At 41.0% G+C, this 261,628-nt stretch overlaps 3 protein-coding genes across 10 annotated transcripts in view; 2 read left to right on the top strand and 1 right to left on the bottom strand.

Moving 5' to 3' along the window:
* Window positions 1-37,577: 37,577 nt before the first annotated feature.
* pdgfc (platelet derived growth factor c) lies at window positions 37,578-115,130 on the bottom strand. 2 transcript variants are annotated; one of them, XM_049585144.1, is made up of 6 exons: window positions 114,303-115,130; window positions 67,779-67,971; window positions 57,734-57,914; window positions 40,776-40,983; window positions 40,408-40,628; window positions 37,578-38,715 (listed from the first exon to the last, which is right to left on the bottom strand). In XM_049585144.1, exons 1-6 carry the CDS (start codon window positions 114,478-114,480, stop codon window positions 38,602-38,604), a joined length of 1,095 nt encoding a protein of 364 aa, XP_049441101.1. In that variant the 5' UTR covers window positions 114,481-115,130; the 3' UTR covers window positions 37,578-38,601. The 2 variants fall into 2 exon arrangements, with proteins under 2 accessions (XP_049441101.1, XP_049441102.1); XM_049585145.1 differs by having other exon boundaries at window positions 40,408-40,625.
* Window positions 115,131-130,489: 15,359 nt separating this feature from the next.
* Window positions 130,490-176,927, top strand: glrbb (glycine receptor, beta b). Of its 2 annotated transcripts, none has more exons than XM_049585130.1 (10): window positions 130,490-130,915; window positions 136,429-136,567; window positions 142,029-142,135; window positions 145,121-145,188; window positions 152,958-153,184; window positions 156,369-156,451; window positions 157,006-157,146; window positions 163,737-163,889; window positions 168,380-168,464; window positions 169,570-169,682. In XM_049585130.1, the coding sequence occupies exons 2-9, from the start codon at window positions 136,446-136,448 to the stop codon at window positions 168,436-168,438; spliced, it is 960 nt and encodes a 319-aa protein (XP_049441087.1). In that variant the 5' UTR covers window positions 130,490-130,915; window positions 136,429-136,445; the 3' UTR covers window positions 168,439-168,464; window positions 169,570-169,682. The 2 variants fall into 2 exon arrangements, with proteins under 2 accessions (XP_049441087.1, XP_049441086.1); XM_049585129.1 differs by lacking the exon at window positions 168,380-168,464 and adding an exon at window positions 175,471-176,927 and having other exon boundaries at window positions 130,492-130,915; window positions 169,570-169,862.
* Window positions 176,928-194,943: 18,016 nt separating this feature from the next.
* The window catches only part of gria2b (glutamate receptor, ionotropic, AMPA 2b), an 85,208-nt gene continuing 18,523 nt past the window's right edge, over window positions 194,944-261,628 (top strand). For 2 of the 6 annotated variants that reach the window (XM_049585108.1, XM_049585112.1), the window contains exons 1-6: window positions 194,949-195,372; window positions 195,525-195,665; window positions 236,568-236,807; window positions 251,277-251,473; window positions 256,190-256,243; window positions 256,351-256,509. In XM_049585108.1, coding sequence (XP_049441065.1) covers window positions 195,288-195,372; window positions 195,525-195,665; window positions 236,568-236,807; window positions 251,277-251,473; window positions 256,190-256,243; window positions 256,351-256,509 — 876 coding nt within the window. In that variant the 5' untranslated portion in view covers window positions 194,949-195,287. Of the gene's footprint in view, window positions 195,373-195,524; window positions 195,666-236,567; window positions 236,808-251,276; window positions 251,474-256,189; window positions 256,244-256,350; window positions 256,510-261,628 lie in introns of all 6 variants that reach the window. The other 4 variants (XM_049585110.1, XM_049585109.1, XR_007449981.1 and 1 more) reach the window with 4 other exon arrangements.

Genomic DNA, 261,628 nt, shown 5'->3' with positions numbered 1-261,628 from the left:
GGAAAAATATTTATTCTATAGTAGTTTCCAGGCTCAGAGTTACGATGATATATTGGCTTTGTGTTCAAGTCCATCTGAGATTCAACATCACACGGCAGACTCTCAGCTGTCACTCAAAACCACATGAGTCACCAGCTGAACAACCTCCTACCTGATGATATCCTTATACATTTTTCATGCCATCTTATTTGTCTGTTTAGCACAAGGATGACTCAGTGCAGCCTGTTCCTTGGCAAGCCCACCGAAGGCATGAAACCTGTGAGGTCAAAAAACTCCCACTTAAGTGGAAACCTAAGCCTCAAAACGGCTATATTCTGACAAAGTAGAAATGGGCTGAAGGAAAGTCAGTGGCTGCAGGTAACCTGTCTGCCCTACTGTTTCTGTCTTCTTCCCGTGGTCTTCTCTTCAAATACAAGTTGAAAACATACCCTTAGCCACTGAGTTTAGAAAAAGGATGGAAAGCTAGTGTACGTCTGCAGATCACAGAAAAACAGTGACAAATGAATTATTTTCCATTTAGTTGATTGATGACACATTGACTTAAAGGTCCAGTGTGTAGGATTTAGGGGTATATATTGGCAGAAATTGTACATAATATAATACGTATGCTTTCTTTAGTGTGTATTCACCTGAAAATAAGAATCGTGTTTCAGTCACCTTAGAATGAGCTATTTATATTTACATGGGGAGCAGGTCCTTGTCTGTGGAGATTGCCATGTTGCTTTGCCATGTTTCTACAGTAGCCCAGAACGGACAAATCAAACACTAGCTCTCGATAGGAACATTCATGTTTTTGTTTTTTAGCATTGGTCACCACAGTTAGCAGCCCCCCTGTGACCCCTGTAACAAAAACACTGATTTTATAACTGCTTGATTAAGTGTTTTTACCAGATTTATTCACCTGGTCCATTTGTTTTGGACAGTAAGAGACCTCTGTGGATAATTCAGCTCCCGTTAAAAACTTCCTGAACACTGAAGGAATTCTAACTGGGAAGAGTTTCAGCTGGTTGCAATCTTCAATCCTCACTGCTAGACTCCACTTTATCACCCCAAATCTTACACACTGTCCCTTTAAAGCAATCCAAAACCCATTTTTCACCCAAATTAGTGCGTGTATGTGGGCTTTTTAAACTCAGTTAAGTCGTTCAAAATAAGCAATCGACTCTTTTCCCATTGCCAGTAAAGCAGAACTGTGTAGACGGCTCTGCAGCAGATGAGTATCCCTTTCTGTGTGTGAGTGTGTGTGTGTGTGTGGTTTTTTTTAATGTGTCACATTTGACATCACAGACAGGCCGGAAAGCAGGTACACAGGCGAGAGGAGCATGGAGACCGATGAAAACTTTATGGTGGTTTCTTCTTCTTTGGATCAATGTGAGCGCTGCTTGGGTGGAGATAGAGGGTATTTTGTGGCTGCGTGTCACTGCATCTCCCTGGTAAAGGAGCTAAAATTAGCGGGTTCACCCGGGCTCACCCATCAATGCTGATTGGAGCCGAAGGCGATAAATACCTGCGCCTACTGCGGAGTCATTTGACCAGGGTGTGAAAGTTGATTGAAACCTTTCCCACTGCATTAAAAAGCCAGATGTTAGTGGTTGTTAGTGGTTTTTTTGTGCAGTGGAAAAGGGGCTCAAGAAACACTTTGAACTTAACAAATGTAAGTAATATTTTACCATTTTATGTTTGACAATTGTGTTTGCCTCACAGTCCTCTGCGTCTCAATGTGGATACAAGAACTGCCACAGCTTACTAATGTATAATAACCTTGATCTGTTTCATTATCTATTTTTATGAAATGATGTTTGTTCTATAGGATGAAATGTTGGTATGCTGCCCGGGCTTAGTAGGGTGGTCAACTGGTAAGTGGATGGACGTCTCACCACCACTCAAAACACCACACACCACATTTACCCATTCTCACGCACACAGTTTGATGGCAGAGGCCTCCAATCAAGGTGCAAATTTGCCCATCAGGATCTAATTTTGGCCCTGACAAGTGGACTAGAGAAGCTGGTTATCAAACTGCAGATCTTCTGATAAGTGGAAGCCTTATCTATCTCCCGAGCCACAGCTATCAGTCAATTGAGTGGTGGCATCTTTTGGTGCCAATACTGATTCCCAGCATCCAAGGCTTACTCCTTAGATGCATCTGCTCACTCGGGGGCCCAAGTGGAGATCACAGACTGCCCTTTCCTGCTCTGTGAGCCTTGCTCCAAACTCACATTTCTTGAAGTAGCCTTGATGTTAAAGTGGCCATGAACCCTCTGCAGCCTACCTCAACTGAACAGACCTTTGCTTTCCAGCTATATTGCTGAGTGTTGGCTGCAAACCCAATGTACCTCAGTTTCTTACACTTTTAAGACCTCCTCCACTGCGTCCTCTCAGGGCACTAAAAGCTTGATAAACAAGATATGAGCCCGAGCAAAGCACAAGGTCTCGTCTGAGATCTATTTTTCTTTCTCTTTCTGACTCTTTTCTATATTAAGCATTTGACACCAGGCAATAAAAGAAATACAATCTTTTTCATAAGGACCAGGTGTCCAGAAAATATAAGATACACATCAACAAGAGGGCTTGAAGGAGAAAAAAAAGAGTAAAGGTTAGGATTAATAATCCTTCAACAGTATTCCCCCGCCATTACCACCACACTCACACACACAAACCCCACCCTCCGAGCACACGGATGACAGTCATGCATGAACATTATCATCCTGAATCTTGTTTAAGTGAAATATGATTACAGGCTGACAACGACAACACAATGAAATCAGTCGTGACTCAATCAGTGTGACAACTACACCTACCATTTGCCATTTTAATCTCTCTCCCTCCCTCTCTCTGTCTCTACTCTTTCTGTCTCTCGTTCATACAGTTCTGAGATAATCACACACCCACACATACAGACAGCCGAAGCGCACGGTCATTACTTTGCCCGGTGCATAGATTTCCACAGCTAATCCTTTGATCTGAGGCCTTGATTTTTTGGGGAGCTGCTGTGTTCTCGGCTGCCTCGGGCTGCATTTGAGTTCTATTATTTATCGCTGAGTGTCATGGGGCCCAGAAGGGAAGAGAAGACGAGGGAAAACAAGTCTCGTCTTCTATTATTCTTTGATACACCTCCTCACACAACACACAGGGAGGCTTGTCAGTGTGAGTTTTAATTGGTCTGTTTCTGTGAGCATCATCGCTTTGACAGCATCTCTCTGTTTGTTGTTTTAACAACAATAATAAATATTAAGTTTGTGTAAAGAAGTTTGCCTGTCAGCTTCAACATGGGCTAATCATTCTTGGTCAAAGTGTAGGTGTAATTAATGATGCGTTGTGTTACCTTAAAGCGACTATTATCTGTGTTTTTATATTGGCGATGAATCAAATTACAACGTGAAAGGCGTTGCCTGCAGTGATCAACCTACATAGAGTTATCAGGCCGACTCTGCAGCTGCCCTCGACCTTATGGAGCTTCAAGCTTCAAGTCATTTTAACCTTACCTTTAGGGTTTACTCTCACCACTCTCATAGTGTTGTTTTCAGTGAAAAAGCTATAAAACCCACTGTACACTAGCTGCTCAGCAACAAACAGCAGACAGACACAGTGGTGACCTGCTGGAGAACAAAGAGGAACATTTCGCAGCTAGAGAGCCACAAGTTTCCCTCAGGAGTTGGTCAAAAACTGAAAGATAGCGGAGCTAAAACAGAGGAAAATTTGAGCTAACATTCAATGGGTGGTCTGAAGCTCGACTCCAAATGAATGATAATGTTGCTCGGTAACTTCTGGATGTGCAAATAAGCAACTGTTTGCTTTTTATCAACTTAAAAGGTGATGGTTTAGAGCAGTGGTTCCCAACTGATCCAGACAAGGGAGTCCAGATTTCTCCTTAGTCGTTAGTTCGAGGTCCACACAGGTTAACATATTCAGTGTCATACTTGCATTCTGTCATCAAGCTAATTTGCTGTCTCTGTCAAGTAGCTGTCCGTTAGTCACTCACTCTACAGCAAGAAACTGCCCTTCAAAATAAAAGCTCTGTGCCAGAAATGTACTGTACTTAAAAATAAAGTGTGTTTTTTACAAACTTGAATTTGCTTCTTTGCACTCCTGGTTCCCTTGTCTAAAAGTCAAAGTTTTTTTAACAGGTTTTGGTGAGATACCTGAAATGGGGTCTGTGGTTAATACACGCTTAAGAGGCATTCATGTTTTGTTCTATGACATAAATTGCATCAATAAATACCCCACTGTGAATTCTGAAGCCTTTTGGTGTCTTAAAAAAGGTGGTTGCTAAAAAGTGGCTAAATGAGACTTGAGCCTTGTTGTGTTGGCAACATTAGTCATGTGACCAAGCTGTAGTTTGTTTATAGCCTAACATTAGCTTTTTACAAATGGTGATTGCATTTGCTCTTCAAAAATCATAAAATCATAAAAGAACAATACCTGTAAGTATAATAAAGTTTTGTTTCCCACAGAGCTTATTTTCCACAAAAATCCAAACTCCTTTGGAAAAATCCCACAGGCTTTTTGTCGAGGGAACCAGTGCACAGCTAATTCCTCATTGGCTTGCATAGAAATGTCATCCCTGCAGCACTTTATATCAGTGTTGTGTTTGCAACTTGTTTCTGCTGTCCCCAAGTGCCCCCACAAAATCAGCTACTGCAGGTTTAAATAAGACTTTTAAAAAAAAAACATTTCCAAGGATATTTTGAGGTGCATTTTTGCCTTTATTTAGCAGTATATTTTTTTTTACAGGGAAGAGAGTAACATGCAACAAAAGTCCACTGCCAGACTCAAATCAGGGATGTATAAGTTTAGCCCAATAATTACCAGCTGCAGCAACATTGCGAGGGCTGGTATTGTTTGGTATTGTGAGTGTGTGTGTGTGTGTGTGTGTGTGTGTGTGTGTCTGTCATTGTGACAAAATGTAATCCTGGTGGCACCTTTTGTATTGGGAAATACCAAAGTGGCAACTCCCGAGGCTGAGAAATAAAGCCAATGCGGAAGTGCCAAAAACTGCAGTTCACTGAATGGCCACTTGAGGCTGGCTCCAAAATAGAGTAAATCCCCATAGCCACTCATGTTAAAATGCCAAACTTTACAGCAGAAATAAATATGTTTGCAGCCTGGTAAAAACACATTTTGGTCTCTCTAGCTAATTTCAACATGTATGATGACTGTACAGAGCATGAATTTTTATACTGACTCACCTGTTTACATTTTATTGAAGCTTGAAGTTATGCAAAATTAGGGCCTGGTCGTCTTGAGTGACAGGTTGTCTGCGAAGCTTCACTGCAGTCCATGAGACAGATCCACCCCTCGCTTATCCAAAGCTCCACCCTCTCATCAAAATATCGTCACTTTACAAAAACAAAACAAGATGGTGACAGGTGAAGTGTCAAACTTGAGGCTTCAAAATGTGAACACACAAACCAGTGGGTGATGTCATGGGAACTACATTGATTATTTTATACAGTCTATGGAACTACCACAAAAGACAATATTTTGCCAGGTGTTTATATGTTTGTCTGAAAATTTGTGGAGAGATAGTCACTATGATAGCATCACAACCATGCAAGATGCAGTTACGGAAAGTTACAGGTGTGTAGTTGAGATCAAAATGAAGGCCAAGTTTGAAGATGGGTGTGGTCCAAGCAAAGGGGAAGAAAGTAGGAGGATAGGAATTAGGAGAGGGACTTTTGCCCCTCCACTTTACATCCCTGGCACACATTCCACAGTTATGGATCACTGTAACCCAGCATGATCCCATTGCAATATGGTCTCTGCTTTATTTTTAATCAGTACTCTGATTCAGGACTAACTTGAGCCAGCTGTTGCCATTCAGTTTGTTCCAGTGTGGCTATGTCCCATTAAGCCTTCTATCAGTGATAATTAGTGCTGCAGTCTGGATGGGAGCACAATTCAGATCAGCACTGTGTAATTAATATTTATTTCAAGTTTTCTTTCTTGAAATCACTGGTGGATTTTTCTGATTGTACAGAGAGATTTACACAGTCATATGTTTCATATGCAAATTGTCTAGGTCTCATATAAAGTGTTATATTGATGCAATTTAACTTCAGCTGAGTCAGCCAGCAAAAATACATTTGTTTAACATACTATCTTTGGTATCTTATAAAACTTAAATCAAAACATTTTGGGATATGCACTTATTTGCTTTCTGGCTGAGCATCAGTTGGGAAGACTGATACCATGTTTAATATGAAGCTACAGCCTACAGCCAATGCCTCCAGCGTTGCCAGATCTCGCGAGACAAATAAGCAACCAGGCCTGTGAAAACAAGCCCAAAACTAGACTCCTAGGTGGCGCTACAGAGGCTATTTTGGCACTTTTTGGATTCATTTTTTCATTAACTAAAATTTTTCACCAGTCCTCTGACATGCATGCCAATTTTGGGGAGTTTTGGAGCATGTTTAGGGGGTCAAATTCCAGTTTAAAGGTGCGGGAGAAAGAATAATAATAATAATAATAATAATAATAATAATAATAAACATACCAAAAACAAGAGGGACTTTGTCCTTCGGCCGAGGTCCCTAACAAGCGACTTTGAGAGACCCATCAGGGTCAGAGCCAATTAGAAGCAGGATGCAGGTGGGAAAAAACTCTGCTGTCTCCTGTGTGTATGGGGAAAGGGGAGGGACAGAGGGAACAGGCAAGACAAACTATCCTACGTTTGAATAACATATCGAAAATACCTGCTTGACAACTTATTATGGAGCAAGCCCAAATAAGCAACTACGCTTTAGAAACAAGCCCAAAAAAAAACGCGACCCGCCTACCAATATTTGTAAGCGACTTTACAGAAAAACAAGCCCAAAGTCGCTTATAATAAGCGGACTTGGCAACACTGAATGCCTCTAAGGCTCACTGACTATAGCAGGATTTATACTTCTGTGTCAAATCAACACTGTTCCTACGGCACTGCATCGATGTAAAGCCTACACCATACCCTACTTTAGCCTAAAATGCCATAGGCTTGTGCTAATGACGTTAGCATGTTGTATTTGTTTGGAAAACATGTTTAGTATAAGACAGTTGTTTTATCGGTGAATCTTGTGAGTTGTAATGGAGCTGAATTATGTAACGTTACCTTTGTTAAATGTTGCTGTTGTCACTGGCTTCATATGAGTAGAGGAAATGTCTGCTGGCCGCTAGGCTAATTTATATAATGTAAAATGCCATAGACTTGTGCTAATAATGTTAGCATGTTGTATTTGTGGGGAAAATGTGTCCAGATAAAAGACAAGTGCTTTGTGTACTTGTGTTTGAAACTATTGATATTAAGCCATGTATAATGTGTGTTTAATGTGTGTTTTAAGTGTGTTTTGAATCCATTGAACTTTACGGCATTTCACAGAAACCTCCACTGCCGACTAGTGTTTTGGAGGTGTAACTGCAGAGTGACACAGACACACCACCGCACAAGTATAAATGCTCACAAAGGCGTAGGCTACAAGTACAAATCTGCTCCAAGACATATTATATTTGTTTAATCAGTGTAAAAGTGTAAAAATTACAATGTGTTGTTATATGGTGGGACCCTTTCCTGGCCACAGTCTAAGAAACATACTGACCTCTTCAGTGTGCACTTTGCCTTTTGCCCACAACCCAGCTGTCAGAATCAAATGTTGGCATGTCACATTTCTGCAAACCACTGATGTACCAACAAACCACCATGTAACATTAATACATTAATATATATCATATGAGCATTTTTAAAGTGACTTAGTATATGAGCTGATTTTGTCATCCAGAGAAGAAGGGTATGGTGGATGGCGTGGGTGAGACAGCAGACCACTGTTCGAGACAAACACGTTTGTTAACAAGAGGTCCATGAGGTCGGGACATTTCCAGTCGTGGTTGTGGCAACAATTTTAAGCCAAAACATATTTCCCTCACCATAGCCAAGTGTTGTTTTATTTGCCTAAACCTAACCACACGTTAACCACAGCATTGTCACAACATAAAATTAAAAATTGAAACGCAAAGTTTTAACATGTTCACTACATATGAAATGCACAAATGTAATATATCTGTGGTTTGCAGAAATGCACAATGCCAACTTTTATTCTCGCAGTTTGTTGCAGAGCAAGTGCTGGGATAGGCTCCAGCTCCCCAGGACTCTGCACACATGGGTTTATGGATAAATGCAAACTACAACTTTCATTGCTAAATGAGACCAACTCTGACTTTTAGTTATGGAGAGAAGTTACAGTGTTGAACTCAAACGCTCTCCAAACTCCACCCTGACCACCACACCCAGGTCATACTTTTTTCTCCTTTGGCACTGAATCTAAACATACTGTAAACAAACTGTAAAAGATGTAGTACGTCTCAATAAAAACAAACACTAAAATAAATAGGAAAGAGGCTATTCTGGAAATTAAGAGAAAAGTGTAATTTAGTTCCAGAAAAGGCCAGTTTTTAGTGCATGCTACAATCCAGATGCGTCCAGGCATAATTATTCTCCACAGTCTGCAGTAGTAATGACTTGGGTTAAGAGAGTAAACAAGTCCTGTGGTGTGCTGACAAAGACAAATGACACACTCCTTCTCCCACCCTTAACCCTCATTTTTTCCTGTGCGCCCAGCTGGGTCTACAGCGGAGACGGCTACAAGTTTCATGTTCCACCTTCAGAAATTCCTGTTCGGAGCTGGAGGTAGAGATAGAAAAAGAGAAGCAGAGGCGAAGACATGGTGAAAAAGGATGCTCTAATTATCTAATTGGCCACTTGTGGTCTTGCCTCTGTGGAAATGGCCTTGTAACGGCTCTATAATGGGCTCTGTCTCACACAGGTGCATTCCCAGCGCGACTCCAGCCACCAACACAGATGGAGGAACTTCATCTTAGTCTTTCTCCCACAGTCATTTACAACTTTTATTTAAAAATCTTTATAATTTAACTATTAACATTGCCTTCTTTCTGCATGATCACACTTTCCTTTCCTCTCCTCTCACTTAAATTGAATAATACAATATTTCATATGTGTAAAGGTTGAATTTTTTTCCCTTTATATATTGACACAAAATTGTTCTTCCACTTTAATATAGTCCTATGGAAAAAGTTCTTGGTAATTTTAAACTCAAGATTAGTGTTTCTGTGTAGTAATTGTAGAACAGTTTGTACTTGGAAGGCTATAGATGACCTTTGACCTTGATGTCTCAGGTTAAAAAGTTTAATTATAATCAAAAAAACAAAAAGAAAAAATATGTGCTGTGAGGTCCTTGAATAAATGACTAAGGCCAAATCTGGACCCCATGGCAGGACCAGTTGGGATCACTGGGTTTGGCTTACGTACCTTAAAATAACTCACTTGGTTTCACATGGTTCTAAACACCGGTCTCCTGGGTCCTTTGTTGGAAAGTCCTGTATTCTGTGACCCATCCACTAGCCTAACCTGCTTCCTTATATGGACTACCTCCTTTCTTACTCCTATCAGTGTATTGGTCACACAGGATCACAGCCTTCCCAAATCTGTTGGTTATACTTGAATTATTGACTCATGCTTACATGGGATATATGAACTGTGGTGCGAAATCAGAGACGAAGACACACTATGCACTTTGTAGGGTCTGTATAAGATGCACCAGCCTTTCAGCTAACTCCATTGTAAACCCGTGTGCGTCATTATTACACATTTAGAGCAACGGACGTAGTGTAAAGAGCGAGAAAGTCAGGTGGGAGGGAAGGTGGATGGGTCCAACAAGACCAGGACTTAGACCCAGGAGACCAGTGTTCGTGTCCCTTGTGAAACAAAAGTCAATGTTGAGTTATTGAGTCATGTGAGTTGAATCGTCCACCACCTATCCTACCCGTAACCAAGTGGTTTTGTGGCCTTAAACATAATCACGACCCCATGTTTTAAGGTGCAAAGCAAAAGGCTGCACTCAGCATTACTAAGCATCAAAGTATGATGAGTAGGGATGAGGTCATGTTGCTGGAAGCCTCAGGCAAGTAACACAAGGGCCACACAATAAGGCATGTTTAACCACTATAACCATTAAACATCTCACTTATTTGCAAGTAAAAACAGTGGTAAACACACCCAAAATACCTGATGTGGCTATTACAAAGAGTCTACAATAATAAAAACAAGCTGCAAGTAAGGAACAAGTGTTTGACATACTGGCATGTCTCTTCAGCTTTGATCTGCCTTTATTGCTGTCCTCACTTCACTTCAATATGTAACGAAAATGCAAAGTCTACCACTTCAATTTGGTCCTTTCAAAGAGAAAAGAGAAGCAGAAAGCGGGTGAGATAAATGAAATTAAGACAGATATGGACAGAAACAAGACGGGCTGTAGAATCTCAAACACAAGGCAACACCGTGGAGTCACAGCGAATTGATGTTGCATCCTGAGACCCTTCCAACCATCAATCCACTTTAACGTTGAAACTTTTGAGGGAGCATGATTACAAAGAGAGAAAGAAGAGGAAAACACAGAGAAGAGGAAGGTGTGGGTGGCATTCATCTCCTGACCAGACAGCAGATCTTTAACGAGGCCTGAAGTAATCTCCAGGCATTTTAATGGGCAGATTTTCCAGGTCTCAACACTCACCCACAGGCACAACAGTGTATAATGTCAGAGCCAGGTGCAGAAGAGAAAAAAACCCTCACACTGCAAACTAAATTTGAAGCATGATGTCATTATCTCTGCGCAATGGCCTCGTATCAAAAGAGAAAGTACTTTGATGAATTAAAGGAAAATTGCAAGTCAGAGAGAGGGACCAAATTAATTTGGGGTCGTCTGTCATTGTAAAAGGTTTGAAATAGACTGTTTTGTGTGACTAGTCAATGACAGAGAGGAGTCTGAAGCAGGAATATATGCACAGCAGATGTATTGCTGTTATGAGGACACTGAACTGGGATTATAACATGTATCTTGCCTGTGATTATCTTGAGACTGTTTTTGACCCAGTAATATGTACTAATATTGTATATAGCAGATATAATATGTATTGCTTGATACTACTATTCCGATAACTTTTCATACAACTACTGCCCAGCCAGAGCTTGTTGCAGACAATCAGAGAATTCATCCTTTTTCTTAAGACTCTCTAATCAAAACACAATCTGTCTCTTAGATGCTCGAGTAAGAATTTACATTTCTCAAAGGAACAAAGCTGAAACTATAACGAAACTAAACTCTGAACATGTTGCGATTGAAGTGGGCTGAGAGAAAACTAGACTTCTGCACCTTCTCTGTTTTCACACTCTAAAATATAACCTACTAGTTCAACTTTAAAAAATAAGGTAACAATTTGCATGCGTCTTTATAAATAGTTCCAACTGAGTTCCAACTCAATCCAATTCTATTACTCAATTATATTAGTATGACCAACATGATTTGCTTTGACCTAAAAAAAAATGTAATTAAGTTGAACTAAATTAATATTTATCTAAAAGCTGTGATGATTTTAGGGGCCAAATTATTTTGTTCATGATATTGTAACTTATTTATTTTGATTCCATTCTACTCAAAATTTCAAAAATGTTTTTGATTTTGACCAACAATAAGCTGTCAACTGATTGAAACACTTAAATGTAATAAATATATTTTTTATGCTGAAGAACCTTCTTTATTTTAAACGTTATCCACAAATCACAGAAACCTCTACCACCTACTAGTGTTTTGGAGGTGTAACTGCAGAGTAGGGATGTCACGATTACTTTATTTCACTATTAACTGCGATTTTAAACGCCACGGTTAATTATTCGTAAAGATTCCTCAACACTGTCACTCTCCAAAGATTATGCCACGACACGGAACCATATACAGTAGGTCAGCGCAACTCACACGAAAGGAAAACAAAGTTACACAAGCGGCGTCTCCGAGTGATCCCCAAAAAACGGATAAAGTCAGCCGTGTGGTATCATTTTGGCTATCGTAAAATGACCAGGGGGTCATTGTTGACGACGGCTTTCCAGTTTGTAAAACGTGCCGTAAAAAAGTCGCGGCGAAAGGATCTGCGGGACAACCACCCGGCTTTACATGCACAAGTAAAGGTAAATGCACAATGACTGGATTAATATATGCGTCAATCTCAATTCATCTAATGTAACACTGAATTAAAAAATTATATGTTAGCGCGTCATTTGCAATTAATGGCGTAGTGGTATGATACGAGCTGGGCTTACAGTGCAACGTGACAAGCTAAGGCTCGTCTCAATGGATAGTTTTGCAGTTTGTGTGCACACAGCGTGAGGTTGTAATGGTTTTGGGTCTGTGTAGCTCTTTGGAGTGAGATGACAGGCAGAAACTCACGTCCACACGAGTGCGGGATTTCACAAATGTTCGCCGTTTATTTTTACATCAATTTAAAAACACTTTACCAAGCTGGTTGTATGGCTACTATATTTTCATACATGAACAAAATAGTCGCCACACGTACTTAAAACCATCACTGTTGTGTTGAGAGATAAAAGAAAAAGCAGGAGCACATGGAAATAAATGAAACTTAAAGATCTATAAGGAGTGTTCATGTGATTTTACACATTTATAGTGTGAAATTAATTAATGCATAATAATCGTAAAACCGTGATTATTTCTCTGACAATAATCGTGCCAAGAAAATCTATAATCGTGACATCCCTACTGCAGAGTGACACAGACACACCACCGCACAAGTGGTGCTCACAACAGCGTAGGCCCTGAATAGAGCTGACGCACAAGTATAAATCGCGCTTAAGTCAGTCGGAGGCAGAGTAAGGCAGAGTAGGGCGGGTCTTGCCTTTCCTATCCTAGGAAACAAAAATTCAAGGACTGGAATGCCAAGGCCTAGGAAAGAGAGGGGAGCTGCAGGATTATGGTGCATTTTTAAATTCTGCCTTTGTTTCCAGATTTCTACCAACACCAATATTCTTATTTACAGTACTTTAGTAAAATATGTTTGTGTGATGTACAGAACAGTTGATCCCTATTTGGTTTGGGACACTAATGAATTGCTTTGCAAGGCCTCATGGGATTCCAGGCAAAGCAGGTTTGACCAGCAACAAGAAAAGAGGAGAAGTAGAAAGTTAGACATGTTTCACTTTATGAAAATTGGAGCAAAATTGGCCTGGAGGCATTGCACTACACACATAAACATGATGCAGCTGAGGGACAGGAGCCTCTGTCTTTACCTTCTGTATATGAATGCATGTGGATGAGGCCTGTGGCCTGAGTGTGGACCTAAATTACAGTATGATTCAACAAGTACACTACTTAGTAAAATCACATATCTAGGTCTTTACCATTATTTGAAAAAATTTGATTTAACTGTTGTTGCATTTTTCCCCTGCTGAACCTATGAGACACTGCAGCAGCACCATATTCCAGTGTGAGTCTGTGTGTTTGTCTCTTCTTAATTGCCTTTTAAAAATCCAGACTGACACCGTGTTCATCTAAGTTGTTTAAATGAAATGTCTGACTTGTGTTTGGAAGGCTTCCTGATGAAACCCACTGTGCACGAAGGTTCAGCTCGAGAGACTTCAGTTCCAGGAGCTGGCAGAGCGGTTGCCAGGCAACCAGTTGTGTAGTCTCAGACCAGAGCTGCAGCCTGAAAAATATAAACCCACTCTTTTTCTAAATTACTGAGCGAGTTTCCTCTCAGCCAAACTGGCATTCAAGTGTCCCTGTTGTCGTATTTTATTTGACTTGTTTCCATGCAGATTTTAAGCGACATGTGAAATCCATAAACAAATTCTGTCGCCAGCTGTAACACCTATGTCTTTTTGCTCTTTTATGGCTTTCTGGCACTTTCAGACCCTTCACTCATTCATGCAGTTACCGAGACACTTCTCATTTCATTTGTTGTTAACATGTGTTTTGTACTTTCTCACATTGCTTCAGCTTTTTTATGCTTTTCACAGTTTCCTGTCACAGTCAAGCCCAGTTCAGACCAAAGATTCGCAATCTTGAGCTTGACTCAAGCCGGCTGATGGTGTCACCTGCAACTCCCCGGTGGTTGGTTTTAGAACATAAAGCACATTGCCTGTTTCAGCAGCCAATGGACTTGTGGAGAAGTCTGCTAGTCAAGTCAAAATGACCACAGACAACATGCAGCAGGTGCTCGTCTCTACAGAGGCCTCTGTTTCCATCCTCACCGTGTGCCGGTGTCGGGCTGCTGCTTGCTGTATGCTCTTATCTGTTTACAACATCACATGGCATTTGCATGTTATTATGTAGCAGATAGCCTTTCACAATGGGTGCCTCAGACAAATATGCCACATCTTCTGGCCAAACACAATCTCCAACCTTCAGCTGTACAAGAAAACAGGTAGCCGGAGCATCACCAAAGATATCACACACACAGACATTTGAGATGGCTAGGCCATGTGCTAAGAATGGAGCAGGGCCAGAGATGGACACCACCAGGCAAAAGAAAACCAGGAAGGCCCAAAACCACTTGGCACAGAACTGTGACACTGGAGTTGGAAAAGATGAACTTGTCATGCGGAGAGGCACAACATGCTTGCAAGTATCAAATGCAATGAAAAGAGCTCATTGAAGCCTTATGTCCCATAGGGGGTGAAAAGGAGGAAGTAAGTATGTGGCTGATAATTTTATTTTTTTTTTATTTTTTTTTTTTTAATTAATTTTATGTCTCAAGAATGCTGTTGTTAACATGTGTTTAGGTTTAGGCACAAAAACCACTTGGTTATGGTTAGAAAAAGAGGATGTTTTGGCTAAAAATTTTGCGAAGAAAGCAGTAATGTCTCAGTAAAAAAACATCTGGTGTCCGTGCCTAAAAAGCCACTGGAAAAACAGCAATGACTTGCCAAATCACAACTGTTTTTTTGTTGCTGTTGTTGGTCTGTGGTGGTCTGCAGCTTGGCAGGCATCTCCTTTGAGTCTCCCCCAAGGTGAAACACCGTCCATAATCCCCTCCACCCTCTGATAACAAATACAGCTTATATAGTTCATCACTTTAGAAACGTGATGCATGTAAAACACATACATGTAACGTATTCATAGTTTGCAGAAATGCCAACACGGCGACTGGGCTGTAATGTGCATTCTCTAGTTTTCTTTGCTAATGACTGATGGATCTGTCTCCTGCTTGTCGTCCTGCATTTAGAGATTTGTTGCACTAGTATGCTTTTGCACTTTCTTCACAGAATCTGTTTTGTGCGTGTTTGAGAGAGAAAGCAGGAGACAGATGAAATCATTTCCTATTCAGTTTTCCTCAGCATATAAACCATTCACAAGTATGTTGTAAATGCTGCCATATATGATGCCATTATGACCCCGTTTTCAACTACAATGTCCTCAGGCAGCTTTTCAGTCTCATTTCTGTGCTGCCCGGGGGAGATGTTTGCATACAATAACTCTGCTTATAGAGGCAGTCTCTACTGTGTGCCAGTCAGGATGCCTATTTCCATAGCAACGCTATCTCCAAGAAAGCCAGAGAGGGGCTTTTACCAGACGAGCAGGCTGTTGTACCATCCCCGCCGGTTGTTTGTAATGCATATCAGATCAAAGACGAGGAAGAGTCTTTTATTAATTAGAAACACACTTACATGAGGGCATGGCATATACTGTCTGACAATAGTGTGTTCCGTGCGCAGATTTGTTTAGATGCAAAAAACTAAAAGGAGCTGAAGTGTTGCTGATGTGTTTAGATGATTTCTCTATTAACAGGTGTGTGGGTCATGGGATTTTACAAACAGAGGTCAAAAGGTGAATTAAAAATGATTTAGTCTCGTATTCAGTGATTCAGTCGTCTTTTCGTGAACATATGAAAAGGAATCTGCCTGCAGGATGAGATAATTGCAGATGTTTTGTGTGCAAATTTTGCGGTTTTGGATGTCTGGTTCATATTTTTGACACATGGTAGCACAGCATATATCATCCTGCAAGTATGTAAAAAATGGCAGTTGATATGCATGAGAAACAAGTGTCTGTAATGCTTACTGGAAGAAATGACTTTCCCCATCCTGCCATTGCTGTAAACATGTCAACAAGCTGCAGTATTTTATCTACTGTATTTCAGATAGAGTGAGCTCAAAAGAAACACAAGACTCAAAATCTCTGTGCTCATTTTCTCACGATTAAGAAGGTCATTCTCTGTTATTTTCCCCTCAAACCAGCACAGATGTGGACACAGAGTGGTCAGAGCTCCAGTGGTCAGGGGTGGGGCCGACAGCATGGAAGAGTTTGTTTTAATATGTCCACTTGGAAAATCCTCAGGGGAAATATCATGGATTCTGCTGCAGATGTTTCACTGTGTTTGCATGCTTGGAATTGGGGTTGGGCCCTTTGATCTAAATGAAAACGCACCGCAGAGGTTTGCAGCGCGGGCGAGTCGAAGCTCTGCTCAGAGAGCAAATCAGGGACCGTTCCCACCTCCGGATTTTCCCAGGTTCCCCTGCAGAGTCTACCTTCTGTGATCAGAGACATGGGAATACCACGGCCCGTCGCCTTGATCCATCTCTCTGTTGGCACGGCTTGCATTTGGCACCTCCAGTGGAAACACTCTGAGTCGGTGCCAGCAGTGGCAGACCACCAATGCCTGCATGCTTCCTCCCACAGAGTTCATTTTTATATCAACTCTGCCCTATCATCAGTGTGCAGTTTCACCACATCCAGGATTTCCTTTTCAATGCAAAATAGTCAAACAATAAAGCAAACAACAGCAGATTTACAACAGGGAAAAGGGGAACATCACCCTGATCTTGTTGGCTATGACAAAATAAAATGTAATAATCTATAATCACAGTTTGGCGTCACCTTAGATTTAAACAGCATTAATAATTGCAAGGCTTTTACACATTACAGATTTCCACATATGACTCACAGTCTCTGACTTAAGATTAATCTAGGATTAGCTAATTGCTAACAGTGCAGTGCTGCCAAACAAAACACAGAGACTAAGCATGTGTAGGTGTGGTTATGATTACAGTTTCCTTTAAGTCCCCTGTGGTGCATTTATAAGCTGGAGATAAAAATTATACAAACAGCTTCTAACACACCATAATGTGTGTGTGCAGCTATAAGAACATGTGTAATTGTTTATTAATGTATAGTATTTGTCTTCTCCTGTGAAGACATATTTAATATTTTTGCATATTTTTTTTTACCTTGTCATCCAACCAAGTGGCAACCACCAGGCCTCAAATGGCCACTTGAGGCTGGCTCTGAGAGCAAGTCAGTGTTCCTTATGGACCCCCATATATAAATGCCCAACTTTACAGCAGAAATAAACAAGTTTACAGCCTGGAACAAAAAACAGTTTGGTCTTTATGGCTAATTTTCCCATTCGTGACAACTGTAAATGTTAGTAAGGCTTAAAATGCATAATGAATGTGGCCCCCCCCCCGGGTATTTTGTTAGTTCAGATCATGTCCAGAACTATTTCTTTATTAGTTCTTGTAAATAAATTGGACCCCACACCATTATTTTCTCATTAATAGAGTTTAAAACGCTTCGTGTCACTATTAAAACACTGATGGGCGATACCTGTTTTCGCCACAAGGTGTCAGTATTGGCTTTGTAATGTGACTGATTGGTGCTATAATTCTAGCGTAGCAGGAAGCAAGCAAAGTGGTAAAACACAAAGCGGTCAAGATAGCATAACAGAGAGGGTCAGTACTCATCCAAGACTGTTCCTTTTCTATTTGCAGTATTTGCTGTACAGTTAAATCACTGGCACCTGCATGAAAGTTGTCGCCATTGTACCATTGTAACATTAAGGATGTGGCTGCTTTGAGCAACAGGTTGGGTGCAGTCTGTTGACAAGTCGCTAATATGGCAACAACTTGGTTAGGTAAAATGACCATGGTGTAACCACAGATTTAGAATGTAAGTGTGGCCATAACCTAGCTGATGCTATTATTTTTAGTTAATGAAAGTTACCTGTAAAGTTTAGGTCAACCAAGAGAGTCTTGTTGAGCATTTGGTTGTGCTAAAAGACGTTATAAGGAGTCGGATGTGAAGTTTTTCCAGTTTGTTTTGATGGTTGTTAGCCTGTTTGTCGCTAGCGAAAATTAACGTTAGCATTAGTGTTATCACCGTTAACTTTAGCCTAGCTGTAACTCCACTGTGCTAACCAAGCTAGCAGCTAAGAGTTAGGATAAACTCTACCCTCTCGTCCAAATATGATCACTTTTAGCCAGCACATTCTCACTCTGACTTTGTCACATATCAACATTTGGTCATGGACTTTTCACGTCCACATATGACGTGCAAGGTACCCTGGGTGCGTTGGTTGTTGCACTACGTTGGTACAACACTGCTAATTAACACATTTTTTTTTCCTTCAACAACAAATGCACATAGTCATGTTTTGGCTAACTCCCACACATGGTTGGCTGGGTTTAGGAAAAAATAACAGAGTTTGCAATCACACAGAAAGAGAACACTGGCCTCCCAGGTGAAGGTCGTTGGTTGTTGGACCCATCCACCACCCCTCTTGCCCACCCTGCTTGGCATTCCACTGCCTTCATGCATGGAGGTCACTACAGTGTACGGCTGTTTAAAAGTGTTTTTTTCTCTATATATACCAGCAATTTTGGGCACTGCTGCATATAGTCCACTCTAGTGGAAGCTATTGCATCATCCCATGCAAGACATCCCATTGGCAGGTCATTGTAATGGGAAAAAGTAGTCAGTGAAACCAAGATGGCCGACAGACAGGGAGAAAGACCAGCCACCTCAGCTATTTCGGTTTCTACCTTCTATGAAAAGATGCCATTGCAGGTAAAAAAAAAAATATAATTACATCAAGTAACATCTAAGGTGACATATTATGTAAAGATTTTCCAAGTTTTGATTTTATATTTGGAGGAAATACCGATTAATCATCTGTCCACTCAATTGTACATCATGCATCACAAGCTATGTTTCAACTTCAATGCAATGTCAATTACTACCAATGTTGTTCTTGAAAATAATTCATATCCTGTAATGTTTTGGCTGTAAATCAGCTGCTTTATGTTTTTAGAATGTAATTTGAGTTTTTTTTATATATCCATATTTTTTGTAGGGCTCAAAAAGACAGGCATACAGGGTAATAGAGGAGTTTCCAGACTCAAGTGAGGAAGAGTGTGCTTCTGGTAGCTGGGCTCTAGTTTCCCGGTGCAGCGCAGGTGGCGCAGGGTGGCGAACCCCGTGCAGAGCTAGTTTCGAGCAGTGCAACCCGAGGCGCACTCAGTTTGGTAGTTTGGCAGACCGAGGTGCGCCGAGATGGGTGTGGCAGCGCAGCAGGGGGAGGTGTCGACCAATCCAGCTTGGCGCAGTAACAGTTTCGTGCCAAAAGGCTTCGCTGAAGGTGCACTGAAAGCTCGCCAGCTGAAACCAGGTCTACTGTCAGCGCAGGGGGAGCGCAGCCGATGTAAGCCGAAGTTTGGCTGATCAGTGGACAGTGCGCACACGTCACCAAAACCTCACAGGCAGGTTTCCAGAATATCAGGCACATTAACAATGCAATAAATACCCACAAAACCACTATTTAATGAAACTATCTGCAATCAGCACCTAAATGTATCTCTATATCGACTGTCCCGTCACATCTGATGTCAGATCAAAGGGGATTGGCACCGTTTGGCACGCATAATGGAAACCGAACCTGATTTGATTAACACAGCTGCAAATTAATGAGTTCACATCCCTCTCAGCCAGCCACAAACAGCCACAGCATCAGATAGGGAGTATATATTCAGCATCTGTCATCTTAGAAAAGTCAAAAGAGAAGAAACAGAGTGAGACTGCGAGAGAGAAAGAGAGAGCGCACGCGCACGAGAGAAACCCAACATTGATTTACAGTTGTGGTGACCCCCTCCCAGGCCACCTTTGCATCATCAGCCCGTGGAGGTCTGCTCGTAGTTCCGTATATTCAGACACTGCAAACAGACCTTCCGGACCAAAACATCAGTTTCCTCCTGGGAGAAGTTTGGCCGTCTGACGCTGCTGCTCTCTTCTGCCATGGCGAATTGAGTAAACTTTCATTACGCCTTCGCGCAGCGCATTTAAGGGTGAGGATGGGCGCTCATTTGATTGGTGTGATGTGTGTAAAACCCACTCCACGCCTTCTCTCCTCCCTCTTTCCGACTTGCGCAGGTAGGAGGGACGAAGGAGGGATAGAGGAGTAGCTGCGCCAGGGCGCACAGTGTGCCAAACTTACAAAATCCGCCTGGCCGCACCCAGTTGGCGAAGCGCAGGTGCGCTGCACCTCCGCCGCGCCCGGTCTGCGAAACTAGAGCCCTATGTCTTTATTTTGTAACCTTGTTTTACATCCCTAAAGATAAATAAAAACGCTTAGTGAAAAAAAAGACTGAGTCAATCAATAGAGCTCAAATAGAGAGGCCTACAGGGTAGTGGAGGAACCACTATTCCAACATAATACCATATTACAACTGTATAACTAAATTACAACTATACCTACATAACTACCATGTTATTACATTGATGTTTTTTACAGTACAAAATGCATGAAGTACACTTGAGTGGACAGATAAATATATCTTTATAGAATAAAGATAGAAAAAAAATGTTTTTCAAACCTTGTTTTACATCCCTAAGGATGTATAAAAACACTTAGTAAAAAAATCCTGACTGAGCTTATCATAATTCATGCATGAGAGGGTTTTAACTTTCGTTGTTGACCCGTTGTGTTGTTTTCTGATGCCTGCATTTAATAGCGACAGGCCACGCATCATGCCAGCATGAAAGGAGGACTTGTTTTGTTGGTGTCAGTTGCCGGACGTCACTGACCAAGCAGCAGTTTTGCAAGGACTTCGGTTGTTTTAGCTCCAACAAACCAAGATGGCGATGGCCAAAATGCCAGACTCTAGGCTTCAAAACAGAAGTCCACAAACCAATGGGTGATGTCATGGTGACTATGTGCATTATTGCATTCAGTATATGTCAATGAAGACTTAGCTTACAACTATATCATAATGTGTTATAAATCATTTATTGAATGTACTCAATAGGAGCACTCAAAAGTAGAGTGTTTTGTGGTCATTTGAGTCCACACAGATCCTCACTGTGCTTGACTGACTTGAGTGATGCTTCAAAAAAGACTGGTCCCTTGGCAGGTGACTGTGGCCTGTCTGGCTTTGCTCTCTGCTCTACCTGACTGTTCACACACAACGCTGCCCCCTCTCTGTCTCCACTGGGATTGTAAGACACTCTTTTTTATTAGGTTTTCTTAGAAAACCATTACCTGCAACACTTTCCAGGTTCATTTTTTAACACCACAGTTGGAAACTTCTTTTTCCCCCAGAAGGCAGAAAATGGTCCCACAGTTTTTTGGAGCATCTTGATCTCACAATTTTTCTTAACTTTCTGTCTCAGTGTTAAAAACTGAAATCAGGCCCTATGGAAGAGGACAGTGATTTTCTGTCTGGGCAATATTGGCTGGTTTATTTTTGTTGGTTGACACAGTGGTCAGTATTGTGTTTTCCTACCATGCTACTAACAGTCAGAGAAAGAGGTTAGCATGGTGCATTTACAGTCTTTGGTTAACTCTGATAATGATACTAGTAAAAAACTGGCTTTACATTAAATATACTTACTGGAAAAACTGAATATCCAACTTCTTAGAGGCTCTTTTTTGTACAACCAAATGCTGAACAAGACTTTTTTTAGGTGACTTTTAGGTGACAGTTAACTTTAATGAACTGAAAGCAACAGCCACAGCTTATACTTTGTAAATCTGTGATAACGCCATAGTTACGATACTTAACCGTGCCCCGCCCCAGCCCCATTCAAACAGGTATCATGAAGCAGGAAATGAGATTAACTGTCCAAAAACATGTATTTCTGCTGTAGGTGTTTTAACAAGGGGTCTAAGGTGGGTCCTGACTGGTGGGTCTTGGTCCGAAAGTGGGTCCTGGGTTCATTCCTAATGGACCGCAAGTGATAAGCAAATGTGTCACATTTATAAACAGCGCTTTTTATTTTTAAGTGCAATGAATTTCCAGCACAGAGCTTTTATTTTGAAGTGCCGTTTCCTGCTGTGGAGTGAGTGACTACTATTGTCTTCTCTGTCAGCCTATCATGTTACTGCTCCTCATTTTAAATGCGGTTCTTTCTCGGCCGTAGTTCTTTCTTGCTGCCGTTGTGCACACCCTTCACCTCCCCATCACCACCTAGTCTTTACAGACTCATCAGCCTCATCTGCCTCAGCAGTCAGCAGCCTCAGAGTCATCAGCCACCACCTTCACCAGTGTCTGGATTTATCCTGCTGCCGCTCAGACGTCCCTCGATTGCAAACAGTCTCCCTCTGGTGTCCAAGCGCCAAAGACTTCTGTTAATAAATCATCTGTTAATCTGTACACTTATATTCTGTATTAAATGGTATCTTTACTTCACTCTCCTGTCTCTCCTGAGTGAAATTCCTCTGGAGACTCCTCTCCCCTAACACAGCTCCTCCAAAATGACGCATGTAGCACGGCACAGTCTTCTTGTTCACATAAATAATGATGGGATATGATAAAATTAATGGTAAATAATACAGACAGCAAAGCCTGCACTCAGCATTCAGTCATCATTTTTTGGTCCTAGGAAGTGCCTTCCAGAATATATTTAATATTTTAGGTCCAACATAATCAAGGATTGAAATCCATATTTGATGAAACATACCAATTTTACCTTTGGACCAGTGAGTCAGATATTCCACTGTAAAAGGTTAGATATTACCTGATGGCATCCTGAGAGCACTGTCTGCTTATTTGAAATCCATTTCAGTAATAAGCTTCTACGTACAGGAGCTTTTCTATAGAGCTCTCTGTACCGTAAGTGCTGTGGGAGGAAAGTGCAGCATGGTAAATGCACTGTTCACATCTTTTACACATAAAGCAACAGCATCTGACTTACACTACCCTGAAGTTATTTTCTCATTAAATCCAGGCTCCCACCACAGATGCATTAAGCTGTAAATGAGGTAGCTGAGTCTGGGTCTTCTTAAATGAAAAGTCCCATCACATTAGCCACAGTAATATTCAGCGGATCTGTTACGAGGGTTCAGTGGTATGAGCTAGTAGCACCTTGTGCATCACGAAGTGTCGTAAAAAACCCAAACACATGTGGAGGTGAAGCTTTTATCAATGAGATGGAATGTAAATAATTGTTTCGCGGTTAAAATAATTACAAAGCGACTCACTCACTGGCGAGGTTGAAAGCAAAGTCAGGACCTCACAAGCTATTTAAGACACTGCGGGCTGTGCCTGCTCAAGCTAAACTCTCCATGAGCCAAGCACTAAGGAGCCAATAAAAACAGCCTCATTTAAGCTGCACACTGTGCCTTCGGATGAAAACAGCCTCTACGCCCCGTCAACTTCATGTAGTGCTGTGCATGTACAGTGTGCAAGCTGGGCAAAAATCATAGTTAGATGCAAAGTGAAGTCAGGGCTTATTCTTTGAACAGTCAATATAAATTAAAGAAGGCCAAGACTCTGTTTAAAGAACCTGCCACTGCCAAAATACTAATTTTACCACTATTAAGAATCTATTTAACAACCAGAAAAGGGAAATACAGACTCCTATGTTGCTAGAAAATCCATTTTTTATTTGCCATGCCACTTTAACAGAGCTTGATGACAATGTTGATCCCTTGATGAATGTTTCTATGGATGCTGCGTGGCTCAGCACATACAAAATGTTGTGTTGCTACAGAAACAAAAGCACAAAAGCCTTTTTTTTTTTAGGAGATTGCCTGTTTGTTTGTGTGGCATTCATTAACCTCAAGCTCTTCAATCCTGCTGAATAATTTCAAAATCAATGCTGTTACTCAGAAACGCTTTCTGTTTGTAAAAAGTTCGCTTGTCGGAGGTAAGTGGCTTTTGTTAGACAGCACATTACTAATGCACAAGTCCTATCATGATACTTTAACCTATTCGAGCCAATACCTGGGGGAGTCAGGAGGCTTTGATGCCTTTTCAGACAAAGAGCTGATGGATACATTTTTGGATATGTTCTGTATTTAATAATTCTGTAACAGTTTTATATTGGAATGTTTGATCTTATCTGAGTCAGACTTCAAAGACATTTTTATTAGAAAAACTGCAGCAGTTGATCCGGTATAAAAGCCATGCAGCGCATTAAATGCCAGATAGTCTCAAGGGAGAAGGGAAGCAGAAAACCAAGGCAAACTTTTATATTTAGGGGGGATGATTTTTGTCATTCTGACATCAAAGGTTGCTCTTTTATAACACATGTTGAAATCCTGATTGGAAATCTCTCAACAGATTGTGACAACTGTCTTTATTGGAAAAATGGACAATCACCTGCAACAAAGGACAGCATCAAATTACTGAAATTATCCTCTCCACTGGATAACCACCACAGCTGCACCACATTACAGACTAAAACGTGATGCAATTGTTTCAGTAATTGCAACATGAATTGCAGTGAACTGCTGGCACTGTTTTACATTTAATTCCAGAGAAACGAGAGGAAGAGAGAAGTTATATTTTATTCAAATTATTACTGCAAGATGCTTGACATACCTACAGCATTGGACTGTCATCTTTTATTTTCAGATAGTACTCAGTGTATCTATTACTTTAATTTAATGTCTTTATTGTGCAAGAGTATTCTACAGTATGTCCTGAGATCTGGGGAGCAATTTGGAAAATAGTGGGTTTTCAACACCCAGTATTAGGGAGTGTTTGCAGACATTACAGTACAAAGAACAATAGCAAACACTCTCAGAAGTCTCAGTTGCATTTGATGGAAAGAGTGTTCGCATAAACAATAGCAGTGTCCCAGTTCAGGGACTGGATCTTCCAAAGTCTGCATTTCTAGACAGTAGACATCATAACATTGTGATGAGGCCTTTCCCATTTTCAAGGCAGCCTTGTTTCGCCTTTATTTGGAGCATACAGCCGTGACTATATTGACGCATTTACTAATTAAAATGGTAAAAATCAGTCACTAGTCAATATTTCACTTTATCTACACCATTGAAAAATCCACTGGAAGCCCTGTGTAAAATGGGTGTGTTCAAATAAAATTGCTACAGAGTTAAATTAAAAATCTAACACATTTCTATGCATACACAAGACTCACTAATTGCTAAATCCCTGTCAGTGAGCACTTCTCCTTTTCCAAGATAATCCATCCACCTCACACGTTACTACACAGGTGTGTCTTGGGTTGCTCACAGTGACAGGACTCTGTAAAATGTGCAGTTTTATCACAGAATGCCACAGATATCACAGGTTTTGAGGGAGTGTGCCACTGGTAAAATGACTGCAGAATGTCCATCAGAGCTGTTGCCCGTGAACTGAATGTTCATTTCACCATAAGCTGTTTTCAAAGCTGTTTACAAGAATCTGGCAGTACATCTAACCACACCAGCCATGGACCTCATCATCTATTGTCTTTACCTGCAAGATTGTCTGACACCAGCCTCCCAAACAGCTGATGCAATAATTGGTTTGCAGAATCGAAGAGCTTCTCAGAAGTTCATCTGCAAGCTGGTTTTGCCCACCAGGGTTTTGACCTGACACCAGTTTGGCGTAAGCGACTTGAGTGGGCAACTGCTGGCACTCTGGAGAAGTTTTCTCTCCACAGATGAATACTGATTTACACTGTACTGGGCAGATGACAGATGGCATGTATAGTGTGTGGGCGAGTGGTTTGTGAACCAGTGTTGCGAACTCCACATGGTGGCAGTGGGGTTACGGTATGGGCTGGCATAAGCTACGGACAACAAACACAGGTGCATTGTATTGATGGCAGTTTGAATGCACAGAGCTACCGTACATTTTATCTGCCACCATGACTTCATGTTGCAGTATGATAATGCACAGCCCCATGTTGCAAAGATCTGTACACAACTTCTGGAAGCTGAAAACATCCCAGTCCTTACATGGCCTGCATACTCACCAGACATGTCACACACTGAGCATGTTTTAGATGCTCTGGATCAGTGTGTACGACAGCCAGTATTCCACCGGCTACAATCAAAAGCTTGATCAACTCTATGTGAAAGAGATTAATAGAAGGAGTTAGAAAATGAAACTGAAGAGCACATCGGCACTCTGAGTGACAATTTAACACCCTTCCATGTCAATGCTCCATTTAAAAATGGACATGTGTGGACATTATTTTTCTTGCCCATTTTACCCAACTTGAAACAGATTTAAACTTTATTCAAACATAATTCCAGCGAGCTAGAGTACCTGCAGGGGGAGAGGGAACATGGGGGGAAAATGAAGAAACGTGTAGTAGCAGTAATATGATAAACAAAATGTCACACATATTAGAGCTATGTTACATCAAGAGCACAGAAAGACTTTTCCAAAACCTTTCATTACTTTTTCAGGCCTGGGAAATAAGATTGCGAAACTCCATTACTTTTCCAGGTTTTCCATGACGGTGAGAACCCTGCAAGTAGTGCTCACACCAAATACTCACTGATTCTGCATGATATCTGTGACCAAAAAAGCATTTTGTGTGGTGCTAGTTATGTGAAGTTCTGATAAATGTGTTATTTTCAAGATAAAACTGCACATTTTACAGAGTCCTGTTACTGTGTGTGAGCAGCCCTGTGTAGTAATCATGCTGTTTAATCAGCATCTTGATAGGCCACACCTGTCAGGTGGAATGGATTATCCTGGAAAGGGAGAGGTGCTCACTAACACAGATTTTAACAAATTTGTGACCAAAATTTAAAATAAATAAGGTTTTTTGTGTGCATAAAAAAGTCTTAGACCCTTATTTCAAACTTGTAAAAACGGGAGCAAAACAAATGTGTATTTATGTTTTTGTTCAGTGTCATTTTAAAGCGTCTCTTCACTGTTCACAAAACTACCCAAACTGGCCGACAAGATATCAGTCAAAGACCACCAAAAATAAATCTCTCTGCCTATTACAAGAACATGAAGGTAATTGAGTTACCCCTCCACACACGCACTCCTCACAGCCTTCAAATAATCACAGCTGAAGATATGCACTACCAAGCTCGTCTCCCCTGACAATTGCTCAGAGAAACACAGCTGGTGAGCAAAGTCAAACGCACCCCTCAGGACCAGACTTGGCATTTGTGGATAGAAATGCTACCACAGAACACAAACTGAATATAGGGAAAAATGTAAGCAAGCAGGATAAAAAATGTGGTGGTGGTAGGACTAAGATTAAAAATGTAAAAACCATAAAGAGGCTGAGATAGTTTAAGAGATTGGCAGGAGAGACATACACTTGGCATGTTGTCCTTGGTCTCCCTTCAAAGTTCACGTTGCCCACCATTATGTTTCAGAAATGGTGGTATGTTCAAACATTGTTCTTTCTTCCTTAAAAGGAGCCCGGCCGCTCTGTGTTTATAAGGTTATGTGATGGGAGAGTTTATTTTAGCTATACTCAGGACTTAATTTGAAATACTTTGTCCACATTGTTAACAGAGAGAGGAAACACAGAGAGGCTGACATATTCAGAGCTCTCCTTTGGTGTGTGTGCCTCATTATATAAAACAGGATATTTAAGGGCTGCCTCTAATTTCTAGTTTGTGCAGTGTGCTCCACTGATTTAAGTAAAGACAAACATTTGCTTCAGATTAGTGCTGCGCTGATGCTATCAGCACTGATGTTGGGTGTTCACCGGTACCTCGTATAATTATGAGCGATGCTGTGTTGAGATTTTCCAGGAGCTGAATGACTGGAAAGTCTGCAGGAAAGAAGACGCCCCATGTCATCAGCCAAGGCGGGTTTCCTAAATTTGTACACCTTCGCTACCGGAGCGTAAACTGACCCCGTCCGTTGTGTTTTTTTATTTCCTTCCCGGCGACCACATCAGTGAGGTAGATTTTTAAGAACTGGCTCAGCAGTGCCTCGACATGAATGGGACATTTAGAGGACTGCTGACTGGGACCTGTGTTGTGCCTCACATGTGGTCTGTGACCTTCATTTCAAACAGTGTCGAAAAAAGAAAACAGGATGCGTAAACCGTTTGACTCGGCCCATTTGTGCGTGTGACTCAAAGTGAGGCAATGGGGCAAGTCCAGGCATGTAGAGGAGAAAAAAATCATTGATGGTCAGAGTCTCCTGTGTTTCCTGAGCTCGATCTGACGCTCACAAAAACAAACTTTAAACCAGAACACTGCGCACAATCCTTTATGTATCTTTCACCCAACGTTCTTACTGACAGATATTTATTATATATCTCAACATTACAATTTCACAAGGAGTTGCTGAGATTAGAAACAGTTCCTCTCAATTTATCTTTGTGTGTCATCTTTTTTCTCTCCTAATTTTTATGCTGAAAATGTAACTTTAGGGCATTTTGTTACTTCTAAGAACTTTGTAGATAACAGTGAAGATTAGTTCTACTTATGCTTTGTGATATCCGTTTAAGAAACTCAGTGAATACCAGTCTGAAACCTTTTCTCTCATATTTGTTTGCAGGATAAAAATCCAGAGGACGATGCAGCTTAACATCTTTTCATGCATCTCTAAAACAACCTTCCAGGAAATGTCTTGTTTTCATAGGTCCCATGTCACCCTTTCACCCTCAGGAAGAAACATAAAGTGGCATTAGAAACCATCCATCTCTGTCTAGAGTGTGACAGAGAGCCCTTGTGTTTAGTCAGATGTAAAAGCTAACATGGAGCAGCACTGAGATCTCTCTCTGTTTAAGGATCATGTCCAGACTGGCTGAGTAAAGGAGGCAGTCACTGTGGCTGCCTTAAAGAGAAGTGACATCATAGCCGTCAAAACATGAAGCTAATGGTTTTACTTTTTGTGAACTAACTCTGTGAATTAAACTTATAAACTCAGTTCAGTTGAAATTAAATTGCCTGTTTCAGCCTTTCTACACCTGCTGTCCTCATTCCTCTGTGCCAAGAGGCAAATCCAGTCACAGCGACCCCACACAGTGTACACAGGGGTGTTTCCTGGATATGAGGACATTTGGGGCTTAGCCTGGTCCTCTGTCAGGGGGTCCAGAGGATCCTCCCCTTTGTTTGTTCTCATTTCAGCAGCTAGCACAGCATGTTGCAATTACCAAAAGCACCACGAGGCAGTTACACGCTTTCCACGAAATATACATTAGTCTTTACCATTTGAACCACATCAGTGCGATAAAGTTAAACACATCTTAACACAACGAAACAAATAAAACACCCACTGAATGTTTTTTTATATTTTTTGAGGATCACACTAACCCTGTCCATGGACATCCTGAAATTTCAGGGAGAATCTGCTTTGATATCCGAGGAGGAGGATTGTTGGTATCCAGGTCCCCCGGCAGCCACAGAGGGCTCCAAGTGAATGATTACCAATACCCACAGACCCCCTGGGAGATCATATGACCTTTACAGCCTATAGGGCCATATGGAGCACGCATGTGTCATCAGTGTGCCCACAACATATCAGTCACCTGCCATGACGGTGTCCAACTCCAAAAGAGTAATCAGTGAGGATGAGGTAAATTCTCTTTTGAAAGCCCTTATAAAAATGGGATGTTTTAACATTGTATTGCTTTTCTTTTTTAAACACAGACAGTTTGACTGATCAGGAAATCACAGGTGTAATCAATAACATTATGCGTCTCTTCCTAATAGCCTTGTCAATGAGCCAGCATGCACAAAACCTGGACACTGGAACTGGCCAGCCTGTGCTCATCCCAAAGTCATCAAATACCGCTGCTTTGTCAGTGATTTCGGCGTCAAAAGCAACCTTAATGGCGGTATGATACACCACTGAGCTTCGTCAGTTTGTAACGCGGCTGGACATACCCTTTTGGGGTGTTATGTTGTGCCGCTGGATGGTCGGATGGCATTTGTTGCGACAGTATGACACGCAGACAGGTGGTGTCAGTTCATAACACAGTTGGACGGCACCTGTCGCGGCAGTATGACACGCTGTTGGATGGCGTCAGGTTGAAATGCTGGTAACGATGTAATAAAAGGAGCTGGAAAGTCCCTATAGGGCGGATGGTTGGATGGGACCAATAAACCTATCACATCCTGGAGCCCGGTGTTTGCTTCCTGTATGGATGTCGGGCCAAATGGTGGTGTTTTCGAGATGAATTTGGGTTTAAGGTAATACATTCTGTTTTACCTTTATTTTTTACCCTCCAGAATATTAAAATAGCAAACCAAAGACTAAAAAAAGAACGAGCTGCCTTCCCCTCAGTTTGAATTCATCATTAGAAACCCACAAAGTGTTCCTCCAGGGTTAGAACAACACACTGCCAATTAACTGGATGACACAGGAATCAGTGACTTTTGACCTTGCTTTCTATTAAGGATGCATTTCCCTTATGGCCGGCGGCCGGATCGGACGTCTGTGAGTAATAGCGTCAGCTGTGAGAGGCTTGTCAGAGCACATCAGTCCTGCACCCTCGCTATATCCACAACGCTGCCACCATATCCAGTGTGTGTACTGTGGGAGATATGCCATGAATGTAGCTCACTAACTATCACTGGCCCAGATGTGCTCGGGGGATAGTCTCAGTCTGATGCCATTTGCTAAGTGATTTGAGAGTGACATGATACAATTGAAGCAGGGGAGGTGACAACTTGCCAGACCCAATGCAATTTGCACAGGATGACTTTTGAAACTTGTCGCAGCAGAATCTAAATGTTGAACTTTTGAGACGTTTCAGTGAATTCCAACGTGATCTCACCCCTACTATATACCTATATTTTGCAACTTGGGCAGAAGCTTCTCCTATTCCAGTTGTATCTTGACACAGTAGAGGTTTGCGGTTAGGTTTAGGTGACAAAATGATGTCAGGAAAAGACTGCATCAGATGTTGCTAAAAAACACAGCTTTAAGGCTGTATGTGGCACAAACGTGGCGGTAAGAGGGGGTCGGTGGATAGGTTTAGGCAACAAAACTACTTAGCTATGGTTGAGGAAAGATTGTAGTTGACGTCACACAAGGCCACTCGTGAGGGGTCGGCAGTTAGATTTAGGCAACAAAACTACCTGGTTATGGTTTGGAAATGTCGCCAAAAATCATCAGCCCTTTAGTGCCATAAACATGGCCGGAAAGACAGCAACACGTCGCCTAAAAAACACCTGGCCTTTAGTGCCACAGGCACAGCCAGAAAGTAAACAGTGTATTGCCAAAAAACCACTGGACTTTGAGTGCAACAAATGCTGTAATCAATGTTGTTGTTTGTTGGTCTCAAACACTGCTCTCCTGGGTCACAGTCCAGTGTTTGATGGACCCATCCACCTCCTCTCAGAGTTTTATGCTCTTGAATTTTGTCCATTGTTCTGAGCGTCTAATAATGACGTTGGAGGAGTTGATGTTAAGCCTAGTGTATCTTACACAGATGCTAATTGGTGCACCCGTCGTCATTGTAGTGACGCTGGGGTTACTTCCCAAGCAGTGTATTTTGACGCTTTGGGCGTGAGACCCAGCTGTACATTCAGGTATAGTCCTGTACTTTGCTTGTGGTTTCTCAGTTTGGTAAAAGTGTATATACTGTACACTTTCGTATCTGATTTATGGCAGGATGTTTAACGCATAGTGTATTATAGAGTCCTGAGTACAAACCTTTCATCTTGGTGTGGTAACGTGGAGTGGTTAAACGTTGTACGTAATGAGATGAAGGCTGAAATGGGAGACATCTGTCAAATGATTCAACATACAGTATATTTAACATGGAGTTCTGCTCTCCCGGGCTGCTTTGTGAATGATTTCCTGACCCATGATTAATACTACACTAAAGTCGAGGACCTTACATTCCCAGCAACAACAGCCGGTTCTCTGAAAACCGCCACTGCAGCACCCTATAATTATCAAAACATAACATGCACCCGTCAATTTGGCCTTTCCCTCCATATACCGTGAACCAATTAGGGATGCTGGAGATGTCATCTGGACGGGGCTGCCCATATTTTCCCCATCAGTCAGTGCTCAAAGACCCAGCGCTGTTATAAACGACCTCAAGTTGCGATCGATTCCCAGACTGCATGTTGAAATTTATAGTCAGCTGCCAGTTACAGGAGACGGATGGTTGCAAATGTGAGGGCTCTGCAGAGGCTGCAGTGCATTGTCCAGTATCTCCTGTTGTAGATACGCTAATGTGACTTGAAGGAAAATATCACATCTACTTTTTTTGGTGATGAGGGTTCACACTGAATGTTTTGTTGAGTTTGTTTGCAGCGATGCTCTGACATTTTAAAATGTGGTTTTTCTTCTTTTTTTCACCACTTGGGGAAAGAAAAGTATCTATATCTGTGCTTTAGTGATCCTGAAATGGCTCTCTGGCATTGTTAGTATTCTACATACATGCACAGCTAACTATGCACTTTCAGCAAGGTGTGACCTGTGGTTTTATTGGGAGCATGCAAACAGCACTGTCAAGCCACTTCAGGGAAAACACTTGGAGAATAACACAAAGACATAAAAATGTCACAATATCCCCTGACTGTTAGGTGAGTGGGAATCAAAATGTCACACTTCTTTGAAGATACTTTTAGAATTCATATATTTGAAGGTAGTGCATATGCACTTAGCAACAGTATAGTCTAGGAATAGCTCACAACGATGGGAAATGACAGAGATAAGTGGAAACTGCAAGACCACAGTTGTTGCTGGCTAAAGTGCTGGTGGTTGAGATTTGAGACAGGGCCAGAAGGCTTTTTAGGCCCAGGGGAACAGACAAGTGTGACAGATGGAGTTTATTCTCAATATTCTGCATAACCAGCAGAAACAAAGTAAGTGAGCAAATGTCCAAACTTGAATCTAAAGGGCCATCCTTATGTCCATTTAAGCACTGAAGACACAAAGAAATAGAATTACAGTAGAATGGACATTCCCGTCCAAGTGAATGGTGCAGGATGGTCAGTGTAGCGGCCATTTTTATGTGTACTGTTGCCACTGCAACCGCTGTAATGAGCCAACCTCCGTATAAACTTCTGTATAAACCAGGGGCATGAAACATACGTCCCTCGAACCAGATCTGGCCGACTAAAGGGTCCAATCTGACCCACTGGGTGACTCTGCATGCCTAATATTGATGCACTTGGGAAGGTTAAGAGATGCCAGGTTTCAGGAGCAAGTTAAACAGTGAGTATTCTACTTCATGTAAAATGCTGCTTCAGAGGCTTTTGCACCCTGAACACAATACAGCTCTCTAAAAAAATCTCCTCATATACAAAGCCCTAAACTGGCTCAGACTAAGCTCCACTGCTGACTCCCACGTTAACTATTTGCCTCCAAGAGCACTGCGATCATCTGCTGCTGGTTTATTGGAGGCTCCCAGTAACAGCCAGAAGAAGATCGGGGATGCAGCCTTTGTCAATTACGCCATTAACAGTCAACGCCACAAACCAATGGGTGACGTCACCGTGGCTACGTCCAGTATTTTAACAGTCTGTGATTAGGCCCCAGAGCTATGGGACACACTACTTGTAGATATCAGAGAAGCCAGATCTCTAAATATTTCTAAAAGGAAACTAAAAACCTAACTGTTCACTTTAGCCTTTAACTTACTCTGACTTCCTGATACAGGTCTGAAACTCTTTCTTTTTACGCTTCATGCTGCTGCAACCCAACATAACAACACAGGAGTGGAAATGTGTGCACGTGTGAGTAGTAGATTCACTGTATGTGGAAAAATTGTTGAAGAATGTACTTGTCCTTCTTTTTGCAGAAAGACAGGAAACATTTGGAGTTCTTGTTATCTATAGGTTATTCTTCAATGTTTTTACAGGTGCAGCTGAGATCAAATTAGGACGTATGTTGCCCATGAACTAAAATGAGTTTGACACCCCTGGTATAAATAAACCGACTTGCAGCAAATGAGCAGTGGAGTGGTACTTTTTCAAATGAGCAATGCGTTACTTTTAAAATATCCCCGTAACTGTTATTTCCTTCTTTATTTATTGCCATTAATTGCATATTTCGTGAAACAGGATGTCATGTATCTGCCTCCACAGAACAAGTGGGAGCCACTGCGAGTGAGAGCTGAGATGATGTAGATCAACATGTTTTCGTATCTAACTCACTGAATTAAGAGTTTATTTCAACCAGACCAGAGCTGGTGATTGTTGGAACAGCGGACTAACTAATTAGATGACTAACAAGACTGAGATGGTTTTGGTTTGGTTTTATTTTGTTTCTGTCAAGTTTGAAAAATGTGTGTTTTATGATGAGTTAACAAGGCAATTAAACTAATGTTAGTCTCCGTTTGATGAAAGAGAGAAACTTGGATTGGTGTGTGGTTTTATTTTCCTGTTTAATGAGGAAAACAGGTGTAAGAATGGGCCAAAAAAGCGTTCTCAGACTAGTGAGGGTGACTGATGTGTGTTGTCACCATAACAACTAAAAACAGTCACTGTTTTCTTCAATGACCATGACAAACACTTCAACGTCCTATCTATTTATTCTATTTCTGTGCTGTTATGTCAACATTTTATGATGTAATTCCATCACAGCCTCCTTTCCAACTTTCTTTTTGTGCATATTAGATAAAAACGCATACCTTTAGCTGCAGCTTTGTGATGCCGTGTGTTCACGTCATGCCGCTCTGCATCATCCAGACAATACGATTTCCTGAAGAACTGTCTTTATATTGTTGTCATGCTTCTCTGTGATTGGCACAGCTGTGTCAGAGCAATGAGGCCAGTGTGTGATCACCACGCTCTCTGATTTGTGTTCACCTTCACCCAGCCCTTAAGCCTTGGAGACACCCACACAGTCCAGGACCTTTTGCTTTGCACTTGCGCGATTACAATAGGGCTATTTGTCTTAATAGGTTTCAGAAACCTTTGATCCATTATATTCAATTTACATCATATATTTTTCGTGTCTGTAACAAAGTGCAACTGATGAATTCAAATGGATTTGTATGAGCAGTAAAGAAACCAGGTAAGATAAAAATCGAAGGAGCCTCCACACTTTCCACTGACGGATAAATGTCAGGGATAAATCTTACATCGTGAAGCACTGCACAGAGTTTGGATTTATTATTTCCTCAGATGATGTGTACAGGGGTGTAGGAGGCTTCATCTTTTCAGCTACTCAGATAAGCAGAGGCAAGGTCAAACCTGTAATTCGTTAGAGGTTAGTCCTGTGATTTCATTAAACGAGTCTTTGTAGGAGGAGCTGAGTGTGTTGCATCTGCTGTGGAGATGATGTAGAGGAGGCAGAGACGCTGTCGTTGTGCCTCAGTGTTTGGTCAAACTTGAAAAGGTTTGAAAGACTTCAGCCAGTGAGATTCTCTGGTTCTAAGGTAGCATATGCTGTTCTTATAGCAACCGCGCTTGTCGTGTCTGCACAACCTTGTGAAATGTTCTGCATAGTGACAGCGCAGGTTGGATATGTTGTTAGAAAAGTTTGAGTTTCTATTCACACTGCCCTTGTGCTTGTCTCTTCAGACCACAAGCTGAACAACACTTCTAAGTTAGGCACAGGTTAAGAGTTTGTTTTCCCTCAGAGACAAAATGAATTAAAATTTTGTTTCTTTCGTTAAGTAGAGACACATAAATTGCACCATGTTGCTGCGGTCTAGCCTGCCTGAGGCTGCTTCGGTTTCACAAGGAAGGAGGCAATGAGCGGGGGGGGGGGGGGGGTGGGGGGGGGGGGGGGCATGTGGGTGAAGGGTGGTAGCGTCAAGTGGTGGATTGTAGTCGAACACATCTACTTGCACACACACACACGCACTCACGCATACACAAACACGCCGAGAACCAGACCAACTGCCCGTGCTGCGTCACATCTTGTGCCAGTGCAGTGAGGTTTCCTCTGAAAAGAAAAACTGCACCGACGAAGGAAGGCAGTCTGTTTAATATTACAAAAACCACACTGGGAACTGGGAGCCGGCGGGTTTATGCAGTAGCATCTGGCGTCACCGCAGATGCCTGCCAGGGCGCACATTAGATCAGAATAATTGGCCAGGACAGCAGCGTGAGATGGACAAATGAGAACCTCCTCCTGAGTGACCTGATGGCTGAGGGGAGAAGGAACGACGCTGCTTGGTGTCTGATAAGGTGAAATAAATAAACAATAGATAAAGCTTTAGGGAGGAGTGCTTACTCTTTATGTTTTAAGGTAATGCTTGTAATAGAAGGTTTAAGGGTGACTTGAGAAACAAACACAACTCTCAAGTTCAAAATCCAGACTGTCCTTTATAGGTTGAATGTGAAGCAGGTTATTGACCCATATTTGATGACCTACATTTGGGTGGAATGATATACATTGATCTTCTATACTTCACTGAGAACCTCTTTACCTACTTTATCTACAAATGTTTAGTGTGTTTCCCACTCACATGTGCTAATAGCTACAACTAGATTTTAAAAAAATCTATTTTCTAAACTCAAATCATGAATGTGAATAATCCAATAGAGACTAATAAAATCCAGAGACTGATCTTTTAACTGACCTTTTCTCTGGGGTTGCATGAAGCTTCAACCCAGTTAGTCTCATGTGGCCACCCTTTGTCCCCGCGGATGTGTGACCTTTAACCACGCTAGTTCCACTGAGCCAACCTTGGGTTCCACAAGATCTGGCCACTTGAGAGACTAGCGAAACTGAGATGAAACAAAACACGCCTGGAGCTGCTCCACTGAAGGAACTGCCAAACCTAAAGGCAGATGTGTTGTTGCATTTCAGATTTATTTCTATATATGTACATATATATTTAGTGGTGGCACGGTTGAACAGTGGTTAGCATTGTTGCCTCATAGCAGGAGGGATCCTGGTTGGAACCCAGGGTGGGGGGTTTGAAACTTGGGGTGGGGGAGCCCTTCTGTGTGGAGTTTACATGTTCTCCCTGTGTCTGCGTAGGTTTTCTCCAGGTACTCCAGCTTCCTCCCACAGTCCAAAGACATGCAGGTTAGTTGGTGACTCTAAATTGTCCGTGTCAGCCCTGTGATAGTCTGGTGACCTGTCCAGGGTGTACCCCACCTCTCACCCAATGTCAGCTGGGATAGACTCCAGCCCCCCCGCAACCCCCAACAGGATAAGCACATTAACATTTTTAATCCTGCACCAGGTTAGAGGGTTCCTTTGTGACGCCCCTCCCAGCCAACCTCATCAGGTAGTTGGCTGACGCGGGAGGGTAGCTGCCTTGATTGAGCTCACCTGAGCCCTCCAGGCTGTAAAAGCTGCCTCATGTTTTCACTCACTCTCTCCCTTCCTGCAGCAGACGTCCACCTGGCATCATTGCTTTTGGTTTGCACCCTCAACATCTCCACAGCACACCTGACACACATCCACGCATGGCTTTCATTACTGACTTGCTGACACTCCTTTCGTTATTAAGTTAATCTTAGTTTAATAAATTATGCTTCTTTTTTTTAACTAAATTTTTTGTGTGAATGAATGAATGAATACTTGTCACATTCACTGAGCCAGTTTGTGACACCTTGTGCAATTTACAGCGTTATTTCTCTGAGATTTTCTTTTGTGTCTGAGCAAAATTGGTAACTAACTCTAACTAAAATATCCCCAATCCAATCCATGTTTACAAGCCCTACAAGAGGCATACCACATATAGTATCTTTTCCAAATATTACTATCATTGCTTCAAATGTCTTTTAATACATGTCCAGCATTTGGTATTTAGAAGAATACAGTAATTTAGATTGGCTTTGCTTTTGTTATTGTTTCAGCCACTCTAAATCTTCTCTGTTGAGTTTGTTCACTGTTTACCAAGTACAGTACCTCCAATTAGAAATGGAAGAATTTATTTTTGATGTTCAGTACAATGAAATACACAAACAGTTATTGCAAAAGTAGAGATAAATAACTTTGGCATACAGAAAATGAAAAAACATCCTTGACACAATGGCAATGTAAAATGACTAAGAATGAAAACTGCTAACACTACTGTACAGAGATGCATGTAGCACATTTTGGACCTAATTTTCCCTTTCATTAAACAAATAAATATTGAATATGAATAATCTCAAGTGTAGCAAGAACTGCTGGATGCTGGGCATTCCTGGAGCTGATTTGACATTGCTGAGATGGGTCGAATGAAGGGTTGTAATGAACAACGCCCAGCTGATTCTACATGTGCAACTTTTATCTTCTCCTTGAGAATCTTTGGTAGAAAAGGCACGATAGTACAGAGAAAAAAAAAATGTAACTGAAATATTTACACATAGTACGGTCTCAATAGCAAGGCATGTCAGCAATATCATGGCTGCGGTTTAAATCCATGGTGAAACAAGAGTGCAGCAAAGGAAAACTGCTCATGAAAAATCACCTTTCCTTGCCGTGGTGGTAATAATAGAAGAGCAGAGGGAGTAAGGCAGCTGGAGCCAGCTCTCTTATAGACATAAAAAAGTACTTGTACAAAGAAGCTCCCATTTTCCATGACACTATCAGCCCACGCTGGCTGAACTTTAAAAGAGACCTCAAGAAGAGGCAAAAACACCTCAATGTTCTTATCTATGAGCTGAGCTGAAGAAAATAGTCTTCAGAGCATGTAGGGAATAGTCCAGATCTGCTCCAGTGAATTTTGTCTCTCTAAAACGCACTCAGAGCACACTATTGGTATTCCACAGCAGTCAAATCCATTCGGAAGATTTATTAGATTCCAGTCTGTTCGGCTTCATCCAATTAGCGAAAGGACAACAGGATAAAGGGACAATCTTGTTAGCTCCCAGTGGAAGAGGATGAGATACAGAGCGTTGCAACAGCGGCAGAGGTTCATTTCTAAAGTCCTGTGTGATTCCAGTGGCAGCTATTACACGTGTCTGAGGTCAGTCCCAGTCATCTTTACACACACAGGCACACTCCTCATGGTGCTCCAAGGGCACATCAGTCATGGACTTCTGCAGGCCTTTGACACCACTTCGGTGTTTCAACAGCAGAACCTGTCAGAGAGGAGGATGCTTGAGTTAACAGCTGGACATCAAACATTTCATGTAGAGCATATTCAGTGGGTTCATCATTCAGAAATGAAACCATTCTGTGTGATTATGCATTTTTTCTTGGCTTTTATCATATTTCAGGGTTTTTACTTTGACCTCTCTGATCACTGCACAAAAAGATCATTTGTCTTAAGACTTAAATTTCATGCCAAGCCATCATTGTGGCACTCCACAACCGATAATGGAATCACCAAATTGATGAATAAATGTGCTCAAGAAATGTCATGTCATTCAGTTTATTAAATTTTACTGGAACCTGTGTGCAACTGGAAATATTGGTTAAACTCTGGAGCTCAGAAAGGCCACAGAATATCAAGATACGCCCAGCAAATTTAATATTCTTTAGGCCTCTAAGCCGGCGACAGCTGTGGCAGGAGTCTGTCCGTTGGTCCATTCCATTCTCGTGAACGTGATATCTTAAGAACTACTTGAGGAAATTTCTTCAAATTTGGCACAAACACCCACTTGGACTCAAGGGTGATCTGATTAGATTCTGATGATCAATGGTTTTATTTGTTTTCTCATAGAAAACAGGAAAATTTACACACATGAAATTTCCCTCTGCAATGCATCTTGTCGTGATCTCAATACACTCTGGTGTCGATCATGACGGTCTCATTTTTGGTAATCTTGACTACAACATTGGTTTTGTGAAGAGCATATTGAAAAGTTGGTTTGTTAAATATTTGGGGTAGTTTCTCTTGTACATTTCTTTATGCTTTGTACAGGTGAATATTTTGAGGTGAATAAAGCATGAAGTACAGGAAAAAAAAAAGATTTTGATGAGGTCACTGTGAGCTCACATCTGTCCTAATCTTGTGAACGCAGTAGCTCAAATTTAGCACTGATGCCCACTAGGACTCAAGGATGAACATATTAGAAATAGATGGTCAAAGGTCAAGGTCACTATGACTTCACAAAACACTTTGAGGGATAACTCAAGAATTATTACACAATTATGACAGAATTTCACACAAATGTGACATTTTATATCCAAAAGGGCAAAGGTCAACGTCTTAATGTTTTCTGGCCATTATTCAAGTCACATCTCAGGAACAGAAGGGGAGACAGTGGGTCAGATACTGAACTGGTGACACTAATCCTGAAACTATACTGATTGTACAGATCTTCTGTGCTGCTGGGCTGAAGATCGGTGAAGCATCCACATTGTGGAATTTGTGGCTTCTTCGCAGCAACAACCATATTTGTAGCATTTTAATGTTTACTGTCATAGCAACACATGACTCATGGATGTAAACTGTGACTTAACTTGTTTCCTTTTTAGGTGATATTTTGTTAAACTGTGCAGTGATTCTGCTGACACTTCAGTTAATCCCACAGTTATTTATTCATTAAGCATTAGCAGAGAGGAGGCTACATCCTTTGCCATTCCGAACAAACTGTTTTTTTCATCCAGTTAAAGACCCACTGAAAACTGGATTTTCAAAATCTAACACAAATGTAAAAGCTAATTCAATGTAAATGACCTCAGCTGGAAATACAGTGTAGGACAAATCTAAATAAGCAATGTCACAAGTGGCATTCATTTAAAAACTCAGAGACTCTAATTTAATGTCTCAAAATGACCGAACAGATTACATGTTGCTTGTGTTTCAAGATCAGCTTGACATTTACCTCATGGTATTTCTTCGTGACCCTGGCGGGAACACACTGGCAGTCGTAGCAGCGGTGAGAGCAGCAGGCGCAGTTTCCGCCACAGCGCTTCACCAGGAGGCAGCTTGGCCAGAAAATAGCATCTGTCCTCTTCAGCTCCTCACGCAAGGATACAGAGAAGTTGCGTGGTGTGCAGCTGTACAGTCGAACTTCCTCCCTCAACAGATTGAGATCGGCTCCTCCTCAAAGACACAGAGAAGACATGATCAGAGTCACTTCCTGTCCAAACAAACTCTGTTACTAATTTATGACTATGCATGACTGTTATATTGCACTCTTGGTTTTTATATTAAATCTAATTGTAATGTTCAAGTTTAAAAGTGTCCTACCTCTGGCCTTCTTATTATGGATGAAGGATTTCCCCAGCACATGCCATGTAGGTTTGTACAACTCCTCCATATCCAGCTGCCATCGCTCCGGCTCCAGGTACTTCATGACCTCCTCCACGGTGCTCAGCCCCGCCACAGTGTCTGACAACTCCTCAATACCCTGCTGGGACGGAGGAAGAACTGCAGGGACTTCGGGTTCTGATACACTCTGCGGGAAAACCAGCAGATGAGATGGAGAGAGACGGAAAGGAAAGGTCATTCATTCAGTAAATACAGTATTTGTCTATGAAGTTACAACAGGGAAACATATTAGATGTTAGAGTCCTGCTTTCACAGGCTTCAACTTTTGACGGACCTGCACGCTGCTCCGCTAGAGCAATATAATATTTGTGTACAATGTTTGTCTAATGTAGCTTCCACACCCAAAACTGCCTCATGCACCAGCTGCCTCAGGATACTCACAGAGCAGACACTTTTTGTGACATTTACGAGCTTGTAAACTTGCTCTACGTTACAAATACTGAAACAGGAAAATTACACAGAGGGAAGAACTTTGTCAGGGGTGACATGATGTGTTTTATTTCTACGATGTGAGAAAGTGTTAAGATATAAAAAGAAGCGGAGTCTGACAACGGTACATTTTATGTCATGGCAAAAAATTCTATTTAAATTGGATTCAGGCTCATTAAATGCTACAGTGGTTTGGATGTGAGTTGAGTTAAACAGAAACCATGACTGTCCAGGTCAGCTGGGACCGAATTTAAGCTCAGTGTGTTAGATATTAATGTGTGGAGAATGTGTGACTAAAGACTACAGACAGGCTGATGTTTTGCAAGGCATTCCCAAACTGGCTAATGAATTGAACACCTGATTCTAAGTGCTGATGGGGAAGTAGAAAACTTATGAAGAAATCTATAGTTATATATATTTCCATTTAAACTGTACTTAGTCCTTGAAATAAGACAAACCTTCAGCTGCAGCCAACACTGTGTACAACACACTCTCACTCCCAACTCATCAAACACTGCAGCTTGAGCATTTGCCCTACGCTTCAAACTACGACACTCTATGAACCCCATCAGTTTCTGTGTCAATTTCTGCTCATTGCATTCTACAGTGTCTTTCAAAATAAACTTCTGTCTTCTCAGGAAATGTAGGTTTTGCCACTCAAACTGCTTGAGGTTTAGGCAACAAGAGGGTTTCTCCACCAAAACTATTTAAGGTTCAAGCAACAGGATTGTTTTGCCATTAAAACCACTTTAGGTTGAGGCAACATGATGGTTTCACCACCAAAACTACTTTAGGTTTAGCCAACAAGACTGTTTCACCACTAAAACTACTATAGGTTTAGCCAACAAGATGTTTTTGCAACTAAAACCATTTTAGATTTGGCAACAACAAGGTTTCACTGCTAAAACTACTTTAGGTTTAGCCAACAAGATGGTTTTGCAACTGAAATACTTTAGGTTGAGGTAACAAGACAGTTTCACTACAAAAACTACTTTAGGTTTGGGCAACTAGTTTCACCAATAAAACTAGTTTAAATCGAGGTAACAAGATGGTTTTGCCAACAAAACTACTTTAGATTGAGGTAACAAGATGGTTTCACTACTAAAACTACTTTAGGTTTGGGCAACAAAACGGTTCCCCACTAAAACTACTTTAGGTTGAGGCAACAAGATGGTTTCGCCATTAAAATTACTTTAGGTTGAGCGAACAAGATGGTTCTGCTGCTAAAACTACTTTAAATACAGGCAACAAGACAGTTTTGCCACTAAAACTGCTTCAGGTTTGGGCAACAAGACAGTTTCACTTTTAAGACTCCTTTAGACTTGGCCAGCAAGACCGTTTTGAACCCAATAGCAGCACCACAGACAGACAGGAAAGTTCGTAGTGACCTTTAATATTTTGCTTGTCAAACACAGAATGAGCAGGGAGTTGAAACAACAGTAAGAGTCAATTTCTTGGCTTTGAGCCTTCCAAGACACCAGGGGCCAGTTGCACCAACTGGTCTTTACTACGCCTGGTCTTTGTTAAGACCAGTCTTAAGGAGTGGACTTACGCCGGTTGCACCAACAGGGCTTACGCCTGGTCTTAGCTAGGCTGGTTTTAGCTGTGTGCGTCCATGTGAATGCCCCCGGAATGCCCCTCGCGGCCTGCCTAGAGGAGGGCGGTGAGGTTAAATGATGCGCCGCTGAATCACCCCGTGTGCTTGACAGATGACAATTGACAGTTGACAGCCCCTCTCATCTGTGTTGACAGTTTATTTACAGTTTAATATTTGAAGAAAATTGAAGGATCAACGAAAAACTTTACCGACACTGAAATTAGAAAATTAATCAAGCTGTACAGCAAGCACAGAGACGTATCACAAATAAGAGCAAACATTCGGTATGGGCAGAGGTAACGAGGCACATCAATACGTGTTCAGACTCTGGCTGCCTTCATACAGAGGCTGACATGAGGAAGAAGGGGAAAGATCTCCTCAGCAAGGCAAAAAATACATCTCATCCAAAAAAAATCATCCAACTGGCGGGGGTCCTCCCCGAAAACCTCAATTTACGGTGACATCATTGTTGACGTATTTGGGGAGGATTCCCCTGCCTGGTGGGAAGGCTGGTGGTAGTGCTGCGTTGCAGCCCAACACAAACTGTAAATCCGGTGACAGCTCTTCAATAAGTTCAAACAGATCTCTCCTACCGAACTGAAACCTCTCAATCAGCTCCTCGTCATTATATAGGCTATGTCCAATTGCTTCTGTCCCAAATTACCCTCTCCCATCTAAATGCCCGCTCGTATACAGACGGTGGATGAGACGTGCCATAATCAAGCTGTGCTCTCTACGCTCTAGAGCGCATGAGAGCAGCTTGATAATGACCTTACGCCTGCTCTTGACTAGGTGTAAGATTTACGCCCGGTCTTAGTGAGAAGAAGGCTTAAGTCCTGTTGGTGCAACCGGCATAACTATTAGGTCAGACTTAGAACGCCAAGTTACGACCGACTTAGCTTAAGACCAGGCTTAAGACCAGTTGGTGCAACCGGCCCCAGTTCTGCATAAAGCACACAGCATAGCATGCCCAAGCAGATTGTAGGTGGGTCACTAGCGTCCACTGGATACACACTAACAGCAAACAGTTGAACGCTGGAAAGTCTTGCATGGATATGAGAAAAAACAATCCAGTAACAAGAGTCTGTGAAGCTAGAGTATCTATAGTGGCAGAGAGTAATGAGCCACAGGTGAGCAGAGTTGGCTTGATGAGGTACGTGTGGTGGAGAGGCAGGGTGAGTGGAAATTTATTGGGTTAAAACTGAGAGAATGGCATTAATGGCAGGTTGGAAGTGCACACTGTGACACAACAAGACATTTTTGCCACTAAAGCTACTTTAGGTTTAGGCAACAAAACTACTTGGGTAGGTGTTCTGTGCTGCTGTCCCTTTTCCCTCCATTGTAGATCTGCCCAGGTCTGCTGCATTACTTAACGAGGTGCACTGCACCTGGCATGGAGGAGGTGCTCAAGAGCTCCTGTGCCAGCAGCAAAGGACAGAGGCCTCTGGTGTGGGGACTGCTGGTCCTGCTGCCTCTCAGCCTGGGAGTTTTTGTTGTCTTGTTTCCTTGTTTTATTTGTTAATGAATCCCATGGATATGAGTGTGTTAAGGTGTCTTACGTGGTTATTTTGGGTCAGTGGTGGAGTTTTGTTCATCCCACAGGGCCGCAAAGGGTGGTTTGGGTTGAAATAACCACATAGAGTACCTTAACGAGTATGTGACTCAAAGACTTTACCAAGTGACGACTATGTCATGTCACGTACACCAGTATCTTCATTACGTGGGTATAAAAAACTCAAGTTGCCTTTTAGTTTCACACAGGACATGAACACCGATCTCCTGAGTGAAAGTCCAGTGTGTTTGACCCATTCATCAACCCTCCACCCTGCCCTACTCAGACTTTCTCACTGTTTCTATTATGTTACTGCTGCGGATGGGATTACATTGGAGTTAGCTGAAAGTCTAGGGCGCCTCATACAGATGCTGTAGGGTTGTGCATTGGTAACAGAGGCCAAGGGCCACTGACCAGGCTGTATGATGCCCTGAAAATGAGAACAGGTTGGTGTGTACCTGCCCCAGCTAAAGTCTGTTACCCGGCATAAAAGGATGGGACTTTACTTATAAATACCAAGGTCATCAAGCATCTGAACCCCAGCAGGGCACATACGATATTGACTGTATCCAAAGCTGTTCCATGCACTGACACTGAAAGGCAACTGTGAATTAATGGCATCATTTTTTAAGCTGTCAAATGCGATCTCATCTCTGTCACCTCCTCTGCCCACTTTGCATAACAACATTTGTCCCTTTAGTTCCCCTAGGCAGGCAGTATTATTTGTTTCAAGCTCCCAGCCCTGCAGGCTACAGCGTGCAGTCACAAAAGATTGATACCTGGGGTGTTGGTCTTCCCACGAGAGAAGAGGCTAATCTGTTAAACCTTTCAGTCCTGTGACGCTGCGTTTGTCCAACATGTCAGCTCGCTGGTCTCTCTAATCTTATGTGACTGACAGGTAGAAAGCAACATTGTGACACTTGCAAAAAAAAAAAAAAGCTTGTGAAGCATTGAAAACATCAGCTGCTGCCAGCTGCGTCTTTAAGCTTTAGGAGCAACAGAAATGTTTGAAAAGAAAATATTCCAAGAAACTGTATCTTTCTTTTGATGACTTACAGGGATGAATTAGAAAGGGATCCAGTGAGAAATGGGGGTGAGAGGAGGAAAAGTTTTCCTTTCATCAGAGGCCATGGAACTAACACTGCAAGGATTTGTGGTTTCACTCATTTTTACAACTTACTGCTGATGCTAAAAACTTTAGTATTCATGGCACTGTAAAACCACCTGGATGAAAGTTAGAATGCAGAGGCCAAAATAAATGTTGGCATTTTACTTTCCTCCAAACCATTAATATAAAACATTTGTGTTATCATCCAGCAAACATGTTAAAACATGTTTCTTTACATTTCAACAATGCTGTGGTTAACGTGTGGTTATGTTAAGGCACAAAAACCACTTGGTTATGATTAGGAAAAGATCATAATTTGGATTAAAGCATCAGCTTTTGGTGGCACGGTTGCTGCTAGAAGTGCAGCCAATGTCTCTCAAAATAACCCTGGTTTTTGTAGCACAATTGCCGCTGGAGAAGGAGCCAGTGTTTCACCAAAAAACAGCGGCAGTGGTGGCACAATCGCCACCGCAAATGGTGCCAATGTAGTGCTAGAAACCACCCAGTTTTGGTGGCACATCCACTATGCAAATGTTGCCAAAGTATCACTAGAAACGACCCAGTTGCTACTGGAAATGGCACCAATGTCTCACTAAAAACACTGCTTTTGTTGGCACAATGACTGCTGGAAATGCTGCCAATGTATCACTTCGAGGATGGCTTCAGTAGCACAATCACCACTGGAAATGGTGCAAATGTCTCACTAAAAAACACGACATTTGATGGCACAATTGCTGCTGCAAACGCCGCAGATGTTTCACTAGAAACAACCCAGTTTTGGTGGCACAATAGCAGCTGTGGATGCCACAGATGTTTTGCAAAAAAAAAAAAAAAGCATTTGGTTGCACAAATGCCACTGAAAATGCTGCCGATGTATCACTACAAACCACCCAGTTTTAGTGGAACAAGCACAGCTAGAGATGCTGCCAATGTCTGGCTAAAAAAATGGTTTCAGTAGCACAATTACTGCTGGAAATGCAACCAATGTGCCGCTAAAAAACCCACCAGCTTTAATGGTTATAGTAAGGGTTTCTGTAAACATACAATGCCAACATTTTCCTCTGATGAACGGGCTGAATGTTTTCCATCAAGTGTCTAATGTAATTAGACACAAGTAAAGCCAGCAGATATATTCAAGATGGATACAGTCTTTTTTCAGCTCCACAAGACACAATGAACAGCCAATCAATTAGTAAAACAGATCAGTGAGTGTATTGGCATTTGAACACTGCATAACAGTTGTAAGACAAGAACCAGCCATAAGATTTATTAACAGCGTCAGTCCATGCAATACACTCAAACTCCAAACCCCTTTGGCGTAGACTTTAAAATAAGATGCCAGTGGTTTGACATGGCTACACCACAGGCTACAAAAATACAGCTGATGCACAGCTGGGCTCATGCCACTGATTTGACTCATTCTAATGAGGCTGCCTTCATAACCACTGAGCATATCTTTGGTTTATTTGGCACCTACTGAGATAAACAGACACAAATGTGAAAGGAACATTTGTGGAGAGAGGACTGGTCATATATATTAAGAGTAAATTGAACAGCTCTTTCTCTTAGCAGCGCTGTATTTCCAGACAACAGAGCAGAGCTGTGATTCTTATTAGCTGAGCCTTGGCAGTGGCTTATACAGCGCGGACTGGAAGCCATTAACAGCTTGTGAATGTCGATGGTGCAACACTCCCCCAATTAGCGGCGTTCTACAAGCTTTGCTTCAGATAGAGAAGCCAAGCAATCCTTCAGAGACGCATCAAGATGGTGTGAATAAAGCTATAAGTAGCAGATGAGAGCTCCCGTTTAAGAAATTCACAAACAAAGTACTTAAATGGACCACCAACTTCTAACTGGCATGGACTCAGAGCAGCGTCCATGTGACACTTTTCACACACCAAGAGTTAATGCCAGAACACATACTGTACTGGAGGAGTGATCAAATAAGTTGAACAAAAATTAACAGTTGTATATCTATGATCTGACATATTTTAATCCATGATGGATTTCTACGCTGTGAGATTCTTCGCTAGTAAGCAGAAAAACAGCTGTTTTTAATCAACATCAATAAAAAGCTCTTAATTTGTTGCCATCTGTGTCAAAGACAGTTTAAAGCAGTTATAAATAAGGATATTTCAGTCCTTTTCATTGAGTGAGAGGAAAAACATTTAACCGTCTGCATTTCACAAAGACAGGATGCTGATTTGACACAACATGTTGAGATGATAGATATACCTCGGCTGCTGAGGCACCAGGTCAGTCCAGGTCCTGTTGCAGGTATTTTCTTTGTGTCTAGGTGTCTGACAGAAGTAAGATTCATTACCTTTCTATGTTTCAAAGGTATGATATCATTAACAAAGTGACATGGTTTTGATTACATATATATGAGCTGACTTTGTCATCAGCAGGTGAAGGGGATATTGGATGATGTGACTGTTTTTAGCAATTGGTGACTGTGTTTCCAGGGTGTTTGTGCCACAGAATGTGAGTATTTTAAGCCACCTGTCACAGTTTTTCAGTGGATTATGTTCTTCTGAACATGGGTATTTTTTGGCGATCCATTGCTGTGTTCCTAGCAGCATTATTGCCACCAAATGTGGGTCTTTTAAGCTGAAACATGATCTTTTACTTACCATAACCAAGTATTTTTTGTGCCTTAAGCTAACCAGTGTTGTCAGAAATGTTTCAACGTACCCGCAGCATAATAACACACAAATATGACCTATCTGTGGTTTGCAGAAATGTACAGTGCCAACATTTTTCTGGCCATTTGGTTGACTTTCATAATAGATAGGTTATAACTGTATAGTGGATACACTGAAACTGCATTTAAAGCAACACTGGTCACCATTTAGAAAACACTTGAGAGATCATGTCTGGCTAATAAATATCTTTGTTCGGTGGCACAAAAGCTGCTAGAAATGCAGCAATGGTTCGCCAGAAAACATCCATAGCAGCACAAAGCAGCATAGCAGCAGCACAAAAGCTGTGGTTAAAATGGTGACAGGTCGCTAAAAAAACACCCACAATCTGTGTCACAAAAACAATGGGTGTTGTTGTTTGCCAGTCTCCAACAGTGCTCTGCAGCTTGGCAGCTGTCTCACCAAGGTGTCACACCATCCAACAACCCCTTCATCTACTGATGACAAAGTCAGCTCATGTACATGTAATCCAAACTGTCACTTTATGAACAATATGATAACATATCTGTGGTGTGCAGAAACGCATGATGCCAATATTTTCTTCTGTCAACTGGGCTGTGACAGTGTAACAATGGGCAACGATGTGTAGTGAAGAATTAGCAGCGTATACCAGAACAATAGCATGATGTACATATAGAGACTACAGTCATTAATTCTATGTGATCAGGAGACTTTTGGTGACACTCAACAATATCTTAAATTAAAATCTAAATGAGACATTTTTCTGGCATGTTCTTAATGTGATGTGATGGTAATTCTTTAACCTTAGGGACAACTCAATGATGGGAATTTAGCCTCAACATATTAAACTCATATCTATACAGACATTTGATGCCTTAATAAAAGGAGCTTCCTGTTATTTGCCGTTTATGTCAATCTTTTTATGAAAAAAAAAAAAAAGCTGAGGCAGCAGACCAAGGAAGGCCGAAAGTAGAAATTACAGACTGGGTTGAGGAAATATGCTCAAACCAATGTTCCAAAATATGTGCAATTGCGAACATAACAATATAAGCAGATACACGGCAGTGGTGGGATATTTAACAACACTGCAGTGTACAACTCTATCAAAATAATTGTATGTTTTGAAAAGAGCACTTGCCTTTTAAACGATAAAAGGCAGAATGTGTTTTTATTCTTCAACATGACCTAAGACGGGATCAAAGTGTGAAAGCTTGCAATGCACCTCTTATCACTGCCAAACTCTTGTGAACCCCCTGCCCCTTAAGAAATAACCTCGCTCTCAAGCTGTGATTACCTCATTTCCAGCTCTCTTTGTTCTTACACAGCACAACCACATGCTCTTATTTCTGGTAACTAAAATGACAGGTTCAGCTAACTATGTTGAGATGAAACTTCTGAAATAGCATCCTGGGAGAGCTCTGGAAAACAATATCTTCTCTTTCACATGGAGTTGCAAACCACTTCCTTGCACAAGAGAGCTTTGAGTAAGCAACAAGGGCTGTTGTGCGTGAAGAAAGTGTTTTTTTCTCTCACTATACGGCACACACTGCAATTGAGGTTGGTGTAAAAACAGACCCATTTTATCATGCCAACAGTAAGCCTCCTGCGTGGCTTTTGCCAGTCATTGCCATCTGCTTTCAGGGTTTTATGTCTTACTTCTCTCCTATCTCCCTCCATTCAAGTCTGAGTGTGTAAAACTCTCCTCAATCCATGAAAATAAACAAGGCTGGCGGAGCGATCCTCATGCCTGGGTAGCAGTGGGGTTTAATCCTGTATTGGGACCTCACAGAGACAATGATGTATGTTTTGTTAGCTCCTTTAACCCACCACTCAACACCCCTCATGCTCCCTTCAACAGACTCCTTCTCTTCTGTGTTTTAACAACCTCTTCGCCTCGGCCCTTTCGCTTTTCCTAAAATCTCTGAGTTACAGACCGGTTCTTATTCCCCTCCTCTCTGTCCATTCCATGGAAGTGGTGGGGAGGAATTATTGCCTGTTTAAATATAAACTAAAGTGCTGGCCCCTGCGTGGCACGAGGTTCCAGTAGCTGCCGGTTGACCACAGAGGAAACAGAGTGCTGTTGTTCTAGCGTGCTCCTCCTCTGTCACAAGGAAGTTCAAAGAGAAGCCAGACTGATCGTGCAGAGGCCAAAGCTTCCTTTTCCCCCCTCATGGTTTCCACACCTTCTAGAGTTGGAATATGAAAGACAAACCTGGTCTCTTAGTCGATCATACAGGGGCAGACATTTAAGCCTCATAGAAAAGTTCAGTTCAATTAAATTTGACTTTTACGTCCCCAAAAAGCCACAGTCTTGCTGAGTGTTTTACTTTCAAATGTAAATATTTCAGAAAATGTCATACTTATTAAACATACAGTATACAATTATATAACACAGATAGCTAGATAAGTAGGGCAGGTTATTGAACCTCACCACTTTTTTGAAATGTGTCTCGAACATGGATAACTATCAAGTTCTAAAAGCTGACACGGGCACCTTATTATTTATTCTTTGATCACAAACTTTGCCAATTTTCGACATTTTAATTTAGGCAAAGTTTTTGCAGGGTTGCATGTTTTTCCGACAACATTTGACTTGGAGTTCTTTTCTTAAATGAAGAAACTGGTTTTGCAGAAAATAAAGTCCAAATTTCTGAAAGTGGGTATCGGAAAAGTATTGTTTTGGTATTGTCTGGCACTTGGAATTGCTCAGTGTCTTCCAGGATACACATTCTTTACATGTGTTTGCAATTTATCTACGTAATGCTGCCATTGTGTTTCTCCATGGTTTATCTTCATCATTGTAATTCTTTATTCTGTGAATATATGAAATCCATAGCATGTCTGTCTCTTTAAAGTTTCTTCCTACATTTTTCAAGTTGAGGGGTATTTTGGGGAGTTTTTCCTTATACAAAACTAGGGTCTAAGGAAAAGGGTGTCATAAATTATACAAATTAGAGTTGGGCCAACGGATGATGCCATCATCCATGGCTGATGGCTGTCAGTTATTGACCACTGAGCCTGACTACCAAATGAGCTGTAGGCTGAGTGAAGTGAGCCCTTTTTAGTGACCAAAACATTTGCCATTGTCACTGATCAATATCTGCTTACATCTGCTGGGCTGACTGCCACTACTGCTTTTTTTTAAAAAAAATTCATTGGTAACTAGGGATGAGTGAGTACACCATTATCTATATCTGTCAACACATTCTCACTCCAACCTTGTCACATATTGACGTTTGGTCATGGACTTCCACGTCCACATACGACGTGCACGGTACCCTGGGTGCATTGGTTGTTGATGTTCTGGGACACCGTGTCATGCAGCGGGGGGCCACAGGCTGGAGTCGAGCCCGGGCCGCTGCGGCAACAGCTTTGTATATGGGGCGCCTGCTCTATCCACTAAGCCACCGACGCCCCTGGCTATATAATCTTACCGGACACAAACACCACTCTCCAGAGTGAAAGTCAGTGTTTGTTGGACCCATCCACTGCCCTTCTTGACCCCTCTTTCGTACTTCTGTGGCCTTAACTTTCGTTCTTGTCCTGTTGTGTTTGGTGTCTGACGCCGGAAGTCACTGCCCAAGCACCGTATTTCAATGACTTTGGACTGAGACTGTATCTGTATCTGTTCAACCAACTATATTATTTGTATCCATATCTGTACTCAGAGTGGGTGGGGTTTAAACCAGAAGTGGGTGGGCTAGAAAAACATAAACAGAACAATCTCAGGATTGCGCTTCAGATTATTTTTGATCACAAGAGAGAGAGTTTGAACAAAGCTACCCAAACAAGGATTTTCCATCACTTGTAAAAAGTACGTTATTTTAACTGGATATTTGTTTCATGTGAGTATTCGTCTCAACTGTATTAATAATGTTATATAAATGGGTTCACAGGCTCATGGGAGTGAGTCAAAAAGTGACAAAGCAGCGTTCCAAGTCAGTTATTAAGACTTAGGCAAACAGTAACATTGCATGCAATAGTCCACCTGATACCCTCTCTTCCCTTTTCTCTCTCTTAAACACACACACACCGTGGCAATCAGTCCTTACTGTCTCTGTCCTCGTCTCAGTTCTCAGTCCTTACAATTGTGCCACTATAATGCAGAAAGTTGTTCGGGTGGTTGATTAACACATATTTTTGCTTCCCATTGGGATCCTTGACTGTGGACATTTTTTATATACCATTCTGGGAGACATCAGCCAACCCTAGCTCAAATGATCGCGCCCTCAGAGGAAAATTTGCTTTTATGAGCTAAAATTGACACCATTTTACTTGGCTTGATGGGTCACTTGGTATCGTATCAACACTAGTGCTGAGGACTTTCAAACGATACCCAACCTAACGATTAAGATGATTAACGTGTAAAATGTCGACAAAACAATACCAAGAAATGTAGCACCCTCTGAGGACTTCGCCGTAGCACAGACTGTTGCTCAAATAAAAAAAGCACCAGTGAAAATTGGTCATTGGATGACACTTCCCTCCACTTCAGGGATTTTGGAATTGAGTAACTCCTTGAAACAGTGTCTTATTGGATTAATCCGTCTTCATTTGATAAAGCGAAGCCTCACTTGTGGCTCAAACATCATAATCTACTGCAATCTATTAGTGGCAAATGTACGGTACAATTTCATACAGTTAATTCCTAACATGAAGATTATCATTACTGGAGATGAAGTGAGCAACCCTCTACGATAACTAAAGCTACACGTATCGACCTAACACAAGATGGTGGTACACGTAATGACTGACTTTTAATTTTTAACATGTATGTTTTCTGGGAAATAACAGCTTTGATTCTCAGCTTGACACCCAGTGTGTTTTCAGTTGTTTTGGCTTTTAAGGGTAAAGAAAGAATGCAATAACAACGTGTGCTGTATGTGGGAAGAGAGAACAAAAAAGCTTTTGAAGCAGCAGAGAAAAGTTACAGACAGAATACAAAGAGCCATCAGTGACCTCAGTTGCCTATTTGTGCTTGTCAGATTTCACAGCGCTGCAGGCCATTAGGGATTAATGAGGAGTAGAGCTGTTTACTTAAAGCAAGTGAACAGAACTAAAACATGACAGGTTAAAACATGGCAGTCGTCTCTTCAGTTTATCTCCGGGCTTTTGTCAGTGAAGGCAGCGGGGACGAAGGGATTCTGTGTGTGTGTGTGGTCTAAAGACCGCGACAGAAAGAAAGAGTGAAAGAGAATCAGGAATGGAGAGAGGATGGATCAAGACAAAGTCGGCTGGAAGTACACAGGCACCGAAGCCTTTTTTCATAAATATTTTACAGTAGTTATGTAAGCATTTCTGTGGAGGCAGAGCAGGTCTATCCTGCTGATTTAGTTGAAATTCAAAGAACGGAGCCAAAGAATTGTACTTTTTCTATTAAGTTGATGCTCCTGACCTCTGAATCTCTGCCCATATTCTCAGTTTGTTAAGCAATTTAACTTGCTCATAGATAGTTATTTCATTTTGCCTGGGTCCAGACCTTTGAATCTGCCCACTTCACTGAGTGGGTTGACTGATTAATCAATCAGTTCAATCAATTTTATTTATAAAGCCCAATATCACAAATCACAATTTGCCTCACAGGGCTTTACAGCATACGACATCCCTCTGTCCTTATGACCCTCGCAGCAGATAAGGAAAAACACCCCCCAAAAAACCCTTTAACGGGGAAAAAAAAACCGGTAGAAATCTCAGGAAGAGCAACTGAGGAGGGATCCCTCTTCCAGGACGGACAGACGTGCAATAGATGTAGTACAGAACAGATCAGCATAATAAATTAACAGTAATCCGTACGACACAATGAGACAGAATTGCCAGAATGAGTCTGGCATTGTGATACGAAACAGTGATTTCTTTGTTAAAACAAAGAACGACCAATAAGTTGAGCGGGGACCTTGATTAGCCACGGGCAGGAGTAATGCTGTTGTCAAGCTGTTGTGCCAGAGACATGGTGCATCATAGTAACTGCAATAGATACCAGACCCCAAGGTAGCACCTATTCACCCCACTGGAACTGCTCACCTGGCACATACAACAAAAAAAATTGAGCTTCTGGGTTTATTTTGAGGTTATGCAGCCCACCGAATATAGTGTTTCTCTCACTTGGCTCATAGACTTTAAGATTGCTATGCAGTAACCACCCTAACAACATGTTGGTGAAGGTTGTCAGTCATCCAGGTCATGGTAATCCTAAGTGTTGTATCATAGGCAGCTGGGCTTGCTTGAGTTTCTTGAAGAGGCTTCTGCAGTTCTAACTGACTGGTGCGGAGTCACAGGCTTTAAACCCTGCGTGGTTGTGAACCCTTACAGAGTTGCTGAGGTCACATGTGAGTTGTTGACCCGACAACCCTAGCAACTGCCTACCTGCAAGAGCGTTCTCCTTAAAAGGAAAGTGTTTTTAAAAGCAGCTGGTGCCACTATAATCCACAGCTGCGATGACAGGCAGGTGTTTCGGTAAACACAGGCAGAAGTGCAAGCTAGCTTGTTGGGTACAAACTGTGGGAAGATGACGGAAATCACTGAATTTGCTGATTAATTTCTACATGTTTCGACAATTTACCAGTCATCTTAAATTTTGTTTGGCCCAGTTTTTCCTCACATTGTCCTTTTAAGTTGCTTTCACCATAACATCAACAGCTCCTCTATCTTGTCTTCTTTCTGCCTCTGCAATCCCCACTATTTGATCGGCCAAAGCCAGGCAGCAACCACCATAAGTTAAACACGGTGATCTATGCGTGGCAGAGTAAAATCTGTGCATGTTCACGTGGGCCGCAACAATTTCATACCCCTACTGCAGTGTTTGAAACTGCCTCCCCTCTGCAGCCGTCCTCTCCTTGAAATGACTGGGGATGGCGAATTACTGTGCAGCGCTGTACAAGCTCCACTACATTGTGATGACATCACAGGTTTTTAAAAAGCTTTTCTCGCCAAGTAAAGTTTTGCAAATATAAAACGTCCATGGATAAAAACTCATTGTAGAAAGAGTCATGATTTACAGACGTTTTACACTGGTGGTCTATGGGACAAGTGGGGTTTTTCTTGTTGTTGTTTTTTTTCCGCTGCAATACAGCAAGTTGCCACTGGGAAAAATTGGAAGCAAGGCTGAAGTGTGTTACTGGGAGGCCTGGCCAGAATAATTGAGGAGTAATAACCGCAATGGCGAGCGCTGTAGACAAGATAGACACTGCTATTAAGGCTGTTTTATATCATGATGTCTTCTCAATATCGCCTGACATCGTAGTCTGATTAACTTCACTCCACTCCCAGAATAACAAGTATGTTAGCATGACTATGCATAAGTATGGACTTAAGATGGCATTAGATTCACACCGTGGAAATCAGGTATGGTGGAGACAATGCCAGACTGAAGATGGAAACAGAGTGTAACAAGTTGACAATTCTGTCTGATCTCAAGCAATGGTTCCCGTGGTTTCAAAGCCAAATGATCAATCAGAGCTTGACTATATCATTGAAACACAGTGACACAGCAGCCACAAAATTGGCAAAAAGTATGGAAGATTCTGATGCAGCTGAACAACTTGTTGTAAATCGACTTACAGAAAGAACATTCTGAAATGGCATTTTTCTATATGCCCGAACAACTGCTACTCCAACGTCTGTGTTAACTGAAAATGAAATCAGCAGGAGGGATACATCACTCTGGACTGATTGGTTTGGGCAAAACAGAACTAAACAAGCCCCTTCATCCCAAAAAGAAAGCAGATAACATGTGAGGCTAAATAAAATGGAGATTCAGTCTGATTTGAAGTCAAGTGGGGAGGTCATGAAAAGAAGAAAGAAGCTGATTAGAGTGTCTCTCATTGTCATTCACTTTTAGTTCGCACATTATGCTCTGACCAACATTGGTATTTCGCATATCTTTTTATTATAATACATTAACACACTGGTGAACCTTAGGGCTGCAGTTGTTGCTTATGTCTTGGGCACTTGTTCTTGTTCACTGGTCTTTAGCAAAGCTGGCGATGCACTGAATGACTTTCAGCTTCTGCTTTGCACGCACTTTAAATTTAAATTGAATATTTATCTGCCAAAAGTCGAGTAAAAGGTGAATGGAAACCAAGATTAGCTGGACACTTAACTAGTGATTATGGGCAAAGACAAAAGAAACAACAGCAAAGAGCAGAAAGGAGGACAGGCTGTCTTGTTGCCAGAAATATATTTCAGACCTAAGTATAGAGTAAGATAACATGGGTATCTTTGTGAAGTGGGGTACTGTAAAAACACATAAAAGGGATATTACTTTTGCACCACTGTGTGTGTGATGATAAACCGCCAGAGAGTAAATGAAACAGACAGACGGCAGCGTGACCATTTTCCACACAAAAAGCACTTCTATCTCTTAATTCCTACTTTCATTTCAGGGGCTTGAATGAATCCCCCCGAGGGTCAGAGGACCTCTTTGTGAATGTGAAGCCACTTATTTTCTCCATCTCAGTCTCGAGCAACACCATCAGTGACATTGTGACACCTCTTCTGTCAGACTGGATCTAAAGACATATGGTTTTATATATAGAATGGTGATATAGAACATAACGGTTTGATTGTTTAAAAACGGATATAATACTGCGCTAGAAAATGAGAAAATTACAGTTTGAAACCGTCTGAAGTAAATACATGTTGATTTGTTGAGTGCTGTCTGACGTTTTAAATCGACAATTCCAGGGTCCATTACAGAAAATCCCATTTTAATCCTTGAAGGAAATCTCAGGTGTTGCAGAGATTGTGGACGTTTTGTTTCTGTCTGTGTGTGAGCTGCCCTGGCTTGTGTGTATTATCATAACTGAAATAAATACAGGTGCCAGATGTTCTTAAGTGCTTAAACATAATTTCTCCCCAACGATGCTTAAAACCTCAGCCACACATAAGCAGAAATGGATGATTGCAAATTAAGACACCATGTTATGCAACAAGAAAATTATTTTAATTGAGCTTGCATGGAGAGGTATTGCTTACTGGCATGTGAACTCCCTGAAGTTGGAGACAGAGGCAGAGAAATGCTTTGGAAGCTAAGCACTCAGCAACTCACAGTGCACATTTTTAGGCCTAGTCCACACAGACATGGGTATTTTTTGTAAAAGTAGTTTTTTTTTAATGTGTTTTGGCCTTTTGTCCACATGCAAACTGTGTTTAAGGTCACTAAAAACTAACATTTTCCAGATCTGCATTCAGGGTGAAGATTTTCAGAAACTCAGTTTAAATGCTGCCATGTCGACAGGGAAAACTGAGATCTTTGCTTGTAAAAGCAGAGTGTGTGTCATTATCTCTTTTGTGAGGCCCCATAAATGAGGCAGCATAACACAACTCAGCAATATATTTGACAATGCTGTATGTAGAAAGGCTAAACATATAATTGCAGATGCCTCACATCCATAACACTCACAGTTTGAGCTGCTCCTTTCTGGGCGTCGATTTAGGGTCCCAAGAGTCAGTCAGAATATATACAAGAAGTCCTTCCATCCATCCATCCATCCATCCATCCATCCAACCAACTATTGACACTGTACATACCACAGGAAGAAGGGAGTAGTGGATGCAGAATCCTGGCTCAGAGGGGAAGTACTCATCAGAGATGAAGCGGATCCTGATCTGACTGCCTTTGGAAGTGTGACTGGCTGGTGCCGACTGTGACCCACACCAGCGACCCAGGATGGTGTTCTCAGTCAGATCCTCTATCTCCACAAAGTCGTACCTGTTAGAGTGAGACAGAACAAGTGCATTAAGCGATTATTTTAGTCTCTGAAACATCACTAGTTATCACTCTGGGAATTTAATTATTAGTTAGTTATTAGTTTAATTATCATGAATTGACTTTTGTCAAAGTTTTACTACAACTTCCAGCAAAATTTGGCTTTTCTTGAGCTTTCAGATGAAATCTCTAAGCATGCATGCAAAAAAAAAACTTTTCAAGTTGATTTCACCATCACAGACAAATTTGCAGAATCTGTTGGAATGACATGTTGAGACTCTGACCCATGATCTCGATCGTTTTGTGTCAGGTGGTCATAAAGGTGGTTGACAAATGATGCTTTTTATCTCATGTTCCTACAGTTACGTGGTTTTGCAGACCTGTATGTGATTGTTAAAATATAAGGGTTTTTCGGGGTGTTGGTGGCTTTGTGGTAGAGCAGGCTCCCCATGTACAAGGCTGTTGCCGCAGCGGCCCGGGTTCAAATCCAGCTTGTGGCCCCTTGCTGCATGTCATCCCGCCCTCTCTCTCCCCCTTCACACTTACTTGTCCTGTCCATTAAAGGCAAACTGGCCAAAAAAATATCTTAAAAAAAAAATATAAGGGATTTTGGCGTAATATTTTCCATCAGGAGCAGAATTGGAAAATAATCTTAATCAACACATTCTCACTCTGACCTCGTCACATATCAACTTTTGGTCATGGACTTTCCACGTCAACATACGGCGTGCAAGGTACCCTGGGTGCGTTGGTTGTTGACATTCTGGGACGCCGTGTCAAGTTCTGCCTGTTACATGCATTGTCTTCTTTCAAAATACACTTCTGTTTTCACGGGAAATTTAACGTTTACATACAGTCTCTTTCAAAATAAAAGCACTATGTCAGTACAACACCGCACATTGATATTTTTTTCCTTCAACAACTAATGCATGTGGTTGGGTTTAGGCAACAAAAGCACATGTTGGGTTTAGGAAAAAATAACAGGGTTTGGCTTTAGAACCTTACGCAACTACCGTCTTTTGCTGCCTTAACTTTCATATTTGTCCCGCTATATTTCCCCTTGATGTCTCCGGGTGCTAAACTATAACAGCAACTGGCCACATATCATGCTGACATTAAAGGATGGCTTTTTTTGTCTGTGTTTGATGCCACAAGTCACTGCCCAAGTGTCAGATTTCAGCGACCTCGGAGGAGACCAGGTTGGCAAATACTGACCCTTCAAGATCCCCGGCCTTTGCAAAATCTTAAAACTGAAAACACACATTGTCTGATGATATGAGACGGTGTCAGACTTTAGTCTTTTGAAAGTATTTCCAAAGCATTTTCAAAGTTTTCTAGTGTGTGTGTGTGTGTGAGGCATTAATTGACCTTAATTTCCCTTTTGTTTGGTGTAAGCTGTAATGTTTGTCATGTCGCTGTCTCCTGAGCTCTGCCATGACCTTCAGAAGGCGAGATTGTTAATATCAATAAGGCTACCCAGGGAAATAAAGGTTTAACCTAATTAAAAAAAAGTTACAATACCTGAGCTGTGAGAGATGAGATCTGTATCTGTTATTTATTGCCTGAATTAAATGAATGGATATTGCCTGTGTATTGAGGACAACTCTCAGGTTGGTTGATGGCGCAGCATGAGCAGCTGTTCTCACTGTGTAGCAGTTATGGCTGCTGATGTTGCCTTTTGACAGGCCTCTAACACTGCTGCTCCATGTCATTGAAATATAGTTTTTAATTAAACCTTGGGCTCATTACACTGTGTTGCTCTGTATGTTGACTGTGGGAGAGCTGCGGGCCTGCTTCACTTGGACTCCAAAACATATTCTCAGTTGTTTAAATACTGAGTTTGTAAATCATCAAATTTACATGACTACTGTTTTGTGCTGGATATTCTCCTTATGTGTGAATATCAATATGCACAAAAACTGCAGCTGTAAGAGGGTATTAATTCTGCAATAATGTGCTTTTATGTAGACTATTAAGACTATTATGTTGAGTATTCAGACTAGTATTTCTGTTTTCCCTGGCAGCAACTCTTCTTCGATACTGACATGAATAACCCATGTAATTGGACTGCAACAGAGTTTAAATTATACAGTATTTTTCCGGCTATAAACATAACAGTCACTGAAAACTGCAGAAGCGACTGGTGGTTCGAAATCAAACATTGTATCTGAGAAAATCACATGCAGTTTTCAAATAATATTTAGTTTAAACAAGATGGGTTTAACAGGTTTCAAGGATTTAGTGTCACGAATTTCAAAATGACGATAAATGTCAATTGAGGAAAAATATAAATAAAAGCCCCATTTTGCTTGTTGTGGGGATCCAACTTTGCGACCCTGTAATTACATGACAGTCTCTCTCCTCACCGGCCACCCTGCCAACCCATAATACCAGTAAACATTGTGAAGTGCAGAAGCATATGGCCGTACTCCAGACTCCACTGGTGTGCCAAGGCTAACATCGACCAACCTCAGCACTTAAGACACGCAGTTCAGGAGTTCAAGCCTTTATTATTTATACCTGTGTGTGTGTGTGTGTGTGTGTGTGTGTGTGTGTGTGTGTGTGTGACCAGTGGCTGCACTGCATTCAATACAGCCTTGTTTCACTGACTCTTCACAGTCTGGGATTAATCACTTTGCCATTTGCGTCAACAGGCATGCTAACCTCTCATTCAGGGCTGCCAATTCGGATATTTGGATTTCAAGGACATTGTTTACATTTTGCACAGGCTTGACAGATTCAGTTCAAGCTGGTTTCAATAAAACAACACAGAGGGACATGAGTACGACTAAAAATGGGTTTTCTGTGATGTTAAATAAACTGAAGGGGAGGGGGTCGATAAATTTACTGACTCCGCTGCCTTTGATTTGGAAAGTTATACAGGAAGTTTGTTATCTGCACAAACAAACGTAGGAATTGGGAAAGGTTAAACTGAAAGTGTTCTTTTGCAAAATAATATACGCAGTTAAAGTGCAGGTACGGCAAAAATAAATATGTTATGAGTCTGTCATAACACAGAAAATATGTCTCTAACCACCCAGCCAAATTTGAATGATTAAAAATGTTGCCAAGTGCAAAAAATACGGTTTCAAACTGTGGAAAATTAAGCAGTATTCTCTGCTCTAAAACACTGAAGATGCTGAAACGATGAAGGAGCCGCTGTGAAGCAACAGACCATCGTTAGCAGCTCTCAAAGTAGCACAAAGCACACACACCCTTAGCTGGAGAGCGAGCTGCTGCACAGTGACCGCCTCTCGTTCAGCAGCTAACAGCTAACATTGCACATCATGGCACATCCACTCCCATAAATGATGTCTATTCCAAGAATAAGAAGAGAACAAGAAGATATACTTTAATACGTTATTAATCTCCGAGGGAAATTTAATTCACTCTGGCCTGAAATACACACACATGCACAAACAGGACTTATACATGCATAATAAATGGGGAGATATCAGAGTGAGGGGGCTGCCTGTGGACAGGTTGGGTCAGGTTATCACCTCAGTGGTGCCCAGGAGATGAGCTCCAGGTACCAGTCTGCACGGGTTCCTGTGCCCCCAACCCTCCAGTTTCCATCCCAAGTCCCCACGGACTGAGCTACTGTTGCCCCCAATGGAGTTGCTTGCCTGGCGCATAGGCCAACAAAGTTTTCTAGCTTCCAGGTTTACTTCCATAGTATGTGACCTCCTGAATATGTGCAGAAGTGTTTGTCCTGATGGTCCTGCCTGTGAGTTCCTGCTAGGCTCATAGACTGTACATTGTGATGACGTCAATTTTCTCAGCTTGAGGAAAGTTTTACAAATATAAAACCACCATGGCTCAAAAATTCTGATCTTGTTTGCAGTTTGAGGTGTCCTGTCAATAGTTTTACAGATGCCTCTTTTATAATGTTGACCTATGGGGAAAATGCTTTTTGGGCTGCAGGGGATTTTTTTCACTGTAGTACCATGAGTGGCCACTGGGAAAATTTGCTGCAAGGCTGAGCTACTTTACTAGCCTGGTTCCAGACCATAGACCCCGCCCACTCAACTGAGTAGGCTTGCATCTCTGGTCTGTCAGACCAGAGATGCGGGTACAGGGGTGGGGGCGGGTCTAGCGATTAGCCAATCAGCGCCACGCTGATGTCAAGCTGTACGCCGGTGGGTAACTGGTGAGGATAGCAACAATGGCAACCGCTACAGACCACATTAACGATGCTATCGAAGTATTTTGCCACTACTCGCGTTAATGGAGGACCAAATTAAGGAAGCTGCTAAACTGGATTTAACGGCGATGCAGCTGGGCGCGCACGACGGGCAATGCTCGCTTGTTTTCGGCACCCCCGATGCATGGATACTAATGACGTCAGATTCTGGGTGAGTCGTTGATCTCTACTGATTGGTTAGGGAAAAATCAAATTCCCTCCCCCTTGTAAATCACCTTCAGTGGAGGCGATGTCAGACTGAAGGTTCTGGGAGCTTCAGTCTGACACTCAGGCTAATACTTTACTGGGGGCCTGCCTACTCCCTGTGCCAATGAATGAGCCACTGCACAGCGACAGCCTCTTGTTAGCATAAAGCCCACACTCAGAGCAGTGAGCAGTAACTGCTGGGCTGGGTAGCCGATATATTGCTTGGGGGCGGCAGTTGCTTTGCCCATATGGACTCGGGTTGGGAACCAGAGGGTTCCCAGTTCAAGTCCCTGTCTGGATGGTCCCTGTCTAGAGGTGCCAGTTTTCCTCCTGGGCACTGCCAAGGTGCCTTTGAGCAAGGCACTGAACCTCCAAATGCTCAGGGCACCAGTCCAAGGCAGCCGCCTCGCTCTGACATCTCTCCATTTGATGCATGTATAGGTCCTGTTTGTGCATGTGTGTGCATTTCAGGCCTTTGCGTATATGACAACAGAGTGAAAAAAATTTATTTTCCCTCAGGGATTAATACACTATATCTTCTTAATCTTTATATGATTGTGGCATTTAACAGAGCTGTTTATTCATGTAGTTGTTAGATTGAAATAGCTCAGAGAGCTTGAGGACCGTAGGGAACTTGTCACTCATACACAGGATGAATGAGACGACACTGATGCTGTGTCAGGTTAGTATTGATGTAGTAGAGGAGGGGGTTATGACAAGGATAGTTCCAGTGTGTCATCGTGCCATAATTTTAGGCCAAACCAAATAATCCTGAACAAAACAGTCGAGCTCCACAGTGCAGCACTGTATAGGTCACAGTCTTTTTACATTTTCACTAAGTATTTTCTGACATGTATAATGTATTTAGAAAGAAATGACTGATTTTGCTTTACCCAGACTTTAAATGCACAGATATGAGACTGCATAAACTGTAAAACATTCATTTACATAACTGCAACCAGACTGGCATGTAATGGTTTTGGAAAGGGATGAAATATCAGTTTAGCTTCTCTCTCCCTTTTTGGATGGAGGTCAGTGAAGAGAGAAGCTTTCCTCTCTAAAAATCAGCCCTCAGACAGCTCCAGAGCTTTGACAGATGGCTCATCAATAATGCAGGACGCCCTGATCATTACACATCGCCATGTGTTCAGAATCACCATGTCGAACAGCGGTTTCTCAGATTTACAAATGCACTGACATACATACCGAACTGAACGTACAGTCACAGTGAACGGGATCAGGACAACAAAGGAATCTTATGTACAGTAGCCCACTACCAGATAGGATTACCTTCCTGCACACTGTATGGGAACTGTGTTTAATATTCACAAAGCTTTCCCCTACATAGTTTTCCTCTTGTATATTATTAATAGATACAATATCTACCACTGTCATGATGCAGATTAGCAACACAAGCACTGTTTCTCAGCCCTCTCCTTTTAGACAGAGTGCAAAATGCCTTCCTGAGAACAGTCCTGTCTGTGAGCCGTCAAGCACGACTCCGCTGCCATGCCAACCAGCAGCAAGACCAATCCCTCTCCAATATGCCTCTCCTCCAGTGGATTTGGTAAGAATGCTTTTCATCGTGCCACAGACAAACAGAATAGCAGATGAGCATCTCGACTACACAGCCTCCCTCTCATCTTAGCGAAGGCTTCTCGCTCCAGGCTCGCTACCAAAGCCGAACACATCTCCCACTGTTGTTTGTTTTATCCCCTGCCATCACTGTGAATCACTGGACGGGAGATTACGAGTCTTGTTTATTTGCATCACATTGTGCAGTGACACAAGTGTAAGAGTAGTGTATCAATAACATTGTGCCTGAATTTTTTTTTTTTTTGGCCGTGACAGCAGAATGAGGTTCTGAGGGGAGATTTTGTGAATAAATTTTTAAACACACATGAAAGATAAAATAGATATGCAGACTAGGCCAGAGGCTTGTGTTATGTGAGTGTGTGTGTATGTGGGACAGAGGAGTCTGTGTGTTTGAGGGAGAACGAAGGGAAAAAGGGTGAGAGCAAAGACAAGCACATAGACATGCGAATGTGTGTCTGTTTCTGCTTGTGATTGCACGCTGCATTCATCCGTCTGCCAACCCTGCCAAGAGTGTGTATCTTGGGATCGGATCAAAACCTGTTGGGCCTCAGTCTGGGGGAAGGAGTGAAAAATGTGAGAGCTGGAGCGGTAGACGTGGCGATGACTTGCATGACCCTGGAAAAGGATGTTGTTATTGTCTCTCGCCCCTCTCCCCGAGGAAGACGGCGAGTGCAGTCTTGCACAGGCAGGACGGCACAAAAGTTGTCAATCTGCACCCTGCCCCACTGTGGAACTTTCCCTCACGGGGTTTCAACAGAAACACTAACCTCATTCGTCAGTGTGCACAGAGGTGTGCTGAGGGGGCTCGAATTACCTGCACTCACATACTGTTTTTTTTTTTCCAATAAAGACAGGAAGTATAATGTCAAACAGAAGCGTGAATCCGGAACGGCAGCACATTATAGAAAATGAATTCAGCTGCGGCCTGATCTGTGAAGCTGAATGGAGCCGTCACTGGAACAGAAGCACACTGATTTACATCTTCTTTTAATTTCCTGATATGTAAAGCTGACTTCTCAGAAGATACATGCTCATCTAATGCTGCCAGTATAAACCTTTAACTGTCATTCCCCTTGTCATCCATTAGGGGGCTCTCCAGGAATGACTAGCGAGGTCACCCTCCCCCAGCTCTTCTCCAGTGATTGGGCTCCTCCATGCTAACCAGTCAGTTGTGATATATTGACAGAGGGGCACTGAGTAAAATGCACCGAGGGTAAATCGATTGTTGTGGCTTAGGATCCCTGTTTAAATTGAATGGCAACAGAATCAAACCCAGGCAGTAATTGAAAGTGGGCCTCTTAATAAAGAAAGGGATGTGCTGTATGTATATGTGTGTGTTTGTGTTTATGTGTTGCCAGTCAGAGGGTGTGGTGCGTATATTTCAAACAATCACGTGAACGGCTAAAAATATTGACTACATCGTGTAAAATATGCAGGTCTGAGCCACGTCATCATGGTGTCCTGGAAACAAATCACTCTGCTGCTGGGTTCTCAATATTCACGAGCTGCCACAGCAGACCAAAGGCAATTTCACAAATGGCCACACTCTGACTCTAAATCTTTAAAGATGGACGACGACACAGGCAGGACACGTCTTTACCCCGGACCAACACGTATCTGGCATGCCAACTGGGGAAGCCCCCTGTCTGATGACAGCTGGCCAAGCAGAGGAAAATTTAATGAGAAACTGTGCTGCAGGAGATGATGCTTTTCATCAAGTGTAACAGAGAACATTTTTATTTGGACAATAAAAGCTACTTTTCTTTTCTTTTGAAATGAAATTTATAAACCATTTCAAGAATAACCATTTTTCAAATCATTGTGGAGGACCCTGACAGGAAAATGATTAATGTGTCCCACTATTTTTGTTGCATGCTAATGCTTTAGCACAGAATACATTGGCCCAGAAAGACAACCAGGAGTTGGAGGAGAGGCACAAACACAGAACAGAATCACCTTACAAAGTAACGTGATGCATTATAATGCTCAGAAATACTTTGTTACAAATATAAAGATGACTTTTTTTTGGTCCAATTCCCAGATGTACATCAAAAACCACTGACAAGGCTACAGCTATAAATCAGGATGTTAGCATAGAGCAACACAGATAAAATGACCAGCAGGCCATTTTCTCTCAAAATTAAAGGGGCAGTTCAACCCAAATTTAAAATACGTATTTTTCCTTTTACCTTTAGTGCTATTTATCAGTCTAGATTGTTTTGCTGTAAGTTGTCAAGTATTGGAGATATTGGCCATACAGATGTCTGCCTTCTCTCAAATATAATGGAACTGGATGGCACTCATCTTGTGGTTTTATTTTATTTTTATTTAACCTTTATTTAACCAGGCAGGTCATTAAGAACAAATTCTTATTTACAATGGCAGCCTGGCAAAAGGCAAGAGCCTTTTGAAGGGGACAGGGATTAGAAGGGTATCAAAAGATAAAAGAAACAGCAACACATACAACGTGCACCACATAAAAGACAAACGGCATGAAGTGGCTAACAGAGAGCAGCATTACGCAGCATAGCAACAACAAAAATAGCGCACACATGCAGCAGGACGGACAATGCAACATCAGCAAAAAACAAACCAAGCAATGCAACAAACAACAAACATACAAACAGACAAACAACAAATAGCAAGACAGACTGGCAGAGCAATAACAATAGCAGCAGGAAGAAGAAGCATACAATGAGCAAACAGAAGGCAGCCGACAGACAGAAGTTCCAGAAAGAAATACTACTGGGTCAAGAGCAGCTGCATGTTTCAGTGAGAATGTCCAAAAGTGTGCCCTTGAAAATTGACTTGGGAATGAAATTTTCCAGCTTTAGCTTTTTTTGCAGGTCGTTCCAGTCCTTGGCTGCAGCAGCCTGGAAAGACAACTGTCCAAGTCCACTATTTGTGGTGCTCAAAGCATTAAAAAAACATGCTCAAGATAAACCCAAAGATTTCAAGAATACCTTTATACCGGGTGGCAAGATGGTGCCTATTCAGTCCAGTGGAGTTGCTTCTGATATTTAGAACGCTTTTCTCGACTTGAGAAAAAATTTCACAAATACAAAACCTCTGTGGATCAAAAATGATCAAGATTGAGTCAAAAATGACCTTGTTTGCAGTTCTAGGTGTCCTGACAACAGTTTTAAAGACATCTCTTTTATAATGGTAGCCTTTGGGGAAAATGCTTTTTGGGCTGCATAGTACTGTTTCACTGCAATACTGCCAGTGGCCACTGGTAAAATCTGGCTGCAAGGCTAAGCGGCGTTTGTGGGGGCCTGGATAATCGAAAGACCTTGTTGTGAGCAGTTTCATATGAGAACTATTTTCTTTCTACCAAACTACACCTGCCAACCGTATCACTACACAGAAGGACGCGTGCATCTACTGCTAGCTCACCTAGCACCACTGAACTAGCTAACGTTACAGCTCAATTGAGGAAGATGCAATTAATGTTAACATCTAGTGCTGTCATGAGCGCAAGCCTCTCGTTTATGGGTGGATGCACGGTTCCTTCTGTGCAGTGATGCAGTTGGTGGGTGTAGTTCAGAGGAAAGAAAGTAGGTCCTAATTGGAACTGCTCACAACAAGCTCCGTGGATTATCTTGAGTAACCGGGTCATGACTTCTGGAAAGAGACATTGCTGCTGAGTTTTTCAAATATTTTTTGGCCCTATGAAAACGCTGAGCGCCTCTAGTTCCATTATACTGGAGAGACGGCAGACATCTCTACAGCTGATAGCTCCAACCTTCTGCAACTCACACCAATCAATTTAGATTGGCACTACAGGTAATAGAGAAAATATGTCCTTCCTTAATGACTAAAAAACTGCATTTTTATCTGCCTGTATTTATACTGAGACAATCTCCTGCCAATGTTCTTACTTGCATATTCCGTCTTCAGGGTCCTCCAGACCAAACTTCTCATCAAAGGTGAGCTGGATTCTCATGTTAGTGGTCGCCACAAGTCTCCAGACCAACACAGTGCTCCTGGGATAAGTGTTTGGGAAGTCTGGGCTGTGGACCATTCCCTCTCCAGACACTGTTATGATCTTCTCCTGATGGGAATCTTGAACTCCTAAAACAGAAATCAGATTACGGTTTATGTTTTGCATCTACTGTTCTCTGGCAGTTTGATTGGTTTAGATTAAATCAGTTAAATTGAATCAGACATCACTGACAAAGGCTTGGCTTGGAGAGGACACTGAGCTTACGATGGGAAACGTAAACATGTCAAGAACCTTGCAGAGAGATAGGATGCAGTATGAAATATTGACCAGGTGTCCGATATAAAAGGTGGGACTTTAAAGAGGGAACACAAGATTGACACTCCCTTTATGCTTTATTCAATTTTAGGCAGTCTTGTCTGAAATACCCTGACATATCTGGGTCCTACTCAAACCACAGTGTTACACTGTTAAACAGGCAAATTATTAAATAATTGCCACCTTTATCGTTCCACTGGGGTTTGTCTTCACCCTTAATATACATAAACACATGCAAAAAAATATACACACACATAACAAGAAACTAATAGTTCTATATCTGTCTGTAAGGTAAAGATTTTACATCATTCCAAGGGAATAATTTAAGAAAAAATATCATTTCAATTTGTATTGATTGCATGATAGAAACTGCTGAAGAGGCAAACACAGGCTTAGACCTCATAGAAAGAAGCCTGACCCATGAAAAGAAGTCTGAATCTGCAGCTGAGTCACACTCGGCTTTGCTCTGATAAACACGAGGTTAAGAGTAGATGAGATTAAAGAAGGGTGGAAAGGAACAGTCTGACAGAAACAAATCAAACAGGTTGAGTTCAACAGTGAGAAGTCCAAAATCTGAACACAAAATCGGTCTTCCAGAGGAAATTAAGCTTAACTCTACACTCCACACTACTGTGTGTTATCGTCATAATTCCACAAATATAAAACATTAGCTAAGTGCAGGGTGCTTTACAGGGAACGCGCTGCCTGATGGGTTTCACCAAGCTCCTCTCATAAAGCCATTAGGGCCCACTGGGACCAGTGGCTGCAGGATTTAATCAAAATGACGATGCTTGTCACTCAGTCCCCCAGGGTCCCATCAGGCTGCGTCACCTTCAGGAGAAAAATTGCCAGGATCTTTCCACCTGAGCCTCACAACCATTGCAATGACAACAGCCCGAAGCAATGCTGATTACACGACTGTTTTCATTTCATCGGGTCAGAATAACAAATGTAAGTACACGAGAAGAAAGATTGTCTGGTGTGTTTAAGCGATCAAAATCGCTACAAAGTGGCATCAATTTATTTAATTAGCAAATAATTTATTTATGATCTGTTGTCATGAACAATCAGCTTCATCAGCGCCAGTCTGAAAACTCAACAATTTCAGATTTATAACATACTATTTTTGATAGGATTTTTATCCTAGTTTAGAAACACAAGGGGGAAACAGAGAGTCTTCATCATAATTGAACAATAAGCCCTTTGGCAACTTATTTATATTTTTGCATTTTGTTAGCTAGCACGCTAGTAACTGAGTGTCAGCTGGGTGCAGGAAAATGTAAGCTAAAATGTGAGGTGGGGGACTCAAGTCATATGACTTTATTCAGGTCAGACTGGATTTGCAAACCAGACGACTTGAGACTTGTGTGACTAACACAGATAAAAGACTTGACTTTGACTTGGTATTCCAAGTTGTCACATGTTGCCACTTTCTTAGTGGCCTTTCACATCTACAAATCACATGCTGGGTCCTCCTGGATCTGCTGTTGATATCTTGGGATGCTACAACCAATGCTGAGACATTAACAACAGCACATAGTTAGATTTCCAAAAAAAACCCATCATGGTTTGTCTCTGCATTCATATGGAGAGCAAACATCGGGCTCCCAGGTGAAAGTCCAGGGTTTGTTGTACCGGTCCACCCTGTAGGGACTGTCCGGCATTTTTCTCAATATTGACAAGTTATGTTTTGTTTTATAACTTCATTAGTTGATTTCTGGTGCAATGCACATACCTGGCAACCTGTTGGGATGCGTCAGGCCAGCAAAGGCCAACTTACGAGTCAATTATCACGGAGGGGGCTGGTCCAAAATGAATAAAATCTGGATTCAAAGAAAATGTTTTTGATGTCGGTGGTAAGAAGAGATTGGTGTGCAAAGTCTTCAGCTCAAAAACCAGTGACACGCCCACCACAACATCCATTCTTCTCTCACTACAAAACCCATAAAGAAAGGTAGCCTATGTGAATGTGTCTTTTTAGCTAACTTATTAGGTTATTGGCTGGTCAAATGTTAGGTTTCAAGCTTCAGAATGTCTTACTTGACTTGCGACTGGCTTGGCCAGAGCAATGGCTTGACTTATAGAAAGGGAGTTAACATGCTTGATTCTCCCTACAGTAAATTGGGACTTGGCCAGCTGTTTTCCTCTGCTCCCAATCTTTGTTTTCATTATATCAGATTACATTAGGTTAGCTTTTATACAATTTATATAACTATATATAGGTTTATATAAATGTATATAAATAATTCATGTAAATAAAGTTCATATAAATAAACTTAAATCAAATTTCAGCTTATAAAATAAACTTGATTTGATTTTGAACATGCAAAAATGAAATTGAATTGAATTGAATTAAATTAAATTAAATTAAATTAAATTAAAAAATGTTAAAATAAAGATAGCCTAAAAAACAACAACATGAGTATTTCATGTCCAAAAAGCTAGCTTGCTTAGCTAAGCTAAACCTGCCATGGAACAATTTATTGAACGCACAGCTGCAATAAATCTTCTCATGACCCTTGACTCTTGGTACGACAAAATAGTCTTTCCATATAATTTTTGCATAAGTTTCCATATAAGTTTTGCTGTAGCTACATCTGAGAGAGCAGCCAATCTTCCTAGTTTGTCCCATAAAAGAATTCTGTGCCCTTACCTTAATATAAAAAGAGACTAATTAAAATGCAGTACAGAGGCCAGCAGTTGGGGCAACAAAAGTGTGCACTGATTTTTAAATGAATACAGTAGCTGTTAAAATTCCACATGAAGCACTTTTCAACAGTTCGATTGACTTTACTTTGCATAATTGTCACAATACACTTCAACACTTGCTAAATACACTGTTATTAGTATCATCGTGCTGTGTTGTGGCTCAGAGATTACCCTGATAAGTTTATCCCATCCCCAGCCTATCCTTAATTTGTTTAAGCAGTATTTATTTTTGTACCACTGATGATCAGTCAGTATTCACAAACCGATCCAATACGTCTAGCCATCAGAGGAACCAGCAGGGGTTTAATGCACTCAGGAGAAAGGAGTGTGCTGCTGGAAGTTTGTTACTGCATTAAACGGATGAGTAACCATTTCCCCAGTGCAACTTGTTAGACAAATTTATATTTGGAGCACATTTTGAGCTTGATTACTCTTTATTTTTGCCATAAATTTGATTTAAGGATGTGATTCATACCCAGCGGCTGATTCATTCTGAGGTTATTTGCTTGCAATAGAAACATAAACACAGGCAGGTTAGGTTTGTGCCATGTTCTCACTCTGCATAATGTCAAATAACAGTTCCACTGAGACTCTGAGTTTCTCTGTGAGGTTCCAAGGACAACATGTCTGTCTGAAGGAGTGGTCACTGAAAATAAGTGAGTGAAACCAACCTCAGTAAGGGTACTGTCTGGTTTTCAACATCACTTAAAGTCAGTAACAATTCAAAGAGATAGAGATTTCTCCCTCCTGTCGCTATGCCTGTCAAGTTTTCTGTTCTCACAGGGGACACAGAGTTTACAATGACAACAGTGGCAGATTCATCACTTGAAATTCTCTGTAACTTTGGAAACAACCTAGATTTTAGACAGACAGCAGGTAGAAACAACAGGATGAAATGTCAACAGTCCTCGCTGAACTCACTGGCAACCCAATCTTCAGAAAAAAATATTGGCATTGTACATTTCTACAAACTACGGATAGGTTTAGGCACAAAACACACTTGGTTATGGTTAGACAAAGATCATGTTTTGGCTTAAAACATCCACCCAAGTTTGGAGGCACCCAAGTTGAAAAACGACCAAGTTTGGTGGCTCAGACGCTGCTGGTAAACACCATGAAGGGGCGGTAAAAACACCAAAAATGGGCCGCTGAGAAACGCTGTGAAAAGTTGGTAAATCACTTGGGACTGGTGGCTCAAATGCTGCTGGGAAACTAAAAACTAACTGCACGGACAACACATTCTCACTCCAACCACGTCACATATCGATGTTTGGTCATTTTTCCACATCAAGATATGACGTGCAAGGTACCCTGGGTGCGTTGATTGTTGACATTCTGGGACGGCAATGTTGACTCCTGCCTGTTACATGCATTGTCTTTTTTCAAAATACACCTTCTTTCAAAATAAATATACCACATCAGTACAACACTGCAAATTGACGTTTTTTTCCTTCGACAACAAACGCACATGGTTGGTTTAGGACAAAAACAGGGTTTGGCTTTACATTTGTACAGGAAGCAAACACCGGCCTTCTGGGTGAAAGTCCGTGGTTATTGGACCCATCAACCACCCCTCACACCTGCCTTACTCAGACTGTCGCTGCCTTAACTTTTGTTGTTGCCCTGTTCCATTTCCCCCTCACACTAAACACTAACAGCGATCAGCAGTGTATCATGCCAATGTTGGTGTCTGATGCCGGAAGTCACTGACTAAGCACCCGTTTTTTACGACTTCAGAGAGAGAGACCGGGTTGGCAGGGAGTGTGTATTCCTTAGAAACAGGACATCAGAGCAATAAGCATTTGTTTTTGGGATAACAGGCAGTCAGAGAACTGGGCTACTAGGTCACTGGGACATTTTTCAGGCTAATGGGGCTTCAAAATTTTGGGCCGTCGGAACAATGGCGTGGCACCAAAACAAGGACGGGTTGCTAAAAAACACCCACATTTGGTGGCTAAAAATCCACTCGAAACAGCAACGACACACTAAAACACGACTGGTTTTCTTGGCCTTGAACAGTGGTCTGCAGCTTAACAAGTGTCTCGCCTAGGTGTCACGTCATCTACAGTCCCCTCCACCTCCTGATGACAAAGTCAGCTCATGTACTAAATCATTTTAGAAACGTTGATATGATACTTATGAAACATGCGAATGTAACAGGGTCGATTATTCTGCAGTAATATGTGCAACAAAGGCAAATGTATTTGTAATATTAAGTATTTCAATTACACAAACTTTGTTTTTAGCTGTTATTAACTGACATGCTTAGGCCTCCATAGTTAATATGTGGAACATTTGATAGTCTCTGTACCCCTATGTTCACTTTTGGAGGTACTCTACCTATAAAGGGGACTTAAAGTCCGGAACAGGGGAGAGGGGCTTGAGTTTATAAGGTCGTACTTGACAGAGGATTTTGTTTTTACATCTTGCTGTCAGAGTTGTCAGGAATAAACTGAGGTCACCTGCAAAGATTTCCACGGCCTGGGCCTCTTCACATCAACATGACAACACTAGACTCCACCGGTTACACAATTGCAACATACTGATGGTTTGCAGAAATGCACAAGGCCACCATTTTCTTTTGGTGGTGTTTTATTGTTTGTCTATATTCTTATTTTAATGTCACAGGAGAAAAGGCTTTTAGGATCAGGACCAACCAGTGTGTTACATAATGTAACCACTGGCTGGTCAGGAAGAGGACAAAACAACTGCCAGAGGTGTGTTTTGAGGGATTTGGAGAGGCAATAAGAAAAAAGACACGGCCCTTCAGTTTCTTCAAATGCTGAATATTGCTTTTTCTACAGCCTCATACACACAATTCCAACGAGGCCGTCTGTGCCTAGTTACAGCTCCTAAGCTATAATTGCTGTTCAGTGAATGGGTCAAGCAAATGGTCACTTTTTTAATTTTTCAAAGAAGTCAATTATCTCTACTTTTGCTCAAATTAGCTTCTCAGAATACAATCATACCTCTCATAACACAAACTCTGACTATACCAAAAATTAATAAGGCATCACTGAACTTTATTCTTTGATATTTTGATAGAGAGGTGCCCAACCCCTCTCTGATCCAATAAAAAATAGCATCATTTATCAAGATGTAACTTGATGACGTCCGGACTTTCTCTCCTGGCACCCCTGCTGATGCTGTCCATCAAATAGAATAAGAAGATAAAACAACAATGACACTTTCTTTTAAAAACAATTACTTCAGATTGCAGATATCGCTTTGATGTTTTTATTTGGATTTGGTGGCGAGCCAGGCGGGAACAGATTGAATGACAGTGTGCCAGATGCAAAGAAAAACAAAGACTTCTCCATGAACGGGCTCTTTCATAACTGTGAGACAGTTTGGCCTCAAGTCCAAACTGTCTCACCAAAGAAGGGCCACCTTCAATTGGGCAATTCAAACTTCTTGAAAAATAATGCATGCACTCCTGACAGAAAATATCCCACTATGGGTTTAAAAAAGCCCCTAAGAGTCCGTCTTCCACAGTATGATCATACAGCATTCAAATTAATCTGTTACTTTTTACCTCTGCAGTCAATATTTCTTTGATTTCTTCTTTGCAGATTCTACTGAAAAAAAAATGTCAGATTGCTCTTTTAATCTTTGGCGCGAGAGGCAGCAACGCACCCGTTTTGATTGACTGTTTTTATATTCATTTGCTGGCTCAGGAGGAAACAAGCCAATAGCTTTCATGCTATTAAAGCCTGGCCCTCCATCACAATGACATGTTTTTAATTACACCCCCATTACTGTGGACTCCAACATACAGGCTCATAAAGTGCATAATGAATAACGTGAAGAAAACGTGAATCTTTAATATATGAGCCCAGATGTACTGTAATGCACATGTGATAGTATGCACATATGGAATTAATAGAAGGAGCAAAAATACAAAAATATACTTCCTCTTTTAAGGGATCTCTGTGGTTCTCTGGGAAAATCGGTTAAATAATGAGTGAAATGCCTCTTTATTAAGACTTTAATGAAGAGGAGAATGTGAAAGGAAAATCTGAGCTTGCTGTTGCAGAGAAAAGGGGGAAAACATGGGAAAAAGGGCCTTCACATGGTAGCATTAGCTCCTGATGAAAAGGTATTCCAGAGATCTGCATGGACGAAATCATACTTAATCCAAAAAGTCTGCAAATATCCTGCTTAATCCGTACGCACTCATCACAAGTAATTGCAGTAGGTGGGGGGAACAATGTGTTTGCATTCCTCTTCGGTTCAGGTCTTTGTGCATGAAGCTCAAGAATGAACTATCCAAGTGATTCCTTGCCGTGGATCTTTTGTTCACTTGCATCAAAGCAGAAACTCCTTAAGAGCTCCTTCAGAGTACATCGGCTGCAAACCAATATTTGATCAAGATCTGCAAGGTCACAAACCAGCCTCCTTCCTTTTTTCCTGAAGCTTTTCTTTATCTTTTTTTCCCTAAACAATACTGTCTTTTCATGCTCGTCTCTTTTCAACCCTCCCATTGATATCCTCCCTCTCTGATTTACCCTCCGTGTGCTGTAAAACGCGGACACGCTACCAGTCGGGCCCGGATTCTGGGTGTAACTTTGACTTGAAAATGACCTCACTCTCGGGGTTAACCAATGTCATCTTATGATCAGAGTCGCAGTCCCCCAGAGTGAATTACCTCAAACATGACTTTTCCTTGACCTACTTTTTTCCCTCTGTGAGGAAAGTAGAGCCGACTATTAAGGGAGGAAGTGACTCTGAATAAATAGGAGCCTATACAGTGCAGCCATTGTGCTTTGTTCACACGTTAGTGGGTGAACCATTCATGCTGTTAAACATTAACCTTTCCCCTGCCAAAACAAAACTGGAGTGCACATGCAGAGAACCGCGGCCATGAACACACTGTTACATTAGCGCACACAAGCACTGGACAGCTATTAAAGAGGAACTATTATGGTTTTCCGTATTTTGTGTGTTATATATAGTGTTACAATGAAGGATGTTTATCTTAAATGTGGTTGAAGTTTCCATTAACGAGGTAAATGTATGTAGAGGTAATCCCTGTGAGCAAAACCTCAGGTTTCCCACTGGCATAAATACTCTGTTTCCAACAGTTTTTTCAGCTCTGGCTACAGTGTGACATCATAGTGTGCTGTATTGCTTTATATGGTTATCTGCTCCAGGCACATTACTGCAACCATTTACATTGCATAGCCTACACTGCTACATGTAGCGACATGATAATGTCAGGGAAACATGTAAATTCTGTTGCCAGTGTTATAAATTTCTCTTCAATTTGGGATCATATTCCTGCTGGAACATGTCCAGTTGTGTTTAGAAGCTTTTACTGATGATATTTAATGGAAGAAAGTGCCACTATTACCCGGCTGCTAATGTACATTAATTTAATTTAATTTAATTTAATTCTATCTTATCTAATTTTATTTTATTTTTAACATTATTTAATGTACATGTAGTTACATGCTAATGTCAAGGAAACATGGAAACTAGGTTGCTTATTTTGTTTAGTTCTCCCAATTTTGGATCAACATGTCCGATTGTGTTTTTATGATTTTTCACATTAGAAATTGCCACTATTCTCTATTACAATCTTTCACCAGCTGCAAGGAAGCTGCTAACATATATTTACTTCATTTTATTTTTGCTAACGTCCATTTAGCTACATGCTAACATCATGGATGTAAACTTGGTTGCTGATGTTGTAAATTTCTCCCAATTTTGGATCATATTCCTGCTGGAACATGTCTGATTGTGTTTAAAAGCTTTGTTTTGATGAGTTTTCACATTAGAAATCACCACTATTCTCTGTTACAATCATTCCCTAGCTGCAAGTATGCTGCTAACATACATGTAGCTTCACATAAATGTCATGGAAACTTAACATAATTACTCTTTGATTTCCAATTATATTCCTGCAGGAACATGTCCAGTTGTGTTTAGAAGCTTTTTTATGGTAAAAAGTGCCATTATTCTCCATTACAGTTATTCCCCAGCTGCAATGTCGGTGCAGACATGCGACATGTTTATCTGCAGACACCCGCCAACTACTATTACAACACAAACTCACTAAGGCGACTTATATCTGAACCCTGTTACAGCACTACTGTGGCGTGAATAAATATGAGGCCAAACGTAGCATTCAGATTCACTTCCTGGGTAACAAGATGTAACCCTTATTATTACCCTTGCCCTAATCCTATCCGTCTTTCTTTTACCCTAATACTTCATAGCTAGCTAAGTATTTTCGTCGGGGCTTCCACGTCTGGGCCAAGGGGCGAAGGTGCTGACCGTGAACTGACATGTAGCTATCATGGGTGAGTCATGTAGATCAAGAAGATACCTACTCTGCAGAGATGACTTTTTCTGGAGAGGGGGCTTAAAGTGACAGGTGCTAAGTGTATCATCTCGGACCAAGAGTGGAAACAGGTGTTCCAGCACAGACAGTATGAGGAAAATAAAGTGTTATTTGACCATTAAAGCAAGTCAACATGTCTCGTAGAGACATATAAGCACAACAGGACCTCTTTAACACTACTACGACTATAAGTGTTGGTAATATCAACATTTTTAAATAGGATTTAAAGAGTAATTTGCATATTAATATACACAGAAGATTGCGTAATGATTATACAGTGCAATGGATGCAATACTGTACATTAGCAAATGCACACACAACCAAAGCCCGTGCGCACACATCTATACCCACACACAGACATATGATTGTGTATACCCAGATGCATTAATAAATGTTAGATGCCTTCCGGCAAAGATTAACTAATGAGAGCGGCCCCTTTGTCCAGACTGCTGCATGTTTCTCATAAAGGAAAAAAAAAGAGCGGGAGGAATGAGAACCATTCATTCTGGCTTCTGTTAGGCTCACTAAATTCATCTTTCCTCACAGGATATCATTACAGTGTCTCACTACATTGGCCCTTAGCTTTGGAGTTTATCTGGTGGTCATGCTGCATGATATAGGAGACATAACGATGTCTTTCTTCTGGAAAACTGGGAACATTTGGGCCACACCGCTGTTCGGCCCTGAGAAAGCAATAAATATGTCTGCCTGCTTTAAATATGAGGTCAGACAAGATACTTTTAAATTAGAACAGCCATTATTTACAACTTCGACTGGTAACTAAAATCAAAAACACAAAAGAGTGTTAAACTTCTCGTACCACGAGGGCTAAATCTAATTGGTATGGATTACACTGCCATTGGGGCGGTTGTATTTGCTCGGTAAATTGGCCAAATTGTTATTTTCACACATTATGGGCTAAAGATTGGTCCAGTACTAAATTGTGTTCCCTCAGCAGCCTCATACATCATGTATAACCATTCACGACAGCTACTTCCTGTCCAGTAATCGACAGCAGAGTCGGTGTGACACTAAATCCAGATTGTTTTTAATTTCAGCCCTGTTGCCTGCTGATCAAAATGAATGTGAGGCCCTGAGCGACAGAGCTGAAGCGGCTTTCGTCAGGTGATGAAACTGTACCTAACAAAGAATTCCCTTTTTTTCGATGCATGTGTTTCGGGCTCAACGCAATCACTCCAACATCTGTTGCTTATTAAGGCGGTGCAGTGGTTACTGCAGGTGCAGTAAATTCCCGACCCTGCTTAGGATATTTATTGCTTTTGGGTTTACAGTCGGTCGGGCAAAAAAGGGGCTGAAACACGCCATGGGAATCTTTCATACTATTAGAAAATAATTTGGCTGCGTGGGACCCTTCTGTAGCGATGTAATCTGCCCGACACATGCTCCTGTGCTTTGTGCTGAAGAGGAAGCAGGTGTGATGAGTTTGACACCCAAAGTCCCTTTGCTGATATAAGAGCCGAAAGATAGCAGGAGCTCACCAAATAAGTCACTAATGATTGTTTAATTCATGTATTCTCAAGTCCATTACAATACACTGACATACTTGATTCACTGTGAGCTGTCTTCACCAATATCTTTATCATGTGCTCAACAGTGATTATGAACACAATTCTTTCTATAACTGAAGATCTTCTTTAAATCGATACAGTTTGATTGACAGCTGGATCAAACTTGCATAATCTTGCTTATTTCCTCACATGACTGAGCCGGTGATTAGAGACCATGTCATGGCAGAATTTTACAGATTATATGGATCACCGTGCCCGTCATCAGCGGCGAATACTGTTTGTTGACATTTCATACGCTTATCACATGATTACTTATAAGGCACACCTAAAGGCACTTACACACAGAGCGAATTTGATGAAGCGACATGTAAACTGACAATAAAATAAGTGTCAGTCTGAGTATCCTGGTCTGTGCTGAAATTTTAATTTCATTTGGTCCACTGTGGTTTATCCTGCACCAGCTGGCACCCAGGAGAGGAGCACAGCTGTGCATGGGGTATGTTCAGTGCTTTGAACATTCTTTCTTTTTAAAATCAATACAGTTTGACTGACAGCAAGATCAAAGCTGCATACTCTTGCTCATCTCCACACATGACTGAGCCGATGATTAGAGACCAACTCATGGTAGAAAATTCATATTGATCATTGTGTCCATCAACACTGCAAATACTGTCTGATCTGCTGAAGCGCCCTTGAGCAAAAGCAACAGCTCTTGCTCACTTATTGTAAGGGCACAGTCACACATGAGCAAAATTAACATCAGTGAATATTTGCCACCCATTTACTTTCATTTAATGTGGGTGAAGGGGCAAATAAAACGTTCATTTCCAGTGGCAAAGCATCTTGGCATCGCCTGGATTTCAACTTTGGTGAAATGGTTAGCATTGTCGCCTCATAGCAAGAGGGTTCCTGGTGGGGAACCCAGGGTGGGGGAGCCCTTCTGTGCAGAGTTTGCATGTTCTCCCCATGTCAGTGTGGATTTCCTCCAGGTACTCCAGCTTCCTCCCACAGTCCAAAGACATGCAGGTTAATTGGTGACTTTAAATTGTCCGTAGCTGTGAATGTGAGTATGACTGGTTGTCTGTCTCTATGTGTCAGCCCTGTGATAGTATGGCGACCTGTCCAGGGTGTACCCTGCCTCTCACCCAAAGTCAGCTGGGATAAGCTCCAGGCCCCCTGCGACCCCTAACAGGATAAGTAGTTACGGAAAATGAGTGAATGACATGAAGATTCATCTTCTGGAGAAACACAATCTGACTGCGTTTCTGGCTGTGGCTGCAAATCACAAAACCGGTGATCAGACCCAAAAGATGCCTGTAGTCCATGGCAACAAGATATACACTCTCTTTTAATGTTGTGGTGAATTAAAGAAATAAATTATGTATTAACAGCTTGTATGTAGTATTCTACAAAGGAGAGCTCTCGCTTTATTTGTGTGCGCAGGTGTGTCTTTTGTGGCAGTAAAGATACGACAGTCATGATAATCAAAATTAATTCTTTCCATCTTTTAAAGTGACTTAAACAAACTTACTTAAAACACTCTGTGCTGTGATGAGATTGGCCCTCTCTCCACCCTCTACTCCTCCACAAATGGGCCCTTTAAAGGACACTCCCACACCTCCACACAATATTGCAGCTAATCACTGCAACGCTGAATGTGGTGTGAATGTCGGCTAAGTCACACTGGAAAAAAAACATTGGACTCCTTTTTTCCTCACTAATGAAATAATCTGAAAACTCTAATGAGGATAATATATAATCAACAGCCAGTGGCTGGCTGGGAGAGAAGCATCTCTGTCATCAGCCAAGTCTGTTTGAGTGCATCCATTGTTGGCAAGTAAATATCCATGACCTATAGTGGGTACAATTTTCTCTCTGTAATTTTTAATCAGTATATCTTTATTTAAAATTATACTCTGCTGTTTGATGTTATGACACATGTCATGGCAGCTCCAGTTACACAACTATTAGACATGCAGAGTGTAAGAATGCAGTTGGGTCTGAAACCTCTAGGGGGCTCACCAGTACTGACTGTCACAACTACTCCACCATACACAATGTAGTCACAGTATAAATACTATACACTCAATACATTCAGCTTATGGTTTTTAAATTAGTTCAGATTTTGATAGGGTTACAACATAAAACAAAATCTGAACCTGCTTCATCTCAAAAGAGAGATGGAGGAGAGTCTGTGTCTGTGTGTGGTGAGATTCATGACAAATATGTGACATCACTGGTCATGAAGGAGATAAGAGCGTGACATATAGTTTGCTGAGACCTATTAAGATCCATTAAGACAAGCAGTAGCAGGGCTCACACACAAGCTGTTTCCTCCCCTTTTAACACTGACAGAAAGTGGTTTAAAACTGCAAAACATCACACTAATAATCACACTGACCAGAGTGCAGCTCCCTCTGTCTACTTTACTCTTTAAGCCCCTTAAACTTCCAGCTCTGTCATCAACAGGTGGACAGTTATGACCCGTGAAAGCCCTTTGAGTAAGGAGGTCAAAGGGCACAACAAATGTAATCAGTCCCAGCCCTGAAAGATCTGAGCCTCTCGGTTTTTGCGGTGTTGTAATGTAATAATGTGATACTTTATTGATCCCTGCTACGAAGTGCCCCATTTCCATGCTCCTCTATCTACAGAGAGGCGGGGAGAGGGGGTTGTAATGACCTGCTCAGGGGCACTTTAGCACGGCAGATCACTTCCAGCAGGGGTGCTGCACTCAGAGGTCGTCTGAATGAAGGGTGGTCTCTCTTCTAAACATGAGGTCAACCTGGCCAAGTGGGCAGGAGGGGCATCTGTTGACACCTGCTGCAGAGGCAACGCAAAACATCTGCAGATCATATCAGATGGCCTAACCTGATACTGCTAGTTTATGTGTTTATGTGTGTGTGTGTGTGTGTGTGTGTGTGTGTGTGTGTGTGTGCGCGCGCGCACATACATGTGTATGTATATACTTACTGTCATATTCTATCTACAGATTTCCCACAAGATAATATTTGCCTAAGAAAAGATTAGTAATAAGGAATTATAAAATATTATTTAACAGTTTTTAAAGCAGCTCCAGGATCATTTCTCCAGTAATAAAAATGGGTAGACAACTGGCATTAAATCTTCTAACTTGTTTGTCTATTGCCAATTATAACTGTAACTGTGACATTTAAAGATATATTTTTGACATATCTGACAATTCTGCCGTGCTGATTTTATGTACAGTAATACATCGCTTTGTTTGCATCTTTGATCAAATTTACTGGTGGTTTGGTTGATACTAAGGGCATTTATGCTCAACATTAGATACAGAGACAGGGCCGGATGGAGCCTTCTGTCCATACTCTGATCTCATTCTGTCTGTATTTGTGCACATTTTCTAAATGTTTATGGATAAGGACGAAACGCAGCAGTGTCACCAGAGATCGTGGAGGCAGTGTTACGTAGTTAAAGTGAGATACAATGGTGGATAATGGTGGAATGGAACAAATTGGTATACACAATATTATAAAGTAATATATGGTGAAAATAGTGAAAAGAATTCTCCGTCCACATGTTGAGCATGACATTAGGATGTACATAATGGCCACACAGACTACAACGCTGCCTCCATTCGAAGGTACAATATTATGACTTGATCCACAGTCGCTGTTTGTTGTTGTATGAGACTTCTGACTCTGCCATCTAGTGCCATCTATTCGCTGTCTATGTCATCATAGAGGACACGCTGAAGTATGAAGGCAGTTACGTTTGAAACATTTGAAACAGACATATCTATTTTCGTACGTGAAGGAAGAATTATTGAGCTTTAACTGCTAAAACAGTACACAGTGAAGATTCAGACCCATTGCAAACTGTATCATAGTGCGATATAGTGTGAACTTGGACAAAGTGCCCGTCTTCCTGCAGCAGGAACCACACCAACTTTTGGAAGTGTCCGTGGAAATGCAGGTGAAAATCAGTTTAGACTAATCCCCCCTCATTAAAAAAAAGTCTTACATTTATGGGTTAAAATCTGCCAAAAACTAAATATAATGAGTCTTAAACATATCTCACAGTCGCTACTAAACAATTAAAACACGAACCAACATCCTGTTAGTTTTTCCATTATAAATAGCCAGAGTTGAAAAACATAAGATGCCCTCAAGCTCATGAAGGATTTAACTTCCATAACTGCGATGAAATGTAGCCTTGATGCAATGCACAAAGTGTTATCTGAGAAATGATTACAAATTGTGATAAGGTTTTGTAAAGCCACAGCTGCAGGCTGTTAATGATAGTGAAATGCACAGGAGTGTGTGAGCACATGTGATGCTGTGTGAAAAGCACACACACCAAAGCTAAACTGAAGTCTTTCAACCCCTCAGGCTTCGGCCCGTCCAGCGAGGCGACTGAAACTCGTCACCACACAACAGCTTCTCCTCAGGTTACAATGGATCCCCGCCCCTCAATGATTTCTTGGAACCTCTAATTAGTGCCCACACTTGTGTTTGGCATCCGGCAAAAGGAAGATTGAGTGTCAGTCTTTTCACTACAGCCGACTATTTGTGTGGACCCTCTGGTATTCTGTGTCTGAGCCCCTGAGCCTGGATTTAGACATCATATCAGCACCAAAATCAGCCATGAACTATAAAATAAACCCATCCAACCTCAGCATTTCTCCTTTTCATTAATAAAGTACACCAACAGTTTAAAGCAAACCCAACGTAGCTTTTTTTATTTGAAGTAAAAATCAAATCAGTGGTTTTAATAAATATCTATCTTGTTACTCTCCCTTGTCTAACACACAAAGCAAAATCAGAGGTAGCGTGGACATCTATTTGTTTTTAATTAAAAAGTAAGAAACAAAAAGGTGGCAATGGTGCTATTGCTACCACAGAAGAAGAAAAGCATGGCACCTATAGACAACTTCAAGGACAAAAGTGTCATTATTTGACTGACAATGACATACGAGTGATCTCTGGAGACTGTCCTCTTCCCAATAACTGCATAAGTTGTTTAACACCTAATCATGAGCCACTATAGTATGAAGAGCGAAAGTCTTCAGGGTAGGCTGGAGTAGTGGAAGGTTCACAAGACACAGGACTTTCATGCAGGAAACTGGCGTTTGGAACTGTCTGAAACCAAGTGAACTTATTTAAGTTATTTTAGTTAGTTAGTTTAAGGATACTTTTGTATAAGCAGTTAATTATGACCAGTGGCACAAGGTAGCTACAGTGGACCCCAAAGCAAACTATTATGATGGTCCCTAGTGCACGCTATTGTGCACATATCATCTCATCACATGATAGAGACTTAACACTGGATAATATCAACATACGTATTACCCAGTCATCATTATTACATATCCGTATCTAACAAAAAATACCAAAGAAAATAAGAAATTATTAATTTAATTGAACAGTTTTAGTAGTTGATTGATAGTTATAGAATAGGCATGCCATTTTCTTATAGATGCTGATGACTGTTTTACAAATAAAGACAAAATAAACGTGATGAAGGTGACTTTGCCTTTTTCATGAGCATATATAGCAAATGGCACTGTTTTTTAATTTAATGAGAGTTCTTTTGCTGAACACAGGCATATTTTCAAGGTGGCAATCACTCATAAGGGCCCATTCTCCACTCTCTCTATGGGCCCCCCACTACATGGACCCTTAGTGCAACTGCACTGCCTGCACTGTCTACATCTACGTCCCTGATAATGACCCATATTTATGTTTACTGCAGCTACCTCTGATGGCCATAGTAATTATGATGCAAGCAAAAGAGTCAGTCATTTCACGTTACACAGTCTGTGTAAGGCAGGAGGGAGGGGTGTGGATCAGTCAAACAAACAAAGGACTTTCACCCAAGACACGTTCCAGTTGTTTGTAACCAGTGTGAAACCAAAACTAAACTTTTGAGTGCATAACAAAGTGTGTCATGTGACAGCCTACATCATGTTACATTACATTAGTAACAAACTTACATGTTTTAATCCAAACCATTATTTTTTTTTTCTGAACCTGACCAAGATGTTTTAGTGCAGCTGCAATCTTTTCACAATGTTTCACATGAGCTTCAAACTACAACTGTTAACAGTCATATATGCCCTATTCTGTTGTTTAGGTGACACATTTTGCAAACGCTTCTGTGGGTTGTATTAAAGGTAGGAACAAGCCACTTAATTGGTCATATGGGATGGAGAACTTGTTGGATCTCTAGGAGTTACAGTGCAGAAACACCACAGCAGTAACTGAGAAAACAAGAACTGTAAAACAGAGAGGCACACCAGTTGGTAAGACCTTCAATAAAGAGCAAGAATCTTAAATGCACATTGAATTGTTTGACTGTAGGTCCACACAACAAGTTACAACAGTGTATAAGCCTGTAAGTCCCTCTGTTTCTCTCTCCATATTATAATTAGCTCTGCCTACCTACGTACATAACTGCAGGGTGCCCCGTATCAACCTTAATTTCCTTGTCAGCTGTCAAGCTCAGAATCAATATCAAAGTGAATTATTAAGTGGATGGAATAATAGTTTAGCACAATAAATGAAAGTAAAAACGCTGTAAGACGTTTCTCATAAACAGCGGGAGACGGGCCTAACCTCCCCTTCTGGCTGGGAACCAGGCGTTGACAGATGAACCACATCTTTTTTAAACTTCTCTCCACAGCTGTGGACGGGAGCTCCGGGCTGCTTTGTAGTCACATCTGTGAGCCGGACAGCTGGATGTTTGGAGAAAATTACAGTTTGATCTGTGGCGAGCCAGATTGGAAGACAGCTTTGCCATACCAGATCCAGACACTGCCATTAAGACTGATCAAAGATGCAGGTTTTTGCAATGAACGTAGTAGAGAGGATTGATAGCTGATCACAATCCACTTTGTAGCTGCCTGGCTCCGGGACAGAAACACTCAAATCTGCAATGAACGGTTTGGAACAGGTCAATAATGTTTCAAACTAATGATTTCTAAATTGATCTGGGAATCTCAGTAAAACCTAGGTTGCAACTTGGATTACAGCCGAGTTCACACAGTGAGTCGATCTGTCTTCACGTATCTTTCTCCCCTTATCCCATTACTTTAATCTCATTTTAAATCGTGAGAATCCAAGTAACACAGACCTCCCAGTGCTCGCTGTACTAAATTTGCTGGCTCTTAAAAATTCAGAGCATTGTAGCCACAAACTAATATCCATCTAATCACAACAGCTGTGTGGAATTCCAAAAAATCAAACAATTTACATAGCAAACATAACCTCCGAACAACCCTTTAAGAAGCTTGGAGCCATGCAGGCAAATCTAGGTAAAGCCGTCAAAGGTCTGATGAGATTTTCAGCTGTAGCAAATTGAATGATTAATCCGAAGCGGCAGACAAGGAGACAAGGAAAAGAACATTTTAATTGTGGCAGTTTAAGAATAAAATTCTCTGGTCTCTGGCCCTGCTTCCAGATACAGATCGATTTCTTTAAGTGGGTTGACCTGGATCTCTAATTACTGCCACCCCACCAAGCCTTCGTAACCTTTTGGCCCAGCTGTCTGCAGAAGAGGAGGTGCAGTGCAGAACCCAGGGTAATGGAAGTATATTCCTTTCAACCTTTATTTACCAAGGGAGGGTTTGCTGAGCACAACTTGCTCTTTTCCTGTAACATCCTGCTCTCGATCACACAGATAGAAGCTTGTTGCTACCCACGACAGCCCCGAGAATTCTCACAAGACTCGAACTGACGACCCCCTTGGTCTAAAGCTTGCTTTGCTGCTAATTCATTCACCACCACGCACCCACCCAGTTTACTGCTTTCCATCATCAATGCCAAAACCAAATACATGCCCTCCAAACTCCAGAGAACAATGTCTGTGCATACATCCCAGCATAACAACTTGCCAAGGGGCTGGATTTGCTAAACCATGCAAGTTTGTACCTGGATCTTCAGAGTTGACATGAGTAGCAATTTGAGGATTAGAAAATGGGAAAATTGATGTTTCTGAGGGGAAACGTCTGCAGGCGAGGGCAGTGACTTAGTGTCTGCAGGTTAATTCCCATAAGAGGGGAATACAATTATTGTATAATTGCAACGTTGCTCACAGAGCAGCTCTCTATGGGTCCATTCATCCAAGGGTTTCTAAAGGATTTCCAACACTATAGCAGCACTGTTTCAAGAAATATGCTGGAGTGTATACAAGTATTAGAAAGCAAAGTTACAGTCTCTAAAACTTCAAATCTTTTAATGAATTGCCTCATCTCACTCTTTTTGTCTCTGCCTCTTCACTCATAGCCATGCTATCAACTGCAAACAGTACATGGACATAAAAATATTACAACAGAAATATGGCTTTGACGCCTGCAGTTAGTTGGTTGCTTTGAATTTTTGAGATTCACAGGAACTGGTTGCACTCTTTTAAGTTACTCCTGATAAAAGCCACAGTTGTGGAAATAAGGTTTAATTTTTTTTTTTATTTTTTTTTTAAATATTACTGTTTTCAAAAGCTGCTCATGATGGCAGTAATATGAAATTCAAATTCTTGGCACCAGAGCTGTAAAGTGTCTTCCACATTTCAGATTTCTTTTCAAATCAGCAATCCATATAGGTCTGGAGTTGATGGCTGACCCATAACTTCCACTCAGTAGAGTGCAGATCTATTGCCAGGCAGTTTCACTGTGGCTACGACATGGCTGCCCGAGTTGATCATGGCCTATAGATAATTCTTGAATTTCAAGAACACGCGCCGCAGCATTTTTTTCAGTAGATACAATATAATTATGAGGATTAATGTATTTTTAATAGCTAAAACACTGCCACAAATCTCTGGTCCATTTTGGTCCTAACTGGATTTTTAATGATGTTAAATTTGTCTGCAGGCTACATAACATTAAAGTAGGAAATAATAATAAACAGAACGAATTGTGAATTGCTTTTGTCTTGCCTTGCTCAAAGCAGACACAAAGAAACCATTTAACTGTCTCTTTACTTTTGGTAGTAGCACAATACCAAGGGAAAATTATCAAATCAACAAAACTGGCAAGTTTACAAAGTTGCACCTGCAAAACGCTCCACTTCCTGTGTGCCATAACGCCATGTGGTGGATGGAACAATACAGGGTCACAGACGTAGCAACAAGAATGCAGCACAGCTGTGCCCAGTGGTATTGTCCCTCCTGGCTCCCTTACAGTCAAGATAGCGGCAAAGATAAGGGTAATTTAATAAGAGACCAAACTTTTCTATGGATGACAGTTTTTGAACCACCACTAAGGCCAAAATGTGGCGTGCAACAGACGGTAAGGCTTGTTGTTTTCAGACAAGTTGATTTCTGGAAAACTTACAGATCGTCACAGTACTGTTCACATGTGGACATATTTTTTTCAGTAATGTGAAAAACTGCCTGCAACTTTTGTGATAACTGAAATTAAGTTGATGGGATGGATTTTTTTCACTCCTTACTGATTGGTTAGGGAAAACAGATGAGAAATCAGCTAACATGGGCAATGTCAGGCTGAATACATGAATTGAAATGAAAAAGGCTGTCACCTGTGGCTACCATTGGAAACATCAACGAGCCCAAACTCTTTTCTACCAACAAATCACTTATTGAACACCTTATGGAGCTCGGGATCAATGACCCTTAGTGCTTCAGCTTGGCTGGACCTCTGGCTGTTTCAGGCTCAGTGCAAATTATTAAGACAAACAGCAGTAATTGTTATATGACGCAAGCCAACTCCATATAAATAGACTTGTTTGTTATTTAATTTTTTATTGTCTTCATGATTTCCTGTTTTTTTATTGCTGTTTGTTCATCATGCCTGCCAGACACCGCTGATAGTTATTTGTTTTTATAGACTTTTTAATTATTTTATAGTGGTTGTTATCACGTATTATATATATCCCTCTAGCCCGTATGAATGTTAATTTAGATCCCTGTTGTAAAAGAGCTTAATGCTCAGTCACTTTTCCCTGAGCAAACAATTGTTGATGATGTTGATAATGATGAAAAACCTCCAGCAACTAAATTACTAACCTGCAGCAACTGAAAAAGGTACGTGATAATGATTTACTCACACCTGGTACACCCAGTTATCTGATATCTAATCATTTGCTCTCTAGATGTAATTGTAACTCATCAAACCGTTAATTTAACAGGGAATTTCATTAAGTCTCTTTACGCACCTGAACTGCAAGGAACCCGTGTTTTACCATCACATCTAAGCACACACGTGCCATGACTAATATCTGCTGTGATGTCACCAAACCCAGTGGGTCTCATTTTTATGTGCCTGCTTGGGGGAATTGTTTTGAGAAATGACAAATAAATGGAGATGCTAAGCACTTAGCTCCCAGTTTGCCTTTTTAATAGTCTACACAGGTCATTAAGCCTCTGACTGTCCACCGTATGACGAAAGGCCTCTCAGCACTCCTCTCTGACTGCTCATAAAAAACTCTCTTTCAATCATCTCTGTCCATTTGCCTCCAAACATAACCCCACTGCTTGATACAGTTGTTATCAGAGAAACAAAAAGTACACAGCCAGCCACTAAAAGCCGTATTTTATCTTTGGAAACACTGAATATTCATGAAGCTGCACTTAAGGAACAGTAGCCGTGTAATTACCTCCTGAGATAAATGGATACAAAACACATGCCTTTGTCTCCAGTGCTTGTGGAAAGTGGTACATCTGGTTAAATACTTCTTACTGAAACTTCACAATTCAGTTCCTGGACTAATTGTGGAGTCACGAGCTGTGGGCTGAGCAGCAACCAGCAATTAGCATGCAGAGTGAGTTTCTAATAAATCACAAATGTTTTACTGATTAGTGAATTGTTGGATGACTGATCAGGGGAGGCTGCTCTGTATTAAATCACCGAGACTGAATATTTATTTACCTATCAAACAAATGAATAAGGATTATATCCAAAAGCTGCAATATTTTATATTAACAATGGATCAAAAGTGTTGCTCGTTGTGACAAACTCAACACTCTGCCTGGCACCAAACAGCCGACACACACAGTTAGTAACTATAGTGAACATGGTGGAGCGTTTAAAAGCTGGAGAGTCATTTATTTCCCTTAGGAGTTGGTGGAGACCAAAACAGAGATTAAAAGAGAGGGAAAATTGGACTTACATTTGCTAAGTGGCCAGAAACTCAACTAAAAATAAATGATAGAGTCAACTCTATAAGGTAATAGCATGTCAGTAATTGTTTTTCCATTCAATTATCAGACAAATTAAAGGAAACTCTTGAAATGTGGCAAGAAGTGAAATGCAAATTCGGCAGGTTTCCACCAACTGGTTTGGCGTAAAAAAAACTAGGCTCTACGAAGCATAGTTTTTCAGACGCTGAAATTAAAATGGACGAGAGAACTGGATACTGGAACTGATGGCGTTCTTTTCATTAGTTGCTCTGTGGCACGATTTCACTGGTGTAAAATTACCTTGATTTTCTGCATCACTGGGCCCACACAGAGCAAGAACACTAGGGAGTTTGCTGACCACAGCTTCTAGTTTAGCCCTCTGCTAACTTGAATGGGACTAAAATGATATCATTATGCAGCTCTTTTAGACTTTCATAATGTTATCAAAACCAGATGAAACAAAGTCAAATGAACCAAATTGTTCCAAGGGGGTTGTGGTGCTCAAAAGTATGTATCCACTGATTTACAGATGTCTCTTTCCCAGTGTTACGTTATACGCTTTACGCATGGCTGTAATCCACCAGTAAACAGAGTAGAAGATGTAGAGGTTGCAAACTGAAAACAAAACAAGTCGCTATGGACAGCTAATCATCATAATCCATCTACGAGAGAAAAACAGAGAGAGATCTTAGGCAAGTTTTATTTGCTCTTTCACGTCAGCTAGTGTTGGCCATGTCTCATGTTGTCCGAAGACGAAAAAAAAATTGTGTGTTATGGGAACATCCAGGAAGACACTGCTATGTTGGCTATGTCAAAACTAATTCAGCAAAGGTAATTCTATATCCCATTTAGTGCTATCAACTTTTTTTCAACAGGTAACAGGTTGTGCACTTGGGGAAGTTTTTATTGATCTTTATCTAATGCGATACTTAAAAATGTGTTTATGGAAACAAAGCTAGTGTGTTTCAAGTTTGCTGCGCTGTTCCTTTAGTGGGCAGAAAACGAAACATTGCATATATATTTAATCCTGCACCCTGCTGTATACCTGCCCACCTGTGGTGCTCCCATAGTAAGAGCAACGTGCAAAGACTTAACATGGCCTATAATGATGGAATGAGACAGCTTCTTAAACTTCCACGATGGTACAGTGCCAGAGACAAGTTAGCTTGGCACAGAAGCTTGAGGTGGGGGCAGACAACTAGTGAGTAACTCAAACTTGTCTTAAGGACATGATGTTGTGTCTTTTAGCTGCTTGCTGACCACCAGTAATCCTACAATCAGAAGTCAGTCTGTTTTGATTTGTCACAACAGGAAAAGCACAGGTGAAACTAATTTCCTTAGCGATGGCTCTGTAGTCAGTCTTAATGTCATCAAGTGCACCTGTGCGTTTCCTGCTCTGACAAGCGAACGGTCTGCTGTGAAAAAGGTCCGTATTAACCGTGGCAATTAGCTGATCATTTAATGTCCATTACTGATGCTTCTTTGTTACAATACTCATTTGTCTGTGCCACAGTTATTACTCCTAACTTGAAACATTTAATGATATCATTCTCAGTGAAATATCTTGCAACAAGTGACCTAATGAGAGCTGATGAATTATTGTAATGGCTACAAAATATTTACACGAGTCAATTACAGTATAAGCACTTTGGCAGTGAATGAGCACAGTCCCTGTTTTCATGTACCCCATCTCCTACAAATGATCATGCAGCGATCTTTGATGTATCATTTGTTTGATTCTTTCACTATCAATCATTTGAAAGCATTTTAAAACGGTTGTTATCCACACTTTTAATGACCATGTTTTAATGAGGTAAGACCATGTTGTTGTGAATTCAAGTTGTAGTGTGGTCTCATTATTATTTTTTGGAAAACAATCGTGGTCGCTTGTGTTTGGGAATTTCCTAATACGCTTCAGTGCTCTCTTTGAAATGCAATGGCATGTAAAAGAAAATGTATGATATGAAGCTACTGAACTAATGCGTGTCTCTGTTCTCATCTGCATATGTAAACAAAACTGCTTTGTAAGAGCAGAGTGATGAATTGACTCTGTTCCGCATAATAGAAATACTGGCAGCAACAGAGTGGTGAAAAATGCTCCATGTCTGCAGCATGCATGCAAACACGTCAGTGATCTGCCTGAGGAAATCCGTCACCACGAGCATCCGATGCTGCAAACTATGCCAGAAACAAGTCAACTCAGTGACCCTCTTTAAATCTCAGCGAGGGCCTGTCAACAGGTGTGAAGGCAGACAAAGTGTTGAACAAACTTTGGCTGTCAAGGCAGAAAATGAAAGATAGATTCTGACAAACGGAGTTGTGCATGAAAGATCTGCCTTGTCAATGGCATCTCATTAGCTGGCGTGGTTCCGGGGCCATTTTAATGCCGTCGTCTGTAAAAGCTCTAATTAGAGGCAGCTGAACAGATGTAAGATACGGAGGGAAAAGAAAAAGGGGGAGGAGGAGGAGGGCTTAACACCTTTTCTGCTAACTGGTTTGTAACCTGTCATACACTTCTAACAGAGTCTGTGTTTCACTCGGCATTACTCATTCACAAGGTGTCCTTTCAAGCTGTTATCACATGATCTTCCCTGTGAGGACGAAAATAGAGTGAAAGAAGTCATGGAAAGATTTGAAGACAGAGAGTGAAATATTTAACATTCTGCTCAGTGCGTTTCATGTTGCTTCAAAGTGGAATTCTGTAGAAGAACGCTTCATATCTTTATATATCATTTATTTAATCTGTGCAGTTATCACCTGTCATTGCATGTTTGGACTGTACCTCTCATGGACCAATGTTAAGGCAAATATGAATGAACCGTGCTATCAGGTCTTTTTCCTTGATTTTTTTTTTAGTTTTGATTGAGTATCTGCACCTGGTGCTCAGAGAGGTTTGTGTGCACAACTGGATATATCAGCAGCAGTTGTTTCCTTTGTACACTGATGCATTAATGCAGCCATAAATGTTTAGCATACCGATGTTTTTGGGAACTGACAATTGTTCCAACAGTGCAATATTCCAAAGACCTGTTATACCGAAAAATTTCACAATAGACCTAAAGCCCATTTCTGTGACAGCCCATTGTATCAAAAACAAACGCCTACTGTTCTGAAGTGCCTCTGAAAATACATGCTTCATGTAAGACAACCTAAGCACCAGAAAAAAAGTTTGCATAGTAAGTTTTTGTAAACCATGAATACATTACATTTGCAGTGCCTTTTCATCAACCACACCTGCTGCCAACTCACTTGCCCCTGATCATCCTTTTAGCCAACCTTATGTATATATATACCACCCAGCTCCTCATGTCTCTGCCAGATTGTCTTTGTTCCTTTGTGTCCTGATTCAGGATTTTTTGCCTACTTCCTGTCTGTTTTGTTAGCTTTTTGACTCCTTGTTTATGTATTACCTTTTCGGACCCAAGTAAAGACCGTCCTTTTTTTAAACCCTACTCTGCCTCCTGTGTGTTCTCTGCATTTGAGTCTGAGTTTTCGCCAGAGTTGTTACAAACGTTCATAATTTGGCTCAAAACATCCATGTTTGGCAGCAGAAAAGTTGCTGGGATGGGTCGGTGATAAACACCCAGGTTCAGTGGCTCAAACGCTGCTGGGAAACAGATACTAACTGGGAGTGTGTAGGCCTGTTTTTGGAGAAACGGGAGCAATGAGCGTTTATTTTGGGGATGACGGCTGTTGGAGAAATGGGCTTTCAGTCCAGTGAGACATTTTTGAGACGAATGCGGCTTCGGAAATCAGGCTGTTGGAACAATGGCACGGCAACGGCCTGACATCAAATGACTTTTCAAGTCAAGTTGGTTCTCTTGTATTGTGGAAAAGGAGGAGAAACTGGTGGAGCGGTGGAGTGAACAAGAGACATTGTTTAATAATGTGTGTGTCTAATGCACCAGTGAGAAATCTTAATTTTTGTGATAGTTCGGCTCTCATTCCTTCTGTCTCCTGTCACTAAAATAGCGCAGCTAACCAACAGACTGGTTGCAGGTTGAGGTGACAAAATCCAATCCATGCAAAGTTTGTACAGAGATGCAGTTCATATTTTTGGTTTATACTGATGCTGGATTGACAAGAATACTGTCGACATATGACACCTTTTATCTTGTGTTTGAGATGTAATGAGGTTTCTGTAATATTCTCCACCAGGTTTAGGATTGGAAATAATCTCAAAAGGAATCTAACTGTAGTCTCGCAGATTGTGCCCCTGCAAGATCTCCAGTCTTTGCAAAATCTCAGTGTGTGACTAAAAAATTCACATTATCTTTAGATGTGTGAGGGTGTCAGACTTTAGTATCCTCTAAGCTGTTAAGGGTAAGGATGATAAATCTTAAAACAACAGCTGATAGTACACAGCAGCCTTGGGTGCTGGAAACACAATGAAAACACAAATAAATAATGTTTTCCTTTTTTCATGCCCATTACTGACTTGAGTGGCCCAGTTTATGTCTAGTTAATTATCACCTGGACGGAAACATGAACTCACTCACTCGTTCCAGACAGAGAACACAAGCTTGACTGCGTTCAGGACTAAAGGCCTTTAACTTACACATCATTTTAATATTTTAAGACCTTTTTTCTGGGATTCCCAGACACTATAACACATGTTGTGTCACCAACAACATTCTCACAGTTAAAGTTTTTCACGTCTATCACAGTCCTAACTAAAAACATTAATGAAGGCTGAGTTGCATTTAGCTATGTCAGATCTTGGACCCCTGTGTTGTGCATTCGGGCCCATTGGCAGAGCTTACTGGCACACCTAAATAGAGTAGAGCCATAATTACGGTTATTAGTTACACCTGTGCTTTTCCTGCTACGACAAGTAAAATGTCTTCTGGGAGAAATGCCTAGTAGTGAGCCAAACCCTCCAGGATTAAGATTCTTCATTTATTAATATTATTATTAGTAGTTTCTGAACAGTGCAGTCAAGAAGCTTCAAGTAAATTACAGTGTGCCTAATTCTTCCTATTAGACCACATACTGGCTGATGTGATGATTTGTGGTGGGCTTCCACAAAATAAACTATCAGCCAACTGGCATATATCACATTACTTCCAGGTCTAAGCTTATTTGACATCCTCTGATTGCACCATTGTTCCTGTCTGTAATTCCAGATCCTTTTTAAACTTGTCTGTGTTTTCACCACTTGACTGAATTTGTCATCTGTTATATGCCTCAAACGGAGCCCAGCAACATCTGGGCTCTGAGACGCTTCCTGTCCACACCTCTGCGTCAAGTACCTAACCACAACCAGAATCAGATTCCCCTTTTAATCATCGAGTACGATACATTTACAAGCATGTAGCATGGCAACGTATCCGGAGACAAATCAGCTACTTATTGTACGAGTAGCTGATGTAGTAGACAGTGTGAGGACTTGTAGAAACAGTGTTGCCAGTGTACTTCAGCGGTGGACTAGATGTCCAAGTATCAAGAGAACTAAATGTGAAAAATAACTGGGCACCTTTGACTGACTTACTGGAAGAGTGTTTCAGCAGTCAGCTGTTGAATGAATAAAGTATACTCTTCCAGTAAATCAGTCGGGGTTGCCAAGTTATTTTTTACATTGTACAAGGACAGCAGCTCCTCACGCTACAACAAAGTTACAGATTGAACATTGTATTGTTCTCACCACAGCAGCTTCCTCAACGAATACTTGGCAGTTGAACAGACCGGACAAAGCCAAGTGTCCGGATATTAAGTATGTACAGGGTCAACTGTGCAGCAGTAATGTGTATAGCAAGGTCAGATGTACATTTGTAGTGTTAAGTATCATAATTACACAAAATTTGTCTCAGTTGTAATTACCTGACACGATAAGGCCTCCATAGTCAATAGGTGGAACGTTTGATACTCAGTTTCTGTACCCCTACGTTCACCTTTGGGGGTACCAAGTCACGAGTAAGTCTCAGGTCCTAAGTCCCAAGTCAAAACTGACAAGCCCCAAGTCCTAAGTCCTAAAGTTTGAGTTTCACGAACAAATACGCTCTAAACCAAAGGTATGCCATTTAACATTTTGAACAAAATCATCTCTCGCATCCCGCATACTCAGTAACATAGCATTAGTTCTTCATGGTTCTCTCCTGCAGCTTGATTGGATGCTGTTGGATTGGTTCAAACGATGTGGGTCTGGAGAACTCGGTGTCGACTTGAACAGTGTTCAAGGAAATGAAGGGAAATTAATTTATTAAATAACTAAATAATAATACTTTTTAATCTGTGAGTTCTGTGGAAGGTATCAAGAATTTTAAAGTGAAAAGCCTCTGTTGTTACACCCTGCCATTAAGGTCACGCTTTTCACTTTTTGTCAATATTTCCTGTTTTATTTTGATACTCACCCTTGTCTCTCGTTTCAGGTACTTTACTTCCTGCCCCTGTGTGTTTATCTCCTGTGTGATTACCTGCCCCACCCTGATTGTTTTCACCTGTCCCTCATTACCCCTCATCTCTTGTGTATTTAGTACTTGCGCTGCCCTTTGTCTGTTGCCAGTTCATTTTCAGTTGTTTGAGTGTGTTTTTTAGTCACTTCGCTGGTGTTTTTTTTTTTTTTATTTTGTTCAGCCGAGTCTAAAGTCATCAAATTTGTGACCGGAGTCTGATTCAAATCCAAGCCGAGGCCACACCTCTGCCTGCTCTTAAAAAATATTATGTCCTTACTACCTCTGGTATCAACTGCCCTTTTTAGTGAGTGTTACAGTAGAGTAGTATTCCAGATCGCCAGCAGGAGTGAAGGAAGTGAAACTGTAGCTCCAAGACAAAACATTTTCCAGTACCACAGACAATCATGTATTACAGAGGGACTGGCTCGAATAAGAGGTCATTTCACTCTTATTTTATTAAATGGAGTAGCTGCAGATCCTGTGTGCAGACCGCTAAACACAAACACACACACAGTTGGCAAAATCATTCCAGTTGGTCATAAGACCGAATACCTAATGTGCATTTTCATTCCATTTGGGCTGTAGAAATGGATACCCTCCCATGGGGATCCGAGTGTAGGCATGCCGTGCCGGAGCGTATCCAGTCTGCACCGAAAACCTATTTGTGCTTTGGGAAAAGCCACACATTCTCAAAATAGTATGTGTGATTGGGTTACCGTCTCTGTATGCCACTGGCATAGTGTCGTATATCACATCTCACCATGTGCTAGGTGACATAATCCAGCCTGCACGGGACGCTGCTATGCCGATGATTACTGGGACAGGTGTGTTTTTTATCCCACCCCACCCCCCCTCACTAAAATGCATTAGAGCTGGGATATTTCACGTCTCCATTTAATAGCGCCTGCTTCTTTTCTCGCTCCCCTCCGCTGGCATGTAAAGAAGATACAGTGGTGGTTTGATTTCCATAGGCATGTTTGACTTATGGGTTAGTATTGTAAGTATTTTAGGTGATGGAAACTGAAAGCAAGAAAAATGACTCCACATATACTTTGGTGGGATGAATATTTGAGTGATGATACACCGCTGGGATGTACCACATGCCATATGAGCTTTACACATGCAGGGAAAAAGGCGATTCTGTTACATTTACTTTGCATGCATGAGCTCTAGCACGCCAACAAGCCCAGTGTCCCAGTGGTATCCTGAACCTTAAGTACACAGGGCTGTGTTGCAGAAAATGCACAACTAACAGGGAACTTACTTTAGTGTTGAGTCTACTACTAATAGATTAAGCAAAGAAAATCTGAGGGTCGAAAGGTTATTGTTTGTTAAAGTAGCCCAGTCCTTCGAGCCCTTTCATTTTCAGAGCTGGTGCACAATTTGATTTAAAACCTAAACTAAATGCCAAATCAGTGCTGACTTTAAGAATACAAAATACAGTAAACTCACTGTGGATAATCAAGACTTTATTGGTATAGATATAATGCACAGTAGCTGAAATGTCATCAGCTGGCAATATGAGCACACTGATGAGATTATAAGTTGCTATTATTGATATTTACTAGAAATGTATCCTATAGCAACCTGTCAACGATCAAATCACACATAAGGTGTGTAATTGCACACTTTATATGTAATTTGAAGTCCAAGATAATATTTGGCAATGTGTGCGATGAGAAATAGGTCAACATTTGACGTGTCAAGCAAATACTGTACTACCATGTGATTCCTTACTGTGTTAAGATCTGATTGAGCACAAATCTGAGCAGAGGTACTCTGAAAGTCCAGTAACTGCATAGCTATAGGTATAAACCCCTTTACACCTTGAATCAAAGTGTGTTTCGGGTAATCAGATTGCACTCAAATACTACTTAACCACATAAAAGTACAGGTGTAAATGCACCCAAGATGCATTGAAGATGGATTGTGATCCCATTGGCCAAACCACTTTCAATCCATATACAACAGTTACCCAGGCTGAAAAATGCAATCTATTTTAAACCAGTGAGGCAGCAGCTCTTTCTCACCTGGTGTTGAAGTAGTCTCTCTTTCATCTGATGCTAGCGCTACTGTGGTGTCTTACTCATCTATCTTCCTGTCGATAATTCTCTTTACAACCAGGTAGGCATGTTTCATCCATGTGGACCTTGCTGTGTCTTCTAAATCTTCCCCACTGGCTCTAACGTATATAACAATGAAAAAAACTAAGAACCAGCAAAGTTTTTTTTTTTAAATATTTATTTTATTTTTACACTAATATTAGCTCTGAAAATATAGACAAAAGCATTTTTTTATTCTCATTATAATAGTCAACGTATCCTCATGAAACGGTTTATATGATATCTAACAAATTAGTGCCCCACAAATGACATTGTGTAGGTAGACTCACAAGTCAGTCTTTAGACGCTTTGCTTAACTAAAGACTGATGACTTTCTCCCTGATTTTGTGTTTAGATGGGTGGATACAATTTCAGAGTTTAAAAAAACTCCCTATGTTGCAGAACCAATAGTAAATCTGCAGGGCGGTCCGTCGGTGGCTCGCTGAACTCTTGTGCTTGTAAACATAATCCCACTAGAAACACGTGTAGCGGTACAAAATGGCTCAGCCGCACTCGCAGAAAACGCCGTCAAAGTTAGTGGATGTTTGTCGCATTTGCGGCGCCACATTCTCGCCAACTAAAAGAAACAAACATAATCTTTTACAAGGCCATGACTCATCCGTCCGGCCGGACTATAGAAGGAATCGTTAAACACACTTTTGAAAGGAGTGTCCCCAGACTATCAGAAGGCGGAGATCTCTGATTGTCTGGTGGCGAGACTATTATGTAGGTAACATAAAGTTGGATACTTGATGTAAAGATACGTACTTAAAGTAAAGTTACTTAGGTCAGGTTTAGTCAAAGAAACATGGTGATGAGGTACCTTAAAATAACTCACTTGGTCTCACACATTTCCAAACACCAATCTCCTGGGAGAAAGTTGTCTGTTTGCAACCCATCCACCACCCCAACCTGGATGCATGATCGCAGCTGTATGAACATTGCATTAGAACAGCCTGTAGTAGTTATTGACAGGATTTGGATTGCAGGGGATGCTAGAGTATACATAACTGGCCAACATCAAGAGAAGTCCAAGTGTCTGCATTTGGTCCTGCGAAAATATGCCAGAAAAACTTGGCGATTCATATCACTACCGAGCAATTTATGAAGCAATGGCTGCAAATGGTGGAGATGTTCTTGAGCAGCTTCACTGACTCAACATTAAATATCATATTGATCTCGAGATTCTGTTTCTCACCTTAAAGCCCTTCATAACCCAGTCCCTTTGTATCTTTCAGAACTCCTTCACATCTACACACCCTCTCAGATTCCTCCACAAACATTCAACTCACTTCACTGCTGCCTGCTCGACTACCATGGCGTGTAGAGCCTTCAGCTGTTCTGCACCCCTGGCTTTAGATCTCTCTCCCACAGGACATTGGCAATATTGACTCTCTCTGCACCTTCAAATCCCATCTGAAAACATACCTTTACAAACTTGCATGTTGGGTCTGATCCTGACTCTATGGTTACACCCACACTGGGTTTTTGTACTGATGATGATTTCATTACATTTCCTTCGTAATCATGAGCCACTTGTTTGTGTATATCCCACATATTTAGGAAGCCTGCAATCACATGGTAGTAAAGAAGGAAGTGGCCCCTTAAGGAGGCAGGTTGGTGGAGTGGATGGGACACAAAACATCAGGTTTTCCCCGAGGACTTTTGCACAGGAGATTGGTGTGCAAAACTGTATGTTGTCCTTGTGTCCTGGCTTCATGCATTAAATGTACCCTAATGCATTCTGTAAGTACAGCACAATAATGTTTTAAAGTCAATAAAAAGCTGTCACTGCAATTACATCTTCATTTTGTTCTCTTTTCAACTGCTCAAACAAGAAAGGCGTATCATATCTGCACTGAGGTGTCCAATGCGTTCTACACTGTATGAGGTTCTCAAGCATCAGAGACTCTTATTGCTGCTTTCTAAAATTAGCATCATTAATGATGGTGCTTGATAACCGTGAAATGTCTCTGCTGCATCGGATGAATCTAGTAGCTCGGTTTCACACATGAGGAAGCCTTCGTATCATAATGAAGAGGAAGGGAGACAAAGTAAAGTGAGACCAGTTGAGTTTGTGTGTGCTACAGTGATGGGTTTGCACACTATGACCTTTGAGACAGTGAACTTTCTGCTGACAAGCAGTGTGGCTACATTGTCTACAATGATTCTGTGGAATTATCCAATGAGCGAATGAATGTCTGGGACATTTTATTTCTTTAATTATTAACCTGCTCAGTTATTGGAGGAGTCATTCAGGAACTAATGGCGTATTACAAGTTAAAAAGGTAGCTATTTTTCACAAACAGGAACAGAATGGAGCACAAATAGTGACTAATATGTGCACAGTAACCTAATGGTTGGTTGTTGGTTACGTTTCATTTACCCCATGATAAAGAGCTTATCGGGCATGATTCATTAAGAAAGTAGCCATTAGACACTGGTTCATTAACACAGCAGTATTGAGAACAGACCATAGTGCTTGCAGAAACTCTACCTCCTTTTAAAGTGTTACCATGAAACTGTTACTCTGTCACAAAAGACGCAGGTGTGGGATTCTTCAGCACTTGATCTGGGTCAAGCTCCCTGTCAGTCAGCTGCAAGGTGATGCCCAAGAAGCCCGCTGAATTAAAGAGTAGAGTCATCACAGGACACTTTGAAATGCCTTTCTGATAGGAGGTGATGACATCTGCCAAGTTATGCAGACATGCCCTCCAGAGAAGATAACCCAAGGTCAACTCATCCCGCTGCCAAGATTTTTTAGTCCAGTGGAATTCCAGTTGCCATAAGACAACCAATCCTCACAGGACAACTGAGGTCTGTATGAAAACAGTGCGGCACTGGCCAAGTTTCAAACCCTCACAGCTTTAAGTTGATCCAAATGCTTTATCAATGGAAGCCTCTGTTTTAGAGGGAATCGGTTTTGTAACAACAAGAATGATAATCATTCTTGCCAGCTTTTACAGTAGATCAAACAATCTTTCAGAGCTCCTCTTTTTTTCCCCAGAGTTTTTATATTACATAGCTTAAGGAAAAATACATTTGCTTGACTTGACATGCTCAGATTTCAATGCAAAATGCACATAAATTACTGTTATGTTCCTCAAATCCTGATGTAAAGGTTCAGTATGTGGGATAACTTTCAGAGAATCCTAATGACACAGTGGCTGTGAGGGGGCTGTTTCCACCAACGTGTTCTGTCTTTGAGGCTGGCATATTTTTGTAATACTTTGCAATTAGGCACTGCGTGTGAATTTTGCACTGAGCACTGCCAGTTGGCCGTTTTTTTGTTTGTTTGTTTTTTTCTGAGCACCGAAAGTGGATGTTGTGCTCGTCAGGGTCACTTCAGCTATTCAACCGCAGTGGAAGAGAGGCAAATACATGTACATCTTACATGTGCAGGTGCTGAACAACAACAAAAAAAGAGAAGAGGAATCTATTAATATACTGTATATATATATATATATATATATATATGTTATGTTTCCTCTCATGCACCCACACAGACCGTCCAAAGCAAGTACTCTTCCTTGTGCCGACATGTTTACTCCTGCAAATATTCCATATCAGAACAACCAGACGTGACCAGCTGAAAAAAGTAGCGCCTTCAAAGTACTCAAACACTCCCAGCAGGGTGTTTGCTAAGGAGTGCCCAGGCATTTTTACCTGGAAAAAATGCTTCAGTGGACACGGGGCCTAAATGGACTGCAGTCGGCATCGTGTTGCTGAGCACCTGGGCATCAGCCAAACAGTGATGTGACACACATGACAATGAACGTGATTGACAGATGGCAGGTGACGGTGGACAACTGTGGCTTAGAGGTAGAGCGGGTTGTCCATTAATCAGAAGAACTGTGGTTTGATCCATGGCTCCTCCAGTCACCATGTGGAAGTATCCTTGGGCAAGATACTGAACCCCAAATTTCTCCTGATGGTTGCTCCATTGGTGTGTGAGTGTGTGTGAATGGTTACTGAGTAGCAGGTGGCACCTTGTATGGTAGCCTCGGCCACCAGTGTGTGACTGTGTGTGAATGGGTGAATGACTAGAGAAGTGCTTTGCAAGTGCAGACCATTTACAGGAATCATGTTGATAGACTGCTGGGAATTAAATTACAGTCATATTAAGAATACTATCAGTAATCTTCCTGTTTCTTATTTAACCCATAGGGCGCTAACTGAAAATGTGTCCTTGTGCCACCACTGAAAAATAGGAGAAACACAGCATGTGGACACTTTGCTGTGGTGGACACCAGTTGTTGGCTGACATTAGCGGACTCCATTTCTAAACTAACGTAAGCTAGTGTGGCTGGGGAACTGCCCATTGGTTCGACAGCCCATTGGTTCGACATCCCATTGTTCCGACCATATTAAACTCATTGTTCCGAAGTCTGTTCCGGTCAGTCGGACTAATGGGCTGTCGAACCAATGGGCTGTCAAACCAATGACATGGACCCGTGTGGCTGTTGGCACGATAGAGGAGCTGAAGAGAGGCATCGCCCTTTCAGTCCTTTAGAAATCACGCAGGCTGATAAGCAACTGAGAAAGTCAGAGAAGGTTTCCAGATTTTAAACTATGTTACAATCTGTTCACCCATTAGCAGTAAAAATCAATGAATACATGTAAATCATTACATATATAACCTTTTTTGAAGACTAATTAAGGCCAAACACAACCATGGGAATGTGATAGGTTACGCTGAATGTTTTTGAGGGATACGTTGACTGGGTTAAGTTTTTGAGTAGAAGCATTCCTGATCTGTTCTGAGTTAAGTTTCACGACCTTTAGAGCTGCTAAAAAAGTAAGCACACTCCTTTGTAGACGTGTTGTTGACCTCCAGCACCATGTCAGAGAGGGCAGTAAAACAGTAGGTCAGGAGAACAATCGGCCCAGTCAAAAAAACTAAGGGCGCTGAGGAAACAATGCTAACTCGCAGTGAATGACAGGTATTTGCTCTGACAAGTAATCTTGACTTCAGGCAGATATACTCCAACCTTCATGTTTAGACTGCACCAGGCAGACTCTTCCCTCTGCCTGTCAGAATCAATGTTAGCTTTGGGACTATTTACAGTAACGTGTTTAGAAGTCTAAATTTATAAACTGTACATTTTTCTGCTCTGGGAGTCTCAGAGGCATGCACTTGACTTAAAATTGCTCATTTTCTTTTTGCCTTGTTTTATTCAGCCTGCTTCATGTGGAGCTGCTTTGCTCGGTGCCAGCTGGTCAGACCAGCTACTTGAGTCATTGTGCAGAAACAGCTGATAACATTCACCGAGTCCTTCCGCTAAGCAAGCTAAATTGCTTTTCGATCCAAGTAATTTCATCCAATAGATAAGGAAAGGAAACATGATAGAAATGTTATCTGTATTTATGTTGCTTGTGGAGAAAGTGGTAATATCAAATCTTTACAACTGTCAATGAAATGGTGGCTTTCAGCATGTGCAATGAAACCTTGACAAAGCCAAAGATTTGAAACGATATTGCCAAGCTGATGGTGTGACCCGCTGACAGTCCTTATCTGCAAACTGGTAATATTTCAGAAAGTGGGTTTCCTTTTGTAGGGCAGCCGACATTGGCAGGACAATGAGACCACTCCAGAGCTGAACTGATAAGAAACTGAAAGAGGAGAAACTTTGTGCTGCATCAAAGATAGTATTTAAAGACACTATTTATCCAATGTTTGCTAAGCATGACTGTGTTTCCTCACCAACACCCTGATTTCTATTCAGACTGTTTCAGACACACCTGGGAGCTGCAAATACACCCAATGAACTTCTGATACTGGCCAACCAGTAGCTTGGGGTTAAGTACCTTGCTTAAGGACACTCCGATAGTAGCTAATAATGAGATAAGGGTGTGCTTCATAGTATAAACTGCATTTACCCCAAATAAAGTTTAGTCACCAGCAGTTGGCTTTAGTTGGACATTGTGTTGCTAGTAGCAGCCACTACTGATACAGTTCTACAAAGGTTTAACTGAGGCTGGGTCTGACATGCCATACTAACTTCAGTACTCTAAGGCCCTGATGACACAGAACGTGTTTTAGCAGCTTGTTTTTAATGAGAATGAAGCGTTTTATGCGTAATGAAACCTCATATTTCTGCACTCTAGGCACCTGGCTTTTTTTTCAGAGCACTCTGCACTCCTGGAGTAGAAAAACTTCAATTCAGAGTGGCAAAACACCCCACATCATCTCTTTTTTCGTCATCTTTTTTCCCATTGTCCAGTCTGATGATTTGAGAGGCGGGCCTTCTGTGGTGGTCAGGACAACAAGTTTACAGTTGGTAAACAATGGAGGAGAAACTGGTGGTAGCGGTTGCTGGATACCCAGAGCTATATGGACCAATGATAGACAGCAGGTTGTCAAACTGCCCCCTCAGTCATCCTAAAATATGCCTGGAAACAGCCATCATGGAGGCAAAGCTCATGGACCAACTGGTGGCTCCCCATGATCACCATCTTTTTTAAGGTCTCATGTACCCACACAGATCTCTGTTTCCCTGTGCCCAGCAAACTATTTACTGACAACCTCTCACCCTCAACCAGAGCTACAACAAGTACCCTCCGCCTCAACATTTGAGGAGCTAGATACTTATCACTGGGGAAAAAAGGTACATGGGAAGGTTAGTGTAAGGACGTGATGGCGTGGTTGCCTGGCAACAATAAAAAGGTGTTTTGTTTTTTTTTTCTTTTACTAGTGGCATTCAACAAATAAAAAAAAGGCAGTGCAGTGTGCCTTACTTTGCAACCTGCAAAATGCTTTCTGTGTGATTGGGGCCTAAAACAATACCTCTATATGGTATTTTTTTGTAGGTCTGAAACTTTAATATATAACCAATAGTACATGGATTTGCAAACATCCTGCTCAGATTTTACAGACATATTACATAGACTATGCCATAGATGACAACTGTCTTGGTGGACAGCGACCAAGACAGTTCCGGAACGTCAGTGTCGCTTCAGTTTAGGTGTAACCCCATGTCTTGAGCACAAGTGTATCGGATGTGTTTTTCACTTGCACGTCTCGTGCAACAGATAAACTCTCATTTTCTCATTTCAGCTGTTTCCAATGGCTCCTGGAACCTCTGCAGGCTTGTGTGTCAGCTGCACCTCACGGCTGCATCAGCTGAAGCATTTTTTTGATTTGAAGTCTATTTTATTGACAATGTGCAGCTGAAGCCCAACAAATAAATATATTTATCTATAGTTTGCAACCTAAGCAGGGCTGTGCTGCACTCTCTTTTCCTTCAATTTTACCCAGCAGCTCGGAGGCAAGACATGGAAACTTCTTGGGTACTGAGGTGCTGCAGTGTCTATTCATGGGCAAACTGTAACCTTCACTGTACATTTACTGCCACTACTATACACTGCACAGAAATGTTGGCTTCAGTTTATTTTGAAAAAGACTGTATGCATCTAATGAGCAGAAACTGTCAAAGTCCCGCAAAAAGAAGAGTATTTTGAAAAGACACAATGCATGTGACAAGCGGTCAGCATAGACGCAGGAGGATACCTATCGTGTCATATGTAGATATGAAAGTCCACTGACAAATCCACTCATCTACTTTTAAGAGACCAAACCTTTGACTTCTTTAGATCATCACTAGTCAACTGACTGTAAGCTGCTGTAAGAAAACTTTACTAGCACTAACGCAGCCGGACACAGACAGCTTTGGCGTCTGTGGAGAACATTTCTTCTCCAGTAGACCTGTGACCTAGATCGCTTGAAAACTCCCTTGGCTGCTTGAGGAGGCGGGGGAGACGGTGCTCTCGCCGCCTGAAATGACAAACAGCAGGCAGGCGGTGGCATGCTTTGCTTGCCAAATACAGCACTCCACGTTCAAATAGTGCTGACAGGGAAAACATAGACACTGTTATCCAGGGTCCCCCTCTCTGGAGTGAGATGTTGAGGGGAAAAACTCCTCCGGCCAGTAGACATAGACCTGTCTGTTTTCAGTGGTGGGGGGTTTCTGCTGCCACCTTTGTGGAAAAATCACACAACTGCAGATTTGAGGATTTTCTTTTTCTTATCTTAACTGAATGTTTACATGAGAACTGATGCGTTTAGCACATTTCAGCCAGTTAATGTCCTTTGTTCAAGAGGTACAAAGCTTCACAGAGAAAACAAGAAATCATCTCAACCATCCTGACTCTTTTATATACGCAGTTTTCATCTGACAGTGGTGATATACTCAGTGTAATTGTTGCCCTCTTTGCTTCCGGCTGAGTTCACTAAACATTCGACCCGTCCGTTTCCTCTGATGGTTTTAATTCAGCCAAGCATACCGGCCGCTATTGCACTGCCCACTACAATGATAAACTGCAGAGTGCTGCATTCACTCATTCAAGCTTATCCATCATAGTACAGCCTCTTCTAACTAGAAACGGGCTTTCCCAGGGAAGCAGGCTCCGGAAACATCTGACCTGTATTAAAGAATGAATGGAGATTCCAAGACGGACTAGTTTTGTTGCACTGGTTTAAGAGGCGTATCGTAATTTCAAATTAAAACACAGAGTTAAGCACTATGGAAACCACTTAAAATAACATAGTGGAAACTGGAATGCCAGCTGGCCACATTTGAAGCTGCCAGTAGGAGAGACTTACACCTACAGTATATAAATCACAATGTTCGGTTTAGTCAGGACAGATTTGGTTACAATTGGCTGAGAACATTTTCATTTTTCTTAACTTTACATGCATATATGATTTTAGGCACCATAATGGTGTCCGTCTTTGTATGTAAGAAAAGATTTGTTTCAGACATTAGAGCTAAAAGTGTCAGAAACATGACTAAATTAATAACAGGTTTATGTTACACTCTTAGAAATAAAGGTGCAAACCAGAACCACATAGGGTCTCTTTGGATTGTCGCCATAGGAGAAACCTTTTTGGTTACTGGTAGAACCTTTGCATGAAGGATCTACCTGAAACCCTTTCAGAAGGGTTCTTCCTATAAGCCCAGGTCAGACCAATGATTCAGACGGAGACAAAACCGTTTCAGAACATTGCAAAGAAAAGCTGCAGCTGTGTGAACTGGCCGGTCTGAGCTCGGCTGATGGTTTTAGAACGTAAGGGACGTCACCTGTTTCTACAGCCAACTGGCTTGTAGTAAAGTCTGCTGGTCAAGTCAAAATGACCGCAGATGACGTGTTTGCTTACTGCGGCAGGTGCTCCGTCTCTGATAAGCCCTCTGTTTCTGTCCTCACGGCGTGCCGGTGTTGGATGGTGCTTGCTTTATGTGCTAATGCAGCACATTGGGTAGTAACAAGAACCCACTGCCCAGAACCTTTTTATATTACAAGGGTTTCACCTAAACAGATTAGACTGGGCCCAGGGGAACCACGCACATCAGCCTCTGGCTTCATGAGGCTTCTGTAAGGCCGGGGCTCATGTGGTCTAGTACAACACTCATAGTTCACAATCATGTTTTTAGGGGGTGGAGATTTCGTGAAATCTGTACCACTACAGCCTTAAATATTGTATTGGTGCAGTAGGAATGCCAGGTAATGGGTACCTCTAAAAAAAAAACCCAACAATAACAACAACAACAGAATTTTGGCAGACCAGGTGTTATTATATAACATAAAATGATGGTAAATATGTCAACCATGTTTTGCTATAGTAGAACATGAGTAAAATGACTTGATTAATTGATTGATTGACTGCTATTTATTTTGAATATGTAAAACAAACAAAACAAAAAGATAAAAAACCAACCAAAAATTACAATTGGAAAAAAAATGAATGACAAAACAAACTCGAAAAGATTCTAACAAAAAACTCTAAAAGAGTCTAACAAAAAAACAAAATTAAATCTTATATCTTTGAAAAATGGAGTCGGAAAAGGTATAAACCATGGATTGATTAAGAGGATTCCAGATGCATTTACATTTAAAAAAAAAAATACCATTTCAAACGTGAGTAAATATTTGAATATTTGAGGTAGATCTTTTAAAACTAATGCTTTCAACAATTCTTGAAGAAGTCTGTCTCCCAAAAGGGTTCTTTGGATGAAAATGATTCTTACAAAGAACCCTAGAAGAAAAAAAAGGGGTCTTCAGGAAGCAAATGGTTCTGGGAAGAACCTCAGCTGTTCACAAGAAACCCTTTTAGATCCCGTATTTGGTGTATGGCCATGAGAATTTCTGATTCTTTCAAATTTGTTTCTTTTTTTAATCAGTTAGGTGTGAAAGATGGCTGTAAATAGAATAATACCTGCAAGCTTCAAGTGCCATTTCCAAACCAAGGGGAAGAAATTCAAAATGCTCTGTCATTGCAATAATTACTGACAGCGTCGAAAATTGACCCAAAATCCAAAACTAAATTAATTTAAGCAGCTGAATTATCAGAATCATTATCAGGTTTCTAAAGCAGAGTAATAAGCTTCAGCTTAATGGTACACCCAACAGAATTTTAAGCACTGTAATTAGATGGTCCTCACCAAAATGCATCTTGGGAGCTGTAGTTGACTTCTCCCCTTAAGTTTTTATATACAGAATGCTTGTACCTTTGACATTTGATGAAAGGACGACATAGTAATGTACTTGCTAATCATCATCGTTCAAACAGGAGAGTTTATGCCTACGCAAGCCTTAGAAGTGCTTCAGCTGCCAGTCACAGCATTGTCTACGTAAAAAAAAATGAATGGGACTTTTACTAGTGGGACCCTGAGTAACCAAAATAAGTCCTCCTACTTCCCTCCTTTTTAAGTGTGCTATTAACAACTGTTCTCAGCCACCTATGAATGAATGAATGAATGAATGAATGAATGAATGAATGGGTGATGTACACCTCACACTACACCTGAAAGGCCACCCACTCTCTTTCCTGTTTTTAAGTCCCCTCTATAAACTGCGTGTTTTTCTGCATCATAATCTAATGAATGCACAAAGCACCTCTGTACCTTCAACTTCCATGTATGTGTATACAGAAAGCTGCACATGCTCCCCATGGGCCTGTGACCCTTATGACCCCAGTCCGCCCCCTAATCTCATAATCTTTAGCGGAACAGCAGCCTCTGTGATCATTGGCAGGTCTAGCGCGTTGCATACCTTCCTCCAGTGGTGCTCAGGGGGATATGTGGGAATATCTGCAGGTAATCCACATCTCCTACTAATATCGTAGCTGGATTTTTCTAATAACACACAGGCCTTTGCTTATGGGTGGGCTAGGTGGGCTCGGTGGCCGTCTACAGGAAAGTGCAGCCAGACCACTTAACTAAGAGATATGATATGAAGAGGCGGCCCCCGAGATGACCTGCATGATTGGAGAAGCTGAGATGCATCTGCTGGATGCGCAGTGTTACACAACTGTCGGCTCTGCCAGCAAATCACAGCCTAATGGAAGAAGGCATTGTAAACACTGTGGCATGAGCAGAAGCCATCTCAGTGTAATGAAACAAGCTTATATAGGCCGTTAGTTAATAAGCCTGAAGACAAGGTGCAGCCACAGCTTTATTGTGATATGCCTGAGTCCATTTACTTAGACGGGAGAACAACACTGATTGAACCTTCTCTAAAAATGCCACCCTATTAAATACAGACTATAAATGCTGTAACAAATCACAACTCTATCTCCCAAGAAATACATTTATATACCATTAATCTGCGTTTACAAATGCCTCCTGGAAGAAACATAATGCTGTCTGTGGATCAGGTCCTGCATCATGTGTTGCTAGGCAACTAAAACACTCTCTTAAGACACAGACTGTGGATTTGGTTAAATATTGAAAAAGTCAAAACACTTGGCTTTTTAAATACTGAACCCAGCCTAAAACCTAATCTATGTGTCATTATGAGGCGGGTCCATTCACATTTCTTTCTGTGTATTTCAAATGTCAACTCCCCTGTGCCTTTTTATCGTCGCCAGGCAACCACACCATCACCTCCTCACCTGAACCTTCCCGTGTAATCAATCTACCATTTATTATTATTCTTATTTACTATTTATTTCACTGTAATTAGTAATAATTAGTATGTAGTTCCTAAAATGTTGAGGCAGAGGGTACTTGCTGTAGCTCTGGCTGAGGGTGAGAGGCTGTCAGCAAATAGTTTGTTGGGCACAGGGAAATGGAGATCTGTGTGGGTTCATGAGACCCCTAAAAAGAGGGTGGGTCACAAGGAGAACCACCACAATGATAGCTGTTTCTAGGCATATCTTAGGATGAGTTGGGGACAGTTTGACAACCTGCTGTCTATTGTGTTGTCTATGCTCTTTTCAAAGCCACCAGGCTCCGCGACAGAAACAGTAAAGTCGTATTTATACTTGTGCGTCACCTCTATGCAGAGCCTACGCCGTAGCCTACTCACATGGCCTACGCTGTTAGCATTTATACTTGTGCAGTGGTGTGTCTGTGTCACTCTGCAGTTACAGCTCCAAAACATTAGTAAGCAGTGGGTTTTCTGTGAAGTGCTGTAAAGTTAAGTTGATTCAAAACACAGTGATAACACACATTAAACACACATTAAACATGGCTTAATAGAGACAATTTCAAACACAAGAACACAAATCAGCTTCACTATAACTCGCAGCATTCACAGACAAACACTTGTCTTTATCTGGACACATTTTCTCCACAAGTACAACATGCTAACGCTATTAGCACAAGCTTATAGCATTTTACATTGTATAAATTAGCCTAGCAGCTAGCGGAGATTTCCTCTACTCCTATGAAGCCAGGGACAATGGCGACATTTAACAAAGGTAATGTTACATTATTCGGCTCCATTACAACTCACAAGGTTCACAGACAAACCATCTGTCTTATACTAAACACGTTTTCCAAACAAATATAACATGCTAACGTTATTAGCACAAGCCTATGGTGTTTTACATTGTATAAATTAGCCTAGTGACTAGCAGAGATTTCCTCTGCTCATATGAAGCCAGGATAAATCACACACAACATTTTAGATGCTATTTTGTGGAGGCTTTATTGTCTTCATAATTTATTGTGTCTTATCTGTGAAAGTCAATAAAAGCTTCATTTCCACTGAGGGAAAAGGTTTCAGCTTATAAAAAATAGACAGAAGGTCTGCGTCGCCACGATGTGTAGGCTAGTCACATTTCTGGGAAGGTGCACATCAGGATATGGAGTAGGCCTAGGTATGTCGTCAATTCAGTGAAGAAGTATAAATCAAAATATAATTTTACCTCACACCACAAGGGTGTTGCTGGTTTACCACTGACTCAGTTGTTTAGTTTGTCTGTTTGTGTAACTATCAGAAACAAATTAGTGGCGACCACAGCAGTATGTGGGTTTATACGTAGCAACGACAACTAGCAGAGACCTACATCAAGTCGAGTGGGGAAAAATTTTAGAAGGACTTGGGAAAATAGCATTTTGAGGCTAAAACAAACATTGAATGCATCAGGAACACTGCTGAAAAGCTACATAATGACATAAAAACCAAAAATCAGTGGAGCCACCCTTTAAGTTTCTTGCAAAACACATTTGCCAATGCAAAGTAGCTGTATGTAGATATATTTTCGTAGGAAGCAGTGCTGTGACTGCATTAGCCTGTAACCATTCGCTATGAAAAATGAGCCTGATATTCTAAAATGCAAAAAACATCATCTGTAAAACAATTATAAGGGAGGGAAAAGGATAACTTGCGAACACAACCAGAGACTGTGGTGGTGTCTGGGGTGGACGGGTACATGCCTCTGCTTTAAACCCTCATTTCTGAAACCATACAAAGCATTTTTGTACTGCGACTGCAGATGTCATTTCTAGCAATGTTTTTTCTTAATACCCATGAAACCTTATAGCCATTTGGCAAACACATGAAAATGACATGTGCAATACATGTTATTGTAATACAACCTTCGGCGGTGGAGGAAGGAAATGTTCACATTATTTATGACCACAACACACAAAATTTACATTTCAGAGTTCATGCCCATTCTGTTAGCGTTTCTGAGACCTTTGTCCAAATCATTTATTGTGACAGATGGTTACTTCACACAGCACTGACCCTCAATGGGAGACAGCCCCCTCTGATATCTTATGGAGTCATCAGCCGCCGCTTGCCAAGTTTAATACGACTGGGGACCATAACTCTCTCGGCAACTACTACTAAACATGCCAGGCAGGTCTGGCTCCCTCCCCTCCCTCAGATCGATATCAAATTGTCTCGCAGAGCATCAGCAATCAAGCGCGCCAGAACGGTGAGCGCTCAGACACTCCAGTCAAAGGTTACAGACGGCCTGGCCAGCTCTACCCTCAGCCAATGTGTGACCACTGTTTCAAAGAGTTCTTTGACAGTTTAACATCTTTCCACCCGACACTCCCCCCTGCCCCTCCTCATCCACCTCCTTCACCCCCACCTCCCCTCCCTCCCCTCTCTCCTCACTGTTGTTTTCCTTTCTCAGCCAGTCCTGATTAAACCTGGAGATCCCGGCGGGAGGCTCTGATTTCCCAGCCCTGACTGTTACTGTAGTGAAGTCAGCGCTGCATGTCCTCACACAAGGCCAGTCAAAGCCATTGGCTTTAGAGGGCTGAGTAATGAATGAAGTCTGACCAGTGCAACATCTGCAGGGTGCAGGCATGCTGTTACTTTGAACTGGACCCTGTGAGGTCCTGTTGTGTCTTTGTGTTCTTGTGTAAATCTCTGTTGATATGCCAGTCTGATACAAAAGTTTGACTATTGATTGCACTTGTTTTATCTCATGCTTTACAAGAAGAACTTTTTAGATTCCAAATTTTGGAAAATCCTCCTAAAGCTTAGCGTCCTTTGTCTTTCTTAAATTAATCAGGAGGACCCATCCAATGCACTTAACTTCTGAAATGAAGTTGTAGGACATCTTGTCCAAAATGAAGTTATAATCAGTATACTGACATGAACTGAAGTTTTCTGATAGTCTTTTGTATGCAAGATGCAGGGGGGTAGATTTTGTTACAACATTTGGGGGAGCACATATGAAAAGGGGGGGGTTTATGAGCATCGAAAACGGAATTTTATGCACCAATTTGTGCCCTTTCTGCATTAACATATGGTGTAAATGTCTTTAATTTTGTAATGCCCTCTGCTACTTTAATTTTTATTCTTGGAGTGAACAAATGCACGTTGTAAATACTGAGGGGTACGTGTCTCCTGCATCCCCCCAGAAATCTACACCTATGATTGCATGGGTCAGTCTGATGAATTCAAGAGTTTTAAACACAAAAAACAAGTGCCTGGAGGAGGATAGCAACCAAAAAGTTGTTCTTAACTTATCTACAAAGCATCTGAATTATACATTTAGGGTGTATTAACCGTTAGTAATGTATCTAAGTGAATGTGAGTGCAAAAGCAAAGACTGAGTGGACGAGAGGACTCTCTACATATCACAGTGCATCTTTGGAAAATCAAAATCTATTGTTTATGATGGCCATGGGCTCCCCACTACACACGCTCGCGCCCACACACGCGCGCCAGCACACGCTACAACAACAAAGAAGGACAAACTGCCCATGATGGCATGAAATAGGCCTATCACCGGAGGGAAATTATTGTACTTGATGCAACTCAAAGCAGATACAGCATCAACTTTAACATTAAACATGGGCAGAACTGGATCTGTGAATTTGATAGTGCAGCTCAGTGCAGCTCTGGGGGTGAGCAAATTACATCGCCCGGAGCTACTGCTGCATGAATGGAGCCTTTTTTATGATCACAGGGAAAACTTCCCCCGGGGGACCTGGAATTTCGGAGGGTTTTCCCCCTTAAACATACACGGGTACACTTTAAAGGTAAAAGGTAATTTTGCACTTCCTATCCTGGATAATGCTGTTTAAACTGAATGAAACGCTCTCATTCATTGCAGTTTAAACTCAAGCAAGATGTGCATTTTTAAAAGAATGGCTCCGAGCCCAGTGAGAATAAGCATGTCGTTATATGTGCGTGAGAAATACTGAAGTTTATGTTCAATTAAATAACTTTTTCTGAATGTTACAAATAGCGATGGAAACTCACCGTTTTGCTCCTTCACGCTTGGAGGGTTAAGTTTGCTGACATGACTTGATTCAGCTTCCGAGCCATATTGTTGGAGAAGCGATGCAAGAAGGAATATTAATGGAAGGATCATTTGGATGAGTGGTGGTTGGCGATCACAAAGCGCTGTAGACGGGATGGTTTGTATCACCACACACATGCGTCGTTTACAGGACACCAGTGCTGCTTTGGACACATTTGGAGAGGATACAGGCAGAGTAGAATCCACATAATCTTAATCATCAGTCCTTCTGGAAAAAAAAGTGAAATTTATATCTCCCTAAAGCAAGACAAATCCTCCTCCAAAGCTTGCAGACCTCGCCGCTTCTGCGTAATGCAAGTGCGCACCTGTTGGTTCTGAGGAAAGTTGGAGTTGGACAAAGCTTTAAGTTATTATAATCCTGGAGTTAGCTGTAAAAGTGTCCGTGTGCAGGCATATCATCTATGGTACGAGATCGTTAAGAAAGCGCAGATGCATTTTAGTTAAAGCGCGCGTCCACGGTGCGTTCTTGACTCCGTCTGAATAAATCCCCGCTGATCTTTACGCATTACAGCAAAAGCTCACACAAGGAGACAGCGAGAGAGCCCAGCAACCTGATACAGTCTGTACCCAGAGACCATTCCCAACACCGAGACGAGTTCTGTTGTCTGGCGAGGTCTTGACTCATAACTTGGTGGAGACTGAGATAAAATATCGCCGCGCGGCCGGGGTTGGGTTTTTTGGAGACTGCCAACTGACGGCACAACAGGTGCTATACATAAAGTACAACTTCCCAGCCGAGGAAACTCCCCGGCATGTTAACTATTCCGTTGCTGCCTGCGCCAATGAGGTGTTTCACCCACTTTCAGCAACAAATTGTCAGATGCGGTTCCACATGTTGCAAACAGCTTCACGTTTCCAGTAATTTCCAGGAAAAGTGTCAGCGTTTCCAGATAATGATGAGTAAAGCAGTTCTGCACAGTGTGTTATGAGGAGGAGAGCACTGATACAAAGTAAATCTTAAAATAACTGTGCAGACAGTTTCCTCCGCAATAGAAGAAAAACACTTTTAACACTCAAGATTAAATCAATGTGGATGAACATTTTTGGAGCTCAGTACAAAAACTTGAACAGCCTTTTTTCCAGAATAACCTGACCACAACTGCTGAAACCAGTGAAATTAGAAACAAAATTCAGCACTGTGTCACAAAATGCTTCATAATATCGTTTTAAAGGGACAGTTCACCCCCAAATCAAAACCAGATATTTTTCCTCTTACTTATAGTGCTGTTTATCAGTCTACATTTTTTAATTCATTTTATTTTTTTGGTGTGAGTTGGCGATTGTTGGGGATATTGATCATAGGGATGTCTGCCTTCTCTGCAACACAATGGAACTAGATGGCACTCAGCTTGTGGTGCTCAAAGCACCAAATAAATCCATTTGAAAAACTGGACAGCAACGTCTCTTTCCAGTAATTGTCACCTGGTTACTCAAAAAAGTTACTCGGAACTATTTTGATTCTACCAAACTACCCCCGCCAACCGTATCACAGTGCAGAGACGCATGTATCTACTGCTAGCTCACCTAGCACCATGGATGAATTACTTAACGGGCCTACCAGGGGCCCAAAGCATTAGGGGACCTTCTGGCCTCAAATTAATACCAACTGAGCAGGAAGAGACTCAAAATGACCACAACGAGACGCTACAAGAGATGCAAAGGACTTGCAACAAGACACAAAATAATACAAAAACAGGCAAAACAACCACAAAGAGACACAAAATGACTACAAAAAATGAATAAAATTACTTCAATACGACACAAAATTACCTCAAGGAGACACAAAACCACCAAAAGATGCATAACTACAAAGAGATACAAAACCAGCCAAAAATCTTTGTGTCTTCCTCCTGTGTAGGAGAGGTGGTGGGGCCCTTTGCATATCTGTGCCCAGGGGCCCATTTCCTCACAGTCTGCCCATGCCTATAACCACTGAGCTACCTAAACGTACAGCTCAGTCGAGGGGGGCGCCATTAATGTTTACATCTCACGCTGTCATGAGCACCAGCCTCTCATCCATGAGTAGATGCACTCTGGTAGAAAGAAAATAGTTCCTACATGAAAATGTTCACAGCAAGGTCTGTGGATTATCTGGAATAATCAGGTCATGATTTCTGTAAAGATACATAGCTGCTGAGTTTTTTTAAATATATATTTTTGATACTTGGAGCACCACAAGTGTAGTGCCATCTAGTTCCATTATATTTGGGAGAAGGCAGACATCTCTACAGCTGATACCCCCAACACTCTGCACGTCACACCAAAACTGACAAAATTCAACCTATTATTTTAAATGACTTGAATCAGGTTTTTTTCTGGAGAGTTTCATCACATGTCAGTATAAACGAAAACTCTGTTGTGACAATTTGGTCTATCTGGGGAAAGATAAAAAATGCTACTGTGTGTATCACATTCACTCCCTCTGCATTCGTGTTCATAAACATCTTCTCCTTAGTTTTTCTGCTAGGCTACATCATTCTGGCCCCTGCAGCCTGCTTACATTTTTTGCCCAGTGCATCATGGTTCATCAAATTTGTAACATATACATGGTTAAACAATGAAGTCCACAGTCCATATCCACATCAGGAGCTTCATCATTCAAAAGGAAACTTTCCACAAGAAAATAAGCCTAAGTAAGCTCGTTGTAATGGAGTGATTGTTTAAAGCCTCGATTCATTTTCCCCATAGAGAGATGAAAGATGAATGTGTACCCACACAAGACTCCTCAACACACTGTTGTGCATCCTGCCTAAATGTTTCTGTGGAAGGAAATGTTTAAGAGCTTCTCAATTTGTCATATCAAAGCAGAGACACCGCTTGGAACAATACTCCCTCCTGTTCCCAATTTCCTTTCTGCCCGGCATACTGTTGTACCTCATCAACTGTGTTTCATGTGGTTCCTCCCATTTCTATTGTTGGCAAAATTCACCAGTGTATCCCCCCACTGTATGGTAAGTCTGCTGCAGCACAGACACAACAATCAAAGGAGAGACGGAGACATATTGAACCCATTGAGCCAGACTCATGATGCAATGCTGCAGCAATTTACCCCCAGTCTCACATAGCTCAGAAACTACCACCTCAAAGAGAGAGCAGAGCAGCCATCTCCCCAGCATCAAGGTATGAAGGAAGGTTTTGTGGTTTTAATCAGAGTTAATGGCTGGGAAAAGAAGGCATGGGGCAGTGATACAGTCATTTCATACGTGTGTTGCCCCCGTGGAGAGGGGCATATAGAGGTCTTCTTGTGCCTGCTGCAAGGGCCAAGGCCCTCTGTGTAAAGGAGAGTATCACATTCCAGCCCTGCAAGGGCCTGCAGCAGATGTCAGCACTTCACATTGTGGAATCCCTCTCTTGTTCGCACACACACACACACACACATACACGCACACACATACTCATACACACTCATTCACCCCTTGAGGTTTTGTCTGTAAAAGCTGGGTATTTTGTCTCGTTGTCCACATTTGATTGCCGCTTCCACGGTGGTCTTGTGAAGCGTGGAGCCTTTGATACAAAGAAATATAATAAACAGAGGAAATTAGAAACAAGGCAGACCTTTTGGGTCACAGCTAGCATACAGAGACATGCCAGCCAGGAGGGCTGTGTGTCCACCGAGCAGACTGGAGGTGGAAATGTATACAATGGAGAATTCACAGTCGTCGGCTCCCCCAGCTAAATCCCATTAGACTTGCTTGCCTTTTCGGGACACACACTGTCAAACAAACAAATGCCCTCTCCCGATCGGTCCGTGTTACACGACGCATCTGTCACAGTGTCTGCAAAACACCAGTTTTGTTCCAGGTGAAATGAAGTGAAACACAAGGGAGCCGACATGTTTGCGACATCCAGATCGCAGCTTATTATTGCAGCTTGAGGAAAAAGGCCTTTGAGATGACTTCATTTAAATGGTAAAAACCTCCTGTAGCAGCAGCAGGAGCTTTCGCTGTGTGGTCCTGAGAGGAGTCGTGGGAAATGTGCCAGCAGAGGAATTTAGAGGGAAATGACTCACATATTCTCGGAATTTAAAACAAAATTGAAGTCTTTTACATTCATTGTTATGCCTGATGAGTTCTTATCATTGAATCGCAAGGTTATGCTAATGTTTGCTCAGAGGGTGCTCTGTCCTTCACTGCGTGGACACACTTTTATATATCAGTGAGTCGTTAAGGTGTGGGGATATTGAAGTCTGATGCTTAGGTGCAGATTTTTAAGGGGGGACACAGAGAATATGTCCTTCTCAGTGCTGAGTACATGTGCTTTTGTCCTTCCTTTACAAACATGGAAGAGGCAGAGGACAAAATTAAAGAAATTTACACTATAAACTGATGCAGAGAAGGCACATATTGGTGCATAAAAACTCACCAAAATGTAGGAAATTAAATGTTTGATGCTCAAAATTTTATGGCAGAGGACCCATAAAGCCCCAGTTTCACATGTGTTTCCCCCAGTGTTGAAACAAACCTCGCTCTGATGCTTAACTTTGAGATGTGAAAAGTGTGGCATCCTGGTGATTAATTGCCCCTGGCTGCACTTGGCCTTGAAACCAGAGCCCCCTGGTGGTGCCCCTCAGGGCTACAGTCAGGACCCCTTGAACACTTGTTGATGCCTCTGCAGGCTCTGTGGAAAATGACTCAGTTTTAGACAACCTGTTTTTTACTCCAGTCTCTTCTCAGGAAATCATGTCATCATATGATTCAACTAACTTCTCGGGTAAGGCATTTACATGATGTCTTCTATTGTTCTACTGTCCATTTTCTAATCTGCTCATCCTGTTCAGCGTCCCCGGGGTACCTGGACCTTTCACTTTCGAGCATGTGTAATTTCCAGCTCTTAAAACACCCATCAATAAAAAAGAATGGGATGTTGTACAGTTGTTTTTCAGTGCCTGGATTGTAGCTGCCATTTATAGAAGAACAGTTGAGTATGACTCAGAAACCCCAAACAATAATCATGATGAGAACCTGCTGCTTCTGAAATAGGGCTGGACACTAAGAGCTTCCTCTGAATTTAGGAAAAAATAATCTGCAGTGTTTTAGATTTGGCTGCTGATAATCTGGATTTATTGTGTTGTTGTACTCAACTGTAGGTTGATTTATTTTGAAAGGAAATTTGACATTGGTTACATTGTTCCTGAGTGGCAGTCACAGCAGGACTGCAACCATGGAGTCAAGAGTGGGATGGACCAAATCTGCCGTGCGCCCCCCTCTCTGGGTACTCTAACATTTTTAGCATATTTGAAGATTATTGGGGGGGCAATATATATTATAGAGAGGACTAAGTGGTGATGGGAAGGTGGAGGGTACGCAAAGCAGCAGCATGAAAGGAGTGCAGGCAGAAAAAGAACAATATTTAAAATGAGGAGCAGTAAGATGATAGGTTGACGGAGAGGTTGGCTCACTGTTCTGTTGGTTGAGTGTGGATCAGCTTTAGAACAGCTGATGACCGGATTGACAGTGTACTGCCCTATACATTGACAGCCGGAGATAGAGCGTGAGCATGTGTGTAAGGAGTGAAAAAGTGTTGTCTCCCTGACTGAACTTTTGCTGGAGCTTCATTGCTACAATGGGTCACAGCAACATGATTGCCTTGATAAGTTAAGATCAGATCAGTAATAGTAGCGATACCACAACATGAAAACACTCCATGTGAAAGAGCCGCATTCAGGGTGCCCAGCTGATCAGTGGTTAGAAAGGGTACACCATGTATAAAGGCAGTGTCCTTATCGCAGTGGCCAGGGGTTTGATTTCAGCCTATGGCCCTATGCTGCATGCTGCCCACTCTCTCTCTCCCCCTTCACACTTCAAAGTGTCCTGTCATTAAAGGCCCCAAAAATAATCTTTAAAAAAAAGAGCTGCATTCAAAATTTTACTCAAGTACTGAAGCATTACTAGTAAAATCTACTCTGAGGACTTTGTTCTTTTCCAGGAGTTTGTACATACGTATGTGGTGGATAAACACTAAATGCTGCTCCTCCATGTTCAGTCTTGACTCTGTTGATACAAAGTAGACCTGTCGTGGAAGACCTGAGAGGTCTGGTTGGTTCATACTGCAGCAGAAGGTCAGAAATGTATTTAGGCCCTAAACCATTTAGTGCTTAATGAACCAACAGCAGTATTTTAAAACTGATTTTCTGACAGACAGGAGGCTAGTGTAAAAACCTCAGAACTGGAGTGATATAAGTCACTTTCTTGGTCTTAGTGAGGACTCATGCAGGAGAGTTCTGAATCAGCTGCTGTTGTCTGATTCATTTTTAAGGGAGTCCTGTAAAGACACCGTTACAGTGGTCAAGTCTACTGAAGATAAATACATGGATGAGTCCTTCCAAATCCTGCAGAGACGTCAGTCCTTTTATCACTGATGTGTTCTTAAAGGGATAGTGCACCCAAAAATGAAAATTCAGCCATTATCTACTCACCCATATGCTGAGGTGAAGGCTCAGGTGAAGTTTTAGAGTCCTCACAACACTTACGGAGATCCAAAGGGAGAGGGGGTAGCAGCACAACTCCGCCTAATGCAGGCTTGCGGCGCCCCAGATTCATCAGAAACGTCATTTGAACTCTGTTTTTAACACAGCCTGTAGCTCTAACTGCCTCTCTCTGCACCACGCTCACATGTGCACGCTTGCGTGCGACACCAGCGAAAGCACGTGAACACACATGAACGCGGTGCCCATGTCTCACGGTCTCACTCAAGTGCACACACGCTGAGTGCGGTCTTCAGAGAGGCAGTTAGAGCTACAGGCTACAATGAGGCTAAAAACAGAGTTCAAATGACGTTTTTCCAAACAACTTTTTATGTCGGGGCCTCAGGACACTTGGATCACTATGGACGAGCAGTATGGAGATATTTGTGGTTTCAGTTATGTGTTTTTGGACGTTTTAATCTGGGGCGCCATCAGCTTGCATTAGGTGGAGTTGTGTTGCTATCCCCTCTCCCCTGGGATCTCCGCAAGTGTTGTGAAGACTCTAAAACTTCACCTGAGCCTCCATTGGCATATGGGTGAGTAGATAATGGCTGAATTTTCATTTTTGGGTGCACCATCCCTTTAAGGTGATAGTAAGCTGACTTTGTAACTCTTACACATGAATTGTCTGATACATGACTACACATGACAGATTTCTGGCTTGGTTCGGGTTTTTAACACCACCAATTAAAGCTGTACGACAACTTTTGATTGTTCCTCCTTGGCTCCAAAAACTATAATCTCAGATGCGATGGAGATGTGGTGGAGGAGAGGTATAAAGTGACATACTTTAATTTTGTGTTTACACTATACAATTCAGGTAACTGATATCAACTAGCCACATTAAGCCTTAATCATTTAGAAGAATCAGAATCGTCTTTTAATGGCCAAGTGAGTGTGTACACATAAAGAGAATCTGATGCTGGTTTTGTATACTCTAACTGTACATACATAGAAATAGACATACAGCTAGAACAAGGACAATAAAGCTGAGCAAAGTGGAAATAAACATTTCACTACTATGTACAGATATAAGTATATGTATTTAGATACATCTATATACATCTCTATCTCTCTATCTCTCTCCAGTGTCTCTCTGGAGTGCACAGTTTTCACTGTACACTTGTACATGTGGCCCCAGTGGGCTGGTTTAGGCTGAATTCAGCATGTCAGCCCTGTGCTCTACCCATTAATTACACCAAAACACAGATATTCTTGTCTGATGCATTTATCCATTACATTTGTCTGCAGCCAGTGTTTCACAGCAGAACCTGAACTGAATTCAATTTAGATTCACTTGTTACTTTTGGGATGCTGTCTGACTCTATTTGTTATTGCTCCTGGATGCTGCTCTGAAAATGAGACGGGGAGGAAGGCTGCAGTGTGATAGTGCAAGCTGAGGGGGAAAAAGCATTCCTCATTTGAATGTATGTGTTTTACTCTGATGTTAGAGTGATATAAATGTGGGAGAAAGAAAAAAGTAATCTCAAGCAGTGTTATGATATAATATGTCAGGAATTTGGCTGTTATGTTGCGAGCAAATCACTGTTTGTTTCCCATGAATTTCAGCAAAAAACAGTCTCATTTTCAGTCTGTGTATCATTTATAAAATGTTCTCGAGCCTCTTGCAGCGATAGGATTTCCCTCTTTACACCTGAGTGGAGTCCAAAAACACTGGGAGGGAACTCTCCTGCTGCACAGCTTTCTGGCTCGATGCCTCCATCATAATCTTAGTTAGTGTTGCACTTATACTGAACATCTGCTGACGGGGAGGAGTCAGATTCCATTATGGCAATCTGCTTATTTAATGATGCAGAGGTCAAATCTATACTGCCAAACTTAATCAATACGGTACTCCACTGGAGCCCAGCACTGAGCTGTGATAAACTGACTGAGGCTGAACATGTGCAAGCCTGAAACTCTGTGCATATGTTCACTCTTACCTTTTGAATTTATGAAGTATGCATACCTAATGCGTGCAGTTTGATAGCATGCACTGGGTTGTGTTGCTGAAAATGCAGCAGATCTGCCTGAAGTGCTTCAGTTCTAACATGTATAATATGGCTGCGTACATGTTTAGTTCACAGGTCAGGTAGTGGAAGCAGCAACAGAGGAGAAAGATCAATAGCTAAAGGGAGAACTCAGCAAGTACGAAGATGCCCTTACCTGAACATGTCAATGTTCTGTTCACTGTGCTGCTGTAATGAAGCTGCTGATTCAGAAACTAAAGGCCTTTTTTCTCTCGAGCCAACAGAATTTATTCTTCTACAAATTACTTTTATCTATTTATATGCACATTTTGAAATAGATAAAACAATCATAGCACATTTTTAAATCCCACAAAGAAGTATTTCACTGCTGGAACAATGGTTGTTTCACACAACTGAGCTGTCTATGCAAAAGAAAGACACAAATACTTAGTGCCGCATGATTGGAGAAAACAGAGGAAAAGTGCTGTGGCATCCGCTTTTGCGCAAGAGGTAGAGGACCTACAAATCCCAGAATGCACTGCACTGCCCTAGACCGATAAATGCTCCTGCTGGTGGGTGATGTAATGCGAACCTGGCTGTTTTTCCACATAAAACGATACGGCTCATAACAAGTGATCTTGAATTACAGTTAAACAGTAAGCTAAAATATGTTACTGAAAACATGTAAAATAGGCAGCACAGTAACAGAATCTTGGTTCATATTTGGTAGGTGCTTCATTTTCTTAATACAGGAAACAGTGTGGCACCAGCTACCTGTTCACAAACTCTCATATTACAGCCAAACAGTGCACTAAAAAATGTTTTGAAGACATAGTAATGGAGAAATAGGCAGCACATTAACAGAATATTGGTTAATATTTGATAATCACTACCTTGTTTTACAGTTTGGTCTAAGTTTGAGACAAAGAGGGGCAGGTGTCTCTTTCTCAATCCACTTCTAAACTTTTTGTGTCCATGGTGGTGGGATTACACTGGTGGGATTACATATCTCCTCTGGCCTGGGAACACCTTGGGTCCCCCAGGAGGAGCTGGAAAGCATTGCTGGGGAGAGGGACGTCTGGGGTGCTTTGCTTGGTCTGCTGGCCCCATGACCCGGCCCCGGATAAGTGGATGAAAATGCATGCATGGATGGTGGCTGGCATATGAAATGTGGAAGTATAATCTGCAGTTTGAGCAACCGCCCTAATCTGCTACATGACACGTTTGCAGATAGTACGTCGGATTTTGTAGCCAATTTTGGTATTGGCCAAACAGTGGAAATAAATCCCAAGCCCATTGTGTGATTTCACTGGGCCCAAAAAGAGGTTTTCCCATTGACTAATTAAGAAAGAGACGTCTGTAAATCAGTGAGTACATTCAATCTGACATTTGGAAAGTCTAGAAGAGCCGCATGGTTATATCATCATATCAAGTTAGCAGAGTGCTAAACAAGATGTAGCCAGCTCTGGGTAATTTGATACATACAGATTTGGACACCGGTGGATGAGATGGAGGGACTTTTCATTTCATTCACAAAAACTACCCACACTCTTATGATAAATCTGGTTGAAAATTGGCAAAGTATCCCTTTAGTAAGCAGCGACCCAAATAAAGTCTGGCTGTCCCCATATTTAGGACAGCATCCAGTTGAATTCTTCCTCAACTTTAACAGAGTATGCATAATGTAAAAGCACAAAGCCTCACAATTCTATCAGTGTGAAACAGTCCAGTCTCAATGCAACAGCAGCTGCGAGAAAACAAAGCACCACAGTAAATTTAGAAGAAAACTGGAAAAACAGTTGAGTCAGTAAATTTATTTCAGTATCACTTGATGTAATTTTGATGTTAATTTAAATGTCAGAGGAGATCAGGATCAGGACTGTCATAAAAAAGTTCAGGAAAACCATTTTATTCTGGGCAGAGGGTGTTGGTTAAGAGGCTGACAGAAAAAATATCATCTGTAATTAGAATGATAGCTACGCTGGCAAGGAAAAGAGGTTTAATGTGTAGCTCCCTTAGAGGAGTTCACATCAGATGCCATGAACAATAAAAACACGTTTTACAAATAATAACTTCTATTTAGCATTTTCTTTTTATTTGTTTACCCACAAAAAATGCTTGATGTTCCCATTCATCAGAATTATTCCAAATCTGACATCAAGTTCACTTTGCACACACACAGTTCAAAATATTCTCATCCCATCCGTCCCGCGGCCTTTCATCCTTATCCTTCATGATTTACATTGAAGTCTCATTCACTTTAACAGAGTATGACATCTGCTTCTTCTTCTCCTTCCAGGCGATTTATCTTGTCACTGATCTGAAGTTTTGTCCATGAAGCTTCTCTGGGTTCAGTTAAAGAACTATCCATCACTTCTGAATTGAAAACATGTTACTTAGCAGCACACGGTGAAAAAAAAAAAAAAGATGTTTAGTAGCAACACTTGTGCGATTCTCCCTCTGTCAAAGGCTTTGTTTTCATTTGAATAAAAGTGTGACAACACATAAGTCTTCGCAGCTACAGTAGTAATAGAAATGTGCTCTGCATGCCTTTCTTGTCCAGAAATTACATTAATTGTATTCAGGGCTTAAGATAAGATAAAACTTCATTAACCTTAAAGGAGATTCTTGTGAGAGAAATGCTCCAACAACACAAGAATAAAAAGAGCAGAGTAAGATGTAAAGTGTATAAGGAGTAAAGTTAACACAAGTGCTTAGCAATAAAGTAGCAGCAACTCAATGCATTTAGGCATGTAGACATTGTCAAGACGACCTGCTGAAGTTCAAACTGAGCATCAGAATGGGGAAGAAAGGTGATTCAAGATGATAGAAAGGTAACAGTAACTCAAATAACCACCAGTTACAACCAAGGTCTGCAGAAGACCATCTCTGAACCAACAACACATTGAACCTTGAAGCAGATGGGCTACAGCAGCAGAAGACCACACCAGGTGCCACTCCTGTCAGCTAACAACAGGAAACTGAGGCTACAGTTCACACAGGCTCACCAAAACTGGACAATAGAAGATTGGAAAAACATTGCCTGGTCTGATGAGTCTGGATTTCTGCTGCCACATTCAGATGGTAGGGTCAGAATTTGGTGTAAACAACATGAAAGCATGGATCCATCTTGCCTTGCATCAATGGTTCAGGCTGCTGCTGGTGGTGTAATGGTGTGGGGGAGATTTTCTTAGTACCAACTGAGCATCATTTAAACACCACAGCCTACCTGAGTGTTGTTGCTGACCGTGTCCATCCCTTTATGACCACAGTGTACCCATCTTCTGATGGCTACTTCCAGCAGGATAACGCACCATGTCACAAAGCTCAAATCATCTCAAACTGGTTTCTTGAACATGACAATGAGTTCACTGTACTCCAGTGGCCTCCGCAGTCACCAGATCTCAATCCAATAGAGCACCTTTGGGATGTGGGGGAACGGGAGATTCACATCATGGGTGTGCAGCTGACAAATCTGCAGCAACTGTGTGATGTCATCATGTCAATATGGACCCAAATCTCTGAGGAATGTTTCCAGCACCTTGTTGAATCTATGCCACCAAGAGTTAAGGCAGCAAGGTGCACCTCCAACATGGCTCTGCAGACATTAAATAAGGAGGAGAAACAAGTGGCTCTGACCTTTCTTGTACAGAGGTTCTGTGTTTTTAGTCCAGCCCATCTTACTGTCTATGTGGAGAGTCAGGTCCACCTCTGTTACCCTGATGCTGACTGGGTTTGGACGGGTCCTTTGCTTCCTATAATCCACCTTCTTCCTTCACAATTTGATTCCTCTAAATTTTATTAAATCATATTGACACAACCTCTATTTTGAAAATTAAATTCCCTTAGGTGAAGAAGGAGGCAGGGTAATCCTCCTAAACGAGTTTTTAAAGATTGAATCAACAGCATGTGGCTGAACTCCATCATATGAGCAGTTGCCGACATTACACTGAGCTTATCTATGCCTAATACACACGCGCAAGACAAGACAGAGTGAGCAGTATTTCACTGTTTTTGTTTGTCGAGCCTCTCAGCCTCCAGTTTCTAAAGTAGAAAGACATCTTGAGATTTTACTCACCAGCAGCAGGAAGCTCAGCTCCCTACAGAATACTTTGTACTTAAGACGAACATCAATCATGTGTCGCATAAAAGCCCACTGCATGCATCATAAAATCCCTTTAACTCACAGACTTTATATAAAATCGATGATGAGACCATAATAAGCGATACTACTTGGTGAGCCTGTAACTCTTTGGTCATTTGCCAAATATTTTTCAAGCTTCTAATGTAAGCCATCCATTCATTTATCACTCACACTGTAGGTTTTCTGTACTTCAGTAAATTCACAAGCACCGAGCCATATGTAAACAAGAAGGTCACCCACCACCAAGATTAAAAACACATCATGACTCCTATATTGACACATGTGTGACAGTGAGTTATTGACCTTAGAAACAGCCGTTGAGGCAACAGTTTCTGCACCATTTAGTAGCTGCTCTGGAGCTTTCAGTTATATCACAGTATCCTCATCAGCAGATGTAGTTGGCCCAGTTGTCATGCAGTCATAGATGACTAAATTTGATTTATTTTCTAAGCACTGACTTTGATGATAATGAGAGCTATGAGATATGACTGAGAGCTCCTATAACAGCCAGTTAATGCACCTTGAGATGACAGATTTCTCTCTAAAATATATATATTTAAATGTTAAATGTTTGTTTGGATCAGTTATATTTGGAGACACATCAGTAAAGTAGGTATATAATTTCTATCATGATTAGGCCTATGCATGCATGGATGGATAACTGAACAGGCCTACCACGCACAGGCCCAGGGGCACGAAATATCAGGCAACCCTCGGGCCTTCACACCTACTAACCAGGAAGAGATTTAAAAAGGCCGCAAAAAATGCAAACAGACTGCAAAAAGTGGAAAATAACCACGAAAACAAGGCAAAACAACTGCAAAGAGACAGAAAATGACGCAAAAAAGGCTCAAAATGATTTCAAAGAGACACAAAAAAACAACGAAGAGATGCTGAAGAACTGTAAAGAGACAAAGAATACCTACAAAACAGATAAAACAACCACAAAGAGACACAAAACAACAAAAAAACAAGAACAAAATCACTTCGAAGAGACCGAAAAAGACCACTGAACTGCAACGAGACACAGAATGACCAAAAAAAGACACTAAATTAACCCAGAGAGACAAAAAAATTACAACCACAAGGATACACAAAATGACCAAACACAAAATTACCACAGAGGGACAAAAATAGCATAAAAAAAAAGAGGCAAATCCACCACAAAGTGTGTGCTAAGTAAGAGAGGTGGCGGCATAGACATATATACATATGTATATATGTCTATGGGTGGCGGTATGTGTATTTAGGCAGCTACCTATTTAAACCAGTAGGAGGTGCTGTTGCGCCGTATATTTCGCATCAAACGCGGCAGTTCACAGTTTGTCCCTGGTAGGACACCGTAGCTTTGAATTTGCTCCGTTTAGGACGCCATGTTTTTTTCAATTAGTGTTTTTCTTGCGCAGCAAGGTAAGAAATGTAACGGCATCCTGCTATAGATAAGACTATCAGCACTGAAACCACCCTTTTTGTTAATTTGTTCACTTTTACTGTTAATTGACATATCAGACTAAAGTCCGCCATGAGTTTGAATATAAATTAACCGTGTATTTTTACTGTTTGATGATGTTATTGAGGTGAAACTAGCATGCTATAGAGGAGTTGACTGTTAGCCCGGCAGGACGAGCATTAGCTTTTCTGTTAGTTGTTAAGCTCATTTGAAAATGTATGTTACGTTGGTAATTTATTATTTCAGAGTCTTACTTAGTTTAACTTGACAGTTGTGGTTTTTTTTCATTTATGTATTATTTTTAAATGTTAATTATTGAGTGGAAAAAGAGATTTATTTCTTTTAAAAAGTTTATTTTCTCTTGCTCTGCAAGGTTGAGGATTTTGTTGAAGATGTGATGCCAGCAGCCACTGTGATAGAGAGCAGCAGAGACGTTACTGAGTGTTACTGAGTGTTACTGTGAAATAAACTGCAGTCGACACCTCAACCACAATCCCGAACCCTCCTTCAGGTGCCTCCTTCTCTCTGCACAACACTCCACCACAACTATAAAGTAAAATCACAATGCACAGTCCAGGGGAGATGTAGAGGGAGTCTGGTGACTGGTGTGCAGAGGCAGCGGGTTACAGTATGTGTGAAAATATACTTTGATGTATGGTTAAACAATTAGAGGTTGGTGCTGTTTTTTTCTTGGTCATTTTCTCATCAAATAACACTTAAATTAACACGTACTGACTTGGAAGGGATAAAAAAAAAATTAGAAAATCACACAAAAAAGATTCATAGGAACTACAAAGACACTCAAACGACCTCATAGACACTTAACTGAGCTACAGAGAAACACAAAACAACCACAAGGAGACAAAAAAACTAAAAAATAAAATAAATAAAAAATGCACAGCAACTACAAAACCACCAGAGAATGTGTGTGTCTTGCTCCTTTGTATGAGAGGTGGTGGGGCCTTTTGTGTATCTGTGCCCAGGGGCCTATTGTCACTTTGACCCGCCCATGTATGTATGTAAATATACCTTGACATATGGTCAAAAACAGGTTTACAGGCTGGTCATTTTTTCCTCATTAAATGTCACTCAAGTTAACATCTACTGACTGAGAAGAGAATAAAAAAAGAAAAAAAATCACAGAAAAGATTCAAAGGAACTGCAAAGAGACTCAAACCGACTACAAAGAGACACAATACATTCACAAGGAGACATAAAAATGACCACCAAGAGACACAAAACAGCAAATTAAAAATAAATGAATACAAAAAAGAGGGGAAACCACCACAAAGTGTGGACCTTGCCCCTATGTACGAGAGGTGGTGGGGCCTTTGTGTATCTGTGCCCATGGGCCCATTGTCTCATGATCAGCCCATGTATGTATGCTAATATACCTTGAGGTATGGTCAGAAAAAAAGTACAGGTTGGTCATTTCCTCATTAAATGTCACTCAAATGAACACCTACTGACTGAGAAGAGACTGAAACATTTTTAAAAATCACAGAAAAGATTCAAACGAACTGCAAAGAGACACTAAACAACCACAAGAAGACATAAATTGACTACAAAAAGATGCAAAACAGCAAAGACGAAGAAGAAAAAAAGGCAAAACCTTTACAAATTGTGTGTGTCTTGTTCCTATGTATAAGAGGTGGTGGGGCCTTTTGTGTCTTTGTGCTCAGGGGCCCGTTGTCTCATGATCCGCCCATGTATGTACGAAACCATACCTTAAAATATGATCTAAAAATACAGATGTGTACTTTTTTTTTTAATCATTTTCTTATTCACTTTAATATTAAGATGATCTAATAGCCTAAACTACATAATAAATGAGTCCATGTAAGATGATTCTGGTGTTTGAATACCACAGAATTATCAATAATAAATACCAGAGGAAGCCAGCAGCCTATACCGCCTGGGCCTGAACTATATTGCATCCATAATTTTACTGTCTCTGCTTTATTGTCTATTCAGCCCTCACTGTTCACGTCCATCTGCCGATAAATACCACACAGACATTGCCATAAATACTGAGGCGTTTGCTCCCATCACGTAAATGAGAGCATTTCTTTATTTCCCGGCGTTTAGCAGCGGCTGTGTCTGTGGAGGTGGAGGCGGAGGGCGGCTGTCCGTGTTGCTGCTGCTGCTGCTGATGATGATGATGGGAGGACTGATGCTCTCCGGCTCCGTGCACAGCCGCTACTGCGCATGTTGCATGACAGGTACCACGCAAGCCTCCATCTTGGGCATCCCGAGCTGAGGCGAAAGGGCAGCAGCAGCCATATACACACTGAAAATAACAACAAAGCGGGCGCGGTGAGAGACAAAAAAAAAAAAAAAAGAAAAATTGGCAATTTGCCGAGATGTAACTTTTCACCAAATTGATTCAACAGAGGAGAGAGCGGAGAGCAGCATGGGAAAGAAAGACAGCGGCTGGTCTGGAAGGCTCTGTTAACGATTACTACACTGTGTCAGCTTCACTGCCTCCAGTTTCCTGAGGAATTGACAGGTGACAAAGCCAAACGGTAAGTGGGAGTGTTTGCCGTGTTTTGTGACCGACGACTTTCGTGTTATTTATGTTCGTGACGCGCGCTCGTGTGATGTGTAATCGCATGCTCGCGTTCATATGTGGTGGCATCTTCCTCCTCCTGCACCCCCCCCCCGTCATGGTGGTCGCTGTTTGCTACTCGCACTCTGCTCCTGTGATGCTCAGGCTGTGGCCAAGTGGCAGCCTCTGCTACTTTACTTTTCTCTTGTTCCAAAGAGAGGCGATGCATTCAGCAGCCACAGGTTGTGACTGCCCCCGGTAGTCTGCAGAAACTGGGTGTTTTGTATGGGGTGCAGATCAGTATTTTGATGAGCATAGCAAGGGCCTAGCATAGCACGTGGGGTAAAGCATTTGGCAGATCAAAACACCAGATATTAAATATTGAATGCATCAAATCACATAGCTTCAGCTTATAAATAACAATCACTAATTCACCTAAATAGTCTCATCTTCTTATGTGAATTATTTTTGTATAGAATGACATATTTATGGTCCAGATTCTAAAAATGCACAGCCAGTGGAAATTATATGGATTTGCTTACTGACCTTGGACCTATAGGGCGCACCATGTAAGGCTGCTTGAGTCACTGTCCGCCACTTTATGACAAAGCCTTTGCAGTTTCACATTGCCATTGTAGTAAAACACAGAGAGATGAATGAATTTTGAAACTGGTCCAGTGTTGATTAGGCGCTGCAGCCGGTAGCGGTTAAATGTAAGGTATATGTCCACTGTAAAGGTCAATCCACTGAAGACCTTATTTTAGAGTCACTGGCACTCTAATTGTTATTCTAAGTGTCTGACAACATTATAGAAATGACCATACAGATAAAGACCTTTTGTTTAAGGGTAAGATCCTAGAAATAGCCCTGAAATCCCAATCGCAAAAACCCACCAACCTCCATTTCAACAAACACTAAATATCTGGGGGGGAAAAAACACAGCCAGTGGATGTTATATGGGCAGAGCAGAACTGCTTACAGACTCTAGACCCCTGGGGCACACTTTGTAAGGCAGTCACTGTCCGCCACTTTATCTCAAAGCCTTTGCAGTTTAACATTGCCGGTAGTAAAACATAGAGAGATGAATTACTTTTGAAATTGGTCCATTATTCAGTAAGAGAGCGCTGCAGCTGGTATTGGTGACCACTTTAAATGCAAGGTATTTGCACACTGTAGCTGTATGTCCACTAAGGGGCTTGTTTTTGCCACTGACAGGCTCTAACTGTTACTCAAAGTGTCTGACACCATCATGGAAATGACTTTACAGATGTGTGTTTAACCAGAAACAGCCCTAAAATCACCATAGCCAAACCCATCAGACGCATTTAACTAAACAAGAATTTTGTGGATAAAAAAGCACAGCCAGTTGACATTATATGGGCAGAGCAAAATTGCTTATTGACCTTGGACCCACAGGGCACACCATGTAAAGCTGCTTGAGTCACTGTCTGCCACTTTATCTCAAAGCCTTTGCAGTTTAACGTTGCCAGTAGTAAAACGCAGAGAGATGAACAATGTTTGAAATTGGTCCAGTATTCACTTAGAGAGCGCTGCAGCTGGTAGTGGTGAAACAGGCTTCAGTGTGACCGTTTAAATGTAAGGCATTTGTGCACATTGGGCTTATTTTGTCCACTGACAGGCTCTAATTGTTATTTTAAGTGTCCGACAGCATTAAGGAAAGGACCTTACAGATGTAGAGGTTTTTGTTAAAGAGTGTGAACCCTTTTGTTTAACCAGAAACAGCCCTGAAATTGCTATCACCAAACTCCAAACTCGTTATATGAGCAGAGCAGAATTGCTTATTGACCTTGGACTCATGGGGCACACCATGTGAGGCTGCTTGAGTCACTGTCTGCCACTTTATAACAAAGCCTTTGCCAGTACACCTCAATCAGGAGAGGCTCCTACTGAGAGAAAATAATATTTATTTACATGTGCATGTAAGTATGAGAAATATGAAAAGTCTTTGGTGATTAGACCCCATGGTGATGTCATCTATTCCAGGAGGGTGGTAAAGATGTAGTAGATCAGGGAACCTCCCCCCCTATGGAGTCTAGACGATGGTGGTGATGATGAGATGAGATGAAGAGGGAGCTGAGGATCTGGATGTGAAGAGGAGTGGGCTTTTGATGAGCTTGTCCTGGGCTCTGGAAAAGGTCACTGGAGGTGAATGAGGTGGAGGAGGGTGCAGTGATTCTGCCTCAAATGACAGCTGACAGGAGCAGAGAGGAGAACGGATTTAAACGATGGCAGAAGGAGATGGTGGCAAAGTTTGAGTTGCTAACCAGGAGAGGGAACACTCAGTCAGCTGATTGGAGGAAGTGGTGGGAGTGGGATAGAGAGGGAACTGTGAATGGATATAGCATAAAGAAAGTCTTCCTGATTGAACTTACGCTGAGCTTCATTGAAACAAAGAGAGATAAACAATGTTTGAAATTGGTCCAGGATTCACTAAGAGAGAGTTGCAGCTTGTAGTGGTGAAATAGGCGGCGATGTGACCACTTGAATGTAAGGCATTTGTGCAATTTAAATGTATGTCCACTAATCTTATTGTTAAGGAGTACGATCCTTTTAATTCAGCCAGGAACAGGCCCGAAATCTGTATCACCAAACCCACCAGACTCCTTTTAACTAAACTAAAAAAAAGCACAGCCAGTGGACACAATATGAGTACAGCAGAATTTCTTACTGACCTTGGACCCACAGGGCACAACATGTACGACTGCTTGAGTCACTGTCAGCCACTTTATGACGAAGCCTCTGCAGTTTAACATTGCCAGTAGTAAAACACAGCAAGGGTAATGTTCTTCAGTGGTGGCACAGTTGACTCAGGCAGTGCCAAGGTCAATTTATGGACTCAGTCTCTGCTGAACCCACATTTCTTTGCACAGGAATCCGTTTAGCATGGGTGCGCAAGGTGGTCTGGATATATCTTACAATGTGGCCAAAGTGGTGCTCTAACTGTGGGGGGCACAGAGCCACTGTAGGCGGGGTGTGTGGATTACCAGGGGGAAAACAGAGTTGGTGCTGTCATGTTTACATTTATTTCACTAAGATTCAACATGGATCCCTTTTTTAAGTTGCTTCCCCAGTTATTGTTAATGATTGATGGGTTTGGGGTGCGTAAGGTTTTTTTGGTGTCTGAAATGGGGCCTTTTAAGAAGAAGTTTGAGAACCACTGAGCTATCCAGTTGTAGTACACACAGCAAAGTGCACAAGATCAAGAAAATTAAAGAAGTTCCTCAAATCTGCTCCAGTACACCATGAATTAGTCACCCCCCAAACAAAAAACAGCCTCCAGTAAGTCTTGGATTAAGGCTAAAGTTTAGATAATACTGGAGAGAAGAACTTAATTGTAATGAACTTATCTTTTAGTATTTTTTTGTATTAAAAAGACATAGCTTAACTTTTTATATTATCACAACTGCATAAAACCCACACTACAGTGATACATCTCTTTGGTCATCAGTTAATCCACTAGATTGGGAAGACAAAGAAACATTATTTCCACTGTTAATTGTTGTGATTTTCCTTATTTTTCTCATAAAATACCGAGTTTTACTTTCTCACAACTCTGAAAAACTATTAAAAATGTAAAAACTAAGAATACAACATCGTCCCTCAAGGGGTCCCATCACAAGGCAAATATATCTTAAGAATAGGAAGATGATTTGTTGTGAGGTAATTCACAAAATAGGAAAGCAGAAGACAAAACATTTGTTATGCTCAAGACTATGGTTATTATTTATTGTTTTGACTTTTTAGATACTTTTTCTCATGAATTACTGAAGAGTTTTACCCCTTTAGGACTCAATAAACCTTTTCTACAGCAGCATTTTGACTTGTCATAGTAGGAAAAGCACAGGTGTAACTGATAACACTGGCTTGGTTAGGTGTCCCAGTAAGCTCCTAGTCTCCACAGCCTGCTCTGAGTGGAATTCAGCTATAGGTAATGTTATTAAATACACCTGTGGTTTTCTTGCTATTAAACGTAAAAATGTTCACTGTGAAAAAGCTCAGAAAGGAACAACTTTCTTTTGTAAATCTCATCACATCTTAAAGACACATGTGACCTGTGATAAAGGGCTGGAATGGGACACAGCTTGCCAAAATGTGCTCTAAGTTCATGCCAGTGGTCATATTTCAACGTGATGTCATGTAGAGAAATGCCAGAAGGACGATGGGACGTAGGAATTGTAGGTCACATAAGAAGCAGTTTCCACGAAATGTGTTTTTTTTGCCAAGTTAAACATCCCCATCACTCCAGCTGCTGCCATCCGATATGTGTGGGTCACTTTTGACGTATGTCGGCCACTCTCTCCTCCAACCAACCCCACATTCTGCAGGAATCTTCCAGATCAATGAAACAGTGTTGAGTTAGCTTGGTTTGAGGCAAGGTGTTTGCATGGGCGCAGGGAGCGCTGAACAGAGCGGAGCAAACGATTTCCACTGGAGAAGATGATGATCAATGTGCAGGCGAGGAACAGTCGGGGAGTTACTGGGCCAAGGCGGAGAGAAAGTGAGGGAGAGTGTCTCTGTCTAGACAATAAACTGCTTCAGTTAATATACAGTCTTGCTGGCAGGGTGGGGGGGGGGTGGACGTGGGGGAATGGGGTGACTGTTGGCGTAGCTGTTGGTCTCAGTGTCCCTTTGCAATGAAAGGGCACTGGTTTCCTCGATGGGGAATGAATCACACAGGTACTGTGCCTTCCAGCTGATTAATGGCCCCTATCAAGAAATGCAAAAACGCACTGCCTGTGCATAGAGGTGTGCATTTGTATATGTTTAGTTCTGCTACTGTTTAACCCGGCTTTGGATTCTCCAACAAAGAGATTTATGGCGAACACACAAGACCACATTATCTCCCACATTTTAGTATGTGTTGTGTGAGAACATATTGAGCTACAACACCATGGCTATCATAGATCAAACCAAATGATATCGTTTATAAAGATCCCGATAAACAACTGTGGCGATAAGAAAGAGAATCTACGTCTGTGTGCAGAAACAGCATAATTTAGCCTTTCTCTGCAGGTTCCAGACTAAAGCGGAGGGTATTTCAGGGTCACATTCACCTGACGAGTCCTGAATAACCATCATTATTCAGGTGCATCACTCGACTGATTGGATTTGTGCTTGACCCTGCGCTACTCAGTTAAACCATGTTGGATCGATTAGTTTACATTTCAGACATTTACTGTATGTGACATATCCAGAGTAAATGGGAATACATGCAGCAGGAAAGCAAAGACAAAAGTCACAGTGTAGATGAAACAGATAAAGCAGCCAGCAGCTCTACCCTCCCAGCGAGGACGAAGCTCAGCTAGACACTGTCTTCTGTCACAAGTGCAAATGAATGCTGAGATTTGCTGAATGTGACGAGAATACAATTCAGCGTGGGTTATTAAATTGCACGCCATTAAGCCGGAGCAATTTAAATGCTGTGGCCTCTTCCCTTTATTTAAACAGTTTGTTTTTTTCCCTCCACAGGCTCAACCCACAGCAGAATGGGCATTAAGAAGCTCGCCATCTTTCTCCTGGTCCTCTCTCTTTGTCTAGATGGAGCATCTGCCAAAGAAAAAGGGACGAAGAAGGGAAAGAAGAAAGGAAAGCAGGTTTACTGTCCATCGTAAGTACGGGGCAAATGACACCATGGGCTGTCACACAGTGCAAATGACAACATTATGTGCTTCATGTAGCCACAACAGACATCAAACAGCTGTTGTCATTGCCTGGCAGAACCCTCAGTGAATAATAAACTGACCTTTATGTGGGACACTAGTGAAATTCTCCCTTAATGTCCACTTGAGGTGCACAATATTGGTACTTGAATTGTAACGTTGGTATTTTTCAACCTGGACTCCATTTTCCATGTTTTTGTGTCTGTGTGACTAATGGAGATGAGGATTTTTGAAACTGGTCCAGTTTTGAGGGAGAGAGCTGCAGCCAGCAGCAGCAGCGAAACAGGCTGAAATGTAATAACACGGGGCATTTGTGCACCATGTAATTCCACTAAAAGTCCTTATTTCTGCCACTGACTGGTTCGAATTGTTATTATACTTGTCTGACTACATTATGGATTGGACCATACAGAGACGGACCCTTTTGTTAAAGAGTAAGATCCTTTTTGGTAAACCAGAAACAACCCCTAAATTACTATCGCAAAACCCACCAGGCTCCATTTAAATAAGCAGCAATTTTGTCATTGTAAAACACACTTCCTTCAGAGTTGACAGAAACAACATAAAACTCAAAAAAGCTGTCTTAGTTCATCTTTCTATTGTTTCAACAATCATCAACTCTGATTTGGTTCAAGAATCCCTCTGGTTTAACAAAAAGGATCTTACTCTTTAACTAAAAGGTCCATCTCTGTAGAGATCTTCTCCATAATGTTGTGAGACACTTATAATAATCTGAGCCCGTCAGTGGCAAAAACAAGCACTCTAAGTAGATGTACATTGCGGGTGCACAAATGCCCTGAGTTTTTGCTTTGCTGTCAGTTTTGTGGCCTCAGGCTGAAGTGCTCTCTCTCAATGCTGGACCAGATTAAAAAACTGTTGTTCCCATTAGTCACTTACACAAAAAACATGGGAAAATGAGGTCCACATTGAAAGACACTTAGATTCAGTGAAAGCTTAACTTAGTCTGTTTTACACTAGATGGATCTTACTCTACAGCCTTTATCCACCAGCCATGTTTGACCAGATCTCATTAGCTGCTTCACTGCAGAGCTACTCAAGTCTGACATGAAACTGTAACACAGTCAGTTAGTTAGTAACAAGAGGAGTCCCAGAAATTAGCACCAAACCCAGCAGAAGAGTGTGGTATTGTGACATGATTGGAAAATGTCCTTCTTTACTCTTTCTGACTGTCTGCAGCTGTCTGGTAACATATGCCACTGTGTGAGAGAGTGTTGAAGGAATACTTCAGCCCCTAAATGACTATTGGTATGTCAGTTACTCACCCCATGTTAGGTTGAATTCATGGAGAATACATTGTTTTTCTCACATGCCTCAACGGGGAATAATAAATCCAAAAACGGAGAAATTTCTCGATGAATTGGAGTCATAGGGTCTGCGTTTAACAACAGCAAAACTATATCAATACATCAGTTTACATCTCACACAACTCCTGCAGTCTAATCCAAGTCTTATTCATCCAGTTGTATGCTCTCTACAGACGGCTCTTGACAAGAGGAACTGAACTAAAAGTAAAATTTATCTATGCTCTCTTCAAAGCCAGACTCCATTGACAAAAATAGTAATTTTACCTTGCTGAACACAGAAACTGTTGATCTACAGCTGCTTCGATCTGTTGGTTTGCTTGTGGTGCGTGTGACTTTGGTGTTTTAAAGGCTTAGATTCAGCAAAGTCACATAATGACACAAACAAACTAACTGATTGAGGCAGTGGTAGACCAGCAGCTCCTGTGTTCGGCAGAGTAAAATGACTGTTTTTGTCAATGGAATCTGGCTTTGAAGAGAGCATAGAGTTTCCTTGTCGAAAACAGCTGTCTGTTTTGGGAGTACTAAGAATACAATTGGATAAATGAAACTTGTATTACACCCAGGGTTTAAATTTGCACCTGCCACCAGCCAAATGCTGATAAAATAAAAAGTGGCTGCTCGATTTGCTGACCTCCCCGGTCAATAAAAAACAATGGAAATCTATTAAGTGGCTAGTAGATCCACCAGCCACAGTGGCAGGTGGACAAAAAAGTTAATTTACAACCCTGATTATACTGCATGAGTTGTGTTAAAATTTGTAAACAGATGTTCTGCTGTTGCCGATTGACCGTTTTCTAAGCCCCGCCCTTTGTGATGGTCCGATAAGCCGTTGGAGTAAGCATGGAGTCCACACTGTGACTAACTGCACCCCCTGAAGTAATATTATCATATTTTGGAAAAATGAAAGAGTGATTCCAGAGAGAAGCAGACAGAGGGGTCTACAGTCTGTGTTTGAAGGATATATCCAGGATGTCAAACTGACTCAGCAGCAACAACAGGTTAAAAAGACAAAGATAGTTAGAAGCTAAAGCCGAACTATAGGCTACAGATCACAGTGTAAAAGTGAACCACCACATCACTGCTGATCGCCACACATGACAATGAATATAAAGGGAAACTTTGCTGATATTGAACCAGCTGTGTGGCATCGTCAGTGTGTGCAGATGAACGGTGTTTGGCTTTGTCTCCGTGCCGCTGCCAGCACGTGGACCTCCAGGGGAAGTCAAACAGTGTTCATCTGCGCACACTGCGATGACACACAGCTGGTTCAATATCAGCAAAGTTTCCCTGCTTCCTCTCACTGGTTCCTCACTGTTAGAATCATTAAAAAGCAAAAGCAGCATGTGTATATATTCAGTAGGCTATATCTTCAGTAGCTAGCTAGCTAACCCTACACTTTTCAAGGTGTGATTTTGGTTTTGGAACAGGGAAGAAACGTATATCTTTTTCCAGCCTCTCCAGGTAACGAGTATCATTAATACACAACGTGCCCCAGGCACAACATTTAACTCCAAATCCACAAAACCAGCCTGAAAATGGAGGAAATCTGAAACGACTGCATTGGAGTCAATGGAGCACAGCTGTGTTGTTGTCGGACCGTGGTCTGAGCCGGCCTGATGCTTATTATGATTGGCCAGTCTGCGTTACGTCCTGGGGCAGGACTTTGAGTAAGGTCAACTTGGACCCTGATTACTTCAATTCATCAAGAATTTTCTTCGTTTTTGTATTCTTCGTTTACTGGAGGCATGCGTGTTCTTCATAAATTCAGTGCACGGGGTGAGAAATCAAAATACAATTAGTCATTAGAGTGGTGAAGTATTCCTTTAAATCAACAAGGAGGTTGTCAGTTAAACTATGGAGGTAAATTCTGTACACGTCTAATAACAGAACGAACATCAATATGTCCTAACATGCCTCTTGGACTGTCCATAATCTTTATGCTGTGCTGCACCCCTACTTCCTTAAATGGTAACAAATGGCTCAACAATGAAAGTTCTTGAAATGAGGGAGAAGCCGTTTGATGTAGTCCCAGTATTGGCAAGTGTAAGCTGTATGACATATTTCGAGTTTAGTGCTGCGGATGCCTTTGTGGATCAAGGGAACCACTTGGTTCCAGTTTAGCAGTTGTGCTTGAGGTTGTCAGAAGGGTCTGTTAAAAGAGAGAAAAAAAGAGGTTTAGTGGATAGGAATTATGTGTTTCACTTTGATCAGAGGAACCGCAGAACATACACACACTGCGCTGCATTCCTGTGGAGCACTTTAACTCATCCTCAGTGCATGATAAGGTTTACATAATGATATGTAAAGTGCTTTGAGAGGGGGAAATTCTTTGGCAGGAGAATCATTGCCACCCACAAGGAGGCTTTCTTCTTCTCCTTTCTCTCCTGCCAGATCCTGTTCTCCCCTTTCCCTCATTGTTTTTTCATCTGTCAACCTCAGACAACAAATGATGTTTGGTTGAATGTCTCTGGGAGTCACCGCTTTATGTTATGCTGGTTATTGTTAGTAGACAGCTGTTTTGGGATATTTTGCAGAATGGTTCAAAGGGAAACTTTCACTTTGGTTTCAGTAATAAGTGAATACACACAGGACAAAATACTGATTGTCTTGACAAGACATTTATACTCTTTGCCACCCACATGGCAGATCTATTGACTCAATTATTTACAGGATTTTTCACAAAGCAGCTTAAAATAAATGTAGAAAAATATGGGAAAATTGTTATGAATTGTTTACTTTGTAAATTATTTACAGTAAATACATTATCATGTTAATATTAATAACATACACATACAAAAGCATTTCCTCACATTATCTAGCCTCAGTTGTTCTGTGTTTGGTGCTAATTAGCAAATATTAGCATGATAACAAGCTAAGATACTAAACATGCTGTGTCTCAAATCAGATAGACCACTTCCATTAGTACACTTACATGTAGCACACTGCACACACTATGTACTTAATTGCATAGAGCACAAATTCTGACAGGGTGGTGTTGTCTTAAATCAAACACAACTGTTGCACATGCAATGCAAATGACGATCACAATCTCAGATTTCAACTGTGTGAAGCATTATAGCTAACATTTGAAGACCGACTGACACATATGCCTGCTATATCTGCATGTTTGTTCAACTGCTGTCTTCTGTATTTATCATTGATTGTATTAAGAATGAAGATGCTTTTACGGCACGTCTCTATATCTATAAATGTCCGTGGTTGATACCAGCTGGCTGATGCTGAATGTATTAAACTGTGTGACCTTGAATTGATGTCTGAGGGGAAGTATGGACCCCATGGCTGGATCAGTTGGGAACCACTGACTTAGACCATATAGCTAACACCACAACGCATGTTACTTTAATGATGATAAAATGTGCCACTCTTAGTTAGCTAGCACGTTAATTTTAACATTCATGTTATCGCTTGCAGTCCCAAGTTTTTACAGAATTAACTCAGTTAACAAACTGATGGCTCCTATCTGACAATAGTATCCTGGTTGTCTGTGGCCCTCCTGCCTCTTCTGCTACGTAGGCAACATTGGCAGCCATGCAGGACGACAAGTTTAACTAGAATGAGAGAGCTGTTGTTCATAGAAACGGAGCGTTTTATTTCTACATGAATTCACATATAGGCGCTCTGCTGCTCCGTCTCCCCAGACAGAGTGCCCAGAGTGCGCTCTGCCGCTGCAAGAGTGTGATGCTCGGGATAACTGAACGGTACCCTAAATATCAGCATGTTAACATTGTCACTGTGAACTTGTTAGCATACTGACTTCAGCATTTAGCCCAAAGCACAGCCGCAAGCGTCAAAAGGTGTTATGCAACTGTCCTGGAAGATGAAAAAGATGTCTCCTATCTGCTTGAAGGATCATGTCGACCTCTCCAGTCAACATTGCCCACATGGTCCAAATGTTAAAAGCTAATTTAATCCCTAACTGGTAACGCTCTCAGGTTATAGTGTAATCAAAGAGTATACACAGTAAAAGTGGGTGAGCTGTGCATCTGCACTGTTCATCTGCCAGGAATGTGACCTGCTAATGTAATCGTGCCTGTAGTTCCCTCTCTGCCTTTTTTGTTTGCAGACAGCTGTCATCTGAGGATCTGGCCCGAGTCCCTGCAAATTCAACCAGTAACATCTTGAACAGGTTACTGATCACCTATGATCCCAGAATAAGACCCAACTTCAAAGGCAAGTCTCTTTCCCTCTTCATCTGTCTCTGTCTATTCTTAATTTACATTTTTGCTGCAGCGCTGTCATGCTAATTAAAGAAACGGGTATACTATGAATATTTACCTCCAGATTTCTTTCATAAACTCAGGGCAGGAGCAGGTATCTGCATAAATGGTGCATGAGACATTAATGAAAATGAATTTCCTGTCATGCATACACTTGCATATTTAACATGTACAACACTGTAACAATAAGCCGATGTTCTTGGGTTGGCTGTCTTCCCTGAGAGGCAGTTCAACATTCTGATGATTGACACACACAAGCTGTTATGGGAATGAAATCTTTAATTTAAAGGGAAAATTCTCCACATTTTATGTCAGTGCTGATGATAAAATGCATTAAATTAGAGCAATAAATTCTTTAGTGCATGTCATATTAACCAAGAAAGCAGAGTTTTCTGCTTGTGTGGAGCTGTGTTGGCACTGCCTACATGTACCAGGATGCATTGCGGTGAACTTCTGATACCCAGCAAAACATAGTGTGGCCTAATCAGGCAGGCTATTGAAGTAACGTCACAGAGACTCCATGGTACGAACCAGCATGAAGCAAGACGGCAACATCTCTTTATTATTTTTTCAGCATTGTCAACAGCGTTGTCATTTTTTACCTTTCACAATAAAAGCCCAATTTAAATTCACTCATCATTTTGCTCAAAGGGCACTTAAGAAAATAGCTTACAATAGTGACAGGTGACAGAAATACTTATTTAGTGGTCATCTGCCCAACTGTTATGCATAGTAACGCAGAAAGGCACACACTCAGTGGCTCACGTTACCGCTCTTCTGTCACTGTCGCCAACACCACGCCACAAAAACTGCCACGCTGAACTCTATTGCAGCAGAATGATTTAGTTTCTGTTGGCATCTGAGGGCGATTTGAGCAGCGCATCACTAGTCCTTGTGTGCTCTCCACATGAGGTTCTGCAGACTGCCTGCAGGCCGCCGATGGGCCATTGGTGGGTCATTGGCCATATTCTCATGCACAGCAGTCCCAGCCTCAGCCTGTCTCTGCTGCATATTTTGGGGGTATACTCTGGGTCAAATGATATCCAAGTCAGCCAAAACACTGTAAAAAAAAACCCCCCTGCAAAATGTATCCTCATCCAAAACATCGTCTGCGCTCATGTTTTGGGATAGTATTTTCACTGCTGGACATGTAGCTAGTATTCAAAGAAAACAAGAAATTTCTGTTTTTCTAGAGCAGTGGTTCTCAAATGGTGCGATGTAGCACACTGGTGTGCCGTGACGCCAGTCCAGTTGTGCCGTGGGATTTTGTGATAACCACACATTATTTTGGCAATAATCAATTGGGCCAATATAAAAAGTTATGAATGAATTTTTAATTGACTATCAGTATGTTGTGTGCATCCATATCCTAATAAAGAGGCAAACTCTGGCTAAAAAATGTAATTTAATTGAATAAAAAACCTTAATGGGGAACCTATTGGTCACTGTTTGCATGTGGGAATTGTAAGTGTTTGACACATTCAGAGCCCTGATTGGCAGCCAGTATGAGAGATGATAACATTTAAAAGGAGAAAGTCATGAGTGGGACAATGGATCGCTTTATTGTGCGGAGCAAATTACAGCAAAGCACCAGCGAAGACGACGTACCATCAACAGAAAAGAAACAAAAAAACTGTTCGTAGACAGTATCATGAAAGTTACCTGTCTTATTTTTATTGTCTTATGTTACCACTCATCTAGATTACGTGCCCTACCCAAGCTGAAGTAGCCTGTAGTGTAGTTTTTCCTCCTTCCAGCTACTTCACTGTTACACCAAATGACGGCACTGGATAGAGGAGGAACGCTGAACTGTCAATAGAGCACACGCTGAGGATTTTATTGCTTCAGTAGACTACACTTACCATTAACACTGATGAGACATCCACATAAAAGAGAGTGAATTTTCACTTTAAGACAGTCTGAAATCTTAAAAAACAAAATATAGTGTGAGGGCTTGTATATTATATTAAATTGCTGTTATTTCAATTCTCTGCCTATAGAATCTACCAGTTTTTCATTCTCTCTGGCCCCCAAGTATCCATACAGTGTTTACGGTGTAAATGTCACACTGAACCAGGCTTCAGTCTCACAGAGGCAGCCATAAAAATAACAGAGAGGTGATTGACGACCTCTATGTCTGACTTATGGTCTCACCAGTCTTGAGGTAGTTTCCATCCTCTGGCACTTGGCAGCTGAAGCTCTATCTGGGACTCAATCTTTGATGCATTGTGAGCAGAATCAGCTCCCTCTCTGACTGCCTGCGACCAGTCCAGCAGCCAAACATCTGCTTTTGATTTCAGGGTGGGCTGAAAGCTCCCCGTCCATTAACATCTATGTCATAATCTCCCAAATTACATCCTAAACTGCGCCTTGTGCATATCTTTGCCCGGGCCTATAAAATGGTGAGCAGCTTTTATGGAGCCTATGGAGAATTTTAAGTTAACACCAGAAGTGTTCGTAGAATATTAGTTAGTGTGCTTGGTTGCATTAATGCATGGTTGTTTCGAGCTCTATGCCACCTCCATATTATGCACATTAATTTAGTGAATTGCATGATAGAATTTATCCCGTAAAACTCCTGAGCCTCCAGTAAACACCTCAAAGGAAATAATTTATTCAAAGTCGGACGAGCAGTCGGCATTCATAAAGGGTTTTATTAGTTTATGCTAAAGGCTGAGCGGAGAGAGACGCCAGTATATATGTTTACGGCGATAGCTTAGCAGAGGAGATGAGACTGGCTTTTCATTACTGATCAGTAATGCAATCAATTGAATTACCAGGTACATTATGTATAAATAAAGACTTACAGGGTTTTACAAAGCATACTGACACTTCCTGTAAGCTACAAGCGCAGCGGTTCTTCACGCTTATTGCAAAGCAGCTTTAAAACACAGCAGACTCAATACTACAAACTCTTCTCTCCTTTTTCTAAATCCAGGGATTCCTGTGGAAGACCGAGTGAACATTTTCATCAACAGTTTTGGCTCCATCCAAGAAACGACCATGGTAAGAATCCACTTCATCCCCACTTCAGCCTGACAGTATTGATAATCAATACTTCTGCCAATCAGACGCAGTGGATGAGCACTGAAAACTGCTTTATCCTGGAACTTTTAAGGAGGATGCATGAGCATGTTTTCTGGCTGGTATCAGACCATTTAGCGGTAAATCATTATGAAGACTGGAGTTTTCATGCCCCATTTATCTGATGGCTTAATTGCTGATAAAGAAGTGCAGTTTAAATGCTAGTGAGCAGATTAAACTCAAGGACGGCGCTGGGTCGAGTCTTGATCACTTAGGAAAGAATAAAGAGAACATTCTTGAAGGTTTCTAATGAGCCCGGCTTACTGGTGTGTTTTAATTTAAAGCTGCTGGGAGGAGCCAATAAACATTAAGTGTCTCTGTCTCAGTAAATATGTTCAATTATGTGACACGGTGAGGGAAATTAATGCAGTGCAGAATCCACTGATTGACTTTTTTCTGTCTCATGAACTCCTCTGTACAGGGCAGTTTTACAGGTTGGAAAGTCTTTTCCCATAAGAAGACCCACATTGTCACAGAATAATTGAAAGCATAGTACTCAAACAAGCCTGAAATCTCACACAAATCATGCTGGAACTTCTTTGGCCTATAAGTAAAAAGATGGGTCATAAATTCAAATCTTGAAAATCTGACCTTTCATTACAAGTACAATGGTTTTTATATGATTATCACTGAAGAATGCAACCAAAAAAACTGTATGGTTTGTATGAAACACCCAACAAATTAGCACCCCTACCGGTAAGGTTATGTTTAGGGAAAAGAATCATGGTTGGGCGTCACCATGTTACATACTTTACATGAAATTATGTAGGTTTAGGAAAGTAATAGTAGGTTAGTTTTAGGAAAGTAAAAGTACGTAGGTTAGGTCTCGGAAAGTAAAGTTACATAGGTTAGGTTTCGGAAAGTAAAGTTATTTAGGTTAGGTTTCGGAAAGTAAAGTTATGTAGGTTGGGTCTCAGAAAGTAAAGTTACATAGGTTAGGTTTCGGAAAGTAAAGTCATTTAGGTTAGGTTTCGGAAAGTAAAGTTGGGTGTCGTTACATTATGTACTTAACTTAAAGTTACGTAGGGAACATATTTTGCTGAGGGGTGCTGTACAGTATATATATGTGTGCGCGGGCTTACAGGCACTACTGCTATACATACTTACATTGGTGTTCCAAAGAATGTGCGCTTCTTCGCCTCAGACACAATTTTATCTCTGGACTGCGTATGCCAAAATTTCTCCTATTTGATTTTCAATGGTGTCGGACATCCAGTTGTCTCTTCACTGAGGCCACTCATATCCTCTGGGCAAATCATTGCGTTGTGTCCGCTCATTGTCCGCTCCATCAATAACTGCTATAAAACTTTATCCCGCAGTCAAAGTCACTTGTGTCAAAGGAACTAAAAAGTATCTCCAAACCTACTGTTCTGGCAGATTTCTAGTTTTTTCTGCCCCTGAGCCCATGAGTTATCATAAAATAGCCAGTTATGTACACACTGTGTTGTTACATCCCTTGTCAATAGAGGACGCTGCAGCACCCTCAGCACCCACCTTCCTGCGCCCATCTACTTAAGGAAATGTGACGATATGATGATGTACTGCACTCAGAGTTTACTTAGTTCATATGGGACACGAACACCAGTCTCCTGGGGGAAAGTCATATGTTTGTTTGACCCATCCATCAACCCAACTTGCCTCGTAATGCGGACTTTCACTCTTTACATTACTTTCTTCTTTGCTCCTGTCCACGCATCTGTCACGTTATCACAGCCTTCATGATTACGTCGGTTATATACAAATTCTGGTCCACTGCTTTTTGTAGATATTCAGACAAACACTGCATGAGAACAGCCTGACCAAAATGATTTAGCAATCAGGCTGGTCAAAAACCAGATTTGCAGTTTTTGATTTGACATACCAGAAAATAAACTAAAGTATTTTTTCTAAACAAAAATAACTGAACTAACAACAGGGATGAAAACATAATTTGATGTGTTTACAAGAGCTTTCAAATTGCTATCAAATGCAGTGCTGCAGGCAAATTCCATTTCATTCACAATTTGAATATATTGGCATTGTTTGGTCAGTGTCTTTCATGCCAGATAGAGAGGACTTCAACTTGTGAAGGGGGGCAAACACAATTTGAATGCTCTTCAAACAAAACAGCTAAACACAAAGTCATAGAAAAACATACGAGCTTTGAAGACTTGCAAGACATGCAGCCCATTGTGAACTGTGTGGCAGCCAGGGAACAGTTCATTGCCTTTATCCTTGCAAACCTGCTGTTTTTCTGGTGTGAGCAATCCACATTCTAGTTATGGAATATGCTGGAACAGGAACAGATACCAGGATTTAGACCTCTGCTCACAGTCTTGGATAGAGTCTGAGTCCAAAGCAGTGATCAATGTTCTCTGACTTCATTTCACGAGGAGTGACACCCTGAACAAAGCCTCAGATCATATATACTGGAATTGGAGCTGCGTAAAAATGTACTCTGGAAATATTTCTTTTGGCTGCAGATCAGTAGCGTGTGTCTGCTTGTAAAATCTTCCTTTGGAGAGTTTCACACCAGGACCAATTACAGAGCAATTAGGATGACAAATGCTGAAAATGGGAAGTCCTTAAAACTCAAAGTATAGAAGTGGGGGTGCAAGAAAAGAAAAACAATGAGAGGAAACAGAAAAGATTGGAAGAGGAAAGAACAAATCAAGGAGAATGGAGGAGTAAGAGACAGGCAGAATGAAGGTTTTAAAACAAAGATGGGACATTGAGTAGAAATCGAAAGACAGTGACAGAAAGTCAGAAAGTGCGGAAGACAAAAGTAAGGCAAAAAGGAACACAGAGGGAAGACAAAACCAACGAGTGGAACACCAAAAATGAAGATGAAGGAAAACAGAAAGAGACAGGGATGAGGAAATTGAGCAGGGGAAGGTTAGCGGGAGAGGGAAAAGAAATTATATCGAGTGGAAGGGATAAAGTAAGATGAAAAAAGAAAGAAAGAGAAGCCAGTAGAAGAGATAGGATCGAGAGGGAATAACTAAGAGCCAAGACTGGGACAGAAAAAGAGAGATGAGAGACTCCCAGATGGCAAATCTGTCTTCCCTCGTCCCCTTGGACGCCCAACGGAAGACGGGAAGAAAATGAAAGTGAAGAAGGTTCAGAACGAATCCGGGAGGAGAAGGAAGAGACAGCTGGTCACCTCTCCCCCTCAATTTATCACTCTGTGGGGTATCTGATCTCAGGAAACCCACTCTCATCATTTACACCTTCCTAGGCCAAACACCACCTTGCGTCCACTCTAGTTAACATTTCTATTTTCACTTTATGATTGTATTCATCAGTGGAGGATGACTAATATGTTGTTTTGAGGTGAAATAAATTGTGGTTGTGTGTTTTTTATTGCTTCCCAGCTTGAGTGTTCCTCGTTGATTGCAGCGAGCGCGTTTGTTAATTCTCTCCGGAATCGAATGCAGTACAGGCAGCTTGATAGCGAGCCAGAGGAAAGATATATTTCCTTGTCTGGTTTTCAGAAAGGCGAAGGTGTGGGAATTGGCCCGCGTCTCTGTCAGACAGAGAAGAGCCAGCAGTAGCTATTCGTGCTGTCGCTCGAGGACTGGTTGGACATTTGGACTCTAAAATTAGGTTGTATAGAAATGACGGCAGGCTTTCCAATTGAGATATCAACAATTTGACCACTGTTCGTTCTCCAAAAAATGTTTACTGGCAAGGAAATAAAGCACATTCTGGGTCATGGCTGAATTTATAAACCATCCTAAGACCTCTGTGTATAAAATGGTGTTAGCTGAGTTTTTGAAATTGTTCCTGCTTATACATAATGCATATACAACAGAGAAATAGGAAAGCTTTCTTTTGATTTCTTGTCTTCTCGTAGTCATCGTGCATCAGCATGTGCCACAACAAATTACATGGATCAATCATTGTGTTTCCGGAGGAAAATTACTTGTGCATGCACTGTGTATCCTGGATGTATACAGTATGACATTTAGTTCTATTTGGGAATTATATACTCAACACTCGCACAATGCTGGATGTAATTTACTGGAGAAAACTCAAGGCTCTGACATAAACTTTAAAGAAGGGTGAAATTACCCCTCAGAGTTAAAAGAAAGCTGCTGCATTTACAGTTTGTATTTGTGTGTATAGACAGCACAAACAACAAGTTGGTGTTAGTGCAGTTTTGGTCCAGAGGCAGAGTTTTAGTGTGAAAAATGTCCTCACTTAGTAGAAAAGAGAAAAGAGAGCATGAGTTTACCTCCTGTTTGCAGTATTCAACCACATCACTAGAATAAATGTTGGCATTGTACCTTTCTGCAAACCAGAAACACTTGCTTAAAACACCCGAGGCCTGTACTATGAAGCGAGTTCAACTTACCCAGGATATCTTTTTGTTATGTGGCTTGACTGACCCTAACATTGGCTGTATAGATTACCGGTACTACAAAGCTGGTTATCAACTAGCTCAGTCAATTCTGGGTTATCCTATCCAGCCATGAGCACGTTCATGTGAAGGAAGCGGAGGTGTTAATCACGAGCGACGCCATCAGAACCACGAATCAATGAATCAGACAATTTTATTTATAAAGCCCAATATCACAAATCACAATGAATGCTAGGCTGCTTCATATCACATGATATGAAACAGTACTGAAAACCCAGAGTTAGTTAACCCTGACGTTGTCTCGCTAAATCCAAATCCTGCTTTGTAGTACAGGCCTCTGGTTTAGGTGGCACAATCTAGAAATGCAGCCGATGTGATCCAAAAAAACCCAGCTATGTTGTTTGTTGGTCTTGAACAGTGGTGTAAAGCTTGGCAGCTGTCTTGCCAAGCAATCATGCCATCCATCATCCCTCCACCTTCCAGTGACAGTCATAAACATGCAATCTACTGCCTTAGAAACATTGATATGATACGTATAAAACATGGCAATGTAATGTATCTGTGGTTTGCAGAAAAGTACAATGCCAACATTTTCCTCTGGTGACTGGGCTGTAATATTACTGTATATGTGAGTAAATACACAGGCAGTTCAGCCCAGTGTGTAGGAGGATACTCTACTGGAGATAAAGGTAACATAGTGCCAAAATAAAACAAAACAAAAGAAAACTCCAACTCATAACCAATGTGGTTTCATGAAGAACAAATGCACTATAAAACTATATCGGGGTCAGTTGGCTGTTTCTCGCTCTCAAACTTGGCTGTGACTAAAGTTTCCAGTAGGAATATATGTTATGTCAGGAAACAGTTAACATACATTCACAAAAAGTGAGAGAAACTCAGCAATCACATTACGCATATATTATTAGAAAGATGAGTATGCATCTCACTATTGCAACTGCGAGTCATATGTTGTTAATGGAGACTGGTGGCAGACCTGAGACGGACTTCTTCAGGCAAAAAAAAACAAAACACGGAAGAACATCTGAAAGAACAAAAATGACATGTTACGTAGCTGCAGCCAAGATCAGCTTAAATCAGGATGAGGCTCAACATGTTGCCAGAGATACAGTAGGATCCAATGGATGGAGCTTGTTGTGGCCTTGTGTCCCACAGGGGCCGAACAAGAAGAAGTTAGTGAGTTTAAACAAGTGGCACCCTCCAGGGATGAAAACTGAAGCTAACGTTGACGTGCCAGAAACTGCAGTTTCCCGAATGGCTGGCTCCAAAAGCAAGTTAATCCTTGTAGGCCTTCAGGTTGAAATGTCCAATTTACAGCAGGAATAAACTTTACAGCCTGGTACAAAAAACAGTTATGGTCGTTGAAGCTAATTTCAATATTCATGACAGCTGTACAGGTGCTGAATTTTTATATAACTCATGTTTACATTTTATTAAGGCTTAAAGTTATGCATAATTAAGGGAAGATCGCTTTGAGTGACAGGCTAATAGGGTCCTCAGCTTCTCAGTCAGATCCACCCTTCACTCCTCCAAAGTGCCAGCCTCTCCCTGAAATATAGTCAGTTCTGGTTCCAAAACACCAAGATGGGACGGCCATAATGTCGAACTTGAGGTTTCAAAACGGTGTCCACAAGGCAATGGGTGACATTAAGATAGCTACGTCCATTACTTTAACAGATTTTGCTTCTGTGTGAAACCAAAACTCAAGATTAACTCATTTTAACAGACATACTGTATTTAAGTTTGTCACATTGTGATACATGACATCACCTCATGTCAGGTCATTTTATGTAACAAACATACTTATTGTAACCCAAATGATCTTTTCCTGAATCTAACCACATAATTTTGGCGTCCAAACCTAACGAAACTGAATGGTGTGAAACAAAACTGTGACCGTTTCACAACGTTGGATATCTGCACTCCCAGGCCTGCTGGTAGGTGCAGTTTGTCCCATCTGAAACAGGATAATTGGGGTGGTAACAGCTGATAAAGACCATTTAATGTGCTGATAATATTCAAAAGGGATGTGTTAGACACAGTATCCAATGTTTAATACATGTGTGGTTTGAAGGGATGAGTTTCTTTGCACTGATTGACCTGAATTTGACTCTAGAATGAATTTCCAAAGGAAAAACAAAACCTTGCATGTGTTCATTCGTGTTACATTGCTGCTATAGCAGTATAATTTAACACCAAGTCCCTGTTTTTGTTTTTCATCCTGGTAAAAATGTACATGTGAACATTATAATGGTCCATTATGGACTCTGTTGCTGATTTCACAAACGCTTACACTCCACTGTGTTCTCATTATAAGGGAAAAAATGCACCATTTGTAATCTCTAAACACCTGAATGCAGAACATAAAGCAATGACAAATGTTGGCTTTTAGCAGACTCTACATAAGCAGCTGCATCCAAAAAATAAAAAAAGAAAGAAAGAAAACAGCAACCAGTGTTATAAAAATTGGGAACAATGAGGGGATGGAAGGTGGAAGTTAATTTCTTACCCACAAACACACCTACACCCTCATACAGCTGGTATTTTGGCGGCTGTATTTGACATGTCATCCATCTTCACACTCAGCATTAATAGTCCTTCCTAACACCTGGTCCCAGAACAGCTTGAGGCACGCCATCAAAGCAGGCACACACAAAAAAACAACCATCCCAAACCCTCATAGAGTGATATTTTCCCACCAACAGCAATGTGGAAGTTTCACTAATAAGCTCTCTAATGAGGCAGTTGCTGCTTCACATGTCGCTGTTGTTGATAACATTTGACCCCTGGACTGTGTTCTGGATGTTGGCTGCTTTAAAAGTAGATGTCATGAGTGTTGTTTTGCTGCAGCTGTAAAATGTCACTCGGCACATTCAAGTGGTCTGTTGAAGTTATTGTGGAGATGTTTGCTGTGAGAAGAAAATGCTTGTCCACGACTTAAAAGAACTAGAAAATGTAGCCCGTCAATAAGGCAGAGCTGTCGTATTCTTAAAGATTTGCACTGATCTTAAAACTTTTTTCTTACTCTTTAACTGCACATCAAACTATTAGTATCAGAGAAGTCTCTAAAATGTTTTAAAAAGGGTTAAATATGCCTTTTCTTGCAGTGTAAAGGAGAGGGATCTTGAACAGAGCCCACAGGTCATGAAGATAAATTACCTGTGCACCTTCCTTTTTAAAGCTTTATGGAAAATGTGAATAGAAAATAAGCATTAACCAAATTCCATCCAGAGAGGTTCATAATCCATTTAAAAGCACCCAACTTCTGTCCAATTGTACCAACATGATACAGACATTAACCACGTCTGTGCTCGTCTGTTGTACCCAACAGGATTACAGAGTCAACATCTTCCTGCGGCAGCGCTGGAACGACCCCAGGCTGAAGCTACCGCAAGACTTCAAGTCGGATTCTCTCACCGTTGATCCAAAGATGTTCAAATGTCTCTGGAAACCTGACCTGTTTTTCGCCAACGAGAAGAGCGCCAACTTTCATGACGTCACCCAGGAGAACATTCTGCTCTTCATTTTCCGTAACGGGGACGTCCTCATCAGTATGAGGTAATGACAACCAGACTTCTTTTCTTCTTCTTTTTTTTTTGTTTTTGTTACAATGTGCAAATTACAACCAGTATTTAAGGTGCCATCCAAAGAAAGCACCTGTCCCTTTTCCAACTCTTAAACAATGTTGAGAATGTTTGGATATTAACTAATTAAAAGCCTTACCAAATATGCTCAAATCTTTGTTTTAAGGTATAGTATGCAGGTAATCATAAGTGCTTTATCGTAGGCAACTAGACTTGCTTGAGTTTCCTGAAGACGTTTCGCCTCTTATCCAAGAGGCTTCCTCAGTTCAGAAAAAAAAGCTATCTACATCAAATTGGAACGACCATCATTAAACAGAGGAGGTGGCCCACGACACCACTTATCACCCACCTTCAGTGCAGTCTTGGGATCCCTCCCCAGACTGCTCAGCACCCATTCTCACCTGGTCCCATCTAACCCTAACGACACATAAGATGGCCGGGTGGGTCAATGACTCACATGTGACTTCAACAACTCTGTAAGGGTTCACACCCACACAGGGTTTAAAGCCTGCGACTCCACACCAGTCTGTTAGAAGAGAGAACAGGTGAAACGTCCTCAAGAAACACAAGCAAGTCCAGTTGCCTATAATATAGCACTTATGATTACCATGACCTGGATGACTGAGAATCTTCACCGACCTATAGTATGCAGGATTTACAAAGAAAAGTAATCCCTCTCTATCATCGCTTGCAGCAGTGTATCTATCTGCAGAGACCCTGCTCTCTGCTTGTATTTTCTTCTTTTCTTCTTACATCACTGTGTTCAGGAGGTTCCTGGGCAGAGCACACAGGTAGCGGCCAGGTGTCAGACCATAAGCAGCACACATCTAATAGGAAGCTACAAAAACTGCAGCCACAGTGCCATAAAAATACAAATATAGCAAGGCGAAATGCCAAGGGGAGTCAATCTTGGGTTGGCTTTAATTTCTCTTGATGACCTTACTGTTATCAAACAGTAACCAACAATTCCTGCATAGTTTACCTTTAAGCACTTAATTGTTACACGATAATTACACGTCGCCTTTAATGTCTGTTGTGATTTAAAAAACATCCATACATTTACTGTATGTGCCCTTTGTAATAAAAAAAGTTAGCTATAAACTGTAAAACGTGTCTTCTTGAAACTGAAAATTATTTTTGCCATACACTACACATATCACACAGAACCTTTACTCAAATGATAAACTGTTAGGTATGCAAATTTGTGAATCCTAGGATAGCGAAGGAATGGCTGCCTTACTCTGCCTCTGATTGGCTTACCCTGACATTCCTACCATAACCCTAACCAGTCTTCCTCCTCTTGCCTAAACCTAACCAATCCAACCAACAAAGGCAACAAGTACTAACCAATCATAGGGAATAAAGGGCAGGTCATTCACTTACTATCTTAGGATTCTCAATTTTTGTTAGGTCCTTTATCCTCTTGGTTCATTTTCGTATGTGAACGTAATTGATAACACAATTCAGAATGTTTTTTGTTTTTGGTTTTTTTTTTTTCCAGATATTTTTTGGGGCATTTAAGCCTTTAATCAATAGGACAGACTAGTGTGAAAGGGGGAGAGAGAAGGGGAGTGACATGCAGGAAATTTAGATATTCATCCCACTTGGAGCCATCAAAGTTAGCATATTTCCAGAAGTTTTAGTTGTAGTGCCATACCATTGTTCTGATGACCCAAAATTCTTAAGCCCCATTCGTCAGAAAGAAGAAGAAATCCCAAAGCCCATTTCTCAGACAGCCAGTTATCCCACAAACATACACCCATTGCTCTGAAGTTCCGTTTCTCTAAAAATCACCCTCCCTGCCGTCAGTTTCAGTTTCCCAGTAGCGTTTGAGCGACCAAACCCAGGTGTTTCTTACCAACCTGTCTCTGCTTTTACAGCGACTCTTGTGCCACCACATGTGGGTGTTTTAAGCCAAAACATGGTCTATTCCTAACCATAACCAAGTGGCTTTTGTGTCTAAGTCTAGCCATACATTCACTACAGCTTTGACCTCAAATGTAACGTAGCCATGGTTTACAGAGATGTACAATGCAAACATTTTTACTGGAGATTGGGTTGTCTAACTACAGGGAGGGTGTATTTTCAGAGAAATGGGACTTCTGCGCAATGGGATTTTGTTTTTGGAAAACAGGCTGTTGGAGAAATGGGCTTTTGGTCCAATGGGACATTTGTCAGACTAACAGGCTTTAGAATTTTGGGCCGTCAGAACAATAGGCAGTCCCTTTATTGCAGCCCACATCTTAGACGTGTGTACCATTTTCGTCTGCAAGTAGGTCTGGTGCAGTCTATGGTCTGGTGTTGAGCCCATTCATGACTGTTTCCTGTGAACATTAATGACAAATCGTGACAGAAAATGTGGATGAGATAATCGCAGCGAGTTGTTTTAAGTCCCATGTCGACTGAAAAAGATGTTGTGGAATGCATACGTCAGTCGCTATGTACTGGTTAGGGCAAAACACAACACAACACCCCGCCCTCTAAACAGAAATAAAAGATGGAATGAATGAAGTACAATGTGAAACATTTTATCAGGCTCAGCTTGCATAATGTAGATTTAAAAACATGTACACAAGATTAAATACGTCATATAGTTTTAGGCCTAGTTGCATATGACTATTACTTGGAGACCCTAATTCTCCCTAATGTGATAATGTAATAATTCATTTGTGTTGTTAATGCCCTGAAAATCTACAATAATTATTTTAGTCCTGTGTGCATCTCTATCAGTCAGGGATGGCTTGTTTCCCTTATTTGCGAGGATCCTCTGGCTTCTCTATATATCTTATTATTTCTGGGTCAAGAATCATCGAGGCTGCGGGCTGCGAGAGTGAAATTTGGAAAGATAATGAGACTCTTGACATGCATAGCTTTTATTAAAAAACGTTTTATCTTCGAAGGGGCTCAGTGTAAACTAGTTGGGGCTACAGGTATATCTTGCACGCGGCTGTTCAATCCCCTCCTGAGGAAATCTTTGTGAATTTGTCTTTAATTTGGAGTGTAATGTAATTTGTTTATTTCCTGCAAATGCACCTCTAACTTAAGAAACATAAGGGTAAACCCTACAAGATCTCAAGGTAATACTAGTCTCATGCAAACAAGTAAGTGGACAAAATCAGAGCATAATGTGAAACTGAATTTTCTTCTTCCTCCTCCAGGTTGTCCGTCACCCTCTCTTGTCCGCTGGACCTGACGTTGTTCCCCATGGACACACAGAGGTGTAAGATGCAACTTGAAAGCTGTAAGTTCTCCAGAAACAAACCACGTGTGTGCTCTGTAAACATGCTTTCAGCTGGACTTTAACTCATCTGTTCGTTGGTATTTGGGAGTTGGGAAAATATTTGTTGTTTTTATAAAATAGTTGTTTTGGGCTAAATGAAAGCTTTTTGCTTGTGTTTAGGAGCCAATTTCAGCGGCAAACACTTAGAGAAGTGGAATAAATCATCATATTTTAAGGTTGTTGTGAAAGTCTCACAGCTAATTGAGCTTGACTGTGGTTATTGCATCTTGTTTACAAAGCAGTTTAGACTTGAATAAGCAAAATAACTTCAAGCCATTTCCCTCTAATGGCTAACTCGACTGCTGAGATGTATAGTTTTCTGCTACTCTGTGTGCATTTATTTTATATTTTTGTACTCTGATTGTATGTTTCTGTTTCTGAGCATGCTTAACATGCAAGCAGATATTGTGGGGAATATACTGTGTATGTATATATGCATTTGTGTAACCACGAGTGTGGTTTAGACAATGCACTTGTGTATTTGTGTGTTCACATTATGTACCTCTTCAATCCAGTTGGCTACACCACAGATGACCTGCAGTTTATGTGGCAGACAGGAGACCCAGTGCAGATGGACGCCATCGCTCTGCCACAGTTTGATATCAGACAAGAGGATATTGATTATGGGAACTGCACCAAATTCTATTCAGGAACAGGTACTGTCCTTGTCATGAATCCTTTTTTTCCCACATATTCTTAAACATAAAGGTACAAAAATGCTTATTAGTAGGGAGAGTAGATATTTAATCATCCAAAAATACTCCTTTCTAGTCAACACTGTCCCAAAATAGCTCAATCTTCCTTTTGAATTTAAACATACTGCAAATTTTACAGCAAAGTGAAATTTTTACTTTACTTTTTCCAGCATTTCCATCAAAAAGAATGGGCCTCATGTACAAACAGTGCAAACAAACCTTTTACGCACATATCTTGGATACATCAAAATTTTCTTACCTGATTTTTTTTCATACTCTACGAACAAATTTAGAGCTGCCTCAGACCGCAAGTACACACGAATGATGAAGGCATGGCTATCTTAGAAAATGTAAACACAAACTATTTAACTGAATGCACACCAAATTAAACACATGAAATTGACTCACTTTTATCCTCACCAATTATTGGCATGATAAGTGTATGTCATAAATATTCAACTACAATATAATCTACAACGTGACGAAGGCATAAATATAATTAACAAGAAGGAAACAAACATAATTCTCAACCTATTATCAGTGACAGTTAGGCAGCAGTTGGTTCGGTTCAATAACCAAGTTTCAACTTTGTTTGCCCCCTAAGTGCGGCCCGTTTGGGCAGGTGTGAACACAGCAATCACACTCAGGTATGCACCAAAACAACCGGACGGAGACCTTCTTGAAGAGGTGGTCTCAGTCCTGGATCCGAACCAACTGGATCCGAACCAACTGCAGTCACATGACACATTGTTTGGGTTAATCATGAGCATGTTACAGTCCTGGAGGATTATTAATGTGCACCTCCTCCTGTACTGCCGTAATATGCACATTCAGCACATCCAATGCATCAAAACATTGTTTTCTAGTTGGAGCCGCGCCTCGTTTTCCAACTGTATGGTTTGACTAAAATGAACAATGACAGCAATATAGTCCACGATGAGCAGCGCTAAAATCAACCTGCGTAGTTGTCCCTCCATTGTGACATTAGGAAGTGTCACATTTATCTTGCAAGTGTACTCTTCTTCAACGTTTGGTTTACTTCCTGGATTTTTCCCACATGGAAATTCTGACCAATCAAGAGCAGCTTTGTCATACAAGGCATTTGATCTGGTCCACTTGTAAATGCTGCCGTGAGAGCATGAACCAACTCTAGGCAATTATACAACTTTGTGACAAGATTAGTCCCTGATTCAGACCAAAGGAGACGACTCTAGGTCTGAAAGCATCCTAAAAATGTCCTTCGACTTGTATTCTCTGCTTCGCGGGGGTTCCGCCGCGAGATCTCACTCAGATGACATTCATTTTTCATGCACACTGATTTTGTGTGCCAAGAACATTTCCACACGCATATTGGTGAACAAGGTCCATTGCCTTGAGTTAAACAAGGTTTTCACTTCAGTGTTGTTTGTCTCTGGGCAGTCCTTTCATCCATTCACTAATTATTCTCTCCAAACTGAAGCTATTCTGTTGTGTTTAGGCTCAAAGTTTCTACTGGTTAAAACTAAACTCTGAAAGTGTGTTAATGTGCCTGCTGCTTGCCCTGATTGTTATCAACTCACTCCTCTCTAGTAAGTTAACTTTGTATGTCATCACATCTCACAAAGGTAGTATGTAGTTACTAGTCTGACTTTTCTCTGTGAGTTGAGTGGTGGTGGGCTGTCGCCATCAAACTAACTGTTTTATAGATCCCTCAAAGAAATCAGTAGAGGATGATGGGTGTTTTTTTTTTGTTAAGGCAAGATTAGTCGATTGAAGGATGAAATCATAGCAGATCCTGAGCTGCAGCGAGCAAGCTTCACAACACATCATTACCTCTGCTTCTTATCTATCTTATCTGAGGTTATGCTGTGTGACTTCTTAATTTTTATGGTAAAAGCCAAAAGATTATAACACCTCAATCTTCCTGCTTCTGTATGTTTGAGCAAATTCAATTTTAACACCTTAGTAAATAACAATATTGTGAAGATGAACTGAGGATTATTTTGCAGTGTTAGTCAGTTTTTTATAATAGAGAGCAAAAATGTGTAGGCACGACTGTGCAATCATACAGACAGCTGAAAGAGTGAAACGCATTAACTCATTTTGGAGTCCAGATAAATCAAAACTTTCCACAGTCATGTCAATATGTTACGTTCTTTTCCTCTCCAAGTGAACTGAACCGCCAGAACAAAACTCACAGCTCATAATTACAGTCTAAAAGTAAAGACCTTTGTCATGGCAAACACTCTGACTTGCAGGACAAAAACAGGTGGAACTGATGTAATTAATTCTGATTATATCCCATTGAGGTGTGCCAGCATGCACAATCAGGAACCTGGCTCTAGCACAGGCGAATGGAGAGAAGTAAATGATAATGTCATTTGTTTCTCCTGTCTGACAAGTTCAAGTGTTTACTGCGGCAAGGCTCCAAATCAGAGTTTTATCAGAATAACATGTGTTTTGTGGGTAAAGTCTGAGCAAACCAACCTTGATAAAGCTGGGCTAGGACTGAGCTCATGGAAAAATAAAAACATAAAAACAAGAAGCAACACATTACAAATCAAAATTTGGCTTTTCAAATATAAGTTGAAAAGTTAAAGTTCCCCTGAGGAGTTTTGTGAACTGTTACTAGAGGTCTAACAAAGATGTTGAGAGTACTTTTTTGGGCTGCCCCTGACTAAGAATTTTCCTCGTCGACCAGTGGTCGTCATTAAGGACCATTAGTTGACTAGTCACCTGCATGTTTACGATATGAATTCAATTATTGATTTATATATTTTGGGCGGGGCAACACAATGGTTTGAGTTGAAGGTGTGAGAAAGAATAGTATCAGTAACATTGTTAACACTGTGCTACATTACAGAGAAATACAAAACCGTACTAATGAACCTTCATTAATATAGGCTTATATTTTATCTACAAGTGCACGTCACACACTGAGCGAGCCGCCTGTTAATGACGCTGTGGGCTAATGGGCATGTAGCTACTTCCATGTTTCAGATGCTACGTCATGTTTGTAGTCGACCAATGAAGATGAGTTTACATATCACCTTAGGTTCATCCTTCACCTTCTCAAAATGATCCCACACTTTGGATTTCCTGCGGAATAACCGCCAGTACCAGCCCTGGAAGTTAGGGGCCGTACACATGCTGTGTCTTTAACTGCTTAAGAAATGCGAGGTCGAGAACTGGGTGATATTCTTGTACCTTATTTGTGCCAGCTTACAAGAGCATGGAAGCAGGTTATGTCAAGAGTTAACAGTAGCCTTATAGCCTATTTACCTGAAATCCTGAGTGCAGAGCTGATCTTCTTCCAGGTGCTGTTTTAAGTGTGTAGATCTATCATCTGTGGGACAGATGTAAAGCTCTGGGTAGCCCTGTGCTAACATGATCAACTTTTCTGTATTTATCAGACTGAATATTTACTGAAGAAGGGAAAGATATCTGTCGGCTGTGATTGGTTTGTAACGTGACTCCTGTCTGGCCTAAGGTTTTGATTTATTTGATTTATTTGATTTAATTTAGAGATTCATTTTTTTTTTCCCCCTATAACTACCATGTGACCAATGAAATCTTGCTGACAAATGACCTTTCCGGTCGACTAACGTTTGGTGGACTATTAGGGGGCAGCTCTATTATGTCTTCTCATAAAACATTTGTAAAGCGCTATTTTTAATGTAATATATCATGCATTACATGTGTATTCACTGTCAGTCATTTTCTTCCATGCCTCTGTTGACACATTATTACATGTCTTGGTTAAAGCCACTATTGTCAATCAGCAGAATAGTTGAAGTCAAATGTATTCGGCTGTCCATCTCAACCTTTTCGTGTGTCTTGTTCTTGGATCGTCAGGAGGTCACTGTTTGCATGAAAAATCTGATTTACATTGTACAGTTTTACAAGTTTTGTGTGACTGCGTCAGTATTTCCAAGATGTTCATGAATATAGCGACGATGAACTCAGACATACTCAGACTAATGTACAACATGTCACTCTGACCTTTTTCCCAGGATGCTGGGAGGGCAGAAAAAAGTATTCCAATAATAAAATAGAAGAAAAACCACCAAAAAGGTGCTGGTACTGTGCCATACATGTATTCACACCAGTGTGAGTACAAAACGACATTTGCAATGAAATGGAAAATCTCTATCAGCCAACAGAGCTGGTGTGACCTCAGTGCTCTCGCACTTGGGAGGCGCACTGCTGGCAATGAGTCAGCCTTTTAACGTGTTGCTGTGGCAACCTGGCCAGACACAAAGATCACCTCTGTGTACGACTGGTTCGAGCCTGCTCTGCGACACAGGCAGCCCTTATATGCCGTATAAAGCTCACCCAGAGATCCCCGGGCTAGTTAAATATTACTTCAGCCCATCCACTCTACCATCCCATTGGACCCACCAAGCAGCCTCAAAGAGGAGAAACACAACGTGGCTGCAGGAGGTCTGAAGTGTACTGATACTTATTCCATACTGCTTTAATGAAGACCACATTTCCAGTCGAGATGGATCGGTCAGAATTGATCATTTACTAATGGAAACTGATGCTGTGCTGTTTGGAATGGTAATCTACTGTTGCCATCCACTAAAAATAGGAGCTAAGTGTTTGGCAGAGGACACATATCGGTCTCCTACATATAAGGCATGTTCTGAATTGGAAGCAGGGCTTTTTAGGGTGCTGCCCTGAGTGCTTGAGCAGGTCACAGCTTTAACAAAGTTAGCTGAAATGATGTTAAAGTACATACGCCCATTGACCTTTCTCTTTCTCTTCTCTTTGGCTTTCTCTGGTCCTAATGGTGCACACAGCTGTGCTTTGCTTTGTGCCAGGGCAAAAAGAGGCAGATCAGATACAGGACTTAACCTGGCTGCTACCTTTACTCTAAATGCCTGACAGGGATTTAATAGACCAAGTCAGTAAACGGCCATTTCTCTCACCTGCTCTGTTTCAATTAAGGGGCTGGATCCTCCTACGTTCACATCTCTCGACCGAATAATAGCCCAACATTTTTGAATGGGCAAAGATGGTGTGATGTTTTGGTCACGTCAGGGCTTCTTACACATTTTTCATTTCAAAATTCTATATTTTTCCATTCTGCAAAGGAAGCTTGGTCATTTCGGGCAGCCAAGTCCAAAGAAATATTCACCACCTTGTAATTCCAAAGAGATATTGGGAATTTCTAACAGCGACAATATCACCCACTTGGTGAAAAGAACTACAAAATTTGATAATAATACAATGAATTCAGTCTATGGAAAACGAGCACTTTGTTTTTTATGGTGCGTTTCCTTTGAACTAGGAAGTTGGACAGGAGGTAATGGAGTTGGACAAGTTCCCAGTCAGATATTTCAACTGCAACACCCCTCTGAAGTAGGGTTGGCCAATATGGACAAAAACTCATATCTCGGTGTTTTCAGGCTGAATGGCGATACACGATATATATACACGATATATATCTTGGTATTTTCCATGAAATGGGCTACATGTTCAGTAGCAAGTTGCAAGCTGATCCATGGCTGAAGTCGACTGTGTCTGCCTACAGCAGGGCAGGTAAAAGAAGTTTGCCTGTTGGAGGTGAGCTGTTTGCAGAGGTGCAGGAAGAGCCTGTGGTCTGCAGCTCTTCATCAACATCTCACTGTTCTGATTTTACTCTTCCTCCCTGCTGTATTATAAGACTTGTCTTTATTGAAGAAAAGCCGCCAATAAAGTTTAGGTGATTCGGTTATAAATATATTGTAATTCCTGTAGAGTTTTAAAAATAAAAGTCCCCTGTTATTTTGTTATGTAAAAACTTTTATTGTGAAGCACCAAAATAAGGAAATGTTGAGTTTCGAGCAGCAACTTCACACAACTTCTAATACGGCTAATAGCGAACATGAAACAGTCAAATAAAAATTATATCTAAAGTAAAAACAGGATGCAGGAGAGAAACCAAAGTCCAAACCACAGAGATTCAGTTCGAAGCTACAGAAGTACAGAGAGCTGAACACAGAGACTTTTAAAAACGCCTTTCTCTCTGGTCTCCTGCAGACAGAGGTGAGTTCAGTGTCACAACACACAGGCTTATTTGAGGGGGAGAAGCAGGGTCATCAAGGGTTGCCTGCGGTAGACGAGACATCCCCGCTACCCACGGGCCTGGCTTTTGGACTATGTCTCTGGCGTTGCTCAGCATACCACGGCGCGTCTTAACTGTATAGAAACTGAAATCGGCATGGCCAAACGTTAGAGTGGAAAAGGCCCACAGTATTATACGTGTGCTACTGCGGTCATTTCATTCATCTCACAGACTGATTTGAAATAGCACGTGCAACATATAAACTGATGTCACACTGCAGACTAACTGTCTTGGTTTTCCGACGTGTACTGGAATGCAGTCAACTCATATGTGACGTCATTCCCAGTTTAGATGTCCGAGGTGCCTGAAATGCAGCATTAATCTGGTTGGAACACAGTTATCTTGTGTATGTGATGTCAGTGTACTCTGCCTGCTTCCCGTTTTTGAATTTTAAGGCAAGCTGTGTTTCCTACTGAAGTTATTTTAATCATATCTGACCCTTCTCTTCTTCCTCATGCAGGGTACTACACTTGTGTGGAGGTTATCTTCACCCTAAGGCGACAGGTTGGCTTCTACATGATGGGTGTTTACGCCCCCACGCTGCTCATCGTAGTCCTTTCCTGGCTGTCCTTCTGGATCAACCCTGATGCGAGTGCCGCTAGGGTGCCTTTGGGTACGGATTATTTGATCAATTCCACCACCTTCCACTGACATTTACCAATACACACGATGTGTAAATATTCCTTGTGCTGTTTAACCAGGGTGGAGTGCACAGTTGGACGCTAGATCAGAAAGCCGGGTGGGTGAGACTGTTATCGAGGTAATTAGGTGTGAAAATTCTGGCTGTAAAAAGCCATGGGGGAAAAATGTAGTTGATCAAATAAAACTCTCCCTGTAGGATTTATATGTTTTTAGGAATCACTGACATTGTGGCCCCAATCATCTCCATCGTGACAACATCAATCACTTTGACACCATGAAGGACTTTATCTATCAAGCATGGTGCCGTGTCCATTGTTGTTCTATATGTGATAAATCACTGAATGTAGCTGTAATTGACAGATGGGACCCACCGCAGTCGGCTTTCGGCAAGTTAGTGCTTTTAAGCAGCACTTATCTAGTGTGCAGGGTACACTGTGGCAGATCTATAGGCCAGTGGTTCTCAAACAGGTGTCTGGGGACCCCCAGGGGTCCTTGAGGGAGTTCCAGGGGTCCCTAGAAAAACTAAAGAATAGTTTATTTTCACAATTTAACTATTCGGCTATAGAAGAAAGCCCAGTGTGAGCAAGAGTTGTAAGAGTGACTATTCTGATCATAGGTTTCACTTCCTTTACTGTTCGTTCCTTAACTGTAGGTGACAACTAATAAATTCTGATTGAAGAACTAAAATTGTTTCAGATGTAGGTCCCTGAAGCGAAATCTTATGAAATGGGGAGCTAATTTGTATCAGTTTAGAGGTGGTTGACACGAAAAAGGTCGAGAACCACTGCTATAGGTGACATGGGCAGTCACAAGGGAGCAGACCAGAGGGATAGGCACAAATATATATGTAAAGTAAATTTAAGTAAGAGCAGCACAAAAAAAGAAGAAAGAAGATGACAAAATTAGCAAATTTGTATATACCATATTCTGTTATTGTCAATTATTATTATTGTTGGTTAGCTAAAGTGGGATTTATTCTTATGTGTTGAATCAACACCTTACCTACGCCATAGCCTGACATGCCCCTCCCTAGACACGTAACTACACATCACAGTGATGCAGACCTCCTGTCTGTTTTTTGTAAGTTGAAACCATTTCCCTCAGTGGAAACAAAGCTTTTATTTACTTTAATTTCACAGATAAGAAACAATAAATTGTGAACACAATACAAAATAGCACCTAAAGTCTTGTGTGTGATTTATCCTGGCTTCATATGAGTACAGGAAATCTCCACTAGTTGCTGGGCTAATTTATACAATGTAAAATGCCATAGGCTTGTGCTAATAATGTTAGCATGTTGTATTTGTTCGGAAAACGTGTTTAGTATAACACAGTTGTTTTGTCTGTGAACCTTGTGAGCTGTAATGGAGTCAAATTTTGTAACGTTACCTTTGTTAAACGTTGCTGTTGTCCCTGGCTTCATATGAGTAGAGGAAATCTTCGTTAGCTGCTAGGCTAATTTATACAATGTAAAATGTCATAGGCTTGTGCTAATAATGTTAGCATGTTGTATTTGTGGGGAAAATGCGTCCAGATAAAGACAGATACTTTGCCTGTGAATGCTGCGACTTATAGTGAAGCTGATTTGTGTTCTTGTGTTTGAAATTCTCTCTATTAAGCCACGTTTAATTTGTTTATTGGATGTGTTTTGAATCAGGGAAAGTCTGCCTAGGGCAATCTGCTATGTCTGGCACTCCTAGTGTAGGTCCAAATACATGGGGATTTTAGCCCACGTTTAAGTGCAAAATCTGCAGTTTTTGCTGAATGGGCCAACTAAAAGGTTGGGTTTTTTTTTATCATTGGAAAGAAACCCGTGCTAATAGATTTGATTCCCATGTCTGTCATTGATCTGCAGACACACTCAATCACTTCAAATTACCTAAATACCTTAAATCTAAAATATCATCCCTCTACATTCCGTTTTCTTTGTCAGCCACTTACCCTGTTGAACTGTGTCTAACCACACTGACAAAATGTAACAACATTTAGTAAATCTTTGGCTACTCAATACAACTCAAGTTTAAAAAATGCAGGTGCAAGGCTTTGCTAATGTCAGGAAAGAAGTACGGGCTCTTGTGTGTTTCTGCTAAATCTTTATGTTAATCAGTGTGGGCAACTAGAGTTTTTCAGGAGACACTCAGCTGGCCAAACGAGCTACACCTGATCCCTATTAACCCAAATTAATGAAGGGGTGTGCTGCAGTGCAGGAGGAGCAGGGCTGTTTTGCTAAACCCGAGAAGCACACAATGTGTCTAACCTGAAGAAGGTCCAGTCAGATTAGTAGACTGTTAGCCTGAGCCCCGAGGGGATGAAAGAATGGTTCAGTACTGCTGGTGCTTAATTTATGTTGTTTTTTTGTTTATGCACTGAATAAATCACAGGCAGGGAACAGATGAGCTATCTCTAGTGTCCCTGTCGCTCACAGTGCTGGTTGTTGGCTCAGTCCTAGTTTCACCTGCATGATAAGAAAAGGGGCAGAAACTCTCAAACTAGGTTCAGACACTGTGTTTGGCCCTAATGGAAGACTGATATGAGGTCACTGCTTATTTAAGTGGTGACCTCACCTTTATGAAGCACACTCTTCCCATCACATCTTCATTGTTCACCATTTTCTTAATGTCTTTCTGTAGCCATGAATATTTCCAGTCTTATAGGTCACCAAAAAAGTGTATCCCATTATATTATTCTAGCATATCTTAAAGGTCCAGTGTGTAGGATTAAGGAGGATATGTTGGCAGAAATGTAATGTTGTATAAAAAGTATGTTTTCTTTAGTGTATAATCACCTCAAAATATGACTTGTTGTGTTCTCGTAATATTAGAATGAGCTTGTTATATCTACACAGGGAGCAGGTCTTGTTTATGGAGATCGCCATGTTTCACATTGGCCATCATAATTAGCGGACCCTCTGCGACAAGCAGCGCTGGAAACTGCTTTATTCAGTGTTTATACGGGTTTAAATCACTGAGACCATTTGTCTTGGAGAGGAAGAGACCTGGCTGCTATCTTTCCTCTAAATGTCTAACATGGATTTAATAGACCTCGTCAGTATAGTGCCATTTCTCTCACCTGCTCTTTTCCCCTTAAGATGCTAGATCCTCCTTCTTTCACATTCCTAGACCAAATAACGGGCCAACATCTTTGAACTGACAAATATTTCCCGTGCTGTGTTCAGACTGTCATTCAAGATTCCTTCATACTTTTTCATTTAAAAAAATCTTTGTCCATGCTGTTTAGGAACCCTGGTACTTTTGAGCAGCCAAGTCGCCAAAAAAATGTTCTCGTCATCTTGTAAATTTATATGTTTTGCTGGATATTTAATACTCTATTGTTCTAAAACTGGGCCCAGTGAGTGACCTGGTTGTTCTGGTTGTTACTGGTTGTGAATCATTAAAAATCTGGTTACTGTTCTTAGTGTTACTGTAATTTGAAGCATTCTCTGGCACAAGAATTTCCTTTGGGATAAATTAAGTTCTATTGAATTGAATTAAATCCCCCACTTGGTGAAAAGACCTACAACATCTGATAATATACAATGATTTCAGCTTATTAAAAAGATCTCGATGCTTGTTTTTTGTGATGCATTCGTTCCCTTTGAACTGGGAAGTCTGAATTTCCAAGTTCCCAGTTAGATATTTTAACTGGAACACTTTTAGATTTCAGAAAGTTACAGAAAGTCTGAAGAACCTCACCTACCCTGTCGTCAGATTCCAAGTTGGCGCATCCACGCATCAACAGCTGTGAAAGCTGTAGTAATATACTGTTTACTGTATACTTTAGGACTCCTGTCTTATTTGTGTCTCATTAAGTTGTACACACAGTACTGTCCAACTATCTGTTGACACGTGCTGTGATGTTTTTAATACCGCATAATACATTATTAACTGCTATTGCTAAAAATGTCTATCAACGTCAGACAAACACCGTTTTTTTTTACGTGAACCTGCTTTATTCAGTGTTTATACCAGTTGAAATCACCTGGTCTGTTTGTTTTGTAGAGGAGGAGACCTCTGCAGATAATTCAGCTCCCAGTAAAACCCTCCTAAACAACAAACACTGAAGGAATTCTAACCAGGAGCAGTTTCAGCCTGTTGCAATCTGCAGTCCTCATCAGTAGATGCCTCTAATCCCCCTAACTCATACACACTGGACCTTTAATGTGTTTGCAAATGCTTTATACATATTATTATCTTCCCCATACATGCAGGCTGACACTGCACATGGTAGAACTGACATACATTATCAACAATTCAGACAAAGCTTGTGTTTACGGGAAAAAATGTCCATTCCACTCCTTACTTTCTCCTCCTCCATTCTTTAACCTGTGTGTAATATGTCAGTGTCACCCACACACAGTATCACACGGGCACGTCTGTGTGTGCAGGGCTGCATGGATAAGATTATCCATTGTTATCCCTCTCCAGTCATCCGCTGTCTCCTTTTCCTCCATCCTCCCTCCAGTTGTTTATCACCACTTTCATCCCATCATCACTCCAACTCCTCCTGGAAGCCTCCTCTGACTCCTCTCTAAATGGGATCAGTCCAGGTCAGTCAACATTTAGGTGTGGGACTAGGCTCATTTGATGCTCTTCACTGTGTGTGTGTGTGTGTGCCATGAACATGTGTGTATGAGCCCATGATGTTCATTTAAGTGTGTGTTCTTGTGCATTTCCTTGCCACATAGAGGGTGTGAGCAAATGTTACAGTAAAATGGGTTTACCATTGCATCACAGAAATATGTTTGTCCCTATTTTCTGTCTTATATAAAGTCCAGCTTCATTTTGTACATGCAGCTGAGTGCATCATTGGGGAACAAAGCAAACAAGCCTATTTTAGTAGCACTACCTTTCATGTTATTCTCTCCTCATGGACGACAGGTGGGCTTCTAGGATGCTCTGTTTCAAAGTGTGTTCCAGTGAGGAAGGAGGAGTTTGATTAGAAAACCTGAACTTTGTACGAACCCTCCCTTGATGAGTGACCGTAATGAGGCCTGGAGGCGAAAACCCATTGGTCATTTCATTGTATTTATTACGTCTCTGAAGAATCATAACAGGAAGGGAAAGGGGAGTGAAGCCATTCATTGGTGGTTATAATACCATCACAAGAGAGTGGCTGTAATTATTTCTGCTGTAGCCTGAAAGAGTTGCCGCTGTGTATGTGTGTGGGGGGGGGGGGACTCTAACCTGTAATCCTGTTAGCTATCAGAGATAAAAACAATTTCAAATTACTGCTATTAGAAGCTGTCTGGGCTCTTGGAGATGTCCTAATAAAGGAAGTAAAGGAACAGTCATGAATTTCTAATTGCAGTCATGTTCTCAGAACCTCCATGTGGATGTGAGCCTTTTATTATAACTTTTGTGCATATTGGAGGATTAATTTGTTCAGCATTGTGCTTTGAAGAGGAAATGCATTGGGTTTTTTCAGCAGTAGGTGGATCGAATTCTTCTCCTCAGTGGGAACAAATATCCTGCGACACAAGAATGACTCTAATGTCTGTGGTGAATGTACACAAATGTGTTCATAGCATCAAATATCCAAAACTAAATGTATCAATGATAGGTGGTGGAAATGTTCCAGTTTAATTTTTTTCACATCCAACTTCCTCTCACTTTGCTCGCTGACAAGGTTAATTGCCTTCCGTCTTTGTTCAGGCATTCTCTCGGTGCTCTCTCTGTCCTCCGAGTGCACTTCCCTGGCTTCCGAGCTGCCCAAAGTGTCCTACGTCAAGGCCATCGACATCTGGCTCATCGCTTGCCTGCTGTTTGGTTTCGCCTCGCTGGTGGAGTATGCCGTGGTTCAAGTGATGCTCAACAGCCCGAAGCGCATCGAGGCCGAGAAGGCCAAGATAGCATCTAAGGAGAAAGCTGCGGGGAAGAGCCCCGCCGCCAAGAACAACACGGTCAATGGGACCGGAGGGACGCCGCTTCATGTCAGCACCTTACACGTCAGTGGATCTGGTTTGATAACTTGAGTGTGTGTGTGTGTGTGTGTGTGTGTGTGTGTGTGTGTGTGTGTGTCACCCTTCATAGATTACAAGAGTAACTGTATCTCCTCACTCAGTCAGACTTGAATGCCTTAAACAGCATCTAAATGTACTGTTTCAAGTGATAGAAGTATATCCACTGAGACTGTAACTCCAGTTTAGATCTTATGTCATGATCATCAAAAAATTATTTGGGGTTTCCTGTTGGCCTGTTGGTTAAAAAGCATGACATATAATTGCAACATCCCTGGGTTGATTCTAAATTTGGGCTTTGCACAACTAAATGAAGATGATGGACTACAATATTGAAGTTTAAAATGCGTGCTCCACTCATAGAAAACTCAGCTGCATATCAAATCAAGTGCTTCTCGACCCTTTGAAATCTGAGCAAATTGGCTTGATTTCATTAAAAAAACACGGGAAGAAATTAGTGAAAACTGAAAATTAAAAACAAGAACATTTGTTAAAAAAAAATTAGAAAAGATAGTTAGAAAGTTAAAGACAAACAAACAAGGAAATGTCTGGAAAAAAGTGCTGAAAAATGATAATAATTCTGCAACATTACTTTTTAAATATAATAATAGTAATAATAATATAATAATAGTAATAATAAATGTAGTTTTCCCTAGATTTTTTTTCTTTTTTTTTAAAAAAAATAATTTTCCATATTTATTTATTTTTTTTTGCAGTTTCTGGGACATATCTTACCAAGTTGCTCATTGCCTTTTTTCCCATGTTTTTGAAAGAAATCGTCCCAATTTGCTCAGAGTTCAAAGGTTTAAATACTTGCAAAAGGTGCCTAAAAGCAGAACAAGGAAAGTGATGTCGCTCCAGGTTTGAAAGGGTTGGACGATACTAATATTTTGCTGTGCATACCCTGCAGTGGCAGCTTGTGAAAAACATTCCTAAATGTTGCTGCTGTGGTCCGGAGTAAAAGAGTAATATACAACAGAGGGCAGACGGGCAAAGCAAAAATCCAATGTCTGGAGCAGAAGCCAAAAAGCTAGTCCCTCAAGGTGACTGCCTGTTGTTCCGATAGCCCAAAATTCTGAAGCCCTGTTGGTCTGAAAAATGTCCCATCAGACTGAAAGCCCATTTCTCTGAGCACCCGTTATCCCAAAAACAAATGGCCATAGCTCTGAAGTCCTGTTGCTCCACAGAAACACACGCCCTGCAGTTAGTTTGAATTTCTCAGCTGTGTTTGAGCCACCGATCCTGTTTTTTTCTTTTACCAGCTTGTCCCTGCTTTCCCAGCGACTGTTGTGCCACCAAACGTGGGTGTTTTGGGCCAAAACATGATCTTTTCTCACCATAACCAAGTGTTTTTGTGCCTAAACATAACCACACGTTCACCACAAAGTTCTTAACAAATGTAACGTATCTGTGTTTTATAGAAGTGTACATTGCAAATATTGCTCCAAAGTCCTGTTTCTCTGAAATAAACACTCCCTGCAGTTAGACAACCCACTCGCCAGAAAAAATGTTTGTATATGATTTAAATATTACTTTAATATCCATAAGTGAAAAACAACATCCCCGTGGGTATCGATGCTGCTGTTCATCACCATGTGTGTTTGTGTGTCTGTGTTTATGTACATGATTTGAAGTAAGTGCACCTGCAGCAGCACACAGTACCATGACAAAATGCACACTCCACATCAAACATCCCCTGGCAGCTTTCTAACAGCGAGGCATTGAGATCTAATCTAAATGCAAAACATGAAAATCCAATCATTAAAAATTGGCATTGTCTCTAACACACTCGTACACACAGCTCAGCCAGGACTCGAGTCTGCCACTCACATGCACATCAGGCATGCAGTATGTTGTGCGGGTCTTTCAATTGTACGCCTAATTGAAATTAATTTACCTCTGAGTCTACGTTAGTCCGCACCACATTTGGTTTGAGAGGATTACATTATTCCATTGAGGTTTAATGGGTTTTCTTGTCAAAACCAGATCAAAATAATGAAGCTCTAATGAGCTTAATGACTTCAGTGAGTAAGCATCCATAGTCTGATTAGATCCTGTTCACCCTGCGGGCCTTCAGGCAAGTTGATGAAAGGGATTTTTTGGACGACATTAAACTACATCCTTTTGCTGATAGTTCTTATAAAGCACTGTTTGTCCGCTGTGATAGCACATAGGGAGGTGTAGAGGAGTTCCAAGACTCCAGATGAGACAGCGACCATATTAGGCAACATTGTAGAGCACAAAGTATGTCTAATTTTGGCTCCATATTCTTTTTTTTTCCCTCTTAAAAATAACAGTCATTTTGATTTATCAGCATGAGTTTTGTCCAAGCTTCAGGATCAAACAGATCCTTTACTGGGTTTTCAAAGTGCGGTCTGTTTTCAGTTGAGTCCAGCAATCCTAAACAGCCTCATTTAAATGTTCCTCACAGTTTAGATGAAACCTACACGCTGAGTAGATGTGACGTATAAGAGACACCACTGCTACTGTCCACTCACACACACCACTTTTTTGTGTTGAACAGTAGTCAGAGAAAGTGGAGCATTCAGTTGTCTTCTGCCAGTGTTAGATTAATAGAGTTGGAGAGAGTGATTTATGCAGTGTGGTCCACAAGCAGGAAATCTATAAAGAGAGGACACGGATGTTAACCAAGGACAAACTGGACCACATGTAGTATTGTAATAGATGGGGAGTCTATATCTAGTTCTTGCAGTCAAATAAATTGCTATCTACCTTGTCAGAGACACTAACAGTGGATGTTGTTTACAAGGTAGAAGAATTTGGCCAACTCTCAATTTCCTCACCATTTGACATCAAGATTGAAAAGCTGATTAATAGCATGGAAGTAGGTAGACATAAATAGACTGTCGGATGGCTGTGGTTCAAAAAGGACTCAGTCAGACGTCTGTGCCATCTGGTGTGGTGGTATGTGCAAGAATCTATCCATCAGATTTCACATATATATCCATCTATACATCTCTCTGTCCAAAAGACTATATACATTACACAATAGATGGATACAAAGACATTCCTGTGGGGGTTGTAGAGAGAGGGGACAACAGGCAATGGATGTGGTGTGAATTCAAGAAATCAGTGCCAACATGTATGTTCTAATTGGAGCTGTAGGATGATGTCACTTTCGGACCGATCTCACTGAAATTCATGGAATGACCACAACCACATGATGTGTTAAAATTACGTGTGGTCACCCCAGAAAAATGCCAATGAAAAGTCATTATGGATCCTTTGTCGTGGTGAACACACAAATTACCTTGTTCAACAATGTCTTGCATTGGGCAGTGGTTACTGTGATGACTCTAAGTAGTATAAAGAGCGACGGTCTGGGTAGGCATGTGGTCAGGGTGGTGCATGGGTCAAACAAACACAGGACTTTCACCCACTGTTATTCTGAGGCCCCAGTAGTCAAAAAAATGTACCACTGGACTGAACGCTCATTTGTTTGACAGCCCGTTATCGCGAAAACAAATACCCATTGTTCCAAAGTGCTTTTTCTCCGACAGCACTCTCCAAACAGAAACAACTGGCTAATTATTATGCAGAATTTTGTCTTTGGACCTTCCAACTGTCCAACTTCTAATGGCTACTACTCATTGCCTTACTTTGTTGGGTTAGTTAACTTTAGGCATGAGGAGTGAGATTGGTTCGGGGATTAGAATATCAGAGTAAGCCAATCAGAGGCAGAGCAGGACGGATCATGCCTTTCCCATATTAATAAATACCCAGGTGCCTCTGTTTGGGAGAGTGTGTAGCAAAGAAAAGAGAAACGGCCCTTCAGAGCAATGGCTATTTGTTTTGGGAGTAAAGAGCTGTCATATAAATGGGCTTTCAGTCCAATGGGACATTTTTCAGACTACTGAGGCTTTGGCATTATGAGGCTGTCGGAACAATAGCATGGCAGCCTTTCACCCAGCAGACAGGTATTTGTGTCCCGAGTGAAACCAAAAGTCACATATTACTTATTTGACCTAAACCAAGTAGTTCTGGTGCCTAAACCAAACTGCAACTGTTTCACAGTGTTAACCACATGCTTAAAACTCCAACTGTTAAGAGGTCATGGTCATTTCTCATGTATCTGTGAGATTGCTTTAAAGATTTATTTGTCATGTAATGTTGATAGACTAAAAGAAGTAATAGGAATGCATGGATTGCAGTGTGCTCAGTCTTAGTGCCCTGATGAAGACTGTGTGGTTAAAACGTTTAAGGCCACGATCACACAGAAAGCGATTTGCAGGTTGTAAAACGCAAGGGGCACCACACTGCCTTTTTTTAATTGGATGCCACTTGTAAAACAAACAAACAAACAAAAAACTTCCTGCTCCCTTTTATTGTTGCCAGGCAACCACCTCATCTCGTCCTTACACTAACCTGCCTGTGTAACCAATCTATTGTTTTTTTCCCCCAAGTAATTAGTAGCTAGTTCCTAAAATGTTGAGGCAGAGGGTACTTGTTGTAGCTCTGGTTGAGGGTGAGAGGCTGTCAGTAAATAGTTTGTTGGGCACAGGAAAACAGAGATCTGTGTGGGTACATGAGACCCTAAAAAAGAGGGTGGATCACAGGGAGTACCACCAGTTGGTCCAGGAGCTTCTCCTCGATGATGGCTGTTTCCAGGCATATTTTAGGATGACTTGGGGACAGTTTGACAACCTGCTGTCTATCATCTGGCCGTATAGCTCTGGGTATCCAGGAACTGCTACCACCAGTTTCTCCTCCATTGTTTACCAACTATAAACTTGTTGTCCTGACCACCACAGAAGGCCCGCCTCTCAAATCATCAGACTGGACAATGGGAAAAAAGATGACAAAAAAAAAGAGACAATGTTGGGGGTTTTTTCATCTTGAGAAGTTCAGAGTGCTTCCGGCAAAAACGTCAGACGCCTAGAGTGCAGAAACAGGAGGCGTGTCGTAACGCAAAAACCGTGAGCAAAAAGCTTGATTCTCATTAAAAACAATTACATAAAGGCACCTCCAGCTGCTTAAATTCTTACTGTGTGATCAGGGCCTAATTAAGTCTTTATGGTGTTACGACGGCATTAAAAGCAGAAGTCAGATAAAGTTCAGGTGACGTTTAGGCATCACGTTTTGGAGCAACGGTTGGTAACAGTAAATCAGCGAAGGCAACAGCAACAAACAGAGCAGGCAGGTGAAGAGGGGGCTGATGTATATACTGGGTGAATAATGAGGACGTGTGGGGTGTGACTCCAGATGTGAATGTGGGTGTGATGATCAGCACTTCTGGATTTGGTTTCATTTGATTATTACTGTAGTGCTACACAGTACTAGATGCCAGTGTACAAACAAAAGAGTTTTAACTGGAGTAACAGTTGTGATAAAGTTAAGAATCACTGTATTCTATTCTGCAAGATTGGATTGTCTTTGTACCAGTGGTCAGAGTGCACATCTCTATCCACAGTAATCTCAGTCTACTGCTCAGTTGGTCAATTTTAACCTACTTTGGTCTGGTGACACTGCCTCAGGGGCTGCCTGCAGACTATGTATAGTTGATAGGTTTCAGATGAAATGCTTCAAAGCTCAATAATCAATCCTGTTTCCTCTCATGTTGTTCTCTTGTACCCAGGTGGCGGAGACGCGCTGCAAGAAGGTGTGCACCTCTAAGTCAGACCTGCGGACCAACGATTTCAGCATCGTGGGCTCGCTCCCACGAGACTTTGAGCTGTCAAACTTTGACTGCTATGGGAAGCCCATTGATATCGGCAGCGCTCACGGCAAATCACAGGCCAAAAACAACAAGAAACCTCCTCCCCCGAAACCAGTCATCCCCTCTGCTGCCAAAAGAGTCGACTTGTATGCCCGAGCCCTCTTCCCTTTCTCCTTCCTCTTCTTCAATGTGGTTTACTGGTCCGTATACTTGTGATTATTTCGAAATGGTCTCGTATCGTCAACCTCCCCCACTTCACCCCAATGAGTTCTTAATTGACTACATTCAAAAAGTTCAATTCCAAAGTCAGTGAGTGCGTTTACATGCACACTAGTATCCTGGTTTTGAGTCTTATCCTGTTTTCAGATGCAGGATGTGACGTTTAAGCCGAACATGAAAAACCTGGTTATTCATATCCCTGTATACATGATCATAACAGTATCCAGGGTCCTGTGTCCTGATTTCTCATCATCTCACCCACTATTTTTCTGTACTAACAAAGATTCAGAATCAAGATCAGGTGTTTACGTGCCAAAGTATCCTGGTTTCTATTGCAGTTCTCCAGCTAGCAGATCCAGGTTTCTGAAACCAGGTACGATGTTTACAACCCGAACATAACTAGGATGCTTATGAATGTGCATGTAAGCGCACTCATGGAGAAAGGTGATTCTTACCCTTACAAAATAATTGCTGAGAAAATAAAAACTTCTATGTATTATTACATTTATATTTACATACCAAAATAGACTATCATCATTTGTGTATTAAACAATGATTATAACTTAAACTTTCTTTACCTAAAATTGATATATAGCATCTTGTACTGAAAAACCTAATTTATTGATAATGGTACTGGAGAGGGTAATACAGGATTGATAACTGCTGTGAAATCCACAAAAATTAATTGCGTAACAACCGAGCAGAAGGTGCACAGATATATTAAAGAGCATTTGTAAATAGATATTTAATTTTTCGCTCTGCCCGCAAGTTTAATGAGTTAATAATTAATAAGGCATTTTATTTCAGCTTCAAGGCAAAGTGTAACATTGTAATTACATTGCATGTTAAAAAAATTGCATGTATATGAAGATAAAATCTAAATATAGAGATATATACAAAGTATTTATCATTGAATTTAATTATTCTTATGATTTGCTCTTGAGAAGATAAGTGGATATGTGAAACACTCCTGTTCCTGTCAGATGGTAACGTGACACTGCCACCTTTCCAACTAATGTAATGTTTGACATCACCCACCTGTAGCGTGTGTAAATGGGTCACACGTGAGCCGTGACCATGTATTTGTGAAATTTACAAGCAAAGATTAAATAAAAGATCAAATCACTTTTCACCACTTGAGTGTGATTAAAGACGAACACACAGATTTGAATTCTGAAACAATGTTTGTTATGTTTTTTTGGTGACTGTAATTAGTGAAAAAGCAGTTTGTGTAAGGGTGCTCTCTCTCCTGCCATTTGGTTTGGTTCAATCAAACTCAAATTCATTTGCTTCCTAAGTGCAGTTCATTTGGGCAGGTGTGAACACAGCAATCACACTCAGGTGTGCATCAAGACACCCGGACTGAGACCTTGAAGAGGTGGTCTCGGTCTGGATACAAACGAACTCTGGTGCAGTTTGTTTGTGGTGAGAAGGTGTTCCGACCTGGATCTGAACCAACTGCAGTCACATGACACATTGTTTAGGTTAAACATGAGCATGTTACAGTCCTGGAGGATTATTAATGTGCACCTCCTCCTGTACTGCCTTAAAGGGCCAGTGTGTAAAATGGGTTGAAAACAGTGACATCAGTGGTCAAATTCTAGATTGCAGGGTTCACTCGCTCACCCCTCCCGTCGGGTAAATGACGGCAGCCTCGTAGGGACAAAAAGCCTTGCGCGCGAGTTTTTCAGGAGTAGGTCTATCTAGCGACGAGGTAAATGTTTATTTAGAAATCTAAACCATGTTACGATATTGTAATGAATTCCTCACGAGTAGGAGACCAGAGGAGCGTTCGGGAAAAAGGCCAGTTTATTTGAGCACTCCAAAAACTCCGGTAACACTCCAGGGGGTAAAAGACTCCATCCCAAACTCTGACTCTTCTAGCGTAACACACACAGTTCATACACACATACTCGTTTATTATACCGAGTGGGGACCCCCCTCCCCTCTCTGCTCCGCCAACCTCCAGCCCGCACACTGACTGACAGCGTAACCGGTAAGCAGAGCTCAGCTGTTTATTTAGCCTAGCAATATCTCCGGACTATAGTAGCTGCAATGGACGACTTTGAATGCGATTTTGAAGAGTTTCTTGTAGCAGACACAGACCCAGAGCCATACCTGTTTGAGCCGGAGCATACAGATGAGGAACTCCATGTGTTTGATGCTGAGCGGGCGAGAAGAGAGGCTGAATGCACAGAATGGGATTCGGTGCTACCATTTTTGGGGAGATATATCACCAGGAGGAAAAGCGCCGCAGAGAGTGCATCACAAGGAATGAAGTTGCGTCTTCTTTTCCTCGCAGATGACGGTTCGGGTTCATTCTCTCCTGTTGCGTAGTAAGTGTGGTCCATTCGCAAACTTTATAACTAAAAAACTTTTCACTTCTCTCTATCGACAAACTACTAACACTCTCTGCTGTTTCCTCCTCCTCCTTCTTCCTTCCTTCTGCTGTCTTCATTGGTTTATTTATATACGCGAAACGCGTTCTCTGGCTGGCTGGATTGTCCGCTCGGTCTGCCGTACATACATGGCGACGCAAGATGGTGACCTCTCTAAAGCAAGGCCCTTGCTATATATATAAAAGCATAATTATAAGGCTACGAAAACCAAACGAATTTTATTTTATAGCGATTATACACTTATATAAACATATCAATGGGTAGAATATTCAGATTCAGATTCAGATTGACAACAAACCATGCCAAATATTACACACTGGCCCTTTAATATGCACATTCAGCACATCCAATGCATCAAAACATTGTTTTCTAGTTGGAGCCGCGCCTCGTTTTCAAACTGTATGGTTTGACTAAAATGAACAATGACAGCAATATAGTCCACGATGAGCAGCGCTAAAATCAACCTGCGTAGTTGTCCCTCCATTGTGACATTAGAAAGTGTCACATTTATCTTGCAAGTCTACTCTTCTTCAACGTTTGCTTTACTTCCTGGATTTTTCCCACATGGAAATTCTGACCAATCAAGAGCAGCTTTCTCACACAAGGTATTTTATCTGGTCCTCTTGTAAATGCTGCCGTGAGAACACGAACCAACTCTAAGCAATTATACAACTTTGTGACAAAATGAGTCCCTGATTCAGACCAGAGGAGATGACTTCAGTGTGAAGGCACCCTAAGATTTAGTAGGATTTAGTGGCATCTAGCAGACAGGATTGCAGATTGCAACCAGCTGAAACTTCTCCCCGTTATAATTCCTTCAGTGTTCAACATTTAGGAGGTTTTTACCAGGAGCTGAAATATCCACAGAGGTCTCGAAAACAGCTTTAAACAGTGAATAAAGCAGTGTAATGTTACAAATTAATGTTTCTCCGACACTGTTTGGAGCATTGTAGACAGGCTGCTAGTCCAGCACCTGCTAATGTGTGCTCACCTTACTTCTCTGACTTAAGATCCAGATGTTCAGGAGGTCCAGTGTCTGTTCTGGGCTACTGTAGAAACATGGTAGTGCATCATGGTGATCTCCTTGGATGAAGACCTGCTTTCTATGTAGATATAAACAGCTCATTCTAAGGTACTGAAAACAGAACATCTGTTATCCTACACACTGAACCTTTTCAGACTCAACCCTGCACTTCTGTCACATGAATCTGTATTTCTAATCCTCGAGGGACTTGAAAAAGTCCACATGTCCCCTTCACTCTGCCGACATGCATCCTGCACATCACACAACAACACAGCTGTTCTCCCACCAAGGCTTGACCTCTCCTAATCAACCATCACCAGCCAAAACAGCCATCTATTATTCATGCAAACCTGCTTGGAAAATGACCCCCGACTATCATTGTGAGACTCCTCATATGAAATCTGTCTCCGGCTTAATGAAGCAAGATAGATGCTGACCTTATGTCATGACAACAGGGTCGTATTAATGAAGTCTGAGGCAAATTAGACCGGCGATGCTCATGTAAAGGAACAAAATTGTCATAGCTGGGATTTTTTTGATTTTTTTTTCGGTAGCACAAAATCAGAAAACAAGATTTTCTCTCTCTCTCTCTCTCTCTCTGGCTGCCATGGTTACAGACATGGGAAAGGATTTTTGTCTGTCACTACAAAAAAACCTGCCTGAGACACAGAACGGGAGTCAGACTGCAGCGAGACTCAAGTGGAAAAAAAGCCTCTAAAATCACAGATGAGACATGAATCATCCAGAGACGCGCATGTTTTCACAGATTAATGAAAAACGCATCTGTCTGTGTTAAATTTTGACTCATCTGTAGATTCATTGTGGCTCTGACTGAATCTCAAATGAGAGAGATTCTGCATTGCAGTGCCCTCCAATGGCCACATCTATATTTGTTTGAATGTAATAAGGAGATAAAATGCTCTCCTGGGAGGATAAAACAGATGTAGTGCCAGGTTGTGGATAAAGTATCATAATGGCACTCCCTGAAAAAGGAGGCTGATTTTCACATCATGTAAAATACAGCTGTCTACACTGGAAGGTTTTCAGTTTGGCACATAAATCATGATTATATGATATTTTCAGTGGTGAAACTACTTTAAATTATTAAAGTCAAAAAGCTTTAGAAGAGCTGAAGCAATGTTTGGCATCTTAGCAGCTGCTTTTTCTTAAAATCTGGTTATTAGCCGAGGCTGTTAAAAACATTACAACATGCAGCAGCTAACAGACCAACAGTGCTGCAAGGGAACTCAGGGGTGTAAGGATTGAATCCACGACACCAGTACAGTAGATATATCAACTACAGTCCTTAACACTGGTGTGACTGGTGTGACTCATGTGTCTCTTTGTGTGTTTGTATGTGTGTGTGTTTGTGCACGCTCCACCCCCGCACCCCAGCACCCTGCTAGCAGCACAGTGCAGTAACCTATATCACACAGGGTGCTCTCTAATCCAACATGACCTCTCACCAGCCCGCCACCCAGGCCGCCAAGAAAACCACCATGACAGTCAGGCGATGATTAGTGGAGGAACAGTGGGGGAGGAGAGGCCACGAGGCTTATTGGAAGCTCATTTACTGTGAATAAAAGCTTTCACACGTCAATGTTGTGCTTTCGCAACCTCATCCTAGCCCCCTAAAATTCATTGATACAGAGTGTACACTGAATTTCTGTCCAAAAGAAATAGAATTCTTACCTCCATCTATATATCCATCTATATATAGTTGGAAAAAAAAGTTTTGTCTTTTGACATTTGGGGTATAATCGCTGCTCAACCCTCAAAACATACGTTACGTGAACTGAATTACCGATATGGAAAATTATGAGTCATCTAAAGGAATTGTAAATAAAACTTGTGTTCATCAAGCATTAATTTGGCATATTTTGTTTGGTTAATACTTGTGAAGACGTTCTCATGTAATATAGTTAAATCTAGTAGTTCCCAACTGGTCCAGCCTTGGGGTCCAGGGTTCTCATTTATAAAACAATGCGTAGGATCCATACTAAAAAAGTATGTTTGGACAAAACCCAAAAATGGCGCGCGCCAAAAATATTCGACAATCTCTACAATCAGGCTTCCACTTCACTGTCTGCATCGCCAATTTCCAGTCTCTAAAATGTCCATAAGCATCAAGCATCAAAGTTTATCCCACCAAGTCTGTTTTTATAGATCACAACTTTTTGTGTGGGAAGTGGTGTATGCCTCTTTCAGGTCACGTTTTGTGCGTAGTGTTTATAAATGAGACCCCAGATTTCTCCCTCGTCATTAGTTTAAGGTCATCACAGTTTGATTTAGTTAGTGTCATACTTGCATTTGCCCATGTCGTTGAGGTAGTTTGCTGTCGCTGTCAAGCAGCTGTTCATTATTTACTCACTCTACAGCAGGGGGTGCCACTTCAAGATAAAGCTCTGCGCCTCCAATGCCACAACTCCACAAGGTTTTCTTCTTCCTCTTTGCTTTTAGCGCGTTTTGCCTCCATGGCGAGCTGCTGTCCGTCTGTTTGTTTGGGTTTAGCACCAGTGCAGCATTTTATGCTGCATTTCTATTGGTTGGTTAGTAGACGTAGATCATACAGCAGTCACACTGTGAGTCGGTCATCCCAAATTTCTGACACTGTCAGAATTTTATCCCAGGCTGTCTTTGATTGCAAGACCGTGGCCATCTTTGAACCTCTCTCACTGTGCGACGCAGGACCGCCGTTTTAGAGCCACGACCAAAGATATCGTCACGTTTCTTTTACGTTTTCTTTTACATCTTTCATCCAGGACAGCCCAAAGTCATACAGTATATACCGGGCTTGAGTAATGTGATCATGGTGTAGTTCATTTATAGCCTAATGTTAGCTTTTTACTTTTAGGATTTTTTTCACACCTAAATGCAATCGCCAAAGTGGTGTTAATTTTTTATTATAAGATTATAGATTATAGAGTATTTTGCTGAAGTAAGTGTGTAACTATCACAAACTTTTGTTTGCCACAGAGCTTCTTTTCTGCAATAATTAAAAGTCCAATGAAAATATTCTCTAGTTTGTTTGTTTTTTGCCAAGGGAACAAGGGCAACACTAACTGGGTCCATGTCATTGGTTCGACATCCCATTAGTCTGACTGTCTGCGGTGCTGAACGGCTCGCGGCAGGCGTATGGTGCTCCGCGACCAGCTTGAGGCGGAGCAGGCTCACGGCTTATGTGTTTGTCACTTTCTTTTTCATTTTAACCCACACCATGATCTTTTCCTGACCCTAACCAAGTGGTTTTTGTGCCTAAACTTAACCAGACCTTAACCACAGGGCATCATGATGATTTCGGAACGGACTTAGGAACAATGAGTTTAATATGGTCGGAACAATGGGATGTCGAACCAATGGGCTGTCAAACCAATGGGCAGTTCCCCACTAACTTCCATATCGGCCGACAGAAAACATGATCCTTAGAGTCCTCTATTCAGTTCATGAAAGCCCAACACACACACTCCGCTATTGAGCGTCCAGCTGTGATTATAGCCTAAATATCGAGATTCTAATTAATTTGAGGCACATTTTTTCCCCCTACATAGATCATAAACCCATGACTATAGAAATGACTCATTGAAATCTGTTAAAAAATATAAATCCTATAGCGTTTTTTATCCAGAAAACTACAAGTCCCCTGTTTACTTGTTAGACAAGTCTTGCCTTCTCCAATATGGGGTGACGACGACGTAGGATCCAGCAGCCAGCAGCATCTACAGAACGTTTCTGTATCTATGGATGAACCTACCACCATTACCTACAATAAGTGACGTCCTCACTCTGTGTATGAGTGTCTCTGTTAGTTGTTTTTGTTTACTCACTGTCATGTGTGTACAGTGTCATGGGGGAGTTTTCACGGTTCCATAAGAAACCCGAGAGATAATAGGCTATTTTTCTGAATGCCACAGTGGATTTCAGGTCAGCCACAATTTCCCCGTTCCCCTGTGAGGCACGGTGGCTATTTGGTGGCAGACTTTTGGCAGAGCTTGAAATGTGGAAGTCTACAAAGTGTGGAGGATACTATTTCCTGTCAGAGGTCAAGGTGATGTGGAGCTCGCTTCCAGCCAGACTCAACCAATCTGTCAAACAGCCGTGACTGTGGGTCCCGTCATTACAGTTAGTTCTGCCCAAACCAGAGAAAAGATAGAGTGAAGGGAGACGGGGTGGCGGTGGAGGTGAAATAACACCGAGTCTGAGAGGACTGATAATGGAGGGAATGACCGAGGGACCTCTCTTTAATTGTAATTACATTTTAGAGAATTGGAAACTACTTATTATATTTTTATGCATCTTTTCATATTTTGAAGTAGATATTTCGGCCGTGCGGTAATAAAACAACAATCGCTCAGCTGGAAACACAAAAACCATCAAGCAGCAAGGCGTTCAGAAGGATGCATCATTAGTAGAGGGACACAAAATAGATGCAGGAGATGAAATACACAATGCAGGCAGATGGAAACTATTATGCTTGATGATGAGCGAATATCAGCACAACACTTCTCATTTGCACAGCCGCATGCTTTCAAACCTAAGAGCCCAGTTTGAGCTCAAACATTCTGCTGGCTGATTTTTCAGTGATAAACAATGATTTTGTGAGTAAATATGACTCATAACTAAACCCCATCTTTCAGTGCAAGGCTCAGTTTTAAAATGACATGTTAATTTTTGTCACCGGAATAAAAATGTTTCCTCCCAACAACATCCTGTATCCGGTAATACTTTGATATTACTTTTATAAGGATTGAATGGGTTTTGTATTATGAGTTTTGAGGCTCTCATCTAATCCAAGGCTGAAACAGTGTTCTGGAGGTCAGATGATAAAAGGAGCTGGGTGCAACATTGGTACGGATTGAATGCTATTGACGTAAGCTGATGCAGTCAAAGTGTCCAGTCTCAGCACTCTCTCTGACCTTGGGAGCGATCCCCGCAGGTTTAACTCCCCCCGAACTCTTCTAATGGCAGTAAATGCTTGGCTTAGCAACTTCTGTGTGTCCAAAAGGCCTTGTTATGTATTCACATCAGCTCTTTACTTTACTCTGAGTCACTGTCACGTCAGCAGCAGCTGTAAATCAAAAGGTGCTGCTGGTGTCAAATTCCTGATCCATTGGCACAATGTAGAGAGTCACGAAAACAGTGTTCGTGCTGCATTTGTTTCTCCAAAATTTGAGTCGTAACTTTAAGTTGCAATTCCTAGAATTAGCTACAAATGTTTGAACATCATTAAATACTTCTTTTTACACACATGAATTGACATAGTGTGTAATAGAGACATAACATGCTCCTCTATATACATTTATTTTTCAATTTAGAGGTATCATTCTTTTTATCCTACCCTGCATAAAGTACATCAAAAATAATGTTTCCATACAGCCTGGAGGGCAGCACAGTGGCTCATTGGCTAACACTGTCACCCCATAATTTTAAGCCCAGGTTTTCTCCTTGGACTTGCAGTTAAGCTGGATGGGCAACTCTCATATTTATGGACGTGAGTGTCCGTATATCTGTGTTAGCGCAGTGTATAAGTACAGACGTGTCTGAAATGCAGTACGACCCTGCTTCCTGCTCAGTGTGTGCTAGGACAGCCTCCAGCCTTGTGGAACGTGCTGACAATAAAGAAGAGAGTAAAGAGAATTGATGATACAGATATATATGCTTTATCATTTCTGACCAATAAGACAGTTGTCTCGACCCAGCTCAGTCGCCAGAAGAAAATGCTGGTATTGCATGTTTCTAAAAACCACAAACACGTTACATTTGCACACTTCATACCTATCATATCAGTGTTTGTAAAATAACATAGTGTGTGAGCTGACTTTGTCATCAGAGGGTGAAGGTGATAGTAGTGACATGACTCAGGTAGGATGCCTGCCAAGCTGCAGACCACTGTTCAAGACCAACAGTCAACAAAACAATTTTTTTTTAGCAACCCATCACTGTGTTTCCTGTCGGGATAGTGCCACAAAACGCGGTTGCTTATTTTACTTTGGAACTGCTTTCATTCCTGTTTGAATAATGCCATAAAAAGTAGTTGTTTTTACAGAGACATCGTTGTGTTTCCTGCCACGATAGTGCCACGACAAGGGATTGATTTCCACCAAGATATTGTTGTGTTTACAGCGAGGATAGTGCAGTGAAACGTGGTTGATTTTTATCAAGTCATTGCTGCATTTCCTGTCAAAATAATGCCATGAAAAGCGGTCGTTTTTAATTGAGACATCACTGCATTTCCTGCCAGGAGAGTGCCATAAAAAGCAGTTCTGTTTAACCAAGACATTGCTGTATTTCCTGTGGGAATAATGTTGCAAGATGGGGTAATTTTTCCACAGAGACATCGCTTCATTTTCTGCCAGGATAATGCCGCAAGAAGGAGTTGTTTTTCAGTGAGGCATTCCTGCGTTTCCTGCCGAAATTGTGCCACAAAAAGCACTTGCTTTCAACTGTGACATGGCTGCCGTTCCTGCTGGGATAGTGCCGCAAGAAGGGGTTGTTTTTCACCGAGGTATTGCTCCTTTTCCTGCCAGGATAGTGCCTTGAAAAGTGGTTGATTTCTATTGAGTCATTGCTGCGTTTTCTGTCAGTATAGTGCTGCAAAAGTGGTTGTTTTTAACCTGGACTTTGCTGCTGTTTGTGCTTGGTTAGTACCATGGAAAGTGGTTGTTTTTAACCAAGACATCACCGCATTTCCTGCCAGGATAGTGCCACAAAAAGCTGTTGAGTTTAACCAAGACATTGCTGAATAATGTTGCAAGAAGGGGTATTTTTTCACAGAGACATCGCTTCATTTCCTGCCAGGATAATGCTGCGAGAAGGGGTTGTTTTTCACTGAGGCATCGCTACATTTCCTGCTGGTATAGTGCCACAAAGAGTGGTTGTTTTGACCTGGACATATCTGCCAATTCTGCCACTTCTGCCTGGATAGTACCATGAAAAACCACTGCTGCATTTCCTGTCCGAATTGTGCCCCCTAACCCTGGTATTTTAAGCTAAAACATGGTCCATAATCAAGTGGTTTTAGGCCTAAACATGACCACACATCAACCACAGTGTTGTAAAAACACAGTTTGATCAAATTTGCTACATAGTAACGTACAAAGGTAATGTATACATGGAGTGTAGAAACATACAATGCCAATACTGTTTTTGCCAATTGGGTTGTTTGGCCAGCTATTTTATTTTGCATCCAAATGGATTGAGTCTCATTTAACCATTTGATTTTTTTTTTTGATAAGAGCAAATCTCTTAAGACTCTCTACAACCTCATCTTTGAAGGTTAGTCTAAACCTAATTCCGAAATGTGGAATCAAAGAAGGAGAGATAAGTAATTTAGTAAACATGCCTCCTGTGAGGATCCTAATGGACTTCCAGAGAACACTTGCAGAAACATTTATCAATTGTTTCTGTGTAGTGCAGCTGAGGGGGCCAAGGGAATCATTGAAATCATTAAATCCTGTTGCCAAAAGGTCATGTGTCAGATCTCCACGACGACAGCCAGTGTTTGTCCAACACAAACTAAGTGTCTCGTTGCAGAGCCCTCGAGTGAGACACTAAAATGCAACCCATTGTCAGTCTCTCCACATAAGAACACCGACTATATGCCAGAAATGTAAATGCTTTCTAGGAGGCAGTTGCTCAGGATTTCTGGGACATACAAACCTGAGTGGTTAAACAATGCTCTAAAGGTCACTGACTTGGTTTGAGCAGCTACGAAGTGCTGAATTCTCCGGGAAGACCAAATGTTTTCATTAGCAAAAAAATGTGTAAAAATTTCCATCTCACTCTTGTGGTTTATTCGTGTAAACTGACTGAAAGGTAAACATTCTCACACAGCCAGCGGGTTCATGATTTGATTATGAGTATCTCTCATTTCACTCCTAAAAACTCATTACAACGCTCTTCAGCTTTGCGACAGTTAAATTATCTTGCAGGCTGCAAATTCAGTACATTGGAGAATGTGCTGTAAGATAATCAAACTGAAATTACATTTCAATCCAGCAGCAGCAGCAGAATGAATCCATGCATGACAGAATCTCCAGACAAGGTCAAACAGATGACATGTGTGAGAGTGTGAAACACAAGCAGCTGAGCATGCCATGAGAGGGATTTACATTGAGAAGAGCACCAGAAAGCAAAGGTTTGGGTGTCCAAGTCATGTGGAGTGCAACAAGTAGAGTTTGGCACTTGCACTGAGCTAGTCAAGGGAAATTCTCGTTTTCAAACAACCTGACTCGGATTTTCATAGTTTTGGCCGTTGTTCCTATTGCTAATAGAAATATTGTACCCATTAATGTCATCGTTGATATCTGATAACATAACAAAGGAAGGACTAAGTCATAGTTTGCAAGTCTCAGGTAAGTCTCAAGTCTTCACACTTGAGACCCAATTCAAATCCCAAGTCATGACAGTCCTAAACTTTGAGTTTCAAGTCCTAAACTAGTCATACTGTGCTCTAAGCAAAATGTAATGCCCTTTAAACATCAGAAACATCAGATTTTAATGATGTAATTCTAATGATGATGAATTTTTGGTTGTGTGGACCCCAGGAAGAGTAGTTGCTACCTAGGTTGGGGATCCAAATAAATAAATAAATTAATTAATTAATAACATATTATATATAAGCAGGGTGGAATGCATGCACCTACCCTGTGGCAGTCAGATGCAGAGGCTTTGTTGGAAAATCCACCCAACAGCTGCTAAAAACCCTCGGAGTCACCGGGTCCAAGCAAAAGAAGGCACCCTGGGAACTGGCCAAGGAGGCAGAGAAAGGGAGCTGCCGGCTGTGGCTCAGTAGAAGAGACCCAAAATGGCAGTGCAGTGCCCTACCACCTAGAGATGTTCTGGGATTCAAGGGGCGAAACATCTGTGAAGGGTGGCTCCCAGCTGGCAGCCCTGCGGCTAGCCTGCTGGCACCGGTAGAGGTGCAACAGGCAGAACTGCCTTGCAGGTAACAAACACCTGTGCTTGCATCTATTAATTTACAAAAGTCATGAATGCTATTAAAAAAAGTATTTAGTTGTTGAAACAAATGCAACTGAACTTGATGATAAAAAAGGAGTGCTGACATTGTTCTTTCATAGCATGTAGCACTGTTAACCACAATCTAATGAATTTTGTATATTTCTGTCCTTTTCCTGTCTTGTTTAACTCGTCTCATTTTGGGAAACTTTCTCTTTCGCTAACTTTCAAGTCAAAAGGCTCAAGTCCAAGTGAAGTCACGAGTCACTGGTGTTAGAGTCTGAGCTGAATTGTGGATCCTGTTTGATTTTGGCAAATTGAGTCTAGTCTTGCATAGCCAGACTTGTCTCCACAGTGCTGTACGTGTCATTGCCAGAAAAAGTTCTGAAATCACTGATAATCATCCTGCTATCAGGGACAAAAATGCTGTGGCTTGTTTGTGGTTCTGTGGACCAATCACAATCATCCCGGGCAGTGCTAAGCCTAGGATGCAATGACGGTGCTCTTGCACACGGTAGGAGCTGAACATATTAGAATGGCTTTGCAAAAGAAAACACCACAAAAACAGTAACAGATGTACGTCACTGTGTTCCAACTTTTAGTATTAAAAAAGACAAACAGAACTTGATTATAGGTACCCCAGACACAAAGCCTACAAGCCTAGCTCTGGAGAAGCTCACTCAACCTGTTGAAACCCCAGACAATTTGCTGGCTGCATGTGACTCTCGCAGAACATTATTACGATGATATCACAGAGGCTTGTGTGAAGTGAAACAGATTTGGTGTTTAAAGAAGTGGTAAATCATCTCCAACTGGCTGTGTCAGAAAACGGATCAACATCAAGCATCAAAGTCCTGTGAGACGGAGGCTGGGCTTTTCTGAGGTGGGTTCACAAGTTGTTTCATTCGTTCCAAATCTTTGTCAAAACTTGCCATTATCAGAGGAACAAGAAGAAGAATGCCGGCCTAAATCAGCACCCAATGGCAAGCTTATAGCCACGGTCTACATGAACTCGAGTCTAAAGTTATCAAGTTTGTGATTTGAGTCCTACTTGAGTCCAAGTGATGTCACTCTAGTCAGCACCTCTGAAACATGACAACATCACTTATACAAACCATGACAGCGTAAGAAATGCAAGCAGTTAGACAAATCAGGCAGGTTTTAAACAAACCCCAGTTTTACATGTCTGTAATTTCTAAATGATTTTGTACTGATTTCCCAGATGCTTCCTGGAAAAACCTCTAAATTTGGACTAATTACAGGGAAAATAGAGTCAGTGAGCAGTTAGCACACTTTCTGTTAATGAATTCCAACTAATTGCTAATGTAACTTTGAGAGTGTTTTAGTCAGTGTAAAGCAGTTCAAATGAACATGCAAAAATGTTAAATATGCCCACAGGCAAGCACACAAGGCAACATGAAAAGTAAAGTTTCCATAAATAAACACATGATGAATTAAAATAGATATCAGGGTTTCAAAATTACTTACTACAAGTCAAAGAGTCCAACAAAAACAGATTAAAGATAAGCAGAATTCTGTGTATGTGTTTGTCCTCATGCTTTTCTTTGTTGCTTTTTTCTTTAGTGGCGACAGTAGCTCAGTCCACCGGGACTTATTTTGTGAACTGGAGGGTTGTAGGCTCAAGTCCCTGTGTGGGCCAAGTATGGACCGTGGACTGGTAGCTGGAGAGGTGCCAGTTCACCTCCTGTGCACCGCAGAGGTGCCCTTGTGCAAGGCACTGAACCCCCAACTGCTTGGGGCACCTGTCCATGAGCAGCCCCCTCATTCTGACATCTCTCCATTTGATACATGTATAGATCCTGTTTGTGCATGTGTGTGTATATGACAACAGAGTGAAAAAATTGAATTTCCCCTTGGGGATTAATAAAGTATATCTTCTTCCTTGTTTCTTCTTCTTCTTTCAGGGGGCTTTAAATGGAGGAATTGACCTTTAGCTAAACCCCGCCCCTTTGTGATAGTCCAACAAGCTGTCAGAGTAAGCATGGAGCCCACACTGTGACTAACTGCACTCCCTGAAGAAATATGATCATATTTTTGGAAAGTGAATCCAGAGAGAAGCAGACAGAGGGGTCTACAGTCTGTGTTTGAAGGATATATCCAGGATGTCAAACTGACTCAGCAGCAACAACAGGTTAAAAAGACAAAGATAGTTAGAAGCTAAAGCCGAACTATAGGCTACAGATCACAGTGTGAAAGTGAACCACCACATCACTGCTGATCGCCACACAAGACAGTGTATATAAAGGGAAACCTCTCTGATATTGAACCATCTGTGTGGCATCTCAGTGTGTGCAGATGAACGGTGTTTGGCTTTGACCCTGTGCTGCTGCCAGCATCCGGACCTCCGCCCCCGGACAAGCAGGGATCTTCAGAGGGAAGTCAAACACTGTTCATCTGCACACACTGCGATGACACACAGCTGGATGAATATGAGCAAAGTTTCCCTGCTTCCCTTCACTGGTTCCTGTACAGCAGGGTCGGTCTGTTTTTCACTGTTATAATCATCAAAAAGCAAAAGCAGCATGTGTATACATTCAGTAGGCTATATCTTCAGTAGCTAGCTAGCTAACCCTACACTTTTCAGGGTTTGATTTTGGTTTTGGAACAGGGAAGAAACGTATATCTTTTTCCAACCTCTCCAGGTAACGAGTATCATTAATACACGACGTGCCCCAGACACAACATTTAGCTCCAAATCCACAAAACCAGCCTGAAAATGGAGGAAATCTGAAACGACTGCATTAGAGTCAATGGAGCACAGCTGTGTCTGAGCCGCCCCGATACTACGTTATGATTGGCTAGTCTGCGTCCAGGGGCAGGACTTAGCGAAGGGTCATCCATGGAAACATCTTGAACATTACTAAGAAATTATTTGGGAGTCAGGTGCTCTCTTTTTATTCATGTGTATTTCCAAATACAGTTTATATAATAAAATTAAACTGTTTGAAACTGATCTGATTGTATTTTGTTGTCAATTGTCGCTGTGTTCCCTGATTTCAGTACTCACCTTGTTGACCATATAATGTTATATCCAAAAAATGATGGCCAACATCAAGTAAATAGGGCTGATGTTATAATAAACTAAAGTGTTCCTTTAAATTCTCTCCCCTTTGTGTACTCATGGAGCTAAATGACTCTTTGCAAAGAGGCCAGTGTGTTACATGTGATGTGCTGTCCGTGGTGCTGAAATCTGACACACACTGTTGCTTCTAACTGCCACCACCCTGAGCTCCCACTCTCTCCCCGCCTCATTAGTTTGGTCCCATACTGCTATCTCACACTCTCCAGTGATTAATATACATCTGTCCGTGCAGGCTGAGATATGCATATCATAAAACAAGGGGACAGGAATGCCATTTGTTTCCTGTTAGCTGTGAGGCAGCAGCCTCTCCTCCATTTAACCCTGTTCAAAATGGCAGTTACAGCCAGCCGCAGATTTGCATTGGATTTGTATGCAGAGGGGGAAAATAAGCACTAGATCAAAGTTAAAGAGGAGATTCATTTGATGGGTATTCCTGCAGGGCATGAGTGATGGCCTCCAGCTGATGCACTTGATGAGTTTTCTCAGTATGAAATGTTGGCCTTTAAGGTGGTTGAGAGGAGACTTGTTTTTCAAGCGACCGAAAAACATTTGAAGGTCTCAATTCAGATTGTCTATTTAATATATTTTTGCTGCCTGTCTGACATTTTGTCAATTAAACAAAACAGTTTTTAAGGTTGGGAATATCAATATTCTATTGTGCATTCAGAAACTATTAACGGAGAAAGGATTACGTGTTCCAGACGAATTAAGATTAAAGTCAGTCTTCCCTGTTACTATGGAAATGATCCTTTTGGACTTATCTTCAATCTTAAAATTTCAAAGATGTAGGAGGCATGTTTTTATGTGTCTGATACACTCCTGCTGCTACTGTTTCATGGTATACAGGATAGTTTAAGGGTCAAAAATCTGATCCCTGCAAGGGTGAAGTGATCTTGAGTGACCTTTATCAGCCTGCTCACTCATTATAAACTTCACAGCTGAAACTATAAATCAATTAGTTGATGGACAGAAAATAAATTTTGATAAACGTGCAGAATCTCTGGTTCCACTTCCTCCATTTACAGCTTTTATCATTCTGTTCAAGGTGTATCAAGCAGTTTGAATTCATAACCTTGGGCCCTCCTTTCCAGTATTTTTGGACATTTTATAAGCTAAATTTCACTTGAATGAAAATCAAAGTACTTTATTCCTCCCTAAAGGGGAAATTCAAGGTGAGCATGTAAACAGAAGCACACATAGCCATTTCATCCACACACATAAAAATCTAAAAACATGACAAACATTTTATAATTAAATTCACAAAGGTTAAAAGCAGAAGGACAATTGATTTAGAAAAGAACCACTGATTTATTGATGCTTAAAATAATAATTAGATGTAGATGTAGATGCAGTTCAAGTGTTACAAACTAACAGACACAGTAGAAGATGTGTTATATAATATATAATATTTCACGGCTGAAAAGAAGGCCTTTCCATAGAAACAGAGGAGAAGGACTGCGGCTTTCGTTTTTGCTCTAGAGGAAGGAAACCTACAACTACCAGAATGCATTGCACCACGTAAGATGGGTGGTTTATCTACAGAACACAATATGGCGGCGGACTGGAAACAAACAATCTCGATTCACAGTTAAATGGCAAGCTAAAATATGATTCTGAAAACACTGGAGTTGAGATAGGCAACACAGTAACAGAATGTTGGTTCATATTTTAATAGGAATGCTTAGTTTTGCCGTTTCATCTTAGTTTTTAGCCTTTCTTTTTACAATACAGGAAATAGAATGCGCCCACTTCCGGTTCACAAACTGACATATTACAGCCAAACAATGCATTAAATGTGTTTCTGAAGACGTTTGAGGCGAGAAATATTTAATGCACTAACAGAATATTGGTTTATGTTTTATCAGCACTGCCTTATTATATGGTTTAGTCATTGAGAGAGAGAGGAAGAGCGGTGTGTGGGGTTTCTCTCTTACTTGCTTTTTTACTCTTTGTGTCTAAAATGGCGGGCATACGAAAATGCGGAAATACAATCCGTAGTAGAGCAACAGCTCGAGAGCAGAGCACTTGCTAAAGCCAAAGAAAATCTGCATGGGCACTGGTAAGATAGATGGAAGTTTACCACAGTTAATTTACACATACATCATCATGGTACAAAGCTGGTTGAAAATGATGAATCTGTTTATTTTCTGCTGTTTATTGATGATTGATTTAGGGGACTAAGTTACAATTAGTAGCTCCCCCAGGAGGGGGCGGGGGGTCCATGGCAACCTTCATACATTTGCTGGCTCTCTTTGGTGAAAATAATTGGAGGTAGAATTTACTGGCTTTAAGAGATGGAGCACTCATTTTTTGAAGCAGTGAAGGTCACGGTATCTACCAAACAACTCGTATTTCTTTCTTTTTTTTTTTTTTTTAATCACCCCAACACTGACAACAAAAGTATAGGCCTAAGAGTTGTTTGGTTTTGGAGTAACTGTAGGCTAATATTATTACTGAAATTTAGTTACACTACTCATTACTGGGAAAAATAATATTGTTATTGTAATGTTTTGATTATGACACGTTACTGTCAAACACTAAAACTAGACAACCAAAAGCATCCTTTGGTAGCCTACCAAACATGTTGGTATGGCTTGTTGGGAAGGTGGCATCAAACTTAGGCTAGATTTTGTCAAAGGAGCAAGTGACATGACCTTGTTTAAAGGGGTCTCTTGAACTCTCATCCTCAGATATTTGAATAAAAATGGGTTCTATGGGTACCCATGAATCTTCCCTCAAACTTCAGAAGGCTTGTTCAGAGTAAAGATTTTGTTCCTTACAATCAATGACCTCCTTCAAATTAAAGCTGTATATTTGTCTTTTGAAGGAAAAGGACAACCAGCGTATCTGAAGAACAATAAATTGCATAACCTGTAACATAACACACTAACTCAAAATGTTAACTGTACCGATATTGGTCACATCAGATAATTAGAAACTGTAAAATAAGAAACCAAAGAATATCAGTTTATAATACCCTAAAATCCCTTGTTTCCACTTACCTATGTGACTGGTGTCAATTTTTTTGAGCATACTCGCAGCAAATTGTGGACTGAGATATTACGGAGCGGTAGGAGTTTCGCAAGCAAATCGGATATCATGGAGATTCCCATAGGAATGCAAAGACTTCCGGTTGCCTTGTCTCCGTACACAAAGGTAAGTGGAAACGAGGCGTTAGTCTCCATATTGACATAATTTTCAACTGGATCAGTATAGTAGTATTTCTGAAATTCAGCTTTTGGGCTTGTTGTGCCACTCCTAGATTTCCGGTGGCCCTATCTGGCCTGCCCTGTGAAACATTTCTGGGGGGCCACTGACTACAATCTGTTAGTAAGGAAGGAAGGTTCATTTAACCTTGGAGAGGAAGATGTCAAGTTAAGTCAGTCCACTTGAGGTTCTTGGTGTTTGGTTGGAAAGCCTTTTCCATAAATTCAGACTGACCTGTTGAAACTGACTGTGACTCTATGTGGAAGGTTGAAATGTTCTGCCTGCACTTCATAAAGTCAGTATCATCCCCAGGATGTATTAAATCAACAATGTTCCAGGTTTTCAAGCCTTTATGCTACTAATTAAAGTTTGTCATGAAGACTAGAGGTTTAATTCCCATTGTAGCTGGAGGTGTAGTGTGCGCTCTTGTCACTAAGTGGTTTCCGCTCGGCTCTTTCCGTCTCCGTCCGCCTTCTCATTAACATTCCTCACTTGTGGGTGTGATGCTAAAAGGATCTCCTGCGCGCCGAGCGGAGACGCGCAGTGTCCCTGTGCGTTTAGAGGAGGTATCAGCTGCCGGCAGGAGGGGAGCGACGAGGAGGAGCGGAAGAAGAGACAGCAGACCTACATTGCAGGCGACCATTCCTTCACTGCTGGTGTCCTTTCACAGCGTGCCACCTGCACAAAAAAAGAAACGCTCCTTTGCTGCTGATTTTAAAATTTTCTCCCCAAAGGCTGAAGGTGTCCAATATGTGTCGGATCTAACATCTCCGGAGACATCGAGGAATATCAGACTCCACCGGTGGATGTGGACACCTAAACTGTGGACATGGAAAAGATAGTGAATTTATCCGTTTCAGTTCTGCTGGTTTTATGGGGATGCGCGCTTGGAGGCTCGCCCAGTGTTCAGATTGGTAGGTATCCATTAGTTCAAAGATAGAAACCACTTGGATAAAAGGGCGAATTTGTGCGTAAAATGCTGAGAAAATGTGCTTGGAGAATGTGTCTTACCAGAGAACATTGTGGTATTCTTCAAGTATAGCTGATGTTTGTATCTCGGTTTCAGGGGGACTCTTTCCAAGGGGCGCGGATCAAGAGTACAGCGCATTTCGGATAGGAATGGTTCAGTTTGGCACCTCGGAATTCAGATTGACGCCCCACATTGACAATCTGGAAGTGGCGAACAGTTTTGCTGTAACCAACTGCTGTAAGTGACAAAAATATTTCCTCCCTCTTTTTAAAATGAATGAATCTTTCTTGCAAGTGTTTGCTATCCATAAAATGTTCATACCTGTATTGTGCGTTTTGGTGAGGTGCAGTTTGGATAAATGTATCTGTAGAGATGGGAATCATATGAAATGTTTTAATATTCTGTCAGCAAACATATCAAGGCTTTGAGCTTGGTGAGCGAGCATCGTGTAGGCAGGGGGAAAGTTGGTTTCCACAGTAACAGTCAGTCACATCCATCCCATTTTCATTCCTTCAGATTCAGAGATCAAACAAGGCAACGCTGCAAAAATATCGATCCTGCTTTTTCTTTTTTTGTATCCAACAGCCTTTTAAACGCAATGATTTTTACTAAAGTGAGCGGAGAGACGAGTGGAGTGATTCATCAACCTGTTTCTGGAATCAAATGGTATTTCTATAGGCTACCAATTTACCGATCTGACTTTCTATCTTCTTTATTCCACGACAAAAGAAAACCGGCACTTGAGACAAATAGATCCAATCTGTCTCGCCACACTGATTGGATTTTTCTTTCATGTTTCGAGAAAAAAAAACGAGATTAGACTTGCTGAGATGGACGTTTTTTTGCTGTGTGTTCCGATGTCACGTCTTTTCTCGGCTCAAGAAGCAGCGTTCATCCATTGTTGGCTCCTATAAGACATCACACATACACAGATTTACGCACGGAGTGCCTGAGCGACGCTTTAACGTATATTGAGGATTAATAATGTGCGCTGAATTAACACCCAAGGCCCTAAATGATTGACAGCCCCCTGGATAAAACGCACGGGGATAATAAAACCTAAATCACGACTCTAAAGCCTCACATCCAACTCCATCACTTCGCCTATAGCTACACCGTTTTATTCCAGCAGACAGCGGAGAGTTTTCACTTCTCATCACGCCTTTTCTGTCATCACAAGAACCAAGACTGTTTTCTTTGAAAAGCAGCAAATAGGTTCTGAGGTCGCTATTTTTAATAGCCACAGCTCGCACATTTCATTAGGCGGTTGCCAAGCGACTACTCCTCTCAACAGTCCCTTAAACATAAATCAAACGCTTCTGATTGGTGCGCGCATCGGTCCAATCGATTTCATTACCATATAAAAGCTTCCTGCTTGGAGAGGCTCGTTGCTTCCGACGGATCACAGCGAGAGCCATGTCGATGTGAAACATACAAATATCACTTTCCTCTCTACCAGAAACATTGTGCACCCTCTGGGAAATAGGAACTGAGACCGAAGTATTTGTTGTGGGACTCTGGAAATATCGTTTTCTTATTTATTGTTGACAGCAATCTGCATCCAACAATTGTATCAGCATGTATTTATTGTTGACTTGTTTTAAATGGATTGCACATATTTAAACATCTTGAATAGACCTGTGTGTGATTTCCCCCCAGTTTGTTTCTTCTACCTCTCTGTGGTGTTACATAATCAATATTTTCATTATACCTAGATTAGCAAACATCTAACTTGGTTGTCTCAATCAATTATGGCCACATTGAAGTGATCCCAACCTGATTTGTCTACTTAAGTTGTGGTGTTAAGTCAGTTTTTCAAATTATGCTGATATGTGATCAATTACCTCAGTCTGATTTCTTCAAGTATTTTTTTAAAAATATTTTTTCATTTATTAAACCTTTTTTCAACCAGGAAGTCCCACTGAGACTGAAAATCTTTCACAAGGGAGACCTGGCTGAGGTAACAGCCTATCCAAACATATTTAAAATGCAACAAAGACAAGATATAATGCAAAGATCCACAATAAAAAAACCAACAAGTCAAATACAAGCATGCCACCACATTATTTGTGATGCCTTTAAATTAATCAATTTTAAATCTTTTTTAAGATTGTTCCATGTCCAAGTTGCAAAGAAGGAGAATACAGTTTTCAACAGATCTGTTAAAAACAGGTACATTAAAAAGCAACCACTTCAATTCTGCACATGCTCCAGAGAGATCAGGGAGTGAACCTGATGACAAAACATAAAATAAACACAAAGAATAGCACAGGGCAGTTCTTAAAAACACAAATAACCACCAGAAAAGTCATTTTTATTACCCTATTCTTAATTTCTGACAGCTGGCCTCCACATATGCTTCTGGGAATGAACTTAATCGAATCATGTAAAGTCAGAGTTTTAGTGAAATTGCCGTACAACAATCCCTGTAAATGCTTTGAGCTATCATTTAGAGTATTTAGTGTGCACGTAATTAACTGAAGCTGCTGCATGATGGTTTATGCTAAGCACCTGACACTTGTGATATTTCAGACTGGTGGGGTGACAAACTGCAAGGCCGGCTCACTTCAGCAACACAGTTTGGTTATTGTCGGGGTAGCATTTAAACGGCAAATTACTGAAACAATCACACAGCTCCCAGTGACCCTGAATGGGGAATGAGTGGGTTTAGAGAAAGAACAAGTGAATAGCTGGATGTAGATTCGTGATGAGTGAATGACTGTCACAATAAATGTTGAAAAGGCTGCTAATAGTCTGAGGGATGTTTTTGTCCCTCGGCTGAAAGTGTGCACATGCTTTGCTTTCTCCAAAATGTGTGTGCATGGACTGTATCCTCCTCGAATATTACTTGAGTGGGAGTTTGAAGTAGGAGGGGTGAGGGTAGCTGGGGTGAGGAGGTGAGGTGGTGGTGAGGGGTTTGCTTTTAAGCCGGTAGATGGCAGTCTGCCTCACAATCCACCTCCGTGTGTAATTATAGTGCATTAACACCACCACTTTGCCTTTTGTTAAAATGTACTTTGCAAGGCAGCACGCAGCGGAGAATAAAAGGAGAAATATTGAAGCTGACATACTGAAAGCTAAAACATTATAAGTACAGGTCCTTGTAAGATTTCTGTGGAGCTCCTCACACACTCCATTACTTCGGAGCTGTTGCTCAGTGTGGCTGTGTGTCAGGTGTGAGCTTTCACTTTGGATCCAACAAAAGCACATTTGTCTTTAATGAGGAAGGAAGCATGAGGGAAAATGTGAAACTAAATGTGGTTTTACTGAGGTGCACTACAGGAGCTGAGTGGCAGATTTGCTCTCACATTGTTCATTTTTTAAATAGGAAAGGAGCAGATATTTGTACCAGGTCTGAAACGAGGCTGTGCACCAAGTCTCAGTATTTTTCAGTCCTAACCAAACTGTCTGTAGCACAAAGTATTGAAAAGTTTTAAGCACCAAAAGTTGGCACAGAAGACTCATTTACACATTTTTTTAATCAGATACTTGCTGACTTTTACCATAATTTAATTAACTGTATATTTTTTGGCTTCATGAACTAGTAATTAGTTTTGTATTTTCTCTCTGATCCAATATAACACAGTAAAGACATTATTTAAGATTATGAAAAAAGACTCAGAACATATGGATCTGTGCCCCACAGTCGTATCACACTCTGCTTGTACTTGGCCTGTGCAGCAGCATACTTCATCAATGCAGTGTGTCAGAGACAGTGGGAGGGAGGATGATGCATTCCTCCATCAATAACAGTTCATCTGGACAGGCCTGCATCTGCTGCCAAGACCAGGGGAGTCATTCTGACTGTGTGTGTGCATGTACAGGATGTGTGTGCAGTTATATTGGTGTGCTGTCCACCCAGAGCAATAAATTGAAAAGATTCTCGTTCGAACTTCCGAGAATAGAATCACCTCCCAGACCCCGTGTGGTTAAATGACTAATGCACCCTAAAACACAACACCGCTGTTAAAAATAATAGATATTTATGGTGTATGTTGGATTTCTGGGGCCATATTACTGTGTTGTATTTTTCATCTTTAAAATACTTTAAAAAAGGATTTGTAAGCTCTAACTTACAGTAGAGCCGTGCTTTCTAGTTTAGCCACAATGTATTATGGACAGCAACTTTTGGGTTGCCAGGTTGTGATCTATAATGCATCAAAAAATGTTTTAACCATTAATAAAGCATTAGATACAAAACAAATGCCCTTGTTAGAAAGTGGTACTTATTTTTTCTGTGGACAACCTGCCAATGGCGACATTATGGCTCATACTGTGATATTTCCTGCACAGCTGCATTCAAAATCGTGTGGGTGCTCCACCAGTTTACACATGAAAGTATATTTACTCAACATAAGGAGTCCAATTCAGCCTATGAAAACAATTGGTTGGTAAAGTAACCGTTGATGATGTCATCAGGGTTATCTGGCATTTGGCATTGAACTCCATATTTTAACAGAAAGCTTGCAGTATGAACTGAAGTTTGAAAGATGTTGGCATTTATCAGTCAGCAAAGATCTACTGGAAGATGCTAAAGAGTTGTGTAGGAGCCAGAATATGTATTTAACCTCTGTTGCATATTATTTGTTTAGGCTGCACACATTCTTTTGGCCACTTTCACTACCATCCGGTAGTTGTGATTGGCACAGGGGTGTGGTTTCACATTATTGTACCTGTTCTTTCACTAGTGTGGCGGCTTCTAGACAAAGAGGGCGAGCTTTTGGCTTCAGTATGTCTGTCGACCTAGTCACATTACGTAATCTTGAGTTTCATCTCGTTTTGCTTTAGTTATCTCAGTTATTTATTTCAGTCGGTATGGATTTATTTGAGCAAGTCACAGTTAAGAACCGACTCAGCTTCTTGGCGGCTTTTTTCATTGATAGTGGTGGCTATAAGTTGCATCACCTGCTTCAAATGTCATCACTCAATTAAATGGGCGTTATCGTTGTTTATCAGCATCATAAGCATGAGTCAGAAGGGGTCTGCTACACCTACTAGTAGGTTCCAGGTAGGCTTGTGCCGGTTTGAAAATTTTCCAGCTGGTTTGATTTAAAGCCAAATATCTAACCGAACTGATATATCGAATTATATACCTAATTTTACCACTGGGGACCGCATTTGAGCTATTTTTCCCAATAAAAGCCCATTGTAGGTGTAATGTGCTTCCAATCCACTAGGTGGCGGTAATGTTGTATTAACCGCCAATACATACAAGGTTACATGAGAAGAAGAAGAAGCAGAAGGCCACCAAGACATTAGGGCAAAGACGGTGGATAAACCAGTAATAACAGTAGTAATAGTACAGTATAGTATACTGTATAGTACAGTAGTAATCCAGTATCTTTGGTTAGGGCAACAAACTGAATGACTGCTGACTCCCTCGCACTTTTCCCCGCCCCCAATGAAATTTGATCTCTCGCAGCAGCAGACAGCTGAGCGGAGCTGCGGAGTCCCTCTGCAGCCTCTGAGACAAACTAAACAAAACACATGTAGGCTCCTCCACTTCATTTATAAACAAACATAAACCTTATTAAGTTGTCATAATGCATGTTACAATGCAAGATAAGTTGAATATAGTCCCTGCTGATGTGAAAAGCTTTTTTCAATAGACTTGAATTGTGAAAGAGATGTGTGTAAATAAGTGGATACATTTTTTGAGCATCAGGATCTGATCCACTTGGTCTGCCATAGTTTCAGAAGTCTAGAAGAGGCTCATGATTAGTTCTATCCAAATTCAAGTTGGTGGAGAGTTAAACCGGAAGTTAGCTGCTTAGACAGCACAAGTTAGCTGCTGGGTTCACGAGAGTCTGTAGTGTGCTTGCTCTGTAGGTCTAACAATGCGTAAGATCTGGGTAATTTTATACTCGGATGTGGATCTTTTTTGGCCTTATGCATCACTTAGCAACTTGCATAGGAATGAGTGGGGTCCCACTTCAAAAGCTGTAGCCAGTTCTCTTTATGCATCCATGACAGGTTCAGAAGGCTGTCATCAACCTATTAAACATATGTTAGTATGGCTCTATTCTACCTTCTACATTTAGGTTTATGGTTAGGAGGCAACCTCTAGCGGCCGAAGTAATTATGATGGGGTAAAGGAGGAAGTCGGGTAATGTAATATAAAGAGCAACAAAGTCTGCGTAGGAAGGAGGCCTGAGTGGATGGATGGGTCAAAAAGACATAGGACGTTTATCTGAGAGACTGCTGTTTGTGTCCCATGTGTACCCAAAAGTCAACATTGATGTAACATATTTAACTTGTGTCAGGTTCTCATTTGTTTTATCCAAACTACCATCTTTTTCTGAACCTTACCAAGTAGATCTGGTGCCAAACCCTCATGAAAGTGAAACGGCAACCTAACCTTTCACACCATTGATATGCACCTTCTGGCCTACTGGTAGGTGCATTTTGCCCCATCTGAAGCATTTTAATGGTAATGATAACAACTGATAACAGCCATTTAATGAGTTGATAACATTCGAAATGGTTGGTTGCATCATGGGGAATGTAAAATTGAGTGTTTTAAGGCCTCTGCTGCTTTGATTTTGACCATTCTTTTGTTACATTTGTGTTTTGCAAGTGTCCCTTATATAGGATTAAATATTTCAGCTGTGTGAGCAATGAACAGAGAACTGTAGGATTTAGTTTCGGGGGGGTTTGACCCCACAAAGGGTCACAAGATAAATCTAAGGGGTTTTGAGATAATCATCAGGGCTAAAACTAAGTAAAAGACATGCTGCTACTCAAAGTGATGCTTGTTCTTTAGTCTTTTATCTAATCTTTGCATTTTTCTAGTGAGATACTGGCCTCACATTATTGCTCAAAGTATTCAAATGAAACCAAAGGAAAGTCACTCCAGGACTGAACTGCACACCCTTTAATGAGGGGTCACAAGTAGACATTACTTTGTATTAACGGGTCGTGAGCATAAATGGTTGGGAACCTCTCTGAAGTCAAAATATTGCATGAACATCCTATTATGAGCCTCCAAAATGCAGCGCAGCTACAGCTTTCTCTTTTGCCACCAGCAGTGCAAAATTTGACACCTTTTCTGACAATTTTTGTGTTAGTGAATGACAAAGGCACATGTCATCCCCACGCCTTTTTCTAATTGGAAAAACCACCTTCACAACTGCAACACAGAATCACTGATAGGGAATCTGACAAACATCATAAAATAGGCAGTTATCTACAGCAGGAACGGACCTTTCCTTTAATAGTGAAAAATGTTTATATTACCCTGTGCACCTGGCTTTTTGCATTTGTGTGTGTGTCTGTCTGCGTTTGCCTGCCAAATTCAACTTTACATTCTGCTATAGCATGCTCCTATGCTTTTATTTCAGATTCTCGCCTCTTTCAAAGCAAACGTCTCTCCCTCCTCTGAGAGCAGCAGAGCAGTTTGAGGTCACTGACAGCTGGCCGGCGATTTAACACTTCAAAGTTCTAGTTTGTCATGGTCGAATCACGTCATACTGTAATTTCATGCATCTACATGCACATAGCATCTCAGGGATGCATGCTTTCAGGGACCTTGCTGAATGATCAAAAGCTCAAACCGACCATATACGCGCAGCAGAGCATTGGTTATAGCCAATTTATTGTTCACACTTAATTAAGTGCATTCTCCTCCATTTCAGAGGAAGCTGTGAAATATTAAATAGGCCTGGGAGCTGGCCGGTCAAAAAATGAGGCTAAAGAACCCTCTGTGGATCTTTGCTTGCCCTGAATACAGCCCCCAACCAAGCCCTTATCACTCTGTCCTCAAAAAACACAAGACTGAGATAGCATCAGTTACAGCCTGATTCAAAGGCTCTCAGCTGGAAGTCCCCTCCTGTCTTATATCCAATGACTTACTTTGCACAGTGCCTCCGAGGAAGGTGGCTCAAAAGCAGTTTGCCCTCAGCTAAGCAGGAAGCAAACGTGTTTGTCCTCCAGCGACAGTGGCTTGTGCAGCTCAAAGTTCGCAGTGATACACACAGACTGCATGCTGGAGCCAGAATAAGACCTTAAAATCATGATTTATTTAGTAGACAGACTGTCGAGACAGAGCTAAACTTGACAGAATCTGACTGGTGGCTCATGTTTGTTTTCCTCCTGGCCTTGGGAGAGTCACCAGGGTTTGATGGATCACTTTAAAATACGTTTCATGGCAGAAATGCACAAAACTCACCAAAACTGAGATTCATTTTACATTTTGGTTTTACATAAAATACACTGTACATATACATACTAAATGTACTATTTGACTAAATAAGCTTATATAAAGGTCCATTTACTTGTGTTTTACAGTAGTGATAGGCAGATTGTGTCTGTTCCTTCAAGTTGATGGATTTAAGAGTAGGGCTGCAACTAAGGATTATTTTCATTGTCGACTAATCTGTCGATTATTTCTTCGATTAGTCGACTAATCATGTTATCGAAAAATGTGTTAAAATGTTGAAAAGTGTCGCTCTGTCTCTCCCAAACCCCAAAATTATGTCATCTATTGTCTTGTTTCATATTCATCCCAAAGGGTTTTAGCACACCGTCATGGGAGAGTGTGTAAAGCTGCCAATATTTGAATGTAAGAAGCTGCAATAAGAGTATTTTGGGGTAGTTTCATAGTACTTTTCCATGAAAAATGACTCAAACCGATTAGTCGACTACTAAAATAGTCAGCGATTATTTTAATAGTCGATTAGTCATTGATTAATACTCTGCAGCCCTATTTAAGAATGATTTCACAGCTGCCCTGTTTGGTTTGGTTCACTCAAACTCAAGTTTGTTTGCCCCCTAAGTGTAGTTTGTTTGGGCAGGTGTGAACACAACAATCACACTCAGGTGTGCACCAAAACAACCAGACCGAGACCTTCTTGAAGAGGTGGTCTTGGTCTGGTTACAAACGAACTCTGGTGCGGTTCATTTGTGGTGAGAACGTGTTCCGACCTGGATCTGAACCAACTGCAGTCACATGACACATTGTTTGGGTTAATCATGAGCATGTTACAGTCCTGGAGGATTATTAATGTGCACCTCCTCCTGTACTGCCTTAATATGCACATTCAGCACATCCAATGCATCAAAACATTGTTTTCTAGTTGGAGCCGCGCCTCGTTTTCAAACTGCATGGTTTGACTAAAATGAACAATGACAGCAATATAGTCCACGATAAGCAGCGCTAAAATCAACCTGCGTAGTTGTCCCTCCATTGTGACATTAGAAAGTGTCACATTTATCTTGCAAGTGTACTCTTCTTCAACGTTTTGTTCACTTCCTGGATTTTTCCCACATGGAAATTCTGACCAATCAAGAGCAGCTTTCTCACACAAGGCATGTGATCTGGTCCGCTTGTAAATGCTGCCGTGAGAGCACGAACCAACTCTAGGCAATTGTACAGCTTTGTAACAAAATTAGTCCCTGATTCGGACCAAAGCAAGACAACTCTAGGTCTGAAAGCAGCCTAAATGTACTATACCTTTTGAGTCATAAAACTTTTTGCAAAATATGGTGTCAGTTTCTCTCTGACACCATTATAGTACATGCATGTTCAACAGCTGTTGCTGTCTGCGCCACAAAACTTCACTTCAACGCACTGCCAGTCATTGTGTGTAAGTTTACATCAATAAAGATAAAAACATTTTAATGCATTGATTCAGCATTCCACTCTATGTAGGTAGGCTATGTCAGCTCAGTGGAATGTTACAGAAATGTCATTGAGCAAACAATTGTGATGCTTTGAGGGGCAATTAGCAGATGCCCCAGTTACCTCCTAGTGTTGCATTCATGTGGCATTGGAAAAATGAGTTCCCGATCATATTTCATGGCTCAGTGTGTTGTTTAAATGCTTAAATGCTCTGAGCAATAGAATACAATACATGTTCTTGATAGCATCCATGTTGTTTCCAACTTAAAGCTCATGAACACACCAAGGCCGGAAGAATGACCATTTGAGGATCACATGAATGCACTGTTGGCCTCAACTTTAATCGGTCCTTCATTGTTCATTCAGTGCCATTGCTGCAGTATGTTTTGACACTTTACCGATTCATAAGTGTCCAGATGTTTGGCAGACTGATCAGGTACATACAAGACACTAAAAAGAGTCGTTCAGAAAGATTCATTTGTTCATTATTGCCCATCACTATTTTCCAAGTGGAATTTAAAATTATTTTATGAATGAATTCTCGTTCATTTTCCTCAAATATTCTCCCTTTGGCTGTTGTTTTTTGGCGTTTAGTATATATGCACATGAGGATCCAGTTATTATTCATCCCCTGTATAATCAGAAAGAAACACAGCCACTAAAACACCACCAACAGCAGCAGGTTAAAATTCAGTGCACGTGGCAGAATTGATGCGGGGGTCACCTAAGCCAGGTCTTCAATGCCAGATGGAGGGTCTCGTCCTTTAGCTGAGCAAGCATGCAGCACAGAAAACTGACTTCAGTTACTAGGATTTGGGTTCATTCATTCATTCATTCATAGTGTTTCAGTATGCACATTTCTCCTTTGTCTGAGGCACCAGCACTACGTGTCTCTGCACCAGTGCCACACGACTTACTTCTTTGCATGTCTTTGGTCGGCAAATAGAGATCCAGAGATTGTCTTCTCAGAACACAGATCCTTATCCTAAAAAGATGTAACCGAGGCTTTATCCTTGGCTTTATCCTCTATCTAGATGTCCCCTCCCATAGCTTTCTTTTGAAAAATAAAAACAACTCATTCATTGTTCTGCAGCCTTTTATCAAGCTCTAAAAGCTTTTACGGTGACAACGGCATCGACGCCAACAACGCCATTTACCCTCACTGTCTCAGTATGTGAATAAGTCAGGTTTTTGAGCACGGCTGTCGGCGTGGCAGAAGCTAAATCTATCATAAGAGTCAGGCACTGTGTCGAGGAGAGGCAGGGTAGCTAGAATGATTATAGATCAGCTGTCATCTACGACTCATCACTGATATGATGAAGAGCATCGTTTCACAACTGCATCCATAAAGCTTGGGGATGAATGGAGATTCAGAGGCAGCCTAGAGAGACATTCGCAGATGGTCATACTTACAACCTTTAGGTCAATTAGGCTGAGAATATATATGGCTTATTTAAAAGTCAACCAAGGTTATCTTATCTATAATAAAGACATTCAAACACTGTTCCATAATAACTTGTGTAAAGGGGGAATGTAATGTTTTCCGCATTTTAAAATGGACCTTATATGCTTTTCTTTAGTTACTGTCATATAACTAATATTACAGTGTCAGATGTTCATATTAAACTGTTCAAAACAAGTGTACTTCAGCTCGTGATGGATTTCTTAATATGGTTATCTGCTCGAGACACATTACTACAAGTGTAAACAGTACGTAGCCTACACTGCTATATGTAGCGACATGCTGACATTGGGGAAACTGTAATTTTGGTTGCCACTGTTGTTAATTTCTCCCCAGTTTCAGATCATATTCCTGCTGGAACATGTTCGCTTGTGAATATTCTGTTTTGAAGCTTTTATATTTTATTTTTCATGGCAAAAGTTGCTGCTATTTGTTCTTACAATCATTACCTGGTTGCAGTGATGCAATGCAGAGACCTGAAAGCACTGACCAATCAGAGCAGACTGGGCTTTTTACAGGAAGGGGACTTAAAGAGACAGGCGCTAACACGGAGCATTTAAGACAGAGGGTAATTACAGGTGGTTTAGCACAGGTAGTATGAGGAAAATAACATGGTTTTTTTTTGAACATTTAAGCATGTAAATATGTTCCAATAGAAATGCAAAACACAAGCATGAACCCTAAAATGAACATAATGGGTCCCCTTTAAAGTTAAAGTCCCCTTACTGTAATTCTGTTGACATCAGATGAACAGACAAACTCTGTTATCTGTTGTCGACATCTTGGCTTTTTGGAACCAGTAACCAATTGTGGAAAATAGGATGGAGCCTCACAGACAGCCTGTCACTCAAGCAGCCCCGCCCTTAAACATGTGTACCTCTAAGCCTTAACAAAAATTAAATGGATGAGTTATATAATAATTCACCCCCCATACAGCTGTCACGACAGGTGAAATTAGCTATAATCAACATGCAGGGCTGATGAATATATTTCCTCCAAGTCTCACGTGGTGACGCCTTGCAGACGACCTGTCACTCAAAGCAGCCATGACCTTAAATATGCATAACTTAATAAAACACGTAACAGGTGCGTTATATGCAAATTCACGTCCATACAGGTGCTGTTAAAATTGAAATTAGCCATAGAGACCAAAACCGTTTTTGTATTAAGTTGTAAACATGTTTATTTGTGCTGTAAAGTTGGGCCAGCCTGTAGCGGCCATTCAAGGAACTGCAGTTTTTGGTACTTCCACGTTGGCTTCATTTTATAGCCCGCTTGGATTTGCAAAATAGGTAAAAAAACTCAAATTAGAATTCATTAACGTAACTAAAATGAAATACTTGTAAAACTAAACAAACCAAAATTATGTTTTTATTGTCCATGAAATTAAATACTTGTACTTACATGTCATGAAAACAGGGCTAGCCTCTCATAAATGTTTATTTCAATCAATTTAACAAAGCGTTTCTGTTGGTCTGTATGAATCCAACACTCAAATGTTTTGTAGTCAACTTGAGGTTCACCTAATTGAGAATGAGTGAAGTTTCCTTTTATACCCTCAATAACCTTTATGCTGATGGGGGATGCTCATTAGTATGCATAGAGGAGGATCTGTCCTCCCCATCATTGTGGTGATTAAGATTTGATCCGGTTGCCTTGTCTGGTCTTACAGGGTGTTCTTGTCAAACTTATTAGGAATAGAGTGCGTGCATGTGGTGTGTGTGTGTGTGTGTGTGTGTGTGTGTGGAGAGAGAGATAAAGAAATAGGAAATGATGGATGAAAATGACAGGAGAGAGCCAGAACGGCTTCACAGTATGATAAGCAGAGCAAGAGTGCAGCGAGCAGACAGACATGTCCCTGTGCTCTCTGTTGTTCTCATGTTATGTCTCGCTGAGCAAAATGTAAATGCACTGTAAGTGTGAGAGCGACTGTCTTTAGGCTGGCTGTGTCCTTTAAAAAAGGGCACGATGACTCATGCTAAAGGTGGGTATGATCAGGGAAAAAAATCTGAGAGCGCCTGTTTTTTGACACCATAGTAGGTGTTTACGGCCAGTGTAACCCAACACTTTATTATTGTGCTTTATTTAAATCATAAAAAGTACATTTATGCACACAGACAACTACGGGGACAACTGAGACCACTTTGTTCAGGTTTCACATTTTCTAATTAAGATGTATAACCCGTCCTCTGTCTCATTCTGTGTAATGGTGACTAAAATCAACTGTAGTCTCACCTGCTTAACCTTTTCTAAAGGAATGGGTCGCTGTAAAACCTACAGTGCCATTCCTGCAAACAGCCCAATAAATCAACACGCAGGGGTTGATGAATATATTTTCTTCAAGGTCTGCTGTTATTTTGCAGCCCTGTGTCTTAACTTTGTCCACTTAATTTAGAGCTTTGATCCACTTGAAATATTTCTTTATACTGTCAGCAGTGCTGCTAAGCAGCGTCTGTTTTGCAGACAGTGCTATTGTGCTCTTGTAAGAACTTGTCCCCTGATGGTCTCCCTGCTTAAACAAAAGGTCTCACCTGGACTGGAGCCAATGCATCTCAGCAGCTGTTGGCTTGTCAGTTGCATTTTCTACAATCGCACAGAATTTTTTTTCTTGCATCATAAGGTGCAAGTTGTGAAACTGATATGATACCTACCATATTCCCTAATATTGTTTTACATCAGGTGTCAACATTAGTTAATGTTCTTCTGACACTTTGTAATCTGTGTATTGACTGGATTCACATTATAAGCAACCCAAATGCCAGAATAAATGTTGGCATTGTATGTTTTTGAAACCATGGAAATGTAACATTTGAACATTATTATAGAGCAAATATGTTGAATTTTTTTTCTGCATGAAATCTAAAATGAATCACCCACCCACAATGCATTCTTGGGATCCCTTCCCAGACGACTTAACACCCATTCTCACCTGGACCCATCTAACCTTAACGGCACAAAAGATGGCCTGGTGTGTCAATGACTCACATATGAACTCAACGACTCTGTAAGGTTCACACTAGTCTATTAGAACTGAAGAAGCCTCTTGCATTAGAGGCGAAACATCTTCAAGAAACACAAGCAAGTCCAGTACTTATGATTACCATGACCTGGATGATTGAGAATCTTCATCAACTTTAATGCTGTGGTTAACTTGTGGTCATGTTTAGGCACAAAAACCACTTGCTTATAGAAAGGAAAAGTTCATGTTTTGGCTAAAAATACCTGGCTTTGGCACAATCACAGCCAGAAATGCGGCCAATGGCTTGCAAGAAAAACAACCAGAACTGTTGTTTGTTGGTTTTGAGTACTGGTCTCAAGTGGTCTGCAGCTTGGCAGTCGTCTCGCCTAGGTGTCACACCATCCCCTTCATCTCAAAATGTAAAAATGTAACGTATCCTTGGTTTGCAGTAATGTACAATGCCAACATTTTCTTCTGGCGACTGGGCTGTTATTATTTATATCTAATGATTTCTGACATTTCCAAGAGTGATTTTCAGCATTCCTCCAAAAACGGACCTGAAATGCTTGAATTCAGCTGTTAGGTGTGCATCTGGGTGGTGAAAGTGGTCACAATTCCAAAAGCAAAAACATAAAATGTGAAGAAAAAAAGAAAATAAATGAATATGTAGCATTTCTCATGGCTGCTTTGCATTTTGGCCTGTTGAGGCTATTGAGTATATTTGATGCTGCAATGAAATGGTGAATTTAGAAAAAAAACCCTCCAAGTTTTGGATTTAAGCCGAATCAAAATCTGGTATTTACATTTACTTATCTTAAACCAAGTTTACTTACTCAGCGAACTTTGTTATGTGTATGTTCTCACTGTTACTTGAAGCTCATTCAAACCCATCATGAATACATAATGACTTGACAATCAAAGATCAAAAGAGACAGAGTGATAAAATGCACGTCACAAAGTTAGGAATTAATGCTGGAAGAGAAATTCACACGTCTCACATTCATACATCTTCAGACTGAAAGCTTGTATTGTTTTCTGTGTTTAAGTCTCTGTGTGATCTGTGTTAAAGTTTTTGGGCTGCTGTGAAACTGTGTCTACTCAGGGCAACAAAAAAGTTCTTATCTTGGGTGCATTGGTACAGTGGACAACCCAGAAAGGACAGCAGAAGAGATACACCAATACAACTGGGCTACAAAAACAGGTTCGCAGGCTTAGATCAAAGCAAAAAAAATTATTTAGACCATCCGTGCACTTTGAGCACCCTTCTTTTTGGGCATGAATGTTCTAAATAAATGTACATTTTTTGCATTGCTCTCAGCCTGTGAACCTTTTTGTGGCTGTCCAGCCCATTTACATTGGTGTGAGGGTATGTCCTCTGCCGTCCTTTCTGTGTCAGACTCATGGACGGAAAAAAAAAAAATGGACATAGCTTGGTGGTTTGTAGAGTCCTGTTTTGAAGCCTTAAGTTTGGCATTGTAGCCGTTGCCATCTTGCTTTTGGAGCCAGCCTCAAGTGGACATTAGAGGAACTGCAGCTTTGACACATCAACGTTGGCTTCAATTTTCAGCCCAACAAGTTAATGCTTGGTCTGCAAGACAAATTTCCCCTTGAGGACAATAAAGTTAAGAGAGCTGTTTGTTATCATCACAAATGAGTGAATGATGTTTTGAGTGATTAAGAGTGAACTCTCTCGCAGGGACAGTTGACTTGGTTTTCAGCCATGTCCCCGTCTCGCTCCTCCCCTGCCGGCCTCTGTGATGATGTTTGTCCCCATTAAAGGGACGTTGGGTGTTTCACCAATGTGAAGGCCTGTAAGGCAACAGTCTGTGGGAGGTTCCTTTGATCTGCTCCGTCTCACGGGTCAGTCGTGGATGGATTTAGATGAATGTTCAGGAAGTTTGGGGATTGGAAACAGGACAGTTTTCAGCTTTTTTATGGTCGTTATGCAGCAGATGTTTCGTTGTGTCTGAGTCAGAAAGGTTTGTGCGGGGGTGTTTTTATGTTCTTCTGTGTTTATGTTTTTTTGTGTGGTTTCGGTCTATTACCCTGCTGCTCTCTGAGATAAAAAGGAAAGAGAACAGGCCGTCCCCAACTTGCAAGGTTATTGTTAAAGCATTTCAAAAACGGAAAGCTGGGACAGTATTAGCAAGGGTGGCAGAAATGAGTCCAAAAGCACCAAAAAGTTTTCTGAGAATACATTACAACAGTGTGTACAATAGTTGAAGGTTAGAAGTGCAAACTGATGCTATTAAATGACGCAACTGTGTTCTCTGTTTAGTTCTGTATACATATTTAGTTCATATTTTTTGGTCTGATATTGGCAAATCCTTTCTGTGTCTCAGGCAAAATAATGAAACCTGGATACATCTCGCTAATTAAATCATTTTATTTGCATATACAGTAGCATCATCGTTCTGTCATTGAATTTCCCCTCAGGGGGATTAATAAAGTAAAGAAACTTAAACTTATTGATCATGGCGACAGTGACAGCAGAGAAAAGCTAATATGTCTTTTATGTACAAGCTGGGACACAGGTTTTATTTTGCAATAACCCACCTGATTGGTCAGTTTAGTTCAATCAGGAGAGACATAAGAACGAAGTAAAGATACTATTTAATACAGAATATAGGTGTACAGATTAACAGATGATTTGTGCTGATTAAGATTTGATCGAGGGACATCTGAGCGACAGCAAGATAAATCCGCCCATGGAGTCCAGACAAGTGTTGATGGGGAGGTGGAGGTCGTGCACTACTGCAGCGACAAAGAATTACAGCAAGAACCATATTGAAAATGAGGAGCAATATGATAATAGGCTGACAGAGAAGGTGTGTCGCTGTGCTACTGGTTTATTGTCAATCAGCTGAAAAGCAGCTGATGACTTTATTGACAGACCCAGACAATGACACCTAGAGATAGTGAGTGAGTGTGTGTAAGGAGTAAGTGGCAGGGTGAGAAAGAAACTTACAGCCTGAGCTTGAAAAGTATTGTCTTCCTGACTGAACTTTTGCTACAGCTTCATGAGTGAAATGTATGGTCTTTATTTTTCAAACAGCTGATTACATAATGTTGTCCGTCCTTGGCTTGTACGCTACGGTTACCGGCAGCGATGTGTTTACATTGTGTCTTGTTGTCCTTGTCAGCTCAGCTGTCAGTCAAAGACATCATGTATACTGGCTCACCCACTCAGAGGCTTGTAGGCTAAATGAGCATTTCTAATGTTCCTTCAAAAACGGTTCTGTCTTGTTCTTTGTCCAAAAGTTTTTGTCACTTATCTAGTGGTTTCTCTTACTTTATTTCTGTAAAAGCTGAATTTCAATGCTGTCAGCACCACAAATGAAATCAGTTCACCATAAACTCTAAATCATCTGCAAGGATAGATACCCAACACAATTGTACATGATTATGTAGTAGATATGTTTAAACTTTATGCTTTTTCATATTTCAGAAACACTGTGGTCATGTTTAGGCACCAAAACCACTTGGTCATGATTAGGACAAGATCATGTTTTGGCTTAAAACACCCAGTTTTGGTGGCACAATCATGGCTGGAAATACCGTCGATGTCTCAATAATAAATAAGTGTTTTTGTTGGTATCGAACAGTGGTCTGCTGCCATCTGCAGCTTGGCAACCATCTCCCCTACATGTCACTCCATAGCACCGTACAATGAGATTCTTAAGTGCAAAGAAATTAGTTTAACAGCCTGAGTTAAAATGTAAAGAGCACCATCCATGTCCCAGCCACAAAGTCAGCTCATATAGATGTAATCAGAAGAAACATTGACTTGATACATATGAAATGACAGATGGAATGTATCAGTGCTTTACAGAAATGTGTGATGCCAACATTTTATTCTGGCAACTCGGAAGAGATACCACCACAACAATGCAAATTGTCTTTTTTTTTTTCCTCCAACGACTAACACACATGGTTGGGTTTAGGCAACAAAAGCATGTGGTTAGGTTTTGGAAAAAAGAACAGGGTTTGGCTTTGTAATCTTGTGGGACACAAACACCGCTCTCCCACGTGAAAGTACTCCCACCCGCCCTACTCAGTCTTTTGCCACCTGAACTCGTTCTTGTCTTGCTGTGTTTCCTCCTGATGCCTCAGAGCGCCATTAAACTATGACAGTGATTAGCCGTGTATCATGGCAACATTAAAGGACGGCTTCTTCGTCCACGTTTGACGCCAAGTCACTGCCCAAGCACTGGATTTTGACAACTTCAAAGTGAGACCGGGTTGTTTTTATGTGGGTGAATTGAACCTTCACTGGGGCCTTTCAGGCTCTTTATCTTTGTGGACCTTGATCATAGCATTAGGAACAGAAGGTGTAGTTGGAGAAATGGCATCAGTGCTAACAGGAAAGAACTTAAGCTTCAGACTTTCTGTAAGAGTAAATGTATCAATCACACAATCGTATTACACCGTGCTTTGTGTATAAAAGAAGGCCCAAAAGCAACAAAATAGTACTGAAAACCATAATGTGTAATTGGGCATAGTGTACTCATTAGCACCACCCTCACACACTGAGATATGACCATATTCCCAACACTAAAACCATTGTAAAAAGGGATCAACTTCAAGGACAGACAAGTACGCAGTAGGTGCTCGGACTAAACCATTAAACGCACAATGACATGGACAGTTAGAGGGAAATAAGAAAACAAATACAGTACGAGTGAAATATGATGAGGCAGGGACAGATAGGACTTCGCCCAGCGGCAAACCCACAAAAGCTAGGTCAGGAGCCGTGTCCACTGGCAGGTGAGCTCATTGTGTGTAACAGTTGTCTGAGAGAGAGGGAAAACAAACAGACAGGTACAGACACTCTCAGAGCAGATATATTCAGCCGTGTACACACTCAGGCTGCAAACAGGTAGAGAGTGTTATGTTGCAGCGGGCAAGAGGCAAAACCGGACTGTTCCCAACTGTCGCCTCCTATTTTAACACAGTGGCACTAACGTTAAACGAGAGAGTGTTGGTCCTGAAGTGGACAAGAGTAAGGCCGCTCATGTACAGGTATAGGCTCGGAGTTTAGGAACACATGTGACCTACAGTATAATGCAGCAGTCAAGTCCAGCACAAACATTTCAAAATGACATGAGCTGAGAAAAAAAAACAAAACACAGCCCTCACATCTCTTAGCAGCCTCATGTCTCCCCTGCTGTGATAAAACAGCAGGAGAAACATGGGAAAAGGGGGCAGCTGAATAAATTATCTGACATTTTCTGATTTCACCATTTGCAGGCTGGAAAGAAAACAGAGTAATAGCGTTAAATCCAATAAATACATCCAAACGCTGACCTTTAATTCTCTTCTAGCTATGCCTGTAGGATTTCAGATGATTTACAGGGATTTTCAGATTTGTGCTGTATTGTTTCTACATGTAACCTGGTGAAATGTATGACTCTTACAAATGCACTTTAAATAAATCCGATGTAAATACAGCTTAAAGTAATTTTACAGTATTTTAGCACTCAAGGCCTTTGCACACAAAATCTATTGTTGAAGACAAATCTTTACGCACAGAAACCTCGCACACTGAGTCTGAAGCATTTGATTGTTCTATTCACTGCAAAATTTGCAATACAGGATAACATGGAAAGGCACATTTGCTCCCTTGCTTCTCTTACGGTGCCCGTGTCTTCCATTTAGCACTGCAGTTACCTGAGTTGTGAAATGATACTGTGTGGCGATTAAGTTGCACTCTCCTGTAAGCATCATCACTGCTCTTGTGCATTTCTGGATAGGCTGATGTTACCTTCTCTTTGTTGTAAAAGATTTGAAGATGAACATTGCTTCAAAATATTTGCATGTCTTTGCAGATTTGTGTATTCCGCAGGTTGTGCCACATTTTCTTCTTGGTCAAACAGCTCTTTTGACAGAATGTGAAAAACAAAGAAAATCAGTCCGGTTCTGATGTTCCTGTTGGTGCTTTACCACTTTAAATCACAGGGTCTGTTTGTTTTGGAGATAGAGAGAACCCAAGCAGATAATTCAACTCACAGTAAAAACCTTCTGAATGTCTAGATCAGAAAAAGGTGGGCACACATTAACTTATGAGAGAAAATAACTGAGAAAACAATAGCATGTTCTGGGCCAGCAGCCCATCTCCAAGATGCCAAACAGTGTTGGAGATACACTGATTTATAATGTGAAACTGCTTTATCCAGTGTTTTTACCGGTTTTAATCACCTGCTCTGTTTGTTTTGGAGAGGAGGAGACCTTTGTGGATAATTTGGCTCCCGATAAAAACATCTTGAACAGTAAACACTGAAGTAATTTTAGCTGGGAGAACTTTTAGCTAGTTGCAATCTGCAGTTCACCACTAGATGCCACCAAATTCCCCTAAATCTTACACACTTCATCTTTAAATATTGATATAGGCCCATCCCAAATCTGAACCGTCATGGCAATCTTGCCAATAGCTGTCGAGATATTTCACTAAAAAACGAAGATGTTAAGATCATTGTGGCGCTAGAGGAAAAGTCAGGAAACCACTGAGGTGTTTACGATTTATAATCCGGGAACTACGAATGTCTGTGCATAATATTGTGGCAATCAATCTGGTAGATGTTGGAATAATTCAGAGGATAAGTGAAACCTTTGACCTGCTGGTGGCACCAGTGAAAAAGTCAAAGTATCACTAAAATTAGCGGCCTTCTTCCGCTGTCTGTACAAACTTTCATGATAATCCATCAACAAGTTGTTAATATATTTCCGTCTGACAACTGACTGAGACAGCTGTCCTCAGTCTGCAGATAAAGCAGACAATGATTCAGTCCTTTAAAGTAGATTTTACACTGTGATCTATGCTCCAGTCCAATATAATGTCAATAGAACGAATTAGAAGATATTTATTACAAAGATATAGACAAGTAAACAAGAGGACTCTGCCAGTAGCCATCACAATGCCAGCTTATTGCTGATTCATTATCCAGACTTCATTGCAGATACTTGGCTCCGTTTATCATCAACTCACCCACATTAAGTTGCACTTGCTCAATCAGGGAAAGTTTGACTGGACCAAGTTGGAAACATACCCACTGAGAGTAAAAAACAACCATAATCCTCACATTTTCTACCACATTACAATCCTAATCACATTTAATACCTTAACACACTGCTGTACTGTACATGTTATTTACTTTTCAGCCATGCAAAACGATTACTGCTGAACAAATATCACTGTGTCATGGTCCGGTGTTCTGTCAACATGACGAGCTCTGTTTTGCATTGCGCCTGCACAACAAAGCAGCCTTCTGTACAACGGGGCTGTTTGTCAAAAATAGTCTGATTTGTATGAAAATCCCCCCACAGAGAGGAAGACACGAAATCCCATGAAAGGGCCGCAGCTGCAACTTCAATCTTACTTTTTAATGCTCACTTTATTGTTGAAAACGGAGGCCTCCGGAAGGTCACAACCGCGTTAGCTTCCTTTTGAAGTCGGAGTATTGTGTAATCTCCATCTTTTTCTTCAGGACTTTTCACTGGCACTCAGTCAAAGTGTGTAAGCTCTGACAAAGACACAATGTCAAAAGTGTTTTAAGCAGTACAAGGGAGCACTGTGTATTAAAAATGAAGCCACTCTCTGGAGTTGCTTCCTCTCAGTCAGATGTTTCATGCAAATACCAGTCAGTGTGCATCTCATCATCTCTGTTTTGACATTCAGAAATGTTTAATTAGTTTGTATCCTCTGTTAACCCTGATAGTGTAATACCGTAAACTGTAAAGTTTTAAAATGTCACAAGGAATTTACAGTACACTATATTTTATTTACCTGAACTGTTGTATTTGAAACAGGCTTGTGTAAGAGATTGGCTTTTATTTCTAAATTTATCCCATTGATTAAGTATATTTGGCGTCACGGTGGTGCAGTGGTTAGTATTGTCACCTTACAGCAAGAGGGTTCCTAGTTCGAACCAGCCCTTCTGTGTGGAGTTGGCATGTTCTCCCCATTCACTCCAGCTTCTTCCCACAGTCCAAAGACATGCAGGTTAATTGGTGACTCTAAATTGGCTGTAGGTGTGAATGTGATTGTGAATGGTTGTCTGTCTCTATGTGTCAGCCCTGTGATAGCCTGGTGACCTGTCCAGGGTGTACCCCACCTCTCGCCCAGTGTCAGCAGGGATAGGCTCCAGCCCCCATGCAACCCCTAACAGGGCAAGCGGTTACAGAAAATGAATGATCTGATCTGAATAAGTATATCTTATTTCTGATCTGTTCCAACTGTTCTAACTCTTTGCAGTCAATGCTCTGCTGTTAATACAAACTTAAAACATTGTCCATGTTAACTTGTTACTTTGATTAATTCCCATATTACTAATTCTACCACGTTTACTCACCAATCTGCTATTTTCTTCTCTAATAGATTGTTTTTTCATTGACTAATGTAGTCACTTTACTTCCTGGTAGGCTTTTAATTTGAAACTAAACTGATGTACTCACTCATTAATACTTGAGGTGCAGACTTATGGACCAAAGCTACAAAATCGAAACATCTATAAATGGCAACTTTTATTGATTTGGACCTCGCTCAAAAACAAAACAAACACAGGAAACAGTAAAATAGAAATTAACTCAGAGCAACAGTTAGTGACCATGTTGTTGTACTGATGGAAATAGCATTGTAAATGTACATTATAAAGAATTTCTCACATGTGAACTATAAGAGGACAATTAATTCCAGCATTTTATCCAGTCTCAATTAGAGAGCAGCCTTTATGTGTTTATACTGGCCACCTCTCTGGGTAGCATTCATTTATTAAATACCTGTCTTTGTTTGAGAGTGTTAGTAGAGCTTAAAGGAATGGTTCTGTGGGGTTCTATGAGGTACTTATCCAGAGTCAATTGTATAACCAGCAGCAGATGTTTGGCACGGCCCCAGTTTGGAGAAGCAGCCAGGAGTACCCACATGGACAGCAAGTAATGCACTGCTGTGGATGGGGGTCATCAGCAAAATGTATTTCAGCCACTTAAAAAATCAAGCCGCCCCCCTCCACAGTACATTGCCTAGCTTCTGTGGCAGTTCACCTGCCTGCTTCTCCAAACTGGGGGCGTGTCAACTGACATCGTCTGTAGGTAATACACTGACCATGTACCTTACACCAACCCTGCCTTTAAAGATCCCAACAATCCCATTAAGGTAGAATCTAACTCAACCTAATGTAGTATGATGGCACAGGAGAATACTTAATTTTCATCAGAATGCGATCTGTTTTCAAATAACCACAGAGCATCATCACTGCTGTAGTTCCTACATATTGAAATAGATTTAATGTGTATTTTAAGAGAATTTTCATTAAATTGAATGCCGTTTTCACTAACCTACGTCACATTGAAATGTATTTATTCAAGTATTGAAATGAATGGATGATGAATGATGGTTGTGTGAAGGTCAGAGGGAAAAGCTAAGGGTCATTGAAGAGGGGATGAGTCAGAGGTCAGGTGAAGATGTTGAGGTGATGAGAGGCCTGGGGTCATCTGGAGTGACCCAGGAAGGTGATAATATTCAGGGGGGTGGCAACTTCTCTTTGATGGGATGTCTCATGGCTTCATCTTTTCCCCCTGTGGTTACTCCAATGAGAGAAAGAAGAGAGAAGCAGGAAAACGTGAGGCAAACAGGAGGGAAAAGGGTTGGGTAAACATGCTGTGGTTTTTTTATATTAATCCTGAAAATATAAAGATTCAGCATATCTGTGATATAAAAAGTCATTTGAACAGGAGCCGTCAAAGACAGGATGATGTGTATTGTCTCTCTGCTTCGCTCCACCTCTCTGAGCTGGTCCTTATTCATCTTCAGCGAACACTGAGTGTCTGGTTGCTATGGCAGCTGCTCCCTCAGATGCTGGATGAAGCTGTGTTTTTATAGATGTAACTAATTTTGCTCGGGCAGCTTCCAAGATCATTAGAACATAGAAGAGCAGATCTAAAGTCTGCTTTGGTATTTCCGCTAAAGGTCAGTGGACGTACGATATGTTTTATTACAGGAGGCAGATGAAATGTGAACAAAGTAGCTGTGTGTGATGTATGGGTTGGGTTCACACAATCAATATAGCTGAAGAATTCTGTATTGTGCTGAGTGGGATGGATTGGTGCTCCTGTGCAACACAACACAGCACAGTGCTTCTCTTCCTGAGATGTCAGACTGAGACCTAGTCTGTATTTTTAAGGCATAATGATCGTAAATAAGCTACAAATTGGCCTTTACAGACAGGTGCGGTTAGTTGGACTTTAGTTAAACCTTTTTGCGAGATTAAATGTTGCTTCATCAGGACTTTGAGTATCTCATGTAGGACAGAATCCAGATGAGTGTTTTAAACAGGTCTCGCATGGCTGAAAAGGGAATTACAACACAGTTGTTTTGGATGGCAGATTGCTCTGAGTGCAGCACACGCTCACACACACCTTTAATCACTCAATTCAGGTTCATTTAAAGGTAAAGGGATTTTCCTGGCTTTTGAGAAGATATCAGGAAAGCTGCTATTATTCATATCCCAAATTACACTGCAGCTACGTTATAGGAGTCTTATTGCACTTCCATAAATTCTAAGGGCTCCCAAAAGACAGAACAAGGCCTCCATCAGACCATGGACTCTATAAAAGAATGGACGTAGTTTCTGTGATGTCACCCATTGGTTTGCGGACTCCTGTTTAGAAGCCTCAAGTCTGGCATTTTGGTCATTACCATCTTGATTTTTTGGAGCCAAAAGCACATTTGGGCAAGAGGGTGGAGGAGCGAGATGGGGATCTGACTCATAGACAACCTTACAGACAATCTGTCACTCAAGCAGCCTTGCCCTTAAATATGCGTAACGTTAAGCCTTAGAAAATGTCAGTTGGTGACTAATACAAACTTCAGCCCCCACTACAGTTGTCATGAACAGGGAAATTAGCCATAGAGACCTAAACTTTTTTTGTACTAGGCTGTGAACATATTTGTTTCTGCTGTACAGTTGGGCATTTATTTACTCACCTCTGGAGCCAGCCTCAAGTGGCCATTCAAAGAACTGCCATTTTTTGCACTTCTGCAGCCTCGTCACATATTAATGTTTGGTCATGGACTTTCCACGTCCAGATATGATGTGCAAGGTACCCTGGGTGCATTGGTTGTTGACGTTCTGGGACGCAAGTTCTGCCTGTTGCATGCATTGTCTTCTTTCAAAATACACTTCTGTTTACGTACAGTCTCTTTCAAAATAAACGCACTACGTCGGTACAACAACGCAAATTGTTTCTTTTCCCTCAACGACTAATGCACGTGGTTGGGTTTAGGCAACAAGAGCACCTAGTTGGGTTTGGGAAAAAAGAACAGGGTTTGGCTTTATAATCTTACAGGATGTGAACACCGCTTTCTTGGGTGAAAGTCAGTGTTTGTTGTCAGTTTCTGACATCGGAAGTCACTGCCTAATTGCAGGATTTCGATGAGTTTGGAGTAAGACCAGGTTGCATTTCTCAGCTCCAGAGGTTGCTGCTTGGAGCAGTGCATTTTGGCAACTTTTTATAACTGTTGTCAAATACTCGCTGATTTTGTGTTACTCACTGCATCACATTTTTGGTGAAGCTCCCTGAACGTCCCAAGCTGAACAAACTTCAACCCAGTGCGGAAAAAGTGTCCAATGTTACTGACATTTTTTGTCCATTGTATAATGACAACAAGTAATGGCATACATGGTTTGTGCAAAGCTAACATTAGCTCACTTCCAACATTGCCCAAGGCAAGCTAAAAGACAAATTGTTGCCTCAGCTATTTTCTAAAGTTTTACCACCTTAATTAGGCTTTACGATTGACAGCAGATTGTCAAACTGTCCCTGACTCATCCTAAAATAAGCCTCAACCGACAATCATCCAGATGAAGCTCCTGGACCTGCTTGTGGTGCTGCCTGTTTTCTCATCTTTCTTAGGGTCTCATGTACCCACACAGATCTCAGTTTTCCTGTGATTAACTTAATATTTGGGACAGTGTCTCACCCCCAATAAAAGCCATAGCCTGTCTATTTTCAGATTTTAAGGTACAGATCTGTGAGTTTACTTGACTAGAAAACAGCAGTAAAGCTGGGGGGAGTGGTGTTTGCTCTATAAAAAGAACAGCTGCAACAACCTGCAAAACATGCTCTCTCCGATCAGGGCCTAAGAGTGGTTTTCAGTTATTCAAAGGACATGTATCACTAACATCAAACTCCAAAAACTCTAGATCCTACACATATGCAACTTGATGGCATCTGTTTGTTTGGGTGTTTTTGTAGAGAGTGATGTAAAGGATTTTTCCAAGCTGAGATAACCCTCGTGGCACTACTTGGGTTTTTTTTTTTCAGATCTGAAAAGCTCCTCCAGAGCCACATAATTGTATATACTGTTTTCATTAGCTGAATAGTAAAGCTTTGATTCTCTGCCCGAGCCCGATTGGGCCTGACGTGACCCACTGAGTTCAGGCCAGGCTATTATATCTTAACATTCCCTCAGGCTTGAATATGGGTCAGATTCTTGCCAATGTACAGTGTTTTTGTTGTTGTTGTTACTGTTGTTGTTGTTTTTTAAATGAGATTGGCAGTTCTCGTGCATAGATGGCAGAAATTGGATTGGACCGAATTTAGAGATAAAGAGAGAGAAATGGGGGAACTGCGATCAAAAGATTGGGAAAGTGACGGAACAACAGAGCAGTGTAGTGGAGAACTTGGGGAGTGAGATAGAGGGCATGTGAGAGAAGGATGTAAAATGAAAGGCAAAAGAGAAAGAGGGAGGCTGCAAGATGATTTGGTTGGCAATATTTGCTTCTGTTTCCCTAGAGATGTGCGTCATGTGCAGCAGAGATCAGTGATTATCATCTGGAAGACAAGAGGAAGTGGTGCAATTTAGTTTAAAATCCGGCTCAGGCCCAAACTGCTGCCATGGTTTGGGATCAGGTCAGGCAAACTGTGCGGGTTCATGTAGGGGTGGGCCTGATTTTTTGGGCCCAATCAAAGCTCCACTGAATGGTGCTAATCATGAGTAACTGACTTTTATGTATTAAATCAGTGGAGCAGTTTTCATGTTGTTAATGCTATTGATTCAACATTCACAGGAGAAATGCTGACAAGCACAGTACATTGCTAGTTAGTGGTAAGTGGTGCAGCCACTCTAGTCAGCAGTCCAACTGAGTCAATAACTGGCATGGACCTATGTGAGCTGTTCAAACTGCTTCCAAGGCTCCACACAGAGTCGCTCCTCGCTCCATCCCTTCAGCTACTGCTGAAACATTCTAAAGACAACAAAAGGAAGAGCTGAAAGGAGGATTGGGACATTGGGGGCGCTGTACAACGGTTGCATATTGGGCCTTTAGTACAGAGAACATTCATCAGACCCTGTTCTTGTGAAACCTACATCCTCCATCCACAGCCGTCAGAAAGCCTCCAGGAAACAGGTCAGTGAACAAAGCGAGAGACGGAGAAGGAGAGAGGGGAGACAGAGAGAAGGAGGATGGGAAACGGGAGGAGGGGGAGTCAGAAGTTGATAAGAACTGAGCTGTACTGTTCTTCTCGAGACCAGCTGCCGGAAGCTTGGATGTAGTCAAAAACACCTCCCAGTGCGCCTCGCTGGCCCACAGTGACACCTCCCAGAAGTCTCCCTATCGGCCACTCAAGAGCGTGACCGAGAGCTGTCACCCAGGCAACAGCCTGCAGTGCTGAAATGCACATGCTCACACTAATGACAGATTTTCATAGCAACTAGATTTTCAGAAGTTTGTTTTGTCATATTGAAAATCTGAGATTATAAAACCCTTTCACACATTAACGGAGAAAGATCTCGAAACAAGTGGAGCTGTGGAGCAGGAATATCTCTTATTTGGCTCATTTCTTCGGTTGCTTTCAGAAAAAAATGACATTTAAAGCCTCGACACTTATGAAATGAGGTGTCGAGGTGGATATTTTCTGCAGTGTGCAGAGGGAACATGGCTGAAATATGTTACCCTGGCAACAGTCTACAGAGGGAATGAAACCAGATCATGTTGTTATGAGCTGCAGACAAAGCTCTTAGAAGTTATGAAACACTGCCTACGCCACATAAATTTGATAGTTTATTGATACATATTTTGCTTGCCGTAAGTGTTGCCCGTCCCAAACGGTCTTTTATAATCCTTTAACCTAAAGAAATCCTTTGGGAAATGTGTGAACAGGAATACTGCTCAGGGCCAAACTGTGTTTTAATTGAGATGAGAATAGGAGATGAAAGTCAAAATTGTCCTTGTGTCAGAGCCTTAAGTTAGACACGTCTCTGTCTGTTTTATATTTCTGAAGTTTAGTGATAAGAAGCAAATACTTAAGAAAGAAAAAGCCTGATATTACAAGAGGAAGACAGCAATGGTTTTGGTTTTTGAGTTGAGCTGTCCTCACTTCACCTACAGCAGTGCAACACAGACAGGCAGACTCGGAAAGGCCTTAAAAGTGTTGAGATCACCCAGAGGAGCCAAAACATAATGTTTTTTTAAGTGGTTGGGAGCGGTCTGCTGAACATGGTGAAGTAGAGACGTAAAAATTGAATTCCTATAAGGAAAGTCTGGCAATTATAGTGGTTGTATTTACAATTCACAATAGTTATGATGATGACAGAGTTCTTGTGGACATACTAAAGGTCTAGTGTAGGATTTAGGGGGAAATATTGGCAGAAAGGAATCATCTTGTTTTTGTAACCTTAGAATGAGACGTTGGTATTTACATAGGGAGCGGGTCATCATCTACAGAGTCCACAATATTTCCACAGTAGCCCAGAACGGACCAACCAAACAGTGGCTCTAGATCGGGCCATTCATGTTTTCACAATGGCCATGGCAGTTACAAGCCACTCTGCAACTAGTGGCATTGGAAAAACACCGATTTTATGACGCGAAACTGCTGTGTTCAATGTTATCACCGATTTAAATCACCAGTTTTGGAGAGGAAAAGACCGCTGTGGTTATTTTGGCTCTTGGTAAAAACCTCCTGAACGTTTGGATCTTAAGTTATAGAGACAAAAGTTGAGCGCAATAGCAAGTTTTGGGCTAGTGGTCCATTTGCAATGAGCCAAACAGCATCAAAGAAACACTGATCTGTAACATGAAGCTGTTTTATTCACTGTTTTGACGGTTGTAATCACCTGGTCCATTTGGCTGCCAGTGAAAACCTCCTGAACAGTGAACACTGAAGGAATCCTTAGCAGGAGTTCAAGGTTGGCAGGTGGGAGAAGTTTCAGCAAGTTGAAATCTGAAATCTTTACCGCTAGATGTCACTAAATCCTACACAATGTTCCTTTAATTAGTGAACTGTAGAGTTGTTGGAGAGCAGAGTTTGTTACCTTTGGAGAGAGCCAGACTAGCTGTTTTCCCCATTGTCCAGGTCTTTATGCTAAGCTAAGCTAGCCAGCCGCTGGCTGAAGCTACGCACTTCATGTACAAACATGACAGTGGTATCAAACTTGTCATCTAATTCTCTGCAAGACAGTGAAAACGTCTATTTCCCAAAATGTCAAACCTTGAGCAGATTTTGCAGTATTAATAAATTCAATTAAATTTCAATTCAATTTTATTTATAAAGCCCAAAGTCACAAATAACAATTTGCCTAATAGGGTTTTACAGCATAAGACATCTCTCTGTCCTTGGACCCTCACAGCAGATTAGCAGTAAGATTTGCAGATAAGTTTAATATATAGATGTAATCAGCCTTATGTGTTATGGTTCTGCTCTGCGTCCAGAGGCCTCCAGACTTAATGTTAAAGACTATCTGTCTTTGTTTTCAGGTGTTGTAGTATCATGAGGATTTTGTATTCTAGGTTTTTGGTTTTTCGCTGTTGCATTCACTCAGTTTCCTGTTTTGTTTTGTCATACTTACCTTATGTGTCATGTCTGGTTTTGTGCATTTTCCCGCCTTAGTGATCGTCTGCCCTCCCTGATTTCTTCCACTTGTGTCTAATCTAATGATGTATTGCCAAGTTGTCAGTTTATCTGCGTTGGTCACTTGTGATCCTGGTTGGATTCCCTCCCTGTGGTCTGCAATCTTTAACATGTTTGTTCTCAGTTCAGTTTGATGTGTTTTTTTATGTTGTACTTTGTTTTACCTCAGCCTGCTCCCTCAGTTTTGTAGCCTGCCTGTTTTTATCTTTTGCAATCAGCTCTCTGTTATTAAGCTCGCCTTTAGTTTCTTAAGCCTGGTGTTATGCATTTGGGTCCTCTACTGGAACCGTGAGCCCTAACATTATGTTTTCTGCAAAACTATTTGCTGATGACAGTGTCTTGTAATCTTCTCTTATATTTTGGTCACTTATGGATGGTGACATAGCCCATCAAAAACAAACAACAGCAATGCAATCATAAAAATAAAACATTTTTATTTAGTATCAAAGGCAGAAGTAGCATCCTGCAAAAACCCTGAGGAAGAAGAGAGATGCTGGTTGAGTATAGAAAGCATATGACGTTGAGGCTGGGGACTGTGGTTTTAATCCTGCTTCTTACCAACAGTTGACATATTGCTTTCTTGAATCCTGAGAGTAATTTTTCCATAGCAGTTTTAGTTGCCTGTACCATACCTCAAACATCAGGTGGCAGTTTAGAAATCCCTCAAAAGTTGTTTTTAGATCAGTCATATGGGTCGTTATGGAGAGCACTGATAAACAACCTAGTTGTCCTAGTTTTTGGAGATGTACAAGGTCAGAATCAAGCTGTGCAGCAACTATATCAGTGACAAATGTGCTCAGATTGCTCTCACGGAAAAGGGTGGTGGCTTGAAGCCGCCTCGCCAACTGGTGACGGATCAGTTTTACATAAAAGCCCCAAAGCCCAGAGGCCTTTTCTCTGTGGTGAGAACAGGAGTGTTGGAGAGGGTGAGATATCTAACAGTCACTTCTGTTAGCTGTGACTGGGCTGCTGATGATCATCACCACAGTGACGTGGTCTGCGTGTGTGAGTGTTAAACTGATTCATCATTTTGGGCCTCTGTTGGTCTTCCATTAAATATCAGATAGTGTTGTCCTCTGCTGATTTAATGAATAACTCAATGATAAAAACCTACTGCAAAGCCTGTAAGTAAACCTTTTAATACTCATTTTATTTTTTCTCAGTTATTTGGACTAGTGTATGCTTAAGTTTCCTGTAACGCAAATATGTAAAAGCCTAAATATGGTATGACACTAATCACATTTCAGCCTACTTAAAATGGTAATCACATAATGGCTTCACAATCACATCCATTTTGACCAGTCATCAAAAAAAGTGAAGTTGCAAAAAAAGGAGCACAATTAAAAATGATTGTTAAAGACCCAAGTGCCAGTATCCGTCATCCCCTCATAAGGTCTCTGCTTAATTTGGATGTTTTATTATCAGTTAATTTATGCAAGTTTAATCTTTGATCAGTGACAGAGCAGTAATGTAAACAGTGGTGGAGTGGTGGAGATGCCTTCAGTGCCACGGCGGTGAAAATGAGGTCAGCTAATTGGGACGGCTAAATATATTTCACAGGGTGCACCTTCTCCTTGGAAGGTGAAGCACAGAGCCAGAGTCACTGCTGCGACAAATTTAACATGCTGCTGATAATGAGGTGATTAGGACCTTCTGATGACCACAGGGTGTCTGATGAGTGCTTATACATCTGTGGTATAAATAATGTACAGGAACTGCGGGAACAAATTATGAAGTTGTTACGAAGAAATAAGAATATTTTCTGGCCGTTAATCTTACCAACTTTAGATAGGTTAACACTAAACTAACAAAACTGCAAATTATCCATGTTGTTTACTGTTTAATGCTGCAGTGCTGTCTACACTGAGCATATACTGTACCTCTGTGGCAGATTGAATTGAAGTCAGTGATTTAAAAACCTTTTCCTTCAGTATTACTTTGGAGGGATGCATTGTACTTTTACTATTGTCCACCTAATAACTTCAGTAATGAATTTATTTTGCTCAATAAATAAACATACCATCATCCTAAATAAATAATCATAAAATTAGAAAATGAATGAATTAACTAATTAATGAATAAGTAAAATGCACAGTGAGTTTCCACAGGACTTTAAAAGGGAGTACGGCCATTTTTTAAAATTCATACATGTTTTTCTAGTGGTCAGACTGTCCAAAAATATTAATATAACATGAACAACTCTCTCCCAAATCCAAAAACTAGAGTGTTAGCTTAAATTTTTGATGTTATCAAGTATAAAGTCTGGAGCTGCTCCACAGGCAATAAATGGTGAAAGATGTTCTTGATGCCACTGAGAGCACCCTGGGGAATGTTCTGAGTTTGTGGGAACATTTCTGTTTCAGGACTGAGAACATTTCAATATAGTAAAGCTTATTCTGGTATATATGTATTTATATAACAGCAAACTATTTTGTCCACAAAATCAGACTCCCATTCATTGTCTATGGAGCAGCTCCAGGCTTAAGACCCCATGACAAAACAAGTTTGAGAGTAGCTAATGTTCACAAATGTTGATTCAACTTTCCTAGACCATGGAAATGACATATTGGAATTGTTTATCAAAGTGATGTTACCCTGTAAACTTAACTATGGGACTAGTTGACTATCCCCGCTAAAGTAAGAGCAGTCACTTTTGCAAATCTTTAGATACATTATAAGTTCATTATGTTGGATTTTGAAAGTTTAAATTTTGCCTTTAAAGCTGCATCTCATAAACCAGTCAAAATTAAATACAACTTTAGCAAATTCAGCAATCTTACTGATTAGTTATAGGCAGTCCAAAAACTTCTTAACAGCAACGTGACTTTCCTTTTAATCAGACGAACAGTTTCACCTGTATGAGAGAAACAAAGTATTGTCTTGTGTAAACACTCATTAGGTGAAAAAAATGGGTATAAATAGTTCCATAGCAGGATACAGAGGTCCCTTCTTAGACAGGCAGACGTCGCTCAAGAATGCAAGTCCCCTCCTGACAATATTTTTAAATGAAATTATAAAAAGATTTGCAGTAATATGGGAAAAGACCAAGAGGCAACCTCTGAGCCTGAGAAATAACGCCAATGTGAAAGTGCCAAAAACTGAAGTTCACTCAATGGCCACTTGAGGCACAGACCACCATGTTAAAATGTCCAACTTTGCAGCAGAAAAATAATTATGTTTACAGTTTTGATCTCTATAGCTAAATGTAATTATTTGAACTTATTTTATTTTGATTTATTTACTTGTTTATTAGACAAGAACAAATGCATAATACAACCTAACATATGGAGCAATGCCTGCGAGCTAGTTCAGGCAGTCAACTCGAGCTGCACTGATTCATACACACGTCATGTATCACTCCTCATATGTCATCTACAAACACACCCTCCAAATTTGGCAGTCTATTTAAGCTGCAAAACCTTCCCAGCCCTCCCTTTGCATTGTCTATGCTGCTGCTCTGCAGTACCGCCCCTCGCTCTCTCAGCCCCACCTCCACCCCAGCATCCACCTGCAGGCTCCAGCTAGGGGGAAAAGCTGCTGTATCAGGCATGTTGGTCTGAAGACTGGGAGGAAACAGAAACCCAGCCCCTTACTTAAAAGTTTCAGATCTCAAATAAGTTTTGATAAAGAAGTAATTTTCTTTGCAAATATTCCAATGCAGAAAGTGCCGATGCACAGTCATCCATCTTCTATCCACGTGTTTAGCGAGCCATTTTTTAATAGCACATTTTTAATTACATTTTAAAAGCTGCTGAATAAATCTGAGACATACAGTGATGATTGTCTGCCCTGCTCTTGTTCTACATATACATCTTCCTCTCAGGAATACACCTCATGTTTCACATTATCCTCATTAAAAGGCTCATTTCCTTCGACATCACTGGTTCACACATGAAAGAATAAAAAACTTACAAGAGGAATCTTGACACCAACCAGCTCACTCTCCCACAACTAAACACAGACAAACCAGACATACATGCACAAATGTACATAGAGTGTATTATACTATCCACTATTGTCTGTAAGTACAATGTCAGGATTACAAGCCCCCAAGTCGACAGAGTGTTTATCTTACTTGAACATTCCCAGATTAAGTGAGAACTGCATTTTTAAATATCTTTTTGAACAAATAGATAGAGAGGGAAAACTGGCAGCGTACCACAGCTTACAGACCCAGCAGTGAGCAATAATAAGATTTGTTTCAACATTTGCTGGTGGTGACTAATTAGGGTGACCTCATCAACACTAGGAAAAAAAGATTTACCCAGCCACTTCTTTTTTCTGCAGGACTTCTGAGGTTAAATACTCCCGGGTTTTATTGAAAAGTGGTCAAATGTGACAGAGGCTTAATGGCTTTTTCCACAATCCTCACTGTTTCTAAACGTTACTGTTTGTGGCCGGCTTTTCCTCCTTAATTAAACATTTCTTAGTTCCTTATTCAGGAGGCACACGTAGATGTTTTGCCCAATAAAAGCCACTTGCTCTTCATTCTTTTACTGTCACATTCCAGAAAAATCCTCTGTGAACAGTCTCTGCATTGAGAAATGGGTAGTACATGGCTTCTGGATGTGAAATATCATTCTTGGTAATAAAGTAACATGTTGTCAAACTGTTCGCTCTGGCATAAGCTGCAGCACAGTCATGGGGAAATCCAGTCTCTAAGCATGAGCTCAGAGAGTTTTAATCCTGGGCAAACTCAGCAAGCTCACCAGCAAGAGAGTGCCAGCAAAGAAAGCCTTAGAAACATGACAATGGACGGATGTGACACAGGGACAGAACAAAACTCTACAGCTCTATTAGCTTCAGGGGAAGAGGGGGCAGTGAGGGCTGCTGATGTGTATTAATACTGTTCTGTGATGCCATGATAAGATAGGATGTGTTTCTTTTCTTCTAAGGACTCAACACAAAATGTGACATCAACTTACAAAGACATGGAATCTATTTCATCAGCTGTAGTGAAAAGAATTAATAAAGGGGTTGGAAGGCTGGAGAATAAAGGACGATGAGGAGACCCTTGTAAAACAAAGGATATGCATGTATGATATTCTCCTGGTGACAGCTGGCACCCGCTTTGAATAAATAGACGTTAGTGGGGGTCATCAGCTTTATAGATATAGTATACTACAGGAACCTAAAACATGACAAATAAAGTTACATATACATTAAATAACAGCAAACAAGATAGTAAATGTATATTAAAGAACAAATTATTCATTGACAAGAGAGAAAGAAAATTAAAAAAAACTAAATGAATAAACAAGATACACAGGTTCCACCTATGTCTGTAACAGCCGTATTTGTTGCAGTGTGGCAACGTTTATGAGCTGGCTTTCTCATTAGTAGGTGAAGGGAATGGTGGATGTCATAATACCTTGGCGAGACAGCTGCCAAGCTGCAGACCACAGTTTGAGACAAACAACAAACTGGTTGTTCATTAGTGAGACGTGGCAGAGTTTCCAGTGGCAGTTCTACCCAGAAACATAGATGTTTTTTAGTGAGTCGCCACTGCATTTCCAGCTGTTTTTTGGGGGTTTTTTTGCAACCCATTACTGCATTTCTAGAGGCATTTCTGCCTCCAACTGTGGGTGTTCTTTAAGCAACCTGTCACTGTGTTTCCATCAGCCTTTCCGCATCCCAACATGGATGTTTTCAACAACCTGTTGCTACATTTCCAGCGGCGTTTCTACCCACAAATGTCGCTGTTTTTTTAAGCAAGTCATCATGTTCTCAGCCCCACTTCTGCCCCCAAACATTGGTAATTTTTAGTGACCTGTTGCTCCGTTTCCATCAGCATTTGTGCCTCCAAACATGGCTTTTTTAGCAACCTGTTGCTATTTAAAAAAAAACAAAAAAAAAAACAAGTCAGTACTGAGTTTCCAGCTCCATTTCTGTCCCCAGACATGAGTGCTTTAAGCCCTAACAGCATCTTTTCGTAACCATTACCAAGTGGTTTTTGTGTCTACACCTTGTTAACTGCAGTGTTATTGTAAAGAAACTTAAAGTTTTGTCAATGGCTGTTTAATAAGGTGATAACAGCATTCTGAATATGCTAGTTGGTGTTATCTATAATGCTGATAACCACTATTGACACATTTTTAATAGAGTAATAACACTTGAGAAGTGTACACCGGGTATAGAGTTTCTTCACCGGTCAACAGCTTTGTCTGGACAGAGCATCATTAAGTATCACTAGTATTCTCATCTTTTACATTTCAAAAAGAAAATCTTTATTTCCAAGATCAGAAAATGGGTGACAACCAGAAAAGAAAATAGCAATTTTTCTTTCAATAACTAGTCTTCTTAATTTGTTTTCCCTAACAAGAGGATGTAATTTGCTGTTTATTAATATAGTTAGCCTTTCCTGCAACATGAAACATGAAATCTGTCTGAAAATAAATTAAATGAACTGATATAAACTGGTGAAAGTCCCTATAGTCTTACACAGTCAGTGGTGGAGGAAGTACTTGAATAATTTACTTGAGTAAAACTCGCACTGTACTATACTATAATGCAAATAGTTCCGTACTATCAGTACTATAATGCAAAGGTACAGTACAGTATTATCAGCATCACATACCAAACTATGGGGGGTGAATGGCTCCTTTCTGATATATTAATTTCTTTTTGATACATTAATGTGTAAGCAGGAGTTTACTTTTGTTTAGCATTCGTTGAATTGGAGTTAAATCTAAATAATTTCTTTACTGTTCCGTAGTTTAACCTATAACAATATATCCTATTTTGAAAGTACAGTAAGTAATTTATGTGTAAAATTATAATCTGCAAGGTAACAATTAACTATAACTGTAACATAAATGTAGCTGAGGGAATGTTTATAAATGAATATAGACTGGATGGGAGGTCTTAATGTGCGTTTAATTATACATGTACATAATTGGACAACACATGCATATTTAGAATGACCCCAGGAATGACCACAGCAACTAAATAAAGAGCAATCACCATCAATTAACAGTAACCATCCCATCTTACGTCTACATAGCAAACTACATACAAGAAAAAAAGTGTTCTGGTTGGTTTAAGTTACAAAATGATTATAGAAATTACAATAAATGGAAATTTAACAGGGGCTGACCTCATGTCCCCTTCCTTGCTCAGTTTTTTACAGCAGATTTGGAAGCAAATCTGTCCTTAAACTATACAAATTTAATTCCTTGTTCTCATTTGTTTCAGGCTTTGTTCAGTCCGGTCAGCTGTCACCCATGAACAGAGTGCACTGACTTGTTAAACGTTTAACTTAACTTCTCCTTTGAGAAATGCTTCATCGTCTTCACCGAATTGTGCAGAATCATTTCCCAATTAGATTGCAACAGTTAACGGACGGCAGACACACTTTGGGTTCTATTAGCTCCCAGTTAGAGAAAAGTGAAATTAGATTAGTGAGGTCAGATCTCTCTGCGGCCGCATCACCGGCCACTGTCATCTGCTAAAAAGATTAGGAACGGTGCCACAAACTGACGGAGGTGATCGGACTGCCGTTAACAGCTTGTCTCAGACGACTGCAATGAACATTTAATTGCTCAAGTTGACGGATCTCTAAAGATTTTGGCAGCACGCTGATATTGGCAGCGGATGAAAGCTGGCCTCGCCCCTGTTTATTTTGGCCCATTCTTGATGAATCTGCATGTTTTGGGACTCTGGAGGTAAAAGACAGCAGCAGTTGAAGTAGCCTTGAGGGAATACTTTACCCCTCAAAAGATCATATCAATTACTCACCCTGGATTTGTGAAGAGAGGGTTGTCTTGCAAGCCTCCGGTATACGAAGGATCCAAAAATAGAGAAAATTCTTGATGAAATAAAGTCATAGGGGTCAACAACAACAAACTCTCACACCACTTGCGCAGTATAATCAATTAATCAGTATAATCAAACTCTGTACTTTCCAAACACACAGCTCTCTCTGACAGGGAACTGAACTGAAAATGAACTCATCTATACTCTCATCAAAGTCAAACTCGACTGACAAAAACAGGAAGTGAACACGGGAACTTCTGACCTACCGCTGCCTCGATCAGTTTGTTTTTTTGTGCTATTGTATGACTTTTGTGTTTTAAAGGGTAAAACAAGTAACAGTCAACCATACACACTCCAGAATAATTGATGTGACCATCATGACATCACTCATTAGTTTGTGGCCTTGAGTTTGGCATTTTGATTGTAGCCATCTTGTTTTTTTGTTTGTTTGTTTTTTGGAGCCAGAAGTGACCATATTGGACAAGAGCATGGACGTAACCAAAATACTAGCTGCTAGCTTGGTTAACATAATGCATTTACAGTAAAATCTATGGGTCACTGTGACAATGCAAATGCTAATGCTAATATTTGCTTGCCAAAACAGGCTGTAAACCATTAAAACAACATATACTTACCAGAAAAACTGATCATCCAACTCCTTAAAGGATGTTTTATACAACCAAACGCTTACAAGACTTTTCAAGGTGACCAAAACATTACAGTTGTCTTTCATGATGTGAAAACACAATGGAATAGCAATAGCTAAGCCTACGCCTATACACTAAATCTGGGGTAACGCCATAGTTATGTTACCTAATCTAGTGATGGGCAAAGCAGTTCTTTAGATGTTACTGAATCACTACAATCAGTTCGTTAAAAAGATTCGTTCAAAAGAGTCGTTCACCTGACCGCCCTGACTGTGTACTGCGTAGTCCGACTCAGTCTCTCTCCGCTGCTGCTGCTGCATCTGCCTTGCACAAGTGAGTCTCATTACTGGCCAGCCTAATGTTTTAAGTTTGTTTATCTGGAAACTAAGCAATAACAATGGGGAGGTGTGTGATTGTGTTCATGTGGCTTGACTCCTGGCTACATTCGCTGTTAGCTTGGAGAAAACAGTCCCTATGAAAGTGTATCGCTGAGAAGAAATGATGTGAATCACTCAGGAATCAAGGTTACGTCGTTCACTGAGTGATTTGTTCACCAAGTGATTTGTCATGCGGTAAGCAGTCCCTCCCTGCACCCTGGCTGCCTTGTGACTCGCGAGTGATTCATCGTACGCAGTTCCACTCCCGGCCTGCATGCTTGCTGCAGAGCTCAACTGAATTGAGAAATGAACGAATCAGTCCCGGAAGTGATTCAGTTCAGTACGTTAACTCAACAGATTTGTTCTTTTGAACGATTCATTCACGAACGACACAACACTAACCTAATTAACACTGTCCCTTTTTAATGGATGGCACCCACCTGCCACTGAAAGCAACTTTTAATATGCATAACTTTAAGCCTTTATAAAATGTAAGCGGGTGAATTATATATAAATTCATCCCCCGTACAGGTGTCATGAATGAGGAAATTAGCAAAAGAGACCAAAACTGTTTTTTGTACCAGGCTGTAAGCATGTTTATTTCTGCTGCATGGGGGTCAACAGCTTTTTGACTAGCTTTTGGAGCCACCCTCAAGTGGTCATTTGAGGAACTGCAGTTTGTGGCACTTGCACATTGGCTGTATTTTCCAGCCTCAGAGATTACTGCTTGAAGATAACTCTTTACATTTGACATGTCTATACACACACAGGCCTGCATAAGTGCAGTGCTCTGTCAGCCATCTACTGCACAATTGTCAATGTAGAAAATAAGTTGGATTTTTTTTTACTTCAGGAACCATGGGTGCCCAAAATAACTCCTCCAACTTCACAACTCTGTTGGAGACAGAATGAATTGGTTTTACTTTAATTTAAGTTCTTCGTGGTCCAAGTGAGTCTGTCTTGCTCAGCTGGGACAAAGTTTGAGAATAGACGAAGACCGAACACTGCAGCCTGCTTGATTCATTCGCCAGAGACAAATTTTAATGAGCTGCTATTAATTTTGACCCACACTTCACTAATGAAGCTGCTCAGTGCTTAACGGTACAAGAAAGTGGCTGTAAAGAGTGCTCACTGTGTGCATGTGTGAAACATTGAAGCAAGGAGCTGAGTAAACCTTACACCTCCTCTTAACATAAAGGTGGAAGACCAAAGCTTTTAAGTGAATCTTATGTGAATGTATGTGAATAACATTTCCCCATTCCAATGTTGCAGCACGTTTCAGTTCATCAGTGACAGCAGCCACAGCCAGTACAGAAGTGGCAGAATGCCAACAGCGAGCTAGCTAATACATAATATAGACTCCAGTTCCCTTTGTCAGCAAGGCATTCCAGTTATATTGTGGAAAAGGAAATGACTCATTGGATTTATTACATTGGAGGACACATATGTTCAAGTCAATAAGCCTGATTAACTTACATTAGATCAATACACATTTACAAGCAACATGCCGATCTCCTGACCCTGGTACAATGTTTGAGAAACAGCCAGCAACCTCAGGATTACTTAGGCGTTCAGTATTCATGTTTATTGTCAGTGCACAGTGCCCTTTTCTGGTCTGTGCATAATGAATGTTGTATGCTGCTGTATGTACCTGAGCATGGGCCATGAATTATGGAACAAAGGTGATTTTGCAGAGTCAACAAGATGAGGGCGTAATACAAATAATCTGATGCGAGCACACAGGGTCTTTATAAATGCTGGTTGCTAAAGGATCGTAAAAAAGGTGATCCTTTAGGTCTAATAGCCTCCAAAGAAGATGTATTAAGTATTGTATATAGTCGACCATGTACACATATACTGCACTGTGCACTGTAGTGTATCTGCCCTGCCGCTTATTCTCATAGGTGATGCTTGAATGGTTTCATGCTTGAGCAGAAATCAAACAGAAGACAGCACAATTACAGCATATCATGTTACAGCACAGATGGACATCCCATATGAAGAATTGATGTGCAGTTTTGGTGAATGCTTGACATACTCAACACAGCTTATTCCCACTGTATCAAAAAGTCATAGGGCACCTCATAAAAGTTTCACACAGTGACTGGCGTACGGTGGATCTTCTACTATTGGATATAAGCACTCCCCCGGCAGAGCTTATGGAATGCTATCCATTAATCAGCCAAAAGAGAAACAGAAAGAGTCGACCCCTACTAGTTGTGTGTAGCCCTAATGTGCACTAAAGGATTGTAATAAATGGGAGTTATGGCAGAGAGCTGTGAAAGCATCACAAATAAATGTCAGAAGAGTTTGTTTCAAAAAGAAAAAAATGTAATGTTTCCTTTTTCGCCCAGTGGATATTAAGATTCAGCAGTAAGCAACACACCTTGACAAACTTCTTTCCTCTGCTTCAGTCTGTTCACAGTTCTCAAGAGGAGTGTACGCCATTTTCGGATTCTACGACAAGAAGTCTGTCAACACCATCACATCCTTCTGCGGGACGCTCCATGTCTCCTTCATCACGCCCAGCTTCCCTCTAGATGGGAACCAGCAGTTTATCATCCAGATGCGACCTGATATCAAGGGGCCCCTCCTAAGCCTTATCGAGTACTACAAGTGGGACAAGTTTGCCTACCTGTACGACAGTGATCGAGGTAAGACATGGACACCAATGTTATTTCTAGCTGGACTGAAAATGACATGTTTTTCATTTTAACATGATGTCGGCCATTACACTTTACTTAACCCTCTGAGACCCTCTGGACTACCGTCAATCTCAGCTGACATTGCTGTTTTTTAAAGGACTGAGGCACGGTCATTTCCTAAGCTAGCTCAAAGGTAGTGGTATCATGTAAAACTAGGAAACCTAAGGAATCCATTGGTACCATCTTTGTTTGTCCCCAAAGTGGCCATTTCATTTTAGTGAGACCGTATTTTCAAACTTGGCCTCACTGTTTAGCATGACCTATTGTGACCTCTAGGATAATTGCAGCCTCATTAAACTTTACAACCACAACCTATACACTGCAGGTATTCAGAGGATATATGGCTTTCATAGGTATATTGACAAAAAGGGGGTGTCTCAGCAGTTTCCGTCACCATTTCGAAATGTCAGTTTTTGATACTAAATCACAGCATGGATTTTTCTGTTATGTTTCTCAGTGTCGTGGTGTCTTGATGTGGTATTTTTGGGAATGGGAATGAGTGGTCAAAAATGCTTATATTTAGCACCAAATCTCTGTAACAAACGGTACCAACCTTATGAGACATAACTGAGCATAGGAATAGCTATCATATGCTTCCATTATAATGTATACACTCTTATACTTGGCAAATTTAAATGGGAGCCTCACCAAAAACAATGTTTATTACAGATGTATGACTAGAAAAACCTGAGACACATTTCTGAATCAATCTGCAGGTAGCCAACTATCTGATGATGTATACCACTTCTATGTGGCGTATACTGTTGACCTGCTGTCGCCCCCTGTCCGCCAAAAAAAGGGCAAAAATGGGTCTATAATGGGTCTCAGAGGGTTAAACAATGTGATTACATCTCTTTCAAAAGAAGGGGCAATGGGTTGACCTCATGCAATCTAAGCTGCTTCTTTCAGCACAAACACCACTTACACAAAAAACACTCTGCATGAAACTCAGCACAGGTAAATCCAGGTTGAGGGCATTTTGGTTCCTGACAAAGAGCTTGTCACATACAATCAGCTATAGCACCTCGTGTGTTTGAGAGTCTGTTTTAGGTAATATCAAGGGGAAGGGAGGCAGTCAGAGTCATCTTTGGCATACCGTGAAGATGATGTGCCCTGCAGTTGTGGACTTCCACACTTGTTCCACATAGAGGTGTGATATGTTGGCATTATGTGGTTATGATATGAACACTAGAGAGGTTGCATTTGGCTTCACAGCTAAAACTTGTCTGTATGCAGTTATGCAGACAATTAGTTGTTGGACATCATGCAGTATTACCAAAAGAGAATCTTTAAATGCAAACTGGAAATGGCCTGGGCCTCTTCTGATAAGTTGATTTGGACTCAGACGACAGAGTGGCTCTTACCAAGAGTTTGCACTGAAAACAGGAACTGTCATTGCTTTCCTAAGATATTATTTTTATTATTATAATTTACATACAGTATATAAAGATGCCAAAGAAGACAACAAAAAGGCAAGGGCTTTTGAATCTGGGAAGCAGCAGATGAAATTTTAAAGCAGTGGTAAATTACAAATTTGGAATGGTTTTGAGATTTTTCACATTCGTGGTTGTAAAAAACAGTTTTAGTATAACAACAAATCATTTTTTAGAGAGACTATAACAATTTGTGGGATTTGGGGAGTCTTACAGTCACCCAATATCTTTATGTGCAATTTCCCAGAATAATGGTGTTGTAGCAAACAGGTGTAGTAAAGTGTTACCACATCTCTTTTTCCAGAAGGGATTTCAAAAGCTCAAAGATAGTTAATTGTTGCTGTGCATATTTGCACATTAAGGGAGAGTGTTACCAAATAGTGCATTGGTCGCCAAAGCAATGCGCAGTATCTGTGGATGGCTTTACTTGCAGTTATCAGTTTATCACATATTTAACAGTTTGTTGTTGTTTTTATGCCTTTGCGCTGGTGTCAGCTGTGGGCGAAGGCATAATATTTTGGGGCTGTACGCCACATTTTCACGAATGCAATACCTCAGGAAGGCTTTGAGGGAATTTCTTGGACTCAAAGATGAACTGATTAGATTGTGGTAGTCAAAAATCAAGCTTAGTGATTTTTTTTTAACATATCTCAAGCAGCCATAGGCTAGTTATGGTAAAATTTCATACATATGTTGACATTATATATTCAGAAGGTCAACTTCACTGTGACACTCTTAACATCCTGCAAAAACACTTTCCCTGCCATTATTCAGCACCATAACTTTAGGAAAAGAAGGGGAGACATTTTGTCTGATACTTAACTGGTGACAATAATATATGTGAAGCATCCACACTGCCTGTGTGAGCAGCATGGGTGCTCCACAGAGCCTTGTGTTTTTTATTTTAGGTGCCTATATGAACAGATTTGAGCAGCCCTCTGACAATGTTTCTGTCGACAGAATCCTTTCATTTTTAATACAAGGCTTTTAATTGTGAAAATACAGTACTCACAGCAGCAGGCAGCCCTGCAACAGCGCCGCAGCAGCAACACTGCCTGTTTGAACAGCATATGTTATTTTCTGTTTTATTTTCTTCGCTCTCTCAGAGTTGGATGGTAGTTTTGTCAAGCTAAGTGTGTTGGCGGAGCGGGTTTAGCATTAGCTTGGCCACCAGTGGTGAACACTATCTGTGGATGTTGGCGTGTGAGGTGAGCCATCACGTTTGTAGTATTTGCAGAGTACTTTATTCTCGCGACACTGCTTGCAAATTGCATGTGTCATATCCAAGTCCTTTCCTTTCTTGTTTAAAAATCCAAAATAAGTCAAGGTAAAATTTCTGATTTCTTTCTCCGGTGCCTCCATTTTTTGTTTTGATGAACTTCCTGCCAAATGCTGTTGACTGAGACCTCACCAGCAAAAACAAAACAAAACATCAGCACCCTCTAGTGGACCAAAAGAGCAATTGATTATATTTTTCTAGTACCAGAAGTTGTATTCAAATGTGTATTTGCAAAAATGTCTCATGTATATAATAAAACATCGATACTTGGCATCCGTTTATCGATACAGTATCGCCAAGCAAAATATCATAATACTACGCTGTATTGTTTTTTCCCCCACTGCTACAAGTTTCAGTGTAGGTATGGTTTGTTGAGCATTGAGTCCTTGTTCATTTCCAGCTCTGCACTGCTTCACATTCTCACCTGGCAGCTACTCAGTCTTATACTATTGGCCTCTGGGTCAGTGGTGCTTTTTAGTGAGAGCACAGATAGTCTCAAACCAAAGACACAAACACACATAACCACTGGTTAGTAGATTTAAAATGGTGATTATCTGGTCACAAGCTCTGCCTCAGTGTGCAGCATCACCAACCTCCCAGTCTACTAATCCATGAGTATCAGTCTGCACTTGTAAGTAAAGAAAAATCAATAATTTTTCAGTCTCTGTGCTCAGCCTGTGCACCTGTACCAGCGATCCTGGATAAGATCATGGACTGATTTTGTGCGAGATGAAAAATTATCCACCCTCGAACTGTAATAACCAGACTTACTTCATATTCAAATCTATTCCGTCTCTTTTCTTTGATCCCTTTCATCAGTGACTTTTTTTTCAATCCACACTGATACAAGTCTGGAAATTTTAATTTAGCAGACGTTCTTCTTCACTGTCTGAATGGTGCTTCACACGCTTTATCAGCTTTAAAATGTTAGCATTTTTCCCTCTCACATCTTGTGTCTGAATATCACAACATACTGCAGAAAGCCGTGTGCAAGGGAAATAACAGCAAGAAAGGGTTAAAGAACATTGGATTGCTGCCTGTGCGTTATCTCACTGTGCTGTGTCATGTAACTCATTTCGCCGTGTCATCTGCTAATTGTGATTCTGTGACTTGTACCCTCAGAGAACAATGCAGCCTCCTGCAGCACTGAGCGACCGTCCAGCAGTGAAAAGGAAATCTCTTCTTCAGATAGAGCTCCATTCTGTTTTTAATACTGTTACTGCATTGAAAGAAGAGAATTAAGACCTCAATAATATCCAGTTACAATGGAATAACACTATCAAGTCTTTTCTGTCTGTCTAATAGGGATGTTCGGCTTTCAGGTTACACTTCTTAAACCCCTCCTTTTTTAAATTCTCATTATAGAACCAAAATCATTCATTATTTTTATATCCAGCAGACTGAAAGAAGGAGTTTTGGGATCGCTTTCAAAAAAGCACTTTGAGGGATGCTGAATGATACTTGATGAATGCCTATAGATGGCTTAATAGAACATTTAACTGAAACGCTGAGTGGCTTAAAGTAATAGGAAGTGGGATCTCTGCTGTCTAAACACTTGTGTTCAGGCTGGATACAGTGTGGTGCCAGTGGCTTAAGAGAGATTTAGTGCATTTCTGCTCTGTGTTACCTTTAACTTATCATTTCACATCACTAAAAATCTCCCACCGCACCTTTTCCCCTCACACACACACACGCTCCATCTTCACTTGATCTATCTACAGTATCTCCTTTATGCTTTACCCTCCCTCTCATCTCTTTCCACATGCTTTTCTCCCACAATCCATTGCTAATCTTTCCAGTTCACCTTGCTCTGACTGACAGCAGAACCAAATACTCTCCCTCTCCAAAATCAGAGTGCCGGTTCCAACCAGCTGTTTTAGATTGTCCTCATGCTAACGCTAGCTCTAACCTGCTGTCTCTACTGTACGTCCGGGATGGCACTAAAGGGCCTGTTGTGCATATTTCATCATTGCATGGCTGTCTAATTAGGTCAGTGTGATCCACTCATTCCCATGGCAACCGAAGTGTGGAGAGAGGGAGAGGAAGATAGTGAGTGACTGAGACGGTCAAAGAGGGAGCCGAGGGAGATGAGGCAATGGAGTTGCCACTGGTTATGATGAATTCTATTAGCACATTGAGACTAATGGATGAACCAACACCACCATTGTCAGCAGTTGTCAGTAAGTCAGTTTAGATAATGGATGTACAGTATGTATGTGGGCGGACTGGCACTCTGAGCCTTGTGTTTTGCATTCATTTGGCTCTCTGAATGCAGATATGTTCTCACTCAGACTTTTAAAAATGCATTTTCTCACCATATCTTTGATATTTTAGCTCTGATACTTGGATTAATAGGGAAGGAAGAAAGGGAAATTGTTTTTTATTTTTAAAACCTTGGTCTTTGATCACCATTCCTATAAAAGCAGCCCAGTATCCTGATGTTCGATTCTTCACCTCACAATTTACGTCCAACGTCAATGTTTAATACCAATGTAAGAATTTGTGTGGCCTTTAAATAGTGAGCGGGAGACCCCTCACAGACCTGTAATTAAAACCTTTTTTTCTGGATCTTTCTCTAACCTAAGTATTTACTTGCCTATCCTGAGTCAGGCTCTAACCTTTAAGCAGCTACTGTATAATCAATGTTTTTAAATTAACAGTGGAGCCAATGACTGTATGTGAGAGAGGTCACTGATTGCGATGAACTCATTTGCTGAAGTTCTCATTTTTTACGGAGCTTTCTGAGGAAAAGTTGAACTCATGACTGGGTGAGCACGATTTTATGCTGTAGCTGTTTCGTGACTTTGGTTACGGCTTTAATTATTGCCATTCCATATACTTTTTTTATTTTACTTTATTTTAATTTATTTTTTTTGCTGGACCACAGAGGCCAAGCCAAGCATATAAACTCAAAAGTCTGTCCATGGCTGACTGAGTAAGTGATGAAGTTGCACCATCGGTCAGAGTGACTGATGACACAAGTGTTGGTGTTTCCCCATTCCCCATTGCTCTTTCAAAATGCTGACAGGACACTGTCAGTCATGTATTGCTGTAGCCTATTCCTCACTTTCTGTAACCACTGCGATACCATGGTGGAATTAACAAGCTAGCTAGCTCACTAGCCAGCTGCTACGTAAGTAAAAGGTAACAACTTAATGCTTCATGAACACACTCTTGTCACAGTATAGGAAAGCACATCCCTATCATCAGATGAGTGACGGCTCATTTTCTGTAACTATGGTAAGGTTACCATGAACGCATGGTGGAGTTAGCATGATAGTTATCTAACTAGCCAGCCGTGGGCGAAGTGGCAGTTTTTGAGGGATCAAAGAGAGGATCTTCTCATCAATTGTTTGTGGGACAGCTGTGTCTGTATGACACAACATGACACAACATTTTTGACATTATTGACTATTGTGTGTAAATTGTCGGAACTTGTGCCGCCACTGTTATGAGGAAAAAGTTGAAATAAGACACTGATTGGAATTGTAGTAAAAATTACATGTTAAAATGTTGGAATGGATGCTGGGGATTTGATGCCGCTTCAATAACAAAATTCTCCTTTTGGTAACTGGCAATGATAAGGCATTTTACAAACTATTGTTAATCGGCAAGACTTGGCTCTAATTGTGGCAAATGGCTGCAAAGCTTCCACCAGTCACACAGGGTCGAACATCACTGACCAGAGCTAAAGAGGGAAGGTTGTGTTGAATGGAACAAAAGCAGCAGATCGGTGGGTACAGCTCCAATGTAGGTCCAATCTGCTGAGTGACTATGTCTAAGTGTGATGTTACTGTTCTTCATTTAAACATATATTTACGTACATTTTTGAGCTGGACTGTAACAGCCGGGCCTGCTCTGTAGGTGAATGTCATGGGGAATGGAAGTCTGCGGCTGGGTCTGGGGACCCATGACATAACACGAGCCATGACATAACACAATGAAAAGACCCCCATTTTAAATTAAAAGCCCTGTAGCGTTTCATACATAGTCCAGCCACATACTAAGTTTTGCCCTAATCTTGCAGGCGTGTCCTAAGTCCGTTGTGGCCTGTGGACTGGTTTTAAACAGCCCACGGCTTGTTGCTCAAAATGTACATCACTATATGTGGCCTACTATACAATATTGGTTAATCAAGCAAAATCACTTTTTTTGTTCACGTCACAATGGCAGGACTGTTATACAGTTTGTAGACATGTGGCGGGTTAAAACTACAGAACTAATGTGTTTTTATAAACAGAATGCAGACAAACAAATGAATGGTTATCTAACAGCAGACACTTCCTACTCAGTAGCAGACATGGCCACAGCAAAGAGGTGTAACCTGACAGGAAGGGCTACTGCTTTCAGGAGCGATGTAAAGTTGAATACTTTTTCACTGGAAGATGAAACAGTTGCATTTGTCATATTTGTTTGTAATTTTTGTTTTATAATAGCTCGTATGATGTAAGAAGCAGCTGTCCCCAGGTGTTTTTACATTATCTAATCTGGCTTGCATTCAAAAAAGTTTGAACTCCCCTGTAGTCTTGTTGCATTGTAGCTAATGCACATAGCTACCATGACGTCACCCATTCTGTGGGTCCATGGGGTCTATGGAAGTTGACTCACTTATGGAGCAGGCTGCGGATTAAGCAGTCGTTTGCTAGAATTTCATGTTAATTAAATAGGTGATAATATGTCAGTATTGTTCTTGCAGCTTGGTTCTGTTGGCCCCAAAAGAGCATTTAATCTAATCTGGTGTTTAGCAGAGGTTTTGGCTGCTGATATCCAGGGTTGTATATAATTTAGTTACGATAACATTTTACTCACCAAAATAGGTTGCTGCTGCAGTCACGACAAAAACTTAGGAGCTGCTTTTCCCATTTTTCTTACTTTAATTGGCACTGTAACCATTTAAATGTATTGCTTGTTAATCATCACAATATTCAGGGCCTTTAGGCCTGTTAAAGTACTATTTTAAAGAATTCAAAAAGTAATTGCCATCCATGACAGATGCTCGTTTCCCTCTACCCAAGTAAATTACCATTTGCAGATTCAAGTTCTGTCTCTAATGGCAGCACTGCATGCAGTCACAAAATCCTGCTCCCATATCTTTCACACAGAGCCTATTACCACTTACCAGTTGATTTAAATGGTGCTTCAGTCAGTGTGATGCAGAAAATGAACATGTATACCTGGGGTAGATGTTGGACCTTTCCTACCGTGGATGAGTGAGGAAACAATAGCTCGAAGCAAAAAGATTAGAGCTAATACGAAGCTGCAATTGTAGGTATTGAACTGCTTCCTCGATGCATCATTTATGAGCCGTTTCTTGTCTTGTTTGAATAGTTTTGCATCATATTATGCATATGATCACACAGTCACATACATCAGCTCGTTGAGATGTTGTTGATCAGTGAGCATGAAGTTAAGATTTACAGTCAAGGCTGCACGTGCAATGACTGGAAGAGACGAAATAATCTTCTCAGTGGGAAAAAGGAAATGACAGTTTACTGTTTCTCTGGCATCACAGCTGTGATTACCTGTATATTGTTTCAAAATGCTGAATAACAGAATACGACATTGCTCACTTGTTCATGTCTCCTCATTCTCTCCTGACCTTTTAAATCCAGGGCGACTTAGTGGTAAATGCAAAGTCACATAACATCTTTACTCTCCAGTGCAGTGTGAGCACAGCGCCTGTTTGAAAGGATGGCATGATGTTGGCTGCGAGCCATGACATAACATCTCATTTTAAATGGAAGTGATAACAAACCACATTGTTATCCGAGGGGAATATGCATCGTACAGCAGTCTGTGAACTGCAGAGGAAATCATTGGAGCCATGCCTCAGCTTGAGCTCTGGATTTAGAGCAGCAACAAAGGTTTGATGTTATTTATTTTTACATCACAAGGTTCATTGTACAGATGTGCAGCAGATTGGTGACAGAAAGCCAAATCATAACCACCATGTGAGCAGTGGTGTACTGACCTTTTGATGGTTTTGTTGGTATTAACTCAGTGGCTGGATTTTAAACTGATAATACACTGTCGCTCCACTCTAGTCAATTTTCATTTGAACACCACAGGCAGTAATGCATTTCTGAATAATACATACACTAATGTGAATACTTAACTCACTAATACCATTCATTACTTTAACATTGTTGGGCTTGTTTGCAGTGTTACCCAGAGTTAATAGGAGAGTAATATCTGCTTTGTCCCAGTGTGTTCAGTGCAGACTTGTCTGGTATGTATCAGCTCATTGGAGGGGGAGGTGACTTGACTCAGCCAGGGGAGGAGGATTACACCTCTTGAACCTCATGAACTTCAAATTTTCATTCATTTCTACATGTTGTGTGTGGCATCCCAGCTGGCTAGCTAGCCAGGGTTAAGTTCCGAGTTGTAGGTTGTGTAAACCTCGAAGCCTGACCGTGAGAAAGAGAGATCTGAGGGCTCTGCAGGTGCTAAGACTAAGTTAATGTTATCTAATGATGGTCAGTGAATGCTGCTTGTGAAATTACAATGCCTCATAGTCTGTTTTACTTAATGTTAAATACAGCAAACATGAGTGTAGGTCTGAAGGCTTTTTAGAAGGCATATTTGAAAAAGCGAGACAGAGTCAAGTAATGTCATAAACAATATATCTACTTACTTTTGACAGCGAGTAATTTATTAAGTAATTAATAGTAGTAGTAGTATTTATTTTGGTCCTTATTAACACTCTTTTAAAAGGAATGCACACAATTAAGATAATATAATGTACAAATAACTTTCTCATTGAAGTAAGGAATATCAATTTCACGTTTCATGTTTTTATATTGATGTTTCTTTGTTTTTTGAGCACAAATTCAATAATACACATTTATGAAACTCCCTTTAACATAACCTTGTTTCATTTGAAAAACATCTTTAAAAAAATAAGCATAATTTTATAGTGCTGTGGAAACATCGACACATTTCTCCTTCAAACAGCTGTATTTATCCAAGTTTCTCACCAGAAGCTACATTTGACAAGATAACATTGAACGCATCTTGAGAAAGTTGTAATTTACCTTCACCCAATACTTTACTGAATAGAGCCTGAACGCTTCACAGTGTAACATCAGTGCAACGAGTGCAACCTCCATCAGTTGTTCTTGCGGCCACTGGCTGCGTAGAGGTAATGATACATAGCTCTCCTGGTGATTTCATGTTCTCTCTCTCCGTACACACTCCACTCAATAGTGCTGTGGTTCTTAAGTGGGCACCAGAGAGCTTTTGGCGTTTGACATGATAACATACAGCGTGAATGGGGGTTCACTTGACATCAGATAACTTGCCCATCTCCCTCAGAGAGAAGGTAAAGAGCTGGAGAGGGGGTCCGAGTGGCTTATGTTGTGACCTTTTGAAATGTTTTAAAAATAATAGCAGAAAATACAAATAGTAAAAGATAAACGTATAGAGTTTTTTCCTTCCTCTATTTGTAGCGCCCCCTATGGGTGATGGGGCCCTAAGCATTTGCCTATATTGACTATGGCATGTGCCGGCACTGCTTTTTACTTACAATATTCAGATGAGTAACTCATTCACTACCAAGTTATTCTTAAACATACCAAAAGAAAACAACAAAAATGAAACAAAAACAATAAAAAACAAAAAACAATGGCAAAATTCCAAAATATTTCATACATGATAATAATTATACCCAACTTTTATATTTGTTTACAAATTTAATTTTAAACATGTTTTAACTGAATCATTTTATCAATGACTTGATTAAACTTTTCAATTAACGTGCCCAACACTGAAGACCTCTCACCATGGGTAACATCACAAACTCTATTCAAATCTTTATCTTTTTCTTTTTTTTTTTTTCCATTTTCTTGTGGCCGTTTTCACTCATGGTTAGGTCACATTCACCAGCGGATTTACCTCATGCCTTCATTTAGAACAAAATGTAGATATAGATGTCTATTAATGTCAATTATCATTCAAAATGTGAAAGATATAAAGATCACCCCATATAATATGACATTTACAATCATGTTACGACATATTTTAGACACATTACACACTGATGTGCATAATCCAAGGACAGCTCCACCTGCACATAAGGTTCAAAGACACTAATCAGGTTAAATTATCATTCACCTTACCCACCATTAATGCAGAATCAACCTTTACGCCAACATTTTGCTTTTGTCCTTGCTTTATCTTCTCTGTAAATCACCCTAAATTCTAATTAACTCATTTAATAAGCATTGATGAAACAGTCAAATTTAACCACACCGTAATGACCTTACTGTAATTATGATATATAGTTCATTCAGATAAAATTGCAAGCCTCCATTTTCCTCCCCACTGTCATAAAACCACCGCCGTGTTGCATGAAATTGATTACATCTGTAATTCACCTTGCTGTAGCAAGACGGGATGAAACACTCAACCCTTTTATCAAACCGCTCTCCAACTGCCCTCTGCAGACCAGGGATCAATATCAGCAGAGATTCAGCTGCAGAACTAGATAGAGCGGGTGATGGGAATATAAGTTCAAATGGAGACTGTGGTATTTGCCTTTAACAGTCTGCGCTTTAGATTGATGGAAAGGTGCTACATGTAATTGAATTACTCACATGTGGCAGCATGTGTTTGCTCTTTACTCTTTCTGTTTTATGGTTTGAGGGAAAGAAAGAAAAAGGTGAGTCGTTGGATGGTATTGATGCAGATTCTTTTATTAACAGTCCTCCACTTCTACAAAGAGCAGTGGTAGGCAGCCTCCAATCAGGCTGAGTGCTTTGACTAAACACATCTAGTCACTTTTACTAGGAACACCTTCCCTAAAGGCCAAGAGAAGGGTGAGGAGAGAGAAGAGAAGAGAAGAGAGAATTGACTCTCATTATTTGAACTTAACAAGTTCATTGTTGACTTTTGAAACGATTATCAACGCAATTATTATTCAAGGACTGTTCACTCTTGTTCTGGAACTTTTGACCATTTCACATCTGCTGTGTTTGAAGTCACTTTCATTCTAAAGGCCTTTGCAAACTGAGTTTGTTTTTTTCATTCAAAGTTGTTGGTACAAACAGAAATTTTTGAAACAGGTTCGATTTTCTGTGTCATTTACATCTGAATTCTGAAGCTTTTAGAGACATTTGACCAAGGATCAGTGAAGAAAATGTGGTGGCGGGACCCATCCGCAACAAGACAGAGGAATGGTGTGCACAGAATAATTCAGCTACTTTACACAGGTCAGATAGGAATATTCTGTACACAGAATGTGGAGACAGAGAGGGCCAAATACAAGACAGAGAGGGAGTGGTGACAGCCAAATAGGTAACTCCAGTGAGGAGAGGCAAAGGTGGACATGTGTCTGTTAATTGTGTCACGTACTGTGAATTTTCACAACGAATAGAAGAATAAAATGCATCAGAATTATTGTGTAAAGTTTCTGTGTGAAACAATTTTTTGGGACTGATTAAAAAAATTAATCTGAAAAAAGCTGACTCAGTGTACAAAGGCCTTAAGCATGTGGTGAAATTGAGTGAGTAGTGAGTTCGCACTGCATAGTATATAGATTTTGTGAATGTGAGAAATGCCAGAATTTGTCAGGATGAGATGTGAGCTTACTGTCATACTCATCTCCCCTACAATGCATCACTTTAGACTGCACAACTTCCAGCAATGATGTAGATTTTGAGCCAGACTGAAAGCTGTTAAGATTTTACTTTTTAAGGTTTAATGATTTTTTCAAGTAAAAGTAACAACCAGAAAAGTCTGAGTTAGACACTGGGTCTGGTTGCAATTGATGCTGTGAAGCAGTTCATTTTCATGAAAGTTCTTTAGATAAAAAACCTAGTGAAGCCCAACTAGTCTTCAACTACTGGCTTTAGCTAAGATCATGCCTACAAATGTAATTGTTTAAACTTTGGTCATTTTACTGAAACCATGACCACCAAAATATTGGCCTATTCATTCAGATCTAGCGGCCTGGTAAACAAGAGAGACAAAAAAAGCTGGCAATTCCACAATGCTGAAGCGGTTATAACGTCTGAATGTGTCCATTCTTCCATTACTTATATTTCTTTGGTCCATAAGGGTCCACCAATCAAAGGAGACAAAACAATATGTAACTATTGTTTTACCAGAATAAAGAGGTGTTGTGTTGGTATGCTGGGTGCCATAAAATGAGTGTTGTCACCCTCTCTGTCTCATAACTTATATGTTAATAGATTATTTGACTAATTTCTATACAGGTTATTCATACTAGAGTTACCAACATGTGGTCAGTTTATCCAAATAACACCTGTATGGAAATTTGTTTTTATGTTTTTGGAGATGCAAGATCCATATGCCAGGCCAGACCAGCCATCACTTGCTTTTTACTTGACTATATTTAGCTGTAAACGGGTCTGCTGGTAATTCAGTCTGGTAACTGCTTATCCTGCTGGGGGTCATGAGGGGCTGGCGCCTATCCCAGCTGACATTAGGCGAGAGGCAGGTTACACCCAGGACAGGTCACCAGACTATCACAGGGCTGACACATAGAGACAGACAACCATTCACACTCACATTCACACCTATGGACAATTTAGAGTCACTAGTTAGCCTGCATGTCCTTGGACTGCGGGGGGAAACAGGAGTACCCAGAGAAAACCTATTGACACGGGGAGAACATGGGGAAAACGTCTTGCCAGGAACCAGTAACCAGGAAAACCTTTTGCACCACCATGCCACCCTGCTGGTAATGGCATATTTAATCATTCATGTAGTGGAAGTACATACAGATTCATTAAGTAGTAGGTATCACATTAGTATGCGATTCCAAAGATGCCCACGCTCTTCATCAGCACATGAAGTTCGCTCACTTGTCATAGGACTCTGTGTTCAAACTTTGCGTTATTCATCATTATTGACTTAGCAAACAGTAAAAGTTAGAATATCAAAAAGTGATTGAAATAATGGTTTGAACATGAACAGTTCCATGACAACTGAGCAAACGTGGACACTGTGATACACTGAAAAGATTAAGTTGACCTTGAGCAGACATTGTTTTGGCAGCGACTAATTGTTGCAAAAATTGAGAAGAAAAACACACAAAAACTTGTTTTTTTTTTTCAAACATAAATCAGCACTACAAAACTTTTGGTATTGATGCAGTCAAGTGTATTGTTAGACCCACTTTCCTCCCACATCCCGGTCAGGTTCATGCCAGAACACCTGTGACTCATCTAGATGAGTCTCTGTAAAACCTCCACAGGGTTTGAATAAGCAGACGGACAACAGTCTGAAAATGAAAGAACCATGTTCAGCCATGCTTTTGAATAAGTCCTGTCTGGCACATAATTTGTTTGGAGTTTATTTTCTTTTTCTGCTTGCGCCAATGCTGTCTTTGCTCTGTTATCACGACTTTCCTTCTTGTGGCTACTTCAAAAGTTTCTGTGTGACCGTGCCCTTAAAATAAACCCACAGAAAAACCAAATGCACAACCAAAAATACCCCATCATTGGAAAGCTGGTTTCAGGGAAATCAGTAACTCAATGCATAACCTGAGCAGAAAGGGCAACAAAGAGAGAAAGACACTGTGCAGAAACACAGTGCATGATATCTCCTATTTTCCAAAGGTGGTGTTGTGTGTTTGTTCCCATTTATCAACAGTTCTCCAAAAGTCTTCAGTACTAAAGATGGATAAATCAGTCTGACAAAGAGCATGATAATGTTTTAACTGAGCTTTATTTCTGTCCTCAGGCCTCACGACGCTGCAGGTTGTTCTGGACACAGCAGCAGAGAGGAAGTGGCAGGTGACAGCCATCAACGTGGGGAACCTGAAGGACGAGAGGAAGGATGAGGCCTACCGCTCACTGTTCCAGGATCTGGAGAACAAGAAAGAGAGGAGGGTGATCCTGGACTGTGAGCAGGACAAAGTTAAAGACATCATGGAGCAGGTAGAATGTGCAGTTTTTATTTTATTTTTCATCTTATTTTAGTTTCTTTTAGTTTCCAGAGTGAATTTGCATCTGTCAGTTTAGTTTTATGCCTGCCTGTCAGTACAGGCCCTGGCCATAGGTATTATGTCTTCAGGTTGTCCGTCCCATTCTTGTGAATGCAATATCTCAAGAACGCTGTGACAGAATCTCTTCAAATTTGGCACAAACGTCCACTTGGACTCAAAGATGAAATGATTAGATTTTGGTGGTCTAAGGTCAGAGGTCAGTGTGACTTTGACCTGGTTTGTCCCACTCTCGTGAATGCGATATCTCAAGACCACCTTGAGAAAAAGTCTTCAAATTTGGCACAAACATCCACTTGGACTCAATGATGAATTAATTAAATTTGGGAGGTCAAAAGTCAAGGTCACCATCACTTCAAAAAACAAGCTTTTGGCCATAACTCAAGAATTCATACGCTAATGATGACAACATTTCACACAAATGTCTACTAAATGTCTTGGTCAAAAGTCCACTGCACAGTGATATTATTATGTTCTGCAAAACACTTTTCATTATTCAGTGTCGTAACTCAGGAACAGAAGGGGAGACATTTGGTCATGTACTGAATTGGTGACACTAATTTTGAATGCCCCACCTTGAAACTGAGCTGATTGTACAGATCTTCTGTGCTGCCAGGTTGAAGATGTGTGTGAAGTATCCGTGTTTTAGAATTTGTAACTTCTCTGCAGTAACGTCCATATTTGAAGCGTTGTCTTCTGTCATGGCTACCAAGAGTCTGAACAGATCTGAATATACACTGTGCCTGCAACTTGCCTTGTTCGTGGAGGCATACAACCACAAGGTGGTGTTTCTAGGTATTGTAGGGTAGGGATATTTGTCAGGGGCAAGATTTAGGTTCACAATAGGCATTACAATACAAACACAGCACTTTGTGAAGGCAGTTGACTCACAGTCATGTAGACATCCCAGTTTCAATAAACGTATAGACCAACACCTCCTCATGTTGTTGTGTTGACAAATTTGACCAAATTGACAAAGACCATAAAAACACACTAAACACATTTTCTAAATATTTTGATTTTATTTTAGTAAGTTCTGTAAGTACACAGTAATATTTCAGTTAGTTTTTATTTTTGACTAAAGTCTATTTTTCTGATAAGGGACTGTTCATCACTAATGAGGGAGGAGGGGGTCTTGCAAAAAGGGGAGGGATGTCAAATCTTTTTTTTTTTAAGCACTGGGAAAGAACTTGTGTTTTTTTTATTTCCCTTAAAAGAGGGGCACACACATTTAAATGGTTGTATCCTGTGTTTATTTTAACAGATTCTTAAAGCAAACTGCTGTGGGTGGGTTTGGAATATGTGTTTCCTTTAAAAAACACCAAAATCAGATCATTTATCATAGTCACAAACTGAAAAAACAGGAATTAATGTTGGATTTTCAGACTTCTGGCAGTCCTTGGACGCATCATGTGCTGCAAACACGTCTGTCAGAAAAAAACATAACCAAATCTGAGTTTCAAATTGACTTTATTCTACATCATATTTGAAATTTGGTCATAAAGAAACTGTTGGCATAAACTAACCAGCGTGCACTTCAAGACTAAAAACCAAGCCTAAACTTTTATTTTAACTCCAGGATTTAAAAATCTAACAACTAGTTAATGGTGGAGTGGGGGTCAAGCATTTCTGACAGTCACTCAAGGAGACTCAGAGTAAAATATTTGTAGCTTCAGGCAGAGTCAAAATAATATTACACCTCAGCCTCACCCTCTCCTCTAATAAATAAAGAACATTCCCTAACTAAAATGCTTTTTCAAACTTCATTTTACTCTTTAGTTTTAGTTACCTTTAAACAACCTTACAATGTATTAGCTGTATTAGCTTTGGTTTGTATAATTAGCCTTGTTAGATATCAAAATTTTGATGTGGTTCCATTTTTACAGCATTATCTAAACTCTGGACAGCATCAATCCACAGCTAAGAAACATCTTTGATTATTTTAACCTGATGAAGATGAGAGCAAAACTTCAGTAACTCGATATTTCTGCAGTAATTCATTGAGAACCTACAGTAGTTGTTACCCTGACGTGATGTGGACAGTGTTGTCAGGGGGTTTTGGTGTTATTGTGTTGTCTTTGATGCGTCAGTAAAGGAAACAGTTTGTATTTCACCGCTGACACCAGACTTTCATGCAGGTGAGGTGCACTGGGATTCAGGTAAAGGAATACAGGATGCTGCTGCCATGTTTTCAGCTGTTGGAACAAATAATGCAGCTACAGCAGCAGTCTGCTGTCAGGAGTCAGACTGCTGTGGGTTACTAAGGTCCAGTTTGTCTTCTTTTAAACTTTTTGGTTGGAACTTGGTTTTGGTGGTGAGTTGGAATTTGAGATTTCGTAACCACCAGGTGAGGCGGGCCTCGAGCTTGACAGGAAGCTGGTATCTTGTCTTTTCTTTTGATCTCCTATTTACTATCAGGGACATGGAGGGAGACAACAGAGGGAATAACAGTTGTGCCTGCTGTCTGCTTCCATCTTCTTACGATCAGCTCAGCCTCTCCCTGTTTGCTACACACTACTCATTTTTGTAAAGATGTGTTTTTGGTCCCCAAGATTTCTAGTACCTTCACTGCTGACAACACAGGCCTGTGGTTGGGTTGCTGCTGATACAGTCTCCTGAGCAGTACCTGAAAATATTTCAGTGATTTTGGTTTCCCGTGTTCAAATGAAATTTCAGTTCAGTTTTATTTATTTGAAGTGTGCATGTATGAAATGTATTACTTATAAATTCAACAATTTACTTGTACAATGAGGGAAGTGTCTTCTCATCTTGTAAAAGATAGGGTCAATCCCAGTTCTCTTCCCTTAACCATACCCCTTGGTTTCAAATGCACTCACCAGATAGATTCTCCTCAACGACGAAGGGGTTGTGTTGAGGGGTACGGATTTTTACCTAGGAATAGGGACGCCACTTCATGCGAATTAGCGTAACAGATGTGTTCACCTACGTCACGCTTATTGTCGATGTAGGCTTCAGCATTAATGGCTTCAAGGAAAACTCTGTAGATATTCATGTCGGCTACATTGTGAATTAGCGATTTTCAAGCGTTCATATTTTAACTCAACGCTTACAGATAACAATGCATATGCAGAAACGTAACACATTCTGACATATTTTGGAATTTTTGCATGCTTATTTGCGAAAATAGTGTGAGATGGCTTTCTCATGGAGGCTGCCATCTTCTGGAAAACTCACCTGGGTGGATAGTTTCGCAATGCATCCTGCGAATTTCAATTTTCCCCTCAGTTGAGATGGGTTCGTAAGTGTGCATCGCATGGCCCTTCAAATTAAGTGGGGATTTTAGGGGCTGAAAAGCACTTACCTAACTTTTGGGACACCCTAGCCCTTCGCAGAAACATGCAAAAACGAGGGCCAGGACCAGTTTTGAGGGGAAGTGTGAGTATTGGGACGGACCCTTAGTCTCACTAAGTGAATCTCAACTCAATCAAGCCAATACATAAACCAAAGCTGTCCATAAAACAGAACAGAAAATAAAGCTTGATTTTACACAATACGTAGCCTCTTCCTTTTATTTGGTCATAATATTCAGTTTGAAAGCAGCAAAGAAGAAGGGAAAACAGAAATATCTCATTATGTGAGAACAGAGTCTAAAGTGTAAATAACACTTGGAAATTATCTGCAGTATTTTTTAAAAAAATAAGGGAAAGCAGGAAATGCTAACAACCCTGTTGTCCTTTAATTACTGCTGTAGGACAAAAGTGATATTTTGCAGCCGAAATATGTGCATTTCATACAGCACTTAGAAAAACAGCATTGTCACACGGACCCAGCAGCCCAGCAGATGTAGAAAGGCACCATAACAATTACACTAATTGTTCATTTAGGCTGTAAACAAAACTGCAATTAAAGGCAAAACAGATGCACATAAACAGGTTATTTTTACTCCACCTTTTACCCAAGAGAGAGGCTTATTGATTAGCATTTAAAGCATGCCAACGTCTCTTTAACCGAATGCTGAATGAAATCAATGCCCGCAGCCTCGCTGCCTGTTTATCTGGGAGAAACAGAATCCGTCGAGGTGGAAGTTTTCTTGCTTGGTGTCAAAGACATTTACGTAGGAGATACAAGACGTTATTATTCAAATCTGCTTCAAGTAGCGGCCCTGACAAACGGAGGTGCCAGTCAGGCGGCGGGATTAGTTTCAGGTGTGTCATTTATGTGAGGTACAGAAACGGCACACAGCTGAGATATTTCTGTTATTTTCTGCTTTTCTGCTCCACTGATAAGAGGAGTGTATTTGCAATTGGATATCTCTGTCTAGCAGTATTTGTGACTGTGAACGCCACTTTTTTTTTCCATTCAGTGATAATGGCTAGGACTGTCAGCCATGTTAGGGTTGGTAGTGACACATTGTAATGTCTGAATATAATGGTAGATTTGTGTAGTTTGGATATAACCATTATTACATTTATGATTGTCTTATCTGCGGCTGTCACACTCGAATAACAGTGAATTTTTCTAAAATAATAGAGATACCAGAAAAAGCTTTGACGTAGCTTGCAGTCACATGGTGAGTCATTTTAAAACTGTATTAAAAGAAAGTCAGATCTGTTCAGAAGAACTTTACCTGCCTGAGACGTATTTCTTTATTCCAGCTGGACCTCATAACTTGTGCCTCTTAACCCTGCAGGTCATCACAATCGGCAGACATGTTAAAGGCTACCACTATATCATAGCCAATCTGGTAAGTTTACACCACTTCTACATTTCTTCTTCTTCTGTTTGGACTTGATGTTTCTAATGCCTCTCATATTGAGAGATAACATCAGGGCCTTAACTTTATATTTTCAGGGTTTCATTGATGGGGATCTATCCAAAATCCAGTATGGTGGCGCCAACGTGTCTGGCTTTCAGATTGTCGATTTTGATGACCCTTTGGTGTCCAAGTTTGACCAGAGATGGGAGGCCCTAGAAGAAAAGGAGTATCCAGGTGCCGACAGTAAAATCAGGGTGAGTTAAAGCATGCATTTAAAGAGACTCAAACAATGTACGGATAATTAGACAATAGGCCTTCGGGCTCAAAAATGCAAAAGGCCCCACCCCCTCTCCTACACAGGGCCAACACACACAGTTGTTGTTGCCGCTCTTTGTCTCTTTGAGGTAAATTTGTTACTTCATTGTGTGCAATTATTGGTTGTTTTGTGTCTCTTTGTGTTAATTTTGAATCTTTTTTGGTCGTTTTATGTCTTCTTGATGTAATTGTGTGTGTCTCTAAGGTAATGTTGTAAATCCTTTAGGTCATTTTGTGTCTGTTTTTGGTCATTTTGTGTCTCTTTGATGAAATTTTGTGTCTTTTTGGGGCAATTTTGTGTCTTTTTGGGGTAGTTTTGTGTCCCTTTGAAACCATTTTATGTCTCTCTGATGTAATTTTATTTTCCTGTGTGTTAATTTTTAATCCTTTTTGGTCATTTTGTGTCTTCTTGACATAATTCAGTGTGTCTGTGAGGTGATTTTGTGTGGGTTTTTTTTGAGGATGTTTTGTGTCTTTTGGGGGGAGATTTGTGTCCCTTTGAGGCCATTTTGTGTATTTTTTTGATTGTTTTGTGTCTTTGAGAATATTTTGTGTCTCTTTGAGGTCTCTGATGTACTTTTATGTTCCTTTGAAGTCATTTTGTGCTTCTTTGAGGTCATTTTATGTCTCTTTATGGTCATGTTGAGTCTTTTTTGGTTATTCTGTGTCTTCCTGATGTAATTTTGTGTGTCGCTGAGGTAATTTTGTATCTCCCTAAGGTCATTTTGTGAATCCTTAGGTCATTTTATGTGTTTCTTGGTTGTTTTGTGTCTCTTTGGGGTAGTTTTGTGTCTCCCTTTAATTCATTATGTGCATTTTTTTAATTGTTTTGTGTCTTAGAGAATATTTTGTGGCTGTTTGAGGTCATGTTGAATCTTTTTTGGCCATTTTGTGTAACCTTGACATGACTGTGTATCTCTGATGTAATTGTGTCTTTCTTGGTTGTTTTGTGTCTCTTTGGGGTAATTTTTGTGTTTCTTTGAGGTCATATTGTGTCTCTCTGAGGTAATTTTGTGTCTCTTTTAGTTCATTTTATGTCTCTTTTGAGACCTTTTGGTCTTTTAATGTGTCCTTGAGGTAATGTTGTGGTTGTTTTGCCCCTTTTTATAGTTATTTTGTGTTTCTCTGCAGTTCTTTTGCATCTCCTTGTTGTCTTTTTAAGGCCCTTCCTGGTGGGTAGTTGTTAATTTGAGCAACATTTTGCAGGTGAAAGCCAGAGGGGCCCATGAGACTTCAGGCCCTGGGCCTGTGCTTGGTAGGCCCATTCAGTAACCCATCATTGCCTCAGATGCACACATAGGCTTTTCTTCATCTTTGTTTTGGTTCTTTATTTGCAAATGCGATTGTTGGTGGAAAATGTCTTTGTAAGCACATTAATGTGCCTCAGTTGCTCTAATGTAAGCAAATTGCACTGTCCACCATCTGCATCACCCAACCTTACAGCCACACATACGCACTGTGTGCAATATTAAACACATCAGTGGGTAAAGATGTTTATGCACTGTTGCACAGGCACACATACCTTTTCTCATGAGCTGAATGCAATCATTTTTTATACAAATTATATTATCTATTATGTATGCAATGTAAATGATATTAGGATGTTATGTTATTGAATTGAATGATTATTCATTATATTTACTGCCCATACTGGTCCCTTGACGTAGCCAATATACTATCAGCTCTCTCAGAACTGAGCTTCCTCCCACTCTTTGTCTCCAACAGACACTATTAACTACTCACATTTGAAATATCAGCCATCGCCGAAAACATTCTCCCACCCTCTGTCTTCTAAATTGTCAAAGTTCAAGATCTTTTTTTACTGCCACACAGCCAGACCGCTGCAAGAGGTTCACGTCTGGGTGAAAAATCACTCTGACATTTACAACGCAGAACAAACTAGCGCAGCACAGAACATAAATACCACCGAAAAAATAAAGAGATCACCAAACATATAATATGCACTCTAATTAGGACAAGATGCTTAAGGGAGGATAATGAACAGGAGGTGTGGAATGTGTTTTTAGAGCTGCAGAGAATGCTTTATTTTTAAAGTGGCTCATGTTGGTCATCATTTTTTGATAATCGAATTTAAGGTTAGAACTTGAGAGTTACAGCCTCTTTTGTCAAATAATTATTCCATCCCTAAATAGTTGATGAGGGGAGGTTGTGTTTGAGATCCGTGGTTTGACTTGAGGCACAGACTTGACACCTGCTATGTACTTTGCCTCAAACCATAGCAGAATTATATTTAGACACACAGACGTAGTTGAGACAAGTCAGTGAAGCAAAGCATCTCATTCATGCTAATTGAGACTCCACAGATTTGCTGTTTTTGCCCAAATGAAATTAGGTTGTTGGGAAATCTGTCCACCCATAACAAGTGACAAAACATAACTATGTCCTGCAGGCTCTCACCAGTGTTAGATCTTCTGCTTCTCATGTCTCTGGTGTTCTTTGGTGTAAAGCAATCCTTGACCCGGTGCACTGGAAGCCAAGTTACTGACTTCATGTTTTGTGATTTCTTGGTCTTGAAGCCTTTACATGCCGGGGGCGTGACAAATAAACAACACGAAATTCTGAAATACTTGCCTGTGAATAATTTGCATCAGTAGTCAGTTTCAACACTAGTTCAATAAAAGGTTTGAATATATTGCCGCCATCCAGCAGTGATATGACTTTGCAACAATCCACTGACCCAGAGGAGTATCTTGCAGTTGATTAATGTAAATTGTTGTACAGCCTAAGCTACTGTACGCTATTAATTTGAATTTGAGTTCCCTCTGGTAAACAGGTATGCAGTGTATACGCCCGAGGCTTTTACTGTGAAAAATAAGAACAGAAGGAGTGGATCTAGTACGCCATGCCTTTGCCAAGGTTGAATAATAAAGTTTTCGGTCTTGTTTCAGACTACAGAACCACCATGTTGTTGCTTTAAAATCCTTTTAAGAGTAGACACAACATGATAAACTGGCCATGTTACAAGAACATATGGCAGATTTTTGCTGTGTGATCTTTAAGCTCTGTGTGAAAGAAGGTTACTCGTGCAAATTAATTACACAAAAAAAGCCCCTGATGTGAAAAGGCTTTTAAAGAAGTTCAAGTATTTACCACTATTAATGCCAGGGGTGTATTATCAGACAATGGACCCCTGGTCACAGATATGCAAGAGGCCCCCCCCTCTCCTACTCAGGAGCATGACACATACATTTTATAATTGTCTAGCTTCTTTTGGTCTCATTGTTATGCGTCTTTTTGTTATTTTAATGCATCTTTTTGTGGTATTGTGTCTCTTTGTAATAGTTTAGTGTCTCTTAGAAGTCATGTGTCTTTTTGCAGTCATTTTGTATCTTTTTTTGGTTGTTCTGTGTCATTTTGTGGTTGTTTTGCTCCTTTTTGTAGTTATTTTGTGTCTCTCTGCAGTTCCTTTGCACCTCTCTGTGGTCATTTTGAGTCTCTCCCCAGTCAGTTCATGGTGATTGAGTGACATTTTACATGTGACAGCCAGGAGACCTCCTTTGTACCATTGGTCCCTAGGCCTGTCTCTAGTAGGCCCATTCAGTCATCCTTCCATGGTCAATGCTGTTCATAAACAACAGTAAGGATACATGGTTTTGATTTGCAGAATGACTTCCGATATGCAGATATACATATATATACATATATATATATATATATACATATAAATATATATATATATATATATATATATATATATATATATATATATATATACAGTACAGGCCAAAAGTTTGGACACACCTTCTCATTCAATGCGTTTTCTTTATTTTCATGACTATTTACATTGTAGATTCTCACTGAAGGCATCAAAACTATGAATGAACACATGTGGAGTTATGTACTTAACAAAAAAAGGTGAAATAACTGAAAACATGTTTTATATTCTAGTTTCTTCAAAATAGCCACCCTTTGCTCTGATTACTGCTTTGCACACTCTTGGCATTCTCTCCATGAGCTTCAAGAGGTAGTCACCTGAAATGGTTTTCCAACAGTCTTGAAGGAGTTCCCAGAGGTGTTTAGCACTTGTTGGCCCCTTTGCCTTCACTCTGCGGTCCAGCTCACCCCAAACCATCTCGATTGGGTTCAGGTCCGGTGACTGTGGAGGCCAGGTCATCTGCCGCAGCACTCCATCACTCTCCTTCTTGGTCAAATAGCCCTTACACAGCCTGGAGGTGTGTTTGGGGTCATTGTCCTGTTGAAAAATAAATGATCGTCCAACTAAACGCAAACCGGATGGGATGGCATGTCGCTGCAGGATGCTGTGGTAGCCATGCTGGTTCAGTGTGCCTTCAATTTTGAATAAATCCCCAACAGTGTCACCAGCAAAACACCCCCACACCATCACACCTCCTCCTCCATGCTTCACAGTGGGAACCAGGCATGTGGAATCCATCCGCTCACCTTTTCTGCGTCTCACAAAGACACGGTTGGAACCAAAGATCTCAAATTTGGACTCATCAGACCAAAGCACAGATTTCCACTGGTCTAATGTCCATTCCTTGTGTTTCTTGGCCCAAACAAATCTCTTCTGCTTGTTGCCTCTCCTTAGCAGTGGTTTCCTAGCAGCTATTTGATCATGAAGGCCTGATTCGCGCAGTCTCCTCTTAACAGTTGTTCTAGAGATGGGTCTGCTGCTAGAACTCTGTGTGGCATTCATCTGGTCTCTGATCTGAGCTGCTGTTAACTTGCGATTTCTGAGGCTGGTGACTCGGATGAACTTATCCTCAGAAGCAGAGGTGACTCTTGGTCTTCCTTTCCTGGGTCGGTCCTCATGTGTGCCAGTTTCATTGTAGCGCTTGATGGTTTTTGCGACTCCACTTGGGGACACATTTAAAGTTTTTGCAATTTTTTTCGGACTGACTGACCTTCATTTCTTAAAGTAATGATGGCCACTCATTTTTCTTTAGTTAGCTGATTGGTTCTTGCCATAATATGAATTTTAACAGTTGTCCAATAGGGCTGTCGGCTGTGTATTAACCTGACTTCTGCACAACACAACTGATGGTCCCAACCCCATTGATAAAGCAAGAAATTCCA

This window comes from Epinephelus fuscoguttatus, linkage group LG9, assembly GCF_011397635.1.
Source record: "Epinephelus fuscoguttatus linkage group LG9, E.fuscoguttatus.final_Chr_v1".
In the NCBI taxonomy this organism is placed as follows: Eukaryota; Metazoa; Chordata; class Actinopteri; order Perciformes; family Serranidae; genus Epinephelus; species Epinephelus fuscoguttatus.
This window is presented reverse-complemented; position numbering and strand designations above follow the sequence as displayed.

What these genes read in the sequence shown, in the direction of transcription:
- glrbb (XM_049585129.1), top strand. Translation starts at nt 136,446, where the DNA reads ATGGGCATTAAGAAGCTCGCCATCTTTCTCCTGGTCCTCTCTCTTTGT. An exon ending in AATAAGACCCAACTTCAAAG is followed by an intron (nt 142,136 to 145,120) that starts GCAAGTCTCTTT and finishes TTCTAAATCCAG; the next exon opens with GGATTCCTGTGGAAGACCGA. An exon ending in GACGTCCTCATCAGTATGAG is followed by an intron (nt 153,185 to 156,368) that starts GTAATGACAACC and finishes TTCCTCCTCCAG; the next exon opens with GTTGTCCGTCACCCTCTCTT.
- pdgfc (XM_049585144.1), bottom strand. Translation starts at nt 114,480, where the DNA reads ATGTGTGTGGTGATACAAACCATCCCGTCTACAGCGCTTTGTGATCGC. An exon ending in AAGCGTGAAGGAGCAAAACG is followed by an intron (nt 67,972 to 114,302) that starts GTGAGTTTCCAT and finishes TTTCTGTTTTAG; the next exon opens with GAGTTCAAGATTCCCATCAG. An exon ending in CCTGAAGACGGAATATGCAA is followed by an intron (nt 57,915 to 67,778) that starts GTAAGAACATTG and finishes TCACTCTAACAG; the next exon opens with GTACGACTTTGTGGAGATAG.